The 288358-nt window shown below is 45.2% G+C and overlaps 3 protein-coding genes and 1 non-coding gene across 4 annotated transcripts in view; 1 reads left to right on the top strand and 3 right to left on the bottom strand.

Moving 5' to 3' along the window:
• The window catches only part of Adcy1 (adenylate cyclase 1), a 128280-nt gene extending 127748 nt beyond the window's left edge, over window positions 1–532 (bottom strand). Inside the window, exon 1 of the mRNA XM_028870541.2 lies at window positions 1–532. This exon is cut by the window's left edge and continues 119 nt beyond it. Within this exon, the coding sequence (XP_028726374.1) occupies window positions 1–517 (517 nt within the window). The 5' untranslated portion in view covers window positions 518–532.
• A 4227-nt stretch (window positions 533–4759) lies between these two features.
• LOC114694084 (sarcoplasmic/endoplasmic reticulum calcium ATPase 2-like) lies at window positions 4760–158643 on the bottom strand. The gene is given in 5 exon segments (XM_037208840.1): window positions 4760–4986; window positions 11617–11794; window positions 12957–12986; window positions 137924–139084; window positions 158611–158643. Coding segments are annotated over 5 exon segments (1629 nt in total).
• Window positions 158644–235119: 76476 nt separating this feature from the next.
• LOC114694117 lies at window positions 235120–235281 on the bottom strand. Its single transcript, XR_003734649.1, has one exon. It is a non-coding gene; the product is annotated as a U1 spliceosomal RNA (small nuclear RNA).
• Window positions 235282–239111: 3830 nt separating this feature from the next.
• LOC114694096 (peptidyl-prolyl cis-trans isomerase A-like) lies at window positions 239112–240028 on the top strand. The gene is made up of 2 exons (XM_028870861.2): window positions 239112–239485; window positions 239696–240028. The coding sequence occupies exons 1-2, from the start codon at window positions 239124–239126 to the stop codon at window positions 239826–239828; spliced, it is 495 nt and encodes a 164-aa protein (XP_028726694.1). The 5' UTR covers window positions 239112–239123; the 3' UTR covers window positions 239829–240028.
• The last annotated feature ends 48330 nt before the right edge of the window (window positions 240029–288358 follow it).

Consider the following 288358-nt stretch of genomic DNA (forward strand, 5'->3'; position numbering starts at 1 on the left):
AGGATATGAAGGTGACCAAAAGGAGTTGCCAAACCCCCTGCTCAGCAACCGCGGATCCCACGGCGCCTCCCGCAGAGCCCCTCGCCGGGCCACCCAGCGCGAAGGGGCAGCAGAGTAGCGCGAAGGTGAGGCTGAAGAACAGCGCCAGCTGACCGACCTGCTGCAGCTGGGGCACCTGCAGGGATCGGACATTGGTGACCACGAACAGCGCCAGGAAGAGGATGCAGTGCACCGGGTGAGACCCCTTGGCGAGGCCAGGCGCGGGTCCCGGTGCGCCCAGCAGTTCAGCCAGAGCCAGGGCTCCCGCCAGTAGGCTGAGCACCGCCAGCGCCTTCAGCGTGGCCGCCTGCTCCAGCCGCAGCGTGTAGCCGCGGAACAGCGCCTCCAGCTCGGGGCACGCGAACTCCTCGCCACACGCCCGGAGCCCGCGCCGGCCGCCCGGCCCGGCCGCCCGCTCTGCGCCCCCGGGCTCGCCCGCGCCTCCGCCGCCGCCTTGGCCGCGCGGCGCCCCCGCCATCTCAGCGCCATGCAGCGGCCGCGGCCACGGGCGCGCCCCTCGCCGGCCCGGGGCGCCGGGGCGCGGGCGGCGGCGCCGGGGCGGGCGGGCGGCGGGCGGCGAGGCGCCGGGGCGCGGGGCGGGCGGAGTTGGGGCGCCGGCTGCCCAGCGCGCGCGCCCCGAGCGCGTCCCCTCCCGCCCGCCGCGCCTGCGCACTGGCGCCCGCCCGCGCCCCGGCAGTGGTCCTCCGCCGCGATCGCGCTGCGACAGGCGAGCCCCACGAGCCCCGATCTTGGGCGGGCAGATTCCGCGCCCAACTCTGCGCCCCACGTCTCACACGCCCGAGGGGGCACGTGACCTTGGGTACTGCTCTTGCCTCTCCGAGCCTCGATTTCCCCACCTATGCACAACGGAGCCCACTCCCCACCCCCCAGGAGTCTTTCGAGGCGTTAAAAAAAAGCCAAAATTCCCAGGAGGGGGAGGAACAGCCCTGCCAGATGTGTGTCCCCTCCCCAAACAGAAACAGGTCACCCGAGAGGAGCCCTCACTCCGCTTTAGACTCAGTCAGTGCCCACCGAGAAGCCCCAAGGATCCCTGGTCACACATGCAGGGAGCTCTAAGTGGCTAGTTCGCCCACGGCCTGGGTGGGTGGTGGAAGCTCTGCCTGTTGACCTAAACAAAAATAGAGCCCTGCAATGAATGTCCAAGGGAAGCTGTGAGGTCTGGGTGCAGGGATAGGTGAGAGCTGAACGGAGAGATAAAACAGCGCAACTGTCTCCCTAAATAGGAGCTGGCCATGCAAATGATGGTAAGACGTTTTCTTCTTCCAGCGGAACAAGTGGCAGGGACAGATCTGCCGCTGATGCCTGATGTTTGCACCTAGTGACATCCATTCACTAATCGAAGGGACCTTACAGAATTTCATTTGGTGCTCAGGATGGCCCCGAGGTCGCTGCCTCTGTTCCCCTTTAGAGGGGGTCCCAGAGGACCCAGACGGTAGAAAGGATGTAAGGAACCCTTGCCACCTCTGGATCCCATGGGTGCACCAAGGGCTACATCTCTCACGAAATTTTGCAACCCAGACGCTGTTCCTCCTACAGGAGGCCCTACTTCCAAATGCTCAGTTTCAATCTGTCCTGCCCAAACTCTACTCTGTTTTAGAAGACCCCAGGGATTCTCAGTGTAAGAGTCACTGCCCTCCTATTATAGAATTGCAAGGATTAGAATTTGAGGTGTTCCCGTTTTCTTTGGAATTAGTATTAGTTTGAGCCACATGAACTTGTTTTTACATGTGCCCACCCAACATCTCCAATAGTTCACAATCAAGGTCTTCTGGAACCATTTGATAACCAGCTAATATCTCTTCTTGGGCAGACTCCCCAGCAAGACACACCCAGTGCAAAGCCTGCCTGGCACCAACCTGCATGCAGACTAAATTGTCTTCAGCCCAGTCCCTGCTCCTTCCATGAAGGTTCACACCTACTGCTCTGCAGCCTCATTTTCCGGTCATTTTTCTCTCTGTGTTCTTTAGGCTGCAACCCGTGGAGAGCATCAGCTGATGCTGAGAAGATGGTCTGGCTCCACCCTTAGGTCACTACTGCCTTGAAAAGCACCATTGTTACCACCTGATTCCCAGTTGTCTCTAAATGCTAGTAAAGTCTGCAAGATTTCTCAAGTACACACCTCAGGTAGAATCTTTTGTTACTTAGCATTGTGTGGTTTTTATATCCTAATGATTTTATTAAAGCAAACCTGAACAATATCCAAAAGTGTTCCTACTACATGAAAACGAAGGACGTATAGTGAAGTCATTTAAATGCAAAGTTCAAAAGTAAACTGCACCTGCTTGCTTCTGTGTCAACTGGCAATTCTTTCTTCACTATTTTTTTTTTTTTTTTTTTGGTGGAGCCAGCATCAACTGCTTTCAAGAGAACCCAGAGAACCCTATATTCGGGTTTGGAAAGAAGGTGGGTCTTGGCATGACCCTTTTGCTCGCTGCCACAGCTGCCCGTCTTCCTATGTCTGTCTGTCATACCTTACTTAGCATCTTGGAAAACAGCCTTTTGTCACCTCTGTTTTGTTGGTGAAGAACCAGACTCAGAGATGCTCAGTTGCTGGCAGAGTCTCACGGTCTAGAGGGAGCGTGGGGTTCCTTGCTTCAAGCTCTGTTGCAAAACTTTGGAAGGCAGAAGAGTCTGTAATTGCTATTGTCGGTGTTGGTATGGGCTTGTACAGTGATGTGCTAATGCTCTCACACTATGTGCCAGGCTGGAAGAAGGGCTTCACTGGACAGTTTATAGCCACAGACAAACATAAGTTATATATGATACAGTGGGAGCGGGGGTGGTGTGTACCTCCCATATGACTACTGTCCTTATCAAAGGAGGAAATGTGGGCACAGATTCATACACAGAGAAAGTACCATGAATGACACTGTCACAAGCCAAGGATCTCTATAAGAGTGTCCAGAGAAAGGCCTAGAACAAATCTTCTGGACAGAGTCACAAAGAGAAAATCTAATCCCCCGTGGAATATCTGCCACTCCAAAAGATGACAGCTAGAGGGGTGGCCTGGCTAGCCAGAGATATGCATATATGTCTGAGGGCCAGAATCTTGGTCACTCCCCAGTCACTACAGCATCTCTCTCCTCCATCATCCACCTTACTCTCTAATAAATAACTAAATTTAATTTTAAAAACCCACAGTGCACTTCGAGCACTTTTGTTCAGTGGGTGTGTTTCATGCCCAGAGTCTTCTCTTCCATCCATATGGGAGAATGTCACTGGCCACCCTCTGCGGGTCGCTCTCACAGAGCCTTCCCATGTGCTTTTGTGTCGATGCCTTGAGACTGCACAGGATAGGATCATTCGTGTGATGAAGAGTGGGTCTGGCCTGAAGCCTCAGCCCATCTCACCCAGTCCCAGCTCATATCTACCCTAGGTCATGAGACATCATGGCTAAAAGAGTGTGAATCACAGTACTGAGCTGACTAACGCCTCAGGGCCTCCCATGCCAACTGTGGGACTTTAAGCAAGCTACTCATCCTGTCTGGGTTCTGACTGTGAATTGTGGATTTAGTGCCTAGCAAAATGTAGGAAGAGGGAACCACAGACACACCGACTACCCTTGCATAAAGTAAAAATGATTTTGCTCAGCCAATTCAGTGCTCTATATACACACAAGTGGGTGAGGGTCACTCAGACTCTTGATTCAGCCATCTAGAGAGTGGCCCTAGTCCAGAGAACTCACACGGTCCTGCTTTAGATCACTGATTTCCACCTACTGCAGTCAGGGATCAGCATTTAGAAGAATGTGTACCATAGTTTATTCCCACTCCATATTTGGAGACCAAGTTTCCCTGTGAACCTGTGGGGAGATTAGTGTCTACTTTAATTGTCTTTGAACCACTGCCAACACGAGGAAAGAGGCTGCCAGGTCTGTGACTATAGGATGCTCAGGGAAGTTAATGTTGCCATGCTAGTTTTTAAGTGATCAAATGCACACATGAAGGCCTTAGAATAGGGGAGCCATCAAAGCGTTTGACATGCTCAAGGATCAGCCTTGAGCAAGCTGATCCCTGCTGAGGGTCCAATATGGTTTGTCTTCACCTAAATTCATGTTGGGGCTTAATTAGTCCATGTAGCAGCATTCAGAGGCAGGCTTTAGTGGGAGGTCATGGGGGTAAAGCCCTCCTAAGTGGACTGCAGGGACAGTTAGCAGTTCTGCCCCCTTTCCCAGCCCCCGTGAATCCCCACACATCCCCTCTTCCACTTTATGTGTGTGTATAAATCAGCATAGACTTCCTCCAGAAGCTGAACAGAGTCTAGCATTGTGTTCCTAGATGCCCAGCTTTCAGAACTGTGAGGCAAATGACCCCCTTTTCTTTATAAAGTCTCCATCCTCAGGCATTCTCTTATAGCAACAGAAAACGGACTAGAACAGGTCCTGGCTCGCTGCCTCCAACTCATTTCTCCCAGCTCCATCAGACGCACACACAGTGCCTCCTCCCTTCTCGGTGCTTCCTGTGTGCTTCCTTGGAGCATCAGGGCGCAGGAAGGGGATTTCGACTTCACTTGACAACATTCAGAAACCGTCTCATGCATCTGTTTAGGACTCTTCCTTTCAAAAGGACAGAGAACCTTAGGCTGCCTTAATCCAAAACAGAAAAGGGCTGGCTCTCGTGACTAAAGGTCTGGGGTAGTCACAGCTGTGTCCATTCCAGAGCTCTGGAGCCTAGAAACGCTACAGATGGGGCTCCCACTGTCACCTGCCAGGCCCGGACACGACCCCATGAGCAGGTGCAGGGGATGGGCTCTTATTTCTCTGCTCCTGGGGCTGAGGACTGAAAATGAAGTACTCCAGCACTCCAGGCAGGGCTGCAGCTGCACAAGGAGGCGTGGGTAACAAGCAGCAGACATCAGGGAGCACAGCAGGCAAGATCTGGGCTCTCTGACGCGGCCACTCCAAGCATCGGTGTCTTGTGGGGTTCCCTGTGGCATGGAGAGGGGGGAAACAGCAGTCAGACCGTCGGGTTGATGTTTTGTCCTTAGTATATCTCTAGAAGTTGTTATCTATTTCATGAACCTTCCATGGGAGACCCAAACAAACACCTGTTCACTGTGATCGGGTGCCACTTTCAGACCAAAGGAACACCAGCCCTACATAAGCTCTGGTGGGTAAGCCAGTGAATGTAGTGGGCTTCCTTACAGGAGCCTGGGCGACCCCACCCTGCACCACCGTCAAGTCTCACCCAGGAGGATGGTTTTCCCTTAGCACTGGATGGAGTTCCCACTTCGGCTAACCTCCCACCCCTCTCTATACTCAAGCTCCAGACAGCCACCACGGCTAGGGCAGGACTGCAAACAGCTGGCAGAGAAGCGTAGAAGGAGGTGTGAAAGCTCAGGCGGGGGTCTACCTTCGAGAAGGGAACACGGACAGACCCTTATCTTAAGCGTCTCTTGCAGGTAATTGGCGGGCTGTTATGCCTAGAGGACAGAGCTCCACACTAGGGATGCCATCCCTTCACAGACTTATCAGCCTTTGCCTAAAAAGTTTAAAACCATCATATCTTGAACATTCCCTTAGATTTCAGTCTAGTGATCATCCCTATGTACATGTGAACTTCACAAATGTACGTGGTTTTCATTGTTCTTAAATACAAACAAGGAGCCCAGCAGAGAGCGAACAGGGATAAAGGGAGTTTCCTTCTTCTCTACAATGCCTTAAGACCTCACTTGTCATGATGCCCTATGCCTCATGGTGAAATCTCCCACAAGCTGCTCTGTGACTCTTCCTCTATCTTCTTTTCAGACCAACTGATGTCCCAGCTTCTCAGCCATGCAGCAAAATCTTCAACCTCCATTATTATCTGTACACAGTACTGTGGCCTGTCTGTCCCATCCTGCTCATGCTCTCAGAGACAGTGAGTCATTCCAGACACCTACACACACTAACTCAGATTTTCCTAAGGAAGAGCCATCTTTCTGAATGTACATCACACACCCCACAAAGCCCAAAGCTAGTGCATCCAAATCCTGCATTTTTATTGCAATTTATTTCCACTGAATTTAAAGGCAATTAGAGTCATTGAAGTGTACTGGGAATCTTAGATCATCACTCCTGTCTTTTCTGATAGAAAGGCCAGCTCCTGTGTGGTAGGCATAGTGTATAGTACATACTCCATCTTTGCTAATCCCTCTGGAGCTCTTTGGCATATCCTAGGGGTGGTGGGTATGGCTCTCCCAGCCATTTTGCTGGCTACTGTTGTTCAGGTCTGTCCTGGTGTGCTCCCTGCAGCTTTCCTGCAGGGATCACGGCCTTCTGTCCTTGATCCAGATTACTTTGGGGGTGACTGCCAACTTCATAAAGGCTGCCTAGTGTTTGCAGCGTGTCCTCATGGGGTCTGTTTCGTAGGTGAACAGTGCAGGAAGGTACTAGACTATAGAATTTGGAGAACAGAAGCAGCTGCCTCCAGGCTCCTCCCTTGCTGAATGCAGCCTGGAACATTTGCATCCAAACTACCCCTACCCTGCCTCTGTCCATCACTGCCTGCCCTCTGCATTGTTCTCTTAAGAAAGCCAGTGTGTGACAGTATCTGAAGTTTACTGGAAGGAGGAGTATAGGAGTCAGGGCCTTCCAGAAAAACAGAAGCAATGGAATATGTGTGTTGCCTACACACACACACACACACACACACACACACACACACACACACACACACACGGGGGGGGGGGGGGGGGGAGCATGTTCATGAAGAAAGGTATGTTTTGCTCATGCAATGATGGAGGCTGTTAAGTTCAGGATCTGCAGAGTTGGTGGGCAGCTAGAGACCCAGAGAAGAGTTCATCTTGTAGGACAAGTTCAATGGCCATCGGCTGGAGAGGTCTTTACTTCTACATGGAGGCCAGTCTTTTTTGTCTTTTCTATCCAAGCTTAATTAATTGAAGAGGCTTAACTAATTGAATGAGGCCTAGCCACATTATAGAGAATGATCTGTTGGGCTCAGAATCCACTGGTGTGGATGTAAATTTCACCCCCAAATCACTCTTGTAGATGTAGATTGGAAACAATATCAGGCTACCTTTCTAGGCACTGTGATCCGGCCAAGATGACACATGAAACTAACCTCACAGAGAAGTTGGCCCAAGTCACCAGTAAGGAAAGGATAGAGTGTGTCTATTTGTGGGAATCAGCGGCAGGGCCACATGTTCTGTGAGTGGGCACACTAGAACCCAGGACTCAAAGCTTGGAAGGTACATTTGATGCTGGGCCAGGTGTCTTTCTGTTAGGTTTTCTGTGAGTGCAAGAAGAAAACAGAACCTTCTAGAACAGAATCTCATTAGGGGAAAGGCATCTATTGCATTATAACGAAGGTGACTTTGGACAAAGAACTTGGGCAGGAGGTGTCAAACCCCAGGAGACCCCACTCTGCCCTCCTCTGCCAACGTCCTTGCTTTGAAGGAAAGGGAGCTGGTATTTACTGGTCACAGATTGCCACGTGATTGCAAAGAGCAGGGAGACTCCAGCAGCTGGGCAGCCACACCACACTGACTCTACCTGTGGGCAGTGACTTCCTTGCCCCTCCCCCCACGTGAAATGAGACGTGTATTCTTCAAACAATGGTAGGGTCAAGATCTTCCCAGCAGAAGCCCCTGTGAGAAATGTCCTGCACTTGACTCAGGGACAGGAGGGCAGGAGAGAAGGCAGCCTCTGAGGCTACTAGGCTGTCACGTATCCAAAAACAAAGAAAGGGTCTCTTCCCACCAGGAGGCATCCAGGAGAGTGGAGGGCAGGACAGTAACATCCTAAGACCAGCAAGGTCCCCTGACTGAATGAGGACAGCAGGAAGGGATTCTCTAAATCCCCCTAGCGACTGTTGGGGTCAGCATGTGCCCCTGCCTGCCTGTCCCCAGGTGATTCATTTTCGCCAGAGCCTGGGTACTTCCCCAAAGCCGCCAGGACCCGATTATTTATAGTGACACTGGAGACCTAAGCTGATGAGCGCTAAATGGATTTGTGTAAACCATCCTGGAGCTGCAGATGGGGAGGAGGCCAGAGGGCTGGGTGGGTAGGCTTGGCCTGAAGTGAATAGGGAAAATATCGAAAATCAGGTCTGGCTCTGGAGAGCAGAGTGTGGTGAGAGTCGGAGCTGACAGCTGCGCTTGAAAGGCCCAAGGAACTCCAGCCTGAGGATTTGTGCTAAAAATAGCATCACTGGCTTGTGGGTAGAGAATTTGACCCAATTAGAGATTACCAGTTTCAGGAATTACTGGAAAAGAAATCTCATTAAATAGGTTAAATATAGGAGCCAGAAGCTTAAAAGGCCATTTGGGACTAAAAGGAAACCCAAAACTCCAGAAAGATTTAAAAATAAATTTTTGTTTCTCCTTTAAGAGCAGGGGTCTCAGTGGGCTACCTAAACCCAGCCTCTGTCTGGAAGGTCCTGAGATGAGCTCTCAGGGCTTGGATTCACAGACAGGGCCAGAGGCTCCTTCGCAGCCACCTTGCAGCCCTGGACCTGAGCCCAGAGCCGACCCCACTAGCTGCTTTTGGAGGGCTAGCTGTGAAATGGCCATGCTCAAGAGTCAGAAGTGAACAGGGGCGCTGATCACACTCGACACACATACGTGAAAACACTGTCAGCGCACAGTGGTGTGTGCCAGACCCCACCCACCCCGGCTTCTCTCTGTCTCCACGCACCACCTAACCCCAGCCAGGAGCCCGGCAGTATGCTCCTCACCTCCCTCTCCTCCCCACGGCCAATCTGTCACCAAGTCCTATGGATCCTGTCCCCAAAATAGCTTCCTCCTGTGCATCTCCACACTAGACCTGTCACCGCCTGAATTCAGGTCCTCAAAGATTGCTGCCAGGACCCTCGGAGCTATCACCCTCTGTTCTCTTCCGGAAGCTCCCCACACGCACCTGCTCAGGCCCCAGCACAGAGTTTTCTCTGAAATGTGAAGAGGATCTTGTCATTTGCCGACTCGGAAAAACTCAGCAGCCTCCTAGTGCCTCAAAGCATCCCATCTAGTGTGCCTTCACAGGGCCGTGTTCCAAGAAAAACCCTAAAACAATACATAAAATGTAAAAATTAAGAAAGAAAAAACGCTGTCTTTGAACACACTCAGAGGTGATGAGCCAGAGCAGGCACACCTTCCCTGCAGGCAGAAGCTCCCGTTCCTCACCAAAGAACACCCAAGGCATCCTAAGGATGAGCCAGACCAGCACAGTAGCCCTGGGGCTCTTCCTGCTAGTTTCCCTCCTCTATACACACCTTGCTGCGGGTCCCCTTGGCTGCTCCCGGGGAGTCTTGTCCTGTTCCTGTGCTCTGCTTCTGTAGCCTGCCCCCATCCTTTGAAACCTTACCCCAACCTAGGATCCTCCTCTTTCCAGTTCACACTCCACGCAGGACACTTCCAGTCACCCAAAGGTGAGGGGTTTCCCACACTAACCAAAGCTGACAGCGGCTGGATGTCCTACGGTGTCACTCAGTTCTGATAACTGCTACCCAGAGGTTTAGTGTCAGACCCTACAGCTTAGGGCTCAGACCCTCGGCTGCCTCGGCTTTAGATGCCACCTGCATGCAGGGAGTCCCCAGGTCATCCACAACTTCTGTGAGGCACAGCTGCAAATCAGAAGTTCTTGTAACTCCAGCCTATGTTTCCAACATTGTTAAGAACACCTCAGAAACCTCTAGAAAGTCGCCTTGCTAGGTCAGCAGTTTGTTACAAAGGACATTAAAGGACACGGTTGAACAACCACAGGAAGAGATACAGAGAGGTTTAGAAAGGCCCCAAAGCACTGGCACTTGCAACCTTCCGAAGCTTTGGGGTGGACTGCCATCCCAGCAGCTGGAGTTGTTGTTGTTTACTAACATATAAGCCCAAGTTCCACCCTCTGAGGTGTCTCACTCATTGATTATTGGTGATCAATTAAAACATCACCTCATTTTTCCTCTCTAAATGTCCACAGGTAAGGCTGAAAGTTTCAACCCTAACCATCTCAAAATTGCTTCCTGCATCCTGAAGCTGGACACTCATAATAGCAATCAGTCAGCTCACTGATGTACAAAAATGCTTCCCTTTGGGGACTCTGAGGTTTGGGAAGACTGTGTGCTATGGAATGTGGTCAGAGATCACGTATCCACATCATCCCGGCCTGTTCTGTCCACCAGGCAGGAAACAACCTGGAAGTCCATAGCCTCATCTTTGTTCCCACAGTTGAAAAGGAGAAAGACTCTTCCAGCATGTGGCTCCAATCGGCAAAGGTCTTCCTGGCCCTGCTCTGGTCACATGACTTCCATGGGAGTAGCGCTATCCAGGAGATCAATGTCCTCCCTCGGGTAAGGAGGTATTGGAAAGACATTTAGGAATTGCCGTCCATGACAGCGGGTTGGTGGGGGAAGACCAGGATGCTGCTACAGTAAACTAGGGCCAGCCCTCACCAACTGAGAAGCAACCCAGTTGCCTCTACCCTGAAGAACAGCCCCTCATTGTCCATACAGACCCGCTGCCTTTACCCTCCCTGCAGCCTTATTCCTCATGCCAGCTAGGTTTGTTTCAACTTGACAAAGGCTAGAGTCATTTGGGAAGAGGGACTCTCAATTGAGAAAACGCCTCCATCAGATTTGGCTGTAGGCAAGTCTGTAGGGCATTTTTGTGATTGATGATTGATGTGAGAAGGCCCAGCTCATTGGTGGGGGTGGGGGGAAGGAGTGGGAATGGTGGGGATGGGGGTGGCAGTCCCATCCTTGGTTCTGGATGGTATAAGAAAGCAGGCTGTGTAGTGGGTAGCCATTCCAGCTTTGGTCTGGAAGTTCCAACCCCCATTTAGTTTTTGGTAACTATCATGCCCACAAGGCGGGGCCAAGGGAGGGCTTGAAGACCCGAGATCGGGACATGCCTCGCTCTTGTTGCTGGGAGCCTGGAGAGTTCTCCAGAGAACATTGCTGGACTACTGCTGAGTCTTTCCCAGAACCCTCAACCTACCTATTCCTTCATTTGTAAGTTACGCCATTAAATAAATCTCCTTTTAACTACGTGGAGTGGCCTTAATAATTTCACCAATAAGGCTGAGTAAGCCAAAATGAGCAAGCCAGTAAGTAGTGTTTGTCCCTTCATGGCCTCTATTTACTTCAGTCCCTGCCTGACTTCCTTCAGTGACAGACTGTTTCCTGGAAGTATAAGCTGAAATAAACCCTTTCTCCCCAACCCCCACCAAGCTGCTTTTAGTCAGGGTGTTTCATCACAGCAACAGAAACTTAAGACGGAATCTGGTTCCAGGTTCATGGGGTTTTGCTATGACAGACCTGACCATGGTGTTTGGAGGAAGATTATGGATGTGACTGGAACTTTGGTCGGAAGAAGCCATTAATGCTCAAAGTTCAAGGGGCTGCCCTATATGTTCTCATAAGGAACTTATAAGACAAGGCTGAGAGCAATACAGATGATGAAGGCCTGGCTTATAAAGCTCCAGAGGGAAGTTTAGAGTCTCTCAAAGATTATTATTGGGGCCATTTGTATGCTATTTTAAATTAAATACCACTAAAGTGAAACGTTTGCTTTTCTGAGACAGCCAATACTGGTCAGCTAGGGCTGAAGAGTAAGCTGTGATTAACTGACCAGCATCAGTGAGGCCAAATCTTCCATGAAGTATTTCCTTGAGGTCAGCACAGAGAAACCGTGGTGGAGGGGCAAGGATGTACCTTGTGCTGGAAGCTGCACTGGGTAGTGTGTGAGAGTCTCCCACAGCTTGTTTTGAAAGCATAAAGGGGTCATGGAGAGCAGCTGCAGCTCGGCACTGTGGAAGGACAGCAGAAACCATTAGTGAAGGTACAGCCTGTTGCAGTAGGAACCCCAGGATTGAAGGGGTCATAGAGAGAAGTTGGAGGCTGGCACCATGTGGCAGAGCTAGAGTCCCTGAAGAGATCCTAGAGGAGGGTATTGGTGAAGGCACAATCCAGGCGCAGTGGAGACCCCACTATACCAGAGGTGCGATTATACCCAGTACAATGGGCCAAGAGCCAAGGATTGCAGCAGCTGTGAGGCCAAGACAAGCTGTGTGTGCTGTGGATGGCAAAGCAGGAGAAATGGAGCGCTTTAGAGGAGCCCAGGAGATTGTGAGTGAGTCGAGATGTCTGACACTAAGCTTTTAACACTGCTAGACTTTGGTTTTGGTTTAATCTGGTTGGAAAAACAGAATTGTCCTGCCTCTTCCTTTTTGAAATAAGAAGTATATAACTTACTCTTATTTAACATGAGTCCACAGTTAATAGATTGGCATTTTAGAGAGACTTTGGATATATTAAAGAAACTTAGCTTTGAAAGAGACTTTGGATGTTTTAAGAGACTGAACCTTCAAAGTGTTTGAAGTTTTAAAGACTGGGACTTTTAAAAACTAGAATGTTTTACATTGTAGTATCAACATTAACATGCTATCTTGGGAACAAACAAGAAAGGAAAGGTTATGGATTAATAAGTGATGTATTTCTGTATCAAGCAGACATGGAGTCAATTGTTCTGGTTAGTTTTATTTCAACTTGATATGGGCTAGAGTTATTTAGGAAGAGGTACTCTCAATCAAGAAAACATCTCCATAACATTTACCTGTAGGCAAGTCTGTAGTTCATTTTCTTGATTAATGATTGATGTGGAAAGACCCAGCTCAATGAGGGTGGTGTCAGCCCTGGGCAAGTGGTCCTGAATGGTATGAGAAAGTAGGTTGAGCAAACCAGAGAAAACAAAGCAGTAAACAGTATACCTCATGGTTTCTACTTCAGTTCCAATCTCCTGGTTCCTCCTTGAGTTCCTGTCCTGACTTCCTTCAGTAATGGAATGTGACATGAGGGTTGTAATCTAAAGTAAACCCTTTCCTCTCCAAGCTGTTTTTGGTTGTGGCGTTTGTTTTATCATAGCAGTAGAAACCTAATTAAGACATTACTCTCCAGTGTCATTATACTTACCTGAATGGGGCCTGCCAAGTTCGCATTTATCTGAAATGTCAGAAAACAGTCTTAGGAAAGAGTGTGCTTGCAGATGTAATTTGTCATGAGCAAATGATGCCATCATCATAGAGCAACACATCAGTGTCTTCCCACACTTCCCAGAACTTACTGTACGTCAATAGATTATAGATGACACCTGTTCCATTGGCCTTTTTCACCAGGTATTCCTCACTTTCCCGGGCCATGACCATGACAATCCAATCTCACAATTCTTAGTATCAGTAGTATCTCTAACAGTCAAATCACACATTGTACTGCACACCATCACATGTAGATTATCAAGGAAGCTGGAAGGGGATAAAGAAACTATGACAGTTAAAAAAAAGCAATGGAAAGAATCAGTACAGCTGGTCAGATCTGGACACAATAAATAGATCACCGAGATGTTGAGGTGAGGTATGTGTGTTGCCTAAAAGTGTCCTGTCAATACGAGGTTTGATCATGTGAAGCTGTGTCTGAGGATAGCTAGGAGCACATCACCTGACAATTTCTTGGTCAGAGACTGGGATGAGCATTAAAAAGTGGCCCATTGGGGCTGGAGGATGCCTCATCATATGAGAGCACTTACTGCTCCTTCAGAGGATTGCAGTCAGTTGCCAGCACCCATAGGGACTGTCCATCATCCCGGTTTCAGGGGATCTGACACCCTCTTATGAACTCCATGCTCACCAGGCACACACATGATGCACAGGCATATAGGCCTGCAAAACATTCATACACACGAAGTAAAAATGTATCTTTAAAACAATAATCAGTAATAAAGTCAGCAATGAAATGCCTAGTTGGCGCCTGTGCTATGCTGTAGGCTGAAGAGTCTCCCCTTATGGATGTCTATGACTCTGGTCTATTCTGATAAGCCTGATATGTTTGGTGCATCCTGCATTTAGTGGTTGTTTTCCCACTGTTTGCTGAAGTGCTGTGAATCTCAAAGACCCAGAAATGTTCACATGGGTCTGCTTCCTGCAAATATCTGGTGGCTATCAAAGAGCTAGGTCATCCCACCTTAACTGTGGGTCCCCAGTGGAGTAACTGGCAAGGCATAGCTCATTCAATTGGTTAGTGCTCTTGTGACAGATCAACTTAGATTTAGTATGGACACAGGGAAGAAGTCATGGGCCAGACCAAGGCAGAGCTCGGTGTGACATTAGCACAAGCTAAGGAACCTCAAGGGTTCCTGGCCACCAAATGTGATGGGGAAAGCCCCCCATGCACACACTCCCTTAGAGCCTATGTGAGCACTTGGGGTGGCTCAACAGACCAAATTAGCATGAGGCAGGTTAACAAGGGGGAAAGGGAGACATGTTTTATTAATTTTTCACGTACACAGGGATCTCCACAGGAGTATAAAGTCCAAAGAAATAAATGAAACGTCACCTTTGATAGTTCTTCTACAAATGATGACAATGTCATCAAAGGAATAGCAGAGCAAATGCATCTCTAGACTAAGGTAATAAATTCTAGCGCATGAGTGGGAGATACATGCCTGCATGAAGATGGACGAAGATGAAGGTCACTCCAGTGAGTTTATTCATTTAGTTGTATTGTACCCCCAACTTGCAGTTCTGCTGATTAAAGCTATTTTCTTGCCTTTGGGGAAGGAGGCCATCCCTACAGCAATCTTCATGGCTTGATGCACATGGGAAAAGATAGCCTAAGTGATCCTTTCTGAAGATAATAGCCTGTGACTTCAGTCTGAAATAATCAATATAGCAATGAGAGTTAGTGATAACATGTCCTTTAAACTTTGTGACGTAGGACTCAATTTTTCTAAATGTGGCAGGTACCTGAAAGAATGTGTATTTTCCAGTTACAAACAGCTTAGCTTCCCACACACAACAAAACAGGTTTGTTAAGGATGTTCAAAGTTGATCTTTACAAGTGTCTTGTTGCTTTAACCTATTAATAATTGAAAGAGATCGATTGAAGTTGATTAAAGTCATCCATTCTGATAAGAAGCTCTCAGTGTCTCTTTATAATTCTACCAGTTTTTAATTCATGTCTTTGTAGTCTGTGCATTGAATAGTTAGCAATGATATCTTCCTGGTGAGCAGGAGGAGCTCTGCTCTCTAGGGTAGGATATTCTTTTCCCTAACATTGCGTTTGGTGTTTAAGTTGTCTTGCCTAGTTTTAATATTACCAGTCATCCCTCTGTCCAGCATTGACTTTGCTGGGCTGTCTTGACTAGTTGCCATCCTGTGCCATTGTTTGCCATTCTCTTAGTAGCTCTGGTGAGTGATGTGTTAATTAGTATTGTTGGTAGGCACAGCATATTTCATCGAGCCAGCCCTCCAGTTCATATCATCTCTCCAGGTCCATTTCATTCCCCCCTAGAACACTCCAGAAGATTCTCTGAGTAGTTACTTGGTCTTTGGTTTTCTTGAACTGTCTTCATTTAGTCCTCTTTCACAACATATATTCTTCAGATTGTACAGTGCTAGGATAAAAACTAACTTGTCTCAGTCCTTTAAAACTAGAATTCACATTTGCTTTTCTCTTCCTGGCTGTAGGGAGTCTGCCCTCAGAGCCCCTGTTCTGTGCAGGTCAGCTCTTCCCCATCCCTCAGCAGCTCTTACCATCTCCCCAGACTATGGTTTGCTGCTCACCCACTTTTTAGCTACCCTGTTAGTTCCTTTAAGGCACTACCAGGTCTTCAAGTCTCATCTCTTGGTTTTTCTACTGAGTGTCATTCTCGGTCTTGTGTGTCTTTGACCATCTGTAAGTATGGTCCCAGGCTTACTTTTTCCTAATCTGTGAAGAGGTGGGGGCCTAAATTCCAAATGTTCTCCTACAGAGAGTACTTAGGCACCTTATGTCACTCAAGGAGACTTCTGCTTAGAATCCCAGGTGGGTCTTTCCTTTCTCCCTCCTTCTTATTTTCCTAACTTTGATATTAAAACTTTCAAGTATAAAAAAGAGTGGAAATTGTCTTTGACTCAGTTGAAGGACAGTTACAGACACTGTAGAACTTCATCCATTTCCTAAGAATAAAGGCTGTAGTTTTTTCAATGTAGCTCCTAAGAAAATCAAGCCAACTGGCCATTAGTTATTTTCTTCATACCATGACAGCCCCAACCACTTTACATTTCCTTCATTGTCCCCAAACACCCTTTTGGGTATTCGTTCTTTAAAGTAAAATCTAACCAAGGTTCACATGTTGCAACCAGTCAGTATTTTTTTTTAAATTTTAGGACAGCCCTCCTACCTTTGGTATATAAAACATTTTTTTCTTTTTTTTATAAACATAATCAACCAAAGGGTCTGAGTGCACTAGAGCCAGCTCATCCACCAGGATGTCCATATTCCATGGCAGAGGGTTACTCTAGTTACTGCTTCTCTGGGCCGTCAGAGTGGAAGACTGCCTTTACCCCAACTCTTTTCCTCCCTGTTCCCCTCCTCTCTTTGGGTGGTCCAGACCTTTCTTTTTCTTCAGCTGGCTCCTTCTCCAGCAGAGAAATCTCTCAGCACCTCCTTAAAGGCAAACACTCCACTTTTTAGAATCACCTCCTCTATACAGACAAAAATGTGGAAGCCTGGAGGCTGGCAGCCCTGCAGGCGATCTCACCTACATAGCTGGAGCTAAGATAGGTCAAGGGCAAACACACCCCTGAGGAGTGTGTCCAGCAAGATACTGAGCTTGGCAGAAATCTGCAAAATGAGCACTGCAACCATATCATATGACTTATTCCACAGAGACATGGACAAACCTGGGCAAGCCACTCTGACAGTTGGAAAGCCTCTTCTCAGAAGTTGTTCCCATTACATCACCTGGGGGAGGAGTCTTGTGAATCTTGCTAGCTTCAGGAACTTCCAGAGACTTGTGAGGTTTCTTTACTTCCCAGGTGTTGGCAAGCCTCTTTCCATTATGGGACATTTCAGTTTGGAAGGGATAGCTACATAAAACTCCATCCATTTCTCCAGCTCTTTCTGAAACCTCTTCTGTAACATTTCCTGAACCTTGGGGGTGGAGGTTGCTATGGATGTCTGATCCAGAGCAAGTCGCTTAGTCTCAGCAGCTGGACCAGTTATGAGTCTCTGCAGTATACTTCTCACTGCAAAGAAGGAGGAGGAGGAGGAGGGAGGAGGAGGGAGGAGGAGGAAGAAGAAGGAAGAAGGAGAAAGAAGAAAAGTTTCTTCCCATAACCAGTTGAGGCCAATAGCAAGTGATCTATGGGCTTCACAGAAATGGCCAGAAGGCATTTTGACAGGCACATCACATCCATTTAACAAAACAATAGCATTAGCCTCCATATTGAAGCCTATGGGCTTTTGAATTGGCTTACAGTACCAAATATTAGGTCCTTCCTGTGGCACAAGTTGCATCTGTAACAGTCATGCCACTATCGTACCCATGGGCACATCTTACCTGGCATGTAGGTACTCTACCATTCAGATTCCACACCTGAACAGGACTGTTAGTAACAACCCCCCCCCCCACACACACACACCATGCCAGAAGCCCATATAATGCCTTCTAGCATTATGAAAACCAGCCAGCAGGGAAGGAACTTTCAATTCAATCTCAGCCTGGTTTCACCATGTCCTGTAGCTAATGCATTCAATGCCTTCAAAAATAGGGGCTGACTATCTAGTTCTGACATTCAGCTAACAGCACTGGCCATGGCTTTTATGATTTGGGAGACTTGAGGGCTTTCCTGGCCAATAATTCATATGGAATTAACATACCCTGGTACTGGGGTTTTCATTCAACAACCACATGGCTCCTGGTAGACTTCTCCCACTCATGATGGGTGTCTTTATTCAGACAACTTACTCATTATCTTTTGTAGTGGGTGGCTGAGTCATGCCCTGAAGCATCGCCCCTAGTGAGGTAGCAGATAGCTGTTACACCTGCCTATGACATTGAGGTACATGCCCCTAAGGCATGGTCAACTGGGAGACCCTTAAAATCTGGGATGCACATATGCTTTCTCTCTTGGCTACCTTATGGTTTGGATGCTGAGATCTTGGACCAAGCAGATCAGCTTGGGACATAGCTCAGCTTTCCCGGACCCTACAATAAATCTCCTGTGGTTGTGAGTTAACCCCCAAATAAATTCCTTTGATCATTAAGATGACTCCATGGATTGCCTGCAATTTAATCTCAATAATCTGAATTGTTCTTTTAAATGCCTTTCCATGTCTGTAAGACACTCAAGAGTTGGCATTATGTAACAACACCTTTTCACAGATGGTAAGCAGAATCTCTGAATGTTTGCTGCCAACCTGGCCCAAGTACAAGTTTGGTCTTGGACAATTGGACAGTTAAAATACAAAAACAAACAAACAAGCAAAAACCAATCTGTTATCAAGGCCCAATACACTATGAAAAGATCTCATAACTGTCAGTAATTGTTTCACCAGAAGATCAGTATTTGCAATAGCAGCATATATGAGGAACACCATCTTATTTAGTTCGACATGATCCACAGACATTGTCCGCAACCACTAACCTCCTCACGCTGGGGTAACACTGCTTCCACAGGTCCACTGTGTATCTCCCACCCTGATGGTCTCAGTGGGGCTGCCTTGTGCCACTTAGCCCAGCTCAGGGCCAAGGGCTGCACTCTAGCCTTCAGTGCCTGCCACTAGAACCAGCTCTCCATTTCCATCCGGCTCCGGGCTGGTGACTGGCACTGGAGCACTTCTGACAGGGCTCTGGGATGCTTGAGCAGTCCTTACCCCTGGAATATTTTCTATCATGGCCATCTATCTGTCAAGCCTAAGCTTTTCATCTATCTATTATGTATGTCTTCTGCGAACCACTGCTCAGATTTGAAAGCCTTCTAGAAGCTCACTAGTACAGCATTTGGCTTTCTTCCCTGGGTACACCAGCTAGATACAATTCTCGTCACATTTGTCTTTGAGTGGCCCAAACAGCCTCTTGTGTCTTCTTTGCCCATTTTCATCCCCTTTCGATAGCTTGTGCACTTTATGACCCTGGTTTGTATACCAGTCATTCAGATTGACCAGAATCTCTTCTACCTCGTAAAGATGAGGAGCTCCCATGGGGCTCAGCTAAACCATGAAAGCCCCTCGACCAGACCTGAGGTCCCTGCTGAAGCAACCTCTCTTTTAGCTCTCCTGTGAATTCAGTTCTACCTGTCCCAGGGAGCTGGGCAGCAAACACTGCCTCTCTTATGGCCAACTCTCTTAGAAATGCCTCTTTGCCATCTGCTGTCCTCCAGTCTCTCATAGTCACAGGCACATCAGTCAGCAATAACCAAGTGGCCCTGGTGGCTTTCAAAAGCCAGTCCATAAGGAACTGATTTCACTCAGACTGCCTTGGTTTATTCAGCCTCTGCCTCAAGAAGGAATGGGTGGTTTTATTCATCAGTCTCTCTGCTTTCACAGCCCTCAGACAGTTCCCACTCCATCTGCTGTGTCCACAGCCTCATGAGCCAGGTTGTGAGAAGTTCTTTTACATCTTGATTTAAAGTTCTTCTCAACTCAAGCAGTTTGGAGACAGAATACTTCCTGACTATTACAGTTTCCTTGTTGGACCTTTTTTTTTTTTTTAACTTTCTTTTTATTTATTCTTTGTGTCTTTCACATCATGCATCTTGATCCCATTCATTTCCCCGTCCCTTCATATCCACCTTTTGCCCTTGAACCCACACACATCCCAAATTAAATAATAAAATTTAAGAGAAAAAAAGGAAGAAAGGAAAAAAAATCTCATCGTGGAAGCTGTACTGTGACAGAGAGTCACACAGTAAACCCTTTTGTCCTTATATCTTTACTTACAAGTGTTCATTGCAAAGAGTCATTGGTCTGATTCAAGGCCTCTGGATTCTGCTACACCATCAAAATTGGGCCCTCACTGGGACTCCTCTTGGATATCCTGTTGTTGCCCTGTGTCATGGAGATCCTGCAGCTTTGGGTCTGCAGGACTGGTCCCTTCACGTGCTCCCTCAGATCATGGATGGGGTGGATGTTGGGTGGACCAACTCATAACTCTGGTTCTTTGCCTGGGTAGTTGCAGGGTTGGTCAGTCAGCCAGCTCTTCCCCTTCCTCGCCACCAGGGTGAACTCTCCAGCATTGGCCTGGCTAGTTCATCCCTTACAGAAATGAGCAGGGCCAGTCCTCTTGCCCTCAGGGTAGGCTCTCCACGCCTACACCATCAGGGTCAGTTCTACTGTGTTGGCCAGGAAAGGTGCAGGGGCCACTCTCCCAAGTGCTGCAGCTGGTAAGAAGCATGGACAGCTCTCCCATTCTTATGACCTCAGGGCCAGCTCTCCCACCTGCCACAGGGGTGGGGTGGAGATAGTGAAGGGGTGGCAGGCATCTCTCCCTGGCATGTTGGGCCATTATTAAGCTCTCTATCTGAATGTTGTATTTTCCCTTCTTCTCTATTAAAGGGTATGATGTTTTTCCTAAGAATGTCTCTGAGAGACTCAGCTACTTGAACATGTGTTCCCCAGTTGGTGACACTGTTTGGGAAGGTTGTGAAACCTTTGAGAGGTGGAGCCTTCCTTGAGGAAGAACATCACTGGCAGTGAGGGTGAGTTTGGAGTGCTTACAGTCTCTCTCTGCTTTGGGCTTGCGGTTCAATGTGTGAGCTCTCAGCTTCCTGCTCTGGCTGTCATGCCTGCTGCTTCCTCCGTGCCTCCCCAACATGATACTCTTACCCCTCTGGAATCATGAGTGAATAGAAACTCTTTCTTCCAAAAATTGCTTTGGGTCATGGTATTTCATCACAGAAGCAGAAAAGTAACTAACACAAAAGTAAAACCTAGCTGGATGTGGTGGCACATGCCTTTAGTCCCAGCATTAAGGAGGCAAAGGCAGATGGATCTCTGTGAGTTCGAGACCAGCCTGATGGTCTACAAAGCAAATTTCAAGACAGCCAGGACTGCTACACAGAGAAATCCTATCTTAAAAATCAGGACAGAAAGGGTTAAAATCTTCTACCATGTTCTCTTCCTCCTTGTTGTCTGACTTTTCCCATGAGTTCCAAGTTTCTGGATCATAGGAAAAGTTTCGAGATCTTTAGCACAGACCTAACCTTTACTCTTTCTCTTATATTCTGTCTGTTGTAAATAATTGCAAGCCAACATCTCCACCCTCTTGTCCCCTTTTCTCACCTTTCTTTCCAAATCAGAGGCTAATTTTAGAATATAGCATCCATATGTGTTTTTTCCCACTGTATTTACTCCTTTGCACAAGCACATTCTTTGGGAACGCATAGCTGAGTCTCCATTTCATGTCTTATTAGCAACAATCAAAGCCATTAAAAGGTTATCATAGGCTGCTTACAATCCCAACCAATATGTTCTTTGTTCAGGCACTGTAGTAATCCTCTAGTCCATCAGTAGTTCAGGTCATCCCCATGCTCATGGAATGGATGCCATTCATCAAGAAGGCACACCACACCAAACTAAAGAATATGGCCACCCTAGGATTCTCCCCAAGGATGCTGCATGTTTAACTCATCCTCGGTTACAGATCCTATAACCTGTTTTAGGATGCATGCAGCCATCACTACAGCAAGGAGCCATGACATCCCATACCACATAGGGAAAGGTAGCCATATTAGACTTCGCCTACGTGGGCATTCTATCCTCACACAGATCAGCTTCAGATACATAATGCGACACCCACTGAAGGAGCCATTCGATAACCCCTCCCCACTCATCCTTTCAGTCCTTGTTCAGGTGCCGATTGAATTGTGACACGAACAAATGTCTATTAACCCCAGTTAGGGCACCAACAATAGACCAAAAAAACTATCCAACTCAGTGAGCTAGCGAGTTTATTGGGGTTACTTGAAGTATTATAGATGAGAGGCTACTTACAGGACCATGGATGACTCAAAGGCAGACCCCGGTATGGGTAATGAGTCACCAAAACTGTTTCCCTGGAACACCTCCAACAAGGCAATTCAGTGGACTGGAGAATCTTCTCCCCCAGCGATTGCTACAGGTAAACAACCTTGGGGGAGTGGCCTTGTGAATCTTGTTAGTTTCCGGAGAAGCTTCCGGAGACTTGGAAGTTTCTAAGCCTAGTTCAGTTTCATTAATTTCCTTCATCTTAACTGCCTTTCCCCCTTCAAGAATGGAATGTTTCAATTGGGAGGAAATTGCTGAGCCAATTTCCACTGATACCAAGTAACTCTATCCAAAATGTAGCTACTGTATCCTGAAGCACCCCAAGACCTGCAGAGCAGATGTGGGTTGGGCTCCAGAGTCTGGAGCCAAGTACAGCAGGATGTGAGCTGATTTGAGGCGCTCTCTTGGATGCACAGCAGCATCTCTTTGGAGTTTTAATCCTCTCTTCCATGATGACTTCAGGAGCATTTTAACTCTGTTTCTCCCTGTGAGTGATAATTAGTGAGTAATAACTAAGCATTTACTCCCCACCTGTGTACAGCTCCAGACGCTCTCTGGTGGTGGGGGGCAGGGATGAAAGACAAAGGCTTACTGGAGAAAGATCTTTCCTGAAACATTTCCGTCTTCTCTTCTTAAAGGAGCATCTAGCAAAATAAAATGTGCTTGGCCAGATCCACTAGGGTGGGAGCTGAAGGCCCTGGTTTACAGAAATAGCTGGCTAGCCCTAGAGGGCTGAGTCCCAGCCGATTAATAATTGCATCTTCCTCCAGCGGGCTAGCAGCAGGAACTTAGTGATTGTGAGATGAGTAAATTACCTGCCTTCCTTTTCTCCGTGGTTTTATAATTCATCATGCCCTGTAAAAGAAATAGCTCACAGTTCTAATATAGATGCCTCACCCTGTACATCTACCACAGCCCCTTCTTACAGGCTCCTTTATTCACTGAGGTGCAGAGTAACTTGCCTTGTGTCAGATTTCAAACCTTACCATATTAGGTTTCCTTTTTTTTTCTGACTGTAAAAATAGGTCCTAGAGAATTCGTAAGCCACAGAAGCATGTGGTGAAAAGGATAGGTATCTATCTGTATTCTCACACCCCAAGCTTCCATGGCCGAATGCCTGGGTTCTTTACCATTCCCATTGCTGGTGCCCTTGGCACCATTGGGTACAGGTGACACTCTGGTGCCTCCAGACTCACAGACAAAAAGATGAACTTGAAGAAGTAGCTCTCTTGTGCTTAGGGGCCATTTCTGCTTGGAAACACTGGACGATCCTTTGTTGGACACAACCACCCTCTCTAATCCAATTAGCTTGCCCAAGTTCCTGCACCATAAGCTGAGTGCTGAGATAGTATGTAAAGTAAAGGTAGAAATAGCTGAGTTCTCTAGGAACCATAAGAGTGGAAGCCCTGTGGTCACCACGTATGATGGTTAGGTTTCTCTTTCTGTTTGTTTTTTGTTAACTTGACACAAACTAGAGAGTCATTTAATAAGAGAGCACCTTAACTGAGGGATTACCTCTATTAGATTGTCTGTGGGCAAGTCTGTGGGGTATTGTCTTCATTCATGATTAATGTGAGAGGACCAGTCACAGTGGGCAGTGTCATCCCTGGGCAGGTGGTTCTGGTTAGTATAAGAAAAGTAGCTGAAGCTGGGCAATGGTGGTGCATGCCTTTAATCCAAGCACTCAGGAGGCAGAGGCAGGCAGATCTCTGTGAGTTCAAGGTCAGCCTGGTCTACAAAGTGAATTCCAGGACAGGCTCCAAAGCTACATAGAGAAACCCTCTTGAAAAACACAACAAAACAAAAACTAAAAAAACAAAAAACAAAAACAAAAAGGTAGCTGAACATGAGCCAGCAGAACAAGCCTCTGCTTCAGCCCCTGCCTCCAGGTTCCTGCCCTGCTTAAGCTCCTGCTTTGGACGCCCTCAATGATGGGCTGTGATTAAGACCATCGAGCCAAATAAACCCCTTCATTCCCAAGTTGCTTTTGGTCATGGTCTTTATCTCAGCAATAGAAAGCAAAACCAGGACATCATTGAAGACCAGAGACATTTCCTAGAGCTTCCGGTGCCTATTTTACAACAGTAATGCATTCTCTCGTAGTCTAGAAGCCTGAGCTTCAAACTCAAGGTTTCAGCATGACCAGGTTCTCTCTAGAGCCTGTGGAGGAATCCTCCTTGCCTCCTGCAGTTATGAGGACATATCATCCCAAAATATGCCAATTCAGGGGCTGGGGAGATGGATGGTTCAGTTGATAAAATGTCTGCTGAGCAAGCAGGCCAACCTGGGTTTGCATCCTCAACCCCCCCCCCCCGTAAAAGCCTGGTGCAGCAATACCTGTCTTAGTCAGGGTTTCTATTGCTGTGAAGAGAGATCATGACCATGGCAACTCTTATAAAGGAAACATTTAATTGGGGTGGCTCGCTTACAGTTCATCGGTTCAGTCCATTATCATCACGGTGGGACATGGCAGCGTGCAGGCAGACGTGGTACTGGAGAAGTAGCTGAGAGTCCTACATCTTGCAGGCAACAGGAAATGGTCTGAAACACAGGGTGGTATCTTGAGCAAAAGAAACCTCAAAGCCCTCCCCACAGTGACAACTTCCTCTAACATGGCCACACCTCCTAATAGTCCCATTCCCTTTGAGGGCCATTTTCTTTCAGTCCACCACACTGGCTTTCTGTGACTCCAGCACTGGGGTCATAAAGACTAATGGATTCTTGGAGTTCATTTGCCAACCATCCTAGGCCAATCAGTGAGCTCCATGTTCAGTGTGTAGCCCTGCTTAACCAAGTAGGCAAACCCACGGAGTATTTATTCTTAAAGCAAAGGGGTCCTGTGCCTCAACTTGAGTGGTCAGAGGGCAGCCTCACACTATATATATATATATATATATATATATATATATATATATATATATATATGTGTGTGTGTGTGTGTGTATTTTATATATATGTGTGTGTGTATTGTGTACACATATACATATAAATGTATATATAAAAGAATTTTTATTGATTCATTGGGAATTCACATCGTGTAGCCCAATCCCTCTCACATCCCCATCCCTCAATATCTGTGCCTCACCACTGCAGTTTCCCAACTTCAAAAGGAACCTCCTATGCCCCCCAAATTAATTAAAAACAAAACAAAGCAAACAAAAACCCACCTTGCTCCTCCATTTTTCCTGTCTCTCCAACACCTCTTTATCCATCCTAATGGCACTGGAAGCTGTGGTGTGTCACCCAGTGTACCCTTTTGTCCAATCAGCCCACCCACAAATGTTCATTGCCATGGGTCATTGGTCTGGTTCAAGGCCTCTGGTGCACCATCATCCCTGGACCCTCACCAGAACTCCTCCCAGATAGCCTGCTGTTGTCCCAGGTCATGAAGATCCTGCAGCTATCATTCCACAGGACCAGTCCCTTCACACACTCCAGCAGGTCACAGATGGGGTAGATATTAGGGTGGGCCAACCCAAGGCCCAGGATGTGGGTCTGGGTGGTAGCTGAGCTGGTCAGTCTGGGCTGCTGAAACCACCTCCCTCAGGCAAGGTATAGAGTTAGCTCTCCTAGGCCCATGCCATTGGGGCCAGCTCCCCCATTCCCATGGTGAGGGGCAGGCCAGCTTTCCTATTGCAGTGTTCAGCCAGGGGTAGGGCCCGCTATCCCAGAGCCAGTGAAGGACAGGATTGGCTCAACATAGCCCTCGGATTTCAACATGCATGGTTCCTATGAACCCCTGTGGTAACACAGGCCATGAACAGCAGCACAGAGCCCAGCTGTAGCAGGACCCAGACATGGCCCTTGGCAGCAGTCCTGGCCCAGACAACTGTTGTTTTAAAAAATGATAAGCAGTGCCGGTTACCTTGCGAAAAGGTCATGAGGCACAAGCCACGACAAAACCCAGTATTGGAGCTTTATTGGGGGGAGGGCGGGGACAAAAGAACCAGGCCTGGGGAAGAAGCACATGCAGAGAACAGAGAGAGAGATAGTGGGGGGGGGGACATAAAAGAGAGGGAGAAGCAGTCTGTGTCAGACTTTTTAAGGATGCCTGTGAACAAGCGCAGGTGGGCTTACAGATCTATGCTACACATGCACTGATTGCATGACCAGCCTGCACTGATGACCTAAGACCCCTTGCTTCACTGCTGAACTGTGCGTGTGTGGCCATACAGTTGGAGTGGCAGCAGAATCCTAACACCACCACCATGGCCCCAGGTGTCAGTGCAGGCCACTCAGATCTGCATGGCCCCCAGGCTCACATTCTTAATGGTTGGCCGACTGAAAGCTGGGAAGTTGATAAGCAGGGTGAAGCCGTGAGCATATACTATGATTTTAGGGAAAAGCTGACTCAGGAGGGATTGTTTGCCAAATAGTAATTTTACAGCTTTTTGCAATCGTGCTTTCTTGCCTAATTTAACCATTTGATAAAAGAGTATGTTTCTTTTACACTTCCCACACAGCAAGCAGGGAAATCTCTGCTCTGGGTTTCAGGTGCTACCTGGTGGCATTCTCAGCTCTTGGATTGGTGGAAGCTAGTGTTCTGCGAAGCTAATCCTTCAAAAGGCTTCACCTGAGAGTCAAAGGCTGCTAGGTCAGATGCAGATGTGATTGGTAAGTGGCTATTAAGGGAAGTAAAAGGAAGCCACAGTGATCTTGCTATCTACCTGCATCATTCCACCTCTCCACAATGGGAAGAACTAATTAGCCATTCGTAGGTGCGGCTTCTCGGGGATGCCATTCTCGCTATATATATCTTAGTGACACAGCTAGTCTTTATTATCTTACCCTAGAGCTCTGTTTGTTCTGCCATTTCTCCACAAATTAGTTGTTCTTTGTCTAAGAAGTATCAGAGCATCTGATGCAGCTTTTAGACTTCACTTTTTCTCGGCCCCCTTCATATGTGTAAAATTAATAAAACTTGTATACTTCTAATTAGTTATTTAATCTTGTATGAATTTGGTTCCTATATCCAGCCAAAGAGCCCACATAAACACTAAGGGAAACGGGATAGATCAGACTGCCCCATTCCTATAAGCAAACTTCAAAACTCTCAAAAAACTCAAATTCATACAGAAGGGTTATCTGGCAACAATAAAGTTAAGATACACGCACTTTTGAAAAAGAGTGCTAAGATTTCCCCATGTATGTATCATTTTGACAGCGTTTGAGGAGTTGACAGTGTAGCACATTGGGGAGCACTTGCCTAGGTAAGCCAAGATTATCTGGTAAAGGCTTGGTGGACTGACCCTGGTGCCACAAACAAATAAACATGCATTTCTAACTATAGCAGTATGCCAAATAAAACCATAGCAAAAACATTTGAAATCCTTAAAAGTAGGCAGTGAAAATACAGCAGCTCCATATTTACAAGATTCAAAAGCAGCAATCGGAAAGTTAGGGCCTCAAATTCTTAAACAGAAGGAGGAGGAGGAAAAGGAGAAAAGAAGGAGAAGAGAAGGAGGAAGAGAAGAAGGAGGGGGAAGAGGAGGAAGAGGAGGAGGAAGAGAAGGAGAAGAGAAGCAGGAGAAGAGGAGAAGAGGAGGAGGAGGAGGAGGAGGAGGAGGAGGAGGAAGAAGAAGAAGAAGAAGAAGAAGAAGAAGAAGAAGAAGAAGAAGAAGAAGAAGAAGAAGAAGAAGAAGAAGAAGAAAATGAAATGTTACAAGCCAAGAATGCAAATATCAAATATCACACATGGATTGTGCTAGCAATGGAAAGTCTACACATGTTGGCCCATACCTACAATCTCAGGAGGAGGAGGCAGCAGGGTCACAAGGCCAGCCTGGGTCACACAGCAGAAACTGTTTGAAAAAAACAACAGAGAGGAAGGGAGATGCCAGAGTGATTGGTGGAGCAGCTGGGCAGTTCAGTGGTAGAGTGTGTGCCATCACAGACTCCATCCCTTCTACAACTATGTAATCTCCTCCCCTAACTTCATTGAAATACAAATAACAAAGAAACTGTATGTCTCCAAAATGCATGAGTATTGTTTTGAGATTCAAATACATCAGGAAACTATGGCCACCAGCTTGGTGCCATGCCCACCATCTCAGACAGCTTCCACTGTGTGTGGCAGGAACACTTGAAACCTGATTGCTTAGCTGATAGTGAGTAAATAAGACATCATTATTCAGATGTGGTGGTGCATACCTGCAATGCCAATACTTGAGAAGCTGAGGGAGGAGGATGGCTGTGAGTCTGAGGTCAGTCCAGGCTGCATGATGAGACCCTGTCTTAACAGAGTGCCATTGCTAATGATAGTTACTCGGTGCACATCAGGACTCTATTATTCATCTACAGAATCACAAATTCTCTCTTAGACTGGAAACAGACGGAATTCTCCACAGCTTTTTTTATGAGCTGGTTTGCTTTGTAAGCATTAAGGGGAAAAAAAAAACCTGTAAATATCTTTCTGCAAATTAACAGATTAATGAGGGGGAAACCACATACGCATTTCAAATGATGCGGTGAAATTGTTTGATGACACGTTCCTGATAAGTCTTCTAATTAAATGCAAATGGAAGAAAACTTGGTAAGCTGATCGTCTATCCGGCAGACCTTTGGGAAGCCTGCGCTGATGGCACATGCCTCTCATCCCAGCACTGGAGAGGCTCCAGACAGGGGAATCATGAGTTAAAAGACCAGCTTGGGCTGCAGTGATGTTGAGGGATGCTGTGCTGGAGGAAGGGGGCAGAAGGGGCCATTGGTAGCCAGCTCCTTCCAGGGCTTATATATGTGAGCTTCCTGTGGTTCAAATGGCATGATCTGTGGCCAGCATCTTTTCTGAGGTACACAGCAGTCTCTCCCCTATTGGGGCCCCCTTTAGGTCATATGAAGAGCATTCTGATATCCCTAGACACTAACAGCATGGTCAACGGTCGGTAGCCCCTTTTACAAACAGAAAGTGCAAAGAGGGCCTGTGCCCTTGAGAACACCACCGACCTCCAAAGCCCTTCCCTCCAGGCAGAGGCTTGCAGACTCACTGCCCAGCCTGCCTGCTTCCTGAGTTCCAAACTTTTCTCTTTTCCCCTCTTTCCACACCCCTGTCTGGACACCAACCAAACTCCCAAGCTGCTTGTCCTGACAGTCCCTCTCTGCAGACACCTCACCCCGGCGGCTGGCAGACTTCAGGCACAGACAGTGAAGGCTTCTTGCTTCAGGCGCAGACAGTGAAGAACGAGTAGCTGTCAGTTTCTCCCTTTCCGGCTCCTTCTGTGCAGCTGCTGAGCTCCTGTTAGTCTACGCTCTTGTTTTCCTTCAAATTCCAGTAAACTTGTCCTGGAGTTCCTCTCTGCTTTCAAAGTCTTTGTCAATGAGATCAAGAACATGAAAAATGGACTTTGTGATATTGTCAAACTCTAGAGATGTCAAAAACTACAGATTGCTGGATGGATGGGTAGATAGATAAAGTTCATAGCAAATCTTCGGAAACATTTTCTTAAAAATCAGGAATATGGCAAGGAAGCCTACTTCCACATTCAGAATAACTGAAGGTCCTCATATAGTATAAAACATGATTTACAATATAAAAAATTAGATATTATATTGCTTTCTTTATAGAAAATATAACAAAATCACCAGACACCAAGATGCTGCAATTTAAACAATATAAGTAAATAAGATCAAATCACAACCTTATACTCCTGAAAAATTATGACATAGAAATTTCTAAGAGATTCTACCTACAATAAAAGTATATATTATAAAATATCTAAAAATAAATCTAACCAAAGATTAGAGGTTTGTATCCTGTAGAGATAAAAATTATGAAGTTCTCCACATGTAACTGAGGAAAATCCAAATAAATAAAAAGATATTCTATGAGTAAAAGAAAAACCCAATATATACATATACATATATACATATGTATGTTTGTGTATATGTATATACATGTGTGTGTGTGTGTGTGTGTGTGTGTGTGTGTGTGTGTGTATACACTTTCTCTCCAATGTGACTTGTAATTCCACTGAAACTGCAACAGGTGTCCCAGGGGGCTTTCTAAAAAGAAGTCCACAAGCTGATTCTAAAACTTCTATTTGAAAACAGAGACCTGAGGAGGGCTAAGATATCCCGGGATCTCTGGCCAGGGAGGCAGATGTGCCTTGTTCAGCCTTCATCAGAGAACCTTCCTCCTGCAGCAGATGAGAACAAATACAGAGACCCATAGCCAGACAGTATGCAGTGAGAGTCCTAAGTGAGATGTCTCCATCAAATCCCTCCCCTCAGGGCCTAGGGAAGGCAAGCAGAAAAAGCGTAAGAGCCAGAAGGGATGGAGGACACCAAGGAAACAAGGCCCCCTCAATCACCAGGACCAAAGCTCACATGAGCTCACAGAGACTGAGGCAGCATGTCTCTATCCACCGGTCTGTACCAGTTACGGTCCTAGAGCTGAAAGGAGAAGTGGACACTGGCCCCCATCCCTAGCCCAGAAGCTACCTCCAATTGATAATCATTTGCAAATGAAAATTTACTTTCCTCCAAAGGATTCGCACTGGGGGTCACAAACTACTCTTAAGGGTAGGTGGCAAGCCCAGCCGTAGATGGTCAAAAGAAAATGAACTTAACAGCATCTTTTTGTTTGTTTGTTTTTGTTTTTCGAGACAGGATTTCTCTGTGTAGCTTTGCGCCTTTCCTGGAACTCACTTGGTAGCCTAGGCTGGCCTTGAACTCACAGAGATCCACCTGGCTCTGCCTCCCGAGTGCTGGGATTAAAGGCATGCGCCACCACCGCCCGGCATTAACAGCATCTTTGGAGGGTCCTCATCTCGTAATTTCATGTAAGGGCTCTTCCTTTCAAAAAAAAAAAAAAAAAATCTTTTTTTTTTTTTTTTTTTTTTTTTTGAGACAGGGTTTCTCTGTGTAGCTTTGCGCCTTTCCTGGAACTCACTCTGTAGCCCAGGCTGGCCTCGAACTCACAGAGATCCGCCTGGCTCTGCCTCCCGAGTGCTGGGATTAAAGGCGTGCGCCACCACCGCCCGGCTTATTTTTTTATTTCTATTTTTTTTCTTCACTCGTTCCCCCCCTACAGGTCCTTTGGTTATGTATACATCATGGAATCTGGGTTAGTGTTTTTATGGGATTTCTGAGAGTGTTAACGAGTGGGTCTCTGTTTCTGGTGCCTCTTCTTGGGGTCTTTTCCTCTTGTTTGTTTTATGCAATTGTGATGTGTTAGTTTTGTTTTCTTATTACGGTTTCTATTATTATCTCATAGATGATATCTGATGAGACACAGAAAGGGGGAAAATCTGGATGGGAGGGGAGGTGGAGAACCCAGGAGGAGTGGAGGGAGGAAATACAGTAATAAGGATATATTATGTGAGAAAAAAATCCATTTTCAATAAAAGGGAAAAGAAAAGATATAATAGAGGGAGGGGAAAAGGGAGAGAGAGGGGGGAAGGGGGGTCAGGAGGAAGAGTAAGGAGAAATTAAATAGGACAAAAAAATCTAGAAATAGAGCCACATGTATATGAAATTTGACAGAGATGGCATTACTGATTCCTGAGAAAATGACAGATGTTCAATAGAAAAAAATACTACAAAACAAGAAACTAGAGTCTGACTTGATACCAGATCCCAGTTACAGGTGATGTTGACTCATATATGCAGGGGAAGAGACCCTTCTGGACTTCAAGGCAAGAAAGATTGCCTCCATAAGATACCAAAGACACTGGGTGGTGGTGGCGCATGCCTTTAATCCCAGCACTCGGGAGTCAGAGGCAGGTAGATCTCTGAGTTCAAGGCCAGTCTACAAAGTAAGTTCCAGGACAGCCAGAGCTATACGATGAAACCCTGTCTCGAAAAACAAAACAAAACAAACTAATAGGTTTTCTGTACCCCAATAATAGGTTTCTCCACTGATGCAGTAAGCCAGATCAAGTGAATTAAAAAGTAAAAGGCCATGTTTATTCTGAACAAAGCAACTCCCAGGTGACTCCTCTAGCCCTGAGAGATGGGTGGGGGGGATAGAAAAAAATCACGTGGCTGATCTATGAAGGAGGGAGTTTAAATACTCTAGGTGAGGGGTGATGACGTGTCAGCCACAAGCTGGATTTGTGCCCACTTATAATGCTTTAGGTGGGGATTGGGCAGCTGGCAGCTTCCGGGGAGAAGCCACCCACCATTGCCAAGAATGTGGAACTGGGCTTCCTGGTGGTTTTTCTGAGAGGTTTAGAGAGAGAGAAATGGGGCTGAGCTGGAGATTCCAGCCAAACACAAACAACAAAGACACCAAAAGCAAGACACCCCCAGGATAGACTTTATGACAGGAGAGTGGAGAATTCCAGTTTACCAAGACATCCTAAATACACAAAGACAAACCACAAAGGAAACAAAACTCCACCTCCAAAGCTGAGAGTGTATCCACTTCCAAATCACACAAAATTGACCTTCTGTGCCCACAGATTGCTCATCCACAGACTTAACTGAAGATCAAAAACATCCATAGGAAAAGCTGTATCTGAACTGACCATGTAGAGATGCCCTGCTCCACTGTTACAGGAACCGCTATTTGCATAACATGACATTATGTTAGGTGTTATGAATAATCTAGAGATGGTTTAAGGTACATGGGAAGATGCATGCAGGTTCTACACAAATACATTTTTCAATGAAAAGGACTCTAGAGTCTATGGATTTAGGTATCTATAGGGATTATGAGATAGACCAATCTCACTGACACTGGAGAATGGCTGTAAAAATTCTTATAAATCATTATCCCGACTAGTTTTTTAATCAACTTGACATAGCTGGAGTTATCTGGGAAGAAGAACATCAGTTGAAAAAATGCCTCAAACAGCCTGGCCTGTGGGGTATTGTCTTGATTGATGATTGATGTAGGAGGGCTCAGCCCACGGAGGGTGGTGTCATCCTTAGGCAAATGGTCCTGGATGGTATAAAAAAGCAATCTGAGCAAGCCAGCAAGCAGTATTCCTCCATGGTCTTTTCTTCAGTTCCTGTCTGTAGATTCCTGCCTTGAGTTCCTGCCCTGGCTCCCTTCATGATGAACTATAAACTAAAATGAAATAAACCCTTTCCTCCCCAAGTTGCTTTTGGTCATGGTGTTTATCACAACAATAGACACTCAGAAATGTCTCCTCTCCCCCAAATAGGGAAAAGATAGGACAGACGTTTAAGGAGCAGGCCTACTCTCACACACGGTGCACAGAGACATACATGTCTTTCTTTTAAGGAAGACATTTTACCAGACTACTGAGTAAGCAGATGTAGGTCTGAAGACATTCCCCACTATTGATAACAAACATGCTAACACTGTAGACTGCAGGCAGTCTCTGCACCGTCCCCAGATGGATGGATGCATACATGTTGAAGAAGAGTCAAGGGATGGGAGCAAGGCATATTAGCCAAACCTGGAGGAGACAATTTGATAACTCTTGTCAACCTAAATGTTCAAATGTCCTACCATTCAAAATAGGCCCCCTATTTTTCTTCAGAGCCTTGAGAAAGTCTTGCCAGTGTACACCATCCCAGGGGGAGGGAGACTTCATGCATATGGACATAACCTAGAATGCTATAAAGCACTAAAAGTAAATGCACCAGTCACAAGCAGCAGCATGTGTGACTCGGAGATGATGATACTTCCAGTAAAACTTATCAGTGAGCACAGTGAAGCTCTTTTATTTGGGATGTGCACACACTTCTCTCTTTTTTTCATTTTTTATTGATTTTTTGTGGATTTCACATCATGCATTCCAATCCCACTCATCTCCCTGTCCCCTCACATCCACCCTCTGCCCTTGTATCCTCCCCCCCAAACAAACCAAATTTAAAAGAAAAAACAAAACAAACAACAGAGAGAGAGGGAGAGAGAGAGGGAGAGAGAGAGAGAGAGAGAGAGAGAGAGAGAGAGAGAGAGAGAGAGAGAGAGAAAGAAAGAAATTTTTGTGGAAGCTGTAGTGTGGCCTGCTGAGCCACACGGTTTACCCTTTAGTCCACTCTTTACTTTTGAGTATTCATTGCCACGAGTCATTGATCTGGTTCCAGACCTCTGGCTTCTGCTACACCACCGATAATGGGCTCTCACTGGGGCTCCCCTTAAATATCCTGTTGTCCTGTGTCATGGAGATCCTGCTGTTTTGAATCTGTAGGTCCGTCCCCTTCACCTGCTCCAACAGTTCATAGATGCCATGGATGTTGGGGTGGCCAACTCATAGCCCTGGTTCGGGTCTGGGTGGTAGCTGGGGTGGTCACCCTGCTAGCTTTCCCTCACTATCACTACCTGGGCAAGCTCTCCAGCACAGCCTTGGCTAGTTCCCCTAGTGCAGCCTGCAGCAAGGAGCGGGGCCAGTTCTTCTGCTCTCAGGTCCTCAGATCCAGGTCCCCCTCACTCACACCACACCAGGATGAGCTCTACTGTTTTGCCCAGATGAGGTGCAGGGCCCTCTTTTTCCATTGTTGTAGGGGGCATAGGAGGGGGAGGATCAGCTCTCCTGCTCTCACGCCCTCAGGACTGGCTCACCTGCTCCCCAGACAACAGGGTCAGCTCTAGGGCGCTGTCCAGGTGAGGCGCAGGGCCTGCTCTCCTGTGTGCTGCAGCTGGTGAGGGGCAGGGCTAGTTCTCTCACTCTTGTGGCCAGCCTCTAGCCTGAGGCAGGTAGCAAGGAGTGGAGGGGAGAGGACATCTTTCCTTCGCCCATGCCACCGCATGGCAGATGAGGGGGCAGTGGGGGCAGCTCTGTTGTCCTCACGCCCTCAGGGCCAGCTCACCTGTGTGTGTCCCCAGCAACAGGGTCAGCTCTAGTGTGCTGCCCAGATAGAGTACGGGGGGGGGGGACAGGGCTAGTTCTCCCACTCTTGTGACCCTGGGGCCAGCTCTCTCACCTGCCACAGGTGGTAATGGGGGAGGGGGAGGGCATCTTTTTCTCACTCATGCCACATCATGGCAGATGGGGGGAGGCCGGATCACCTCTCCTGCTCTTGTGCCCTCAGGGTTGGCTCACCTACGTCCCCCACCAGAGGGTCAGCTCTAGTGGGCTGCCCAGAGGGAGTGCACACCTGGAGTGAGGGGTGGGACCGTCTTTCCCGATGTGCACACATTTCTTAAACCAATGAGAGCTGGATCCCAGTTCCATACAGCTCAGACAGCAGTGGCCTCAGGCTTAGAAGCGGGATGCTGAGTTGGGGAAGACAATGACTTTGGGAATGTCCCTGTTCTTGAGTTGGGCCCCGGGATCAGGACAATATTTTTTTACTGTTAATGTTTTGTCTTATGGTTGCTTTATATCAATCAAATGTTATGTCATTTGAAACATTAAGAAAAACAGAGCTGCAGTACACTTCCTTGACAAAAGTGTCTGTACAAGTGTTCCTTGAGCAGGACATGAACAGGCTCCATCTGTACGTGAACTTGGAGCTCAGGGAACAGCAAACAGGACCCAAGCCTGTCACTCACAAGCCATCTAGGTGGAGATTCTCTCAGGGATCCCAGGCCCCAGCTAAGCTCAGGCCTTCTCTCAGAATACCAGAAGCAGACTTGCTAGAGGATAGACCAGCTAGCCTGTGGTATCTGACCCCAAGAGTCTGTGATGTTTGGATTCAAACTCTAGGCAGATCTGACTTTTTAGAGACCTGCCAAATTAGCTTTGCCCTCTTTCTACAGACTGAAAAACCTATGGGCTGCAGAGCAAGTGAAGCTTGCCTTCACAGATCAAAGCTGCTCTCTGCTTGCTTGCCACTTTTTTCTGTGAAAGTCATAAGGACAGAGCTGTAGACTGTTTTTGTAGTGTGCATACAGTTTAGGTTGAATATTTTAGGTATTCATTATGTGCATGTGACATTGTGTTTTGTTTTTGTATTATAAATGTTACATATTATACATGTATATATGTGCATGTTGTCTATATGTATATATGCACATATTGTGTTCTCTGTGTGTTATATGTCTTTTATAAGTATGCATGTGTGTATTATTAAGTATAAGTATATGTTGTATATATGGGTGCATACATGTATGTCTTGTGTTTATGCATGCATGTATATGTTATGTGTCCTCATGTTTTTGTGAATAATTAAATATGTGTATTATGTATGTGTGCACATATGTATTTGTGTATGTTGTGTGTACATGTGTTCATGTAAATGAACTATGTGTGACTCTTTGGTATATGCACCATTGTGTATATGGATATAGGGGTACATGGATACATGTATGTAAGTGTGTGTTACATTGTAGTTGCATGTGGATGTTTTGTTGACCTGTATAAATAGGAATGTTATCCTAGATTTTTGCTGTAAATTAGAGACTCTCAAACTTATGCCCGTATTGCAATCACCTTGAGAGCTTGGGAAAGCTGAGGCTGCAGAGCCTCTGTTTGGCCACATAGAGAATGTGTGATTTAGATTCCAAGTGACACAGCTCATCTCGGCCCCACTGTAAGAAAGGCAGCCGTGCCGCTAGGAAGACCCACACAGAGCACCCCTGACTAAAGGACCTGTGTCTGACCTAGACCCTCACTCTGTCATAAAATTAAAGGCATTATGGGACTGGAACTATGGTTCAGTGGTTAAGAGCACTGGCTACTTTTTCAAAGGACCCAGGTTCAATTCCCAGTGCATACATGGCAGTTCATAACCACCTGTAACCCCAGTTCCAGAGACTCCAGTGCCTTCTTCTGGCCTCTGAGGACACTGCATGCAAATGGAGCATGACATCTGTGCAGGCAAAACATCCATGCACACAAAACAATAAATTAAATTTTAATTAAAAATCAAAAGATGCTGAAGTCTTAACTGGAAAGTTAGGGGAAGAAGATTACATCATCGAGCTTTGCATTTCCTGCTAGGTCAACAGGAAGAGGTTAATAATGCTGTTTGAGCAGGGTGATGGTGGCACCCACCTTTAATCCCAGCACTCGGGAGGCAGAGGCAGGTGGATCTCTCTGAGTTCGAGGCCAGCCTGGTCTACAGCACTAGTTCCAGGACAGTCGGGGCTACACAGAGGAACCCTGGCTCCAAACAAACAAACAACAAACAAAAATGCTGTTTGACAGATGTGATCTGTTCTCTGTAAGCTCTAAAGTTGTAGAAGCAGAATCTCTCTCCTAATTAACACTGCCAGCTAGCCTATGTGCGTATTCCCTTTCTGGGAAGGCCAACCAGCTGCAACCATCAGGTCGTTACCACTTTGGTCCCATCCTCACACAGCCACCAATGATTAGACAACTCAGAGTTCATGACAAAACCAACTTGGAAGCTAGCGTGAGCGCTTTCCAGTTTATCTAAGTGCTCGGGGAACTTTAAAGAGCCCTGTTGACGGTTCAAGTGTTTCCTCTAAAGAGCTGTCGCGTGAACATAATCTCCAGGGCAAAGAACCAGTCCCTGCACTTTTTGCCTCAGCTTTCAGCGACAAGAGCCTTAAAACCAGCGACAGCACTGGGAGGCTTTTACAAACTGATGTTAAATGGAAAATCAAACACCGAAGTTGCAGTCAGCTGGACTTCGAACCTTTAAGAGATACGTCACCAAGAGGGTCCCATTTCCTCTACGTGGGTCCTTGGTTCCCAGAGCACACACACGTCGATAGTGGTCCCTGGTGTTGGCCCACACACCAGTGCCTGGTCCAAAGCAGTGTGTGTATTGTTGTTCACAAAGTCAGGTCATGACACTGCGACATAGCACTCGAAGTGGCTTGCCAAGCTTGAAGCAGAGCACTGGCCTCTTCCTAATTTAGGAGATTTTTAAAAAGCAAGTAAAGTGTAAGAAGCCCTCCATTGCCTGGGGTGTGAAAGGTCACATTGTTTTGTCTTTATGCCTCTGGCTGGAAAAGACTTGTCTTTGAGGCAGATCCTAGAGTCAGGAAAGGCCCCTCAGTTTTTCTGTTCAATGACAGGGGATGTTCTACCGGGAGAGGTCCGCTGAAAGCCTACACTCATATATGGGCTCGATATGGTATACCGGCCCACCTCCATCAGCATCCCACAGGCGTGCATGAACACACACACAAGTAAGTACACACACAAGCAACACACACACACACACACACACACACAGAGAGAGAGAGAGAGAGAGAGAGAGAGAGAGAGAGAGAGAGAGAGAGAGACCCAGATTGCAACCATATGTTCTTCCAAGGTGTCTCCCCTCTCAAGGTTAGCCTCCACTCCTTCCCACCCCCCCTGCACCCAGGCAATTCCCCACATGTCACATCTTCGCTGAGACATTCACTGTTACCATGTTTTTCTGCTCCTAGCTGGAACTGGTGGCCCTGTCCTCCCTCTGTCCTCTAAGCAAGAGCCTGTTGTCCTTGCCCTACCCTGGGCTCTCCCACCCCCTACAGGGCACATGTGAGGGAATGTATCAGTAGAGATCCGACAGTCTTCTCCACTTGCCGCCACAGTGGCTGTCTGACTCTTCACTTTCTCTGAAGCCGGGTTTGGGCTTCACCTGAGCCTTTTCCCATCAGCCTCTGTTGCCTGCCTGGCCTTGGCTCAGGGGGCTTCTGCAATGGCTGGATTCAGGGCAGGGCTACTGACAACAGAAATTCTGTCTGGAGAAGGGGGTCCTGGTGCTTCCTGAGGCAGGAGTTGGGGGTCCTGGCTGAATTTGCTTTCATGTTATTTCCCAGGTATCAGCCATGTAGCTCTTGGTGAACTACATCAGGAGTTGGGCCTCAGACTCCCCTCTTCTGTTGTATGATTGCAGGGAGCTTCCTCTTAAGTGCCTGCCCATAGGTGTACAGTCAGGAGCATCAGAAACTCAAAAGTTCCCACCCACTAAGGCATAAGTTTCCAGACTATTTTCTAAGAGCTTAGTTATTAAGTAGATATTAGTTATTATATGTGCATATTTAACTAACATATATTTTAGCATTATGTTGTGTGTTTGCTTATAATTTTTTTTTGAGCTCTCATACATATATGTAATGTGTTTTCATCAAATCTGCCCAGACTCCTCCTGCTCCAGCTCACCCCATATCACTGCTTCCACCCACAGGCATGCCTTGAAACCCACTGACTCTGCTCTGTGCTGCTGGTGTCTACACGGGTGTATGTGGCCATTCCCAGGAGAACGGGCAGCCAATCAGGGGTAGCATTGTTTTGCCATAAGGTTCTATTCTAAAAATAGAAAATGAATACACTTGATAAAATATTAAAAACACAAAGAACCGTAAGTCTATAACCACCGACGCCCTTTGAATCTGAACTCATTTAGTAGCTAGAGAGATGAAAGTCTGCTTCTTTGGCCTTTCTGCTTCCTTTCATCTCACATAGGCGGTTCCGTGTGGCCACATGACTTGAGCATATTTCCGTGGGTATTTTTAAGATGGACTTCAGCAGTTCTTAATATACTTAAGAATGCTAGCTTTTTTTGTTTGTCGTGGGTGTTGCAAATCACTTTCTGGTTTATTTGCCTGTTCATTTTACTTTGCCCTCAATTTCTTAAAACACACAATTCTCATAAAATTTTTTTCTATTTTAAGGTACACAATTCAGGGTGTTAGTCCATTCATAAGATTTTCCAGTCACCCCTCACACCATATTTGTGTGTCCACCCCCATACCCACTGCCCAACCTGTCTTCTCTATTCTCTCCACCCTGAGCCCCTAATGACCACTGATGTACTTTTTGCTTCTTTGGACATTTCCTAGAAAATAATTATTTTGAGGTCTTTGGTGTCAAGTTCCTTTCATTAAGATTTTCAAACTTAAAAAACGAAAAGATTTTCAAACTTCAGACTGTCTTGTGTATCATTGTATCATTTGTTTGTACATCAGAATAATGGTCTATCATAAGGATATAACATTTGATTTACCCATCCATCAGTGCATGAGTGTGTGAGTTATGTACACATTTTGGCTATTGTAAAGAATCCCACTATGAACATCTGCATGCGGCTTTCTGTGTGGACTTGTTCTGGGATGTGCATCATGGGATTGCTGGATCCTCTTGTAATTCTGTGTTTAGTATGTTTATGTACTCCCAGGGTGATTCTGAAACTACCTTCACCATTTCCCACTCTGCCAACAGTAAAGATGGCGGCTTCACTGGTCCACATCCTCGCCCACACCTCTTGTTATCCATTTTACTTGTGACAGGCTTCCTAGAGGCCGTGAGACTGTGGGATCCCATGGTGCTCTCCCTAATGACTAATGACAATAAGCATGCTTTCATGCACTTGCTGGCCATTTCTATAAGATATGTGTAGAAACGTCAAAACCCAGTTAGCTGGGTTCTTATGTGTCCACTTGTTTCTTTTTGATCTCGGTGTTTGTCTTTTAAATTGGTGTATTATACAAGCTCTATATATTCTGATGCTGGACACATATCAGATAGATGATTGAAAACTGTATCCTCTCATTCTGTGAATTTTCTTTTCAGTCTCCTTTTTTAATTAGAAACTTGATTTTATGTATATGGGTATTTTGCCTGCATAAGTCTGTGTACCACATGTGTGCCTGGTGCCCCGAAGCCCAAAAGTTCAGATCCTCTGGAACTAGCATGATAAATGGTTGTGAGCTGCCATTTGGTTGCTGAGACTGGGGCCCAGGTCCTCTGGAAGAGCAGCCAGGGCTCTTAACTCTTAAACTATCTCTCTAGACCCCTCTTTTTCATCTATTGATGGACCTTGATTTCACAAAATGGTTTTAATTTGAATTTCATTCAAATAAAGTATTTTTCCCTTTGGTTGCATGTACTCTGAGGTGCCATAAATGGAAAACTATTACCTAATTCAAGGTCACAAGATTTCAACCCGTGTTTTCTCCTAAAAGCTCTGTTTTAAGCTCTTACTTAGATAATTAATTCTTTAATTCTTTTGCACTTAATTTTTGTAGATGGTGTGAGGTAGAGCTCCAGATTACCCATGGGTCCCTAATTATCCCAGCAGCATTCTCTGAAAAGACTGTTACCCTGAATGAACTGCCCTGATACACTGTTGAAATTGGTTAGTCATAGAGCCATGGACCTGGTTTTAGGCTTTCAACTCCACCCCCATTGATCTCTGGATCTTTGTGCTGGTGTCAGGATGTGCAGAGAACCATAGGCTTTAGCGAGCTTTTGAAGTGTGAAAATGTGTGTCAACCTTGTTCTTTTCACAGACTTCTTTTGAGCTATTTTGAGTCCTTGCATTTCCATATGAAATTTCAGATGGGACTACATCAAGTCTGTAGAACATTTGGAAAGAATTACCATCTTAACACCAACCATTAAGACTTCTAATCCCTGAACATGAGAGAACTTCCTACTTACTTAAACTGGTTTTTGTATATTGTGTCCTACAGACTGGAATAATTATTTTTAGCTGTTATGGTTTTTTTCTTTCTTTGCTTTGTTGTGTGTATATTTCTTCCTTGGAATTTTCTACCTACAAGATCCATATTATCTACAACTAAAGATAGTTTAAATTATTTTTTTCCAATCAGAGTACCTTTTACTTGCTTTCTTTGTGTCCAATTATCCTGGCTAGACCCTCTGGTAGTTATGATGTTAAACAGAAGTAAAAGATGCATGCTGGTTTTGTTCCTGTGCTTAGAGGAAAACATTTGGTTTTCAATGTCATGTACACTGTTAGCTCTGAGTTTCTTATGGACAGTCTTCACTCTGTTGAGGAAGCACTCCTCCAGTCCTGACCTGGGTAGTGTCTTTATCGTGAAAGGGTGCTGAATTTGGTCAAGCGCTTTCTCAATATCTTTGATATGATTTTGTGTATTCCTCCTTTCTCCTATTAATATACACTTCACCCCATGTGCTTTGGTCCCAGAAACCTGATTAGGGCAACAAAGGCATGAAGAAAGAACAGATACATGTGCAGAAAAGCTGGGGCCAACTGGGCTGTACTCTGCACTCTGATGGAGTGGCACCAATTATGCAGCAACCCAGAACTTCAGCGTGTTTATTATATACAACACACGAGTAGATGGATGGGGAGGGGGTGTAGCTGGTCTCAGCAGGAGGCGTTTGTGGGTGAGCAGTCTCAGACAATAAATATCCAGGAGGAGAACTCTGCACTTGCTAGCTTTTGCACACAGTGATCAATCATTTGTGAACATTTAAACATGCATATTCAAGCCCAGAGCACAGGAAGGCTTCACTAACGCTGAGCCTGATTCGTATGGGGAAGGCTTTGCATTCCCCTCGACCTGAGGTTTACGTCTTTGACACTTTGCTGCTGTGCTCAGCAACAATAAACATTCACTCAGGGCTTCCTCAGTACCCTACAAATATGGTAGATTACATTTGTTATTTTCTTCATATGTTGAGCTATCTATGCATTCCTAAACTACACAACCCCCACTTGTCTATTGTGTATAGTCTTTATTATATATGTTATTGGGTTCTGTTTCTTTGAGGATTTCAAATCTTATTCACAAGACTTGTTGGTTTCAGTTTTCATTTCCTAGTCTGATTTTGGTATCAGGCTAACACTGGCCTCATAGAATAAGTTGGAAAGTATTCCCTCTTGTATGTTTGAAAGTTTGTGACACACTTGTGTGAATTTTTCTTTAAGCATGTAATAGAATTCACAATGAAGCCATCTGGCTTCATGATTTTCTTCATTGAAGGCTTTTTTAAAAATGACTTGGCTTACTATAGATTTATTGTGCTTTTTCTTTTTTCTTGACTCCATTTGTGAATTTCTAGGAATTGCTTCATCACAATTATCAAATGTATTGGCCTAGAATTAACCACAGTATTTTATTAGAATTCTTTTTATTTATGTTTGTGTGAGATCTGATGTGTCCGCACGTGTGTGCATGGATGCATGTACATGTGTCTATGCATGTATGTGGAGGCTGAAGGCTAGTCTCACAGGTTGTTCCTCAGGTGCCGTCCACTTCATTCTCTGAGACAGTGTCTCTCACTGGGAGCTGGGGCTTCTCAATGAGGCTAGGCTGGTTAGTAAGATCCTGGGATCCACCTGCCTCTGCCTTCCCTTCTTGGGGGTTACAAGCACAGAAAACCACGCCTGGCTTTCCACAGAGTGCTGAGGGTCAAACTCAAATTCTCATGTTGATACAACAAGCATTTTACACACTGAGCTACCTCCAGTATCTCCAGCATCTTATTCAGCCTCTAAAATTCATTTTATTCCTGTAAATTTGGTAAGTAGTGACATCCTCTCCGTGTGTGTGTGTGTGTGTGTGTGTGTGTGTGTGTAGCTAGAGTTTTTCTGGTCCTGCCTGACCCACAGTCAGGACAAATCTCTCTCACCCACCAGTCCCACAGCCACTCAGACCCAATCATGTAAACACACAGAGACTTATATTGCTTACAAACTGTATGGCCGTGGCAGGCTTCTTGCTAACTGTTCTTATATCTTAAATTAACCCATCCCTATTAATCTATAAGTTGCCATGTGTCTTGTGGCTCACTGGTATCTTAACATCTTCTCATGGCGGCAGCTGGCAGCATCTCTCTGCCTCAGTCTTCCACTTCCCAGAATTCTCTTCTCTGCTTGTCCCACCTATACTTCCTGCCTGGCTACTGGCCAATAAGCATTTTATTTATACACAGTGGTATCCACAGCATGTGGGGGAGAGGGGGTTGTGTGTGTTGTTGTTTTGAAGGTTTTGGGGGATGTTGCTTTGTTCTGTTTTTTGAGATAGAGTCTCACTCTGTGATCTTGGATTCCTGAAACTCATTATATAAACCAGGATGGCCTTGAACTTGTACAGTCTTATTGCCTATACCTCCCCAGTGTCTGGACTACAGGCATGTGCCACCACGAGCAGACCCTCTTTTGTTCTTGATCTCCAGAAGTCTAGGTAAAAGTTTACCATTTGTTTATCTCTTAAAAAGACCAAGTTATGAGTTAAGTGGCTTCCCTCTTGTCTATAATCTCTGTTTCATTCCAATTACTATCCAATAATATTCATTATTTCCATCCTTATTCTTGCTGTGGGCTTAATTTGCCCTATTCTTTCTTAAGGTAGAAGGATAGAGAGATGATTATTTTACATGCCAGCTTGACAAGGCATGGTGCCCAGATATTTGGTCAAATATGTGACATTGTGAAGATATTTCTTAAGCAAAATAAGCATCTAATTCTATGGATTTTGAATAAGCCATGTTGCCTTCCATGGTGTGGGTAGGATTTATCCATCCAATTTGAAGTCTTAAGAGAAGGCAGGTGTCTGCTTCTAGCCTGCTTTTAGCCTCAAGCTGGAAAGAAGTTCTTTCCTTTAGCCTGCAGGCCTGCCATGGAATTGTCCACAATTACACAGACCAAATCCCTTTTCTCATCATGTCTGGTGGCACAGGCCTGTATTCTGAAGGCTTGGGTAAAATGATGGCAAGTTCCAGATCACACAGTGAGTTTAAGGCCAATCTAGACAACTTGGTGAAAACATTTCTCAAAATAAAATGTAAAAGGAGAGCTGGGGAGACAGCTCAGTGATGGAACACATGCCTAGCATGTGCAAGGTCCTGGGTTTACTCCTAGGGACAAAATTAAAAGTCAATCAGCCTTTCTATATATAAGCACACATAGACACACAGACACACACACACACACACACACACACACACACACACACACGTTCTAGTTTGCTTTCTGTTGCTGTGATAAACACCATGACCAAAAGGGAAAAGGTTCATTTGGCTTACACTTCCACATCACAATCCATCACTGAGAAGTGAGGTGGGAACTCAAGAAGGAACAGGAAGGGAGGAACCAAAACAAGAGACCATAAGGAATATTGCCTTCTGGCTCACTTTTATGGGATTTTTAAGCCTGCTATTGTATGCCCAGAAGTGGTGCCACCCACAGTGAGCTAGGCCCTCTTACATCAATCATCAATAAAAAAAAAAATGCTCCACAGACTTTCTTACAGGGCAGACTGATGGAGATAATTTCTCAGTTGGGGTTCTTTGTAGGACAAATTGCTAAATGGTCTTATTAATAAAAACCAGGAGCCAGATATTGGGGTAAAAAGCTGAGAGATCAGAGAAGCAGAAAGAAGCCAGCCATGTTCTTACTTCTTGGAGATCCTCCGCCAGAGACCTGCTTCCTGTATACCCACACCTATATGCCTTTCTGTTCTGCCATCTCATTTCCTCTCTCCACCCAGCTACATCACTTCCTCTTCCTGCACAGCTCTGTCACTTCCTGTCTGTCTGTACAGACCTCCAGACCTTTATGGTTAACTAGTGTTGGAATTTAAGGTGTGTTCTTAAACATGCCTGGTTCTGTTCCTAGTGTGGCCTTGAACTCACAGAGACTAAGACAGATCCCTGCCTCCCAAGTGATAGGATTAAAGGTATGTGCTATCATTGCCTGACTTCTATGTTTAATATAGTGGCTGGCTTTTTCCTCTAATCCTCAGATAAATTTTATTGGGGAACACAGATAAAATATTACTACAGCTGTCTCTTCCTAGGTAACCCTAGCTTGTGTCAAGTTGACAAAAACTAACCAGAACAAACTCTCTCGCTCTCGCTCTCAATATATATATTGAGAGAGAGAGAAAGAGATTCATAGAATATATATATATATATATAGTTAATTTTCTTTCTCCAAGGAACCCTAACTAAACAGTTCAATTCTTTCTAAAACTTTAGTGTGTGTGTGTGTGTGTGTGTGTGTGTGTGTGTGTGTGTGTACGAACTACATGTGTGCAGGTACCACAGAGGCCAGAAGAGGGCATCAGGCCAGTTTCAAAACAGAGAATTATAGGTATGAATTTCCGTATGGGTGTTGTTTTCACTACACCTCACTAGTTTTGGTCCTATCCCATAAGTCAGGTTTTCATTTCCATTTATCTCAATGTACTTTCTAATTTCTCTTGTGCTTTTTCTCTCTTTGGCCCATTAGCCTGTGAGAGTTCACCTATTTTCAGTTCCTGTAAAACTGTATACACATTTGTGAATTTCCCAAATCTCCTTCCCAGATTGAGTTCTGGTTTTATTCCATAGTCAGGGCATACTTTGATTCCAATTCTTTGACATTTCTTGAGTATTGTTAAATGACCTCATAGATAGTCTGGCCTGGAGAACGGTTCCTATGCGTTTGAGAAGAATGCATATATTGCTCTTTTGAAGAAAATACTTACCTTTACATTTTAAGTACAAACGTGCATCTTCCTTTCCGATTTTTATATCATTAGAAATACCCATGCTGAGATTACATAAATATTAACCTAAATCCACTTCAGCTTTTTAACAAGGACAGATTGAAATGCAGCCATAGTTCATCAACAAACTTCCCCCGAAGAAAAGAGGTTCACTCTGAACATCCACCAAGCACAAGCCAAGGACTGGAAAGGAAGAACTTACAAGTGGCTGCCCACCAATGCCCAGTCACCTCTGGGTGGGTGAAGAGGTCTGTCTTAACTGTGCTTAACTGAGGAGGCTGTTTTAGCTTCCAGACAGACGTCAACAGACCAGGTGTATCTTGGGTATTTCTTTGCTAGGGATATATTCGTTTGCTTTGACAGCATGGTCTGGGAAGCTTAAACATCAGACAGCTGTCATTCTCCAGTGCTGGAGGCCAGAAGTGCAAGGCGACATATCAGCTCCTTCCAAGACTGTGGCTCCTCAGCTTGTGGCAAAGTCACCCCAACCCTTGCATGGAATTCCCATTACGTGTGCATGTGTCCAAATTCCTCTCTTAACATAGGCTTCCCATTATACTGAATTAGAAGTCCATCCCATTAAGTAGAGTTAGTGAAATCTAGCTCCACTAATTACAACTGCAGCAACTCTACTTGCAAATAAGAGTACATTCTGAGCTTCTGGGAATGAGAATTTCAACATGGAAATTTATGGGGGGACAGAATTCAACCTATAACAACTTAAATACAGTAAAACATATTGAAGAGTATGGATTACAATCTGTTTACACATAAGGTCTATAAACACCAAGTCGGGTGCCCCTTGAGTTAATTCTTTCCCCCAAAGTAACACTACTTTACACACTTCCTTTTTTGGATCAAAACCAAAAAACAGTTCTTTTTTCAATATGGGTTCAGAACTGCCCATCTTGGTGGAGCCTGCTACCCCACAACCTGGTCTTTTTAAAGCATGAGACTCACTCCCATACTGGCTGATTCTGTCTGCTTCTCCTGTAAGGAGACATCTGTGAACCAACCCCACAGGTCACTGTGGTGCTGAGACCTTCTCAAGGAACAGAAGACTTCACCTCATTCAAGTTAATGGAAAAGGCAGTAAATTCACACAGGGCCCCAGGACAGATGCTGCCTGGGGCAGCCCCAACCCCAGTGCTTTCCAGACTGCTCTTGAGGCTCCTGTCTCATGGTTATGGCCAGCCACTTGGAGGACACCTCCAGTGACTAGATGATGTGGCCATTTCAAGAATGTGACAGTGGGCACTCTCCCTGGTGCTGCAGGGTTTGCACACAGGGCCCAGTGTTAGGAGCTGCGCAGCCTAGTCTCAGATCAGCATGTGAATACTTGTCCGACGGGTTTCCTCGGGGCAAAGCACCTGTGGAAAAGGACTTCACTTGGCAAGGACCAATGGTCCATGGGACAGTGTAGGAATTTGCAAAATTTGTGCAGCTTGCAGGCTCTTTTCTCTCTCACTATACTTTGTCAGTTACACATGCAAACAGCTGGAATTTTCCCTGGAAATTCTGTTCCTTTTCAAATATTTTCCCCTAAGATTTAGCAGGGGGTTAATGTTTCTTAAATCTCTTATCTGGAATTTCTAACTATAACTCCCAGCCCTGGGAACTTCTCTGACTCAATGAAGATAGTTAGGTGCATATGAGAAAACAATGCTTGGAACATTAACCATGTCTCACAGTTCGGGAAAGGAGAGCAGGGCATGCACACACAGACTAGGAAGAAAGCCTCAGGAATACACATGGTGCCAAGTGTTGAGAGTAAGTTCTTTGTGTGGTGATATTGTGTTCCCCAGTATATTGTTCACCTTAATAAACTTATCTGGGGTCGAAGAACAGAACAGCCACTAGATAGACATAGAGGCCAGAAGCTGGTGGCACACACACCTTTAATCCTAGCATTCTAGAGGCAGAGATCCAGATGGATCTCTCTGGGTTCAAAGCCACACTGGAGAAACAGCCAGGTGTGGTAACAAGAGCCTTTAATCCCAGGAAGTGATGGCAAGAAGCAGAAAGGTATATAAGGTGTGAAGACCAGGAACTAGAGCCTGGTTAAACTTGGGCTTTTAGCAGCAGTTTAGCTGAGATCCATTCGGATAAGAACTCAGAGGCTTCCAGTCTGAGGAAACAGGATCAGCTAAGGAATTGGTGAATTGAGGTGGCTGTGGATTGTTCTGCTTCTCTGATCTTTCAGCATTCACCCCAATAACTGGCACCGGGTTTGTTTTTTATTAATAAGACCTTCTAAAAATTTGTGCTACATCTCTGGACACCAAGCATAGAATCTTTGGTGAGATCTGGTATGCTCCAAGAGGAAGAGTTAAAATGCAAAAATGTCAGGTGGATAGATCCATCTTTACCATACATAGGAGCCTATATTGGTGGAAGAAGTATGGGACAGTGAGATGGGAAAAGAGTGCTTTGTCAAGGTCTGCCTTTTACAGAGAGATTGAGATGTGGGACCCTCTTGTAGAAAAGGAAACTGTATAAAAATATATCTTGCAGACATGAAAGAATTGTCTAGGTTTGAGTATTGTTCTTCTTAAAGCATTGTGCCTATGTCTATTACTTTTTAACTTTGTAGCTGCAAGTAGCTGCCAGCTGTAAGTGCTGTGAGAGCAGGATATGTCTGGCTTGGTATCTAGTTAAGCCTGCAAAAATGCTGAACTCTATGTCTAGAATAAGGTTATGCAGGCTATTGGGAAGGGTATTTGGGGAAGCATAAAGGGGAACAATGGCGGCTTTTATAATGATCATGATGTATTCCTTAAATTATGATGTATTTCTTAAAGTCAAAAATAGAAGCCAATAATAGAGCTTTTCATGTAACCCTGGTAAGGAAAGAAAAAACAAAACTCTGTTTAAGTATAAATTAAGACAGCCCGAGCTTTTCTGGGTCACTTGAGTGCAATCCACTTGGTGGTCAGAAGTTTTCCTTGCACCGACGCCCCTTCCCCATCTCAGGACCTGAACCTGAGCTGAGGCTGGACCTCAGCAGCCTGATCCATCACTTTCCCTGCCTTTTCAGACTGTCTGTTCCCATGCTCGCTTCACAGGCCTTTAGGGCTGGATATACAGAAACAAAGAATCAAATCCAGCATCTGTGGTGACAGTTTGTAGCATTCATGTCCCCTTCTCCTTAAGATCATCCCCTCTTGGTTGAGTAAGTTGCTTCTCTACCCACACAGTCACATAAGAAAATATAGATGGACTTATCTAACTACTCTGTTCTCCCTAAAGTCATTCTACACCCAACTAAACACCTAGGCCTGTAGGACCTCCTGGTCCATCCTGCCTTAGCCAGGGTCAGCTGTTCATCCTGTCACAGACCGCCCCTTCTTGCATACCACAATGTCATCAAGTGAAATTTTCTAAAATGAAAAAAAAAACGGCTCTAACATTCTTGTGTGTCACACTGTCCAGGGCCTCCTCACATCTATGGGATGCAGACTATAAAGGGGATTCTGTCACTAGGCAAATGCCTTCTAGAACCTGAGAAAAAAAATCCTTGCTATCTGGCTTTCTGTTCCAGACAAGATTTCTAGCTAGCCAGTCAAGGGGACATCAGGCCCCTGTCAGCTGTATCCTGAAGGATGGAACTCTGCAAAACTCTTTGCAGCCACAAAGGAGGCCATGTTGAAAGACTCTGCATGCTCAGACTCATTATCACTATCTGCGCCATGTAACTCTAGCTAAATGTCCTTCACTAGGGCTATCTCGGGCCAGCTGGCTCCCGATCCAGGCTGAACTAGACCACATGTGGGTTAAGGGAAGGTGGTTCCCTCAGGACCCCCCTGCTCCTCTTCCCTAACCACTGGGAAATTCGTGAAGACTTCCATTCATTATCTGAAGTCCCCGCTTCTCCCGACCCTGGAAGGGATGCTCAGTCTTTGCTTGGGTTGAAACACTGACCTTCGAGGCTTTCTCCCGGCTTCTCCCACTTGGCCAATAAGCCTTTTTTTCACTGCTTGGCAAGTGCTCTGTTTTGTCTATTCATTCTGTGACTGCAAGATAGAAAAGGACTAGTTCAGATTTTTTAAAGGAAAGCTAATGAGCCATATTCTGGAATCTACCTGACTTTTTCATTCAGACTCCCCACTTTCCACTCCTTGATAATACCTCAGCTCACTCACTTCGACCTTGAGCATCCTTCCTGGATGACCCTCCCCTGCAAAAGCAGATACCCAGGTCTCCTCTCAGAATAGCTGGGACTCCATGGTCAAGCGTGTGGACCATCAGTTGCCACTGAAACTTGACTGTTTACCTGTAGAGTGGAGGGCCATTTTAGACTGCAATGGAAATCAGTTCGTGAAAGACAACAGGCATTGTTCCAAACACTTGGAAGTGAAACTGTGTACTTCTAAAGTAACCATGGGTCGAAGAAAAAAAATCTCAAGAGAAAGAAAATACATGTAGAACTGAATGCAAACTTCAAGGAAAACCCCCACATCCAGTGAAAGCGCTGCTGGGATACCCAGTGCACACATTAGCAGACGGAGACAATGCATTGGTAGCCTGAGTCCCACTGTTCAGAAAGGAAGAGTAAGTGAGTCCAACAAGAGCAGAGAAAGGGAGTCAATTAAGACACCAGGAGAGAGAAATCAATGAAATTAAAAAAAAAAAAAATGGAGCCAGCAAGATCAGGTAACGGCACTGACAACTGAGTTTGATCCCCAAGACTCACGTGGTGGAAAGAGAGAACCGATTCTGGCAAGTCATCCTCTGGCCTTCACATGCATGCTGCAGCAGGGTACACATACACACACACACACACACACACACACACACACACACACACACAAATAAATAAACAAACATGTCATTTAAAAAAAAAAACGGAAAGAAAAACCAATGACACAGAAAGCAGCTTTGATCAACCAGCAGAATTGAGGGGCCTCTACTAGGAAGACAAAATGTCTCAAAATTAGACAGAGTATGGCCGCAGGGTCTGCAGAGCTCAATATTAACATAAATGCATATGAAAAATATCTCTCCATGTGTCAGTTTGCAAATGAGTTGAAGTGAACCAATTCATGAAAAAAAAACTCACAAACTATGACAACTCATCCAATTACAAAACAGGTCATTTACCAGCCTGTTACTGCTGAGGGAATTGCCATTTAAAACTGCTCCAAAAGGCTATCTTCAGAGCCTCATGGTTTTGAGGGAGAATTCTGGGAAATGTTTGAAAAAGAATTAACATCATTTTTACATAAACTCTTCAGGAAAATGGAAGCGGAATCTCCACAGTTCACATTATAAGGCCACTCTCGGCACTTCCCAGCATACAAACAAACCTCAAACCATACTGCAACATCCCTCTTTCATATAAACACAAAAGTCCTTAACAAAGCAGCATCTAACAGAATTTACAGGTCTATTTTTTAAATGAATTCTCTGCAACCAGCTGGTATTTAATCCGGTTTTTTCCAGAATGATTCAATATTTAAAAGTCAATCAATGCAACTGTCATAGTAACAAGATAATGAAGAAGAATCGCAGAATCATATCAATTAATGCAGACCAGGATTTGACAACACTCAGATATGTATTCTAGTAAAGCTGAGTGCACACATATGTGGATGTGAATAGAAGGAAAGGTCCTCAATTTGATAGAAGGTGTTTATGAAATCCTGCACCTAATCTTATACTTTCTGGTAAGACAGTGATAATTTCCCCCTCACATCCGACGATGTCGGCTCCCACCACTCACATCCACCAGAGTGCTGGCACCTCTATCAAGGCAATGAGAAGCAAAATGGAGGCCAAAGGCAAGTAAACCTAGAGGAATAGATAAGAGTATCCCCACTCTAGATGACATCATTGTCTCCATAGAATCCCAGGGAATGCCTACATTTAAAAAGGAAGCCGGGGCTGCGGAGGTGGCTCAGTTGATGAAGTGTTCGCCATAAAAGCACAAGGACCCAAATTTGATCTTCAGAACCCATGTCATTAAAAAAGAGAAAAAGAGGACGGGGTGGTAGTGTGCACTTGTAATCCCAGAGACATGGGGATCCCAGAAGCTCCTTCACCAGCCAGCCTGGCACAATCAACCAGCAGGTCCCAGTGAGAGACTCTGTCTCAAAAGACAAAGTGGGCAGCATCTCAAGAAGGACATCTAACATTGACTTCTGGCCTCCACACACGACACATGCACCTTTACACACGTGTACACCTGAGCACAAGAAACTGTCTTTTAAACAAATAAAACTAGAAATTGAATGACTTCAATAAGATGTCAATACACAAAGTTGGCATACCAAATGTATTTCTTTTTTCTTTTCTTTTTTTTTCAAGGCAGGGTTTCTCTGTGTAGCTTTGGTGCCTGTTCTGGATCTTGCTCTGTAGACCAGGCTGGCCTCGAACTCACAGAGATCCACCTGGCTCTGCCTCCCAAGTGCTGGGATTAAAGACGTGTGCCACCACCGCCTAGCTTGGACTGTGTTTCTTAGTCCAGGGCTCCTGACACTTCTTCCATTTGCACTTGTGCCTGAGAAAGTCCTGCCCCAAATATATGGTTTATGATATAGATCTGCACATCAAACGTTCACTGAAATCAGGGAGAATTTATTTTAAAACAATTTGACCATTTATTAAAGAAGAGAGAAAATGTGAACACCAATGAGACCAATGTGCTTGACTATGTCTATATAGTTAAATATTGGCTGAATATTTCTTAAGACTTCATAGTAGCTTTATTCATAACAGGATCAAAATTGGGGCAGGGAGGGAAACAACACACACTTTCCAAAGAGATAAACAGACAAAATGTGATACATCCATCCAGTAGAACAAACAGGACAAGTCTCCTGAGAAGCTGTCCAATCCCGAGTCGTCAGCCCTAATCCCATGTACATATGAGCAGCAGTAAATGGACTCAGTAGGATATATGTGTGTGTGTGTGTGTGTGTGTATGTATGTATATATATATATATATATATATGAATAACAATGAACAGGTTATAAATATGAGAGAGAGTAGGGTCATGGGAGGAGCTGGAGAGAGGAGAAGAAGGGTGGGAATGATAAATGCAGTACTCATGTATCAAATTCTCGGAGTCTAAAAACTTTAAATTAAAAATAAAAAAATCAAATTTTTGATACATACAATCAAATGGAATAATATCAGAACTATACTCAGTAAAAGAACCTTAAAGAGCAGGATGTATGAGGCAGTTCTACCCAGATGCAGTGCTAGCAGATGAGAAACAATTCTAGGGTGGAAACAAGTCCAGTGTCATTTGCCCCTGAGGAGGTAAAACTGGGAGTAAGCCATAAAGAGATGGCAAAGCCAAGCTGTGTGTCACAATATGTGTATTTTTCAAATCCTACTGGATGCTACACCTAATATCAGGGCATTGAATTGGATAAAAATTTATCTCAAACAAGAACCTTAGGCAAATAGTGCACCCATGCTGAAATATTCAGGATTGAAATGTCCTGATGCACAATTTATGGTCAAAACTCCCCCCAACACACAGTGGGAAGGTTAACAGCGAGACAGAGAGATGGTTATGTTCGCAGGCAAAGTGATAATACACCTATTTGGGGTCGCAGTGTGGCATACATCGTTTTGTATTAGGAGGAAGATTGCTCCTCTGGCTGAGGAGGTTTACTCAGAAATGCTATTTGTAAATATGGGCAAGATTATCCTAAAATTTAGGATAAGACTGAGAAAACAGAATTTTTAAAAAGTTGTAATAAGTATAAGGCATTAGCAGTCACTCTGCCTGAACGATTTCAGACCCAAGTAGCTACAGAAATGAAAATGTGGTCCTGGGAAAGACACATAGATCGATGAGCAGGACAGAACTTTTTTTAGTACAACCAACTAAAAAGAGCTCCGAGGAGGAAGGGCAGTGCTTTTTAGGGGTACTGTCTGGGCAGTGCCACACCCACAGGTGAGACAAGTGAACCAAGTCTCACATCCTACTCCTGCAATCAGCACAGGCCACAGCTGCATTCAAACATAGCCCATGTTGAGCTAGGGTGTACTCCATGGGAGGGGGCCTCCCTAGAGTACATGAAACCTGAGTTTAATATTCACCAACACACACACACACACACACACACACACACACACACACACACACCACATAAACACACAAATGTATACATATACACCACACACATAAACACACACCACACACATGCATACACACACCATACATATACACACAGACATGCATATGCACATCCACACCACACATACACACACACTACACACATACCACATGCACATAAACACACATATGCATACATACACACCACACACACACATGTACATACATGAATGCACACCTTATCCCCACTGGTAGCATTAAAAAACAAAATAATAAAATGAACAAACTGTACTTCAACAGGTGAACTGTAATACAACATATGATTCATCCATCCTGTAGTGTTATTGATTATTTTTGCTCTTTTGTGGGGCCTGCCACCCAGGTCCCAAATAAATACAGAGATGTATTGTTACTTATGAATGCCTGGCCTTAGCTTGGCTTGTTTCTTGCCTGCTTTTCTTAACTTTAGATTATCCCATCTGCCTTTTGCCTCTGGGCTTTTTCCTTTTCTTACTTCTGTAATCTTACTTTCACTCACTGCTGGTTGTGTAACCGGGTGGCTGACCCCTGATGTCCTCGTCCTTTGCTTGCTCCTAGATCTTTCCTCACCCAGATTTCTCCTATTTGTATTCTGTGACTGCCAGCCCCACCTATCCTTTCTCCTGCCTTGCTATTGGCCATTCAGCTCTTTAGTAGACCATCAGGTGTTTTAAACAGGCACAGCAACACAGCTTCACAGGGTAAAACAAATGCAGCATAAACAAAATTCAGACACCTTAAAATAATATTCCCCAATACTGCAGAATACTGCTCAGTAAAGAAGACTGGAGGGCTGATACTCATGACCACTAGGGAAGATCTCAGGAGTCTTTTCACTGAGTAAATAATGCAACTGTACAGGTCACATTCTGTGTTGTAGCATTTTCATAATATATAATGGTAGCATGTAATAGATACATACCATGTTTGTATTTATAGATAGACATACACATACTTCTTGATAGGAGCCAATCAGTGGTTTTCAAGGCTTAGGGCAGGTGGTAAAGAAGATAGGCAAGGGTAGCTAGAACGGGACTGCAGTGGGAAGTGTTGGCACAAAACTCTACTTCTGTAATTTACTGTATTGATGTTTCCATAAGCCTGCATACTTCATAGAATGACCCAGAACTAAACACACTCTCCACTCACTGTACAGTGTCAGCCTCCTGATTTTGATGCCCTTCTACAGACAAGTAGGAGGCAGTCAGGGAAACCATCACAAGAGCTCAGGACAGACCTCTGCACTGTCCACCCTTAACAATTCGCAGTAAACGGCACAACACACCTCAAAACATGGCACTGGCGGTGCCTGGGTGACTCTTGGGAGATTATGTGGAACAAAAGCAGGTGGACGGACATAAGGAAGCCCTGGTTGCCTCAAGAGCAGTCCCCACTTCGTGGTAGGAACACAGAACATCCCATGGGTTCCTTGGTTTGGGAGATATGAAGCCGGAAGGAACAGGAGCCAGTCATAATGAATCCAAGATGCTTCAGCTTTGCCTGCAGACTTCATTACAGAGGTGTAGGTAGGCAGAAACAACTTTAGGAAATGCTTCTGTTCGTTCATTTAGGAGGAAAACCTTGTCTTGCTTTGTGGGTTTCAAATCTTGTGAGGAGAAGCCACTTCTGCCTCCCTTTTCTCCACCCCTCATTCTGGAGCCCCTCCCCCCAGGCCTGAGCAGAGGAGACCAACTCCCACCATCCTCCGCTAGAATGTTTCCTTGCTCCTACACTCTTTCTTGCTACTTGTGTTAACTCCGAAGCTGTGTTATATTCCCGGAGAGAGTGGATCTCCACTGTGGTCTCAAACAGGCAGGAGCAGCCAGTGGCTGTGACCACAGTTAAGGATCCAGTGTAGCAGCTCTCAAGAGCCTGGAAAGGGCACACAGGAAGTTGGGTGCTGTGGTTTGTTGGGCATAATTTTTTATTTGGACATGAGGAGGCCCTGCTGTTCACTCACATCCTCCCAGCTGGCAGTTGTATCCTCTGTTTTATTTTCCCAAAGACTGCTACAGGAGCAAACACATTCTGAAGGAAGGCAGCTTGTGTGCTCTACCTCCTCAGAGACCCACAGTGGCTCCTCCCGGCACCTCTCCTGAAGTCTTCAACTGCAGCCCCATGGCTGCATTAATAATTTCTTCGGAAAGTTCTAGAACCCAACATAAACAAGTTTAGAAGAAATTATTTAAAGAAGTGAGGTGTGCGTTTGTTTGTTTGTTTTTTTGTTTTCCATAGAACCCCAGAGCAGACACTCAGTCATGTCCTAGGAATGGACTGTGTTTGGCAAGGACTGGCAACATGAACCAAAGGAACAGCCCTCTGCGCTTCTTGGCTCCCTTCTGTGTACATGTTTTTGGGTCTTTTTCTCTCGGCAGCCTGTATTTTAATGTGTTTCTCAGGATACACAGAGGGCTGAAGAGGACCACTCAGCCCACAGCTTTCATCCCGCTCTGTCAAGACTACGCTGGCATCTGTCTCCTCCATCTATATCCCCAGGAAACGACAGAAGGCGCTTACGAACAGGTGACCTTCCAGTTGTCGGACCAACTGTAGCTGGGATCGTGGTCCAGAAGAAGATCCCTGGAATCAGCCCACGAGGGTGCTGAGGCAACTCTCGGAGAAGAGGAGTGGGCAGACAGCAATGTCCAAGATCGTTGCAAGGCATCATGCTGTGAGTCTCAACTCCTGCGTGGCATCCTTATTAGAAATGATGGAATCAATTCTCTTCACTGGGTCTCTGGGATGCCTAGCTTATTTTGAAAGGGAAAGGGAAATTATTTAATTTTCAGAGGTGTGAAGGGTAAAGGAAATAATGGCACAGAGCACAACATTGCTTAGAATGCCTTTTCCTTCACACACACCCCCTGTGAGAAACCATTATTTTCTTTTTCAGACATTAGAGAGCATTTCAAATTATTTTGAGACGAAAAATGCCCCTCTCACAACTATAAACGGCTTCTATGGCGGCCCTCAACCTTTTAAAAGAGGCTATATTTTGCAAAGCTGAAATTGCATCCGACAATTGCAGAATCTCTGGGCTCTGAGCAGGCAGCCTCCTCCAATTAAGAGTCCTTCCAGCATCTGCCGCAATATTTTGCCAATAAGCCGTTCCAATCCAAATATAGTTCCGATTCTCTAGCACTTTCTGTGGCAATTAAGTGTGTATTTTTTAACATCCCCGTGTTGCGTTCGGCCTCCGTTCTCTGACCACCTGCAGTCTAATTCCGGCCTCCTCTGCACTCTGCATGCTCCAGCACTGTCGCCTGCCTGCCCCGCCTCACCTCTCTAACCTACTGAGAGCAGAGGATACTATTGGCTCCTTGTTCTTTGCCATCCGGGCCCTCGGTGTCCCCTTTGGCTTCTAAAGAGACATCTGTATGTCCGCCTAGACATTGCTCCTTGAGTCACAGCCCCTCCAAATCATCACCTGCCCACTCTGAAACATCCACGCATCGGCACCTGCACAGGCAGCTCTGTGTCCTCCAACTCCCTCCTGAATTCATCCTTGCCATGTTCTGGGGAGGTGCTGTCCTACCAGACTCCGGTGCTGGCAGAGTGGCTCCTGATGTAACCTCTGCCTCGGCAGTGGGGGCCCAAATGCGGGAAACTTGCTGGGGGAAATCACCAGGAAGAGGAACAGGTAGGAAGAGGCCAAGGACCAAGGTAGCCATGGGGTTGATGCCATCCCAAAGTGGAAACCTGAGCATGAGCTGAAACACATGGCCCCCAGAGGTCTCCTCTGAGGTGAAGGGTGGGTTCTCACATTCACACTGGCAACCATGGGAGGTTTGGAGTTGGCAGAAAAAGATGGGCAGGAGGGCCAGCATCCCAAGGCCTCAATGAGTGAGTGGAAACGCTGGTCAACTTCCTTGGGACTCTGTACCACAACTTCCCCTGGATTCCTGCCCAGACTGCCTGCTGCATACTGGCCTCCACCCACCCCATTTCTTCGTTTCCTTTTTCCTCCCTTACTACAAATCCCTACCTGTATGCTCAGGTCACACTTTCTGATGAATGCTATCTCATTATTTGCCCTGCTCACACCCCTCAAACTCTTGTCTGTGCAAAGCAAATCACTTGAAACAATGAGCCTTGAATGTCTGCTCTCCCTTTCTTTCTAGTTACTGTGTTCCCAGCATTGTAGCTACAGCTCCAAGACTCAGTGAGGCCTTTTCCTGGAAAAGACAGTGCCATCCGCTGCCTAGATCCAAGAGTAATACTCCCTCCAGGTCTGCTGCTTCAACACTCACAGATTCCTTCCTGAGCCTGCATACTGACCACCAGGTTACCACTGCCCCTGGGGTAACTCTATAGTATGAATTCTAATTGGCCTTAATAATTAAAACCCAGAGTCAGATATTGGGGTAAATGCTGAAAGATCAGAGAGACAAAGGAGCAAGCCACAGCTACTTCTTACCTCAACAACTTCTCAGCCTGTAAGGGGGAAGCTCCTGTCTCTTCCTGCCTTATATCCCTCTCTCTACCCAGGCATATCACTTCCTGTCTCTACTTCCTGGGATTAAAGGCGTGTGCCTCCCATGTACTGGGATCAAAGGCATGATATCCCAAGTGCTGGGATTGTTGGTGTGTGCCATCACTACCTGGCTTCTATTGTTAACTAGTAGCTAGCTCCACACTCAGATCTCCAGGCAAGCTTTATTTGTTAGAACACAAAGAAAATATCAACACATAACTCTCATCATCAGAGTGGCCTACTGTTCACAGTCAGAGGCTACAAAGCCATGATAAGATGGCCATTGCAGAATCACAAAAGTTGGATGAGGTAAGAGAATCTCATCTACAACCAGATAGTGATTGTGGATCTGTGAAGGAATGATCTGCTCATGTGTTAGGTCCAAGTTGGTGATGAGGTTGCATGGCAGTCCTAGCTAATGCATAAATTTGCATATCAATAATTGTCATAAAATAAATGCCTGAGTCTGTTCCATGGCCATTTCACCCCTCTCCTATCCATTCCTATATTGATGCTCCAATACACACTTAAGGACACAAGGTGGTAAGGATGGGGTCCCCCGTGAGGGTTAGTGCCCTCTTAAGAAGGGAACACTGCACAGGTTTCTTTCTCCTTCTTGTGAAGACACAGCAAGAAGTGAGTGCACAATCCAGGAAGTGTGCTCACCCTTTCTCCGCCTTGATCTTTAATTTTCCCTCTGCAGACCTGAGAGAAATCAATGTGTGAGCCATCCAGACCGTCTTGCTGGAAGGCCCAGGGGGAGGTTCCCCTTGATTCACCATGCTGCAGGGAACATTCTATGAATCCCTCGGCCCTCTAAGTTGCAGACATTAGTGTGTGGAGAAAGATGTAACTCACTCCAGCCTTTGCCTGACCCCAGGTATTTCATTTCCTACAATATTTTTGAGTTTTTAAAACATATCTGGGCCAGGCGGTGGTGGTGCATGCATGCCTTTAATCCCAGCACTCAGGAGGCAGAGGTGGGCAGATCTCTGTGAGTTTGAGGTCAGTCTGGTCTACAGAATGAGATCCAGGATGGCCAGGGCTATTATTACACAGAGAAACAGTATCTCAAAAACCTAAATAAACGCCGGGTGGTGGTGGCGCACGCCTTTAATCCCAGCACTCGGGAGGCAGAGGCAGGCGGATCTCTGCGAGTTCGAGGCCAGCCTGGGCTACCAAGTGAGTTCCAGGAAAGGCGCAAAGCTACACAAGAGAAACCCTGTCTCGAAAAAAACCAAAAAAAAAAAAAAAAAAAAAAAAAACTAAATAAAACAAAAACAAAAACAAAATCCCACATCTGATTTTATTTACTACAAAAAAATAGATGAAAGAGAAATAAATTGAGATAATGTCTACTATTATCTTTTGAAATATTTGGACTACATAGATATGTTAATGATATGTGGTCATTTTCCTGAAGGGATATTTCAGTTTCTGGGCAGATTGTTGTACATTTTATTCCTTTGGTTTTGAAATTTCCCTAAAGGAAAATGTGCCTTTTAAAAATTATTCTGTATGTCTCTTACTAACTACAAAGTTTATCATAACAATTTTAAAACTCCTGCAAATATAGCCTGAGTTTCTGTTCTCATTCATTCCATTCCTCCTTTTTCTCTTCTTCCTCCAATATAAAAACAAAAATCATTTTCTCTTTTAAAGAAGAGGATCAGACTTATGCTCTAGCCCACAGCTTACTGCATTCTATTTTTAAGTAATACTACAAAAATCTAAGCAAATATGATGCCCATTTCAATTTAACTAATAATTCGAAGAAAAGCACTACTTAACTTAAAGGAACAATCCATTTCAAATGCCTCTTAACACATTATGGCCTCACACCAGAGGCATCGCTATTAAAATGTAAGATAAGAACCACTTATTTGTGGGATATCCTTTTTGTACACTGTAAAGATGTGTCTCTGCCTAAGGCACCTTGTGACTGGTTTAATAAGGAGCTGAATGGGCCAATAGCTAAGCAGGAAAGAATGGGTGGGACTTCCAGGGAAAAAGAGGAACTCGGGGTTAGAATCTAGGCACTCAGGAGACACCAGGGAGACACTGAAGAGGTCAGATATACAGTACAGAGTAGAAGTAACCAAGCCACATGGCAGAACACAGAGTAATTGAGACAGGTTAATGTAAGTCATAAGAGCTAGTTGAGGACAAGTGTAAGCTAAAGGCCAAACTTTCATAATTAATAAGAAGTCTCCATCTCATTATTTGTGAGCTGGAGGCTCAAAGAAAAGTCCAACTACAATCACAAATGCAGTTTAGATTTTTCCTGTACTGATTAATAAATTCTGGGGTTTTCCCAGACATTTGAACCACTATAGCAAAAGAGCACAGACATTATAAGGGGAGGGGGCAAAATTTTGCAAATGATGCAAATGTCGATTTGGGAAATGCTTTACTTTTTCTCATCCTTTCCTGGTTTCCTAATACGAAAGGTTGAATATAGATTTGAAATCTTCCTTCTTTAAGATTATTTGTTTCCTGTCTGAGTGTTTTGATTGCATGTGTGTCTGTGCACCATCTACATGCAGTGCCCATGGAGGCCAGAAGGGTGCACCAGATGCTACAGAAGGTTGTGAGGGGCCATGTGGTTATTGGGAACCCAAACCGGGTCCTCTACAAGAGCAGCCAATGCTCTTAACCACTAATCCATCACTCCAGTCCTATCCTCTTTTTTAACATAAACATTTAATGGAATAAATATTCCTCTAGTTACTAGGATAGCTGCATCCTGCATGTGTCTAGGTTTAGACCCTTTCCCTGTTCCCCTGAGACTTCCCCAGGGCTCACGGTGCCTTAAGAAGATGTAGTTTAATTTCCAGGTGTTTGGAGACTTTCTTCCTTTTTCTCTGATCTGATTTCTGTCTCAATTCTATTATATCTAGAATGCTCTGTACAATTTCAACTTTCCCAAATACGTTAGCATTTAATTTTGGTTCAGTGTAAATATTAGAGTGAATAGTCCATGTTTATTGGAAAAGGCTGTTCCTGTTTTGTAGTGTAGTATTTTCTATGTCAATTAGATGCAAGTGATTGTAGTTTAATTTTTCTGTACCCCCCCCCGACTTTCTGTCTGCTTTATAAGTCACTGAGAGAGGAGTGTTGAAATATCCCACTATGATTTCAGGGCTGTCTAGTTTTTTAATTTCCCACATGGTTTTAATTTCTGTAATTTTAAGTGAGTCCACACTCAGAGTCATGTTCTCTTGACCCTTTTTAATTAAGCAGTATGACTCTTTCCCAACAATAGTCTTTGCTCTGAAGTCTGTTTTGTCTGATAACAATATAGGAATCCCATACTTCCTAATTGGAGTGTTTATGCTATAGCACTTTCTAGCCTTCTACTTTCAGCCTAGCTGTATCATGGCATTCGAAGCAAGTTCCTTCCAAGTAGCAGAGATTTGAGCCAGTTCTTTTAAAAAAAATCTATCTAGACATCATTGTCATTTCACTGGAGTGCTTACCAGGCAATGATTTCTGGATAGGACTCCAGTCACTGGGGAAATAAAAGCAAGAATTGACAAACAGAACTGGATCAAATTTAAAAGCTTCTGCACAGCAAAGGAAACAGTCAATAGAGAAAAGTGAGAGCCTGCAGAATGAGGAAAAGATTTTCCAACTACTCATCATTAATTCCAAATTATACAAAGAACCCCAAATAGGCCATCAACAAAAGGACAAATAATCCAATCAATCAGTCACTGGCAAATGATGGGAACAGACAGTTCTCAAGAGAACTTATACAAATGGCTGATAAGTGTAGGGGGGCGGGACACAAAACCTCAATACCCGCAGCCATCAGAGAAACACAAATTAAAAGTATACTTCGTCTGGGTGTTGCGGTGCACACCTGTAGTCCCGACACTTGGGAAGCAGAGACAAAAGGACCATGGTTCTAGAGCAGCCTGAGCTACACAGAGACCCTATCAAGAAAGGAAGAAAAAGACGGAACCCTTCAGCCATGTCAGGATGGCTATTATTTAAAAGAAAGAAAGAGAGAGGGGGGGAGGGAGGGAGGAGGAGGAAGGGAGGGAGGGAGGGAGGAAGGAAGGAAGGAAGGAAGGAAGGAGAGCAGTGGACAGCTGGTGAGGACTCTGGATAAAAGGGACCCTGCTGTGATGGCTAATCTTGACTGTCAGCTTGACTCCATCTGCAATCAACTAAAACCCAAGCATCTGGGCACACCTGCGAGGCATTTTTTTGACGGGATCATTCGAGGTTGGAAGACCCACCCTGTCTGGGTCACACCTTCTGGTGGTGGCAGCTCACATAAAAGTACATGGACGATAAAAGATTTTGCTTTTTGCGTGCTTGTCCTCCCTCTTGCTGGCAAGGTGTCTCCCCATTGCAGGGGCATTCCTTTGCCTGTGTTGGACCTACTTCTTCAGGATTCCAACATCAACTGAAGACCAGCAGCTCTCTAGGAATCCCCGGGGCTCCAGCACCAGATTGGGACTGCTGAGACATCCAGCTTGGTGGATTGAACAACTACCTGATTCTTTGCCTTTCCATCAGGACTGCAGCCTGAAAGCCACTCTAATAAATCATACCCACATGCGTGCATGCGTGCACACACACACACACACACACACACACACACACACACACACACACATTCATTCATTCTATCCGTTCTGTTCCCTTGGAGAACCCTAATGAGCACACCTGTAATGTGACTGATGGGAATATAAACTTCTACAAACATTAGAAAAAAACATAATGGGAGTTTCTGAAAATAGAATCACCATATACTCCAGCTACACTACATTCCTGAAGAATTCAAAGTCAGCAATACAACAGAGACACCTGCACACCAAGTGTGGCATCAGCAGAGGTGACCATCAGTGGATAAACAGATTACGTGTGGTGCATGTACACGGGGAGTTGCACTCCACATAAACAATGAGATCCTCTCTTTGCAGGAAAAGGATGGGAGCGGAGGTCAGCACATTGTGTGAAATAGGCCAGACTGAGAAAGACAAATGCCACGTGTTCTCTCTCTCTCTCTCTCTCTCTCTCTCTCTCTCTCTCTCTCTCTCTCTCTCTCTCTCTCTCGGTGGGGGGAGGGAGGGGAGACCAAAGGAAGGAGGGGAACAGAAGGTAGAGGAGATAGGAAATCGGTTCCGGGATAGCAGGGAGGTGCTTGCAGCCAGACCACAGCACACATGCACACAGGAAGGTCACAGCAAAACTCTCTCGTTTGCATAGTAAGTATGAGGCAAGTAGCTCAGGCCACTTGCGTTTGGAATAATCACTACTAAGTTTGAATTTAAATATACCATTTTTGTCTTTTCTGTTGTTTTCTTTCCCTCCTGTACATTAATATCATTTGATCACTCACTTTATGTGCTCTGGTTTTGTTTGGGTTTCTTTATATTTTTTGCAGCAGTTGCTTCAGGATTATGAAATACACTCTTAACATGTCCCTTCACTCGGAATCCATGTTTTACCACCTCCACAGGACTATAGAATGCTTGTGAACACAAGCAGTCCTTCCCCTCCCCCGCCTATACCACTATTTTGCAATGAGGCCAGGAAGATAACTCAGTTGCTAAAAGCTTTCATGGCAAGCACAAAGACCTGAATTAAAAAAATAAAAAATAAAATAAAATAAAAGGCCAGGCACTGTGTTCCCAGGCTTGTAACTGGAGTCCTCAGGGAAGCAAAGATGTCAGATCCCCAGGACTCAGTGGCCAGGCCAGCATAACCAGCTTGGCAAAAAACAGACCGGTGAGAGATCCTGTCTCAAAGCAAAACAAAAACACTGGTCGACAGGCCGATGGGTGGTTCTCGAGGAGGAACACCTGGTGCTGTCCTCTGGCTTCCACATCCACACTCACACGTGATGTGCCCCTGTACACATATGTGCACACACCAATGAATAAGTAAATTGCATCTATGCATGCTGGCAACCCTAGTGGGCAATACTATAATTGTCGATGGGTTTAATGGGTTAAAGAAAAAAGACTGTTCTGTTTCCATAGATATTGATGGTTTGGGTGGCTCCTCCTTCATCGAGGACAGTCCATTTCCCTCTAGTAACATTTCCTTTCTGTCTAAGTAGCTTTCCTCAACATCATAGTGGAACGGAGCAGACCGTCACCTTCAGTTGTCTCAGCATCCCACCATCTGAGACATCTTTACATTCCTTTCATTCCTTAAGGATATTTTCTCCCTGGATGTAAAGTCATGAATTGACAGTTTTTATGTTTTGGGTTGTTTTTTGTTTTAATGTGCAAAGAGTAAGAGATTTTGGAACACTCAATCCTAAATGGGACGTCTTCATCAAACTCTCCTCTGGGGTGTGGGGATCTATGCAGAGAAAGATTGTAAGAGCTGGCAGACACAGATGACTCGATGCAGTCTCTTCCAGACACAACAGAACTGATGCACATATGAACTCCCAGAAACTCTGGCAGCATGCACAAGGCCAGCACAGGTTCAAGCCAGATGGGGTCCCAGTGCAATAAAGGAGAAGTAGACACAGGCTCCAACCCCAACCAAATAACTATATGCAATTATCACCTGCTTGCAAGTTTTCTCCAATGGACTCTCACTGGAGAATCAGTGTTGGAACACCCAGGCATCACATGCTTTCAATCACAAACATACAGCAGTTGCCCAGGGGAGACAACGTCTGTCTCATGGCTGCTGAAGAGAACCTGGGTCAAATGGTAGCTTAAGGGAGACAAACAGGTTTTTATTCAGAAACCATTGCACTAGGGGAAGAGACCTCAGTGTAAAACTCAGCTCAGTTCCAAACATACAAAAAGAGAAAAAAAACAGGGTGGGGGTGGGACCCAGCAGACAGAAAATGAGCAATTGCAGACATTAGGGTAGAGGGGTGCTGGTTATCCTGGCCTGACAGTATTCTTGCAGAACAGAGGCTGGGTGGCTAGACATCATGTGGGAAGTCCTGGAGGATGAGGAACCTGTTCAGATATTGAGAATGGGCCTCTCTAAATTGCCTTAGCAGGATTCATGCTGCTAAGTGTGACATGTCTTCTATGGACTCATGTGTTTGGATACTTGATCCTCAGCTGGGAGTTTCCAGAGGTTGTGGACCCTTAGGGAGGTGGAGCCTTACAGAAAGAGGTGGGTCCCTGGAGGTGGGTCTTGAGGTTTATACGCAATTTCCACTTCCTGTCTGCTCCACACTTCCGGACTGAGGATTGGTTTTCATCAGGCACCTCTTGTTCCTGAGGCCACATCCTCCTTCCATGCATCTCTTCTTAAACTGGTCAGGCAAAAGTAAACTTTCCCTCCTTTAAGTTGCTTCTAGTCAGGGCTTTGGTCACAACATCAAGAAAAGCAGTGGCCCTCGTCAGCTTTCTCTGACTGTGATAAAGGCCATGACCAAAGAGCAACTTTGCGTGGGAAGGGTTTATGTAGCTTGTACATGATCACAGTCTGTTATCAAGGGAAGTCAAGGCAAGAACTCCTGGAGGCAGGAACAGAAGCAGAAGCAATGGAGGATTGTTGGAGAATATTATTTTAAGGTGTGTTACTTTTGTTTATGCTGCGTTTGTTTAACTCTATGAAGTTGTGTTACTGTGCCTGTCTAAGACACCTGATGGTCTAATAAAGAGCTGAACAGCCAATAGCAAGGCAGGAGAAAGGATAGGCAGTGCTGGCAGACAGAGAGAAGAAACAGAAAGGGAAATCTGGGAAGAATAAAGGAAAAAGGAAAGGCTAGAGGAGGAGGAGGAGGATCCAGGAGCCCGCCACCCAGCCACCCAGCCTCACAGCAAGCCACGGAGTAAGAGTAAGATTTATAGAAGTAAGAGAATGGGAAAAGCCCAGAGGCAAAATGTAGATGGGATCATTTAAGTTAAGGAAAGCTGGCAAGAAACAAGCCAAGCTAAGCTGGGCATTTATAATTAAGAATAAGCCTCCGTGTGTGATTTATTTGGAAGCTGGGTGGTGCCTCCCCCCCAAAAAAAGAGCAAAAAACAACCAGCAACAGAGGAGTGCTGCTTACTGAGGGGCTTACTCTCCCTGATGTGCTCAGCTTGCTTTCTTATACAACTCAGGCCCACCAGCCAGGCCTGGTACTGTCCAGTGGTCGGGGCCCTCCCACATCAATCACTGGTGGAGAAAATGCCCCATAGGCTTGCCAGCAAAACCATCTGATGGAAGCGTTTTCTCAACTGAGTTCCCTCTTCCCAGATGACTCTACCTTGTGTCAAGCTGACAACAATATAGATGCTAAAACTAGACTTGGTAGATGGGAGACCAAGGTCAAGGCTTAATGAAAATAGAGGACAAATGAGTCTGACTACAGTATAGCTAAGGAAAGTCTGTCACAGCAAAGATTTCTTGGGTGGATGTGGTATTAGAAGCATCGAATGATGTTGAATAGATCTCTCTCTCTCTCTTTGTGTATGTGTGTGTCTAAGTCTCTAACTCGATACTCCACACACATGTTAAAGCATGTAAAATGTGTGGCTGGTATGAGTGAGCTGCTCTTGAAGACTTGCCCTGCTAAGACCTATGACAGCGTTCACTTAAAGGACACCAAAGGCCTGAGACGGTGAAGACAACGGTGACCATGGTGGCCCTGTGTGCAAGGCACCTGCTTCTTCCGCAGCCAAAAAGGCTGGAAGGAGAAAGTGAGAGCTGATTCCAAATAGAGGAGGCTGGCTTCGGGGATTAGCATAAACACTCCCAAGTGCGTCTTGATTAGATGAGCCCCCAGCTGGCTTCACAACAGCAATGCGCCTTTGAAAACAAAACACTCCCTAAAAATAGTTGTCTCCTAGGATCTGAGAGGCAATGAGTTTTTGGAGACAAGTTTTCTGGGGTTTCAATAGAATCCCTGCCAGGCCTAACCCAATTTGAGGAAAATTCACCAGGTCTCTCTTGGGTAAGGTATGTTAGTTTGCTTTTCTGTTGCTGGGATAAAACATCAAGCAAAGCCAACTTATGGAGGAGAGCGTTTATTTCATCTTACATCTCCCGAGTCACAATCCATCACTGAGGGACGCCAGGGCAGGAAGCAGGAACAGAGATGGGAGCCGTGGAAGAACGCAGCTTACTGCCTAACTTCTCCCAGCTTTCTCAGCTACTTTTCATACATAACCCAGGCCCACCTGACCAGGGATTGCACCACACACAGTGAAATGGACCTTCCCACGTCAATCAACAATCAGAAACGTCCCATAGACATGTCCACAGACCAGCCTAACAGAGCCAGTTCCTCAGTGGAGGTTCCCTCTTCCCAAGGGACTTCCCAGTTCATGTCAAGTTGAAAGAACCAGCCAGCACACAGTGGGAAGCAGTGCATGGCTGGACCAAGCAGGCTACTGGCCTTTCTCTTTCCGGAACAATGGCCGTAGTTTTGAGTACATTTCTCCTGAGAACCTCTATCATTTGGAAACACAGATTCAACATGGAGCTAAACAGACTGTGTGTGGGGGCGGGTTGGCTTACCCTGGACCTTGACCCAGGGAAGTGCTACAGTCATAGGCAGAAAGACATTTCTTCTCTACCTCTGAAGAAGGTACGTCCATAACCTTCCCTCCTTTATGTGTCTGATGCTCTTGGACTGACTTTGAGGCTGTGTCCCAAGAAACCCATTCTAATTTGGAAAAACCGTCACATGGGAAAATGTGTTTACCACACCTTACCTTCCAACATCACAGCATAGTGCCACAGGACTGTCAGGTGTTACATGTGTTCCCCCATGGCCTCAAGGCTGACTGGGAGCATCTGCCAGCATCCAGGATTATAAGAGAGGAGCAGGAGCAGAGGTCCAAAGTCAGACCCTCAAGTACACTTTCCACCAGACGAATATTGCTTTGAACAGTCACAAAGTGGAACATTCCAAGTCAAACCGTTGTTAGTCGGGGGATGGACTGTGTATTTTTTTTTTCACTTTGCTTTAATAGGTGGCAATATTCATCGAGTTCTGAAAACAGATAATAAAAGTTCCCATTTTTATGCAGTTGCCAGGCAGCACGGGGTAGCTAGCCAGCATTTAAAAAGAGAAATTCTAACACTCTTGTTAAAGACTATCTATCCTATCAGCCCTGTGTCCACTGCACACCATGAAGCATCCTGGGACTGCTGACTTGCCTCCACCCTCAGCCCGCACCTCCATCTGGCCAGCTTTCTTACTGGTGCCCTGCCTCCTTTTCTCCCATGGTACCCCTCAGACCATCTCTGCAGCCCTTGCCTTGGGGGCCTTCTCTCTGGGCAGCGGTGATGGAAGTGGAGGCTGCTGAAGCTAGGCAATGGTGCCAGGGCCTCAGGGGCTCTGCAGGGGGTCCCAGTGCATTCACTCTTCAGTTTCCACTCGACTAGCTAAGGCAGGTTTTTCCTAGGGTACCCCGGAGCCTTCCTCTGCCAGAAGCTGAACATGCAAGGTGCTGCTTTCTCTGTAGACAGCTGAGCTGCCCCAGATGGGGCAAGATCCCACATCTCTGAGTGCTGGGAGCCCAGCTGGCCCTCTGTGGGTTGCTGCTGTTCACTAATGCTGGGCCTGGCTTCTCACCACCCAGCAGCAGCCGCAGGAATTCTCCCATCGTTCTCACTAGAGCCTCTTCCTGTGAGGATTAACCAAGCTGTCTGTTTTCAACGCTGACCCAAGGCCTCTGCTGGCCCTGGGGCAGCATCCTGTGTCTCCATTGCTTCCTCGGACAGGACGTGTATTACCGGAACATGAAAGGCTGTGTGGTGACATCACCTCTTTCCATGTCTCTCACTGTAGCTGTCTCTACTTTCTGGCTATAAAAAGGAGGTATGAGGCCAGTAGTCCCCCAAGAGCAGCAAATCCAGGTTCCTTTCTACTGGGTGAGGGACTGCATCTCTAGAAAAGACACTTCAGGCTCAGAAGCCCAGGCCTAAACCTCACCAATGTCCCTCCTCTGTCAGACAAGGACTGCCAGTGAAGCATCCCTAGAAAGTCCCCTCTCAGCCTCCCGAGAGGGGCACACTAAGGACACCCATGTCATGCCTGCAGCTCCCATTGCGGTCACTGTGACCAGGTCGCCCTTCTGGCTTTACTGAGGCTGACCTGGGACAGGTGTCTAGGGATAGCATTCAGATCTGTCATTAAGTTAAAATGATAGACATTTGAGAACCAGACCGGGCTACAGAGGTGGCATCTATCAGGTTTTCTGAGGCAGTTTGAAAACTGATTTTTAACATGAAAACCAAGATTCCAGTTGCTCCCAAAAAGCCTGGTGAATTCTTATAGTAGTAGGCTTCTCTGGCTGCTATAAACATAGTAACCACATGGCCAGCTCCTCTCACTGTGGTCTGGGCCTGTGCCTAGTGTATCAAAAGTGGAAAAAGATGAACAACAAGACCTCTGAGGCTCCTGTATATATTTTCCAATGTCATTAGGAGGAAGCTGATTTCACTTAACAGTGCTGTAGCTTAAACGGTCCATTAAACATTTAGACCTTGGGTAAGAGGCCTCCTGTCTTCTCCTTGCTTGGGCTACAGTACCTGAGTGAGGCTGCTGAGAGAGCAGTGGCCAGGGACCTCAAGACAGGAGGAGACATAGATGCTTCTGGAGATTCATCCCTGAAACGTCTACACTAGCAAACGGCAGTGTGACCTCTGTATCCATCACAAGGTGGGGTCAATAACCATGCCTGCCATTCACCCCAGTGCCTTCCTTCCTTCCTTGCTTCCTTCCTTTCTCCTTCCCTCCCTCCCTCCTTCCCTCGCTCCCTCCCTCCCTTCCTTATACTAGCTACAGAAAAACAGGGTCTTGCAGAGCTCAGTTGCCTAGAGAAGAGATAACTTGATACTTGCCCCAAGCTGCTGCCCCTGGAGGGGTAATGGATGGCCTTATGGGCTACTCCTATGAGAATAGGCATCTAGAGGAAATGTACCATTCATTCATTCATTCATTCATTCATCCATTCATTCCTTTATTTATATATTGCTTTTCAAAAACACTACCATTGCTATACACCTATTTTAGAATAGGTCTAAATAGCTGGGTCTGGAACGCAGACAACATCCAAAGCTGGTGAGGACAGCAAACCGTGAGGACTCTCACCCACTGCTAGTGGGAAAGCAGAGTAGAGCTTCAGAGCACAGGTCCACCATTTCGTAGGAAACTCAACATACTCTTACCATATATCCAGCAATCCGACTCCTGAGCACTCACCCAAACAACTGAAAACTCATATCTACACAAAACCACATACATGGATGTTTATGCCAGCTTCACACAGAATTGGCAAATTTGGCCAGGTGCACTGACATGCTGGGGAGACAGAGGCAGGAGGATCATGAGTTTGAAGCTAGTCTAGGCTAGATAACACAGTGAGACTCTGTAACAGCCAGTCCTGACACAAGTAAGTTGTCCTTCGTTGGGTGAGTAGATAAGCACACTGTGATGCACCTGACACATACATGGTTAAGACACAGAGCAAACTTAACTATGTGTTACCACGTGGAAGAAGCCTGTCTGTAAAGACTGAAAACTAGGTGTCAAAAATCTACAGCATTCTGGAAAAGGAAAAACTAGAGAGAGAGAAAAAAAGATCAGAAGTTGCCAGGGGTCAGGGGAGGGAAGGATGACTAGAAGGAACCTGAGGGACACAGAGTAGTGAGAATCCTGAGCAAAACTTCTGTTGGTCTATGTTTATTCAAACATACACAATGTGCAGTATCAAAGATAAACCCAGATATACACTGTGGGTGCAGATGATGAGATGTTTGGGACTATAGTCGAGTAAGGTGCTTAGGGGTGAAGGGACCGTAGGAGAACGTCTGTATTTTCTACTTTTCTGGACATGGGAAAGGGGCTGAATGGTGCTCCGAGAGGCACAAAGCAAAATACTTCATGGATGTGCTGATCTGAGGAATTTCACAAAGTTCAGAAATCGACAATTTCAGCACTGTGACCCAAACCAAATTAGCTCCTGTGAGCTGCAGCATATTCTGGTAGCTAAGAAGGCAGCTTGTGTCTCCTGCCTGGAGTAGACAAGTACTCCGGAAGATCACCTGGCACAGATGTGTGTAGTCGGGGCAGAGTCTGGACCAGAAAGGGATCTGGATGGAAGTCAGGCTAGACAGGAAGTAGAACTGGACAGAAAGGAACTAGATAGGAAGTAGAACTGGACAGAAAAGGGCCACATAGTTAGAGGAACAACAGGAAAGAGGTGGGTCAGAAAAAACTAGGCATGGGGGGAGGGGGTCTAAGCAGCCATGACCAGGACGACAGAACTGGCTTCTCCATGTTGCTGGACAGTACCTGGCAAAGGTGCAGATAGAAAATGACAATAACCTGCCTGCTTGGTAACACCCCAGGCACAATGCTGCCCTGTCCATGGTTTACATCATTCATTCCCCCTGACTCTATCAAAGAGCCTGGACATCTGAGCTTCCTCAGCCTGTCATCCATCCCCATGTGGAAGGGAGCCAAGCCCCAGATTTACAGCCCAAGGCCACCTGTGGCCACACCCAGCCTTCCCCATGGAGCAGGTGTGTGCCTCCTTGCATTTTGAGTTACAGAAATGTTTCCCTGGGTGCCTTTAAATATTGTGGGTACTTTGGTTTTGTTCTCTGGGCGATGCCAGGCTCTCTGCTTCATCCCTTTATCCTTTCTCTTTGATTCAGCATCTGGAAACACTCCCTAGACTTGATTTATGCAGTTCTATTTTGCTTCTCTGTAGTGTGTGTCTGCACTTCTCTCCATCAATGGGCTTTTAGGCCTGCCTGCTATTTATAGTCCATTTCCTCGTGGTCCTGCTCGCCACCCTTTGTCCTTTTTGTCATCTCTAGATGTTTGTTTTGACCCCTTTTTATCTCTCTTGTCGCTAATTTTCCTCATGAATGCAGCACACACCGCTCTGTCCTCGCCGGTAGAATAGATGCTACACTTCTGTCTTTTCTGAATCAGACTCACACCTTCCTTCGTTTGAAAAATCCCCATTTTGCTCATCCAAGTTGCTCGCTCATCCTGACCGGGAGAAGCTGCATCTCACAGAGCGCTGCTCACTCACAGCACTACAGTGACTGGAGCCTATCCTTCTCTCCATCAGCTGAGGACCAAGCTTCCAAAGCCCTTCTTTATTCATAATTAAGGACATACAGCCTCCAGAGAGTGGATTGTAGCTAGAGTTTTCCTGCCTTGCCCACAGTCAGGACAAGTCTTTGTCACCTGCCAGTCCCACAGCTGCTCAGACCCAACCAAGTAAACACAGAGACTTATATTGCTTACAAACTGTATGGCCGTGGCAGGCTTTTTGCTAACTGTTCTTATATCTTAAATTAACTGCTGTGGATATTGTTCTGTATAAATAAAACACTGATGGCCAGTGACCAGGCAGGAAGTAGGTTGCCAGGCAGGAAGTAGGTGGGACAAGGAGAGAGGAGAATTCTGGGAAGCAGAAGGCTGAGGGGAGAGACACTGCAGCCACCGCCAGGACAAGCAGCATGTAAAGACTCTGGTAAGCCACCAGCCACGTGGCAAGGTATAGATTTATAAAAATGGGTTAATTTAAGATAAAAGAACAGTTAGCAAGAAGCCTGCCACGACCATACAGTTTATAAGTATTATAAGCGTCTGAGTGATTATTTTATACGTGGATTGTGGGACTGTGGGGCTTGGGGAACCTGGAGAGAAGCCCTCCAGCAACAATTAACCCATTTCTACAAATCTATACCTTGCCACATAGCTCGTGGCTTACTGGCATCTTATCGGCATCTTCACATGCGGCTTGTCAGGGTGGCGGCTGGCAGTGACTCCTTCTGCCTTCCTGTTCTTTTATTTCTCCTCTCTGTTAGTCCTGCCTATACTTCCTGCCTAGCCATGGGCCAATCAGTGTTTTATTTATTGACCAATCAGAGCAACTTGACATACAGACCATCGTCCAGCACAGCCAAGTGCAGACCATCTCAGACACCTGCACTCAGGCCCGTGGTCCTAATCATCCTCTATGCGGACCTGCTGGGTAAAGCCACGAGGAACCCAAGAACGGGCTCCCACAGGACATACAGAACATCCCACAGCAGTGGATGGATTCAGCTTTGGTCTAGTCACATTTGCAGCACATTCAACAAAAAGACTGAGTAACATGTGTTCCCTCTGAGTATGTGCTTGTGTGTGTGTGTGTGTGTGTGTGTGTGTGTGTGTGTGTGTGTGTGAAGATTTCTTCCTCTAGGATTTTGGTTAGTTGGTTGCTTGGTTAGTGGGTGGGTTCATTGGTTGGTTGGTGGGTGGGTGGGTGGATGGGTTTCATTGGTTTGGTTTGGTTAGCCACTGTATTCCAGGGGTGGGGGTTCCAAACATAGCTCTGCTATAGCCTCAGAGGTCATCATGTTCCTCTAAGTCCCTGGTCACTTGTTTATGATACACACAGCACCTCACCAGCAGCCTCCTGGGCACTGGAGATCTGTCCTGCATGAGGTTGTGCTGGGAGATCATGAGGCATGGCTGGCTGAGATTCAGTTCTGTCCCAGAACTTTGGACTTCCGTTGAAATTTTGCCTAGCCAGCTAAGATTTCCAAATTCGCAAAATTAGCATTAAAATCTTCAAAGAGCAAAGTTTCCTTGTAAGATCAGCAATTCTTCTCCCTCCTTTAGCAAAGAACCCCAAAATATCTCTTCTGCTCACATTTTGTTGATTTCCTCCTTTAGCTCAGCTGAACAAAGGGGCTAACCCAGGGCAAAGCAAAAGGCATGATGCTGTCCAATCTGTACAGGCAGGCCTTTGTTGGTGGACAAGGGACAGCCTGAATCATCAAATCCATCTGTAGTCCATGCATCAGGAACTGCACCTGCCATTGTTCCGATGACATGCCCAGGCACTCATTCCCCCGACTCATCTTGGCTTTCTTCATTTCCATGGAGGGAGGTTGGCTTCTGGGCTGAACTTGCAGCCTTTAATGCAGTTCTTACAATGCCATTGGCAAGAGTGCTGATGTCATTTAATTACCAAGCATCCTGAGAATCAGAATACTACCAGTCACTCTCTGGTGCCGTGCTTATGGCACTCAGGGACCATCAGCCATACAACAGCCCTGCATGTGGCTCTTTCCCATGCTGCATGTGACCATCAGCCATATAACACCATCATGCACTGGGACTACCTCCCACATATCCTATCAATAATGTGCCCCAGTTATTCCAAGAACACGTACACCATAATCCCTCCCTCCATTCACCTCTTACAAATGTAGCCCTGCAGGGTCCAGATGCCTCTTTGACTCCATTCTTTCCTATTCCTCTAGGTTTTCAGACTTCTGCTTCTAGACTCTTTCGTGCATTATTGAGTGAGGGCCGGCTGCCCAGAGTGCATAAAAGCCAACACTGTGACACTGGTTTTTGAAAAAAAAAAAAAAAAGAAAGAAAGAAAGAAAAAAAGAGCTTGCTTGCGAGGTTGACCAGAAGACAGCAGCCAAAGCTCACTGCTGCCTCTTGGATTAATTGGTAGTCATCAGACCTCCTGTTGCATGCTCCTCTTTAGGAAAGGAAGGCCTACTGTGTTCTGCCTGGGGTGTTTTTTAGGCTCAGGCATCAAAAAATTATCAAGAGGTCAAACTGGCTTCTTTCTTACACACCTGCTCTTTAAAAAAAAATTTTTTTTTATATTTATTTCATGTGTATTAGTGTTTTGCCTGCATGTATGCTTGTGTGATGTGTTGCCTGGCACCTGTGAAGGTCAGAAGAAGGAGGAATGGATGACAGCGAGCTGTTACATGGATGCTTGGAACTGAACCTGGGTTTTCTTCAGTACCTAGGTCCTCTGCAAGAGCAACAAGTACTCTTTTTTGTTTTGTTTTGTTTTATTTTTCGAGACAGTTCCTCTGTGTAGTTTTGGTGCCTGCCCTGGATCTTGCTGTGTAGCCCAGGCTGGCCTCGAACTCACAGAGATCCGCCTGGCTCTACATCCCGAGTGCTGGTTTCCCCACCGCCCGGCTCCTCATATCCATTCTTGAAAAGCTGGTTTCAAAACATCCTTGGGTGGATTCTGGCTGCTTTCCCTGAAAAGAAGTTTACACACTGTTATTTAAAAACCCTGTGTCCCAGCGTGCCTGAGCCTGAGCCAGGCTGGATGCACACAGCACCAGTGCAGAGTACTTGACCCGCCACCATCTTCCGTCTCAGGGTCCGCTGTGATCTTGCCCACTATCTCTCTCTTAAATGTCTTGTTTCCTGGAATGCCTTTAAGGTGCTGAGTTTGCGTTGCACCCAGAGATTAACTTGGGAACATTGGACATTCACAATCTCCATTCTCTTGTCCCTGACGCTGACCCCATCGCCCTCTACTCTGTTTCCGGTCCCTCCCATCATACCTACGGATGCCGTGTTGTTCCCGTGGCTCTCATTAGCCCCATTTCCACATGCATTGTTTGCTTTCTGTTTCGTTCCTAAGTGAATACCTTATCAAATGTCTCTCTGAAAAGGGCATCCGGGAAGATGGATGTCGTGGGGTTCACATATTTGCTAGAATTCGTATATTCACATAGTCAAGTTCTCCATTCTCTGTGGTCTGTTTTTTGTAGAAACTCCAAGAAACACATGCCCATTCCCAAAGAATCCTCTGACTGAAAGCCACCGGACACCCACCCGAGGCTCTGGAAAAAAACCAAAATGTTCCGAGGAGAAAACAGAGATGACTCCATGTCATTCTCGGGGGAGGGGGGTCTCAGTAACACTGCCTTGAGACTATGGCTGAGGCCAAAGATGGGCAGCTGGATGTGAAGAGACCCATAGCCAGCTCTGCAGCATGACTTCCCTCCTACGCCAGGAGATCTCAGGAAGGTCCACTGTATCATCTGCCCTCCTGAGCCACATCACGTGTCCGGCCCGGAGCTCAGGGGCCCATAGCAGAGCCTCCCTCGTGGCTAACCTCACATTTATCTTCAAACGATGACAAGAAGAAGGGAAAACGCTGTGACCCACTTCAGTCCACAGCTCCCGATCAGGGTGGCAGTGTCGGGGAGCACAGCCCGGATTCTGGAGCGATGCGGGTTCCATGCTGCAGATACAGAGTGTGGCCCCTATTCAACAGCCTTACCCCCACGTCCATCCTGCTTTGCTAGGATGCCCTAAATGTCCTGGATTCAGTTCTTTTTTTTCAATAAATTACAAAAATGTGACAGTCAGAGCTAATTTGCTGCTCGAAAGTTGGCCCCGAATTGCAAATGGTGCTGCCAACCGCCCCTGACCTCTGTAGACAAGGTCTGAGAACCATGGTGTCCTGACCTGCAGGTGCTGGGTCAGCAGTGATGAAGAAAGCTGAGAATTAATGGTATTTCTTCGGCAAATCCCAGCAAGGCAAAGACTGATTGATGTCCGGCCAAAGTCCTAGGTCATGACTGAGTTATTAATGGTATTTATAGCTAATGTGCGCCAACAGCAGGCCACAGCAGGTGAGGGCAGACCGCGAAAGGAGCGGAGCACCAGTGCCCCGGGGCTTCTGATAAAGCAGACAACTGCCACTTCTCAAAGTCACCCACATTAAGCCCTAGACACTCCCAAAGGCTGGTCAGCATGGCTTTGGTGGGTGACGAGAGCCTAGAATCACAGCTGTGCCTGGTAGGGAAGCAGAAAGCATCCATGACTCTGCAGCCAACTTTGACTTTAACTTGTCTTGTTCAACGGTTCTCCATCATTTCATCTGTTCAAACGCCTGCATGTGATCCCTTCTCAGCTTGGACTTCTGAGGGACAGATATGCCTGGGCAGCTGAAATCAAGATCAATCTTTTTGCATTTGCTCTGTGGTTCTTGTCACCTATATTTTATTTCTATTAGAGCCCCCAAATGCCAAAATACGAGTGCAAATCTTGTGATGATTTTTTTTTTGAACAGTGGTCATTCACTAAACAGCAACAAAGTACAATAAAGCTCTCGCGCAAGGTGGCCATTGCTCTTTCTATGTCAAAACTGTGAGAAGCCAGTGCGCCACCAGCAACAGCCAGCAGCTAACCCCAGGGATGTATGCATTCCTTAACTGAAACTGAAGGCAGCAATAACGGTTTTTGCTTTACAAGAATTCGTATGAGGAGGCTGAAAGAGTCTCGGCAGAAGTGACTCCCTCCAGATGGTGTGTGACCCTCAATCTTTCAGCTTAAATGACTGTCTTGACCCGGTGCTGCCAAGAGTGCTTTCCAATTCAGCCACTGCGAGAGCGCCGTGTCAAGGGTAAGTCTCCTGCCGTTAAATAATGTAACCGTCCATCCACTGTCACAGGATGACAGAGCTCTCCCTGCCCTACCAAGTACAAAGTGCACGTGACCACAGCACAGGAGGGGGAAAAAAAAGTCCCTGTGTTTGCATGGTACTTCCTCCCCTGAAAGGGCCTCACTTCTAAGGCAGTCCCTAGCACCATCGCTTCCAGGGCACACGTCAATTAGAAAGAGCCTAGTTGTCCGGCAGAGACTCTCTGGTAGACTTAGCAATTAAAGAAAACAATGCAAGGCTTTTCGTGGAGATGATGCAAATGCCTGAGTCAGGTGGGAGGACAACGTTTATTCAAAGAGGAGTAACGGATGGCTCCGAGGACAGGGTAGCTGCCCTGCCCTTCTTCGTAACGCGCTCTGGCAGCATCTGCTGTTCCTCCTATTGACGTCGAAGAAGTTGATGTGAAATTGTTCTCCACTCCAACCTTTCTTCTGCTCAAAGGACTTGGGGGACTTCCTGGGCAGTGTCCAACTTCTCTCAGTTCACTCACAAACATTCAAAATCCCTCTCTTTAACACATTCAATTGAGAGAAACTTCAATTTATGTGAAGCGCTGAAATCATATTTTAGTTCTGAAGAAAAAGGCCCACAAACGTCTTGTTGACTTCATAAATAATTTACAGACTGAGCCTGTTTATTTGGGGTTTTCAATATCCCCATAGCAATAGGATTATGCAGACTGGCAGAGAGTAAATAGCAATACTGAAGGATTCCAGTGCTTGAAGGACTTGACTTCACTAAAGAAATCATTGAAGAAATATTTATGCCTTTAAGTGTCAAGGCTGCTCTTCGAAAGAGCAACATTAATTATGAGCAGAAAAGGAAATTCTGGCTCAAGTGGATAATTATTATAGTGCTTGCCATGACTACCTTTGAAATGCATTTCACCCCTTTAGGAATTAGTTTCTTTCACAAAACTGTCTAAATGTTGTTCTATCTGTGAACAAGCAGAGCAATCATACAGTGAAGACAAGGAGAGTAAAAGTCAAGTGTGCTGTTGCTGTTGGTGGTGGCCGACATCTGAAAGTCTCCATCAATGAGAAATGTAATGGAGACCCAGAGTAGAGAACTGGCATCTCCCACAGAAGGTTGGTATCACACTTCTCAACCAACCAAACCCAATTCTCAGACTTGATGCCTTGATGTATGTGTCCCAGTCACAGCCCTGGTGTTGAGGGTGCTTTCTCCCTAGCACGGGGTCAGCAGACAAAAGCAAACTGAAAGACACTGGTCAGACTGCCAAGACCCCTCACCACGGACGTGGAAAATAAGCTGCAACTTCAGGGAAGCCACTACATGAATTTTGCAAAAGAAGCTGACGAGACACGGGCTCTTGCCCTTGCTCTCAGTTGCCCTCAGCAACTAGATGGCAACTGGAGATACAGCACTTGGTTTGCAGGACACAGATTGGAACTGACCTGGGAACTTCCTGCTGACTTGCTTTAGTGGTGCAGGAAACTGCAATTTAGACCACTGAGAGAAAAAAAAAAACCATCAGTGACATTACCCAGCAAGCTGCATGCTAAAATTCAAAACTGCCAGACAAGGTGCTCCCAATGGTGTAATGAAATGAAGGTTATGGAAGAAACCAAATGTCTTGGGGTTGAATTTGAGTCCTGTATCACAAGAGGGAATGCAGTGCCTGATACTGTAAATCTGGTCTAAAGTCTAACACAGTAGGGAGGTCATAGGCCCTAGGGAGAAACCATGACTATTGTCTTGCTAAATATTCATGTTGTCAAACTGCCTTCTAAATATTTATGTTTATTGTTTTAGGGTTTCAATTGCTGTGAAGAGACACCATGACTGTGGCAATACTTATAAAGGAAAACATTTAACCGAGGTGTCAGCTTACAGTTCAAAGGTTTGCTTCATTATCATCATGGCAGTGAGCATGGCGGCGTGCAGGCAGACATGGTGCTGGCTATGTCTTGATCAGAAGACAACAGGAAATGGACTGAGTGTCACACTGAGGGAAGCTTGAGAATAAGAGACTTCAAAACCCACCCCTACAATGACACGTTTCTTCCAATAAGGCCACACCTACTTCAACAAAGCCACACCTCCTAATAGTGCCACATCCTTTGGGGGCCATTTTCGTTCAAACCACCACACACACATATATATATTTTGTCTTCCACCATAGCCAGAGAAGCTTCTTTCTGCAGTGGGCAACTGTTGACTGGTCAAAGTATTGAGAGAATAACTGATTATTAAGATCTCAACCCTATATATAAAGCATCTATAGCAAAGCCTCCCTACTCTTGCTGAGACTTAAGGAACATCATGGAAGAGGAGGCAGGAAAAAATGTAAAAGCCAAATCTGGAGGGCAGGGAGGAGAGCTATGAAATACTGACTTCTGGACACAGCATGGCCAGTGAACTCAGACACTCACAGCAATTATGGCTACCTGTACAAGTTCAAGTCAGCAAGATCCAGCAGCATCCCAGTTAGGCAGTGTTAATGGGGCTCAGTGGGTTACAGGAGGAAAAGAGAGGACATGAAAGAAGGGGAGAGAGAAAGGGGAATGTGTGAGGGTGCCAGGGCATGGGAGTGGGAAGCTGGGGTTCATATGATCAAGACATAGTCTTTACATATGTTTTGGGTTTTGGGTTTTTTTAAACTCTTTTGGGGGCCACCCACCCAGTTCCCAAATAAATCACACACAGAGGCTTATTCTTAATTATAAATGTCTGTCCTTAGTTTGGCTTGTTTCTTACAAGCTTTTCTTAATTATCCTGTCTACCTTTTGCCTCTAGGCTTTTCCCATTCTGTTACTTCCGTAAATCTTACTCTTACTCTGTGTAGCTGGGTGGCTGGCCCCTGGGGTCCTCCTTCTTCTCTGGCCCTTCTTTCCTTCTCTCAGATTGCTCCTTGTATATATTCTCTCTGCCTGCCAGCCCTGCTGATCCTTTCTCCTGCCTTGCTATTGGCTGTTCAGTTCTTTATTAGACCATCAGGTGTTTTAGACAGGCAAAGTATCACAGCCTCACAGAGTTAAACAAATGCAACATAAACAAAAGTAACACACCTTAAAACAATATTCCAACATTTCCCCCTTTTTGTCTAAATAAAAACAAAGGTTTTTAACTTTAACATAGTATAACTACACACAACAAAAACAGTTACCAACCACTGAGCCATGTCTCCAGCCCCACAACCTTTTAAATTTTAGTCCTGAATGGAATTGGCAGGGATGCTTTCAAATATTCTTGAAAACATTTTATGTTCAGTTTAAAAACCTTCAGCTGATGTAATGCTGAATTAAAAACTAAATAAATAAAAGCTGCCTGGATGCTGTAGCTGGGTCTGGAGAGTGTTAGCTGCTTCCGGCTGTGCCCTGGTGTACAGACACTGTGATGTTTATCACTACTGCCTGGGTCAGTGTGGGTGTGTCTTCTATCAGTCTGCTGGATTTAATGGGCATATTTTGGTACATCAAGCAAAATAACAAACTTCCCAGTTCTTTTTGTGAGACCCATTCAGGCTGTAAGAGAGAAAATGTTGTTTTACAATCTATAATTAGGGACGTTCCTCCCAGCCTGCACCAGGAGCACAGGGACTAATAACCATTGTAATAAGAAACATGAAAACAAAAATTTCTGAACGTGCTGCAGGCAGACCCCAGGCATCAGCAGAGGAAGAGCCCTTGCGTCCTGTGTTACTGTGACAGGCATTTGGGGAAATGAGTGGCTTCCTCACAAATATCTGAGTCAATGAGGTCATGGGCTGTGATGTGTAGTAACACCTCAGATATGGAGCCCTAAGGCTGACACGAATCCTGCTTATCTTTTGTAGCAGCTCTGGGTAGTTTTGCACAAAGATGTGGGGAGAGACAGCACTCTCTGCCTCCTCTCTTGTCCTCACCAGCCTCACTGGCTAGCTGTGTGAGCTCTGACTGTACAGGAACCATTCAGGCCAGCCATGCGCCTGGCTCCAACTCCCTTCCAGTAACGGGATGCTGCCGTGTTTTGTGTTTGTTTTCTCAGTTGTAACAGTCAGGGATGGCAGGGAGGATCAGGTGTCTGCCTAAGGTCGGGAAGCTGATGCTCAGCAGTATGTACACCTAGGAGCAGCCTGCCCCCTTGGCCTCCAGGTTATCCCTGCTTCTTTCTCACAGAAGCACCCTCACTCCTTACTAGATAGCTCTCAACACAGAGGGGTGCAGCTCCCTCAAAGACTGCAGTTCCTGGGCTCCTGAGTTGGAAACAGTGCTTGCAGGTGTCACTGGCCAAAGTAGTCTGGGAGTGGGGGAGGGGCTGGTAAAGTAGGATGGATAACAGCCACGATCCCAGATAACCCTGAACAGTCTTAACAAGAGACTTCATCTGCAGTAAGTGCAGTGTCTGGAGGTTGCTTCTGAAAATCTCCCAGCAGCACAGGTACTGAGGGACAGGAAAGGAAGAAGGTAATCTACAGGCTGGGCTCAAGTGGTACAGACTAAAGCCTCGACACTGGATCATAAACTCCTTAAATAATGAAGTTCTTAGTTTGTCTTTCAGCAAAAATTTCCAGAATCCATGTCTGGACAGGTCAGTTTGAAATCAACTTTTCAAGCATGCAGTGTGCACCGTGGATGCTAATCACATGACCTGAAATGTTGAAGTGAGTCTTGTAGTGGTATTGTGTTCCCCAAAATATTGTGCACACTAATAAACTAATCTGGGGTCACAGAACAGAACAGCCACAATATTAAACATAGAGGATAGGCAGTGGTAACACACGTTTTTAATCCTAGCATTCCAGAAACAGAGATCTACCTGGATCTCTGTGTGTTCAAGGATACGGCCAAGCATGGTGACTCACGCCTTTAATCCCAAGAAGTGAGCCTTTAATCCCAGGGAGTGATGGCAGAAAGATATATAAGGCATGAAAACCAGAAACTAGTAGCTTTTGGCTGGTTAAGCTTTCAGGTTTTTTGAGCAACAGTTCAGATGAGATTCAAGAACTCAGAGGCTTTGAGTCTGAGGAAACAGGATCAGCTGAGGAACTGGTGAGGTAAGGTAGCTGTGGCTTGTTTTACTTCTCTGATTTTCCAGCATTCACCCCAATAACTGGCCTCAGGTTTGATTTTATTAGTAAGTACCTTTAAGGTTCATGCTACATCGTCTCATTCATTTGTCCAGTCCACATACTAACACTTACAATGTTTTAAAACGAATGGTCAAATGCAGAGGGAGCCAGGAAATCCAGGCAATAATCTTATAGTGTCGCGTGCTCAACACCCCTCCACCCCCCACCTACACTCCCCACCCTCCACTTACACCCCCCACCCCCACCCCCATGATGAACCCAATTAACTCTACACAAAGACACCCCGAGACCTGTGAAGAGGTGTGATGACCGCCACAGTCTGCACAGAGGACCCTAAGCTCCACGCTCTCAGCATCCAACCAGTAAGCGGTTTTGCTTCTCTTCCTTGTAAATTTCCCCAGAGCATTTATTCCTGGCGATCTCTGAACCTCCCTTGCTCTCCAAGTCTCTGTAGAAAGAACTCAGATGAGATGTAGTCACAGAGTTCGTTGTAAAGCAGAGCAAACTCTCAAGGGTGTGAGTGGCCAGAGGGACTGAGGTGCTGGTCCACATTTTAGGAAATTCGTGTATTATTTCTAAAGCCTCCGGAGCAAGCAGTTTCTCCTCAAGGACTTTGTCCGGAGCAGGTGACTGACGGGCCCATTTGGATCAACGCGATCTGAAAACCTCCTGTTCCATACTAATCGTATGCGGCTTAGGGCTGGAGCTGGATTGAGATAGTCATCTATTAATGATCTTCTGCGCAGGTAGAATGTCAGGTCTCATCCCAGAGCCTGAGCTAGGACGCAAGACCCCTTCTTCTGATGAGCCACTGGAGTCCTACAGTTTCAGTCTTTGGTTTCGAAGTCTACTTAGGAGACCCGTGTCCTGCATGCCTGCGAATGACCCACTAGCTGCTTGCCAGCAACTGACCAATGAGACAGAGTTAAGCTTGTTTTCAACTCCTGACCTGCCTGCCAGTTTCCCACACAGTAAAGCTTTTCTTTTCTTTCTTTCTTTTCTTTCCTTTTTTTTTTTTTTTTTTTTTTAACAAAACCACAGGACTATAGCATAGGTTTCTCTGTGTGCCAGACAAAAGGCCTTGCTCAATAATATGGAGAAAAACGAGAGCACTGGAAAGAACAACAACCATAGTTACCCAAAGTACATTCAATTTCTAAAACCCCAGGACCCTGTAGTAAGTCTCCAAGGTGAGATGGGAAAAACCATTAGTCCCTGCTGGAGCCAAGAGCACGCCTCCTCTTTCCTCTGCCGCTGCACAATAGGGTGGGAAACAAGAAGGCCTGTGTGAAGCCTTTCCAGAGAAATCCACCTTCCAGGGTCAGGCCAGGCCCAGGCAGCCCAATAAAGTCAGCCAAGACACAACAGTGACGGGATAAGAAAATCCATCCTCTCCCACTCTCACAACAGACTTCAGACTCCAGGCACAGAAAGGTCTTCCCTGCCGGTCAAGCCATCCGTCCTGCAGCCGCCCCGCCCCCTGCCGGTGTCCTCCCCTGGGCTCTGCCAGGGAGTTGCACAGACAACACAGGCCGACACAGGCCGAGGGAGGGTTCAGTCCCAAGGCTGTTCCTCCTCCTACTTCAGATGCCAACCACAAGTTCCCTCAGCAGCTGTCTTACCTGTGCTTCTGAACAACTGGATACTAGTCACTCCAGGTTCCCACAAGACCCTCCTTCGATTCAGCTAATTTCGTTCATTGGAGCCCACTCACACACCTCAGGGAAAGCCATCTCCCCACCTGTTTGCTATACAGAGTATTACAGAGGATACAGATGAAGAAATGCATGGAAGGGTACCGGTGTATGAATCACCCTCTCTTAAGAGACAGAGACACACCCCTCCCCCACCAGAATGGGATCTTTTTTTTTCTGTTCAGAATAGCAAAGACAACTTCAAAACAAAAGCTGAGTACCAACAGCACAAGCTTACTTGGTGGCCAAAAAAAAGCAGAAGCCTAGATCAGATGTCAGCTTCTCAACCCACTCAGGGTGTGGAGTCATGATGACTGGGCAAAGAAATTAGAAAGAGAAACTTTCATCAGGTTCCACCAGGAGAAAGGTGGCCATTTTTAGAGGAATCCAAGCACTCCTGTTTCCCTTCTTTATGTGCTCCTGCTGGGCTGTGGTGGCACACGCCTTTAATCCCAGCACTCGGGAGGCAGAGCCAGGCAGATATCTATGAGTTTGAAGCCAGCCTGGTCTACAGAGCAAGATCCAGGAAAGGCACCAAAACTACACAGAGAAAACCCGTCTCAAAAAAAAAAAAAAAGAGTATATGGTCCTTCTGATTGCTGCCATGGAGACTGTAAACTGTAATGATGATGGTGGCTGTGTCGTTTAGCATAGAAGTTAGATGATAATGTAGTCTGAAGTCTCTTAGAGGTCATCTGGACATCCATCTTGTAGCCACATGGGTTTAGCCAATCACTATGAAGGACTGGCAGGCCTTCCTTTTTTAAAAAATAAAGTATCCGTTTCCTCATGGCATTTTCAAACCTATGTATTTTCAGTTGCCCCTCCTGTGGTGGTCTGAATAGGAATGACCCCCATAGGCTCATATATTTAAATGTGCCAACATTAGGGAACGGCACTATTGGAGAGGGGTTAGGAAGTGTGGCCTTGTTGTAGGAAGTGAGTCACTGGGGGTGGGCTTTGAGATTTTAAAAGCTCCAGCCAGGCCCAGTGGCTTTCTCTTCTGCTGCCTGTAGATCCGGATACCGAACTCTCAGCTCCTTCTCCAGCACCATGTCTGCCTGCATGTTGCTATGCTTCCTCCATGATAACAATGGACTACACCTCTGAAGCTGTAAGTAAGCCCCAGTTAAATACTTTCCTTTATCAGAGTTGCCATGGTCACGGTGTCTCTTCACGGCAACAGAACACTGAATAAGACACCTCCCCTCTGCTCTTCCTCTCTGCCATCCTTCTTGCTCCCACTTAAGTCTTCCTATACCCAGTATTTCCCTTCTATTTCCATATCAAGTGTGTCCTATTACCATCCCCACATCATTGTTCTTCAAGACAAGTGAATTAGGAGCCCTTGAGGCCACTGAGGATGGATCCCTCCTTCATGCCTGACTTTGGACCCCACTTCCCATATCCCTGGTGGCAGCAGAAAAGAAAACATCACAACTAACATGATGGCACAAACCTTAAATCCCAGCACTCAGGAGGTAGAGTCAGGCAGATCTAGGTAGGTTCAGGGTCAGCCTGGTCTATCTAGTGAGTTAGGCCAGCCAGGGATACACACTGATATTCTGTCTCAAAAGAATGAATTCCAAAGCCCTTCCTTAACTGGGGGTTCCTATACAATTAAAAACCATTTGTATATTTCCAACATATGATGGCACAGAGTAACATCCTTATTCTAGTGGGAAAGAATTGAGAGTTAATAAGGAATACCCAGAACAAAGCAAAACCAGAATCCATCAGGGAAAATAAATCCTGTAGCTTGACGTGCAGAGTCTGGGGTTAATCTGGGCCCCAAAGGGTGTGGGTAGCTCTGTCCTTCTGGATCTTGCTCCCACAGCACACTCAGCTGCTTCTTATGTTTAGGACAGTTCTACTCTACAACTGCATCTCTCCTTGATGGGCACCCCAAGGTCCTGTCCTCTCCAGTGTCCTGGGGTCTCCATCATAACTAAAGTCTCATCCTCACTGTTGTATGCAGTGTTCTCTCAGGGCCTCTCCATAGGAACCCCAACCCTGTCACACGGTGCCAGGCCTCAGCTGCTCTCCATAACCTCCTCAATCCTGCATCTTCCACGCCTTCAAAACTGGCACTAGATGGATGATGGCTAAATTGTGAAGATGTAGCCCAGCCTCTGGGGACTGACTGACCCTGAGAAGACACTTTCCTGTTGTCCCAGCGAAGCACAAGAGGTTTCACTTTGGTGATACTGCTCTCTTTTCCAATCACACATGCTTCTTCAGTCCCAGGCTGATCCACAGACAGATTCTTAGTCAAACTAAGAATGAAACCCCCTATCTTGTTCCTAACAGAGCCGTAAGTTCTTTCTAAAACCCCACACACCAGGCCTCAACTGCCTGCATTTCTCACCTGTCTCATCTTCCAAGCTTCCACTAAATGGTCCATTAGTATCTGCTTCCAGTCTTCAGTGGCTTTTCTAGATCAATTAATGAAACACTTACACATTCTTCCTACAAAAATAGTTCAGAGGCTTAAAAGCCACATGGTCAGTTTTATCACACCAGTGACCCCACTTTCTGGGTACCAATTTTTGTTGTTGTGATAAAATATCTTGACAAGGAAAAAAAAAACTGTAGGGAAGGTACATAGTCCATCATTGTGGCAAAGTAAAAACAGGAACTACAAATAGTCACATCACATCCACGAGAGTAGAGATGAATGAATGCATCTATGTTTGTCTGGTTGACTGCTGTGCTCAGCTTAATTTCTACACTCTTACACAATTCAAGAGCCTCTGCCTAGGGAATGGTGCTGCCCAAAGTGGGGCTGAGGGTTCCTACACTATTTAACTTAATCAAGACAGGCCCCCACAGACACACCCACAGGTCAACCCAATGTAGAAAAATCTCTCATGAGACTCTTCCTAAGAGATTTTAAGTCATGCCAAGGTGACAATTAAAGCTAATCATCACAGATGTCAATATTATAGTCTTGTGGCAGAATCTCTTCTTTTAGAGACCAGAATGTTTGCTTATAAGGTTTTCAACTGATTAGATGGGGCCTGCCTGTCCACAAAATATAGAGAGTGATCTGATTTACTTAAAGTCTGTTAATTGAAAGTACCAATTAGAATAACATTTAATAGAACCAAACAACTAGGCACTGTAGCCTAACCAAGTTTACACATAAGGATTGACACTAATAGATACCTTAGCCCATACCTAAGCTCCAAATAAATATAATAAGAAAACTGCCAGACAGTGGTGGAGCACACCATTAATCCTAGCACTCAGAAGGCAGAGGCAGGGGGATCTCTGTGAGTTCAAGTTTGAGACCAGCCTGGACTATAGAGCTAGTTCCTGGAAAGCCAGGGCTACCCAGAGAAACCCTGTCTCAAAAAAACAACAACAACAAAAAAGAAAGACAGACATTCACACTTCATTCTTGAAGATCCTGGGTCTTTTACAGTCCTTAATCAGGCTATAATAAGTTGTCACTACTATTAATCACAGGACATGGTAGTTCTGAGAGACACCCTGAATGATCTCCTTATTCCAAACACGGTATTCCTCACACCCACTGCAGAGTAATTGTCCAGTTTCCCCTTGGTTATCTGGACCAGTCACCTCCACCAACTCAAGAACATATTTTCTCATTAATCCAAAGGCATGAAGAGCTCAAAGCAGTTGGGTAGCAGACTTAACTTCAAGTTAAGTGGAGTCCTTCTTGTACCTCCTGGCAGAATCATTCTTTCCTCCAAAGCTAAGGTCCCTAGGCCAAAAGAGAATGATGTTTTGGGAATAGGGGCAGGAATTGGTTAGTGAGTTACTAGGTATAATAATGGGCAATAGTAATTATATAATCACCCCCTTAGTTCCTGGACCCACAAATCCTGGCTGTAAGAGGAAAAGCACCATATATTGGATGCTGACTAAGAGCATATGCAGCTTCTTGGAGAACTTTGTCCCAACTCTGCAAGGTATAGCCAGCTAACCGTCGCTGTAACTGTATCTTTAAAAAGCCGGCTACCATTCTACCAAGGCAACTATTTCAGGATCGTTGGGAACACAGTGAGATCAGTGAATCTCATGAACATGAGTCCACTGTTTCGCTTCCTTGCTCTGGGGTGAACTTCTTGCTCATTGTTGTACGGAACACCGTCACCACACATAAGGCACTCTGCAAGTCCCCAGATGGTGGTTCTGGCAGAAGCATTGCAGGCAGGAAAGGCAAGCTCATGCCCAGAGTGTTTATTTCAGTAAGAACAAAATGCTTCCCTTTCCCGTGATGGGAGTAGCCGGATATAATCACACTGCCAACAGGTAGATGGCCGGTCATCCCAGGGAATGGTGCCATTTGTGGGACTTGGTTTCTGCTGCTCACAGTTTGGGCTCTCAGCAACTACGACAGCCAGGTCAGACATTGTGAGTTAGCAGAAGCCACTGCCAAACCCACACATAACCTTCCTCTCTGCAACGATAGTAACCTCATAGGTGATAATAGGGTCGCCTCTAACAGGAGGGGCCAACTGGCATCACAGAAAGGGTCATCCGACTTTAATTATTACATTTTAATTTAATTATTAATTATTACGAGAACCCATATGGTTCACAGACATCTCCATGGTTCTTCCTTGATCAAAGAAGTCTATCATATACCTGTTCACTAGATCTCCTTATCAGGGAACCTCAAATGAGGTTCTTTCCAAGAATCTACTCCTTCAGCCACACCACTGGCCATGGCTCTTCAACTCATACATAACCATATCACCTTGAAGCTTAGGATTCCAGCAGTACAGACGTCACTTTTCTAAGAGACGTGTGGATTTCTCATGTGTGGGCTGAGTAGAGTGACTCCTCTCTGAAACCAAGAGAAGTACTTCCTTACCACTAAATAAAACCAGAAAAGACAAGGCATTTACACAGAGATTTCAAGTTTTCCTTTCCCCACAAGGAACTGCCTATTCCCAACAGCTTGACGAGGATGTATGATCAGGTCCCATTTCCATCCTGAGAATATTGCTGACCTGACCCACTTGTGCCTGCTGAGGTCAAAGGGCAGAAGCAAAAGAAAGTCAATGTTGGTCAGAACATTTGAAAGGAGACCCATTCTTTCAAGAGGACAATCCCCAAAGCTGTCACTGCCGTGGGAGCCCCAGAGGCCAACATGCCCTTCCTCCAGATGGGCGCACCAAGGTCCACATGGGGAAAGAAGATTCTCCTGGATCAGTTAGTGGAAGGACTCAAGACCAGAAGCCACACTTTGCATGGGTATGTGGATGCCCATCTGACATGCAGCTTGAATTCTGGATTTGTTACTTTTCTCAATGAGGGACAGATAACTGATTTAAAAAAAAAAATCCTAAGGGAGGAAAGGCTTGGTCTCCAATTCAGAACAATGAAGTCCACCATAGTGTGGAAGACTTGGTGACAGAAACAACTTGGTCCATGGCACCAACCAGGAGGCCGAGAAAGGGGAACACCAGTGTTCAGCTCTCTTTCTCATTTTCCCCTTCTATATTGAGTCTGGGCCCCAGACCCATGGAACAGTGCAGCATCTCCAAGACGTAGCGTCTTTCCTCCATTCATTCTCTCTGGAAACTCCCTCACAGACAGACACAACTAGACATGTATCTCTAATCTAGGTGATTCTAAGTGCAAAGTTGAGTGAAGATTACCCACCATACATTTCCCACAACAAAGACCAAATGCACATGACTGCCAAGAACTGAGGAGCTGAGATTAAGATTCCACACTCCCTGTTTGTTTTCTAGATGCATCATTTAGTCCGAATCTGCTGATCATCTTCATATCTGACAGAGGAGAAGAGTGAGCGTAAGGCATTGTGACCAGGTAGGGACCTTCGAAGTTAAAGTCTCAGTGACCTAATTTATTTACCTAGGCCCCACCTCCCAAAGTTTTTGTTACCTCTCCAAATAGCACTGTCAGCTGCTGATTCGTCCAGGTTCAACATGAGCCTCCAAGGGACATTCACATTCTGGCCACAACAATGTCTGTATATGAAGATAGGGTCTCTTAAGAGCTGATTAAGCCAAAATGAGGTCATTAAGGTATGCCCTAATCCAACCTGACTGGAATCCTGGTAAAATGTAGAGACCAGGATGCAGACAGTCACCTAGGGAAATCACGGGAGGACATGGGCAACAATACTATCTACAAGCCAAGGAAAGGCCAGCCCCTACCCACATCTTGACCTAGGAGCCTCTAGCTTCCACAACTGAGAAAGTGTTTCTGCGGGTTAAGCCCCCAATCTGTGGCTATTTATTAAGGTCTCACCAGCAAGCGAGCATACATTGAACTCACCAAGGATTCTGGGTAGGAGGTAGGCATCCCCCACCTTCAAAGAGAGAGGTAGTTCAGGCTCAAGTGTGGACTCTTATGGCAGCAAGCCAGGCTTTAACGACATGATGGTGGCCTCCTGATTGTTTCAGGCAGTTTGTATTCTCTGGGTCTAATTCTATTTGCTTATGGGGAACAATTGGAGGAGTTAGCTCAGCTTTCAAAGGTCAATTTGGAACACAAATAGCTGATTTATGTAATTAGCCATGTGCAATTACATGGAACTCCATCAAGTGGCTTTTTCATGAACCAGATTGGCACCACCTGATTCTTATAAACATAAATAGATCAAGTTGTTAAGTAACAAGTAATTAAAAGGAGCACATGATATTCTCTCTGGGCAACTCAGACTACCCACGTTTAATCTGGTTTCTGTACTGCTCAGCCAAATCAGAGAGAGGTGGAGTAAGGCCTTCAAAATGATATGCTAGAGCACGCTGTGTGGAATTCTAGGGGCCTCCAAGCAGCCTTGTGATCCCAGATGTCTTGATCCATTCAGCTGCTGTAACAAAAATACCGTGGATTGGATAGTGTATTTAGTGAAAATTTCTTGTTGATTCTGGAGGAGAAAGCCCAAGACAGGCACAGGTAATTTCAGGACTGATTCCCCATGGATGGTCCTTATGTCCTCACAGGGCCGAAGAAAAAAAAGAATGGCAGGGAACTCACGTGGGCCCTCAGCTGCACAAACGTTCAGGCCAAATAACTGGCCAAAATGAACAGGAAATTGTGAGTCTGTACCATAGTTTTCCCAGATTTGCTCTTCTTCAGAGAAATCTGGTGTTCTTTAAAGAAATATTTTTTATTTGTGTGTGTGTGTGTGTGTGTGTGTGTGTGTGTGTGTGTGTGTGTGTACATAATAACATGAGTGCCCACAGGCCAGAAGCATTGGATCCCCCTTAAACTGGAGTTACAGGTGGTTATAAGCTACCCATCACAGACGCTGGAGCCAAACTCAAGTCCTGTGCAAGAACAGTAAGTTGAGCTGTCTCTCTAGCCCCCAAGTCCAGGATTCCTAAAGTAAATATTGAAAAAAAATGCAGTTAACATCATCACCAAGATAGGCAACTTTCTCTATATAAAAACCTTATGCAAGCTGCTAACTAAAACAGACCTAAGCTGTCAAAGGGTCTGCATGGAAAGTCAAGTCCCAGGGAAAAGACAAATAACTAGTGTGTATGTGATGAAAAGTAAATTTCACTAGAAAGCAGGGGAATGTAAAATAAAGAGATGCCTTTTGTTGTCCACACTTTTAGAAATAATGTAAAAGTTAATATTGCACTTGGTTTTATCTGCCTTAAAATTCTATGGTGGTATTGTGTTCCCCAAAACGTTGTGCACCCTAATAAACTTATCTGGGGTCAGAGACAGAACAGCCACTAGATACAAAGACCAGAAAATGGTGGCACTCACCTTTAATCCTAGCATTCCAGAGGCAGAAATCCATTTGTTCAAGGATACAGTCAAGCATGGTGACTCATGCCTTTAATTCCAGAAAGCAAGCCTTTAATCCCAGGGAGTGATGATAGAAAGGAAAGATATAAGGCGTGAAGACCAGAAACTAGAAGCATTTGGCTGGTTAAGCATTTGGCTGGTTAAGCATTTGGCTGGTTAAGCTTTTAGGTTTTGAGCAGCACAGTTCAGCTGAGAGCCATTGGGATGAGGACACAGAAGCTTCCAGTCTGAGGAAACAAGACCAGCTGAGAAGTTGACCAGGTGAGGTTAGCTGTGGATTGTTCTGTCTCTCTGATCTTCCAGCGTACACCCCAATACCTGGCTCAGGTTTGATTTTATTAATAAGAACTTTTAAGATTCCTGCTACAAAACTCTTTTCTATGCTCCTGTAGAAACAAAAGCACAAACTCACAGCAGCAAGAATGAAAAAAAGGGGGGGGGGAAGGTCCCCCAGCCTAGATATGAATCAAGACACACGTGTGCAAATGGAGAGAAATGTGGGTGAATGGGTGGAAGTCACTGAAGCCACCACCTTCTGGGAGTCAGAGTGTGAAACAAGGGACCTATGTGACAACTGGATGGCCTCCACTTGACTTTGGTTTGCTCTTTTTTTTTTTTTTTTTTTTTTTTTTGGTTTTTCGAGACAGGGTTTCTCTGTGTAGCTTTTGCGCCTTTTCCTGGAACTCACTTGGTAGCCCAGGCTGGCCTTGAACTCACAGAGATCCACCTGGTTCTGCCTCCCGAGTGCTGGGATTAAAGGCGTGCGCCACCACCGCCCGGCTTGGTTTGCTCTTAAAGTCAATATTTTTGTATATATTTAAGGCATATAACATAATGTTATAAGATTATATAGAATAATATATGTTATTATTATAAATTTAGCATATTCATCTTCTCCATTTCTCCTTTCCCCTGTGGGAAGAGAATAGCTACTGTCTACTCAGCAAGAGTTGTGGTCTCTCCACTTGTGTCGGCCTTTGGATGTGCAGGCTTTTTGCTCTCTGTCTGCCTATCGGCCTGTCTCTCTCTCTCTCTTCCCTTCCTTTCTCCCCTTCCTCTTGAACCTGGTTGTCTCCACCACCCTGGTTGGAATATTATAGCTCTGACCTCCAAGCTAGTCCGTCAACTCAGGCCCGCGGATCTGGTGACAGCTTGGTTCCCCAGGTGGCACTGTTGTGGCTGAACCCCTGCCCACAATCCCTGAGAGTCTGGCTCTGTCCCTTAAAACAATTCAGAGGGAGATCAGCCCCATCCAGAGCTGTGCCTGCCGGGCCTTGGAGGCCTGGAAGCCAAGAAGCCGGTAGCTGCTATGAACTGTATTATCATATTGAACACAGAGAGGCAAGCACACTATATTAGACTTTCTATATCTTATTCTGTTTCATTATTTTTTTCCCTTTTGCTTAGGCAAAACGTTAAAGCACAAGGCAGTGGTGGTACGTGCCTTTGATTCTAGCACTTGGGAGACAGAGGCAGACAGATCTCTGTGAATTTAAGGCCAGTCTGGCCTTACAGAGCTAGTTCCAGGACAGCCAGGGATGTTACACAGAGAAACCCTGTCTCAAAATTCTTAAAAAAAAAAAAAAAAAAAAAAAGAAGCTATGCATACATTAAATCAGGTACCAAGGGTAGTATGTTAGTTACTTTCCAACTGCTGTGCTAAAGCACCAGGACCACGGAAACCATACAAAGGCCTTTGGTTGGGCACATGGTTTCAGAGGGTCAGAGTCCATGATGGTGGAGCAAAGGCATGTTGGCAGAACAGTTGATAGCTCACAGCTTAATCTGAAAGCAGGAGGCAGACAGGCACACTGGTGATGGGATGGCGGAAGTCTTGTGAAACCCTAAACTCAGCCCCATGGACACACTGCCTCAAACAAGCCACACCTCCTAATCCTCCCCAAACAGCCACCCAGTGGGTGAACACATCTTTAAATGCCTGTGCCTGAGACTTACTGGGGCCATTCTCATTCAAAGCACCATGGGAAGAAAGGCAGGGAGCTTGTGGCCTAGGTCAGAGGATCAGGAACAGTCCTAAGGTGACCGACCTAACCAGTGCTGTTCCCATCCACACTCAAGAAGAGCCAGGAGGGCTCAGCAGTGGCCTGTGTTTTGAGTGTCTCGGTCCCTATTATATCAACGCCATTAATATCTGTAGCTATTGTCTTGGTTTGATAAAGTGGTGAAAGAGAGAACAGGTTATTTTTAGATATGTGGATATTATAAAAATAATGATACATTCAGCAGTCTCTGGAGAATGCCATCTCTCTTTCCTCCCTACCATTCTTTACCAAAATTAAACACTCAGGCAGATTCAGCAGTCCCTGCTGATGGATCCCTCCACGCCTGTGTGGAGATGCCATCTGGGATTCCTTCTTGGAAAGCAATTTGACGACATATACAGAATGGTTTAACACAATTGTAGACTTTGATCAGTAATCCTCTTTCAGGGAATTCATCCGAGGAAATATTAAAAAGCACAGGAAAACTTTTCACAAGTAGACATCCCTTGTATGAGATACGGTGACAAAAGTCAGACTAACTTTAGGTACCCAGTGATGGGAGACTGAGTGCCACAGTGGCACATGACATACACGTGGACTGTGTTAAAGACATATATATATATCTTCTTTGCTATTCCCTGAGCCACAGACAAGGCTCTGTGATGTAGATGTGGACAGGCTGGACTCCCCATGATCCCCTGATCTCTGCATTGTGTTCCTTTTTGCTGTTCTTTGGAGGTCTCCATTTGCTGTCAGGAGAGGCTTCTTTGAAGAGGGGTGGTGGCATTATTTATCTGTGGGCATAAGGACGAGATTCAGAATATAGTTAGGAATTATGTAAGTCTAACAATGCAGTAGATTCCTTTCTATGGCCTTCCTAGCTCCTGGATGTTGTCTAGGTTTCTTGGGCCAGACATCATTTCCCTCCTGCTGGTGGACCCTAAGTCCAATTAGACAGCTGTTGTTACTACCAACATGTGAGGGCCACTTGCTACATCTTTAGGATGTCTTGTCATGCTGGGCGTTACCATAGTTCATAGGTGTTACAGCTAGGTAAAAACTATTAATTGCGTCCCTCTCTCAGAAGCATGTTTAGTATTTCCTGGTACCATGAAGCTAGACAACAGAAAGAAGGCTTTCAGGTTAGATCTAGTTTTACTAATCCAAGTCCTGCATCCTAAATATGTATGTAGCAACTTCAGCATTCGGGGCTTACCTTCAACCTCTGGGAGGCAACAGCCATAGTCTATATGTTAGTATTGGGAAACACTGGCATTACCCTGAGCAACCATTCTAAAGGAGATCCCTTGTGCCTGGTGCTGAGGTTATTGTTAGTCTACAGTTCTTGTGGAGCATTGTCAGCCCTAGTGACATAGTGTGTGTGTGTGTGTGTGTGTGTGTGTGTACATACCTATATGGAAGTTATTATAAATATACATGTGTATGTATTATGTTTGATTTTTGATAGATATAAAATGATAAGAGGCTTTATCACAGTACCTTGTCATAATTTGCCCCTCCTCCTTCTCCTTCTGTATCGCACCCCCACACACACTCCTCTCCCCAGGGTGGCCCCTCTCCCTATTTCCCCATTTCCCAGAGTGGGTAGAAAGACTGCAAGAGCCAAACACCGAGCAGCCGGCTGTGAAACAGTGTCATAGAAATGCCCGCTGAACAAGCTCTGAGCAAGGTAATATCTGCTTACACAGAAGGGGGCAACTCTCACAGGGTGACACCCCTTGACAAGGAACCACAGACAGCTGATGACTGCTGAGAGGGGAGAGTTACCCTCTCCCTCACTGGCTGTCCAATACACAGTGGGCAGTCTGAAACCACAGACTCAACAGCCTGACTTATGTGTTTGTGTGTACATACGTGTGTGTGTAACACAGAAAAACAGGGAAGACGTGGCTATCAATTTGAGATGAAGGGGAGACATGGAAGGAGCAGAAGGGAGGAGACTTGGGAGGGACTGGAGGGAGGGAAGGGTGGGAAGAGATGATGTCTTTGTATTTTACTTAAAAGTATGGTTTAAAATTTTTTGTTTGTTTGTTTTGTTTTTCGAGACAGGGTTTCTCTGTGTAGCTTTGTGCCTTTCCTGGAACTCACTTGGTAGTGCAGGCTGGCCTGGAACTCACAGAGATCCGCCTGGCTCTGCCTCCCGAGTGCTAGGATTAAAGGCGTGCGCCACCACCGCCCGGCTCCTCATATCCATTCTTGAAAATTTTTAAAGCCGGGCGGTGGTGGTGCACACCTTTAATCCTAGCACTCGGGAGGCAGAGCCAGGCGGATCTCTGTGAGTTCGAGGCCAGCCTGCACTACTAAGTGAGTGGGAAGTGAAGAAAAGAAAGTGACCTACAACAAAAATTGTAAGCAATGATGATTGGGATTTTCATAATTTTCCCTGCTTGTAAAATGCATGCTACCTTAGGATTCAAGGGTAATTTGTAGAAACACACCACTGGCTATTTTAGAGTAGGAGGACAACACTTTTTAAGAAAGGAGAAGGCTGGTTAAGAACGTGCCTTTCCTAAATAACAGGAGGGTTCATGGGGGGATCTCCCTGACCTCCCTGGGAAGGGGAAATAGAAGAGATTTTCTGAGTGGACTGAGGACATATGGGGATGGGAACATGAGTGATTAGTTGAGGGATGGTACGGGGGAGGGGGGAGGCTGAGGGGGACTTCTCAGGGGTGCATTTCAGGGCCAGGTGGAAGCCTGGGGCAGGGGAATCTCCCAGGGGCCTATTAGGAGGACCCTAGCTTAGACTTCTAATAATAGTGGATTAGAGCCTGAACTGGCCGTCTCCTATGACCAGATTGGTGGCTGGTCCAATAGTCATCATCCAGCTACTGACAGAGGCAGATGCAGGGACCCACAGCCAAACATTAGGCAGAGTTTGGGAGGAGGAGGACAAAGGAGTGTAGGAGCCAGAGGGGTCAAGGACACCAATGGAAAGGCTCACCCAATCCACTAACCTGGGCTCGTAGAGGCTCTCTGAGACTGAACCAACAACCAGGGAGCCTACATGAGACTGACCTAGGCCCTCTGCATATATGTTACAGTTGTGTAACTTAGTCCTCTTGTGGGACTCCTAACAGCAGGAACAGGGGCTGTCTCCAATTCTTTTACTGGCTTTTAGGACTCTACTTCTCATACTGAGTCTCCTTGCCAGGCTGTAATATATGGGGAGATACTTAGTCTTACTACAACTTGATATGCCATGTTTTGTTGATATTCATGGGAGATCTGCCCTTTCCTGAATGGAGATGTGTAGTGGGTAGCCATTCCAGCTTTGATCTGGAAGTTCCAACCCCCATTGAGGCTGCAGTAACTGTCACGCCTACAAGGCGGGGCCGAGAGAGGACCCTAAAGACCCAAGATCCAGATGGGCCAGCTCTCTTGGTTCCTGCATCCTGGATGCTGGAGGTAGACTGAGCAGAGTTCTCCAGAGAACACCACTGGACTGTGGTACACCTTTCCCAGACCCTGTTACCTATCCCTTCGTTTGTGAGTTACCCCACAAAATAAACCTCCCTTTTAACTACATGGAGTTGCCTTAATAATTTCACCAATAGAGATGGAAGAAAAGGGGGTGGGAGGGGGGAATAGGGAATAGGGACTGGGAGGGGGAGGGGGGAGGCTGCTGCCAGTATGAAAAATAAATAGATGAATTAAAAAAAAAAAAAAGAGCATGTCTCTTCTTCCTTACTCATGTGAAATGGTCAAAAAGATGGTGGCCAGCCTTGTGTGAATTTTGAATTTAGTGAATTCATTAGTTTGCCCAACACTTATTTTTGAGTAACTACTACATACCGTGTATTTTTTTTCACATACTACATCTGCAGATTGAAATATTTCCAATAGCCTACATATTAATGCTAGGAGGCAGTCAAATGTAAAACCGTTACAGTCTGGAGAGCACTAGGTGCTACCACATGAGTCCAGAAAGATAAGGTGGGGTCCTACAGTTAGACCCATATGACAGGATGTCCATGTCTATTGCAGCTATCAAATTAGGAAGACTATCAATACTTTCAAAAGCAATAAATGTTCACTCAAATGAATTCTAATTCAAATCTTTTGATCAAAAAATAAATTAGTACTAAATGATAGCGATTGGAGAGTGGGCTAGAGTCTAGTTGAGATGGAGACTTTTTTGCGGGGTCACTCTTTGACCCAAGATCTGAAGGTTGAGAAAAAAATCATGAGATTTGCAGAAAGAACGTGTCAGATAGGGAAGAGCTAGTGAAAGTGGCCTAGGGCAGAAGAGAGAAGCAAAAAGAAAAACAGCTGTGCCTACGTTGAAATAAGCTCATAGATCTTGTATTAGTCAAGGTCACAGAAAGACAGAGTTTTAAATACTGATTTGACTGTGTAAGCAATATCAGATTCTATCCTAATTACCATGGAGCCTTTTGTAAATTATTCACTTTTCCAGCACGGTACCTGGAAGAAATTTAGCCAGCTGCAAAGTAGATGTTTAATCAACATTTACAGAATGAATAAACAGTTGTTAAGACAGTGTGTGAAAATTATCATTGAATAATATGGAAGCCTCACTCAAATCCTGTTGTTATCTATAGGACATGCTTGCATTGCTCTATAACGAAAAATAAATTGCATTTTAACAGAAAACTGTATGCTCCATCTTATGGTTTAGCAGAACCTGCCTGTCTCAGGCATGGTGATGTCTCAGGTCTGAGAATGGAGAGCTATGAGGTCTGGGCCAGCCTAGGCTACATGCTGAAGCCCTGCCTATGGACAACATAAAACAGAGGCAGCCAGGGTGCAGGGAGCATCTGCTTCATGACCCGAAGACCCAAGATGTGTCTTTGGAACCCAGATAAAGATGGAAAGAGAGAAGCAACCCCACAAAGTTGTCCTCTGCCTTGCGTGTGCATACATGGTGCATGTGCAACACACACACACATACACACACACACACCATAGACATATACACTAGGGATAAAATTTTAAGATTTGAGACTTCAAAAACTATACAACTACCTCTTTTGTTTTCAGAGGTATTGACAGGAAGTGGGACAAAGAATCTATAGCAGCTCACATCCGCAATCTTGAGATAGTCTAAAAAGTTCAAGGACAGCTAAGCTCCATAGTGAGTTCCAGGACAACCTGGACTGCATGTCAGAATGTCTCAAAAAGAAAAAAAAATGCATTAAAAGGGACAATTTTGTCTTTCAGAGTGGAGGGAATCAGGAAGGTTATATTGGAACTTCGCAGGTGCATACAGCACAGTATGGTGTCTCACCACAGCGCATCCTGTCCTGCTGACATCTCTCTCAGAAATGACCCTGCACTGCTCTAGAGAAGTGAGGGATGGAGTGTGAATCTGGAGGAATCCCGTAATATTGTCTGAGCCATGGAAACAGCCATACGTGAGAGACACACTGAGTTTGGTTCCACGCTGTACACGGAGACGGACCTGCCGCCAGCATGCTGGATTAGCTAGCATACCAGGCTAGCTGCTACTGTGACAAAGACGCCTTCCTGGTGAGAACTGAACAAACCGAATCTTACTGCCTAACTTTCAGTTGAGCATCATGTGTTCGTGTCCATGGAGTCTATGGCTGCCTTCCACTCTGAGAGCAGAGCTGGGACTTTGGGGACACAGACCATGCAGCCACAAGGATTCCTGTTCATGGGAATAGAAACGAGATCAACAGCAGAGGTTTATCCAGACCAGATGTTGGAGGTCAACGTCAGAAAGGAGGTGACTTGGATCCTCAATACTCTTCAAACCAAGTGAGGGGATGAGGAGTCAGGAGCCAGATGCCAAAATAAATAGGAGTATCTCGCCCGCCCCCACACACACACACAACCACTCAGCTCCATGTAGGTAAGTATGCAAAAGTAGGAATGATGGAATCAGGGAGCTGGGGCAGGTGACCTGGACCATGCTGGGAGTGGTTTTAGATGGAGTGGCAATTAGTTGCACATGGATTATACATTGGCTGCATGGGAGGAAAATGGCCTAAACAGGATCAGAGCCGAGGGGAAGCTGGCAAAGTGGTCTCCTGGCATCACATGGCAGGGAGCATGTCCTAGCTATGGGTACCTTGGCAACTGCAAAGGAACAGCTTGGCACTTGGCATCAGGGACCAGCAAAGATGAAGGTCCCTCCTTGTCTATCTGCCAGAGGGCTGGTCTAGCCAAGGCCCAGGACTAGATAACCTATGTGGCCACATGCCAGAAGGCCTGTACCATACTGAGCCCCTGGAGCTGTTGCTGTTTCTGCTCTGAAACCAAATCTAGCCAGCAGCCTTTTGGTTAAGTTTATTTGTGAATTAAATAAGAAGGTACTCCATTACTCCATAGACAAGATGTTTGGTATAGCACACAGACTGTTTCCAATCTTGCTCCTGTTGTCCTCATGCTGAGACCAGGACTGACTGGAGATGACAAACCCCTCCAATTTAAGAAATATATTCTTGTATAATTTATAATTAAGGAAATTTCCATTCAAGCGAGTACAGCCCTAATAGATGGGTGTTACAGCACAGTGCAGCGGGCCCAGGAGGAAATCTGACATGAAATGACCCTTCAGAAAGAGTTCTATTAAGAAGGAGCCTTACAAATGGGTGAGGGGGCGTGACAGGCCAGGAGTGATTAGGTGAGATAAGAGCATGATGGTGTGTGTGTGTGTGTGTGTGTGTGTGTGTGTGTGAGAGAGAGAGAGAGAGAGAGAGAGAGAGAGAGAGAGAGAGAGAGAGAGAGAGAGAGAGAGAGAGAGAGACTTCCTTTCAAACCCCGGAGAAAAGCTGCATTGGGAGAGAGAGCTGCCGTGTATAACATGACGGGTGCCAGGCACAAGCAGAGAGCAATCTCAGTGTCACACAAAGGAACACACAAACCAGCGGGCCTTGTAAAATTGTGCTCCAAAACCCAAACCAAGACAGCAAGCACACCGAGCCCAAGATGGCACCCATCTTTTGTCTCTGGCATAGCCTAGGACGGCATCTCTTCCCATTGGTGTTATGTCAACTATAATCTGATGTGACTGGCCAATCAATGCAAAGTGGGAGGTTCAAGAAGTGTTTATCCTTGCCTGGCTAACAACCTTTGATTAAAAAAAAAAAAAGTGCTGGGCGGTGGTGGTGCACGCCTTTAATATCCCAGCACTCGGGAGGCAGAGCCAGGCGGATCTCTGTGAGTTCGAGGCCAGCCTGGGCTACCAAGTGAGCTTCAGGAAAGGTGCAAAGCTAAGCAGAGAAACCCTGTCTCGAAAAACCAAAAAAAAAAAAAAAAAAAAAAAAAGCCTAGCTACTTTTGAAAGAAAAAAAAAAGTAATTCTCTCACTGAAGGAAAGCATTCAAATGCCCCAAACAAAGTAGACTTTTACTTTTATAAATTCCTAACTTATATGTCTCCTGGCTTAGAGGCAGGCCCTGGGTAGGACCATACACTAAACTTTCAGCAGCGGGGGGTTGGGGGGGCACTGCAAGGTGGCAACACAGATGCTTTCGTGTCGTCCCAGGGAGCTGCAGGGGACCTGGCCTGATTTCTAGGAAAGAGAGGCAGCTACATCTGTGACCTAATAGATGTGTTACAGCCACAGTGCTGGGCCAGGAGAGAAACCGAGACCTCACGTCATGCTTTCCAAAGTCTGTCTCCTCACCCCTGCTTCTGGTCCTCCTAGTACTGTGCATGTGCGACAAGGGTGATCAGTTGAATTTTAAAACAGTTTTATGTGGATTGCTGATCTTGCATTCACTTTTAGAAACTCTCAACCTCTCAAAACTCCAACTTCTATCTTAAACCTAAAGGTCTGTCACACACACACACACACACACACACACACACACACACACTTGTTTCGAAGTTAAGCTATGTGGTAGTTTGAATAAGAACAGCCCCCCACAGGCTCCTATGTTTGAATGCTTGGTCCCCAGTTGGTGGAACTGTTTGGGAAGGATTAGGAGGTGTAGCCGTATAGGGGAAGGTGTGCACTGGGGGTGGGCTTTGAGGTTTCAAAAGCCCATACCATTCCCAGTTAGCTCTCTCTCCTAGCCCCCTGTTTGTAGATCAGATGTAAGCTCTCAGCTACTGCTCCAGCACCATGCCTGCCTGCCTGCTGCCATGCTTCCCCTGATGGTCATGGACTAAACGCTTTCTTTTATGAGTAACCTTGGTCATGGTATTTTGTCACAGCAATAGAAAAGTAACAAAGACAAGCCACCAGACGCAAATCACTGGCACACTGTCCACTGTAGAATTGGTCTTCTCTGATGCAGGCCACAGTGAGAGCTGAGCAGAAGTATGTAGCTGCTCACCCTTCACATCACTGATTCTGTTTTCTGCTCCTAGCTATGAGGAAGTTTCCCAACTGTAGGTCCCATGGGAACTGCAATGATGAGCCACATGGGCCATTACAGATTCCCACTGCCAGGATCTCCCCCTTATTCTCTAGCTTCAGGAAACCTTGGCAAGACAGGCTGTCCAGAGCAGGAGCATTAATGGGTGGGATGCATTGTTCACACCATGAGCATCTCTGCCCAATTCCCCTGAGCAAACTCTCACATCTCTTGTGGACCCTGATGCTGCACACAGGTAGCTCTGTTGGATCCTGCCAAGTTCTCTTCTTTGTCTCCCAGGTCAGAGCCAAGGAGTCTCTTCCTGCTCCCACTGCCCCAGCCATTACACTAAGCAGAACTGAAGCACTCACAGACTTTTAGGAGGGCACTGCCAACCTGGCCTCCCCTACTGAAGGCAGGATGGTGAGACATATGCCCTCATTTCCAAAATCTGACCACAGGGAAAACTCAATTCTCCTCCACATCACCATCAAGAATCCCACTTCCATGTGTTTTCAGCTCTCCTCATCTCTACTAAAGTCCATACACCCCAAAACCCACCCACCCCCACACATACACATACCTCCCAACAGGGAGCATCCTCCTTCCTGTGAAGGTAGAGGCAGCCTCTCCCACTCAGATGTTCTATCTGTGAGGTGATGCATCCTTCCCATAGCTGGGACTGAGCAGAAAGAGGTCCACTAAATCAAGATAAACACGAGTAGTCTAGAACTGAGTCTACAGGAGGCCAGGGTCAGAACCCCCACAATCACCACCTTCTGGAAGCCCTAGGTGCTCAGTGCATTGATGCCTGAACATCTCCTAGGGTATACATGAAATTCAAGAGTCTGTTGAAGCTTTAGTGGAAGCTAAATAAGATTTTATAACTTCACCATGCAGCAACTCCATTCAGCTTCTCTCACAGCAATGAAGATAGTAATTAATGAGTCCGAGTCTTCAGTTCTGAATTTTGTGTTATTACTGTTTTCCAGAGGAACAACACAGTGAGATACTGTAGTAAGCACCCAGGAGGGGCCTGATACCGATGGGCTGTCGAATTCTGCTGCATCCTGTGAGGTTTATCATGTATATTCTAACACAAGAATGAGGTCATTTTCCTCCCATCTCGTCGATGCGATTTTTATTATTCAGAATTACAACACAGACATGGGGATGTTTATCTTGAATGAGATGCAAAATGCTTCTTCCTGAACTCATTTAGAATGTTTCATAATGCGTCTTAAATTCTAATTTGAAAAGTAATTTCTGTGCCAACAACTACACTGCAGAGACACCCAAATTGGCTACGGGCATAAAAAGAAAACCCAGATATATCTTTGTAAGCTAGAAAAATGGGAATGACAAACTTGGCCTTATTTTTTGGTCAGGAAGCAGTACTTGTAATTTTTTTAAAATAAAAGTCATCATCCTTATGTGGTAAGCCTTGAAATAATCAGCAAAACAATGAAAGATTCTCTTTCTAGGGCCATAAACTACAGGTAACATTCTTAATGTGTTGACAGTTTCCTTTCTGTTTTTCTTCTGTGTGGAATATTCCTTTACACTGTGTGAATATATGTCACCTTGATTGGTTTAGTAAACAAGCTGACTGGCCAATAACTGAACAGAATAAGGTTAGGCGGGAGAGCCAAACTCTGAATTCTGGGAAGGAGAAGGGCAGAGCCTGGAGTCATCAGCAGACACAGAGAGAAACAAGATGGACATGCCATACTGAGAAAAGGTACCAAGCCAAGTGGCAAAGCATAGATAAGAAATATGGGTTAATTCAAATGTAAGAGTTAGGTAGTAACAAGCCTGAGCTATTGGCCAAGCATTTGTAATTGATATTAAGTCTCCCTGTTGGTTATTTGGGAACTGTCAGGTGGGAAAGAAACATCCATTAACACTTCTGTGGTAAACATGCATAATCAGACATGCAATACTGCCACACAGAAACACATCACTGGTCAACAACATCTCCCCCAGAGCTGAAATTTTAGATTGCTTTAAATATCTTATTAAAAGGTGACCTGTGCCAGGCATGGTAGCAAACACCTTTAATCCTAACACCTGGGAGGCAGAGGTAGATCAAAGTCTGTGAGTTCAAGGCCAGTCTGATCTAAAGAGTGAGTTCCAGGTACAAAGAGGTATTGCCTTGTGGTTTTTATCTTACATTTATTAGATGTTTAATGAAATGGCTATAATTCTGGGTCAATCTGATATCCTTTTATAAAATGTCTACTCAAGTCTTTTGCTATTTTTCTGTTGTACTGTTTTCCATCTTACTAGGTAGCAAGAGTTTTTTACACATTGGAGAGACAAGTCCAAGTTATTACTCACGTTGCTTATGTTTCACTAAGTGTCCATGAACACTGAATTAGTACATGCTGAGCCATGGTCCCAGGGAGAACACCGAGTGAACTCCCTATAAAGTTTGAGTGGCAACATGCTTATCCTATGGCTTCATTTGCCAATGTCTTCTTATTGTAGACCAGGCTGGCCCTCAAACTCACAGAGCTCACCTGCCTCTTTCCTGAGTGCTGAAATTAAAGGTGTGCGCCACCACACCTCATCAATGTCCTCCTAAATCAGACCTGTATTATGGCCTTAAAAACCTACCTTTCTGTATAACCTTTTTCTTATACAACATGTAGCAGGTGTTTTTTAAAATTATTCTATAGCCCCCTGACCTGCAGTCCAGGTTTCACCTGCAACTCTGCTTTTTTTTTTTTTTTTTTTTTTTTGTGGGGGGAGGGGGGGGCAGGGAGGCAGGGTTGTGTTTTCTCCCTATATTGGTTTTGAAATCTGCAAGCCTGCAGGCACTAACTAGGTTGGTTTTGACATTTCTTGACCCTAGAACAGCAGTTATAAATTTCCTTGGCTTTCAGCCTCATCATGATGCTGTAGGATGCACTTTTTAAAAAATATACTTTAAGTGTACAATGCCTGGGGTACGGTACAATATCTCAGTACGTGTATAATATCTACTGTCAATCAAGGTGATTCACACTTCCATCTCCTTATCATTGCTCTGTGTCTGCAGCCTCTGGGCTCCTCTCCTTTAGCTCTTCATGGCCTCATCATGGTGAGTTCCAGTCACCTCATTTGCATTTAGCTGGGTTTGGGTGGCCCATATCCAGCCTCCAGCCCTGCTCCCAGTTCTCACCCTTCCCAGCCTCTAGCAAGCCCATTACACAGCCCTGTCATTTACAGCTGAATATATGGAACTGGGAGACTTTCGTTAAATGGGAAAAGTCAAACACAGAAGAGCTTTGGCTATGCTCTCCTGTGTGGATGACATTTGAAAAATCAATCAGAATGCTTAGCAGTGATTGCACAATTTAAAACTCATCATTGGGGCTGGAGAGATGGCTCAGTGGTTAAGAGCACTTGCTGCTCTTCCAGAAGACCTGGGTTCAAGTCCCAGCACTGACATGGCAGCTCACAACCATCTGTAACTCCAGTTCTAGGGAAGCCAGCAGCTTCTTCTGGCCTCCCAGGGCACCAGTCACATATGTGATACACAGACATGCATGCAACCAAACACCCACACACATTTTTTTTTTAATTATCACAAATGTTGAGCATGATGATGCACATGTTTATCCCAACACTTAGGAGGCAGAGGCAGGTGGATCTCTGTGAGTTTGAGGTCAACCTGATCACAGAGTGAGTTCCAGACCTTCATAGTGAGATTTTATCTAAAAAAGAATGAATGAATGAATGAATGAATCTATATTCAATGGCATTTCCATCTTATCTCCAGCTTCATATGCATTCTTGACCTTGTTGAGCACAGCAGCACAGCCTTGAACACGGTAACATGAACATGGTAAGCGTGCTCTTGCTTTTATGGAGGTAATCTGTCACATATGACTTGTGAGCAGCAAACCCTCTGCCACCAGCACTATAATTTGTACCTGAGTGAAACTTCTCTGACACATTTCTCTATCAGACGCATGACAGCTTTCTTGCTACTAGGGGCTACACAACGCTTTCAGATTTTTACTATGGAATATAGAGCTGGCTGTGGGTTTTTGGTTTTGTTTTCTGTAGTTCTTATTCTATTGAAGAGATTTTTCTTCTAGTCCATTTGTCAAGGGTTTGTTCTGAATAATGGAGGGGAATTGAATATTGTCAAATGATTTGTTATGTTGGCCGTGTTTTGGGTTTCCTCACTCAGCTAGTGTGGCATGCTGCAAATGTGACACTGATTTCTCTTAAACAGCCTCGTGTCTTAGGAACAAATTTCTCTTGGTCATGAAATATGATCATTTTAATACATTATTAGATTCAGATGATTATTTTGTTGAAGTTCTGCATTAATAGTCTTCATCAAAAACACTGCTCTTCAAAATTCACCCCCAAATACCTCCCTGATGCAGTGCCTGATCATAGCTCTCAGGAAAGGGTCTTTAAAAAGGACTTTCTCAATTTCCTCGGGGTTCCTAGATATGGTGGGAAACTGTGCACAGGTTTAGCTGCCAGAGTAGAAATCAGTGAGATTAGACAACAGAATAAAACCGTACAAAGCCAGTTTACTGTTCACAAATAGTAGAAGGTCCCACAGAAACCATGCTAAGTCAGCCTCCACATTACATTCAGAAAAGCTGACCAGGGTAGAATGGGGGGCTCATCTGTACATGACTCACTCCATACCATAGCTGCTGGACCCCCAAAGTAGTCATTTATGGGCTTTTAGACCCTGGGGGAAGTTGGCATCTCTAAGCTTAACTTTGAAGAACTCCCCTGTTTGGAGGGATGGAGATAGTGCCTGGACTGTTCTGAAAAGCCCTCCTCTCCCAAGATGCTACACCCTCAGCATGTGCTACTATCCTCCTGCAAACCACAAGGAGAGTGGGCTCCATTGGCCAAAGCCATCTGAGAGACCTATCTTCCTACATTAGTTTTCTTTTCTTGTAAATATTCATCTAATTTTGGTATGAGGACCTTACTGGAATTATAAACTAGGTCAGGAAGAGCTCCCTTCTCTTTGGTAGTAGGGAACAATTTGAGATAGATTGATGTCAATCTGTGAAGTGTTGTGTCAGAATTCTCCAGTGAGCCTTTTCTGGTCTACCCTGGTCTTCTCTTTGTTGAGAGACTTTTGATTACAGACTCAACATTCTTATTTGCAATAGATTTGTTGGAAATAATTATTTCTTCATAACTCAGGCTTGGAAGGTTGTATATTTCTAGAAATTTATACATTTCATATCCAAGGTGCTTGTGTCAAATTATTTATAGTAGTCTCTTGTGATCTTCTTTGTTGTACCCAATTTGTAATGTTTCCTTTCATTTCTAATTTTAGCTGAGTTTTTTTTTAGTTGTTTTGTTTAAGATATATCTACTGTATGCTTCTTCATAAACTTTTGTTGATAGTTCGGTTTTTTTCTCTACATTCATGCCTTTTTAGCGTGTGTTGTTCCTTCCTTCTGACAATCTGGGGTCTAGTCTCTTCCCTTTCGAGCCCTTCAGGGTAGAGAGTTGGCTGTGGTTCGTCCTGCTCTTTCCTGATGTGGTGTTCACGGCTCTCAGCTGCCCACAGAGCAGTAATTTTGCTGCATCCCCCAGATGCTATGCCGTCACTTGTGTCCGGGCGGTTTCTCCTTTCTCCTGTGACTTCTCGGAGTCATTGCTGGGTGGTGTTGCTGTGTCATGTTGTTTAATTTCCATATGGTTTTTAATTCTTCCGTGTCGCTGGAGCTAATGCTTTCTCATCTCATTTTGATGAGAAGATTCTTGGTATGATTTCGGTCTCCTTCAATTTGTTGCGGCTTATTTTATATCCTGCCATGTGACCTGCCAGTCCTGGGAATAATTCCATATGCACTTAGAAAGAATGAGCTCTCTTCTCTGTGTTCAGAGTATTCTGTGGGTGGGGAGCAAGGGAAATATAGGACAACACAGGGAGAGCCCAAGGAGTCTTTGTGCTGCTGAAACTGTTCTGTATCTTGATAGAGCTACATTCACACACACTTAGGTACACAAACAGCTGGTGAAATCTGAAGTCTCTGGGCCAGAACAATGACAGTGGCCTATACTTTGGTAAAGGAACTAGATGAAGGGTCTATGGGGCCTTACCACACCATGTTTGTAACTCTTTTACAATAAGTTTGCAATTATCTCGAAACTTAAAAGTAGAAAGAAAGAAAAATCAGTATCATACATCTATATTAGATATTGTTATCTGATAATGTTGGATAATGGATATGATTAAATGTTTATAATGGGAAATGAGGAGATGGCTCAGGGGTTCAGAGTACTGGCTGCTTTTGCAGAAGATCAGAGTCCAGCCCCCAGCACTCACATCCAACAGCTAACAGCTATCCCTAATTCCAGCTCCAGGGTCTCTAATGAGTTATTCTGGTCTCCATGGACACTGCACTCATGTGCATATACTACCCACATACACACATGCATACAGGCATGCACATGCACATGCACGCACATACACAAACACACACTTTTAAAGTTTATGATTCCTGGTCTACCCAGTTTATGTGACAGACATGTAAGAGTGACCCACTTCCCAAACACTCAGCTCCCCACCTCCCAGTGAGCCCAACTCCCAACACAATCAGATAAAAGGCCATGAATAGGTAAGGGGTTCCTGAACCTGAAGCCTCTGAAACACACTCCTACTCATCCAGTTATAATATATATATGCAAATATATGCAAATCTCAACACAGAAATGGAAACAGCATGAAATCCAAGACAAAAATCCCATAATAATGGACTCCAATGAGAATGACCTGGAAGAACTTGAAGAATTCAAGAGGATATAGTGGGTAGCTGTTCCAGCTTTGATCTGGAAGTACCACCCCCATTGAGGCTTACAAGGCAGAGCCGAGAGAGGATCCCTGAAGACTGAGATCCGGATGGGCTGGCTCTCTTGGTTCCTGGACCCTGAATGCTGGAGGTAGACCGAGCAGGGTTCTCCAGAGAACACCGCCGGACTGCACTACACCTTTCCCAGACCCTGTTACCTATCCCTTCACTTGTAAGTTACCCCACAAAATAAACCTCCCTTTTAACTACATGGAGTTGCCTTAATATTTTAACTAATGGGAGGATGATCAAAACAGCTGAAGGAAGGCCACCTTGGGACTGGATGGCAGGCCTAAGAAAACGAGCAGGGCTATGGATGTCACTGCGGATCAGGTTCTCACTGAGGGAAACAGGAGACCACACAGTGCAATGGGAGAAGGCAACCACTGGAGTCCGGAATGACTCATGACGTCTGAATCATGCACATGTGTAAATAAGTGCATCCGCGTGGGCACACTGGTTTATGTGGGAGAAGGTTGTATACCTCATCTACAATGTGTCTTCTCTTCTAGTACCTGTCATCTATCTACTTACTATAGAATTTATTTATCTGTTGTGGTGGTCTGAATAGGTATGGATCCCACAGACTCATGCATTTAAATGCTTGGACCATAGGGAGTAGCTCTATTAGGAGGTGTGGCCTTGTTGGAGTAGGTGTGGCCTTGTTGGAAGATGTGTGTCACTATGAAGGCAGGCTTTGAGGTCTTATATGATCAAGCTACAACCAGTGTAGCACACAGTCACTTCTGCTTCCTTTGAATCAAGATGTAGAACTCTCAGCTCCTTCTCCAGCACCATGTCTGCATGCACGCTGCCACATCCAGCCACGACAATAATGGACTAAACCTCTGTAACCCAGCCCCAATTGCTCTGATCATTGTGTCTCTTCACAGCAATAAAACCCTAACAACGACATCTATAAACTACCCATCATGGGCTCCTGCTTACCTGTCACCTGTCTTAGTATCCATTGGTACACTTACTGAGAGAAGGAAGCACAGATCCCATAGTATCTTGGACTCTATTATCATTGCCACAGAAGTTTATGGCTCTTGGGGGACATGGTTGTCTCTGAGCTATGACAGAATGGGTACCAGATGCGTCCGGAGCACTTTGTATTGAAAACATAATGAAATGCTTTTAAAAATAAAATAAAAACCTGATGCAGGACAGAAGGGCCAACTTTCAGTGTTCCAGCTGGCCAAGTCTAGGACAATCTGAGTGCCAAAGCAATCAAGTAGAAAGACACATTATAAACCATTGAACGAAGCAGAGATTCACCAGTCCAAGCCTGTAATCGATAAGTGAGATGGAGTAAAATGTCACAGCACCGTGCTCATGGCCAGCTGTGTAAAAGTGGATGGAAGTCATCAGACAAGTCCAAGGACTGTCACGCGAAACATAGTGCCAGTGTGCTGATTATTGGAAACTGAATGAATTCTGCAGCAGAGGCTAGAGGAGCTTTCACCTGCCATCTCTTTGTCTGCTTAAAGCCCCGACTCAACAAGGAAGAAGCAATCATCTCTGGGCTCTGCACTGAGCCTCGACTCAACTAGACGCACATCGCAGGGAGAAAAACTGGTTTGTCAATACACCTGGACACACACCATTGTCTTCTATTTCAGTCCTGTTGAATAGTCAGACAATCATTTACAAACACTGTTCTGTGGCATCAAGGGACTTTATCCTGGGCTGTAATTTGTTTCTGGAAGCCCATAAAAGTCATTTATGAGTCTCCTAAACATGCCTACTTCCGGTGCTCTGTGTCTCCCCTATAGAAAGGGGTACACAGCACCTGTCTCCCCCTCAGCTGTCTGGTCATTTCCCTATGGGATTGCCTCCATGTTTACAGTGGATGTGGTCTTCCCTCCTGTCTGAAGCTATTATCAGTTCATTCTAGTGTCCCTCTGGGGATGAAAGAAAGCCTTACCTTCTGTCCCTTTATTGTCATTTTTTTTTTCAAACATCATAGCAAATATTGGGAGGTTAAGGTTATAATTTGGTGGTAGAGTGTTTGTCTAGAATGGGCCAGGCCCTGCCTTTTGGGGTTTTGTTTTGTTTTGTTTTGGGGGGGTGTTTTTGGTTGTTTTTTGTTATTGTTGGGGTTTTTGAGGGGTTGTAGTTTTGTTTGTTTGCTTGCTTGCTTGCTTGCTTGCTTTGGTTTTTCAAGATAGGGTTTCTCTGTATAGCCCTGGCTGTCCTGGAACTCTCTCTGTAGACCAGGCTGGCTTCAAACTCAGAGATCTGCCTGACTCTGCCTCCTGAGTGCTAGGATTAAAAGCGTGTGCCACGACTACTCAGCTAGGCTCTGTTTTTGATCCCCAAGGACTTTTTTAAGAAGCCACTGTAGTAAACCTTAGTTCGTGCAAGAATCTTCTGTGGAAGCAACACAACTAACGGAAGTTCTACTGAAGCTAGGCAAATAGAGCATAATTCAAATCTTATCGTGGAGAAACAGCAAACAAACCCGAAATGAACATCCTATTAAAATGATAACAGGGAAGGGAACTGGTGGTAATGACCCATAATCTTCTCATTTGGGACTAAGACCTGAAGTTTAAGACCACCTGGCAACTTAGTCTCAAAAGCATCAAGGACTAGAGCCATAGCTCAGTGGTACAATGTTTGCTCGGCATATGCCAGACCCTGAGTTCAAGCCCCAGCACTGAAGAAGTAGTTGATAATATCAGCAAAGACAATACTGATTCCAGACTGGGATAATGCAGCTATCCTGGAAGGGGACAAATTCCACAAAGGTCATTGTTAGGGCTACTGATGAAACCAGATGATGAATTCAGGGTTAAATTAGTGGAAGTTGTTAACTACAGTTAATATTCTTTGAGATCCCTTCCCATGTTCATTTGCTCACTTAGTTATCTATATCAGTAGGGAGTCCAGGTTATTTAGTATTAAGATAGGGACTAGTGGCTTCTTAGATACTTAGATGTTTTTAATCACTAACATCATTCTTGTTCCAATTGGGCAAATTGCCACGATTTTAACTTATGATTTTTTTGTAGATTAGCTCTTGTGTTCCCTAATTTTTTTTATTACTTTAAATATTTTTAGCCTTTTCTGTCTTCTGGCATGCACACACAAAACAATCCCAGACAAACATAACCCTTCCTGACTTTCATTGGAGAAAGGTATTGAGCACCATTTTCTGGGTTCCTGGTGTAGTGGAGGGAGGAAAGATGGCTTACCTCAAGTGTGGCTCACCCAGAGCAAGGCAAGGTTACTCCTGTTAAAAGCATAATTTCATTCTGACATCTCCAGTTTTAATAGGGTCATGTCTCACCTAAACATTGTCTTTGTTCTAGTAATTGTATTTCATTTTTCTTATGCTGGTAAAGTTTTCGGTTCTATTATGAAATGGGTAGTTTATATGAAATACAAGGGGGAAGAGAGTGATAGTAATGATAGATGTATTATGTAGAGAATTCTGCTGAATAGAGTTGCTTGGGACTCATATTCTGCATGAGTGAAGGACCCCTCTGCATGACTTCAGAACTCCTCTGCATGGCTGCAGGACCCCTCTGCATGACTTCAGAACTCCTCTGCATGGCTGCAGGACCCCTCTGCAGGGCTGCAGGACCCCTCTGCATGTCTTCAGGACCCCTCTGCAGGGCTGCAGGACTCCTCTGCATGTCTTCAGGACCCCTCTGCATGGCTGCAGGACCCCTCTGCATGGCTGCAGGACTCCTGTATGTGTCTGTGGTTCCTCAGGTGGGTAGTGTGACCAGATGATTTCAGTTGCCTTTCAAAGTTCAGGCATCTTGGCCAACAGCTCTATGTGCTTAGAAGATGGTGATAGTCAAAGTCCCTTTGTTCTGGGCAGTTTTCAATTCTCAGAGCATGAGAGAGACTCTGTGCTCATGTTGAGAAAATAGAAAGGTCTGTGGAGGGTTTCGTTTTGCCAGCACCTGGTCATTGAAAACTCCCGATGCCCAGTTCAAAGTGTGAGTACCCTGTTCATGCTGTAGCCATTGCTGCTCGCTTGGTGCCTAGCATTTTTGAAAGTCTACGTGCCTCAGTGTACTTCACTAAACATTAAGCCTGCTGGCCCAATCAGAAGTCTTTGCCGTCATCATGCTTTTTCCTCCCACGCCTTGAGCTCTCTCTTCTTTTTTTTAAAAATGCAGCATTGTTTTCACTGCTGGAGCCCCCTGGGCTAAATGAGGACTGAGCCTAGCCACCTGCCTACACCAACAGAAAATGACGTACGGCAGACTGAACGGCCAAACCTGGGCAGACGGCCATTCTTCCTTTGCTCGGCCTCCTCGACAACAGGCTTAGAAGTTCCAGAAAGGAAAAACAAGAGCGGGAAATGCCCGCGTGGAGACTTAGCTGTGCTCTCAATTGCCAGAGCGGGGAGATAAGCCTTCTCACTCGGCTCCGCGTGTGCCACCAGCAGCTGGAACTAAAGGACAGTTTTTTAAAATCCTAATTTCAAAGGAGTCCTGTTACACACTGGCAATCTAATTATCCTGCAGGGTTGTGATAGGGTTCCAAAGACATCTTTCTCTTCTCTCCTTCCGGCTCCCTCAAACCATCATCTTGATATCAGCTTCCATCTTGACCTCTGGCTTCGTCTGACTTCATCTGTCAGTTGCAAAATAAATTTACAAGAAGCCTTTGCTAAGGACTGTTCCTGAAGTGAACTCCAGACAAGACCAGAATAGACTTACCATGCTAAGTTTCAGGCCGTTGAGCCAAACAGTGAATTGGGCGAGTTGTCTGAAAGAACAAGAGACTCCGAGCAACCAACCACACCAGGACCAATTTTACCGGAGCCAACGTGGCGAGGAAAGCCCAGTTTTCAGCCTTCAAGGAGAGTAGTTTTGAAAAGACCATCTCCTCTTCTTGATTCCTGTTTACACCTTGTTTTTTTCTGAAGTTTTCTGCTCAGGAAGCCATGCATGCCCTCTGCCCAGTTCAGTGGAAAACCCAGCCTGCTTTATAGAATGAGGATGTTGCAGATTCTGGCACAGCAGATTAAAAGGCCAGCTTCTCTCTAAACTGGCTTGTAATTTGTTTTCTGACACAGCAAATATTATAGCTAAGACTAGTCACATAGTTATGAGGCCATATGTAAAATAAAAATGAAAGGAAATTGTGCACAGATGAAGTTTGTTCTTTTTTTAAGTGGCCAGAGCAGTACATTTTAAACTACTTCCATCAAAATAGATCCAGCATGTGAGTTTTCACAAGCTTCTCCCACTGTTCTGACATCAGGGGATCCACAAGCCTTGTGGATCTTTTGTCAGTCATTTTCCTTGTCGATACGACAAGTATCCGGTACAACCTAAGGGAGGAAAAGTAGCATGTGTGGCTCACAGTTGAAAAGGACATGGTCATCGTGATGAGGTAGGCATGGTGGACGGAGGTGAGGCAGCGGTCACGTTATGTCTGCACCAGGAAGCAAGAGAGTCGAACCACTAGTGGTCAGTGCACTTTCTCCTTGTGTTCAGTCTGGGACCCCAGGCCATGTGCCAGCCCCATTCAGGGTGGTCTTCTTTCTTGGCTGAACCTGCCTGAAAATACCCTCAAAGACATCCCCAAAGGTGTGTTTCTTAAGTGATTCTAAGATCCAGCCAAGCTGACAATGAATTTGAAACATCTCAGGTCCCGTGGATGTTTGCTCCTTTGTATGGTATGAAGCTGCTGGGACATAGGCAGGGTCCCTGTGGCTTGTCTTTATGTCAATAGCCAGAATGAGGCCTGACTCAAAGAGTACGAGACAGACACTGATGTATCAAAAAATACATTAGAAAAACACAGCATCCAGCATTCTGGCCCCTGGGGAGTTCTCAACAAGTTCCATGACCAGCAGAGTGAGAATCCATAGGAGGCAAGAAGGTAGTTCGGTTCAACATGACTAAGCAGCCAGTACTGGTTCAAACTTTGGGAGTCTGACCCCAAGTAGTTTATTTTAGGCATATGTAAGCACAGCACAATTTGGTGGAAACTGTCCTGGTGACAAGTGACTCACTCCTGTGTACACAACAAAACATATATAAATCTCCTTGAGGAACAAAGTAAGCTAAATAAAGATCAGATGTGACTTTGTAAACTGTGTATGACACCTTCCATAAAGATGGATTCTATAGATTGACTGAGGAAAACAAGCTGACAATAAGGGTCTACGAGAGGATTCGATGTGGTCTCAGTCACGCAGATAGTGCAGAGATTTTAATTTTAATTCTAATTTCAGGAGCTGGGGACATCTCTGTGGGTAAGGGTGCTTACTGTGCGAGCATAAGGACCTGAGTTCCAGCCTCCAGAACCCATGTCAAATGTTGAGCACGACTGCATGCCTGTAACCCCAGCACAGGGTGCTTGGGGCGGAGAGGAGAGGATCCTAAGAACCTGCGGGCTGGCCAGCCTAACAGTAGAGCGAGAGACTCTATCTCAAGCCAACAAATGAGAGCTATAGAAGAAGACACCAACTGTCTTGTTCTGGCCTCTGTATGTGCGTGCATTTGCATGCTTATCTCCACATGCATACACCCCACACACATATAGCGTGCGCGTGCAAGCGCACACGCACACACCTCCCATCATAAAGTACTTAATTAAACACTAATTTCGGGGGTCAGGAGCTGTTACACTTTAGCCTTCTCACCCCAATGTTGTGATAAAGTTTCAGGGATGCCCCCTTTCCTCCCCTTCCTGCCTCCTCAAGCATTGTCTTCATTATTAAACAGTTCGTGGCATATATCTTGACTTTCCTCATGTCTCACATCTGTCAGCTATAAGATAAATTTCTGGAAGACCATTTATTACCTTTTTCCAACACACAGAGGCAGAGATATCTACCTGTTGCTGTTGTTTTTTTTTTTTTTTTTTTTTTTTTTTTTTTTTTGCTTCTGCCAGCTCCTTGGTGTCCATAATAGTACTTGCATATATTGAGGTTTAGCAACTATTTATGAAAAGAATTACTACACAGCTACAATGTTGGGTTGCCATCCAGAACCATATTGTTTATAGGAAATCTGTTAAGTCCAGACTTCCTTTTTTGTTCTTGGACTGAGTGAACTCCTTCCTTGCAGAAACTAGAAAGTCTACTGCAAAGAGAAGTTTCTCTAGAGCGGGCCTAATCTGTGGATTTACACATGAATATTTAGAAAGCAGTCTGATAATATGTCAATTTAGCAAGGTAACAATAGCAAGTTCTCTCCTAGGTTCTGTGAACTCCCCAGCCTTTGAAATCTCTCCTGTGGAGTGGGACTCAAATCCAATCAGTAAGCAGTTGGTCACTTCCATAACATTCATACCATTATTGCACCAGTGAGGACATGTTGTAGCCTGGAAGGTCTGATTTATAGCAAGCAGAGTTCACTGCTGGAGAAGACCATTGATGATTTTTCTTCCCTAGCAGCCTACATAGCACTTTCCAGTACTATGTATGCTGGCCATCAGGGAGGAGATTTCTATGTCACTTCCTGGACATCAGGGAGGAAATTTCCACGTCACTTCCAGCTTGACTTCTCTTTGGTCTCTAGCCAAAGTATGTGGTACCTTCAGCAATGGAATCTTACCATCTAGTCCTGGTGGGAAACCAACACCAACAGTTCCCCATGCTGTTTGGGGGAAATCTGGGGTCTTCTTGACTAAAAATTCATGGAGAAATATCCCACATGTGGCTCTGGGAGTTTCGTTTAATAACCCATAACTTCTAGGAGACATGTTCTCTACCCATGCGTGGTATCTACATTCAAATTCCTTTTTTAATTATTATGATTTTTAATTAGCTTACAAAGTAGTGGGGTTCCCTAAGGCTTTTTCATACATACTTAGTTTTTGGTTAATATTTCCCCAACCTCTTCCTCTCCCCTACCCCCATGTCCTCATCCCAACAAACATTTCTGCCTCTACTATTTTCCCATTTGCTTATATGTATTCTACTATGCTCTGCCTCCCTGAAGGACTCTTTCTCTACCCTCCTCTCACGGCCTTTTCTAGCTTTGTGACCCCTACAGATACTCCAAATTAAACACACAAATCTAAACATGTGAAGCTAGGATCCACATGAGAGAGAAGATGTGGTGTTGTGTTTCTGAACCTCAGTCACCTGAGTGAGTATATTTTCCAGTTCTGTGCATTTTCCTGAAATTTTTATAATTTTATTTTTCAATTATAGCTGAATAAAATTCTATTGTATGTACACGCTACACTTTCATTATCCATTAATCAGTTAATGGGCACCTAAGCTGATTCCATTTCCTTGCTATTGTGAATAGAACAGCAATAAGCGTGAATGTGCACGTATCTCTGTAGTAGGACATGGTGTCCTTTGGGCATGTGCCCAGGAGTGCTATAGTTGGATCATATGGAAGTTCTATTTTTATTTTTTAAAAAACTTCCAAATTGATTTCCATAATAGCTGTAGTACATTACATTCACACCAAGAGTGGATTTTCTCCCTTTGCCTACATAATCTATTGTCATTTGTTTTATTGATAGTAGCCGTTCTACCTAGGGTAAGATGGGATCTTAAAATAGTCTTAATTTACATTTCCCTGATGGCCAAGGATATTGAACAGTTTTTAAAATGTCTATCAGCTATGGTGGCTATTCTTAGTTGTCAACTTGACTACATCTGGAATCAGCTAAACCCCAAGTGGCTGGGTACACCTGTGAGGGATTTTTTTTTTCTTAATTAAATCATTTGAAGCAGGAAGACCCACTTTTAATCCAGATCTTTTAAGGTGGACTAAATCTACTTTTAATCTGTCTACATCTTCCTGTGGCAGTCTGTATAAAGGACATGGGAGAAAGAAGCTTGCTCTCTTTGCCTGCTTGTTCTCACTCTCACTGGCAAGTCCATCCCTTCACAAACATTAGCACCTACTTCTTTGTGATTCCGGCATGTGCTGAAGATCTGCTAAGACATCCAGCCTCATGAACCATCTACCGGATTCTTGGGCCTTCTGTCGGTAGATAGCCAATGTTGGACTACCTGAACTACAGCCTATAAGCCAGTCTAATAAATTTCCATATATAGATATAGACATAGACTATATACTATAAATTCTGTTCCTTCAGAGAACACTGACCAATACATTAACCATTTATATTTCTTCTTTGTAGAACAATGTGGCCCATTTTTAATTAGGTTGTTTGTTTTATTGATGCTTAGTTTCTTGAGTTCTTTGTATATTCTAGATACTAATCCTCGATTTTCTAGCTAGCACACATTTTCTCCCATTCTGTGGGTTGTGCCATTGATCAACTGATAGTTCATCTGCTGTACAGAAGCTTTTTAGTCTCACAAGGTCCCATCTGTCCATTTATTGACCTTATTTCCCAAACACTTGGTGCACCATCCCGGAAGCCCTATCTTGTGCCTATCTTGAAGTGTGCTCCAGTTTTCCTCCAGCAGTTTCTGAGTTCTGGGGTTTTATATTGAGGTCCTTGATCCATTTGGAATTGGATTTTATATGTGGTGACATCTAGTTTCATCCTTCTATGTGCTGATATCCAATTTTCCTGGCACTATTTTTTTTTAAGCTCTCTTTTCTCCAATGTGTGATTTTGGCATCTTTGTCAAAAATCAGTTGTCAGGGAGCTAGAGAGATGACTCAGCAGTTAAGAGCATACATTGCTCTTGCAAAGTACCTGAGTTCAATTTCCAGCACACATGTCTGGCAGCTCACAGTCAGCTCCAGAAGATCTGATGCCCTCTCCTGGCCCGGAGGACCACACACATGTGCACATACACACATGAACATACACATACACCCATGCATACTCATATGCACACACATACATACATGCACACATATACACACACAGTCACACACACACATAATTAAAAATTAAAATATTTTAAGTTGTGTAGCCTTCTAACTCAGTCTTTTAATTGATTCCATTGATCTATGTGTGAGTCTGCTTTTCTGTCAGTATCATGCTGTTTTTATTAATGTGGGTGAATATTCAGTATAAGCAAAAATCAGGCGTGGTGATACCTCCCTCTGCATCTTTTTCCTCAGAATTGCTTTGGCTACCTGGGGCCTTTTGTGCTTCTATATGAATTTTAAGATTGTTTTTTCTATTTCTGTGAAGAATGTCACTGGAATTTTAATTGGGATTGCATTAGATCTATAGATTGCTTTTGGTAGACTGGACATTTTCACAATTTTAGTTCTTCTGATCAGTGATCATGGAAAGGAGGGATTCCATCTTCTACTGTCTTCCTTAATTTCTTTATTCAGCACACAAATTTTAAAATTATTTCTGTTATTTTTAATTACAATATAATTATACCACTTCCCTCCTTCCCTTCCTCTCTGTAGTCCCTCACATGTATCCTTGCCATACTCTCTCTCAAAATCATGCTCTCTTTTTCCTCCCTCCCTCCCTCCTTCCCTCCCTCCCTCCCTCTCCCCTCTCTGTCTCTGCCTGTGTCTCTCTCTGTCTCTGTCTCTCTCTCCCCTCTCTGTCTCTGTCTCTCTCCCTCTCTCCATTTCTGTTTGTGCACCTAAATATATAAATACAACCTGCTCTGTCCAATTAGTGTTACTGTATATATATAATGTCAAGGATGACCACTTTGTATTGTATAACTAATTGAGAGGCCCATCCCTGGGAGAGGCGGTTCTTTGTCTAAGGGTGGGACACAGTGAGAGTTCTCCCTTTCATGTTCTCATGCCTGTTGGTATTCTCTTTATTTGGGTCTTGTTTAGGAAGTTATATTGTGAAGGTATCATGGGTAAAGCATCCTTGTCTTTTCTAGGAGATACAATCTGGCAGAAGCTCTCCTGATCCTCTGGCTATTACAGTCCTTCTAGCCCCTCCTCCGTCCCCCACAATGTTCTTGAGCCACAGGTACAGGACTGGTGTTGGATAAGTAGGGGCCAGCACCCCCCAGTCACTTACTTGCTTTTTACATGTTGACCGGTCGTGGATTTCTGTGATGGTATTGTCTGGGGCAGAGAGGTCTCTTTGATGGTTGTGAGAGCCACACTCATCTGTGGGTATAAGGATAAATGTTTTAAATGCAGTTTGGAATTGTACTGGTTTAGTAAAGTGGCAGTAGAAGGGTCTCCTCCAAGATCCATGATCTCACCAGCCATCGGTAATTGATTACATTACCGGAACCAGGCACAATTTCCCTCCTGTTGAACTGGTCTTAATTTCACTTAAGAGAGCTGTTGGTTCCCCCAGGATGTGAGTGTCATTCTCTGTCTGGTAGGGGTATCTTGACATTGTTGGTATGTCATAGTAGTAACAGTGCATGGGACTGTTGGTTGCTTCCATCCTTTGGAAGCTTGCACAGCACCCTTGGGTACTATGAAAACCAGTCCTCCAGGAGGAAGGCTTTGAAGTCAGGTCCAGCTCGAGCCCTCCAGATCTTCACATGCATTTTTTTTTAGTGTTGTGTTTTGAATATGTGTCCCATAAGTTCATGCACTGGCATCGCATCTTAATTCCTTATACTGTAGTGTTGTATGTGGGGCCTATTTGAAGACATTCAAGACATGATGGTTCACCCTCATGAATAAACTCAAGCTGCTCCCCCTGGGAAGCTCATTTTACAAAGGAGGAGAAACATGAAACTATTTCAATTATATAATTTTTAAAGTATTTATTTTTCACCAACAAATTTAATTCACGTCATTGTTTGCCCTTCTCTTTCTATGAAAGGATGCCACTCAAAGGCCCTCAGCAGATGGACTCTGCCACCCTTCCCCTTGATTTCCCAGCCTCCCAAACCACAGGCTAAATCAATTTTATTTATAAATGACTCAGTCTGTGGCATTCTGCAACTTAAAAAAAAGAAAGAAAGAAAGAAAAGAACAGAGGCATCTTACATGTCACACTCCTCAACCAAATATTTCCCTAAGACCTAGCCCAAGAAATGCAAACACACCCTTAGGTGTCTGAACACTCACTAGTGATTTTCATTTAAATGAATCATCTAACCATAGAATTCATACTCCAGTTCTGGAAACATTTTACAAAGGAGGAGAAACATGAAACTATTTCAATTATATAATTTTTTAAAGTATTTATTTTTTCACCAACAAATTTAATTTAACATGGTGGTCTTAAAATTTCTTGTTATGAAACACTGTGAAAAAAAAATTAAAGGCAATTCATTGGTTTATACTATACTCAAAGAAAAACTTTCCTACACTTTTCTACTTAAAAGACTATTTCATTTGAAAGATTGTTTTTAGTAGCACATGAGAACTATTGGTGGCCAAGCATGGTGGTGCATTCCCGTAATCCAACTGACTTGGGAGGCTGAGACAGGATGGCACAGTGAGCTCAGGGATAGCCTGGTGGGTCTTAGGCTACCCTGTGCTGTTGTGATCCTGTGCAATTGTGATCTCACCTCTTTGAAAGAGAGAGACAGACACACATACACTCACCCCACACCTCACACAGACACACACACACACACAGAGACAGAGAGAGACAGACAGAGAGAGAGAGAGAGAGACAGAGAGAAACAGAGAGACAGAGACAGAGACAGACAGAAACAGAGACAGAGACAGAGAGGATATACTTGGGCGTGGCTTGTGTTCAAAAAATTTTCCTTAGCCAAATTCATCCCTTTAAGAGATAATGAATATTTATTGGTGTTTTAATCTACTAAATTCTGGGCAGTTTGATATATAAAACAATAAATAAATCCATCACCTTGCTGAGCATTTCCTACTGTGAATCCACTCATTAGCTCCTGCTTCCCTGCCTTTCTTAAAGAGTTATTCCCTCCTTGCACATATCCTTCCATTATGTTTTAGTTCTTTCTCTACAGAATCTGTCATATGTCTGTCAATATACATTATATATACATATTTCAATATAATCTTCATACAGGTAATATATTGTCTCTATAAAATTCAGTAGTGTAATCTGTCTGTCATGAGTGACTGTCCTCCAAACAAAACAGCTGCCATCTTTGTGGCATTTTAGCTGTGCCCCCTTACACAAGATTATCCCAGCTAGGCTTGTCAGCAGTTTATCCTCCACACACCTTAGTATCCAACTGCTCCCTGCCAACTGGCAACTCTGTGTGAACACACACACACACACACACACACACACACACACACACACAGAGTGAGACACACAGAGAGACTAGTAGAGATGAGGGCCCCATCTACGCAGCTGTGAGGAAGCCCTCCTCCCTCTGGATAAGGCTTTCCAAGTGAGCTGATTCAGGGAAGTGTGCCCACATCCCTGTAGGTAATTCCTCACTTATGCCCTGTAAGAGAGCTCAATAAACTCAATGGTTCCCCCAGGGTGAAGTTTGGTGAAATTGTGCCTTGGTTTGTCATTGGGACCTTAGGAGAGCAGCAACACCGTCATTTAGTTAGTAGGTATTCTCTCTCTATAATTCCATATAATGTGTCATATCCATCTGTAGCACCCTCGGCACATACACCAACCATACATCACTTCATGGGAAAACGTCCCTTTCAACAGCAGAATTCTACTCACAAACCCTTCATCCTTTCTTCTACTGTTAGCATGTATTTTTACCTTGAAGTGTTGTAATTCCCAAATACATCTTATTACTTTTTCTTTAAATAATAAACTGACTGTGAGAAGACTCCTGTAAAAGAAAGCATGCAGTCTGATACAATCATCAGCATACCTACCTGGTCCTTCCTTCTTGTGGGTGTGGCCGGCATGCTTTCCAGTCAGCCTGAGACCCTTTCATCCTCCCAGGCACTGTAGTCTACTGATGAAGGGTTTTACCACGTTAGTATGCAGGAAGCAACTTCACTGTGGCTTTGCTTCTGGAAATCTCTGCATACAAAATTCTGGACTGCCCTTTCCCCAAGTGTGTTAAATGGGCTTCGTTTTCTTCCATTGTTGGGGAAGAATGAGAGGTTGGTCTCACCATCGTTCCCAGTATATACTGTGTCTTCTTCCTCCAGCCTTTTAAAGGCTTCAAGATGTCTCTGGTTTTTAGCAGTTTGTATCTGGTATGCCTTAGGGTTTGGGGTGGGAGCGGGCAGCACAAATGTATTTAGACCATTTGGAGCCTGTGGTGATTCTTAAATTAGTGAGTTGATGAGCTTCGTTAAATTTTCAAAATTTTGTCAAATATGTGCATATTTCATTGCATGTGTTCCATCTTCTCCCTTTTATCCTGCCTTTGGGGCACCATCACTCATGTCTGGCCCCTTGGCCCCATTAAGCGTGTCCCTGAGGCTCTGCTACCCCTTCAGGCTCGCTCATTTGAAGGCTGCACCTTGGGCTGGATGATTTCTTCCCCCTCTTTAAGCTCACTGGTGCTTCCTTCTGTTACAGACGATCTCCGGATGAAATCCAGTAATATTTTTACCACAGACGTGGTACTTTCAGTTCTAGCTTTTCTGACAGGTTCTTTTTCCAGATTTCAATCATTTCCTGCAATTTGCCCACCCCTGCGTATATTGTATTCAGTTATCGCGGTGGACTCTTTGAGCATGAACATCACAGGCATTTCAAAATCCTTCATGCTGCCTCCGGCATCTGGGTCCTTTGGGCACCTGTTTGTAAGGACTTCCTTGGCTTGTTTGTTTGGTTTTCCTTCTCTATTACTTGGGAATTTGACATGGGCGTACGTACGTTGTGTGTGGTCGAATTCACTCCCCTTCCCCTCTTCTCCAGTTCTTCCCCTGTCTCCCTCCATTCTCCCTCCCAGCTTCATGTGTTCTTTCTCTTTTTTTGTAATCCACTAAATCAGAACTCATTTCTCTTGACTGAGTTACAGTTCCCCGTGTTCTGGCTAGTTTTAACTGTCAATATGACACGACCTAGAATTATTTGGGAAGGGTGCCTTGGTTCAGGACTGGCCAAGGTCGGATTGGCCCATGGGGATGTCTGTGGGGGATTGTCTTGATTGTTAACTGACGTAGAAGGGCCCAGACCACTGCGGGTGATACTATTCCTTAGGCGGGTGGTTCTGAACTGCATTAGAAAGCTAGTTCAGCAGAAGTCTGCCAGCCAACCAGCCAGGAGCATCCTCTGTGGCTGCTGCCATGCTTCTTTCTCTGTGAAGTGAGTTACTTGGTTAGAAGTAATAGTGTGTGTCTAGACGCAGACCTGTCTTCAACTTCCTGCCTTGACTTCCCTCAAATGATGCACTCTGACCTGGAATTTTAAGCCAAATAACCCTTTTTTCTTTCTGCCTTCAAGCTGTTTTGGGAAAGGGCATTTGTCACAGGAATAGAGATAAAACTAGAGCACCCCGCTAGCACTCCCACTAATATAATATATCCCACGGTTTCACAACTGAGCAGGAAGGTTGGTTTTCTATACAGCACCCCACTACACTTTGTGTTTATATTCACCTCAAAAATGTTTTATTTTCATTATCAACTTTTAAGTTGGCAGTTGCATTTCCCAGTATGTCCAATGTTTTCTGTGAAATTTCTTTCCTCAGGGGCCTCAGATTGACTCTACAAATAAGATAAGAAATGTTCTATCAATTAATTTCCTATTTAAAGCTCTTTTTGTTGTTATTGGTTTGTTTTGGTTTTTTGAGACAAAGTTTTTCTGTGTCACCCTGGCTGTCCTGGAACTCACTCTGTAGACCAGGCTGGCCTCAAACTCAGAGATCTGCCTGCTTCTGCCTCCCGAGTGCTGGAGAAAAGTGTGCGCACTATGCCCAACCTGCTTAAAATGCTTAATGATCCCAACAAAACCATCCATTTGAGCTTGATTTTAAACTCTCTTTCTACAAATGGAAATCAGGAAATGACAGACACACCTTTCCCTGCAGCAGAGAATCCATAGAAAAGTCCATGAGAAAATTGATAAGGATCAGGAGGCACTCAATGTAACAGCCAGGCCTCTCACAGTAATGTCTCCATGAGCTTCTCTCCCTGAATTTCTTGATGCTTCTCCCTCACATGCTGTATTTCTAAAATGACTGCTGACTTTGAGACCAACACTTATTTTCCTTTCGGGAAGTGGAAGCCTGATGCCTGCTCTCCAGGACAAGGCACGACACTCAGTTTCACTCCTGTGTTTAAATCTGAGCTCTTCACTCAACACTTGGCTAGCCAAGCCTAGGGCAGACCCTGGAAACACAAGGTGGCAATCCACCTATCTCAACCCAGCACGTTTTCATGGAACCATTTGTAATAAAGCAAATGAAAGCCTGGCACCAGGATAAGGTATCTATCGCTGAGGGAAACCTGGGCCTTGTGATCACTGTCATATATGTGTCTTTCATTGTGAAGACGTAGCTCGTCAACTTTTACCCCCGCCACACAATTCTATCCTGAGTGTTTTCAGACTCTGCCTTGTCACCTCCTCCTAAGGATCTCCTTTGAGTTTCTGCCACGGTGAATCGGCAGAGCCATAGATCTGTTCATTCTCTCCTGAGTGGCAACTACTGTGGAGGTAACAACAGAACAAAACAAAAACCAAATGACTGGAGGCCATAGACGCCTCCCTGTTGGCAAGGGAGTAGCTTGAGATCCAGGTGGCCTTTTCTAGAACTAACAGGGTGCACTGCCATTTGATGGCCTCTCCCTGTTATGTCAAGACAGATTGCACCCGCAGAGCTCCAGCAGCTCCATAATTTATGATGCTCTCCGCTGTGTGTTATAGACTGCTGTAGCTCGTCACTTGGCATTAGCTCTCCGGGGGAGGGGTGGCCCCTGCATGTAAATCGTGTCCCCCACATGCATGTGCACTGTGGAAAGAATTTGATCCCTGCAGTGGCAGATGTCACCTTGCTCAGCGGGAACCCCTGTCTCTGAGAGGTTTTCTAAGTAGATATACATCTTTGATGGGAGCATTAATACTGCATGAGCTCGGGAATATTGCTTAAGGGCAGAGTTTTAGTTTCCAGTCTCCATTAAAATTCATGTGCAAATTATTTGGGGGAAGTTTTAGGTTCATAGTCCATTAGTAACTACAGAAACAGCCTTGCCACGTGTGCTGCATGGCCAGCTCTATAGAAAGGAGATTGTACCATCCAATCTTATGTTTTAGGGGTGGTTGTTTACTATTATGAAGCTGGTTACATTTGGAACAAACAGGCTTTTTTTCCCCCAGTTTTTCGAGACTGAGTTTCTTGGCATAGTTTTGGTGCCTGTCCTGGGTCTCACTTTGTAGACCAGGCTGGTCTCTAACTCACAGAGATCCGCTTGGCTCTGCCTCCCGAGTGCTGGGATTAAAGGCATGCGCCACTGCCGCCTGTCCAAACAAGCTTTTAAAAGTACAGCTGTAAAGAATACATGAACCCCTAACTCTAGAAGGTTAAGTTAGATGCTTTAAGAAGTCTCCCAAGGAGCTGGGTCGTGGCGGTGGCGGCGGCGGCGAGATCTCAAAGCAAGATCCTGGACAGGCACCAAAACTACACAGAGAAACCCTGTCTTGAAAAAAAAAGAAGAAGAAGTCCCGAGACTGTTTTGACAGCTGGATGCTGTCATAGATACCGACCCACACCTGCTTGGGAGTTCATAGCACCCTAACAGGCCTCGTGAATCCCAGCTCTGTCTGAACTACATTCGCCAGAACAGAAGTGTCAGGGTTCGAGGGTTGTTTGGTTTTGTTTGTTTGTTTGTTTGTTTGGTTGGTTGGTTGGTTTGGTTTGGTTTTTTTGTTTGTTTGTTTTTTCCCTATACTTGTTACAGGGGCAACGACTCAAAGACAACCAAGCCAAGTGAATATTTATTGAGTGTTTGCTCCATGTCAGGCATAACTTTGCCTCTGGGAATTTGCATGGGTTTAGATATGGCCCTGACCTTAAGGAAGACTCTAGACCTGCATAAAATGCAGTAGTGTGCGAGAAGAGTGAAGAAGAGGTGGAGGATGACACCTGGGGACACAGCTGGGAAGCAGCACCTCGCGCAGTTTGGAAAAGGTGTCTTCCGGTACACAGAGCAGGGCGGGCGCTTCGAGGAAGGAGGACAACAGGGGCCAATTCCACTCTTGGTCCTGGTGTAGACGACCCATGGAGTCCCAGCTAAATACAGACAAGGGTGAGTGAGGGTGCATCAGTCACTTTCCTGTTGCTGGGTTAAAACTCCATAACCAAAAGCAGCTATGGAAGAACGGGCTTGTGTTAACGTACCGTTCTAAAAGGAGAAGAGTCCGTCATGGCTACAAGTGGCCAGCCTGGAGCAGGAAGCTAAGAGCTCACATCGTCAAACTGAGGTACAAAGCAGAGCAACCTCAAGTACAGTGAGGCTTTAAGCTCCCCGGGTGGCATACTTCCTCCAGCTGGGCAGTACCTCCTAGACCTCCCCACCCCTGGGGACCAAGTTCCCAACTACCCGAGCCAATGGTGGACATTCTCAAAGGGCACTCACATGCCCTTCCATTCCAGCAACCACGTAAATGTAAGGCATGAGAAGGGGTGTGGGGTGCTGATACTTCTCAGGCCATTCTGGGGCCTCGAGTTTATCCTGAGAGAGGGACGGAGATAGTTAGGAAGGCGTTGGGATCCTAGGCACCCTGTATGCGTAAAGATGCCCCCAAGTGAGCCAGGGAGGATATCTCTTCCGCCCCTCCCTGTGTGTGTTCCTCAGCTGCATGGCAGGGTGAGAGGCAAGGGTTCCAGGTTCCCTCCTGCCGACCCCCTTCCCAAATGTGGACACAGGCAGATGTGGCATGAGCGTGTGCTCTCAAGTCAGGTGTTGTGTGGTTCACAAGCCTCCCTTTCTAGATGCTCCATCTCTCAGGCTCCTTCCTTCTTCAGACTGCCACTCTGGCCCATCAGGCTGACGCCTGCCACTCTGTGAGAGAGTGGCTTAGTGTAGAGTAGCTGGCGGTGCAAATGGGTTTATTTTTGATTTGCTTTTTTTCCCCAGCAGCTGGGGGAGCATTTTCACCCCGTGGAAAAAGAAACTCCGAAGGGCACAGTTCATCCTATCACAGGATATTAACCAGGATTTTCACCTCTGAGAAAATTCACATCAGAGATTATTTGACTAGACCCCTCTACAAATTTCTTTCTCAAATCAATATTGATGACATCTCACTAATTTTCTCAGCATTTAATAACAGGAAACTTTGAGCCCAAGCTCGGCTCACATCGTGTGGGAGCTGTGTGTTTGGTTTTGTCGTGCCTGCTTGAAGCCAGAGAGGAGACTTGCTGTCTTGCACAGCCCAGGTGTTCATCAGCGCCACCTCTGCCCCATGCTGTTCCTGCCCCCCTCCCCACATCCCCCCAGCAGAGGCCTCGGCTGTGACTCAGTGGGGCTCTCATTTCTCCAGCAGAGACGAGCCCTGTGATCTGTCCTTGTGGCAGCTGGGAAGTTCGGTCCCCACTGAGTTCAGTGCAAATCTGTCCTGGTTAGAAATTCTGTCACTTTTCCTTTCCCTAATTCAACCTAGGCTGAGTAGATGCCACTTCCCCTCTGCCTGCCTTCCTGTGTTTCCTCTCCTCTTCCCCTGTCCCTCCTCACTAGAACACAAACCAAGCTGGGGGGACTGGGTTGGGGAACCTCCCACCTGTCTCCTGGTGCTCCTCTGTAAGCATCTCCCAAGCAATTAGAATGTGTAGCTGTCTGTGGGTATAACCAGCATGCTCTGTCTTGCCAGCTTCCTCTCCTCTCCTTGCACTCCTCCAGGTGTCCATGACAAAGACACAAGAGACACTTTGAGCCTAGAGGCTGGAAATCCAGGATCAAAGTGTTTGTAGGGTTGGACTCCCTCTCCTTGGCTTCTTCTTCCTGCCTTCCTATGTCCTCTCCGTGTGCCTGGGTCCTAATCTGCACTTCTTATAAGGATGCCAGTGTCAGACTAAATTATCCCTCCAATTTTAACTTGGTTTCCTCTTTAAGGATATGTCTTTCCAAGCACAGCCCCATACAGGAGCCCTGGGGGGAAGACTCCAGTCTGTGACTTTGGGGAGATACTTCTTCACCCTATGTCCTGTTTCCCAGCTTCCTTCCCAATATACGATGTTATCAGACTTTAATTTTTGCAAATGAAAGAGATAAAACATACATCTTTCTGGCTTCCAGTCCCATTTTGTTAAGTGGTAGCACAGACACTTGACTTCTCCTGTACTGTCACAACATCGATGCTACACCCCCCATACCGCTTATTTATCTGTGGCTGTGATAAAATGATATGACAGAAAGCAACTTCTGGAACAAAGAGTTTATTTTGTCTTATGGTTCTGCAGGGATAAGAATGCATCATGGCGGGGAGGCATGGCAGCCAGAGCAGGAAGTTGAGTACTCATATCCTCAACCACAAACGCAAAGCACAGAGAGTGAACTGAAAGTGAATGAGGCTTTAAAGTCTCAAGCCCTGCTCCCCAGTGACAAATTCCCTCCATTGTCTCAGCCACTGTTGTACTGCTGTAAAGAGACACCATGACCACGGCAACTCTTACGTTTAAATGGAGCTGGCTTACAGTTTCAGAGGTTCAGTCCATTCTCATCATGGTGGGAATCATAGCAGCATGCAGGCAGACATGGTGCCTGAGAAGTAGCTGAGAGTTCTACATATGGAATTGTAGGCAGCAGGAAGAGAGGGCCACTGGACCGGGCTTGGGCTCTTGAAACCTCTAAGCCTGCTCTGCTCCCTGCCCCCCTCGAGTGACACACTTCCTCCAACAAGGCCACAACACCTAATCCTTTCAAATAGTGCCACTCCCAGGTGACGAAGCATTCACATCTATGAGCCTTATGGAGGCCGTTATTATTCAAGTCACCACATCCAGCAAGTGTGCACCTTCTCAAAACCCTTCCAAACAGAGCCCACAGCAGTGCTGAGCTTATGGGAAATATTTCCCATTCAAACCACCACAACCTCTTGACACCAAATGTGTGTGGGGTTCTTTTCCCACCGGAAACCAGTCTGTTCAGCAGGCACCAGCAGGTGCCATCTTACCTAACTCAACTTCTGATGCGACCCATCTGCAAGTAAGTAAGTCAAGGCGGAAGTCCAAGCTCACAAACCTTCTAGCCAACAGGAAGTAAATTAAGGCTCCCTCCATGAGTCCTGTGTATTTGCAAAACGAGCTCACAGAACTCAGGGAAACACTAATGTCTACTTCTGTGTTGGACAGCCTGCCACGGAGGGTACAGAGGGGTGGTAGGTGGAGGAAAGACAGAGCAAGGTGTGAGGTAAACAACAGAGCTTTCATAGCGTCCATGCCCTCTCTGGACACCTCCTCTTCCAGGAACCTCTATGTGTTCCAGAGACTTCCTTCACCCATTCTGTTGTGCTTGCTTCTTGTGGAGACTATTACATCTACATGGCTGATTACACCATCAGCCACTGGTCACTAACCCAGCCTTCAGCTCTCCTCCTCTCCCCAAAGGTCGGAAGTAGGGCTAACACCCCAGTCTTTTCAGTGACCAGCTGCCAACCTGAAACTACCTGGGTGCCTCCAACCAGCTGTCAATCTTCAACATATAGATGATACTCATCACTCCAGGATATCCAGACATCTTATGGCCCATATGCCAGAGACCCAGAAATGACATGCATGGACTCAATATATATTTCACAATAGCATACATGTCTTTTACATGTTATAATATATTACCCTTTCTACCATTTAGTAGCTATTAGTTATTCCCTCTATGAATTGTCTGTTTATATCACAATTTTATGAGGTGGTTTATATTTCTGTAATTGACTTATAGGGATTGTGTATATAAATACTATGAACAAAAGTTCCTAGACAGAACTGTATCTTGCAGTAAACCTTCTGCAAGGTTGATTTGCTGATTAGAGCTTCAGTGATTGTGGAGAGGCTGGAATGTTGCAAGTCTGGAGCCTCAATAAAATTTAACTTGAGTTACCTTTAGGCTCATAAATAGTCATTTATCCACCACTGTATATGACATGACATCTTTGTGGATCATTGGGTAAATCCTTTGGAATGTGCAAACAAGCATCTGTCTTCCCCAACCAAAAGGCTAAGAATGCCATCAGCTGGTATCTGAGACCTATGTCGAGCATTTCCCTGCTTTGCTGTGATTCACCTGTTTCCAACCAATGTCTTTGGAAAGGGTCTTGATTTATAACCTCTTTTATTCTGTTCCTGTAAAAACTTCATGAGACTGTTAGCCCATTGGAAGATGGAATTTGGAACAACTTGAATTTGTGTTCCTGCTCCACAGTCATTCATATCTGGCCCCAGAAAAAAATTCTTATCCTCTTGAGATGGGAGCTGTATTTTTACATTAATGACGCCAGCCATCTGTCTGGAGAGTGTTTACCTTCCTTTAACCCATAACAGGTCTTTCACTCTTCATTCTTATATGATTTTGAAACATGGACATTTGCTGGAAGATGGTTCTCTTCTGCTACCTTGTGGGATCTGGTAATAGAATTGGATAGTCTGGCCTGCCTGCACATGTGTCCCCCACCAGACACTTCACTGCCCACCCTTCACTTCTTAAATGGTATCCTTTCCTGACATAAGTTTAAAACATTAATGTAGGGACTAGAGAGAAGGCTCAGCAGCTAAGAGTGCTTGATGTTCTTGCAGAGGTCTCAGAACCCATGTCTAGTGGCTCATAATTACCTATGACTCCAGCTCCAGGAGATCCAACACTCTCTTCTGGACTGTGGACACCAGGCACACATGTGGTGCCCAGACATGCATGTATGCAAAACACTCACACATATTTTTTTTAAATAGTTTAAAATAAAATATTAATGCAGTTAAACTTACCACAGTGATTTGCTCTGTAATGTAAATGTAAATAAATGCCCCCTACTTATAAGTATTGAATGTATATTCTGTGTTTTTTTTTCTTCTCTCGAAGTTTACTTTTCACATTTGAGTTAAGTACAGCTGCTCATTATGTACAATGCGAAGTGAGGTTGGCACTTTGTGATTCCCATAGAAGTAACTAAATATTCCCACTGTAAGTGAACCAGCAGCTGCAACTGGCAAGGCTCCGTCCCAGTGTGCTAGTAAAAGAGACAAGGAATGGTGAAAAGCAAAGAAAGGAGATTTCCCCACGTTCATTGAGAAGAGGAGCAGATGAAAGTGTCTCAAGGCCCCAAGTTCCTCTTCCGGGTACCTATAGAAGTTTCAGGTTTTAATAGCGACAGAACGGGGCATATGCATGGCTAAGCAATCCTGGTCAGGTGTGCTCCGGACTGGCACTGTCTCAATCCTGTCCCGCCCAGCAAGGTGCTCTGTATCTTGTTCTGTGAGTTAACGGCTGTGATCCTCTGTGGGAACCACGCCAGTTCCTACAGTAGGATCTGCGGGGGGCGTGTCCTCTGCAGCAGGACCTTCTTGGGTGTGGACTACCCTGCCTGAAAGGCCTTTCTTTCCTAGTGGGCCTTACTTACATAGGTAACCACTCTTTTGCTGATCGGCAGCTCATCCTTAAGAGCAAACTGTTCTGCTCCCGGTCTCTTCTCCACGTCTGCACCAGCACCGCGTTTGTTAACTCAAGTTTTACCATCAACCTTCACATGTGGAAGCATTTTCTCTTGCTCTAAATAATCACTCATCTGGCTCGGCAGAGGTCCCTAGTGGAGCCTCATGTGGGACATGCGGACAGCTTTGGAAACAGTCCCCACATCTATGGTGTTGGCTCTCCTTTCCCCGCAGCACAGAGCCCCGCTGTTCAAGTTCACGGAGGCTTTCGCACACCATTTCTCTCCTTTCCGTTTTGTTGTTAAATTGGCTGTGCTAGACTGCTTGCTTTATTAAGCCAGCCCTGGCTTCTACGTCCATTGTCAATTTACTTCAAGGTACTGATAACTTAGAAGTTGTTGTAAATTTGGCCTTTTTAAATGAAACTTGATTTTCTAAATAAGTAGTCTATGAATGTCAGTGATTATTTTTTAAACTTTAGTTTACAGGCAACCTTCTTGCTAAATTTTTATTTCTCTTAATATGTCTATAGGTCTTTTCAGCGTTTTGATCTTGCCTATAAGTGATAGGGTGCTGTGTTTGCTGGGACAATCTCTGTGTCCTGTCTCAGCTTTCCTTCCTGAACTAGCCTGCGTTCCCCACTTAAGACTGTAGACAGACAAGAAGTGCACATGTCCCTTTTGCAAACCTGAGTGTTTCTACCCCTTCCCATCTAGAAAGCTGTTATCATTTACATAGTTAAGGAAGCTTCTTTTAAAATATCTATTTATTCTTTGTATCTTTCACATCATGCATCTCAATCCCATTCATTTCCCTAACCCTTCATATCGACCCTCTGCCCTTACAATGTCACCCCCAAAATAAAATAAAATAAAATTTAAGAGAAAAAAAAAAGAGGAAAAATCAATCATGTCATGGAAGCTGTGCTGTGGGATGGTCTATATGTCAAATTGCTGTGATTGGTCAATAAATAAAACACTGATTGGCCAGTGGCCAGGCAGGAAGTAGGTGGGACAAGGAGAGAGGAGGATTCTGGGAAGCGGAAGGCTGAGGCGGAGAGACACTGCCAGCCACTGCCATGACCAGCAGCATGTGAAGATGCCGGTAAGCCACCAGCCACATGGCAAGGTATAGATTTATGAAAATGGATTAATTTAAGCTGTAAGAACAGTTAGCAAGAAGCCTGCCACGGCCATATAGTTTGTAAGCAATATAAGTCTCTGTGTTTACTTGGTTGGGTCTGAGCAGCTGTGGGACTGGCGGGTGACAAAGATTTGTCCTGACTGTGGGCCAGGCAGGAAAACTCTAGCTACAAAGCTGTCGTATGACAAAGCCACACAGGGACAATTCTCCCACTGTTATGACCTCAGGACCAGCTCTTCCACCTGCCACAGGTGAGGGGGGTGGGGATCACGCCCATGTATACACCACGGGATGGCAGACGAGCAGCGGGGCCAGATCTCCCATGCTCACATTCTCAGTGGCTCACCCACACCCCCGTCAGTAGGGTCACCCCTACTGTGCTGCCCAGGTGAGGTGCAGGGCCCGTTTTCCCAAGTGCTGCAGCTGGGAATGGGGAGGGTCAGCTTCCTGGGAGGGGGAAGGCAGCCCCCTTTCCCTCGCCCCCACCACCACAGGGGAGATGAGGGGGTGTGGCCAGCTATCCAACTCTCACACCCTCAAGGCCAGTTCATCCCCGGCTCTGTCAACAGGGTCAGTTCCACTGTGCTGCCCAGGTGAGGAGCAGAGTCCACTCTCAGGGAAGGTTCTTTTACTCCTAGTTTTTACAAGAATTTTTCAATCATTTTCATTGTTTTTTATATCAAATGAGTATATTATATTATTGTTTGATTTGTCACTATGGTAAAAAATATAGCTATATATTTTCTATGTTGTACCACCTTGTATTTCTTAGTTAAACCCAGATTCCTCTATAACGGTGGTTCTTAACCTGTGGGTCGTGACCCCCACGTGGGCCACATACTGGATATTCTATATATATATGATACTTACATTATAACTCATAAGAGTGACAAAAAGGACAGTTATGAAGTAACAATGAAAATAGTTTTATGCTTGGGGGGCACCACAAGATGAGGAACTGTATTACTGGGTCACAGTGTTACGAAGGTTGAGAACCACTGCTCTATCTGGTCTTTTTAAAACACTGGAAGATAGATGCTGCTGTTATTTTGTGTAGGATTTCTGCCTCTAAGTTTGCGAATATGGTTCACTGATGAGTTTTTCTGTCTCATGACTAATTAGGATTCAGATTTTTTTTACATCCAACGCTCCAGATACCATTTTCTATGTTTATATTTGCTGGAATATTTTTTGCTAAGATTAGAATGATCTGTTCTTTGAAAATTTAGAACTTGTTACTAAAACCCTCTGGGTCTGATATTTTTCTCTTGGGCAGAATTTAAATTACTAATTTGATTACATATTACACTGCTGAGATTTCAGTTATGAAATTTTTCCTCAATAATTCATTTACTTCAAGTAAATTCTCTGATATATTACTCCTTGTGATATCTACTTATTTATTTCGGGTAAATTTTACAGGAAAGCAGGGAGAGATCGGAAGAATGAAAAGGAATAAAGAGTCAACTCAGGAGAAAACACACAGGGAAAAGGCATCTCTCCTGGTTGGTGTTTTTGGTCAATTTGACACAAGCTGTGTCATTGGGGAAGACGGAACCTCAACTGAGAAAATGCCTTCATCAGATCGACCTGTAGCAAGCCTGTAGGGAATTTTCTTGATTAATGTTTAATGTGGGAGGACCCAGCCCACTGTGGGGAGTGCCACTTCTGGGCAGGTGGCCCTGTGGTCTATAAGAAAGCAAGTTGAGCACACCATGGGGAGCAAGCCAGTAAGCAGCATTCTTCAGCGGCCTCAGCTTTCTATCCTGCCTCCAGGTCCCTGCTTTGAGTTCCTGGCCTCAGTTCCCTTGATGCTGGAGTGTGAGCTGTAAGGTAAAATAGACCCTCTTCTCCCCAAGTTGCTCCTGATCACAGTGTTCATTATAGCAACCGGAAGTGAACTAGAAGCATCCCTGTGACCAGTGTCAAAATTAAGATGACATTCTTCACCACATCATCCACCCTTTCCCTAGTAACCCTTATCCTAAGATCTAGCACAAAAGACCAGGTGTGTCTCAATTTGAACTTTATATAGATATCACCATGAAATATCCTTTTGTGTTGATTTTCCCCTCTCTGTGTTATCTTAGTGAGACCCATTCTTGTTGAGTACTGCAGTGATCATCACTAGTTAGTACTGCACCATAGCCATACACCACAGTTTACTTATCCTTTCTACTAGTGATGGGTGTTTGAGTACCTCTAATTTAAATATCAAGGTGATTAATCTCCTGTCAATCGTGATTCAATTCAGAATCACCTACAAAATTAAAAAAGGCCTCTGGGTATGCCTATGAGGGTGTTTGCAGAGAGGACTGTCCGAAGGGGCCAGAGTCACCCTGGGTGTGGGTGGTACCATTCTGTAGGCTGGGAAAACGGCTAGGAAGGGAGAAAGCCAACAGACCATCAGTGCCCTTTCTCTGCTTCTGGGCCCATCTTGGTGTGAACTGCCCTGTTGCTGACCCCTCTCATGACGAAATGACACCCCTGAAAACGGGATCCACGTGAACTCTTCCTGCCTCAAGCTGCTTGAGTTGTATATTTTGTCACAGCGGTGCAACAGGAACTAAAGTATGTCTGAGGTTGACAGTGCTTCTGGAACAGTCTCCTGGGTGTCTCTGTCCACCACTTACTGAGCCACAGGTAGGACATGTTACGCTTGGCATTATCAATCTTTTGAATGACAGGCGCTTGTCAGGTGCGTGTAGGTATCTGTTTGCTTTTACTGCTCAGCCATCGAGATTGGCACATGACCACGTGCTCACTGGCCTTGTGAATTTCCAGTTTTGAGAACAGCCTCTCTCTGCTGGGTTACCTCTTTTGTTTTTTCTTTTGTTGGTTTTTATGGAGTTTGTCAGTACATTTTGCAAAATTTCTTTTCCCTCTGGTGATTTGTCCTCTCTCTCTCCCTCTCCCTCTCCCTCTCCCTCTCCCTCCTTCTCCTCCCTGTCCCCCCCTCTCATTCCCCGATGGACAGAGGGTTGTAATTTTAATGGTCCTATTTTTAATTAGCACATTGTTTTCCTTGGCTAAGTAATTTCTCAATAGGACCAAGTCATGAAGATTCTAATGGCAGATGCTAGGAGTTTTATTATTTTATAAGTATATTTAGATCTAACATCGACCTCAAAATTGTTATGTATGATCTGAGATAAGGGATGGTGCAATGGTTTAGATATGGTTTGCCTTCAACAAAACACATGTTGAAATCAAATCCCTAAAGTATCGATGTTGGGAAGTGCTGACACCTTTAAGGGACATGAATGTTTTCTTGGAGAAGTGGGGTTTCCTTCTGGTGGGATGGGATTGGCTACTGTGCAAATCGGTCTTGTGTGGCCTTTCTTCCACAGTCCCCCTGTCATTGTGCAATGAGGTCCCCGCCAGAAGCCAAGCTAGTGTTCCTGCTCATATTCCTAAATGTCTGTTAGTTTTCCATTGCTGTGATAAAGCACCACGGCTGAGGCAACTTAGAGGAGGAAGGGTATGCTTTGGGTACACAGTTCCAGGGAGATAAGAGTCCATCACCATCCCAGTGGGGAGGGGCAGCGGCAAGCCAGCGTCGCAGATGGAGCGGGAAGTTGAGACCCGAAGGTTCACATTTCAAACCACAAACAGAAATCAAAGAGCAAGCTCGAAATGGTGCAAGTCTTTAAGCTCTCAAATCCCACCCCAAGTGGCATGCTTCCTCCAACAAGGCTTTACATCCTGAATCTCCTCAAACAAGGTCACCGAGGACCAAGAACATGGGGGACATCTCATTCAAAGCACTACATTTCACGCTCATAGTCATGTGATCATATCATAATGCAAAACTTCCAAAGTCCCCATAGACTTAGACAATCTCAGCACTCTTTGAAAGCCCAAAGTCTCTTCTGAGACTCAAAGTGATTTCTTCACTGTACCTCCTGTCAAGTCAAAAGGCAAGCCACAAACTTCCAACATACAAGATTGTAGTGGGTAGCCATTCCAGCTTTGATCTTGAAGTTCCAACCCTCATTGAGGCTTCAGTAACTGTCACGCCTACAAGGCAGGGCCGAGAGAGGACCCTGAAGACCCAAGATCCAGATGTGCCGGCTCTCTTGGTTCCTGGACCCTGGACGCTGGAGGTAGACCGAACAGAGTTCTCCAGAGAACACTGCCGGACTGCGCTACACCTTTCCCAGACCCTGTTACCTATCCCTTCATTTGTGAGTTACCCCACAAAATAAACCTCCCTTTTAACTACATGGAGTTGCCTCAATAATTTCACCAATATCTGGCACCCAACATGGGCCGATTTGTTCATGATGTCCAGGTCTGGAGGGTTGAACCCCAGCGCAGTGGCAGGCAGATTGACCCAGAGCAGCTGGACAGGAATCAAAGCCTCAGGGACCCCAAGGGCCGCCATCAGGAAAATACAGACCACTTCCCCCACATTGGACTAGATGAGGTATCGGATGAACTACTTCATGTTGTTGTAGATGGCTTGACCCTCCTCAACAGCAGCCACGATAGTGGAGAAATTGTCATCTGCCAGGACCATCTCAGAGGCAGTCTTGGCCACTGCAGCACCTGAACCCATAGCGATGCCAATTTCAGATTTCTTCAGAGCAGGGGCATCATTCACACCATCACCAGTCATAGCTGTGATCTCATCAAAGGACTGGAGGAACTCAACGATCTTAGACTTGTGGGAAGGTTCAACTCGAGCAAAACAGCGGGCATTCAAGCAGGCATCTCTCTGGGCTGAGGGGCTGAGCTCATCGAACTCCCGTCCTGTAAAAGCCTTTGATGTCACATCCTCATCCTGCCCAAAGATGCCAATGTGGTGAGAGATGGCCACAACAGTTCCCTTGTTGTCCCCAGTGATCATGATGACATGGATGCCTGCTTGCCAGCACAGCTTCACAGAAGAGGCCACTTCAATCCTGGGAGGGTCCAGCATGCCCACACAGCCAGCGAAAGTCAGATTGGTCTCATACTTGATGAAGTTGGCCGAATCTTCTAGGTGCATCTCCTCTCTCCTCGGCGGGTTGTCGTGAGTGGCCAGAGCCAGGCACCATAGCATGTCACTCCCACTGCCCCACTCCCGAATGACAGACATAATCTTCTGTTTGACACCAGGAGTCATGGGGACCTTGGCACTTCCCACTCGGATGTGGGTACACCTGTCGATGACACCTTCAGGAGCATCCTTCACAAACATTTTGCTCATGGATGTCCGGCTTGGTTTGTTTGGTGTACAATAGACAGACTTTGATTTTCTGTCACGTGAAAACTCAAGAGTAAATTCCTTCTTCATCGGCTGTTTTATGACTGAGTTGCAGGCATTTGCACGTTCTATTTTAGACAGTCCCTTCAGTTCGGTATCAAATACATTCATCTTCTCATTAAGGAAACAGGTATCACCTTCGACTTTGTCCAGTCTCTTCTGAGACTCAAAGCGATCTCTTCACTGAGCCTCCTGTAAAGTCAAAAGGCAAGCCACCAACTTCCAACATACAAGATCACAGAATATGGACGACTATCACTGTGATTTCTTTTCTACGAGCCAAATAGAGGCCTTTGAAAGTAGGGATCAAAGAGGAGTTTGAGTTTGGGCTGTTTGGGCATGGTGACTTGATTTTCCAAAATGAGTTTTTACTTCCCGGACAAAGTTTAAAGTTGAAGAATTAAAATTAAAACAAGAACATTTGAGCCAGGTAATGGTGGCACAGGCCCTTAATTGCAGCACTTGGGAGGCAGAGACAAACAGGTCTCTGAGTTTGAAGCCAGCCTGGTCCACAAAGCAAGTTCCAGGACAGCCAGGGCTACACAGAGAAACCCTGTATAAACCAAACAAACAAACAAACAAGACTATCTGAGCTGGTCGGACTGATAAGGCAACAAGCCCTTCTGAGTTCTTGGAATTACTAGGTTGAAGGTCTGTAGTGTGGCAGCACCGGTTGAATAGACACAAAAACACACCTAATATGTCCAGTACAAACACTCTTCTAAGAGGAAGAACACCTGACTTTCCAATACATGAAGCAGGGGAAACAGGACCAGAGGAAGAAATCAGGAGGGAATGGGGGAGAGAGGAAAAACGGATAAGAGGACAAAATGACACAAGCATGTGCATTGTCAGAATAAATGAGCAGCTGGACTGGAGTGACAAGATGCTTACGGGAACTTTTTAAATGCAGCACAAAGACTTTTGACTTTATAAAGAAAGAGACAACTTATAGGGGGGCACAACGGAAACTCCAGGACACAGAGACAGCCAGCATCTGGACCACATACACAGCAGACAGTCTCTAAACAGCAGAAAGCTGACGCTGCATCCAAATGCCGAGTTAGCCTGCCTCGAGAGAAAGCGCTGTTCTTCACAAGGATATAACATCGTTAAACTTTAAGTGCCTAAAACCGCACAAAGCAGAGATGGCCAAGAAACCAGACACACTGCACAAAAGGCATTATCACCACGAGGGGTTTAAACCACATTTTCATTAATACACAGATCAAACCAGCCAAAAGGCAGTGGGGATAGGGCAGATTTGAGCGACAAAATTAACAGTCGGGAGCTAATGAGCACTTACCGAATGTTGCACCCACTTAGATGAGACATTCTTCTTAAGCATTGCTGACTTCAGTGAATTTCAAATGGTGGACAGTGACCACAATTCAATTAAGTAAGAAACTGATGACAGAAAGAAAATGAGAAAAGCGCTATATGTTTGGAAATAAAGCCTCACCCTCTCTGAAGAAGTCACGAACAAAAGGAGAAGTCATAATGGATGCACAAAGATACAGAACTGAGGGGTGATGAGAACACTACTGATCATAGTTAGTGGACAGCAGCGAAAATGCTATAAAGTGGAAGGTCAGCCTCAAGTGCCGACTCAGTGAAGTTGAGAGTGCTCATACCCCCAAAGACGGCTATTCTCTCTCCAGGCCGGAAATGCTCTCTAAGATCTCAGAGGCGGGGCCTAGGGAATGTCTCATTGGTTAGAAGCATGTGCTGCTCTTGCAGAGGACCGGAGTTCAATTCCCTGTAATCCATGCTCGACAGTTCACAACCGCCTGTAACTCCAGCTCCAGGAGCTCGCCCTCTTCTGGCCTCCACAGACATTGCACTCATGTGTCCATATACACATAGAGACACACATAAATATGCACAATTAAAAATAAAAATAAATCTCTTTTTTAAAGATCTCAGAGGCAAGATCTCATCAGAGAATGTGGGGGAGGTAAATGATGATAGAATATTTAACAACATGCATAGCATAACTTATTAATATGTAAATCAAAACCGAAGTTCCCTCTCATTGTCTAGTTAAAAATAAACTGCACTGGTGCTTACCAGTGCAATGTGAACAACAGAGCAAACTTCTCTTTAACTCACTCCCATAATTGCTAATTTAAAAATATTGATTGCCATGAGATTCATATAACGTGCAAATTCCTGTCTGCTGCAGTTTGATTTTGAACCCCAGAAGCCTGTGCACTGAAGGCTTGGTCTCCAGAGTAGAGCTTCTGGGGAGCAGTGGAAGCCTTAAGATGTGGGGTCTGGGTGATTTCTTTGGTTATTAAAGGTGGTCCCTTGAAGGAGACTGTGGAACCCAGCTGGCTCTTTCTCTCTTTCTCTTTCACACTCTCCCTCTCCCTCTCCCTCTCTTGCTCTCTCCCTCCCCATTATCTTTCTCACCACCTCCTCTCTCTTCCTGACCATGACAGGAGTACTTTTCTTTCAAGCACCCATCGGGATGTGCTGCCTTCACTCTTACCTGAAACACTGAGGCCCGTTACTTGTGGAACACACCCCCCTAACAGTTTGCAACATACCCTCTTCTTGGATTAAATGTCAAGGCACTTCATCGCAGTGGTTGGAGTTGACTGAAACTATTTCGGCCATGTGTGAGCTTATTGTAGTACAGTGATGTGAGTGTTTGTACTATTGTGTACCAGCCACCCCATCCAGCGCCAGCGTTCTCCATTGCCAGGCAGACAATAAGACGCCATTGAACACTACTTATTCTCATCTCTCATCTCTACCTAGCTTGGGGAAACTGTCCTTCTGCCTTCTGTTTCTATTAATTTGACTATACTTATTTTCTCATATGAATGAAACAATACTATATATCTGTGGGGGTCCACAGAGGCTCTCTAGTAAGGCCTTACTCAAGGTCAGAAAGTCTGAACTTGCTTTACCCAACAGGGCTGAATAATAGGATGATTTGGCCAAAGGCATGGTTACCAGGTGTTTTGAAGGGTCTACACTTGGTTGTATGTTGTGCTTTGATCTTTGAAGGGGGAGGTCTTTTGCTTCTCCCCTTGTTAGTGTATAAAATGCCCATTAGAAATAAACTCAGGGCATCTGTGGTATTGACCCAGGGCTCTCCCGAAGCTATCCTGTGTCTCTGTCTTTTTCTTCATCTAAATCTATATTTCTTTCTATTATTTCTCAATTCCTTACTCTTCCATTCAATGGACCCTTCTATAGGTTGGGGATAAATTCCAACACTGAACCCCGACATTTATCTCCTTCAGTGACTGGCTTATTTCACTTAGCTTAATGTCCTCAAGGTGTGTCCATGTATTAGAGTTCCTTCTTTCAATGCTAAATAATATTCCATTGTATAAGTATTCCACACTCTGCTTATCCACTCACCTGTTGATGGCACTTGGGTTTCTGCCACCATTGACTATCACAACTAGCACTTCTATGAATGGAGGTATAAAAACATCTCTTTTACAACTTGCTTAAAATTCTTTGGGGGCAACTCTCTCTTCCCCTCCAGTTCCAGTCACCTAGTCTTTGTGGTAGAACAGTTGCTGCGGCCTCCCCTTGCTCTTGACCCTCATACCCAGCAGATCACACATATCTTCTCTTACAGCCTTCTTCCACCACACCCTCCCAAAATTCCCCATGACACATGATAATCAAAATACTAAATGTGCAAAGCAAAGAAAGAATATTAAAAAGCAATACAGGATAAAGAAAAAATACCATATAAAGGCAGACCTACTAGAATAACACCAAACTTCAACAGAGACTCAAAAATCTAGAAGGGCCTGGCTGGATGTTCTGCAAATCTTAGAGAATCAGAGATGCCAGCCCAACCTATTAAAACCAACAAAACTTTTTATCACAATAGATGGAGAAAAACCATGATAAAACCAAATTTAAGCAGTATCTGTCTACAAATCCAGCACTACAGAAGGCACTAGCAGGCAACCTTTTACCTGAAGAAATCAACCTCACCCAAGAGAACACAAGGAATGAATAATCTCAGACCAGAAAATCAAGAGGGGGGTAAAAAACCATACCCAAACAACAAAATAATGGGAATCAACAACACTTAACTCATTGATTACTCTCAACATCAATGGTCTCAATAAAAAGATCCAGACTAACAGATTGGATTTGAAAACAGGGTCCATTCTTCTGCTGCATCCAAAAAAACACACCTTAACATCAAGGATAGACATCACCTCAGGATAAAAGGGCATAAAAAATATTCCAAGCAAATGGACCCAACAACCAAGCCAGTACAGTCATTTTAATATATGACAAAAATAGACATCAAACAAAAACTAATCTGAAGAGATAGGGAAGGACACTACATACTCATCAAAGGAAAACTCCACCAGGAGGCTATTGCAATTATAAATATCTATGCACCAAATACAAGGGCACCAAAGTTTGTAAAAGAAACACTACTATAGCTAAAATTACATATTCACCCTCACAAAGCAGTAGTAGATGACTTCAACACCTCTCTCTTACCAATGGACAGGTCATCCTGATAAAAACTAAACAGAGAAATGCTGGAGCTAATTGACATCATTTCCAAACAGGCCTAACAGACATTTACAGAATATTTCACCCAAACACAAAAGAATATATCTTCTTCTCAGCACCTCATGGAACTTTCTCCAAAACTGACCACATACTGGGACACAAATCAAGTCTCAACAGATGCAATATACAGATACAATAAAATTGAAAAAACTCCCTATATCCTATCTGACCACTGCAGATTAAAGCTGGATATCAACAATAGGAAGCTTATGAACTCACAGAAACTGAACAACTCACTACTAAATGAAAAATGAGTCAAGAAAGAAATTAAAAACTTTTTAAAATTGAATAAAAATATAACACATCCAAACTTATGAGACACAATGTAGGCAGTTCCAAGAGGCAAGTTCATAGCACTAAGTGCCTACGTCTAATAAACATGGAAAAATCTCATATTATTAATTTAACAGCACATATGAAAATTCTAAAACACAAAGAAGCATAGTCGGATGTTTCTCAGGTCCCACCAAGCCCCCACAGTCCTATGGTCCCCTTATAGAATAATTACTCTGAAGCTTATATTAATTATAACTGCTCAGCCATTAGCTCAGGCTTATTACTGACTAGCTCTTACACTTAAATTAACCCATAATTCTTATCTATGTTTAGCCACATAGCTTGATACCTTTTCTCAGTTCTGCCTTGTCATCTTGCTTCCTCTGTATATGGCTGGTGAGTCCCGACTCAGCCCTTTCTCTTCCCAGCATTCTCCTTGTCTGCCCGCCCTGCCTATACCTCCTGCCTGCCTACTGGCTAATTAACATTTTATTTGTCAACCAATCAGAGCAACACATATTCACAGCATACAGAAAGACATCCTACAGCAAAGAAGAAATAAGACCCAAAAGGAGTAGACTGCAAGAAATAAACTCATGGCTGAAATCAATAAAATAGAAACAAAAAAATACAAAGAATCAATGAAACAAAGAGTTATTTCTTTGAGAAAATTAATAACATTAATTTTAATTGGTCAGTTTAATTAAAAGGCAGAGAGATAAGATCCAAATGAACAAAATTAAAGAAGAAAAGGGGGACATAACAACAGACATAAGGAAATCCAGAGAATCATAAAATCTGTACTCCATCAAATTAAAAATCTAAAGGAAACAGATAGTTTTCTTGATATATGCCACATACCAAAGTTAAATCGAGAATAGATAAGCAATTTAAACAGACCTATAGCCCCTAGTGAAATAGAAGCAGTAATTAAATAAATCTACCAACCAAATAGAGCCCAGGTCCAGATGATTTTAGTGCAGAATTCTACCAGACTTTTTAAAGAAGAATTAGCACCAAATCTCCTCAAATTATTCCACAAAATAGAGAAAAGGGAATGCTGCCCAAATCATTTTATGAGACTACAGTTACTTTGATAGCCAAATCATATAAAGACTCAACAAAAAGAAACACAGACCAATTTCTCTTTTGCGCATAGATGTTAAAATACTTGTAAACCAAATACAAGAACACATCAAAAAGATCATCCATTGTGATCAAGTTGGCTTCATCCCAGAGATGGAGGATTGTTTAACATACACAAATTGATAAAAAATAATCCACCATAAAAATGAACTGAAAGGCAAAAGCCACATGATGATTTCATTAGATGCAATTTATATCGAGCCCAAAGCCAACATCATAGAGACAAGCTCAAAGCATTTCTACTAAAATCAGCAAGAAGACAAGGCTGTCCACTCTCTCCATACCTATTCAATATAGTACTAACAGCCTTAGCTAGGGAAATAAGACAACTGAAAGTGATCAAGGGATGCACATAAGAAGAGAAGAAGTCAATATACCCTTATTTGCAGGTGATATTATTGTATACATAAGTGGCCCTAAAAATTCCACCAGAAAACTCCTACAGCCAATAAACACTTTCAACAAAGTAGCATGATGTAAAATTAATACAACAAAACCAGTAGTTTTTTTTTTATATATACAAATGATAGACTGAGAAAAAAATCAGGGAAACAATGCCTTTCACGGTACCCCCCCCCAAAAAAAATATCTTGGGATAACTCTAACCAAGCAAGTGAAAAATTATATGATAAAAAACTTTAAGACATTGAATAAAGAAACTGAAGAAGATATCAGAAGATGGAAAGATTTCCCATGTTCATGAGGATTAATATAATAAAAATGGCCATTTTACCAAAAGCAATCTACAGATTCAATAAAATCCCCATTAAATTTTAACATAATTCTTCACAGAACTTGAAAAGACAATTTCAAGCTTCATATGCAAACATACAAACAACAACAACAAAACCCCAAGATATCTAAAATAATCCTAAATAATAAAAGAACTGCTAGAGGTATCATTAACCCTGATCTCAAATTGTACTAGAGCTATAGTACAATTATATAGTTAAAAAATAGCATGGTATTGGCACAAAAACAGATATGTTGATCAATGGAATTGAATAGAAGACCTAGACATAAGTCCACACACCTATGGACACCAGATTTTTGATTAAAAAAAAAACACTGGGGGTGGGATGGGGAGACAGCATCTTCAACAAATGGTGCTGGTCAAACTGCATGGCTGCGTGTAGAAGATTCCACGCAGAACCATACCTATCACCCTGCACAGAACTCAACTCCCACTGAGTCACAGAACTCAACATAAAACCGGATACACTGGATACGATAGAAGAGAAAGTGAGGAATAGCCCTAAACTCTTTGGCAAAGGAAAAACCTTTCTGACCAGAACACACACTGTTAGCACAGGCACTAAGAGCAATAATTAGGACCCCATGAAACTCAAAAGCTTCTATATGGCAATGGACGCTGTCATTCAGACAAAGTGTCAGGCTACAAAGTGGGAAAAGATTTTACCAACTACACATCTGATACAGATCTAGTATCTAAAGTATATAAAGAATTTGAAATACTGAACATCAAGAAAACGACCCAATTTTTAAGTTGGCGTACAGATATAAACAAAGAATTCTCAAAAGAGGAAACACAAATAGCTGAAAAGCTCTTAAATGTTCAACATCCTTAGCCATCAGAGAAAGGCAAATCAAAACTACTTTGAGATTTCATCACCAATCAGAATGGCCAAGATGCATCAAATAAATGACAGCTCGTGCTGGCAAGGATGTGGAGTAAGTTGAACACTCATCCATCGCTGATGGGAGTGTGAACTTGTACATCCACTATGGAAAACCATGTGAAGATTCCACAAGAAGCTAGAAATAGATCTACCACAAGTTGTACCACTCTTCATCATCTACCCAAAGGACACTTCATCATACTAAAGACACCTGCTCAACTATGTTCATTGCTGCTCTATTCATAATTGGAAACAGCCTAGATGTCCATCAGTGGATGAATGGACAAAAAAATCCATTTACACAGTGGAATGTTACTCAGCTGTTTTAAAAAATCAGGAATCCAAAGGTAAATGGTTGGAGCTGGGAAAAAAACCATTCTGAGTGGAGCATCTTAGATAGGGTTACTATTGGTATGATAAAATACCATGACCAAAAGCAAGATGGGTAGGAAAGGGTTTATTTGGCTTACACTTTCACATTGTAGTCCATCACTGAAGGAAGTCAGGACAGGAATTCAAACAGGGAAGGAACCTGGAGACAGAAGCTGATGCAGAGGCCATGGAGGGATGCTGCTTACTGACTTGCTCCACATGGCTTGTTCAGCCTGCTTTCTTATAGAACCCAGGACCACTAGCCCAGGGATGGCCCCACCCACAATTGACTGAGCACTCTCCCATCAATCACTAATTAAGAAAATACCCTACAGGCTTGGCTGCAGCCTGATCTTATGAAGGCATTTTGTTTGTTTGTTTGTTTTTTGTATATATATTTTTTTTATTTTACAATACCATTCAGTTCTACATATCAGCCATGGGATCCCCTATTCTCCCCCTCCCACCCCCTCCCCTTACCCCCAGCATACCCCCCATTCCCACCTCCTCCAGGACAAGTCCTCCCCGAGGACTGTGATCAACTTGGTAGACTCAGTCCAGGCAGGTCCAGTCCCTTCCTCCCAGACTGAGCCAAGTGTCCCTGCATAAGCTCCAGGTTTCAGACAGCCAACTCATGCAATGAGCCCAGGACTTGGTCCCACTGCCTAGTTGCCTCCCAAACTGATCAAGCCAATCAACTGTCTCACCTATTCAGAGGGCCTGATCCAGCTGGGGGCTCCTCAGCCTTTGGTTCATAGTTCATGTGTTTCCATTCATTTGGCTATTTTTTTTCAATAATTGAGTAAAACTGAAATTTATTATAAGCCACAGTCGTCCTAGGGACCTCCATGCTATATATATAGCCTCTATGGTTCTATGGGTTGTGGTCTGATTGTTCTTTATTTTATATCTAGAATCCACCTATGAGTGGGTACATACCATGACTGTCTTTCTGGGTTTGGGTTACCTCACTCAGTATGATTTTTTCTAGTTCCATCCATTTGCCTGCAAATTTCATGCTTTCGTTGTTTTTCTCTGCTGAGTAGTACTCCATTGTGTATATGTACCACATTTTTTTCATCCATTATGAAGGCATTTTTTTAATTGAGGCTCCCTGCTCTCAGATAACTTTAGCTTGTATCATGTTGACATAAAATTATCCAGTACAGTGAGGTAAGCAAGACCTAGAAAGACAAATATGGTATGTATTCACTTATAGGTGGATGTTAGATAGTAAGTCTTTGATCAACAAGCTAAAATCCATATAGCTACAGAGGTTAGGTAAAGAGTGAGGAAATGGGGGTGGGGGAGGGATGGACCTCCCTAGGAAGGGGAAATAGAACAGATAGTTATAGATGGAGGGGGACAAGGGAATAAGAGGATTAAAAGGGAAAGGGGAGGGAAGCAGGGTGTGAGAGAGGAAATATGGGGAGGGAGAGCTAAAACTAAGGTCCATTTGAGGGGTCATATGGGAAATTAATACAGTAGAATCTTCCTAATACATATATACACATATAAAGGCAATCTAAATGAAATTGCCAAATAATGGGGTAGAAGGAGCCCCAACTGGACATCTCTTATCACCAAACAAAGTGTCCAGTGTTGGGAATGGGTTACATCTAATAGAGTTGTTGGCCAAAGGGGTCCACCCCATGGGCACCCCCAAACAACCCAGGCTATTGGTTGCTCTTCACAAACTGACAGCAAGGCCCTGTTTCTGAAGACAACACCACTGAACATGGAGGAGTAAAGCCGGTGCCTACCTAGAGACTTCACCCTTATGGACCAGTGTTTATGGTACAGGATGGTACTCTGCATGCTGCCAGAAAGGCAAACACCAACCTAGCCACGAAGTCTTCCTTTGTACAGTAATGACCTGTCTGCATGATTTGCTACCGTAATAGTACCACAAAGCTTTTGGGAGCAACCAACCACTATCTGATTGGATTTAAGGCCCATTCCATGAGATGGAAACCATACCCAAAACTGCTCCTACTCCCATGGCCAAGAACCAGAGACCAGATAGGCCAAGGGGCCTAGTGGGAAACCAAATACTCCTGTTCTGCTAAAGGAACATAGCACTAAATGACTCCTAATGGCATTCTGCTGTACTCACAGATCAGTGTCTTGCTCAGCCATCACCAGAGAAGCTTCCTCCTGCAATAGATGAGAACAAATACAAAGCCCACAGATGAACAATGTGCACAGAGTGAGAGGCCCTGGAACACTCAGTCCTAAATTGGATGTCTCCATCAAATCCTTCCCCCCGGGGCTTAGGGAGCTCTTCAGAAGAGAAGGCAGAAAGGTTATAAGAGCCAGTAGGCTGGGGGAAAGCCAAGGAAACAAGGCCTTCTAAACACAACAGAACCAACACACACATGAACTCACAGAGACTGTGGCAGCATGCAAAAAGCCTACCACGGCAAACACGTGGAGGTCAGAAGACAACTTTTGGGATTCAGTTCTCTCCTTCAACCATGTGGGTCCCAGGGACTGAACTTGGATTGGCAGGTTTGGTGGCAATCACCTTTATCCAGACACTCAGCCATTTTGGCAGCCCATTTGTTGTTGTTGTTGTTGTTGATGTAATAGTAGACACTGTAATAGGTGACAGGTGGCACCACCTTGTGGTTTCTAGCTTAACAACAAAACAATGTTTGAATAAAGAAGTTATGTTTCCATTGATGGATCTCTCATAAAGCCGAAGGATGCCGTAGTTTGATGTGGCAGCTGTGTCCACCTGTCACCAACCCCCTCCCATTCAGCCACTAGGTGACTTGTGCTTGCGGCTGGTAGGAAGCTAAACAGTGATGAAATTGTTTCTGACACCAAGTCATGTCTCTGTATCTATTGAGTCACAATCACACTGAAAATGGCGTGCTGGATGAGACAGCCAGGTTTCAGAAGACAAATTCTGCAGCATCTCACATCTCCGTGGCTCTTGGGAGACTCAGAAGCAGAGAGAGCACAGCCAGAGGCCGGCTGGTGGGTGCTGGGAGAAAGGTTGGTCACACAAATGTCAACTGCAGCAGGAATGAGTTGAGTGTTGTCCAGCAGGACATGGTTAGCTCTGTGGGGGTTGCGGGGGCCAGGGGAGGCTAGAACATGACTGGGGACAGCCCAGAGGGATTTTAGGGCACATTTACCTATAAAGTCTATCCTGAAAAGACTGTTATTCACCATTCCTTATCAAAAGGGTCCCTCCCTGGCACCCATAGTGACACCCGCAAAATCGAGATATTTCATGATCTGTTTAGGAAATTTTTGTTATTCGAGGTTTAGCAAAATGGGAACTAATTGTCTGACCTGAAATGCTCATGACTCTCCCAGTCGGAGTCACCAACCAAGAACAATTAAAGGTCAACAGGAAATAATACATGAAAAGGAGAAAGGAATTTTGGTCTGTGGTATGTACTCACCAATTATGTTGAGTCATCATCCTAGTTTTGGGAACTGAAAGTTTCTGTTGCTAAAAAATAAGCAAAAATCCACAAAGATAATTCCACAATAGACTACTGGCAATGGTCGAGAGAAAGCCTGAGCTACCTACTCTGGTGATTGGATGGCCAAACACCCTAATTGTCATGATAGAACCCTCATCCAGTGACTGATGGAAGCAGATGCAGATCTCCACGGCCAAGCCCCAGGTGGAGCTCCAGGATTCCAGTCAGCGAGAGAGAGGAGGGATTATATGAGCAAGAAATATTGAGACCATGATTGGAAAAAGCACAGGGACAAACAGCCAAACTAGCAGAAACACATGAACTATGAACCAATAGCTGAGGAGCCCCCATGGAACTGGATCAGGCCCTCTGGATAAGTTGATTAGTTTGATCTGTTTGGGAGGTATCCAGGCAGTGGGACCAGGTCCTGTACTCAGTGCATGAGCTGGCTTCTTGGAACCTAGGGCCTATGCTGAGACGTTTTACTCAGGGAGAAAAGTACTGCTTACAGTGAGGTTCACTCTTCTGTGACCCGGTGACTTGGGCCCGGGATCCCCCTTCACCTGGGTGTTCAAATTAAGTCAAATACACTACATCCTGTTCAGTATGAAATGCCCTAAGCAGGGTTTTTGCAGAGCTATTGAGATACCTACAAACCTTCCCAGTCCCCGTGGGTTCTGAGATACCAAGAACTCACAAAATGAGGACCCATGTATACCACCACCTAGTATGCAGGAAAGGATTTCTGCTATGCTCTGTCCCCAGCAGGACTATCACAGGCATGAAGGAAATGAGTCACATGCTGCCGACCACACTTCATGTGGCTAGAGGTCCTTCCCTGGCAGATGCCGCTTCCTCTAGGCACAGCTTACTACAACTGGGTATCAGGCACAGCCCCCTCCCCGCTAGGAGAATCCAGTGATGATGAAGTGTCCATTCCAGGAGAGTGGCAGCTTCCATCAGCAACAGCCAAGGAGACTGGCCTCACGGTTCTGAGCACGGTAACCCTCGCCTTGACTCCTGCTTAATGCAGTCTGTGCTGGTCCCTGGTCCTGACTCCAGCACAGAGAGAACCATCTGCTATAGTGACTTAGTTTCATTTCTACTGCTGTGATGAAGACAGTGACCAGAAGCAACTTAGGAAAGAAAGGTTTATTTGGTTCATATCAATGGCGTCACAGTCCACTAAGTGAGGCCAAGGCAGAAACTCAAGGCAGGAACCTGGATGCAGGAACTGAAACAGATGCCATGGAAGACCATAGGTGACTGGCTTGCTCTCCATGGCTTGCTCAGCCTGTTTTCTTATACAGCTTGGGACCACCTGCTCAGGGGTAGCACCACTCACAGTGGGCTGGACTCTCTCACATCAAGCATTAATCAAGAAAATGCCCTACAGAGTTACCGACAGGCCAATCGGATGGAAGAGTTTTCTCAGCTGAGGTCTCCTCCTCTCAGATGACCCCAACTTGTGTCAAGATGACAAAAAAAAAAAAAAAAAAAAAACTAACCAGGACACGTGGGGAGAGGTCAGGTGGGTGAACGAACAATGACACTCTACCTCATTCGTTCCTAGAATCAAGTCTCCTTGCGCACTGAGGATGCGCCGTGAGGAGCGGAACAAGAGACACAGCACTCAAGAGTCCAGTGGCTGCGCTCAGTGTCGTGGCAGTGTGCACACCTGGGGTGGAGAGCAAGCGACCTGGAAATCAGGAAAGGGGAGCCTAGCAGCACCCCATCACTCAGGTGAGCAAACAGACCAAAGGGTGTCTCAGGCCAGGTCAGTGTGGTAAGGTCACAGAGAGGCGTAAGCCAGCATAGTGCATTCCAGAATCTTCCCTTTCTGAGCAGGTGGAACCATGTGCCTGCAGAGCAAGGGTAGATTGTTTTGGCCTTGTCTATGGATTTCCCATGCTGAGGTTTGGAAGAGCCTTCTGGGGTATGGAGAGAAGGATGTGGACGACAGAGCATCTGGGTCACGTGTTCTGCTTGGTCACTAGTTGAATATTCTCAAGCAGCCATTTGGCCATTTGTTTTCTGAGTCTAGTGCCCTTCCTTCGGGGAGTGACATGATCATTTCTGCATTCCCACTTCCCAGGGCTTCTGTGAAGACTAGATGGGCTGTGAATGTGCAGGTGTTTAGGGAGTACGTTCCCTCAGGGAAAGACGCAAACAGCACGTTTAACTGAAATGTGTCAAACCTGAAGACACCCACACTGCACTCCGCTGGAGACTGGATCTGCAATGTCCCCAAAGGCTCACATGTTGTAGGCCTGGCTACCAGCCCATGTGCTATAGGGAATTGAGACTTTTAATGGGGGGTAAGGTTCATGGAAGGAAGTTTGGCCACCTGAGAATGCCCCTGCAGGAAATTCTGGAACCCAGACCCCTTTCCATCTCTCTCCTTTTGCTTTCAACTGCCCCCCAGTGAGCAGGCCTCCTCTGCTATGGCCCCACTGTACTTAGAGCCCAATCACTGACCCAAAGCAGTGGGTCAGATAGAATGAACTGAAACCTCCTCTATTTGTAAAATGATTATCTCTGGCATTTCGTCACAGTGTGGAAAGCTGGGTAATAAATACACTCATCTACACAAACAAGCACTGAAAACCCCACATGTACATATCACCAGAGATGTGCACACCACATACACAAGTGATCATGTATGTGAACATGCCTGTATGCTGGAATGCATGTGCTTGGGAGCATGGGCACACACACACACAATTCAGAATACAATATGACAGGGCATTCAAAGTAAGTAGCAACTTTTAAAGTATGAAAATATGTCAAGTACAGACTCTCAAGTTATTATAACAAAATTATTATCAAAATCATGCCAAAATAGATGTTGGGATACAAATCAAACCCCTTTTAATATCCATCCCAGGCTCTGCACTTGTGAATATGGAAGCAGGCTCTTTACAGATAGAACCAAGTTAAGATGAGCACCCCCCCCAACCCCAAGCACTTGGGAGGTAGAGGCCGGTAGGCCTCTACCTCACTCTCTGTGAGTTGGAGGCCATCCTGGTCTACAGAATGAGTTCCAGGTCAGACTCCAAAGCTACACAGAGAAACCCTATATCACAAAAGAAAGAAAGGAATGAAGGAAGGAAGGGAGGGAGGGAGGGAGGGAGGGAGGGAGGGAGGGAGGGAGGGAAAGAAAGAAAGAAAGAAAGAAAGAAAGAAAGAAAGAAAGAAAGAAAGAAAGAAAGAAAGGAAAGGAAAGGAAAGGAAAGGAAAGGAAAGGAAAGGAAAGGAAAGGAAAGGAAAGGAAAGGAAAGGAAAGGAAAGGAAAGGAAAGGAAAGGAAAGGATGAAAGGATGAGGCCCTACTCTGGTGACTGGCTTTCTTATGAGGAGAAAGACTTGGAGCCACACAAAGCAGACACTGGGTGCTCACAGAGGCAGAGGGTGGAGAGGCACTCCACTGTGAGGAATGCCAAGGAGGCTGTAACTGCCAGAAGCTCAGAGGAGTGAAGCAGAAACCCTTCCCTGGAGCCTTTGGAGGGGGCAAAGCCCTGCCCATAAACTGACCTGGGCTTCCAGGCTCTATAACAGGAAGTCAAGTCCTGTTGTTTTTAGACACCCCATTTGGGGTAGTTGCTAGGGGAACCCTAGGAGACTTATACGGCATGCAGTGAAGACACTCAAACATAGGATTTCCAAAAAAAAAAAAAAAAAAAAGAGTAAGTCCAGGGCAGGGAGAGAAAGGAGACCCGTGTCTGGTGTTCACCCATATCAGCACTGATGTCATTGTGATGTCTGAAACTCCAGCACTCGGCTCATCCCACTACTTAGGATTTTGAAATCCAGCCAAATGCCCTGGAAAGGCTCTTGGTGGCTCCATCTTCCCATAAGGGTCTTGTGAGGCCCAGGCAGATGGAACAGACACAGTCTGCATCACAAAGGTCTGGCCAAAGGTCTTTAGAAGGCACTGCTGTGTTTAACCGGTCCCCTAGGGGACCGGGCTGAGTGTGGTGGGGAAGGTACTGGCTCAGAGTCCTGGCCCCTCCCTGACTCCCCTTGCTATCCCTTTACCTGCAGAATGAGTCCCCAGATCCTCCCCAACGCGAACTCAGGCAGCTCTGCCCAAGTGTCTAACTGCGCCTCTCCCTGCTTTCTGACTCTCTTGACAATTTTACCACAAGAAATTTGTACCGAGGGAAGTGAGAATTAAAAAACCAGGGTGATTGCACATGCAAACCATGGTAGGAAATCAAAGGCAAGGCAGCCGAAATGTCTTTGTATTTACTGAGACTTGAAGTGTTTGTGACGCTTAATGGGATCCTGGCGAGTTGAAGGCACAGCCTTTGATACTTAAGCCTTATGAAAATTCATTTGTGCGCTCAGCAGACTCTGGGGAAATACCCTGATCTTTTTATGAGGTGAGCTTTATAGATCCTTGGCTGAGGAGACATGGTTTCCTTGTTCCCACAGACTTGGAACCAATGATGCACATGGATGGTTCTTTTTAAATGTCTTACTTAAGAGCGAAATGTTTTTCTCCTCTTGTATTGTTTCTGCACTGTATTTATCTGCTTTTCATTACTCTATTGGTATGCCTGTGGCAGGCCATTTTATTAAGAAAGAAGTTCATTTTGCTCAGTTTCAGAGGCTGAAAGTCTAAATACGGCTCAAGCTGCATCAATGACATATATCAAGAACACATGTGTACTTCTCTGGGTGGCCTCCTGCCTTCTCTTTACAGTCACCCTAATGACCTAATTTAATCTTAGTCATTTTTCAAAACTCCCACACTACAGGCTAAATTTTCACCTTCTTGGAGTTGGGGGTATAGCTCGGTGATAGGGCACTTGCCTGTCAAGTGGGAAGCCCTGGGTTCTATTCCCAACACTGCAAACCCAGAGGTTTCCATTCTCAACACTCCTGACCTCAGGGATTAAACTCCTGCATGCTCTACACCCTAATGTCATCCTTTCCTTTCAGGGTCTCTTTCATGCACAGAATAGAAAATGCAAACACTGGCATCATGAAACATCAGATGTTGCATGAAACACATGTCTAGATGCTCTGGGCTTCCATTAGGTCTCCTGTGAAGACAATTAAGGGATTCTTATAGAGCTGGAGGACGAAATGCCAGTGCAGCCCACGAACTGTTCATCTGCCCCAGGTTCGCCCACCTAAGCCTGGTCTTACTTTTCAAACAGGAAATGACCAGCTTTGTCTGCTTTCTCCTCCCATTAGACAAAAGAGGTGATGAAAGGGCCAGTCGAGAGCAAATGGATACTTGAACTACTAGCTTTCCCCCGGCTTCTCACTGGAGGCTACATCTCAGAGCTGCTTGGAAGCTGCAAGGATTGGCAAAGGGCTGAGGAAGGCTAGGCCAAGTGTACCAGCCATCTGGAGCAGAAAGCTATTCCGGGCCTGATCTGAAGAGATGGGGAGCCGGCACCCTGGGCCTTGGAAGGGAAGGTGCTGCGAGGGGTGGGCTGGAGGCAAAGAAACAACAGGATGCCGGTGGGTGACGGTGGCTTCACGGGCTGGCAGCAGTCGGGCACTCTGGGGGTGTAACCAGTGTTTGCTGGTTTCTGCAGAGATGTTCCTGAGAAGACACCAGCCACAGTAGCAGCTCCCTGTACCACATAACATAGCCCAGCCCTAGCCACCCAAGACACAAACAGCTTGTCCTCAGTGACAAGTGTGGTCCTTACACCATTAACCTGGAAGGAGCGACGACGGGACTTTACTCCTCACTTAGAAGCCAATGGGGCCGTTCTGTCGCTCCAGTCTGTGGAAAAGGTCGTGCCTCCTTCTGTCCTTCTTCACCTTGCTTCCGATGCCTGGTGTCTTGTGCTTGACGATTTCTGTCATGAGAGGCACCTAGCAACTTCTAATCTTCACTGAAGCCTTCCCTTCCCCAAGGACCTTGTGCTGATGCTTTCCATGTGTGCCCTGCATCATGTCTCTGGAGGAGCAGCTCCAGGAGAGCCATGTGTATGTAGTCTTTCTGAATTAGTGTCTGGGGGTGATAGCATTTCATCCCAGTGGGTTTGGGATGAACTAGAAACACTGATTGGAAAATTCACTCACCCAAAAGAGTTAACAAAGAGGTGGCTAAGATATTTTCCAAAAGGAAGGTAATGAAGGAGTTCTCCTTTAAGACAACTAAATGATTAAAGACTACAACAGAGCCGGGCGGTGGTGGCGCACGCCTTTAATCCCAGCACTCGGGAGGCAGAGCCAGGCGGATCTCTGTGAGTTCGAGGCCAGCCTGGGCTACCAAGTGAGTTCCAGGAAAGGCGCAAAGCTACACAGAGAAACCCTGTCTCGAAAAAACAAAAAAACAAAAAAAAAACAAAAACAAAAAAAACAAAAACAAAAAAAAAGACTACAACAGAAAGCCGTTTTATTCTGGATAGCTTTTAAAGAGGCTCCATTATCTGGGTGTGTGTCGCTCATTGCTGACTTACAACACAGTGGCGTTGATCCGCCCCTTCCCTGTGTCTCAGTGTCCAGCTATAGGCAATGTCCTTGGCCCCCAGCTGGCTGAGGATGTCGAGTGCCGCAGATGCTGGTGTATCCGGATGTGTCTGTGATCAACATGCAACTGCTATTTCCTCTGATTGTGATGCAAACTCAACACATACTCACACCACTCCCGGACTCCACCTGTGTTTAAGTAGAGTTATTCCTACATGCAGAGTGGAGAGAGGTCACCTGAGTTTCCTATTCCAGAACATTCATTTGTGTTTAGTTGTTCGGTACAAAACCTCTCTCCACACCTACCCTCCTGAGCAGGGTAGTCTCTCCATGACCAAGGAAAGCTTAAGAGGACTTCACTAAGACCTGATTCACACTTCCAAATGAGGAAGGAGGAACATGTTAACACCTCTTATGCCCCCTGACCAGGCATCACCACAGTCACTTTGTCCTTATGATACTCACTATGTGAAATGAGCACACATTTGTTGAGTGGTCCACTTGGGTTCCATCTCTTGCAAGGTTGTGCCACATGGCAGCATGTAACAGGGCAGCATGTAACCAGGGTTTAGAGTCCTGGAGAGTAGTTTAGGCTTTTGGTTAATGTTCTTTCAGGCCCCAGGACCCATTAAAGATCCCCCATTACATCAGTCATCTTGCTTTCTCGGGCTCCTCTTGGCTGTACCAGGTGTTCAGATCTTCCGTGCCTTTGATGGTCTTGACGAATGTGATTTTGATGACCTAGACAGAGTCTGGCCAGGTATTTGTAGACTGTCTCTCAGTTGAGATTTGCCTGGGGCTTTCTCATGGTTGGACAAGGGTTATGGCTTATTAGGAGGAAAACCACAGAGGTAATCTGCCTGCCACCTCCCCATGTGACGTGAGGAGGCCCACTGTCACCATGTCATCATAAATGATGTCAGCCTTGATCTCCAGGTGGGATAATCCACTGCTGTGCAGTTCTGCCCTGTATCTCTTTCCAGACACCAGGTACGGTGTGTACTTGAGAAATGGAGAGGTGTGTTTTACTCCCTTGGGGTGGAGCAGCTACGTGCTAATTGGGTACAGATTGTCCATTCTCCTTTTACTTATCTCTATCTTTATCATGGACTCGTAGTTCTACACTTATACTCTGAACATCATTAACTTTCTTGCTCAGATAATCCCAGCTTTGACTTGTGAGCTTACGATTGGCTCCTGTGTCTCTTTGCCTTGCTTCTGCTGTGTGTCTGCTTATCAGTTTATGCATTCCCTTACTTTCCAGCACCACAAGACAGCTCCCCACTTCTTCCTGCTTATTCTCAGGGGAACCCGCTCTCCCAGGAGTTCTATTTCCTTTCATCAAGAGTCACATTAGAGCCAAGAGCTAAGCCTTGGGCTTGCTTGTTGGGGTGATCTTTATTCTAGGTCCTCTTAGAAGATGGAGCTAGGAATTGTGTACATACAGATACAAGCACATACTGCTCTAGTAGATATCTGTCTGTCCACACCCAACGTTCACCCATCTGTGCACATGTTTGTATGTTAGGCTGAAAGTGACTTCACATCCTGCCTCCAGAGCTCATCCTGGACCACACGCATCAGTCCAGCCTTTTCCCCACTTATCTATAAAGTGATGCTTAAAAGGGAGTTTGTCCATCATTCTAAGGGCGAGAAGCTTCTTTACAATCTAAAAACTCTTCCCAGATGACAGAGCCTCCTCGTGTGCCAGGTACACAACTGTGCTTTGAGTAACCCTGGTATGTCCGTCACTGCAAACAGGGTCATGGAGAGAAGGCCTCACTTCTGAGACTTACCCGCCTTCGGTCAATCATATCCTCATCTTCCATGTTTAGTTAGAACTATAAACACTCCCTGCTCAGTAGGTGCCCAAATTGTTTTTTTTTTAAACTCTGTGATTTAATTTTTATTAAATGGTAAAATATCTGATAATGTTTTGACTGTTGTCTCCACAGAATCAAACCCTAAATTTTGGGGGAAATTAAAATATTTTGTATAGTTTTTTTAAAGACTTGTTTTATTTTTAGTTACATGTATATGGGTGGGTATGTGCCCTTGAGTGTGGATGCTTGCAGAGGCATCTGATCCCCTGGAGCTGGAGTTAAAGCAGTTGTGACCATGCTGAGATAACCACTGAGCCATTTCTCCAGAGCCTTGAGTGTTTTTTAATCTTAGGACCTTCCTGGTGATTTCCCAGATAAATACAAGAAAGTCACCAGGCGGCGGTGGCGCACACCTTTAATCCCAGCACTCAGGAGGCAGAGACAGGTGGATCTCTGTGAGTTCGGTGCCAGCCTGGTCTACAGAGTGAGTTCCAGGACAGGCTCCAAAACTACACAGAGAAACCTGTCACGAAAAACCAAAAAAAAAAAAAAAAAAAAAAAAAAAGAAAGAAAGAAAGAAAGAAAAGAAAGAAAGAAAGTCACAGAAGCCCATGTGTCTCTGACTGTATTGTACCTGAAGCCTGATTTTACTCCATTTTTGTGCCCTTGGACAACTATAACTGCTTCCTCATCCTCAAGATCTGAAGGCTGCTCTCTCTCTCTCTCTCTCTCTCTCTCTCTCTCTCTCTCTCTCTCTCTCTCTCTCAGGCTGAGTAGAGGTCCTCCACAAACAAGGAGACAAGTGTCAGAACCGCATGCAAAGTTAACTGCCCTGCCTCCGAGCCCTGGACGCACACCTGGGAGGTGGGTCTGACTTCCCTCAGACAACTGTCACATTGTTTCCCCAAGTGGCATCAAGATTTCCAGGACTCTTCCCGCCAGGAGCGGATGAATTCATGAGAGCTGATCCTGAGCCAAGATCTCCTGGAATCCTATGGCGCTGCTGGGGCTGGGCTGCTTGCCAAGAGAAACGGACTGGGGTCATCTATTTGGAATGCCACTGAACCTGTTTTCTGAAGGGTAAGGGGACGCCTCCTGCTTTTATGGGGCCATGTTCTTCCATTACTTAATAATACGCACTTCTGTGAAAGCTCGCACTGTGGGTTTAATGTCCTTCTCCCCAGGAGGGAAGGAACTATGTCACACAGCCCTGGGCATAGCCTCCTGTGCTGTGGACTTTGCGCTTTCTGTTGGGAATAACATGGAAGGTACTCCCCCAGAGTAAAAGTCACATACTTTTCCTGTGGGTCTAAAGTTGCTTTCAGTAGAATCACGTGGTATTGAAGGGGTTAAGCTCGGAGCAGTCACAACACAGTCAATGGTCTCTCTGCTTGATAATTAACACAGAAGATTTACTATGGGACATAGGCTGGTGACAAGATCAAGTGCAGGTTATTCCGATTCAGCATCTGTGAGGGAGAGGGCAGAGGGCAGTCCACACACATGCCGATGTAATTGTCTTTCAAAGTCGTTTAATTGGTGACACAACATGAGGCCCCTGTAAAGACCAAATGAAATGCAAATATGTCACAGTAAATGGATGGCTCTGGGGTTCCCCCAAGAGGACTTGTGATCCCCGTCCACCTCCATATCCCGCAGCTTCCCCATTGAGACTGCCGGAAGAGGACTCTAAGGGGGAACTCCAGCCCCTTTCTCAGGGACTGTGGCACAAGGGAACGAAACAAGAGGAGTCTGTAGTATAAGCCCTATGGGGGTGGAGGGAAGTCTATCTTCTTCCCAAGCTTGGGACAATTAAGACTTCCTCACTACACGAAGAAGGGGTTTCTGTGCAGAGTGGGGCTTTAAGAGCATATGTTCATCTTTCTGCTCCAGGTTCAAGGTCAAGGTGGGCCAGGCCTGCCTCTTGCCCTTGAGGGAGTCTGGAGTAAATACAGAATGTAACCCCTCAGGTCCTCAAACAGAACCCTTCTGGGAGCCAGAAAGGAGGACTCGGGTATGTGTGTACATACACACAAGGCATCTGTGATAGTAAGTGTGCTTGTGTGCAATGCTGTGTGAATGTGAGTGTGTACATTTGGAAATAGGAATACAAATGTGTGCCTGTGCATAGGAGTGTGCTTTCTGTGTGTTTGGGAAGATGCACGAGTGTGCATGCATGCCCTGACCAGGTCGGAATCACCATGCACGTTGTAAGGACTTAAAGATCTTAATTCACTTTACTTCTTTTTCTGGAATTTTCCCATAAAATAGAATGAATCTTCCAACGAACTAAACAGGAAACTTGGTTTTGCAGGGAGAAATGGACTATGAGGAGAGGGGGGAATGTAGAAACAAAGAATGAAAGTAGTTGGTCAACTCAATGTGAGAGTCTTTGAAGGTGGAACAGAGAAACAGGGCGATGGAAACCTCATTGGTAACATCGGGTGACCCAGGGTCCATGGTTTTGTAAGGATTGAAGCAGAAGGGACTTCACCAGCATGCCGGTGAAAATGGCTGGCTAAGCAAATTCACCTCTCATTTCTCTTAGCCTCCTGAAGGGTCGGACAACAGCTCCGTCATGCTCTGACACTGAGGGGGTCCAGTGCGGGAGCCTTGTCCAAAGCAACAGCCTCCCAAAACTCCTATCTGACACTAAGAAATGTGTGAGCTCAGCAGACACTGAGAGGACGTCACGTCTAAAGAGGAGAGGCGGGTCCCAGCGGTGGGGGGAGTAGAGATGCAGGATACGTAGAGAAGAGATGCAGGATCAGACCCCACTGCTAAGAGTAGGAGGTGGAGCTGGAAGGCACTGGCCACAGTCAGCACTTCATGCTGGGAGGGCTTGTTCCTGGAAACTCAGAGGTATGCGGACATTAAATATTCTACCTCACACCTTCAAGAATCCTTGGCAGCCTTGGGAAAGCCATGTTTCAGCACACTGTGTAACTTCATCCATCCATTGTTTATTCAGTCAGCAACCGTGTATTATCTGTCCATGGCTGAACTGAAAATTCCAGATGCAAATCAGGTGAAGCCCCGCCCTCAAGAGTCACCTTCTCTGAAAAGGAACTCTCAAATTTGCTAGAGTTTGGGTCTTAAAAGTCACCCAAAGGTCCGTATTTGAAGGCTTGGTCCTCACCTGTGTTGCTTTGTGGAGGTGGTGGAACCTCCTTTGGGAGAGATGACCCAGTAGGAGTATTTGGATTTTAGAATCCTAACTCCTTTTTTTCTGTCTGCTTCCTGTGAAGCATGAGCTGAGCCTCTTGCTTTACCACGTGGTCCTTACCATGTACTGCCTAACCACAGGCCCAAAGCAACGGCACCAAGCAGCTATGGAAGGAAACTGCTATGGTTGCTGTCCATTGCCAACCTAAGGTCTACAATCATCTGGGAAATAGCTTGATTAGATTAATTGAGGAAAGATTGCCACACTGTGGTGGCTGGCCCTGCTTGGGATCTGTGTTGGGATCCTAGACTGTATAAGAGAAAAGGTGAGCTGAGCACAGGTATTCATCACTCTCTGCTTTATGACTGTGGCTGCCATATGATACCAACTGCTTCGGGCTCCTTCTGTTTTGGCTTTTCTGCCACAGTGGACTGTACCCTTAAACTGTGAGCTGAAATAAACCATTTCCCCTTGAGTTGCCTTTCTCGGGTATTTCTTTATCATGGCAACAAGAATAGAAACTAAAATGGAGACCATGACCCTAAACTGTGGTGATATTTTGTTTGTGTTTAAGTAAATAAAGCTTGTCTGGAGATTAGAGGCCAAGCAATGGTGGCATACACCTTTAATCCCAGCATTGGGGATCTCATGCCTTTGATCCCTGTACCTGGGAGGCACACTCCTCTAATCCTAGCACTTGGGAGGGGGAAACAGGAAGTGATATGGCTGGGCAGAGAGAGGAAGTGATGAGGTGGGGTTGGAGACAGGAACTCAGCTTCCCTTTCAGTCTGAGGATTCCTAGAGGTAAGAAGTTTCACAGTGGCTGGCTAAGCTGCTTCTCTGACCTTTCAGCTTTCACCCTGACATCTGACTCCGGGTTTTTATTATTAAAACCAATTAGCATTCATGCTACACTAAAGAAAACTTCCTTCCTTATAACTTGAATTATCTCAGGTACTTGTTACAGGAGTGGAAAGCTAACATAAGATTCAAACCATCCAATATTCATCTTCTTTCTGTTGTAGGACGTTGTAGAGAAGTAGAGCCAGCAGGATGCATACATATATAGGAGAAAAGATTAGTTAAGGACTTGGCATGTGCAGTTGTGAGAATGGCATGTCTGGGCTGTGCACAGAATGCCAGATGAGACAAAGAGTCCAATTGTAGCTTAATCCCAAAGTCAGTCTGGAGACTGAATTCGTTCCTCTTTGGGGACCACCCTTGGTTTCTATTGATGTGATAAACGCCATAACCAAAAGCAACTTGGGGAGGAAAGAATTACTTATACTTTACATCGTAGGCTATTATCAAAGGGAGTCAGGGCAGAAACTTAAGGCAGGTATGTAGAGGCAGGAGTTGATGCTGAGGCCACTGAGGAATGCTGCTTACTGGCTTGCTCTCTGTGGCTTGCTCAGCCTGCTTTCTTAAACACCCAGGACCACCTGCCCAGGGATGACACTATCCACAGTGGACTGGGCCTTCCACATCAATCATCAATCAAGAAAAATGCCCCTACAGGTTTGCCTACTTGTCAATATGATAGGGCCATTTTCTCAATTAAGACTCCTTCTTCTCAAATATGTCTAGGTTTATACCAAGTTGACAAAATGCAACCAGCACAAGGACCCAAGTCTTCTCTCATCAGTAGATTTGAGAAAGGCTGTGACATTACAGAAAGCATTCTGTTTTACTCAGAGTCAACTGATTCAAAGGTTGAGCTCATCTAAAATATCTTTGCAGAAGCTTCTATGATGGTGTTTGACCAGGTTTGTGGCATACTGTCACAGTCAAGTGGACACACGAGCTCAACCCTCTTACCCTGTAATTCTGTGATAGAAAGTACCAGGGAGCCTGGTGTGGAACCCTGAACAGGAAAGATCCCATGACTCGAGCCTCAGCTTTCATAGTTTGGACCTCCTGGGGTCATATCTGAAGGGAGGATAAGATTGGCTGTGAGTGACTGTGACAAGAGCAGAGAGAGAGCCCTGGAGAAATGACACTTAGTAGGGAAGACCGGGTCAATGTAGGCTGGAGGTCCCATGAAGAGGACGATGGGGGAGCCACCCAGATACAAGTCTCCAGCACCTAGGGAGGCTGGGCACCTCCATGGACACAAATGTAAGCCTGCAGCTGAATTATGTCACATGTGACTTCACATGAGCAAGTGGAAGTCGCTGAACTCACTGAAAACAGTAAAGGAGAGCTGACGTGTGAGCTCAGGTGCCCACCTCTGACCTTCTCACCTGTGAGTGTGAGTCTACCCATTGATCTTGTCTGATTCTTAGTTGCCACATCTGCCAATAGAAACATTGCTGTCATCTCATAGGGCACCATGACAATTAAATAAGGCATCTGGGATGGTCCTCCACGTGTGGCCTGACTGCATTCCTGACAACAGTGTGTTCACTGTTGCTGCAAAATCACTTTTACCCGTGATTCCAGGTTTCTCCATTACAGGAGGCATTGGGTGAAGCCTAATTCTGCAAAGCAATATCCATATCACAAAGAATCCCGAGCAGGAGTGAAAAATGAAGACACCGTACAACCTGAAGGTGAGCACAGGAGCCACTTCACACATTTCCAAGATTGCTGAACCTGGGATGGCATCTGGTACCTGGCACCTGGCACCTGGCGCTTGCACCATAGATATTTGTCAAACCAGCAGGGAGTAAACAAGAATGCTGGAAACGTACTGTCCACCAGGGAACTCACATTTGTGGAAGGGCCTTGAGAAGCAAGCCTGTATAAGTCAATCCTGGGATCCCTCCTTAGACCCAGCACTGGGCTCAGCAGATGGAATATGTTTGAAGACTGCCTGGTGACAGAGAAATCTAAAAATACATGTGGACAGTCACATTACTCAAGTATCAACAGATACCAAAATTGCCATCCTGTAGAAGAGAGTATCAGAAACTCCAGCAGGAGCAAAGAGGCGTTTTTAATAACACTGCCTGACTTTCCCACACCATATGGTCTTGGTAATTAGCTCAGCCACACACGGCTCCCCTCACCATACGCTAGCGGTATGACGCAAGAGAGATCAGCAGGAAATTGCAGTTTATTTTGACTTCGTGTGCATGCAGCTACATATGGTTTTAATAAGCTTTGAATTAACAATCCCTTTAGCCCTATAAATGTTTTTAGAGGAGACTTCTATGGTCTTTCCTAAAAGATAGAGCACACACACCCTCAAAAAGGAGGGGGAGGGGAATGGAAGCAGCTTTGCTCTGGTCCCAGCTCATCTAAAGCTCTAGAATACACCACACACACACACACACACACACACACACACACACACACACACACCCCACAGACAGCTCCAGTGTCCACTAACTAGCATTCAGTGTTAGCCTGATGGGAAATCTCCAGTAGAACACCACTGGGTGCTACCCCAGGTCACGTCAGCGCTTGCATGTTTATCCCAGCAAGAGCATCCATCAAGTCCGTGAAGACAGTCTAAGCTAGAGGGGAAAACTAAAATAAGCTTGCTAGGCTAGACAAATCTCTCAAGATAGAATCTACAAGGGGAAACGACAAGGACTTTGGCAGGACCAGTTGGCTTCCGAAAGTGTAGAAAGAACTTATATTTAAGATAAGCATTAATTTAGTGTGGTACATAGGCAAGAGGCGCTCCTGTCCGCAGTCCTGAGTCCTTGTACGGCCAGTCTGCAAGTGGGCTACCATGGTCCATGGCGGGCACTGCTGCCTCCGAAAGGTGTAAATGAAGAGGAGGGAGATGAAATAAAGAGATGAGGATGGCCACTCTCTCTCCTTTCCTTGTTCTCACCATGGCTGCCAGGAAGAGATGTCTCTGGGGGACACTAAAGCTTCAGGTTGGCCTACTAGCCAGTCTGTTGATGATGTGGCCCCAAAATAGAGGGGAAGCCACACTCTGGAGAAGCTTCCAGGTGGAAGCTATGTAATTTCAAAGCTCACTCCAGGGATGTATTTTCTCCATCAAGGCTGCTCCTCTGGGTTTTCGTGTGTTGGTGACTCTCTCTCTGAGTAAACATGAAAAAGCATCTATTACCCTCGGACTGGGCCCGAACAACAGGCCAGAGGAGTAATTTTACTCAAGTCTGGCTTGGGGAAACAATAAGTTTAAGTAGGGTTGTTTACAGAAGCATGGGTAAAAAGCGTGGGAACGTGTAAGTAGCTGCACTACCACGGAAGAGCCCCAGTCAGCAACTCTCAGCTACTTGTGTACGCTCAGGGAATGGCAGACAGAGAGAGCCTGATGACCCACCTCGTGTCTCTAAGAAATCACATCTTCAACCACAAGCAGGAAACAGAGAAAATGAACTGGATGCGAAGACAAAGCTATACAGCTCAAAGCCGTCCCCCCTGAGGCACTTCCTCCAGCAAGGCAGAACCTACTGGACATCCCTGATACAAACCACTGCACGGCCCGATGATGCAGAGTGGGGTAACCTATCCCAGGCACCAGGATTTTCATTCAACAAATGTGTGACTGACAGGCAAAAACTTTTCCCATCCACTTGGGGTAGCTTCTACATTTAAACTTTTTAACTGATGTTTCGCTCTTGAAAGCACAGGATGTTGTAAGTTTTTCTCAGTCACCTTGTTAGATATCATCTGTGTCTTACTCAACCATAAAGCTCTCAAGACCTTCCTGGCTATAATGCACCCTGGTACACTGTGTAGACCCTTTTCCCCTCCTCACTCTTTGGGGTGTGTTTTCAGGTCTTCCGTGTGCTTTTCTAAACCTGTTTTTAAAAAAGAAAAAAGGAAAAAAAAAAAACAGCAATTACTCTGCAACGAGGCAGGTGGAGAGGCTCCTAAAGGCCCGACACCAACCATTTATGCAAGTATCAGTTGGTCTTGGGATCCAGGAGCCAAACAGACAGTTTCAGAAAAGAAGTCAGCAGGATCAACTCAGTAAGAGCACGTCTCCCTGATTGTGTCCACTCTCTTCTTAGAAGAGCCGTGTTGGGCACAGCACTGTGGGCAGGACGTCTGACTTCATTCATCTCTCGGTTACAAACGTTCTCCGTGATTCATCCTCTGCTTTATCCTGGGGCATTGCTGTGGGTTTGCTGTGCCCTGGAGTGGGTAGGTGGGGCTGACTCACGGTGTTCTGTCCATCCCAGGACCAAGTAGGAGGAAGCCTTTACTTTTGTAGGACACGCTCTGGCTCATCACACTTAAGCAGGCCCCTCATGTCTAGCAGGCTCCAGGCTGATGCTGCAGCCATGGCTGACCGTGGAAAGGTTCCCTGGCCGAATGAGCAGTCTCCGCCCCCTCTGTACCTTCCTGTGGGAGAGAAGTGCACAGGACATACTCTTGGGGATAGGCGTCCACCCGAGGGTCAAGCCTACCCTTTCTCCCTGTGCTGCCTTGTCGGCTACACTCAAGCCTTAGACACCACCCCCAACACCCCCAACACCCCCAACACCCACCCCACCCCGCCGGAGCCTCGGCAACACAAGGCTTCCTCTTACTGTTTCCCTAGGGCTCTGGCTAGCTACAAATCTTGCCACCTTTATTCTCCAGTGATCAGAAGATCACTTTATCCACTTTATCCCAGTTGCTCCTGATACGCACGCCAATCAGCAAGCCATTCAGCGCACCACAGGCTCTCCCGCCCATAATCACCAGATCCCACCATGGGATCAGCCAAGCCACGAAAGCCCCAGAGTGGTGCCTGGCATGGAGTGAGGGTTGAGGTTCTTCTGACACCATTTAAGGAAGATGTTGTCTTCCCATGTTGTGTTCTTGACACCCTTGCCAAAGACCAGTTAACTATAAATATGTGGCCTTATTTCTGGGCTTACAGGTTCATCTTATGTCTATAGTTTTGCCAGCCCCATACTGTTTTAACTACTATAGCTTTGAAACACGTTTTTTAAATTAAGAAGTATGATGCCTCCTGTGTTTTACCTCTTGATCAGCATTGGATATTTGAGGGTTTTTTTTTTATGACACATGTGAATTTGGGGATTATTTTCTTCTTTATGAATAGCTTTAGCATTTGGATAAATATTGAACTGAATCTGTGGGTCACTTTGCTAGTATGAAAATTTCAGTAGTAATAATTCTAGTCTATGAACATCACGAGCACTTATCTAGTCTTTGATGTACAAATCTTTTAACTGTGATTAAGTTTACCTCAGAGTCTTTTGTTCTTTTTTTTTTTTAACCTTTTATTGATTGGTTGTGGATTTCACATCACACATTACAATCCCACTCGTCTCCCTGTCGCCTTTTATCTCTCCTCTGCCCTTGCAACCTCCACCCACCCACCCCCCTTGCTGCCAAAACAAAATTTAAAAGTGAAACCAAAACAAACAAGCAAATAAGAAAAATCTCATCATGGGAACTGTAGTGTGACAGAGTGAGTCACACAGCACACCCTTTAGTCCATGCATCCTTTACTTCCAAGTGTTCATTGCCATGAGCCATTGGTCTGGTTTGAGACCTCTGGCTTCTGCTACAGTATCAATACTGGTCCCTCACTGGGGTATCCCCTTGGATATACTGTTGTTGCCTTGTGCCATGGAGATCCTGTAGCTTTGGACCTGCAGGTCCGGCCCCTTCACGTGCTCCAGCAGCTCATAGATGAGGTGGGTGCTGGGGTGGGCTACCTCAGTAGTCCTGGTTCTGGGCCTGGGTTGGTCAGCAGCCCACCAGCTTTTCCTTGTCGTCACCACCCAGGTGAGCCTCAGCACTGCCCCACCCAGCTCATCCAACGTAGCAGACAGCAAGGAGCGGGGTCAATTCTCCCGCTCTCTCACCCTCGGCTCCAGCTCACCCACACTCACACCACCAGGGCCCAGGCAAGGTACAGGGCCCACTCTCCGGACTGCTGTGCTTGCTGGTCAGGGCCAGCTCTTCCGTTCTCATGCCCCTAAGGTTGCCTCTCCCGTCTGGCACAGGGGGCGATGGGTGGGGGCCTATTTCCCTTACCCCTGCCACCTCATGTCATAAGAGGGGCGGGGCAGGGGCAGCCCTCCTGCTCGCATGTCCACAGGCCCATCTCACCTGCGCTCCCGCCAACAGGGTCAGCTCTAGTGTGCTGCCCAGGCAAAGATAATGCCATGCCCTCTCTCCGGTGCGCTGCAGCTGGTGAGGGGCACGTCCGGTTCCCCCACTCTCGTGGCCCTGGGGCCAGCTCTCTCACCTGCCCCTGGTAGCTAGGGGCGAGTGCAGGGAGGTCATGTTTTGCCTCATCTCTGCTACCACATGGCAGACAAGGGGGTGTAGCAAGCTTTCTTGGACTGCCAGCCCCCAAATCGTGACAGGGAGATTCATTATTAGTTATGAATGCTTGGCCTTAGTTTAGGTCTGTTTCTGGCTAGCTTTTTTAAACTTAAGTTAACCTGTTCCTCTTCATCTGTTTTGCCTCAGGGGTTTTCACCTTTCTTTTATTCTGTATGTCCTACTTCCCTGCTTTCTCCTAGATTCCTCCTCCTATTTATTCTCTCTCCCCACCAGCCCCACCTGTCCCTCTGCTGCCTAGCTGTTGGCTGTTCAGCTTTTTATTAGACCCATCAGGTGCCTTTTAGACAGGCAAAGCAACACATCTTAACATCATTAAAGTAATGTTCTGAAACACAGACAGACGTAATACATCTTTACGTAGTTAAAGTAATGTTCCACCACATGGAGTAGGAAAGAGAAAGGCCAGTCCTGTTCTCATGCCCCCTGGGCCCACTCACCTGCACCCCACCAACAGGGTCAGCTCTATTTTGTTGCCCTGGTGAGGGGCAGGGCCTTCTCTCCAGAGTGGTATAGCTGGTGAGGGGCAGGGCCAACTCTGTGCATCCCTATCCTCACTGCTTTTGGTGGTAGCAGGATCCACAGACATTAGCACAGACCGTAGCTGTCACAGGGCCGTGAATTCAGACATGGCCCCGGCAGTAGCTCAGGTCTGGATGACACCATGGCCGTGGGTGGTAATACAGGCTACTCAGATCTGCATGGCCCTGACAGAGGCTCAGTCCTTGGACACTAGCCTGGCTCTAGGTGGCGGCCCAGGCCCATGTTGTCCACATGGCCCTCAGTGGCACTGCAGGCAATGGACATCAACACAGACCCCAGCTGTGATTGGACCACGGACCCTGTCATGATCCCTGGCAGCAGCCCAGGCTTGAATAGCAACACAGTCCCAGTTAGCAGTGCAGGTCACTTAGATCAGCATGGACTCAACAGCAGTGTGGCCCTCAAGCCCCCTACATGGCCTCAGGTGTGGGCCCAGATCCCAGGCATCTGTACTGCCATCGATGGCATCAGGAGCCTTAGACATGGATGCAGGCTTTATCTGCAATAGGGCCATGGATCCAGACATGGCCCCAGGCAGCTCAGAATCCTACGGCACCCTGGCCCCCAGTCACAGTGCATGTTACATACATACGGTCTCTATGACCCTCAGACACCAGGAAGACTACAGGTGGAGGCCCAGATCCTGGGCATCAGTGTGATCTTTTGCCGTGGGATGGTCTGTATGTCAAATGTGTTGCTCTGATTGGTCAATAAATAAAATACTGATTGGCCAGTAGCCAGGCAGGAAGTATAGGCGGGACTAACAGAGAGGAGAATTGAGAGAACAGGAAGGCAGAAGGAGACACTGCCAGCCACCGCCATGACAAGCATCATGTGAAGATGCCGGTAAGCCACGAACCACATGGCAAGGTATAGATTTATAGAAATGGATTAAGTTAAGATGTAAGGACTAGATAGCTAGAAGCCTTAGGCCAAACAGTTTAAATAATATAAATGTCTGTGTGTTTATTTTATAAGTGGGCTGTTGGACTGCCAGGGCTTGGTTGGACCCGGAGAGAAAACTCTCCAGCTACAACCTTTGGTGGCAACACAGGCCACAGACATCAGCACAGACTCAGATTGCGGTGGGACCATGGACCTAGTTGGTATTGCAGATTACCCAGATCAGCATGGCCCAAGTGGCGGTGTGGCCCCCAAACACCAACATGTCCCCAGGTGTTAACCCAGACCTCAGGTATTCTCTCAGCCTTCGATGGTAACAACAGGAACTACAGACATTGACACAGACCCTGGCTGCAGTAGGGCCATGGACACAGACATGGTCTATAGCCACAGTTCTGGACCAAACAACACCATGGCCCCAGGTGGCAACATGGGCCACCCAGGTCTGTATGACCCCAGCGGCAGTTTGACCCTCTAAGACCAACATGGCCTCAGGTATCGGCCCTGTCTGTGGTCCTCTGTATGGCCCTCAATGGTAACAGGAGACATGGATGTCAACTCAGAGCCCAGCTGCAGCAGGGACATGGACCCAGACATGGCTCCTGGCAGCAGTCTGGGCCGGACGTCACCATGGTCCTGAGTGACGGTGCAGGAATCCTGGATCAGCATGGCCCCTATGGGGGCACATCCCTAGGACATCAACTTGATCACAGGTAGTGGCCCAGACTCCAGGCATCCACAGGGCCCATGGTGGTAACAAAAGCCATGGACATCAACACAGACCCCCATAGCTGCATCAGGACCACAGACTAAGTCATGGCCTTGGGCAGCAGCCATGGCTCTGGGTGACAAACAGGATATCTACCTCAGCTGGTTCCTCCGCTCTTGCCTCTTCAGATCTGCCTCTCTGTCTCTGTCTCTCTTTGTCTCTTTCTCTCTCTCTCTCTCTCTCTCTCTCTCTCTCTCTCTCTCTCTCTCTCTCCTATTTCACCACCCTGTACTCACTCAACATAATGGTGCCCAACTGCCCAGTGCCAGAGGTGCGAGCTGGGCTCATGGGTATAATTCTTCCTGCCCCAGGTCTAGTGACCAGGGCAGAGCTGTGCTTGTCTATCAGACCCAGAACCCAAGTCTTTTGTTCTTCAGTCTTTGTTGACCAGTTTTCCTTTTAATTGGATGTTCAGATGCTCCATTCATACACAATGCACCTATTTGTCCTTTGATTTTATATCCTGCATTTCTAAGATCTAACAGATTTTTTATGAGTCTTTAGGGTTTCTAATGTAAAAGGTTGCAGCTTTTGTAAACAAAGGTAATTTACTTATTCGGGGTTGTTTTGCCTGTTTGAGACATTCAAAACCATTTTGTCCCCTCAGCATCCGTAGCAAGTCCGTATCAAATCTGAGGTCAGTTTTTCATGTCTTCAGTAAAGAACATTCGGCTTTAGGTAGGACTCCCATGGAATCTTTAGCATGCTTTTGCTATCACAGAAATGTATTCACAACTTCTGAGTTTGAATTCTGAATATCCCTTAACTAATCCTCATGCTAACAGCTCTATAGTAGTGCTACTGGAAGGAGATGGAACCTGATCAGGCAGGTCTTGGGGAAGTCTTTGGGCATCCAGTGCATGTTCTTGAATGGGGACTGAGGGTTAGCAAGACATTTCTAGCTCACTCACTCACAATGAGGTAAGCATTGGTGTTTGCTTTGCTTACACTCTTGCCATGATGTACCTCATTGCCACAGGTCCTAATCAGGGAGACCAACTGATCATGGATTAGGGATTCCAAAACTGAGTGTCAAAATAAACATTTCCTCTCAATATTTTTAAAGTGATGGAAAACTAATACTGATCCATGAGCATGGAAGTTCTCTTGATCTGTTTAGGCAATCTCTCCTTTTTGCAACGTTTTACAGTTTTCACTATTCATGACTTCCTCCTTTGTGAAGTATATTTCTACATTTGATTCTTTTTATGCTATTGTAATTACTTATTAATCTCATATTTATATTGTTTATTGCTAATGTATAGAAGTAAATTGGTTTTTATACTGAGCTTGTACCCTAATGAATTTGTTTGGTGATTCTGGTAGGGTTTTTCCTAGTGGCTTCTTGAATCCTGGTCCAGACTTACCAAATGAGAATCACCAGGAATCTGTATGCACATCAAAGTTTTCTTTTAGGTATACTGAGCAAACAAGACTGCTACAGTATGTTTCCCTGAGCTTAACTGGTCCATGGCATAACTTCAGCTTCACCCCCAGAGAAATCCCTGATGCAGGCAGAACTGCAGAGAAAGTGTTCCCATGTATGTGGCCAATATTCACCCTTTATAGTTGCATTTCAGGCTGTGAAAGGTCAAAGGGAGCATGACCCAGACACAAAGGTATTTAAAGCATTCTTTCTCTACTACTTAAAAAAATGGAAAATGAGCAAAATACAACACGTCAATCTTCATTTCACCTCCAAAAGATGATTAGCAATAAAGTACTGGCTCTGCCAATGTCCGACCCACCTGAGGACTGAGAGTAGATAAAGCCCTTAGGAAGTGTTTTCAACCTTTCACAGGGGTCACCTAGGACCACTGGAAAATACAGATATATTTACATTACAGTTCATAGCAGTAGCAAAATTAAAGTAATGAAGAAGCAACAAAAATAATTTTATGGTTGGGGTCACCACAACATGAGGAACTGTATTAAAGGGTCACAGCACTAGGAAGGTTGAGAACCACTGCCTTAGAGGCTTGTTGCTCTAAGTTTCCTGGGAACCAAAAAGAACTAAAGGGCAGGAAGAGCACGCAAAAAGATTCTCTCAATAGATATAGATAAATAGATGATAGATAGATAGATAGATAGATAGATAGATAGATAGATAGATAGATGATAGATAGATGAAGGCAGATAATAACTGATAGATAGACTGATAGATAAATAAGTAGGTAGAAAATAGATAGATAGATAGATAGATAGATAGATAGATAGATAGATAGATAGACAGATTACTGTTATTTGGCTTTCTTTCTCTCTGGAAGAGAAACAATGCTCACAGCATAAGCAGTCACTTGCAGAAAGACTCCTCTTCACTGAAGCCTGAATTCAACTGTAGTGGAGAAAGGCTAGCCCAGCTGGCCATGTTACTAACAGGTTTTCGGACTCCTGTTATGTGGGGGACATACGTAGGCCAGAGTTGAGCTGCTTTAAGGGGATCTCCCTGCAGGACCAAAACATGCGTGACTCGAAGAAATATTTAGTTTTATGTTGAGCATTTAAATCAGGTTGAGTTAAAATTGTATTTTGGACACATGACTCTGTTTTGCTTCTAAAAAAAGGTAAAAGTGTGACATTATTCTTGTCACATTCTGAATAATAGTAAAGATTCCAATATCAATTTTAAGAACTTGGAACAAGTTTCTAAAGTACTCTTACATTTGGAATACTTCGAAGCTTTTCACTGTTTCTTTTTGTTCTGAGATGCTAATGGAGTCACACACATAAGCAGTAGCCCTGTGTGGCCATCACAGCTTCCCAGTGGTCACGACTTACACTGAAAGAAGGCATGTTTATTTTCTAAGCGTTTTACCTGCTAGTGTGTTCATGTCTCCGCCACAGCCACTAAGATTCAGAACTTCCACCAAATGCTCTTGTGCTGCCCTTCAAGGCTGCATCCATCACCTCGCCTCTGTGATGTTCAACCCCCAGAGCCCATCAATCCCATTTCCAAGATTCTGTCAAGGAAATACTACCACGCATGCATGATCTTGTAAAATTGGATGATTCTGTTTGGCAAGAAGCCCTTGAAGTCACTCATATTGTTGCGTGTGTCAATAGCTTATTTCTTCTCATCATTGAGTAGAAATCCATCTTATGGGTGTACCATCATTACTTTGATAATTCCCCTGTTGGCATTTTGACATCCATGTAAGGATATTTCTGCTGTTTCCAGTTTGGAACTACTACAAATAAGAGTGCTAAGAATGTTCACATACAGGTAACATGCGTGTAACTTTTCATTTTTTCTAGAATAAGTGCCCAGGAACACGTGTAATTTGTGGGTTGAATGGAAACTGCATATTTTTAGGTTTTAGAGGAATTGCCAAACTCTCTTCCAAAATGGCTATCATTTTCCCTTCTCACTAGAAATATATGAGAGCTCTAGTTTCTCAGTGCAAGTGTGGTGATGGTCTCATAAAGGAACTGGGAAGTGTTTCTGCTTCTATTCTAAGAAAGATATTTCTAGAAGATTCAGCTACAGAAATTTGTGAGACACAACTCCAGCAACTGGTAGAGAGAATTTTACTGATTAAAATGCATTTATTAGAAACAAACGTTATGGAGGTCTCAGGGGAGGGGTAGCGTAGGAGTATCTCTGAGTGTGTTCCGTGGGGTGGACGGAGAATTGTAAGTCCTAGAATGAAGAAGATCCACTCAGACAAGAAACTGAAGTGACAGCTGGAGGAAAAAGAGGATGCTGACAGGGAGTGACAGCTGGAGACCTGAGGTGAGGAAGTGAGTGTGCAAGCAGCAGAGACCAGGAGGGTCCCTGACACGAAGTGACAGGTACAGATCTGGGGTGGGAGGGAAAAGAGGAGCCTCCCTGAGAGTGGAAGCAGCAGAGCTCAGGAGGGTCCCTGACACGAAGTGACAGGTACAGATCTGGAGGCGGCTGGCAGACTGAAAGCCACAGTCACAGATTGACACGGAACTGAGAAGCCAGGCACAGAGAGGGGAAAACCACAATCTTTATCAGAACCAACAATTCCCATCAAAAGGATGGGAGGGAACCCCGGAGGTGGGAGTCTGCCCATGGGCTCCGGGTGAGACTTTTCTTTCTTTCTTTTCTTTTTTTTTTTTTTTTTTTTTTTTTTGGTTTTTCGAGACAGGGTTTCTCTGTGTAGCTTTGTGCCTTTCCTGGAGCTCACTTGGTAAACCAGGCTGGCCTCGAACTCACAGAGATCCGCCTGGCTCTGCCTCCCGAGTGCTGGGATTAAAGGCGTGCGCCACCAACGCCTGGCGAGACTTTTCATATGATCCATGGGAGCAATCCCTCCCTCCAGACTCCTGCTCCTCCCTAATTGGTCTCTTTTTCCCAGATCAGCCCTCTCTCACAAAATTCTAAAAATCAATCATCTGAACGTATGCATTAGAAAACTAGAGTGAGAAAATCAATTTAAACTTAAAGTAAGCAAGATAAAGAAAAATCATACAAATTAGACTAGAAGTAAGCAAAATTGAAAGCAGGAAAGCAATAGATAAAATGCACACAACCAAAAGCTGTTTCATTTAAAAGATCAATGAAATTGACAAATCTCTGTCCAAGAAACAAAAAGAGAAGACCCAAGTTGTCAAAATCAGAATGGAAATGGATATCATTTATGGTCCCATGGGACTGGACAGTATCACAGGGCAGTCAGTCAACGAACACATCTGGGCTCGTGTGTGTAACAGCTAATGACACATCAATTCCCTGCGGACAGAAACTACCGAAATTCATTCAATTCTAACACGTCACCTTAAGTCCAATTACGAGTTCAGTCGAATCCCATTTTAAAATCCCTACCTCGGATAACTAGCTGCTATGTGACTTCTCCTAGGGAGACTTGAACAAACGTCTGTTTACCCCAGATAGAGCACCAGCAAGAGCACAGAGCAACAATTCTACTCAAGTCTAGCTTAGTGAACGCAGGAGTGTGCAGAGGTTAGTTACAGCGACATGACCAGGGGTTGATTAGTGACATGTGGGTGACTCAAGGCAGCTCCATCACCATGAGGTCCCACAGCAGCACAGGTGATGACTCAGGGAAGCTGAATCCCCAGCATTCCCTGCTCAAGTTGCAGGCACCCCCAGGGAAGAGCTGCCTCTATCCCAGCAATCATCACTGTTTACACACTTGCAGGGAGCCCTTTGTGAACCTTGCCACTTTTGGGGAGCTCCTTGAGCCTTAAGTGTCCAGAGATTCTTGAGTCTTATAAGTCTTCCTTCTCCTTCCAAGAAAGAATATTTCAGAATTCATCTGGAAAAAAAAAAAAGAACTTAGTTTTTTGTTTTGTTTTGTTTTGTTTTTTCATTTTTTGAGACAGGATCTCACTATGTAACCTTGGCTAACCTAGAACTCACAGAAATCCACCTGTCTCTACCTCTTAAGAGCTAGGGTTAAAGATGTGTGCCACCACTCCTGGCCAGGACTTAGAATTGTTATACAATTATGACAAAGCAAAATGAAGTTTGATGACCCAGTTCACTTAACCTTAAGGCCTAATGTAAAATAAGTAAAAGTAATCAAGACCTTATGGTGTTGGAGAAAGAACAGACATCAATGAGACAGAGAATTAGAAATAGTGTGATATAGAGACATCCATACTTTCAGTTGCTCTATCACAATAGCTAGGAAATGGACCCAGGCTGGGAGGCTGTCAGTAGATACGCAATGGAACTTTGTGCACCCATAAAGGAAAATGAAATCACGGCATACAATTGGAAACTGGCTACACAAACTTACAGTTCCAGAGGAAGTAGAGTCCGTCACGGCAGGGAGGCAGGGCAGCAAATGGCAGGCACAGTGTCAGGAGCAGGAAGCTAAGAGACCACATCCTCAACCACTGCACAGAGCAAGAAAGAGGGGACTGGAAGTGGAGTGAGGCTATGCACTCTCAAAGCCCGCCCCGATGACAGACTTCCTCCAACAAGGTTGTGCCTCCTAAACCTCCCCAAAGAGCACCACCCACAGGTGACCAAGTGATCAAATGGTTCAGTCTGTGGAGAACATTCCTCATTCAAGCCACCACAGGCTCAAAGTAATCTGATAGAGAAAGGATCTTTTTTTTTTTTTCAGCAAATGGTGCTAGAACAACTGGACGTTCATGCTCCCCTATAGCAGACCACATCTCCCCACAAGAAAGCCCAGACAACAACCTTATATTTCACCAACATAGAAAAAAAAAAAACTTCAAAATATACATTTTTAAAACCTGAGTGTAAAATTCAAAATCACAGAACTTTACCATAGTTAGTGTCAGCTGTTGATGCAAACCTAGAGTCCCCTGGGAAGTGAGAACCCCAACTGAAAAAGTTGCTCAGATCACATTGGCCTGTGGCTCTGTCTGTGCAGAATTTTCTTAATTGGTCATTGATGTAGGAGGGGGCAGCCTACTGCAGACAGTGCTGTACACAAGCAGGTGAGTCTAGGCTGTACAAGAAAGCAAGCTGAGCAATCGAGAAGGAGCAAGCCAGTAAGCGGCCCTCCTCCTTGTCCTCGGCTTCTCTTCCTGCTCCCAGGTTCCCGCCCTGAGTCCCTGTCCTGGCTTCCTTCCCTCAGTAATGGACTTGTAAGCTATAAGGTGAAATAAACCCTTTCCTCTCCAAGTTGCTTTTGGTCTTGTTATTTTACCACAACAATAGAAAAGTAACTAATAAGCTGGGTGGCGGCGCACGCCCTTAATCCCAGCACTCGGGAGGCAGAAGCAGGTGGATCTCTGTGAGTTCAAGCCCAGCCTGGTCTACAGAGCGAGATCCAGGAAAGGTGCAAAGCTACACAGACAAACTCTGTCTCGAAAAACCAAGAAACAAAAAAGGAAAAGTAACGAATATAAAAATTGGTACTAGGTCACGGAGTATTACTGTGGCAAGCCTCACCATGTGTTTTGGGAAGAATTGTGGTGGCATTTGAACTTTGGGCTGGAAACACCATTGAACACTCAGAGTTCATCGGGATGTTCTGTGGAAGTTTGGAAGACAGGAATGTTGAGAGCAGTGCAGATGATGGAGGACTGGCTTGTGATCTTCAGAGGGAAGTTTGAGAATCCCTTAAAGATACCATCAGAGCCATTAGATACTGGAATTAGAATCTGCGGTTCTGGTCAACTGGGGCTGTGACTAAGAAGAGGCCAGCGTCTTTGAGGCAAAATCTTCTGGGAAGTGTGCCCTCAGGGTAGACACACAGAAGGTGCTATCCATAAGGAGCAAGGCTGTACCTTTTTCTGGATGCTAAACTTGTAATGAGTAGGAGTTTTCCAGATGGCACTGGTTTTGAAGGCATGAAAGGGTCACGGAAGGCCGCTGAAAATTGGCACCAAGGCAGGCTAGGAGAGGCTATTGGTAAAGGTGTAGCCTCGTTTTCAGTAAAAGCCCCAGAATTGTAGAGATCATGAAGAGAAGTTGAGGGCTTAACACCGTATGACAGAATCAGAGTCCCTGACCCTGTGGAGGCTATTGGTGAAGGTGCAGCCCAGGTGCAATGGAGACCTCAGCGTTTTGGAGATGCCAGTACCATGAAACAACCACCAAGGACAGCAGCAGGCGTGGCTTGGGCTGCCCTGAGATTACAACACAAGCTAGGCTCGCTGTGGTTAGCAGAACTGGAGCAGGGGGTCTTCACAGGCCGTCTGGACCCTAGACGGCGAGCTTCAGCTGTCTAACACTGTGCAATTTGGGCTTTGCTTTGATCTGAATGCAACTCTGCCTGGGTATTCCCTCTTTTTTTTTTATTTTATTATTATTATTTTTTTTTTTTTTTTTTTTGGTTTTTCGAGACAGGGTTTCTCTGTGTAGCTTTGCGCCTTTCCTGGAGCTCACTTGGTAGCCCAGGCTGGCCTCGAACTCACAGAGATCCGCCTGGCTCTGCCTCCCGAGTGCTGGGATTAAAGGTGTGCGCCACCACCGCCCGGCGAGGGTATTCCCTCTTGGAGTACGAAAGCATTTCACTTGTTTTGTGATTTCTGCAGGAACCCATAATTATAAGACCTTAGTTATTTCAGAGACATTTGGGGATTTTAGAGAGTCTTTGGGTATTTGAGAAAGACTTTGGAGTTTTAGAGGAAACTTGGATATTTTAAAGGGACTTCTAAAGCGTTTGAATTTTTAAAGATAGTGGAACTTTCAGAAGTTGGAATGTTTAATAATGTGATATTAATATTAGCGTGTCATCTTGGGGACTGTCTTAGTTAGGGTTTCTATTGCTGTGAAGAGACACCATGATCACAGCAACTCTTCTAAGGAAACACTTAATTGGAGTGACTCCCTTAGGGTTTCAGAGATTCAGCCCATTATCATCATGACGAGGAGTGTGGTAGTGTGCAGGCAGACATGGTGCTGGTTACCTCTTGATCAGAAGGCAACAGAAAGTGGACTGTGGGAGTAGCTTGAGTATAGGAGACCTCAAAGCCCACCCCCACAGTGACACACTTCCTCCAACAAGGTCATACCTACTCCAACAAAGCCACACCTCCTAATAGTGCCACTCCCTATGAGTTTATGGGGACCAATTACATTCAAACAACCACAGAGACAAATAAGAAAGAAAAAGCTGTGGTTGAATAGTGATGTGTTTGTGTGTCAAGTTGAAAAGGGAGTCAGTTATACTGGCTAGTTTTATGTCAAGCTAAAATTATTTGGGAAGAGAGAACCTCAATTAAGAAAATACTCACAGCTGGGCAGTGGTGGCACAAGCCTTTAATCCCAGCACTCGGGAGGGAGAGGCAGGCAGATCTCTGAGTTTGAGGTCAACCTGGTCTACAGAGCAAGTTTCAGGACAGCCAGGACTACACAGAGAAACCCTGTCTCCAAAAACAGAAAGAAAAGAGAAAGGAAAACACTCCCACCAGACTGACCTGTGGGCTAGCCTGTGGAGGATTTTCTTGAGTAATAATTATGTGGGTAGGCTTAGCCCACTGAATGCAGTGCCAACCCCAGGCCCATGGTCCTGAATGGTATACAAAAAACTAAACAAACAAACAAACAAAAAAAACAGGCTGAGGAAGCCATGGACAGCAAATCAGTAAACAGCGATTTTTCATTGTCTCTGCTCCAGTTCCTGCCCCAGCTTCCTGCCCTGACTTCCCTCAGGGATGGATTTATAATCTGTGAGGTGAAGTAAACCATTTCCTTTCCATGCTGCCTTTGGTCCTGTTCTTTTATCACAGCATTGGAAAGTGGCTAATACAGTGGTGTAGCCATGTCGAGGAGCCATGCTCCTACAAACACCATGCTTCTTCTGCAAACAAGCCCAGCGGAACACATTGGGTCGAAGAGAGAAAAAGCCACGAGAGTAGAAGAGGGTCTAGTTTGGAAGACGAAGGGAAACACAGAGGGAAACAGAAGTGAATATAATCAAAACACATGACATGCGTTCACAAAATATCATAATGAAGCCCCTTAGCATCCATAATTAATGTTGATTAAAATATTAAAGTGTTTATAGTATCCTTATTCACAATTGCCACAAATCAGAAGCAGCCAAGTTGTCCTTTAGTAGGGAAATGGATAAACTGTGACACATCCACGCAACAGAAATTTTTTCAGTGACTTAAAAGAAATGAACTACCTACCAATCTACATAAACACCCGAAATAAGTATTAGTAAGTAAAAGAAGTCAATGTTAAATGGTTGTGTGTCTTCTGATTTGAGTAGATGGCATTCTGGGAGAGGTGAAAGTATGAAGATGCATAGGTTTGCACCCGCAGTTACTAGGAGTCCACCAGTGGGGACCGTTGACTAGGAAGAAATGTGAGAGCTCCATGAAAGAGCCCACAGTGGCCAAAGGTGGGATTATTTTCACAACAAAATGAATGAAGTATATTTAAATTATAGCCCAGAGTATGAAATAGGTATCCATGACCCCTTGCTGTTATAAACAATAGCTGAATGACTAAATGAAGAGGAAGAAGAGATAATCCCATAGGTAGAAGGATTCCTGCATAGTTAGTGTCTACATTACTTTATCTGGCTTCAAGGGGGAGAACACGGCTCCTCACATATTGCCATCCTTACGAAGAGTGAAAAAGAGAGGAAAAGAAGTTGACAGTAGAGAAACCTGACTAACACTACCCTGAAGGCATCAAGGTTAACAGGGTTAGTAATAATAGGTCTGTTGATAAGTATGTCTTAGGATCCTGGGACTGAAAGACAGAAAACAAGGCCATATCGGGTACAGACTTCAGTTAGCAGTAATGTGTCAATAGTGAGTCCTTGGTAGAACCATAATGATATCAGCTGTAGGGTACAAGACACCACTTAAATAACACAGGTAACATATGGTTAATAGTGGAATCTGAGTAGGGGGTTCTGTGGGGATCTTGGGAGAGGAGCTGGTCACCTAGGAGATATGCTGAGTTCATTCTCTGGATGAATGGTGGACAGGAGGCCAGTCAGGGGAGCAAAAGGATCAGCAGGGAGGTAAGGCTGCAGATGCAGGAACACCAGGGAAGGGAAAGAGAGCTGTGGGGGCCTGAGGACCACGGATGAGCAGAACAGGAAGGCAACAGCCACCAGGAGAGAATGGAGAAGGGAAATGACCTATTCATTAGAACAGACAAACAGCTCTCGCCCGGAAGAAAGGGAATCCAGAGCTGGGAGTTGCCAGGGGGCACTGGGTCCTGTGTTTTATCGACTCCTAAGGCCCTCCCCCACCCTCTCTTCAGCCCTGCCTGAGGTGTCCTCCCCAGGACAGGCTCTTTTCCTCCTACCAACCCTTTAGCAATTTGTAAAAGTTGCAATGTCCTGGGACACTGGGAAATAAACGTCTTAAAGGGGCTGGCCCCTGTTCTGCCCATGAGCCTAAGTTCCTCCGGACCCTCCTTCAGAGTATGAGGGTTCTCAGACCCTCTTCCCCTTCCATACATCTAAAAATGCTGGAATTCTTAATCTTTAAAAATCCCCTTTACCTTAGTAATTAAATGTCTCCAAAAAATATAAACTGCAAAGAGTCATTCAGTTAACCAAAACTTTATTGCTGTGATTGGACCTTAATATTCCCTGTTCCTAGCAATAGAGGTAAAGGTGGACACATCTGTTTACAAAAACAAAATCCCAGTGCAGATTTTCTCTTTTAACTTACTATTTTTACCTCACAAATAAGATCAACTTGCTTTTTGCAAACTCTGAAAGACAATGATTTCCTGATTGCAGAGTTTTTATCCTCCTGTTTTATAAATAAAAACGATGTGTCTCTCAGGATTATTTTTATTAGTGGGAATTAAGGTGATAGCAGTTCAAAGAGGCTTAAAAAGGACCCAAATAACAAATAACAAGAGCTTTCTCTTTGTGGATATTTATAGTGTCCTGTTTGTGTTTGGGCGTGCCTAAGGACCTACCTACCCTCTCGTTTAAAAGAGGACATTTTGGAATAGTGTAACATCTGGGTATCTTTGGAGGGTATTAATATTTTACTACCTAATGACTTTGTTACCAGCTCTTTATTGTGTTCAGAATTAGAAGAGGCACACTGAGTGGTCTAGTGAGATGACTTCTGTTCCTTCTCTCCCCTCCTCCCTGAGCTGTCTCAGCTGCACATCATTTGAATTATCCACTGTAATTTCTCATTTGTCGTCTAGCACTATGTTTGTTTGATACTTTCAGTGACTGTTTTCAATATCTATTTTTATTTCTTTAACTGGAAACTGTAAGTTGGACTATTACAGCTCCCCTTCAGCCTCCCTTTTTAATGGCATAGTTATGGGGTGGGGAAGACTTGGGGGTCCTTGAGAGCCACTAGACACAAGCTTTAAAAGATGCAACTCAGAGATTTTATATATATAAGATGACTAAAGGATATTAAATTTCCTCAAGTCTAACAGTTCCTTGATATCGAACTTCTGTTTAAATTCAGAGTTCTCTTAAGTTATTGACCTGCTCTTGGTAGCATTTACTAAAACTGATTTTAAATACCAAAGAATGTGTATCTAATCAGCATTTATTTAAAACTGTTTGGGTTTCAGTCTGAGCTTTGTCTAAATGTTACCCAAAAGTTAAAACTACAAGACAAATTCAACTTTCCCGTTGGGTTGGGTGCTCAACTACCAAAGCTGGGAGACCTTTTGGCAATATAAACAGAGGAATAAGATGACCACCCATAGACCAATTGAAGGACAGTCCTTGCCCTTCAAATCTGTCCCAGGGAACTGTGAGACACCTCTCCAAGGGTCCTGGAGCCCTGATCTGTTCTCTTGACTAGAGACACAGAGATTAGACTCGAACCAACATTCAAAAGAAAAGGAACAGCACAGAGAGGAATGCCCTTAGTGTGGGCATTGGAAGCCACTCGGTCAACAATGCTAAGACTCATCCCAGAAAATGGCACACTTGTACTCCCTGTCAAGGTTATTCAGTCTTTAGAACACAGGGGCCACCACTGGCAATACACTGAGTGTGTTGCTGTGATCCAACATAACTTCATGAACAGGGAAACATGAACTTAATATAATTGCCATTTGTCAAATTCATTATACTTCAAACTTTTTTCAAGTGTTTGAAAGCACAAACCCACTTAGAGATCATAGATGGGATATCTCTATCAAATCCCTCCCCTCAGAGCTCAGGGAGCCCTGTGGATGAGGAAATGTCAAAATTGTAAGAGCCAAAGGGCATGGAGGACTCCAGGAGAACAAAGCCTTCTAAACACAGAAAGATTGCTGCACAGACAGACTCACAGAGACTTGGCAGCATACACAGCCCCTGTACTAAGCCACACAGGGTTCCAGCACTGGGATGGGAAGTGGACACAAGCCCCCATCCCTAACCAAGAAGGAATCTACATTTGATAACCGCTGACAAAGGGAAAATCAGTTGTCTTCAACAGAGTCTCACTGGATGTACACACCATCCAGGGGTTGATGGCCAACACAAAACAAACTCAATGACATTTTTGGAAGTTCTTCGTCTCATAATGCTTTGTCTGAGCATTATTTGTCTTCTTTCTTTATTAATTCATTTATTTATTCTCCCCTTACAGGTCTTTTGTGTATATATTATGGTTTCTGGTGTTGTGTTTTTAATGGGATTTATGCCTGTGCAAATGTGTGTGTCTCTGTGTCTACACATGTTTCATGTGCTTTTTCTTTGGCTCCATTTCCCCAGGTAGTTTCTTTGCTTTGTCTTAGCCTGGTTTGTTCGTTCATTTGTTTGTTTGTTTTTAACCTTATTTTATTTTGTATTTTTTAGATACCTGTTTGTAGTCTAATGAGAGTAAGAAAGAAGATTTGAGTAGGTAGGGAGTTGGGGAATATCTGGGAGGAGCTGGGGGAAGGGAAACCATAATCAGAATGTATTATAGGAAAAAAAATCTATTTTTAATTCTAAAATGCAATCTGAAAATATATGGCCTTTTTTTTCACTAATTGTTGTTGTATGCATACATGTGTATGTGTAATACATTTATATTCTTAAATATAACCCACTCAATCCAAGTAATGTTACCTGTATGTATATTTTCAGGACTGACCATTTGGCACTGGGCAGCCAATTGGTGTGCTCTTCACTAGAGAAGACCAGCTTTCCTCAGTTGCCTGTAGTTCTGTGTAGGGTTGAAGCCTCATGGGCTTTTCCCCATCCATTTTTGTCATATCCATTGGCATCATCCTTGTTCATCTCATGTTTAGACAGTCATGTTGGTGAGGCCTTATGGGTGAAGCTCGTGATATTACTAAGAGACACAATCATGGCAAGCTCCCTGGTCCTCTGGCTCTTACAATCATCTTGCCCCCTCTTCCACAATGCTCCCTGAACTTTAGGTGTGGAAGTGTTTGTAGATGGACTGGGTCCCACAGCTCTGCATTTTGGTTGGGTGTGCTTTTCTATAATGATCTCTGTCGGTTGCAAAGAGGAGTTTCCCTGATGATGGGTGGAAACTACACTTATCTGTGAACATAAGGATAAATGTTTATAGGTTGTTGTTAGGGATTACGCTGCTTTAGTAAATTAGTGACTGCAGATTCTCCTCTAATAGCCATGACTTCACTAGCACTTAAGTCCAATTACAGAGCTGCTGGTTACCAGCAAGGCATGTCTGCCACTACTACACCCTTAGGGTTATCATGCCATGCTGGTCATTGACGTGGTTCATAAGCATCATAGCTCGCTAGGACTGTTGGCTGCTTCCCTCCTTTGGAATCATGCATTGCACCTTTTGGTACAATGAAAGCTGGTCCTCAGGGAGGGGTCATTCGGGTCGGTCCCATCTCAGGGGCTTCTGGGCCCGGTGTCTGAAATACATGGTATCTTCAGCAGTAAGAACTTACCTTCCACCACTGAGGTAACCAAGAGCAGCAGCAATAGGCTGTATGTTTGGGGAGTTCCTCATACAACCCTGGCCAATAAATAACAAGGGGACTTCTCATGTCTGGTGTTCAAGTTTCTGTTAGGTGGTCTGTGGCTCTTGAAGGGAATACCTTTGCCCAAATGAGATAAGCCCATTAAAACTGCAGTGTATATTTATACATGGAATTATGTATATTATAGGGGGGTTAGGTATATAGTTGATAGTGTGATTCTTTGTGGCTTTTTCAGAAGTCCTTATTTTTTTTTTACCCACCTCCCTCCTTCTGTGTTTATCTCCCTTCCCCTCCCTAAAGAACCTCCCCTTTATTCCCATTTCCCCTCTCAAATGACTCATACCATGCTACACCCCTCTATATTCTTCCCTGCTCCTCTACATGGGCAATGGTCCAATTTTACTTTCCCAGTTTCTGTTGTTACTCCAGGGTATGTACTCACATCTGAAGATTTGGAACTAGAAGCCTCCAATGAGAGAGAATATGAGACATTTGTCCTTCTGGGTCTAGGTTACCTTACTCAATATGATCTTTCCTAGTTCCACCCATTTCTCAGCAAGGTTTATGCTTCCATTTTTCTTTGCAGCCGAATAATATTCTATAGTGTATATATGCACCAGTTTTTCATTACCCACCCATTGGTTGAAGGATATTTAGGTTGTTTCCATTTCCTAGCCATTGTGAATAGAGCAGCAAAGAACATGGCTGAGTCAGCATCTGTTGAGTAGGATATCGAGTCCTTTGGGCATATGCCAAAGCATGGTATAACTGGGTTATATGGTAGTTTTAGTTTTAGCTTTTTAAGATTTCTCCACACTGATTTCCATGGTAGCTGCACCAGTTTGCAATCCCCACCCCCACCCCTCAACAGTGAATGAGTGTTCCCTTCCTCCCTCCCCCACCCCCACCCCTGAAGCCCCTCCAGTATTTGTTGTCAATTGCTTTGTTGATCTTGCCATTCTGATTGGTCATGGTAGGCTATGAAACACTCAGTTCCTCAGCTGTTGGCCTCTTGACAGTGGCATGTGAGCCTCACAATAAAAAACTGTGGATGTCACTGAGCTGTGAGTAGATGAGCAGTGAGACTCACTGTGAGTAAACTGTGAACTTCACAGTGGGTCAATTGTGCATTTCAAGTTCACCCATGATGGTGAACCATGTACCACACAGTTGTGTTCTATGGGCCTCGAAGAATGAGCACTGTATATCTCACAATGGGTGAGTTAAGAGCCTCACAATGGTGAACTACAAACCCCACAATGACAAGTTGTGGGACTTACAGTGGTGTGCTGTGGATGCCACAGTAACAGGATGGGAGTCTCATAACAGGTAAGATACTCAGGAGCTATGGGGCTCACAATAGTGACGTGTTGAGCTTGACAGTAGTGAGATACAGGCCATGCAGTAGGTGAACTGTGAACCTACAGTGGGTGGCTTATGAACCCACAGAAAAGATTTATAAACCTCATTCGTGAGCTATTGGGTCCCATGGTGATGAGTTCAGGACCTCATAGAGAGTAAGCTCTGAGTCTACACTATTGTGTTCTGTGGACCTCATTTTGGTGACCCATGGGCCTCATAGGATTGAGCTATGGAACTCACAGTGATGTGCTGTGGACCTCACAGTGGTGAACACAGGATTTCACATTAGGGAAACTGTGGAACTCAGACAAGGGAGCTTTGACCCTCATTGGGTGTGGTGCCTAGTTTTTATGTCAACTTGATACAAACCTAGATACGTGTGAGAAATTCTTAATTTCTCAATTAAGAATCTTAATTGAGAAAATGCCCCCATAAGATTAGTCTGTAGGCAAGTCTGTGAGGGTATGATCTGTATTATTGACTGTTGGAGGAAGGCTCAGCTCACTGTGGGTAGTGCCCTCCCTGCGAGGTGATCCTAGATGGTATAAGAAAGCAGGCTGATCAAGCCAAGAGGACCATGCCACGAAGCAGCTTCCTTTATAGCTTTTATTTCAGTTCCTGTTTCCAGATTCCTGCCTTGAACTCTTGCCCTGTATTCTCTCAGTGATGGATTATGACTTTATAAGCTGTAAGATTAAATCAACCCCTTACTTCCCCAAGTTGCTTTTGATCAGAGTGTTTTATCATAACAATAAAAACCCTAAGACACTGCAGAAAAACTCTGGACCTCACATTGGGTGAACTGTGAATCTTAGGGTAAGCTGGGGGCATTATGGGATCACAGTTCTGAAATGTCAACTTCAGAATGATGAGCTGGGGGCCTCCGTATAGGTGAGTTGTGGGACTCGGCATTGAACTGTGGACCTCACAATAGAAGAGCTGTTCCCCTTATAGTTGATCCTCACAGTGGTGAGCCGAGGTTCTCACAGTGTGAACTATGAACCTTACAGTGGGTGAGTTAGTGGATTCCTCACTGTGGGTGAGCTATGTGCCTAACTTAGGAGATCATAGCGGGTAGACCTTGAATTACACATTGGTAAGCTGTACACCTTACCATGGTGACACATGACTGATGTGGAATGTCTTTCTGTATGTTGTGAATATGTGTTGCTCTGATTGGTTGATAAATAAGGCTGTTTGGCCAATGGTGAGGCAGAATAAGGTTAGGCGGGACATTCCAACTAGAGAGAGAGGCAGGAGAAAGGCAAAAAAGGAGATGCTGCTAGCTGCACCCAGGAGAAGCAAGATGTAAAGATACCAGTAAGCCACAAGCAAAGTATAGATTTATAGAAATGGGTTAATTTAAGATGTAAGAGCTAGACAGTGAGAAGCCTGAGCCATTAGGCCATACAGTTTGTAATTAATATAAGCCTCTGTGTGTTCATTTGGGTCTGAGTGGCTGCAGGATCATGAAACTGAGGGAGCCAGGCAGGACCAGGAAAACATTCAGCTACACATGACCTTGAGGTGCTGAGTACTGAGCTATGGACCTCAAAGTGGGTGAACTGTGGATCTCACAAGAGAGCTGTCAGGCTCATAGTGATTAACTGTGGACTTCACAGTAAAAGAGCTCTACGCCTCATGGTAAGCTATGGGCCTCACAATGGTGAGCTCAAGAACTCACAGTAGATAAGCTCAGGACCTCATAATGGTTGAGCTATGCACCTCAGTGTGAGTGAGATATAGACCTCACAGTGGCTGAGCATCAGACCACACAGTGACGAGCTGTAGGACCCATAATGGTGAGCTGTGAGCCTCACAGTGATGACCTGTGAGACTCACAATAGTGAGATCTGGACCTCACAGTGTGTGAACTGTGGACTTCCCAGTGGATGACCTGTGAACTTCACAGTGATGAACTCTGAACCCACAGTAGTGAACTAAGGACCTCACAGTGGATGAGTTGTGGGTCTCAGAGTGGTGAACTGTGAACCACACAATTGTATTTTATGAGCCTCATTTGGTGAGCTGTGGAACCCACAGTGATTTACCTATGAACTTCACAGTGGGTGACCTATGGGCCCCACTGTGGGTAGGCTGTGGTCCTTATATTTGCTGAGCTATGGTCCTCAACGTGAGAAACTATGGACCTCACAGTAGTTGAGCTGTGGGTATCAGTTTGATGAGCTGTGACATCATGGTGGGGAACTCTGCACCTCACAATTCGTAGGCTTTAGACCTCAAACTGGCTATACTGTGGACCTCACAGTGGATGATCTGTTGGCCTCACAGTGGTGAACTATGGACCTCACGGTGAGTAAGCTGTGTGCCTCAGAGTGGATGAGCTGTAGGCCTAATAGTGAGTAAGCCGTGTGTCACTCGGTGAGTGGGCTTTGGACCTCACACTCGTTGTGCTGTGATAAACTGTGAACCTCAAACTGAGTAACTGCAGGCCTGTCAGTGAGCTGTGTAGTTTAGAGTGATGGGCTATAGGCTTCCTATAGGTGAGCCGTGGACCTCACAGCGGGTGAGCTATGGGCTTCACAGTGGTGAACTGCCAGCCTCACTGTGGATGAGCTGCAGACTTCGCTATGGGGCAGCTATAAACCTCGGTCATTGAACTGTGTGAGCATCCCATGTGATCTGTGGGCTGCTCTGTAGAGCGTAGGTAAGCCTCAATGCAGTGAATTTCATTTTGGTTGAGATGTGAGTCTTGCTGTGTGGGGGCTATGGGCCTCACTGTGGGTAAAAGGTCAGGATATTAGAGCATGGACTTTAACTGTAATGAAAGAATCAGCACAAAGGGCCAGTAAGAACTCTGATCAAGTCCCTTTGGAAATCATTGTAGCATCTTTGTCACACTGAAAGGCAATGGGACTTGTGTATCAGCACTGTACTCTGGCTAAGAATGTGGCTGAGAGTGCAGTCTAACAGGTCTGAATCACAACACATACCTGGCAGAAATGAGCAGCTTACTAAATGCATGGTGGAGGGTGGACCCAAGTCCTCATTCTTAGAGACGACGGAGACAAGGGCAAGAAGGTATTCATCCGCTTGTGTGACACCCACCACACTACAGAGGGCAATCTGTTTTATTCAGTGTAGTGAGTAAATGTTAACTTCATCTAAAGACATCTTCAAAGCAACACCTACATTGCCGTGTGAGCAAACAGCTGGACCTCTTGGCCCGGCAGAGTTGACACAAGAAGGGCACTACAGTGTAAGTATTACAGCTCAGCTGGAAAGGAATCCTGGCAGTTGGAGGCCAAGGAATACCACAGATCATTGCAGCTCTCAGGGGAAGGGCTTACCCTGTGGGCACCACCTTTTAGGAGAGAATAGGATCTAGGGTGGGTCCAGCTGATGAAGATACAGGAGTATGCCTGTAAGCAAAAGCAGATCAGAGGCAGCAGGTGCACAGTGAGGAACAGGAGGCCCAGGAGGGGCTCAGCCTGGGTTATTGGCAGGACGCAGAGCCTAAGAACATAATGTTGACAGCCAGCTGCCGCTCAAAGCTGCCTCCTGACCAAAGAGCTATTTGTTTCCTCGGACTAATTAGAAGCTCCGCCATACATACATTTGAAGATGCACAGATTTCCCCCAGGAAGGACTGTGCACGGTGCTCCAGGAGCTACTGGTGTGGCTGCTCCCCCTCCAGACTACCCATTCTCACCACCCGAGAGAAAGAGGGTTGGGAGGAAGGAGTCTCCCTGGCTCTGCCTTGCTGCAGGACCTGTGAGAAAAACACTGAGCCCCAGTCTTCTCTAGGAAGCCATTTCATTTCAGACGTCAGCCTGGATGCCACGGTTTAGAAATCCATTTGATGCCTGTCACTGTGCTCAGAATCATCCACAAAGCCACGCCTCCTTCCCGGCCCAGTGTTTATGCAATAAGCATGCACTCTTCCAGCTCACAGAAATACCTCCTTCCGGAGGCCGTGGACAGACAGTTCAGGTGTTCATCGTGCATGCTCAGTTTGCTAAGAAATCCCCGGGCATCAAAGGAAGCCTCTGGCGAGGCTCTGTAGTCTCTCAGGAGGGAAATGCTCTAGGTGAAGCATTATTACCCCTTCTCCCCTAACGTACTACAGTTCTAGGAGGCACAGGGATAGCCATGAAGGAGTCATAATGATGATGATAGCAGAGCTGTTCTGGTTTCTTCAGGGATCACTGACACAGGTGAGAGCCCCCCCAAAAAGCATCCCTATCTCCTGTGCACCATGGACCAGCAGTGTGGACAGCCAGCCTTCAGCAGTTGCCAGTGGTCACTGCACCAGACCTGTCTGCACTGCAGGAGCCTATAAGCTGCTTCTTCAAGGCCAGGCAGCTGCCAAGTGGAGACACACACACCCCTCTCTATAGTTAGAGCCAGTATCCCTCACTCACAACCATCCAGGCCACCTCCTCAGAAGGGAGCACCCATCCATCAGGTAGCCCTAATTTGCCTGTCTCTTTTGCAGGTGAGTACATCAAGGCCTGATGAAGTGACTCATCAAAAGTTCCTTAGGGACAACTAGACATGGTGGAATACACCTTTAGTCCCAACACTCAGGAAGCAGAAGCAGGTGGATCTTTTTAAGTTTGAGGCCAGTCTGGTCTACACAGTGAATGCCAGACCAACCCAAGCTGCATAGCAAAACCTTGTCTAAAAAAAAAAAACCACTTCTTGGGGAAGAGGAGAATCCATTCAAATTACCTTCTTCATATAATTCTGAATGCCCAGTAAAAAATACCCCTTTTATTAGCAACTAGACCCAAATTTGTTCTAGATGAATGAAACCATAAGGTCTGTGCAAAAGTAGAAGCCAAAGAAGGATCAGCAGCAAAGATGAGGACCCAGTAGACACAGGAGTGAGGCTGAAAACACCCATCCTGTCCCTAAGGTTCCTGGTAGCCAAGGAGAAAAGAGGCTCCATCTCCAACTATACAACTTTCATGCCATGTGTCCTACAACTGGACACCGGAAGATGAACATTTTCCTGTTCATCATGTTGTCTCCTTATCTTCATTCTTTGCATGAGCATCTCATTGAATGAATGACCGCCACACAATCAACTTCATCTGTGCCATATGATTAGTCTCAAGTATCTCATTGAACGAATGACCGCCACATAATTGACTTCATCTGTACCATATGACTGGCCAAAATCAGAATTTGTGATTTAGAATAATTTATTCTCATAGTCAGCCCCATGGTTAAAGATCTTCATGCATATTCTTTTTGTTGCTGTTGTTGTTGTTTCTTTTTGTTTTGTTTTTTTAATCAATTTTCTTTTTCTTATTTTTATTTTATTTTATGTACATTGGTGCTTTGCCTGCATGAATGTCTGTGTGAGGGTGTCAGATCTTGGAGTTACAGACAGTTGTGAGCTGCCATGTGGGTGCTGGGATTTGAACCTAGGTCCTCTGGAAGAGCAGCTAGTGCTCTTAACCACTGAGCCATCTCTCCAGCCCCCCCCCCATACATATTCTTTGAAGCAAGTCCACAGTTGCACCTCAATGAAATGTTCCCAGAAATGTAATGGAGGTAGGTAGCAATCAGAGACTGTTGTGTGTTTGACACAGTGTTACTGCCTGTGGTGGTTTGAATAAGAATGGCCCCCATAGGCTCCTATATTTGAATGCTTACTCATCAGGGAAGGATAAGGTGGTGTGACCTTGCTGAAGTAGGTGTGGCCTTTGTTGAAGGAGGAAGTGTGTCACTGGGGGTGGGCTTTGAGTTTTCAAAAGCCCAAGCCAGGCCCAGTGTCTGTCTCTCTCTCTCTCCCTGCTGCCTGTGATCCTGATGTAGAATTATCAGCCACCTCTCCAACCTCTCAGTGCTTCTGCCTGTATGCTGCCATGCTCTCCACCATGATGATAATGAAGTAAACCTCTGAAACCGTAAGCAAGCCCACAATTAAATACTTTCTCTTCTAAGAATTGCCTTAGTCATGTTGTCTCTTTACAGCCTGGAAAAGTGACCAAGACACTGCCAGATTGCCTCCATAAGTGCATCAGTTTCCACTGATCTACAAGAGTGCCTGGGAATGCTCATAAGGATGATCTAACCATCTTTTAATCCTTACCAACCAATATGTGGGAAAACAGTGTCTCATCATAATTGATAATGGTTCTAGGCTCCGATAGAGATTCAATATTCAATGGTGACTATCTTTTAGCATGAACTATTTCATTATTCTTATGGTAGGGTTTTGATGTTTTCATTTATAACTGCAAAGTTGAAAATTAGGTAATAGAATCTACAAGAAAAAAATATAACTATTGAGCTAGAAAGTAATTCTCTCAATTAATGGCTGGTCTTTTCCCTAGCTATTAGAACAAAGTGCTCCAATTATGCATCCTATCCAAAGCAGTGCTATCCAAGGCAGACCAATTGGGATATAGTGATCTGAAAGCCCTGAGTGAACGAGAAATTCCTTGGTAAACTGAACATGTGCTTCCCTGTTCCAGCTTGGGCTTTGCCATCACAGCTTCATATAATGGCACCTTCAGAGCCTCCTCAACCTAGCACACATTGCTTAGCCTCAGCTTCTCTCAGGACTCAGGGTACAAACTTCCAGGACCCACTCAATCTCAGATGGCCCATGTTTGTGTAACGGGAACCATGTGCCCAGTGCTGCCCAGCTCTTCTGCAAACTCCAGGAAGAGCTCGCCCAGTGTGAGCCTGGAAGCAAGCTGGGAAGCAGAGTTCTCCACTTCAATTTTGGCCTCCACCATCCTACCTTGACTTCCTGCCTGACTTCTCTCAAAAAATAGATTGTGGCTCTTTTTATGGCATTAGGCTGTTGGCTGTGTCAAAATGATGCTGAAGGTCTCCTTCCCAGCCACCAGCTGCCAAAAACTGATTGGAGTGGACAACAAACACAAACCTCATACTTTCTATGAAAAGCCACGGCCATAGGGGTAGCTGCCGATGCTCTGGATGAAGAGCAGAAGGGTTATGTGGTCCCAGTCAGTGGTAGGAACCACAAACGAGGTTTTCCCCCATGAAGCAAGGGTGTCTTGACCCTGGGCAAAGTGCTCCTGCTGGTGAGTGAGGGGTGTTCTTGTGATAGATCAAGGAGAACTGGAGAGAGAGCTGTGAGACAGTTCATGAATGCCCTGTGGATGCCGATCTGAGTGCTCTCAACTTGGATATCATAAAATAAGATAAAAGAAAGAAGGATATTCCTGAACTGTCAGATAGTGTTGTGCCTTGGCAGCTGGGGCCTAAAGAACCAGCAGACTCTGAGAGATTCTCAATTTCCCTGAAGAAGATGATGTCTATCAACATGCTGTGGGAAAGCCCTCAACCAAAGAAGATAAGAAGCCCAGGACCAAAGCCCCCAAGATCCAGCAGCATCCTGTTATCCATGTGTCCTGGACAGAAACGCTGGTGTGTTGCTCTGAAGAAACAACACACTATGACTATCAAGGAGGGGGCTGCAGAACGTGCTAAACTTTGGCCAAGAGAAGAAGGGAGCCAAAGGAAAACACCAGGAACAGACTGCCAGGAGACAGACGCTGTCCTTACTGAAAACTTCTAGTCTGAGTCCAGGGGATAAAACATAAGTCTTTAAGAGCAACAAATGGTCAGACCTTGAACAAAGAGATAGATTGTAACATGGAAGTGCAAGATGAAATAAGCCCTGTCCTCCCCTAAGCTGCCTTTGGTCATGGTGTTTACCACAGCAGCAGAAAACCAAACTGTAACAAGTGGTTATTGTAACAAATCCATGCCAAAAACATACAGACAACCACATGTTTAAAGCCAATTAAAAGAATAATGGCCCTTTAATTTTTTTACCAACAACCAAGAACAGGCTCATGCCTCAAAGTCTAGCATCTTTAAAGGCGAAAACCACAATTACATCAAAGCTACATGAGGGTCAGAGTAACCTTGCAATATTTATTTAGGCGAAAGCATAGTAGTTATTTCAGGCACAACATGACCATTATTTTGACTTAAGTCCTCTTCAGTTACTTAAGTTTATATTCACATGATTATTTTGTTGATACATCTGAACCACGCTCAGGGTCGTGGAAACCTCAAATGTGTTGCCAAGGCAGATGTGGCTGTTGTGAGGGTAGAGAGCTGAGAACTGTCTAAGCAAACACAGCTGGAGTCGGGACACGGTGACATTGCTTTAGTCGCTTCAGTTAGAGCTACCCAGTGTATGTCCTGGGAGCTGAACTTGGGTCCTCTGGAAGAGCAGCAAGCACTCCTGGCCACTGAACCCCCTCTCCAGCCTGTCTCCTTAACAATTTACAGATGCTTTGGCATCCGCACTCACCTTGTGCGCAGCTTCAAGCTCCACCTTCGTATCCTTCTTCACCACTTGCTGCTGGTCCACCGCTGTGGACCTGCGTAAGAGTGGTGAGTAATAAACATGCCACAGACTGAATGCTACCTTGCCTCAAAAATCTCCTCTGCCAAATACATTACTATGTGTGTTTATATGTGTGTTCACACACACACACACACACACACACACACACATGTGCACACGAGACACCACGTGTTTGTGAAGGTCAGAGGAGAACTTGTAAGTCGGGTCTTTCCTTCCACCAAGTTAGTTGTGGAAAGAACTCAGGTCCTCCGTCTTGGCAGCAAGTGCCCTAACCTGCTGAGCCATCTCCCCGGCCCACTGCTTTTAAATCCAGCCTCATTCAAGCTCTTAGGATGTGAGCAGAATGTCTCCAGATTCTTTGCTATAATACAACCTGAATGTTCCTAGTCTGTTCCCCGTACAGCCCTTGTTCCCGTCCGAAAGCTCCTGAGCTGTGCCTCCGCTGTCCTCACTCCCACCAAAAATGTCTATTAAGCTCTTCTTAGGGAATCCGGGATGTTCTTTAGCTTGTAGCTGCAAACTTTTCTACATTCCTCCCACAAACCAGTCCCCAAAGCCTATAAACCACATGGTTTATCGCGGCAATGGCCCCACTTCTTAGTACCAATCTCCTACATGACTACTTTGCTCAGTGATGTAGCAAAACTCCTGCCCAGAAGGAACTTAAGGAAGGAAGGATTTATTCTGAGCTCGCTGACAGCCATACATTCATTCCATCATGTATAGAAAGCCGGAGGCCGGCTGGTCACATTGCAGTCACGATCAGGAAGTAGAGTCTGGCTGGAGAATAGCAAGTCCTGTCCCCAGTGGCCCACTCTCTCCAACTGGGCTCTACCTCCCGAAGGTTCCATAAGCTTCCCGAAAAGCACCTCCATCCAGCAGGCAAGTGTTCGAATGCATGTGCCTTTGGAAGACAGTTCATATTCAAGCCACAAGGCATCATTCCAAGAAAGTCAGTGCTCTGTAGTGTGAAGACCTGATAAGTTTATTTATCCCATTGTTTTAACTTTGTTACACTGTGAGTAATTTTGTAGATCGCTACTTTCAATGCCACGCCAATGCCACAATGTCCAAGCCCACTGAAGTTGGTACATCCCTCCAATTAATTAACCAACCAATGTAATTTCACACTACAGAGCTTTGGAATAGCTACTGTTTACTGAAATCACCACTGCAAATAATGAAACCGAATGTTTAAAGCACCAACGTTTAGTATTGTCAATTAAGCCTGGGCTAAATGTTAATAAACATAACACAGAGTGGGAAACCATCTGCTGGCTCTGAGCGGGTGGGGGATTTCACCACAAACAGCCGGGTCTAGACAGCTCAGTTGTGTGACGGAAGACCTCAAGGAGCCAGGGGGCGGAGCAAAGCAGCCACTTCTATAAGAGGACCCTATCACCAAGCTACTGAAAGGGGTCAGCAGACTTGCTGCACGGTTTCAAAAGGTCAGCCTGTTGAATAATCAGCAGTGTAGCAAACACCTTGCTTTTTCAAACCTTGCAGATGGCTTGACGTGTACTTATTTCTCGGCCATCCCTTCAGCCTCTGTCTCAAGACGGACATGTGTCGTACACACAGAGAAAGCACATGTGCAATTTTCTGTGACTGCATCCCATGGGCGCTGGCAAAGTGCCCCGTTCTGAAACTGCCATTTCGATTCCTGAGGGTTGGCTTCGCCTTCCCTCTGGTTTTGCTGTTTGAATCTCCTGCTAATGCAGAGGGTTATTTGCCAGTCAGCGTGCCGGGTTCTCGTGACTCGGTGTTATTTTCCTAAAACAACTCCCCGGTCATTAAACCAGCAGATCAAAGAGGAATTCCCGTTCTTGTAGCTTCGGGCTTCTCAGCCCTGCTCACTGCTCAGACTCCCTTCACCCATTTCTTTGCTAGGATATCTAGACGAAAGGGAGCCTTGCTTTGTTCTCTTCGGATTCTGGGCTGTCTCCTGCATGCTCTGTCTCCCTGAGGCTTCTGATGTCCCTAACAGCTTCTCCCATGGAGGCTGTGAGCCCAACAGTCTCACTCCAGCAGAGACTGTTGGGGGAACTCTGAATCCGGTGGCTGGGAACGCTGGGGAATGAGACAGTCACTTCTTTACCAGGCCCTGGCCACAATAGTCTTCTCCCTGTCGTCTCCTAGAATCCTAATTTTCTCCTCGGTCGGTTGTCCCAAAGACTATATTTCAAAAGTGGCTCTTACATCTAAACTGGTGTTCAAAAAGCAGACAGTGTGTATGCAGAGGACTGTAATATGGGTACCTCATGGGGCAGTGCATGTGTGGATGAGCGTGTCTTGGACTGTGAGATGGGTACTGAGTGAGGCTGTACAAGTGTGTTCACAGACATCACTTGCACATGTGTGTGTGTGTGTGTGTGTGTGTGTGTGTGTTATGGGTATTTCATGAGGCAGCGCGTGTGTGGATGAGCATGTATTGGACTGTGAGATGGGTACTGAGTGAGGTTGTGCATGTGCAGATGTGCTTGTATGTGTATGCATGGGTGTGTTCACCGGCATCATTTGCACACGTGTGCATATGTGTGTACAGCAGACACAAGACTGTGAGTCTGTATGCGCACATGCACAAGGCTGTGCTTGGCCACATGTGTACTTCTGCTTCTCGGCACAAACACTCCAGCAGCCCTGGCCAGACAGCCTTGACAGTGTGCCTCTTAACAGCAGGAGGTATAGCGAGCCTCAGAATCAGACTTCCCTGACTGCTCAGGGATCCCAGTGGCTAGATTCTGCCAACCTGTGCTGACCCCAAGCAAGGTCATATAATTTAACTGCCAGATTTATGGATTATGGAGCCCAGGAAATTTGTTTTGTTTAGTTGGAGATAGTATCATGCTATGCAGCCCAGGCTGGCCTTGAACTCAAGATCTTCCAACTGAGACTCTGGAGTATGGCACCATGCCCAGCTTCCAGTGAGCCTTCTGTTTTGTCTTATTTGTGGCAAAATTTTCAGACCCATAAAAATAAAGAATGTACACAATTTCTCCATGTCCCATTCATGGACAATTATCTCATTTTGCAAGGTTTCATACCTCACATCATGCAGAAAGAAAACCTCTGCTGTGGGTGGAGACTTGCGTCCTCTGGGCTGGCATGTGTGGCCTGAGTGAAGTTGCTAGCTCAAACATTCTCACCACTAATACCACCAGGTTGCTCTCCATAGCACTTTGCATGCCTGTCATCTATAATTTCCTCATATTTCTGCCAGTATCTGGCACCGTCAAACTCCCCACACCATCTGTGGGTTTCAATCTCATTCTCTAAATTACTGCTCACCATTAAATATTGATTTTCTGTACATCACCTGTTCATCTGGGGCTGGTCTGAATCAGCATAGTCCCCATAGGCGCCTATGTTTGAACACTTGGCCCTTAGTTGGTGGAACTGCTTTGGGAAGGATTAGGGGTGTGGTCTTGTTGGAGAAGGTGTCATGGGAGTGGGCTTCAAAAGTCATCCCCCATTGTGCTCTCTGCCTCATACTTGTGGATCGGGATATAAGCTCTCAGCTATCCCTGCCACATGCCTTTGCTCCGCCATCATAAACTCTAACCTCTGAAGCAGTAAGCCCAATTATACACTTTCTTTTATAAGTTGTCCTGTTTCATTACAGCAACAGAAAAGTAACTATGACATTGTCCTTATTGAATTGCTATTCTTAAGACAAACTGTCCACAGTTCATAGTGCAATTTATTTGTATGTCTTTCAACATTATTGTAATGCATTTTTGTATGTTGGCAAAACTGTCTGGATTTATGGGTTAAAATGAAGTGACATGGGGGCTGGAGAGATGGCTCAGCAGTTAAGAACACTGGCTGCTCGTCCAGAGGACCTGGGTTCAATTCCCAGCACCCACATGGCAGCTCGCAACTGTCTGTAACTCCCACTCCAGGGGTCCGAAGCCCTCATACAGATGTACATGCAGGCGAAACACTGATGCATATGAAATAAAGATAAATAATTCATTTTTTGAGTGTTGTGACATATTTATATGGACTCATTGACTAAGGCTAAGGGGCTTGCTCATGCTTATCACTCACTCCTCCTGCCTAACGGCAACTTTGATCAAAATTCCTCCTTCCTCACCCCTGCCGTGACAGCCCTGGGCCCTTCCCCTCTCTGCTCCTATGATTCTGGTTCTTTTCGATTTTGTAAGTGACAGTGTGTGGTATTTTGCTGCAACTTGGTGGTTTTACTAAGCATAGTGACCTCTGAGCTGCATATGACATGACTCTTGTTTCTTAAGTCTAACAGTAGTCTTTTGTGTTCATATACAGCCTCTTCTTTATTTCTGCATCCATTGATGGACACCTAGATAGTTCTGTGACTTGGCTATTGTCAGGAATGCCACAAACAGCATATCCATGCAGGTATGTCTTTGATCTCCTGATGTTTTCAACGCATTCAAAGAGTTTATTATTTAAGTCGGATTTCTACAGCTTTTCATTCTATTAATTTTAAAAGAATAATATTAATAACCCAAAATCAAAACAGACCAAAAAAAAGATATGTGGGAAGACAAAATCATGCTAACCTTAAATGTAGCCCCTTTACTCAGCAGACTCCCACTAGGTCCCTATGAGAACAGTCTTGTAGCTTTTTCCCTCCCTGACATGCTGATTTTTAAATTCTTTGGATTTTCACCCAGTTGCTTACATCACTATGGGTGTGTACCCAGTCAGTGATGTCACTATGGGTGTGCACCCAGTCAGTAAAGTCACTATGGATATGTACCCAGTCAGTGATGTCACTATGGATGTGTGCCCAGTCAGTGAGGTCACTATGGGTGTGTACCCAGTCAGTGATGTCACTATGGGTGTGTACCCAGTCAGTGATGTCACTATGGGTATGTAGCCAGTGAGGTCACTATGGCTGTGTACCAAGTGAGTGACATCACTATAGGTGTGCACCCAATCAGTGAGGTCACTAGATCACATAGTAATTCCATTTTTAACTTCTGAGGCACCTCTGTTAATGATTAATCTTGCTTATCAACTTAACTGGATCTACGTAAAGCTAAAAGATAAACTACTGGACATCTCTATAAGGAATTTTTTTAACTTATTCTTTGAACTAGGGACCCTCTCTAAGTGTGGACATTAGGCAGCCAGATGAAAGGTGGTCTGAAAGGGAAAGTTGCTATTTGCCTGTTTGCTTTCCCATCATGCTGACAAGTTCATCTATTCTGTGACTGCTGCTGCTGCTATAACTCCTCACTGACTTCAGAACTCAGCTTCTTTGGCCTTCTGATATGGACTGAACACCAGTGGCCTTCCAGGAATCCTCCAGGCCCTTGGTACCACACTGGGAGTGCCGAGGCACCCCACTTCATGAGGAGCTCTAGGGTTCTTGATCTCTCCAGTGTTGAGGACAACAGTACTGTGTAAGCCATTCCAATAAATATCCTTTTTACTATATGTTCACTCTTCCAGTTCTGTTTCTCTAGAGAACACTGACTAGCAGGGGACATAGATTAATGGCTAGAGGGTCAGCCTAGTGCACCAAAGACTACAGGCTCAGTCCCCAGCACCACCTAAAGTCAGGTGATATGGGCACAGAGGCGTGTAATCTCAGACACTCCAGGTGCAAGTTGGAGGACCAGGTCTTCAAGCTCATGCTGGGTGTCTTAGTTACCAGTCTGTTGCTCTGAAAAGATACGATGACCAAAGCAACTCTTATAAAAGAAAGCATTTAATTAAGGGGCTTGACTGAAGCTTCAGGGGTTAGTCCATGATCATTGTGGTGGGAAGCAGACAGCTATGGTGTTGGAGCAGCAGCCGAGAGCTTTACATCCTGAACTGCAGGAACAGAGATGCTGGGCCTGGTATGGGCTTTTGAAATATCAAAGACCACCCCCAGTGACACACTCCCTCCAACAAGGCCACATCTTCTAGTTCTTCCCAAACAGTTCCACTAACTGGGGACCACACATTCAAACACATGAGCTTATGGGGGGACATTCTCATCCAAACCACCACATTGGGTTTTTCAGCCAGGTAGTGGTTCCCTGGGCTGTATTAGGCTCTGTCTCAAACCCACAAATGTTAGAGAACCAGCTACAGAGAACCTTCATGTTCTTCAGCCATGGCTCTGCTAATTTGCATTCCTGTCAACCATGTCCAGGCTTACCTTTGCCCTACATCTTCCCCAACACAGTTTTTGTTATTGTTGTTGTTACAGTCATTCTGACCAGTATAAGGTGACATTTCACTGGGATTTTAGTTTTCATAATTGGTAGATGTCTACTTAAGTAATTTTCCCTTTTTATTGAGTCATTTATCTTATTTTATTGCCTTAAATTTAATATCACTCCTGGATAGAAGTCCTTTATAAAACACATAATTTTCAAATAATTTCTCTCAGTCTGTGGCCTATTAGGACTCTTTGATAAATTGAGATAGTTTCGTTATTTGCTTAATGATGTTACTTCAAATGAGTTTTTCACTTTAATGAAGTTCATTTGATCCATTTTTTTCCTTTTGTAAATCAGACTTCTGAGACATACCTAAGTTATCTTTGTCTAGCCCAAGTCATAAAGACTTGCCGGGCGGTGGTGGTGCACGCCTTTAATCCCAGCACTCAGGAGGCAGAGGCAGGCAGATCTCTGTGAGTTCGAGGCCAGCCTGGACTACCAAGTGAGTTCCAGGACAGGTGCAAAGCTACACAGAGAAACCCTGTCTAGAAAAAACCAAAAAAAAAAAAAAAAAAAAAAAAAAAAAAAGACTTTTCTTGAGTTTCACTCCAAACATTTATGGACTCAGCTCTGATTTTTAAGCCAACAGTCAATTTTGAATTAATTTTTATATGAATTAAATGTTTAAACATCACTTTTTGTACATGTCTGTTCCTCTATTTGTCCCCATTCCAGTCACTGAAATTTCTTTCTCTCTTGAAGAGCCTTGACAGGACTAAGGAAAATCAGATGAGCATAAATGTGAGGATCCACGCTTTGTTCTGTTTCGCTGCTTATCGGCATAACTGCTTCAGAGACTGATGTTGGATGTTGCTCCTTATGTAAATTTTGCTTCCCTTTTAAGTTAAAGATGAACTTAGTATGTGTCATAAAAGATGGTATTACCAAAAACATGGCACAAACAGAAAGTTATACCCACATACAAGAAGTCTCTTTACAAAATGCTCCTCAAGCAAGCCTCTCTGGGACTGTGCAAAAAGACCCTGGAAAGGCCTGGGAGACTGGAGAGGATAAAGAAAAGTGGGGGGCAGAGAGAGGTGGATGGAGAAGAGTTGGAAACTAAGTCAGTCTTTGTAAGGCCTCCCTGAAGGGCTAGCCAGTGCTGTGACCAAAATGGTTTAAGTACAAATAAAAAGCAGAAACAAGAAACAACAACAAAAATCAGCAGAGAGAGGCAGATCACACTGCCGAGCACTAAGAGGGCCACAGCTGTCTCTTCCATGAGCGTGGCCTCTTGCACACTGGCTTCCTCGCTCACTCTCGCTCTAAAACATGCAAGATTCTCTTCTGCTTGGAGCTAGTAAGGAGTCCTGCATGGAAAAGTCACTGAAGGAGGAGCAGTCCCCTCTGGCCTTGACCCCCACCCCCATCTTCCCGACCGCGGCAGCCCAGTAGCACTCAGCCTGTGAGTCTCGACCCCTTTGGCAAACCTCAGTCTCCAAAAATATTTACATTATGATTCATAACAGCAGCAAAATGACAGTTATGAAGCAGCAACGGAAATAACTGTATGGTTGGGGGTCACCACAGCATGAGGAACTGTATTAAAGGGTCGAAGCATTAGGAAGGTTGAGGACCACTGCCTCAGAGGATTCTAGAGACAAACCAAGGCTTTGGCCAGTACTTTCCTTGTGTGACCATTTGGCAATGTCATGTGACGTCTACCAAGCAGGTGGAAGCCATCTTTCTGTGTGTGGAAGATGCTGGGCTGAGGAGGTGGCTCCCTCAAGTGGATCCAGCCATCTGGGCAGGTGACAGAAGCCTCCTCCAGATGACGGGGGGGGGGGGGGGGGGGGGGATGTGTGTGTCGGGGTAGGAGGAGAGGCTGGGGTGGCCAGCTTGATTTCATACCCAAAACCTCATGTGGAATAACTAGGTTCTAATTTTAGAAATGATTAGTCTTTCATGTCTAAATTGCTCTAGCTCTTCTTTGTGGCTAATAATTTCCTTTGCTTACTATTTGGTATTAGACCAGATTTTAGCTTGGGTGAGTAAACAGACAGTCATAATACAGGCTAAATCAGATAATAACATAGTATCATTTTGATTTTTTTCTCAACAAAATTGTCCTTTCTCTATGTAATAAACATTAATGATAGTGGGACAGACACAAAGCCAGGCTCGTGAAAGATCAAGGTTCCATAGATTCTGTGGACATAACCCAATCTTAGTCCTCATTTTGCAATCAGAAAAAATAATGGCTCCAATAGGAGTCATTTGGTAATACAGCCTATCTGCTTTCCATCGGCAAAATTGGACTGTTATTTAGTCTTTCTACAATCCAACTAATTGTACCATGAGCTACATTGAAGACTAATTTCAGTGGAAAACACAGGCTCATGGGCACAGTCTCTTAGGTTACACGTCTGCTCTTTTAAAAACAATGTCTCTACATGTCCTATGTTTTGAACATGAGTCCTTTCCTAAGGCATGCCTTGCTTATTTTTTAGTAAATCCAGTCTATCTTTAAAATTCCTAGTTTCTCTACCTACACCTTCAGTGAGGTAGCTTTTGGCTCCAACACTTGTCCAATTTTAATTTAAAAAGTAAATGAACTAATTAAAACACCCTAATGCTGTCACCATTGATTGTTTTGTGACACCTTGACTATGAGGAGTCAGCCCAAGTCTTTGGGTATGCCTAAATGAGTCAATAGAGTTGAAGGAACTCAAAATAGGCTTGAGTCTGAGTTGCCTTAAGACTCCCAGAGCCTTCCAGACCTGGTGGTAGCCCCTACAACCTCCAGAACTTGAACCTATGAACTGGAGTTAGTGTGGTTGACAAGTGTGGCTAGGCACTATATCAAAGAATATACAATTATATTCACAATACAGAACAGGTTGTGCTGATAGATTAACTGTTGTATTGAGGAATTCGTTGACTCTGAACAGCTCCACTATCAAGAGCAGTAAGCAGGCAGCTGGACCCAGTTAATATTCTTCTGTTTCTCTTAGAAGAAATCCTGTCATTTTTGCTGTAGGTGTTTTGAATCTAAAAAGAAATTCTCCAAAAATGGGGCTCTTTTTGGAAGATGTAAAATAAGTCTCTGCCAATCTATAAACTAGATTTTCTTCCAATTACACTGAATAAAGGAAGAATTATTTTATGGAGATAATAAAAGATCAGAATCTTTTTAAATATGAAGACTTGGGTCAAGCAAGTATGGAGACTTGGGTGAGCAACAGTCAGAATAAAAATGTCATTAATGAGAGGCCGTAGCATCACCATCGTTTTCTGTAGTTCCGCTAAGACCAGCACCATCAGTACACTATCGTTTAGGGAAGCACACTGGGACAAAGTCCAAGTATCTCAGACAATTTTCAAGAGCTCTAAATATAAGACTTAAGGAATATGCTAGAAGGGATGGGAGTTAGCAGAAATGTCAGCAGTAGTGTTTTGCCTTCAGTTACGGGAGGTTTTCAGTTGCTGATGTGGTCCAAGATGGCTGTCCCAGACTCTCTGAAGCCCACGTGGCTGTGTTCTCGGAAGGAGCTGGCACACATTATGAGTGAGAACCACCAGCCCAGGAGTCAATCCTCGATAGTTTGCAGCAGAGCAGGTGGTTGGGATCTTACTTTGCCACACATAATCCTTTCCCTGTCTCAAAGCATTTCCTTTTCACTTAGCATTTTTATCAAAAATTTTATTTTTAGACCTTTAGGTCTTTTGTACCTCACTTTCATCCTTCGTGCTTTCTTATTTTTTCTTATAAAATTTCTGAATCTAGAACACTCATTTTCCTAACAAAATAAAATAACATATTTATTTAAAACCCAGAAAGAAGCTACATTTGCCTCTCTCTCTCTCTCTCTCTCTCTCTCTCTCTCTCTCTCTCTCTCTCTCTCTCTCTCTCTGTGTGTGTGTGTGTGTGTGTGTGTGTGTGTGTGTGTGTGTGTGTGTGTGTTATGGACATGGACATATACGTGTGTGCACATATGTGTAACAGTCAGAGGTCAACATCTGGGTGCCTCTCCCAGTGGTTCCCCACCTTATCTGTTGAGTCAGGGTCTCTCACTGAACCTGGAGCTCACTGATTCAGTGAGGCTGGCTGGCCAATGGCCTGCAGGATCTACCTATCTCTGCCTCCCAGCACTAGGATTCCAGGGGCACATGGCCATATCCAGCTTTTTATGTGGAGTCTGGGGATCTGAACTCAGGCTTCAGGCTCATGTTGCAAGTGCTGCACTGACTGACCCATCTCTCCAGCCCCAGGAAGCTGTATTTGAAACACAGAACATGTGGACACTATGTGTTAAATATCTAACAGGAATAAGACAGGCAAAATGTACTCGCTGTCTTTGATATATTTCTATTTTCTCTTACCAATAAGTTTAAATCAACTGATTTATTAGACTTGTTACAGTCCTATGAATGAAAAAGTATTCAAACTAAATTTATATGAGCACTGACTTTCCTATATGCTGATTTAGACTGGCCCTTTATAGGAAGGTATCATGTAGATAACTCACACAACAGATAACTAAAGGTAGCTTTCAAAAACTCACTCATAAAGCCAGATTACATGACTTTTCAGTTGAAATCTTAGCCACAGACAAGATGGTACAACAAAGCAGATTTGTAAACTTTAAAAAGAAGGGTTGATCTAAATTTGCAACAGAATAAAAAAAGAATCACAACCACCTATTCATTTGGCCAAACCCTACAGCTTTTTATTATTGCTGTTGGGTTAAATAAAGCTCATTGTTTTATTATTTTACATATGGGTGTTTTGCCTGCATATCGGTGTACGCCATATGTGCCTGGTGCCCAAAGAGACCAGAAGAGAACACTGGATCCCCTGGAATTGGAGTTACAGGAAACTGTGAGTTATTGTGTGGGTGCTAGGAATCAAACCTGGATCCTCTGGAAAAGCAGCCAGTGCTCTGAACCACTGAGCCATCTCTCCAGCCCCACTGCTTAGATCTGAGAACTACTCTCTTGCATTGTCTTTTTTTAGTCCTGAGCCAGTGTCACAATTAACTGTTGCATGTCTGACTTTGGGTAAGAGGGGCTGAGGCAGCAACCTTCTTAGCCAGTGCAGGAGGGGCGAAAGAGTGTAGTGTGGCAGATCTGGGGAAAACAGCACTGTAGAGTGAGTACAGACATAAAACAAGAGCAGCGGAGCAGAGCCACATGCAACAGCTAGGCCACCAGACAAAATGACACAGGCGTTTCACGAAATCAACAGTTGTCACGAAGCCAGCCTGACGGGAAGTGGTAGGACCCACAACACAATTACATTAAGTCCAAGTGGAAGTATGGGAGAAAATCCCCACCTCAAGGACATGGGAGTTAACCTAAATGTGGAGATGGTCCAAGAAAAACCAAAAGGTGAGTGATGAGCTTGCTGTGCCCATCCCAACTAGCCTCTTTCCCAGTCTTAAGAGTTTACGACTGAAATTCAAAACAAAGGAAGTCCCAACACCCGTCGGTAGGTCAGCGGTACAACCTGAAACGCTTCGGTAAATCCCGAGGAACACTGAATGACTGGGGAACGGCACGATCACGGTTTTGAGCTCAGTTTTTGTCTGGAACAAACAGTTGAGGATCCCTCTTCCTCTGGGCTCTGTGTTAAGGAAGTTATAGAGGTAAAAGCTTTTTGAATAAAAACTTCCATTGCCCCTGAGGATGACGAGAGCGGAGAGCAGGAGAGGCTGGCCATGGAGGGAGAAGCAAGGTCGGAGGGGGACAGATGGAGCGGGCCATGGAGAAAACCGTGTTCTCCAGAATCCATCTTCACTTTCCTGTTCGCTAACATCTCTTTGTCTTAATCTTGAGGCAATTTCCAAAACTCTCATTAACTTCTTGCTAACTAGCAATTTCATCGTCTCTTCTCCTGGATGCTTTTAAATTCCAATTAAAAGAGGCTTACCGTTTCTCCACTTCTAGTTCAGCCTGAAAAAAACGGTAACTATCAAATGTTCCCTCGTTTCCCCTAAATACTTAGAAACTGAATTACTGAAACTGTTATAAAAATATGGTCCTGGGGTCTCAAGAAAATGACCACATGACCCAAAGTTTTTTGGCAAGTTAGAAAGTCTTACTTCTGCAGAAGGGTGTGTAGCTGCCCAAATCAAGCACGCATGCGCACCCTGGTCCCTCAGGGTTTCCTTCCTTCCTCAGGGTCCTGTGCCTCATGCTGAGCAGTCAGAGTCCAGCCTGACACATTCAATTGGTCAACACACAGCAACGCAGTTTCTAAACGGTGGCTCCTCTCTGAGCACACCCTGTCTCCCATGTTAGTGTCCTCCCTCGACGCTTTTTTTCTTTCTTTCCTGAAAATTGTGATCTCCAGGTTTTAACTGTGGGATCTGTGTTTTGATTCAGAGTTCTGTGCTGCTTATGGGAGTGGCTCCATTCTCATCCTGAGGATGATCCCTCTCTCCCATGGAGTCTGGGGTTAATCATGCCTGTTTATAGGTACATGAGGTAGCTCGGGAGACTAGGCCATCACCACAAATGTGCATCTTCTCGGTTGAGACAGCAGGGTTCCCTTCAATTCAGGAATGAGGAATGTGGCCCTGGGCTTCCTGAGACACCATGCATGACTTAGGAAGTCTCACCTGACACTTTTCACCCTGTTGGGCTGGGGGATCAAGTGCCTTTACAATCAAGTGCTCACAGAATTTCTAGAAGGTGTGCACACAAGGCTTCAATAGGCAGGAGAGGAGATACACCGAGTTCAGTATTGAAGGGGCGGTAAGGCAAGGCCAAGTGCGCACAGAGGGTCTCACAAATGCTCTGAACCGAGCAGGATGGTGTTGCTGGAGGGCTTCTCTCCAGGTTCCCCAAGCCCTGCAGTCCCACAATCCACGTATAAAATAATCACTCAGACGCTTATATCACTTATAAACTGTATGGCCGTGGCAGGCTTCTTGCTAACTGTTCTTTTATCTTAAATTAACCCATTTTTATAAATCTATACCTTGCCACGAGGCTGGTGGCTTACCAGAGTCTACATGCTGCTTGTCCTGGCGGTGGCTGCAGTGTCTCTCTCTCCTTCTTCCTATTTCCCCAATTCTCCTCTATTTTTGTCCCGCCTATACTTCCTGCCTGGTCACTGGCCATCAGTGTTTTATTTATATAGAGTAATATCCACAGCACATCCCCTTTTCTTCTTTTTTTTAAAAAAGGAAGGTTTTAACTTTAACATAGCAAAATTACATATAACAAAACAATTATCAAGCAAGAATTACAGTTACAATATTAAAGAAGATGTCCTATCTATCTTATATTTGTGAGTTTAAGGTTTTATATCTAACTTATCTTTTATCATAACTGAGGAAATTATAACTATCTAGTCTTTAACCACATCAAAGACCTGAGAAAGAACATAATGGTACCTGAGAAATGGTAGATGGATGCAAGCAACTTTCGGGAATCTTGCAAAAGTAGACCAAGACAGCTGGCAGCCTGGACAGTCGCCTACAAGCCTAGAGTATCTGACAGACCATCTTTAGAAGCAGGAATTCTGAAAGACCATCTTACCCTGTCTTGGCAGAGTACAGTGGTCGCTTTCCTTGTGTACCGCTTGTCCAGAAAGGACAGCATTGCATTTGTACTGTCAGCCATCAAGGCAAGGGCAGTTCTTTGCCCAGTAGGCCATTTTGTGCCAAAAAGACAAACTTCCAAATGGAAATGTCTTAGAAGCCCAACATTCTCTCGGGATCAATTGGTGCAGCCAGGAGCAATTGTGTCTCATGTCAACAGAATTCTAAGTTATTTAAATGCCATATTCTCTAGGTCTATGAAGTGTTTGAAGATTACCTATCTATCTGAAATATATCTATGAAGACTTAACTAACATGGTTACAAATATGATTATCATAAATGACTAATTATTAATCTATTTTTAATTATCCATTACAATTTTAAATGAGTTACACAAACACAATACCTCATACAAGAACAGAAATATACATATATACAGTATAACAAAATTAACTTCAAGTTTGTATCAACAAACTAAAATTCATACCAATGTAAAACATTTTAAACATAAACTAAAATCTATAACAATGTAAAACATTTTAAACAAGTTGTTCTTTAAAAGTAGGTTGATTAATCTATCCTTTTATCTTATCATCTCTATATCCTCCTATAATATATCTATATCATATCCCCTTTTCTTTTTTAGAAAGAGATCACATTTATAATCAACCTGTTTTAAATAAAAATATTGGTTTTTCTCTGTCCCACACCAGAGGGCTCTTCTGATTTGGGACACAAGAATCTCTTAACCATATTTTTTTTTTAAAGCAATATGTCTGGGTTTAGAGGGGGAGTGAGCCAATTCCACCTCTAAAGCCAGCTTGGTATATTTGGGAATTTGGGCGTAGCATCTCTTACTACTTCCTGCTGGAGGGGGGCGCTGTATCTTATGGGGATGGAAAGAAAACTTTAGGCCTATGGGGTAGTCCCTGAGGCTGTATTGTGTGAACCAGTTGCCTCGAAACTGCTCTGGATGTTGGATCATCTGGGCCATGGTGTCATCGGAGACCTTTCAGGGGGTCTTGGCTGGTGAAACCTGATGTATCTTAATCTGGAACAAATCCACAGCCTCTGGCTTTCTGTGGAAACAAAAGCACAACCTCTTTTCCAAAGCAACATATCCTTAAATCCAAATTTTGAAGTCAAGGTACCTTTAAAATATACATTTTGGAATAACTCAACAGCTTTTGTAATCAAATGTTTTTCTTTAGTTACAAATATCAAAGAGAACATAATCCAGATTCTCTGTGTGATAGCCATCTTTACGTGGCTTATTTTTTATATTACCTTATCCTGTTGCTTTAAACTGTAGTATTGTAAGACTGAAACGGCGCTGTGGCTGCTGGCTCCGCCCATTTAGGTTACCAACATGGCGTTTTCCGCCAGTTCTGTGAGTCATCAAGTCTCAGAAATAGTGGGTCTACGCTTTTTATCAAAGCAGCGTGTAGCCCAGAAACCTCTTTTTTTTTTTTTTTTTTTTTTTTTTAATACTAGTAAAGACTAAATCTACCACACAGCGTAATGTGCCGCTGGCAGACGCCTCATTTCCGCCATACTGCCGGTCAAACGCACACGCCAGGAACCCGCCAGTGTTCAAACCTGCGTTTTGCGGAGTCTAGCTGCCCGAATGAGACAAGAAGCAGGAACCTGGTTTTGGCTCTGTTTAGAATTGGTTATTAAATATTCTCAGGTTTAAGGTGGAAACTCGAGCCGTTGGGCGCCATTTGTTGCTGGAGGGCTTCTCTCCAGGTTCCCCAAGCCCTGCAGTCCCACAATCCACGTATAAAATAATCACTCAGACGCTTATATCACTTATAAACTGTATGGCCGTGGCAGGCTTCTTGCTAACTGTTCTTTTATCTTAAATTAACCCATTTTTATAAATCTATACCTTGCCACGAGGCTGGTGGCTTACCAGAGTCTACATGCTGCTTGTCCTGGCGGTGGCTGCAGTGTCTCTCTCTCCTTCTTCCTATTTCCCCAATTCTCCTCTATTTTTGTCCCGCCTATACTTCCTGCCTGGTCACTGGCCATCAGTGTTTTATTTATATAGAGTAATATCCACAGCAGGATGGCCAGCATCAGCTCAGAATAGGGCACTGGACTACCATCCAACCCAATGGACTCACCAATATCCTCTTGAAGAGGTAGTGTGAGCAGTCAGGCACATCGAGCCCATGTGGTACCTAGCACCAAGGTGGAAGTGGATCATCCTTGGGGTCACATGCTGAATCACCAAACACCTACACAAAGCACAGACCTCATTCCAAAGTAAATAGGACATAGTTTATTCTGAGCCGAATATGAATGGAATCAGATTGCCCTGGATAACATGCTCCTTCCACAGTGGCTCCAGGGCTTGACGTCAGATGGTCAGGGCTGGCACCACATCAGCAGCCCTGAAAGCCCAAATGTTACACAGTGCCTTGATACATGCCTTCATAGACTAGTTCCCACGAGTCCACGTCCATAAAATAAAGTTAAGCTTTGTTGGGCGGTGATGGCACACACCTTTGATCCCAGCACTCGGGAAGCAGAGGCAGGAGGATCTCTATGAGTTCCAGGACAACCATGGCAGCCATGGCTATTACACAGAGAAACCCTGTCTGGAAAAACCTAAATAAATAATAAATAATAAATAAAACTAAGCTTCCTTTTGTATATGAATTAGAACAGCTTGAGTCTCCATTGGCCTCATTGAGGTAAGTTAACACCCTTCAAAACTGTCCTGAATGCCCCCTACAACTCGTACAGAATTGTTCTGTGGGTGCTTAGTGACCTAGTCTTCCCAGCCCTCCATGGCTCCCTCTTCCCACCTCACAACTATGCACCCACAAGGTGGCCACTCTTCTGAGTCACTTTCTGTGATCACAATCCTCTCCTCAGCCACTTCATCTGAAGTGTGTGTGTGTGTGTGTGTGTGTGTGTGTGTGTGTGTATTGTCCCCACTTCCCCCAGAAGAGCTCCTACTGAAGTTTTTGGGGAGCTGGGTGTTGGTAACATTCAGCACACTGCCAGGTGACTATGCCTTCAGCCTGTGACGATTGACATGAACTGGGGGAAAGTCACCAGCTGAAATGACAAGGTCATACACCTGTAAATGTGCCGCCTGTAGAAACAGGAGCTTAGAGGCTTGCATTATCTCATCCTCGTATATGAGACAGCTGGGTCTCGGCTTCTCCACCTCAAAATTGCCTGTACACCCCATCTGTCCACTGTCATCCCCTCACAGTTCTAAAGGCTTCGAACACAAACCAAGGAAGGCAGTTCTCTGTGGTAGGGGCCTTTCCTTTTCTTGTCATTGAGTGAGCAAGGAGCAGCTAACAAGGAAAAAAAAAAAAAAAAAAAAAAAAAAAACTGGACCCTGGTCCCAGTGGATTTGTGCTAAAGCAGGGTCAGCAGGGAAGGCTCCTGCCGCCGTCCTGTGTACTGAACCTGGGACCTCTGATCCCTCAGACGGCCAGCCCGGGGGACATGTTCTTGTGACTGATGTGTCCTGTACTGACGGTGCCATGGTGAAGCTGGCTCTCCCCACCACCCACCCCCACTTCCCCTACAAGCCTGAGTCCCACCTGCTCCCTGAGACCACGTGCAGGAATTGCCCAGGGAAGCCCTCGTGGCTGGAAAAGCTGAGACACAACCACGTGGCTTGGTGTGTAGGAATGTAGAAAATTAGCTTTTGTGCAGCAGCAGCTTTGAAGACAGGCTTGTCTCGTGCTTCTAAAAATAGCGGCAGGTGAATAATTCCAGGGAGACGTGAGGCTTCTGCTCTCCAGAAATCCAAACAATACCTTGAAATACCTGCTGCTAAAATAGATCTAGACTGTGGTCTCAGAAGTCACTCTGGGGACTGCTGGGGGCAGGGGAGCTCGAGATCCGAAGTTGAGCTGAACTGTCATTCTCGCTGTCCCAGCCACGAGTGGGGCAGGGGCTGGCTTCCCCGGCTCTATCTTCTGAGCTTGAAGCGACTGACTGTGAACAAAGGGATGTGCCCATGTCCTTCCCATCCCTGAAGCAGCCGAAGAAGCAAGAGTAAGCGTCCTGTAATGACACAGGCAAGGGACAAGAGCTCAAGCCGTAAGACGACCTCCCAAGCCTTCCTGGTGAGGGCCTTCCTGATGTGATAAAGCAGTGTTAACTCATCCATTCCCATTTATTCCTCATTCATTCATTCATTCATCTCAAGAACATGTCCTGAGGACCAAGCTGGAAGCGGAGAGATCCCACCACACAGGTCAGAATCCAGGGAGGACTGTCTCACAAGCGCACTGGTGGGTGTGGTAGGAGCTCTAAGAGGGATAAGCTGGGACCCCAGCTCTGTAGAAAAACACTCACTGGCAAACCAGTGAGAGAAAAAGCAAGGCCAGGGAGCCAAACAGCAGCCGCTGAAGCGGAGAGACCTTGAGACTATGGCCAGCACCCGGGTCCAGTAAGCAGCGAGGGTGCAAGAGCACAACCAGCCACGCTCACCACTCACAGCTGGCCCCCCACCTGGCACGTCAGCTCACAGGAGGCAGACCGGGGACTGCTAACCCCAACCACTGCGCTCTGTAGATGAGCAGCCTGTTTGGCCGGGGCACAGGGTGGAGTAACACAGAGCCAGCCCCTGATTCTCAGGCGTGACTCGGGTTTCTCAGGAGCACAGGGAACCTGCAGAAAAGCACAACCAGACTCCAGATGTTCAAATGTCTCCTGCTCCTGAGTCCTTCCCCCAAACCATGCTCTCATCACCGGGTTCCTGAAGGCCACAGGGATGAGAAGGAGACGTGGCTTACTCAGAAAACTCTCAGTTGGCTATAGGAGCCCTCCTAACTTCTGCTTATGTAGTTGTAATTTTACCCAGTCAGCTAACTCTGAAAATTAACAAGGAAAATTCAGAAACACATAACAATGAGTTTGAAACAGCACACCATCCTGAATAATGTGGTCAGACCATTTCCCTCAGTCCCACCTGGAACATGAATTAGCAATCTGTCCTGTGTATTCACGCTGTTAGACTTCCTGCCTGGAGCTACTCAGTAATCATCTTAGTCCACAGACTGCCCTCCACAGAACTGTGGGGCTTGTGTTCAGGTGACATTTACTTAGCAATGGCCTTAATCTTTAAAAGAAGGAGTGCCAACTACTCAGTGATGTCAAGGTGAGTCTGTAAAGTTCTTTATTTCTCAACAGGGGGAGGGAATATGCTCAGGTTGCTAAGATATACAATACAACAAGATATTTTGAGAGAATGGGGAGACCACATTCATATAATTTTATTAACGTATCTTGTCATATTTGCTCCATTAGTGTTAATCTCCCATTCTGGTTAATTTATAGATTAGTTTGTATTATATTATAAGCACTCTACAAGCACTGTATAGCAGAGTGCAGCTCTGTCTGTGATTTCAGGCTTTGGGTGGGGGTGCTCTTGGGATGTGCTACACACATCCACGCTCATAGGGGAGGGGGGCTGCATGAGCTCGTTCGTGGCCCATCTGTTCAAGGGGCCACAAGAGCCTAAGTCATAGCATTAGAGGACAGTGTGTCAAACAAGGGAGGAGACGCAACTCAGTCTCCATGGGTGAGCTGGAGCTCTCACACCAACAAGAACGATCAGGGTTGGCTATATGGCTCAGCAGATAAGAGGCTTGCTCTGCAAACAGGAGGACTTGAGATCGAGTCCCCACCACCCATGTAAAAGTCAGACATGGCTTCACCTGCTTGTAACACCACCAATGTGGAGAGGAGACAGGCGGGTCCTGAGAGCTTGCTGGCCAGCCAGCCTAGGCAAAATAACCAGCTTCCATTTTCTTGAAAGCCCCTGATCCAAAGTAATGATGCTAAGAGCAATAGAGATGCCCTGCTTTGCTTTCTGTGGTGGTTTGAGTGCAGATGGTCCCCATAGGCTCATATATTTGAATGCGTGGTCCCCAGCGGGGGGAACTGTTTGGGAAGGACTAGGAGGTGTGGCCTTGTTGAAGGAGGTGTGTCACTGGGGGTGGGCTTTGAGGTTACAAAAGCCATGCCATTCCCAGCTAGTTTTCTCTGCCTTATGCTTGTGTCTCAACATGTGAGTGCTCAGCTGCGCTCCAGCACTATGCCTGCCCGCATGCTGCCATGCTCCGCACTGTGGTGGTCACGGACTCCAACCTTCTAAAACTGTAAATTCCAAATAAACTCTTTCTTCTATTGCCTTAGTCATGATGTCTTATCACAGCAATAGAAAAGCAACCAAGATAATTAATTACCCACAGCGGAGCTCACCTACAAGCCTGTGCATCTGCTCAGCTTTAAACCAACAGGATGTAAAAGGTAGAGATGAGCCCGTGCTTGGTTGTCAATGAGAAAGTTTTTCTGTTGTAATAAAAGGAAAGGTAAAACCCCGCTGAGACGTAAGGTTGTCCCTCCTGATTACTCAGTAAGAAAAAAGGGGAAGAAGCCTCATGTGTTAGGGTTTGAAGACTGTTCTCTGTGCTGAATCATGGCGCCCGCCATTCTAGGCTGACACCAGACTATGCAAAGTAAGTAAACTGGCTGCTTTTACTACGCCAAGTCTCCACCGCTCTTATTATGAAATGAGAGAGCTCTTATTATGGAGTGAGGATCTTTGTTCCTTCCACTGACTCTGCCTAGCCTGTTGGGCTACAGCAGAGGGACAGTGCTCACTGTAAGGCTGAGATAGAAGAAAAGTGAGCCCTGCACCCAGAAAGCAAACCACCTGATGAGAGAGTTATTTCCATAAGAATCGTGTTGATTCTAACCGGTTGCAACCGATACCATCTCAGCTTAGCGGGCACAATTCAGAGAATACCAGGGTGCTCTAGTAGGGAGGAAACTGTCTGGAGACGAAATTAAAGCTAAGGTCCCACCCCTCAGAGTCCACACTAACACACTCAAAAATGGAATCCTGCTCTCTCATGTCTGGTAACCAGCCATTGCTTTTCTTGCATATATTTTAAAATGCATTAAACCTGGAGTAAATTATAGTTGCAGAGCTGTGGGAAAGACTCGGCTGTAACTCATTTGGAGATTGCTTTGCCTGGTGTGGGACATAAAAAGAAAAAATACCACGGCTACCAGCTTACACATCAGTTGATCCTAATTCCAAACTAAGGATAGTAGCATTCAGAAATAGACTAACTCAGAGTCCTGTGAGTACCACAGTCCCATCAGACCAAGGCCACGTGTTCCTTAGTTTATTTTTTGGGTTTTTTGTTTGTTTGTTCGTTTGTTTTGTTTTTTAAGATAGGGTTTCTCTGTGTTGTTTTGGTGCCTGTCCTGGATCTTGCTCTGTAGTCCAGGCTGGCCTCGAACTCGCAGAGATCCTCCTGGCTCTGCCTCCCAAGTTCTGGGATTAAAGGCGTGCGCTGCCGCCGCCCAACATTCCTTGGTTTATAAACATAGCTGTTGTCCATTTTCTCTCAGTACCCACAGCACCAGGACCTCAACACCCTCAACTGTACCACCACTGGCCTCCACTCCGTGGCCAACCACAGACATTTATGTGATTCTTACTAACTCGCTGCCTCTAGAAATCAGAAAGCCCCAGGGCTTGGGGCCCAGACTTCCTCTCTTGCCGTGTTTGCACTCCACGTTGGTGAGAAAAGAATTCTGAGAAGTCCTAAGTAAAGTTAGAGCCCAAACAATGGAGGAAGAAGAGAGGTAAGAACACCTTCTAATTCACAGCCCCAAGTGGAATCAACAAAGAAAAACGGCTGTTTGCTGGTCCCATTTTTAGAACCAGCCAATCCGGAAACAGCAGGAAGTTCTCCTCATGCGCTGATTGCTGACCCCCTGACAGGGAAGAGACACAACTGTGCCCCCCCCCCCTTCAGCTAGCAGACTGTGGAAACAGGGATCCTAAAACAATGAGCCCTGAGGAATTCCATCCTGAGACAAGGGAAAGACGCAAAAGCCCCCACACAACAAACAGCCACCCAGAGGAAACCCTTGCCACGTAAGGTGGTGGTTCACACGACTCTCACAGTTTATTTCACAGTTAAATTAGCACACACGTACATTCTCTGGCTTTTGGCTCTTATAGGAAGGGCAGGCAGAAACCAGGAATCTTTCTCTCCCTAGTTTGGCCAAACTGTTTTCCTTTCTCAGTTTCTATTTCCTAATATGGACTGAGATCCCAAGGAAGAGACACCTCACCTATGCTAATGATCTACCAAATGGGCTAACATGAGAACTTCCGGGTTGTAGAGAGTTGGAATGTTGCAGATTCAGAGCCAACGTGATCTGCCAGCAGCCATGCTGCCGTCTTAGGGAGGTGTTGGGAAGCCCATTCTGAGGCTCAGTCCTTCTCTTTGGTTTGGTCAACGGCCTATTCCTTTCTTCTGAGCTGGTTACTTAGATATTCCTTATTCCAGAGCATTCATTTCAGAGTATTTGTCTGCTGACACTCAGCCTATGTTTCCTGCCACCCTTCCAACATCTAAGGCCACTTTTTTTCTCTGCCTCCTCTCTTCTGTTGATTTCAATCTTGTCTCTTTTAGTTTAGAAATTCTATGAGTACCTCATCATAAAAATACCAAAGTAAAAAGGTACTTGTTCTACAGGGTGGAGGTATCAGGTGGGGGATGGTTTTAAAAACGATATGCGGCGCTGGTTACTGGCGCTGGTTACCGCACAGAAAGGTCACCACGAGCCACGACAAAACCCAGTATCAGTATCAGTATCAGAGCTTTATAAGGAGAAATGGGGGAGCACATGCAGAGAGAGGGAGAGAGATAGAGATGGGGGGCAGAGAGAACAGAACAGAGAGGGGTAGGGGTCTGTGTCCGGCTCTTTCAGGCGCAGGTGGGCTTACAGATCTACTCCAGGCATGCACTGATTAGGTGACCACGCCGTGCACGTAGTCACCAGCGCACACTGATGACGTAAGACCCCTTCCTTAGCTCCTGAACTGCGCATGTGTGGGCATGTACCTGGAGGGGCCAAATCCCAACAGTGGAGACTCCCTAGGACATGCAATGGCCTCGCAGAAAATCCCAAGACAGCATTTCTACCTGACTGGCTTAGCCAGGGAGATACCCATAAGTGATGATCACCTAGTCTCTTGAGCCCCCTAAACATTCAAGACTAGCCCTAGACAACATGGGAGGGCAGGCACACCCTGGGATGTGAACTGAGGGAGCCACAGCCCAGAACCCACCACCTGCCCGTGATGATTCTATAAGCAAACGATGGCAGAAACGTTTTGACTCTGGGGATGGCGGGAAAGCGTTTTGACTCTGGGGATGGCAAGATGGCGAAAGCAAAAATGAAGGAAAAAAATCAGCTTCCTGCCCTAGCCCCGAAGAAGACAGAGGTCACCACTGACCACACCCTGCTCCCAGGCCCTTCCATGGTGACGGAAACCAGCTCCTGCTGTGAGCAAACTCACTGGCTGATGTAAAAATCTGAATGCATGCCTTCTAAAACCGTGACATCCCCTTACAAGATGGCTCGCCCACTCTGTTTCTTTTCACTCACTAGTCATTCGATACTGACAGCTTCATATGTGGTGGTACTGTTAGGATTCTGCCACTCCTCCAACTATATGACCGCGCATGCACAGTTCAGTAGCTAAGCAAGGAGTCTTACATCTTACATCATCAGTAATCAGTACGCTGCGCAGTCATGAAATCTGCACATGCCTGGCATAGCTCCGTAAGCCCACCTGCGCATGTGCAGGGGAGTCCTTAAAAAGCCAGTCACAGACTCCTCCTCTCTCTTCTGCTCTCTCCTCCTCCCCCACTATCTCTCTCCCTGCACATGTCTTTCACAGGCCTGCTCACTCTCTTCTGTCCCTCCCCTCCTCCTAATGAAGCTCTGACACTGGGTTTTGTCGTGCCTGGTGACCTTTCTCACAAGGTAACACGTACCGCATTTAAAACCCACAAGTACTGTGTGCTGAGGTTGAAAGGGAACGTAACATACACGTGCAGCAATTCTGATTAGTCTAATGGCACACTGATACAAAGGCCATGTTACAGCAACGTAATTGACCTGAAAATAATTGTATATATTACCTAACTCTGTGTAGACATGGTTCATACAAGCAAATAGCAAGCTTTCCAATATTAACAGTTTTATCTTCCTTCATCATAATTGCAGCTGTGTGTGTTACTCTTATTTAAAAGGCCTCTGTTGCATCCATTTCTTCTGTATTTTCCTTTGCAAAACAAAACTTAGAAAACTCACATACTTCACACACTAGTTGATGGGCTCCAAAACATTTGAATGACTGTATAAACTTGCACTTGGCCTTACACCTGTTTCCTGTTTTGCAACAGAATTTCACTAGGGCAGTATTTGCCCCTTTGGGGACAATACGTGTGACTTCGATGCTTGATGGCTCTCACGAAAGCCAGTGCTTTGCCTCGGCTCTGCAGTGTTGGGGCAGCTTTCTTTGTTGAAGATGGGAGTGCACCGACTGCTACATTCACTTCGGTGCTCTTTTTGCAAACACCATAGTTTTGCATGGCCGAATCCTTGCACAAGGGACTTGACCTGACTGGGGTCACAAGGGAATGAAAACAAGACAGACACACAGACATGCAGAAAAGCTGGGATCGGGTGGTCTGAGCTCTCTGATGGAGAAATTGCAGCACCTAGAAGCTCAGCATGTTTGTTATATATAGTTGATAGAGAGGTGAAGTTATTGCATATATCTGAACAAGGAAGCAGGGTTATTACACCCAAATAAACAAGGAGGTGAGGCTTATGGTACACAGCTGGAAAAGGAGGCAAGTCTAGCCACTCTCAGTAGAAGCGATCCCTAAGGGAAGCAGGCTTCAGGCTGTAAACATGACAACATTTTCTACACATACTGAACATTTGCACTCAGACCAGGAGGAAAAACTTTTCCATTTCCCTGAGCCTCACTTGGAGAAGGCTTTGCCATTTCCCCCTTGACATGGCCAGCTCAACTCAACAACACACATCCATTTAGAACTTCACACACTGGGAACTTCACACTCCCCACATTGCACAGCCTTTTAACATGTCTGTATAAATTCCACATATTCAAAAGTAGATAATGTGCCAGCCAGAAGCATAGGATGCCCTACACATTCCCTATATGCCATTACTGCATCTGGAGCACAGTTTACAATCTTGAGCTTATTAGAATGCCAAACTGAAATCTCTACTCTGCCTGCTGCAGAATTATACCTTTTCTTTGTTACCAATATTCGTGACTTTCAGTGACCTTGTACAAAAATGCTACTTTGCTTTGGCTTATCTTTTGTTCTGCACAGAACATTTCATTTTGACTTTTATGAAAACTGCACTTCATATAATTTATATAGACTTCTTTTTACCATCACACTCGACTCTGGAGGCACTAAAGTAAAAGGCTTGCATTCTCTGCCTTCTGTTTTCTTCTCTATCCCCATCTTCTCTCTGCTTTGGTACCTCATCGTACTGGGCTGTTCCACTTACAGGAAAGTATAAGCATCTCTAGCTTCACTCTTCAAATTTTCTTAAATGAAAAGATCTTTATGAAAAACATATGAAATACAGGTGACCAATAAACATGAGAAAATGTTCAGCTTCACTAGCCATAAGAAAAAAATGTAGATTAAAACTACTTTGAGAATCCATCTCACCCAGTTAGAATGGCAGTCATTAAAAAATAAAAACATTCTATGGTGCAGGTATAGACAATAGGGAGACTTTCTATATGGATGATAGTAGCATAAACTGAAGTTTTCTCAAAAAACAAACAATAAACCTTCCATGTGACCCAGTGTTGTGTAACAGTTTGCTCCAAGCTTAAAACCCTCCATCCTGGAAAGAAACATCTTAAGACTGAGGATGCAAAGGAAATGTGAAAGGGCAGAATGTGTTTACAAAGAGATAAAACATCCTAAGGAAGCTAATCAAGAGAGAACACAAACAACTTAACATAGCCACAGGAAGTCCCTGAAACTAACCAGATTCACTAGATCCCTCACTTCCTGTCCTAATTAGGATTTTTATTGCTGTGATTAAACACCATGACCAGTAACAACTTGGGGAGGAATGGATTTATTTCATCTCACACTTTGACATCACAGTCCATTATCTAGAGAAGTCAGGGCAGGAACTCAAGGCAGAAACCTAGAATCAGGAACTGAAGTGGAGACCATGGAGGAATGTTGCTTACTGGCTTGCTCCCCATGGCTGTTTAACCTGCTTTCTTACAGTCCCCAGGACCACCAGCCTAAGAGAAGCACCTCCCACAGTGAGCTTGGCCCTCCCACATCAACCATCAATCTGTTCCTGGTATTAGAATCCTGCCCTCACTCCTGCACATGCACAGCTTGGGGTCTTGCATCTTACATTATCAGGGGGTGCAGGTGACTACATATGTGCCTTAAAAGCTGGAGGCAGACCCTACCCTCTCACCCTGCTCTCTGCTCTGCTCCTCTCTCCCTCTCTTTCCCTCCTAATAAAGCTCTGAAAACTAACACTGGGTTCTGTCATAACCGTGACCTTTCCATGCGGTAACCAGCGCCGCATGCTGCAAACAGTGCCACCACCAGCACTGTTTATCATCCTTTCATTGGCGCCATGACTCAGATCTTGGGTAGGAAATTCTGCTCACTCTGCATCCAGGGCTGAACGTTGTCAGAAACCTATACCAAGGACCTGCGACTGCCCTATCCGGATCAGCTTTTTCATTTGTCCAGTCACTGGACCGGCACACCACACCCGCCAACCAAATTGGTGAGTCCCCCGCCATTTCCCGCTACTGCAGCCTGAGCTATATTCCTAACGCTGGACCCCCGAAGGGTCCTCAGAGTGCGCTGGCACCAACTCATCTTCTCCCTTAATGAAGGGGTCAATGCTGTGAGACTCCCAGGGGGTCCTTGTGCTGTGTATGCTTCCAGCCCTTACTCCTCTCTTGATGAAGTGGGGAGTAACCCGTGCTGATTCATAGATCCTTCTCCTACCTCAGAGACCCCTGGGACTGGAGTCTGATCCTGGTTCGTTATTTTAATTTTTTATTTTTCTCTCTCAGCGCTGCATACATAGGACATAGGGGCTTCTCGTGGTTCCGTTCCTCCTCTGACAAACGCCTTAAATATCCCCAGATACCAGTAAATTTGGCTGTTTCAACCCCGATATTTCACAGGACTTATCTAACTTCTGCCAGTGAACGGGCAAATGGAAACAGTTACCTTATCCCCAAGCTTTCTACCAAAACTCTGAACCCTTCTCCTTCTCCACTTCTGATTCTTTCCCTGCCATGTGCAACCACTGCTGTCTGTCTGACTTCTGTTTTCCGCTCTCCAGCATTGGACGGGCTTTAACACACCTTAACTCCTCCCACTCACTCTCAAGCTGCCGTGAGAAGCACAGATGGGTCTGGAAGCAGGCTAGGATCCATGCAAATAAGTTTATGGTGCCCCAGCCAGTGGGGTCTTCAACGGGGACCTGAAGGGAGGGCCGGCGAATGAGAGGGACAAGAGACGCAAAGAATGAGAGCAAGACAGGATGTCTGATCAAGCTCCAACATTTTATTTTCTTCTTAAGGCATATATTGGGGGGAGGAGGGAGTGCAAACAAGGAGGGGACTTTAATCATGGGTTGTTCAGCCAGCAGGGAATGTTGCCATGAGGATTATCTATTCTTGCCTAACTGCCTAACTATAGCGTGGTCACCTGGTTTCTGAGAAGAGGTTCTGGTATTTATGAGAATAGGTTCTGGTGCTCTGGAGACTTAAGCAAGGCCTAGAGGAGAGGAGCCCAAATATGGCGGCATGTGTGTCAGGGGTCACTTAGGCTTATGGCTCCCATCATACAGTAATCAGGATGGCTCTTTAGCCAGAGATCAGTTCACACCCTGCCTCCTGGCGGGTCTTCCTAAAGCTGTTCTCAAGCCAGCAGACATCAAAAAAAAAAAAAAAAAAAAAAAATTCAAGACATGGAGTAAAATCCATCTCTTGTCCCCCAGACCTCCCCGACATAGGGCTAAAACTTAAGCATCTGGAGAGCAAGGCTCCTGACCCCACAGGTCCAAGTTTCATTTGTGGCATTTAAGGTGTACCAGAGGAGAGATAAAAATTGCCCGAGTGTCCAGCTGGATCCTGAAAGCCGCTGGGTCCCTGTTTTAAGTGGGGGGAAAAAGAAAAAAAGCCACGCCGGCTAGTGCATGCCCTGCCAGGCCACAACTGAGCCTTGTTCAAAGTGCCACCTAGAAAGACAACTGGTCAGCTGACTGCACCCAGGCACCAAAGGGCAAGGGAACATCAAGCTAAGACCTCCAGCAGACCTGTAGGCTCGGCCACAGGCTCCTTCACAGGGAACCCAGAATGCAGCATGGAAGCAATCCATTTCTTTCCTTCTGGACTCCAGAGCCACCAACCCAGTCCTGGGAGTTTTGGTACGTCACCTCTCCTCATTTCCCTATTGTCAGTGTAGGGAAGACAGCCCTACCCACCTCACCAGGGTTACTTAATGGGAAAATATTTTCCAGCTAAGATTTCATTTCATTGCTCCCTCTATGTGCCTCACTCCAGACCTGTCAGAAGTGCTTCTCCTCACACACACACACACACACACACACACACACACACACACACACACACACACAGGACCCTGATCTCTGCCTTGTCCCTAATTCGAAAACATGAGTTCTCACCCTACAAGCTTTTCTCTTCCCAGTTCCCTCTTCTAATTAACTGCTCAGCTAATGGTCACAGGATCATCACAGAACCGGAGTCCAGAGATCATTAAGTAAGAAACTGTAACAGCTAAAAGGTATTGACACCCCTAGGCCCAAAAGTGTCTGGGCTCTACAAAAACAGACTTCAATATAACCATCTATTACTGTTAAATGCTCTCAGCAATTGATCACCTGGGTCTCCTGGATGCTAAACTAGTAAAGAAAACAGGTGCCTTAAATAATTTGTCTCTGATAAAGCTTAACATGTTCCAATCTCTCTGTCTCTCCCATTAACACTAACCAATATAAGCAGAGAACTAAACACTACAAATGGTCACTAATTATCTCGTGGTTGCTTCTTAACATGTTCACAATTTTTTCCCAAGCTCCAGAATCCAGCTTAAATCCATCTGGACAGGTCGGATCTACTTCAGGCTTTTTCTGTCTCACCAGCATCCTGTCAGACACAAAAGTGGCCAGAGTGCCGAGCCAAGAGGCATGGACGGCTCCAGGGCAGCAGGACAGCCCACCGTCCCAGGACGCCTGTCTACCTTGTAAGGCCCCCTTCCCTACCCGCTCAAGAGCCAACCGACGCCCACCAAATCAGCTGGAAGCAGTTTTTCTGGGAGAAACGATGCCCCTATTCCTATTCACTCGCTTTTTTATAACAAGCAAAAAGTCTGGAATGTTAGAACCCCACCCTCACTCCTGCACATGTGCAGCTCGGGGTCTTGCGTCTTACGTCATCGGGGGCACTGGCAACTGTGTTCGTGCCTTAAAATCCAGACGCAGACATCACCCTCTCTCTCTCTGCTCTCTGCTCTGCTCTGATCCCCTCCCCCACCACCATCTTCCTCTCCACGCCTGGCTCCCCTCTCCCCTCCTTCCCTCCTAATAGAGCTCTGAAAACTCACACTGGGTTCTGTCATGACCGTGACCTTTCCATGAGGTAACCAGCACTGCACCAGAGCTGCCACCAGCACCGATTACCATCCTTTGACCTAGCAGTGGAGATTTTATTTGGTGGAGAGATATATCTAGTTGGGGTTTTGTCTGCTCCATTATTTGGTGATTCCTCTTAGGTTTCATATATATGAGTTATAAAATTCATATATACATATATATTGAGAAGCTCCTACTGTCGTAAGTTTCAATACAAGCCCTCAAATGGCCCTTAGTTTTCAATGTCCCTTCCTGTACTCCTTCCTCTATCCCCCTCTTCTCTCCCCTGCCACCTGTCCATCCATAACTAAATATTTTACTTCTGTTTGAACTTTTTTTTCTTACTGGTCTTTTGCTTGTAAATTATGGTTTCTGGTTTTGGAGGGGGGTTATGGGTTTTGTGTGTGTGTGTGTGTGTGTGTGTGTGTGTGTGTGTGTGTGTATGTGATGTTTTATTCTGTATTGTTTTTTATTGTCATTTTCTGTTTGTTTTCTAAAGAGAGAGAAAGAGGACATGGAGTTGGATGGAGAAGGAGCTGGGGAAGATCTGAAAAGAGTGGGTGTAGGGGAAACTGTGATCAGAATATACTGCATGAAAACAATTTATTTCCCATTAAAAACAATTCTGCATTGTGGAGTTAGAGAGACAGCTCGGTGGTTAAAAGCACATGCTGGTTAATTTTATGACATCAGCTAACAGCATCTGAGAGGAGGGAACCTCAGTTGAGAAATGCCTCCTAAGACTGAGCTGGAGGCAAGCCTGTAGGGCACCATTTTCTTATTTAATGATTGATGTGGGAGTTACCAGCCAATTGTGAGTGGTGCCACCCCTAGGCTGGTGGTTCTGGGTTCTATTAGTAAGAAGACTAAGCAAGCCATGATGAGCAAGCCTCCCCCATGGTCTTTGCATCAGCTCCTTGTGGTGGTATTATGTTCCCCAAAATATAGTGCACCCTAATAAACTTATCTGGGATCAGAGAACAAAACAGCCACTAGATACAGAGGCTAGAAAATGGTGGCACTCACGCCTTTAATCCTAGCATTCCAGAGGCAGAAATCCCTCTGGATCTCTGTGAGTTCAAGGCCACATTGGAAACAGCCAGGCATGGTGACACATGCCTTTAATCCCAAGAAGTGAGCCTTTAATCTCAGGAAGTGAGAGCAGAAAGCAGAAAGGTATATAAGGCATGAAAACCAGGAACTGAGCTGGTTAAGCTTTTAGGCTTTTGAGCAGCAGTTCAGCTGAGATTCATTCTGGATGAGGACTGAGAGGCTTCATGTCTGAGGAAACAGGATCAGCTGAGGAATTGGTGAGGTGAGGAAGCTGTGGCTTGTTCTGCTTCTCTGATCTTCCAGCATTCACCCCAATACCTACTCCAGGTTTGTTTTTATTAATAAGAACTTTTAAGATTCATGCTACAGCTCCTGCCTCCAGGTTCCAGTCCATCTGAGCTCCTGCCTTGGCTTCCCTCAATAAAGTGCGATTTAAGACGAGTGAGCCAAATAGACTCCCCCACCACACCAGTCACTTTGACCATGGCGTTTCATCACAGCAATGGGAACCCTGACTAAGACAGAACACTTGTTGCTCTTGAAGTGGATCCAGGCTTGGTTCCCCGAAACTACATGGCAGTTCACAACCATCTGTAACTCCAGTTCCAGAGGGCCAGGTGCCTTCCTCTAACCTCCATGGCTACCAGGCACATGGAATGATACACATGCATTAACACAGACAAAACACTTATGCACATAAAATAAATAAATCTTAAAAAAGAGAAAGAAAGAAATTTTTTTAAAAAAATTCTATATCGAATGAAAGGTTTATCACCGTTTCCTTTCTAGCGCCTGGAGAGAGGAGACCCTGATACTTTCTGTACTCATTAAGCAAAGCTGTGCTGAGAACTTGGATTATCAGGTTTTCTGAGCCATATTGAGACTCTCTGGAATTTGCTGAAGAATGTCATATCATCCTATTGGCCTACAGACCAATTTTCTCACTTTTATTAATTAATTCAAAAGTTCCGTTTGCAAGGGCACCTCCCTCTCTACTCATTAACACTTAATACAGGGAAAACTGTCACATAGCTTCCTGTGAGTCTGCATAGCAAGTATCACGGTTTAACTTTGCCTTTCACTGGACCCCTCTTAGATGCCACAGAGGGAGGGGTGTAAATGTCCTACCTCGTTTTTATTGTGCATGCTCTCTAACTTAGTGCAATTGTGTTGTGTGTTCTTTTAGCTTGTGTTGATGATGACTGATCTCAGACACTTGTGTATGCATCATTTTGTCTGCTGGTCTCACCTCTAGCCTGTGCATATGGTTTAATATTCTTGTTTTACATAAATGTATGTGTGTGAGACCACCGTGTAGAGAATTTCTTGTCTCTCGGTGTATCTGTATTTTTTTTCCTACTGCTTCCTCTAAGAAAAGTGGTAATGTTGTATTTTTAAAAGGGTGAGGCAGGTGGCCCTGGCAGGTTGGGGCCAAGAGGCACAGTGGAAAGTCACTCACACTATGCCATAGTGTTCACATGGAAAGTTTTATGGGGTGGGGGGGGGGAGAAAGGGAAAGTGGGCAGGGACTGAGAGAAGAAGAAGAAGAGAGAGAAGGGGAAAGAAAAAAGAGAGGAGGTGTGCTACCTCATGACGAGAGAGGAAGAGGGGGGGAGAGTTTTTCTTAAAGAGAACTTCACATAAGATGAAGATGACATCAGGACAATGAGCAATGAGCGGGTCCCCAAGGGGCGGGTCTGAATGCTAACAGGTAAGCTTTCTGTAATCAGACTTTCCTTTCCACTGCCAGCTCCCAAATAACAACACGGAGACTTATTAATTATGAAAGCTGGGCCTTAGCTTAGGCTTGTCCCACTATTTTTATTACTCTACATTCTACCCTGTGGCTTTTAGCTCTCTCCCATTTTGTATGTCCAACTCAGTCCACTTCTAGATGGCGTCTCATGGGCCTTGATTCATCTCCTGCTCCCTGTCTCCCCGGGGAAGTCCCACCTATACCTCCTGCCTAGCTATTGGCCATTCAGCTTTTTATTACACCAATCACAGCAATACAGCTTCACAGTGTACAAATATCCAACAACAGCTTTCTACTTCAAATCCATCCTTCCTAAAGTCTAGACATGAACATTAGTCCTCAGGCTGCTTAGAACTAAGGAAATATTCTGGAGAGAGATTTTAAAATCTAAGAAGCCATGAGGTTTATTTATGTAAAACTACACCAATAACGAAAGGTTTTACTGTTTGACCAAACAAACAGGTGAAATGAATTTATTTCCTTCTTTTATAAAACAAACTTTGAAATACAGGGATGTTGAAGTTATGAATTTATGAATCTTAGTGACCCAAACTCCAGGCCTGCTTGCTTCACACTGTCTCTTTCTTATTTATAGCCAGTGTGGCTGTAAATAAGTACATTTAGTACAATTTTTTTCCCTTCTTCCAACATTTCATTATAAAATCACCCTGGTTCCTCAGGTCCCGCAGACATTTTCCAGCTGCTGTTCAACCACTCTGCTGATAGCTTCAGGAATTTGTCCCTGGATAAATCTTTTACCTTTGCCTGACATCTGTAACAGCCCAATGGGCCCTTTATTCCCACCTCAATGGCATGATTTAACAAAGTGACTTTAGGAGGACCATGGCTATGAATACTGTCACTATAATGACAGTTCCCAAACTCATTCCGCCTACCTGAACCCAAATTCAGACTCAAATCCATCTCCTGTTGGAAGCCTAAGATACATGGCACATGTCAACATTCATACTTGGTTTCTGGAGTTTGACTCTCTCACACCTGCTGTTTCTTACATAGCAACGTGGGCCAACAGTTCCCAAACCACTTTTCATGGATCACAAAAGTGAATTACTAAGTAACTGGATGGAGGATTATGGGAGCCAGACTTACCCGGCTCATGTTTCTGGTGAGACAGAGGAGAAGGATAGAATGAACCATGTGCAACTATGTAACAGTTCTGAGCCACACTTGTCAACTCTTCTAGCCTGGTACAGATACAGATGGATGGTTGTGTATGTGTATACAGACATGGGGGTGACTTATGGAGAAGAAATTGTTAGATATAGCTATTTTAGCTGGGTTTTTTGTTTGTTTTTTAGTTTTGTTGTGGTTTTTGGTTGTTTTTTGGGTTTTTTGTTTGTTTGTTTTTTAGTTTTGTTGTGGTTTTTGGTTGTTTTTTTTTTTGTTTTTTTTGTTTCTTTGTTTGTTTTGCCAACTTGACACAAGCTGGAGTCATCTGGGAAGAAGGACTCTTAATTGAGAAAATGGCTCCATCAGATTGGCTTTTAGACAAGTCTGTGCAGCATTTTCTTATTAATGATTGATGTAGGAGGGCCCAGCCCACTGCTGGTGATACCATCCTGGGCTTTATGGTCCTGGATGGTATTAGAAAGCAGGCTGAGAAGCCATCATGAGCAAGCCAGTAAACAGCACTCCTCTATGGCCTCTGCTTCAGTTCTTGCCTCTAGGTTCCTGCCTTGAGTTTCTGCCCTGACTTCCTTCCATAATGGACTGTAATCTTTGAGGTGAAATAAATCCTTTTCTTCCCAGATTGCTTCTGGCCATTATTTTTATCACAAGAGAAACCTAAGACAATTACCCAGCCAGATGACCAAACCAACATGGTAACTCATAATGACCACAGGTGTTCTGGCATCATTCAATGATGAGTGCACTTTGCTTATGCAGTCTTTTTCCAGAAAAACTTTTATGCTTCAAACTTCAACTGATGGACCTTCTTTAAAATCCCTGTTATGGCTCTGAGGTTATGGTGGTGGTGGTTGTTGTTGTTGTAGTCTTTTGATGTATCTCAGGCTGACCTCAGACTCATCATTTTCCTGCCTTAGCCTCCCAAATAGTAGGCATGTACCGCCTCACTTAACTTTTGGTTTTGATTTTTCTTTCAGTACTAAATGTTGCATCTAGGTCCTCACACAAGTTATATAAATGTTCTACTCCTGATCTATATCCTCAATCCTTTTTTACTCTTTCCTAGCTCGAGACAGAGTTTCATTAGATTGTCCAGAATAGCCTTGGGCATGAAATCCTTTTTTCCCAGTCTCCTGAATAGCTGAGATTACAGGTCTGTGCCACCAGGTCTGGCCTCTACCTTATACCTTTACTATTCCACTAAAGTCCATGTGTTGAATGAAGGCCTAACCTTCAATGCTTTAATGGTGACTTTAGGAGGTGATCAGATCATGAGTGCATTGTATTATGAATGGACTGACACACTATGGATTCAAAACTTAGCTCACTTGCTTTGGCTCCTGGCCATCATGGGGTGAACAGTTCCCTCCACCATGTACCTTCTGACATGATGCCTAGCCCCACCACAGGCCAACAAACAATGGAATCAAGTGGCCATGCACTAAAACCAGGAACCAAAATTAAACTCCTCTCTATTGATTTCTCAAGTATGTTGTAACAGAGAGGGGATGCTAGTACAGCATCCGACCTCACATTGCCAAAGTTACAGAAAACTACCAAGAGCACCCTGGAAACTCTTACAATCAGGAAGAGGCTAAAACTGGATAACTGACCCACATGGATGAAATCCTAGGATAGGGAAGAAAAGTGAGAGAGAAAAAACAGGGAATTCAATAAAAGTGGATCGATGTAGATCCATTAGCTGGTACAAATATTCCATAGTATTGAAATATTTACCAATACGGGAGACAGGTAGAGGACAAGTGGGCCCTATCCATTCTGACTCCCCAACATCTCTGTAGATCTAGAACTATTCTACTGTTAATTTTTATTCTTAATATCATCTCATAAGAGCCCTTGACTCAGAAAACTTTTGCCCCAAAATTTTACACACCCATTGCTCCATTCACACCCTCAATCTGTATTTATTTGAAGTCAAGTTTACCTCTCATGTGCTTGTGCTTTGCTTTTCATCATACTTTGTCTATTCTGGAGTAATTTGGCCTGCAACACGTTTGTGAATACCTCAAAGCTCAGACAAGGAATACAGAACTATGGCCTGGGACTAGGGATGCATTCCCATGCTGGTGCCTAGCGCTACTTCAGCACCATCTACATGTCAGAACCTGGGTTATGCATATGATGTGTTAAAATCCATTTAACACCTCATATCAACTCTATAGACAGCCATTATCACCCTTTTACTGCTGAGGAAATTGAGGTAGCATCCCTAATGTCCCTAATGAGGAAAAATATCAGAAAGGCAAATGCAATAAAGATGAAATGAGGCCGTGCCTGTGCACCCCAGCAGTGCACCCTGGGGTGTCTTAAGTGCTAAAGAAATGCCAACTCTCATTTCCTTCTGACTTTGGAAATCCTGCTTTCACTCTAAGTACAAGTGAGTTCCTCTGGGTGCCTTCATGGCTTTGGGTCCACCACGGATGCTTTCTCTCATTTTCTGGGATGGCATTTTTACTGAGATTGTTTGTTGCTTCAGATGCAGTTGCAGAGGATAACAGAGTCCCCAGGAACCTCTCATCCAATTTTCCCCATGACATTGAAATGAAAACTACAGTACGGCATTATCTTAGTCAGTGTTCTGTCGCTGTGGAGAAACACCATGTTCATGGCAACTCTTATAAAGGAAAACATTTCATTTGGAGCTGACTTATAGTTCAGAGGTTTAGTCTGTTGTCATCATTGCAGGAAGCATGTTGACAGACATGGTGCTGGAGAGTAGCTGAGAGTTCTACATCTGGATCTGCAGGCAGCAGAACACTGGGCCTGGCTTGAGCATCTGAAACCCCAAAGCCCACCCCCAGTGACACACTTCCTCCAACAAGATCACACCCACTCCAACAAAGCCACAGGTCCTAATCCTTTCCAACAGAGACACTCCCTAAGGGCCAACGGGGGCCATTTTCATTCCAACCACTACAAGCTTCATATCCAAGATACTGATATTGAGACAGCCAGCAAATCTTATTTAATATGCCTCAAAATATTTGTTTATATGTGTGCATTTAGTTTTACACATCTTTGTCTTGTCTATAGACCCCCAGCCAAGACATCAATGCATTAAGGAACCCTTGTGTCCATCCATGTCTCCTTCCTTCCTAGTACCACTGTCCTTGGCAACTAGTCATCTACTCTCTGCTTCTAAAATGTCATTTCAAGAACATTGCATGTATGGTCTCATCTAGTATATCGCTCTCAGAGAGTAGCTTCAAATGCTGTAAGTAGCCATAGTTTGCTCCACTGTGTTGCTGAGCAAGTGTGCTGGTTGATCTCGACTGTTGACTTGAGTGAACTGAGAATCATCTCTGGGTGTGTCTGTGCAGGTGTTTGCAGAGACAGTGCAGACCTGCCCTGGATGTGAGTGGCATCATCCCAGAAACTGAAATCTGGGTGGAATAAATTAGAAAAGACGAGCGCTCAGGAGCACAGGTGCTTGCTCACTGTCTCTCTCTGTCTCTCTGTCTCTCTGTCTATCTCTCTGCCTGTCTCTCTGTCTCTGTCTCTCTCTGTCTCTGTCTCTCTTTGTCTCTGTCTCTCTTTGTCTTTGTCTGTCTGTCTGTCTGTCTGTCTGTCTGTCTCTCTCTCTCTCTCTCTCTCTCTCTCTCTCTCTCTCTCTCTCACCTCTACTACCAGGTTGCCAAGATATAGAATGCTCTGCCACGACAGACTGGAATCTCTGAAACCTTCCACAAACCCACCTCTCCTCCCTGCATTGTTTTCTTGGGTGTTTACCAAAGTAAGGAGGGTCTGCCTGAGTCAGTGGCACTCTGCTATCAGTGCAGTTCACTCATTTAACCCTTGAGTCACTGGAGGTCATCTGAGCTACCGCTGGGTTTTATCTAAAACTTCTTTGCATATTCAAGTATAATTTTTTTTTTTTTTTTGGTTTTTCGAGACAGGGTTTCTCTGTGTAGCTTTGTGCCTTTCCTGGAACTCGCTTTGGAGACCAGGCTGGCCTCGAACTCACAGAGATCCGCCTGCCTCTGCCTCCCGAGTACTGGGATTAAAGGCGTGTGCCACCACCGCCCGGCTCAAGTATAATTTTTAATGAACTTAATTTTCATGCACCTGAGATAAATGGATGTGATTGGGGGTTATCCGTTGGTTGTGAGGGTATAATGAAGACGCAGATAGACTCATTTCCAGAATGGTGTGCCATTTCCTATACTTACCAACGATGAATAACGGGTCCCATTTCTCCACAGCCTCACTAGCGTTCGGAGCTGTCACTGGTTTTCATTTGTGCCTATGGTGGTATTTTATTTGCACTGAAATGTGATTTTAGTTGTATATTAATAAATAAAGTTGCCCGGGGGTCAGAGCTATTAGAGCCATAGCAAGAGTGTGGCGGTGGTGGTGCACACCTTTAATCCCAGCACTTAGTAGACAGAGCTAGGTAGATCTCTGTGTGTTCAGGGATACAGCCAGCATTGGAGACACATGCCTTTAAGACCTGGAGGGCTGTACTTACAGGCAGTGACGAGGCAGTCATGTGTTTGGGTTTACAACCAATGAGAAGGCAGAACAGAAAGACTATATTAAAGACAAACACACAGGAAGTAGCTCTCTTTCGGAGAGGTAGGATCACCACAGGAGGAAGCGTAAGGTTTTAGCTCTGAGCTCTGACCTCTTGGCTTTCTCTTTTACATTGGTTCTGTGTTTCTTATTTAATAAGACAGTTGGTTACATCTACATGTGCCATCCTGATATGTGTATGGTACTATGGTTTGGGTATGGGCTTGAGCTTGTGGAGATGTGAAATGTTAAGAGGGCAGAGACATAATCTAACTGTGGTATTTAGAGGGGAGGTTTGGGGGGAAAGATTAGGATTAGAAAAGTCTTCAGAAAAAGGAAAAAAAGAACAGTCTTCAGGGCGAAGGCACAATGACTGAATCTTGGTGGCTTTATAAGCAGAGAGAGCAGACAAACACATACTGAAAATGGTTCCTGACACTTGCCACATGACATCCTCTGCCACCTCAGGACTCTGTCAACAAAAAGCCATCAGCAGCAGATGTAAGTCCTTCATCTTCTAGAATCATGGCCCAGAATAAGCCATGTTTTCTGTTTATCATGCAATCATTGTGCAATTAACAACTGAAGGGAAACCAATAGATGTAGTCATTTGTAATAGTGAAGTCAGTGCAAATCGACCAGATGGGTGATATACATTAACTCGTGCCTGTTGGCCGTCTACATATCATACCCACAAAAGGTCCTCATCTCTTCCCTCGTCTATGCTTGGATCTTGCTTTCTTCACTGGCTTTTGTTTTTGTCTGTTTGGTTCAATTTGGTTTTTTTTGAGACAGGATCTCCTGAAGCCCAGGCTGACTCTCCAGGTACTTGAAGATGACCTTGGACTTCTGATCCTTCTTCCTTCACCTCCAGACAGCTGGGGTAACAGATGCACTCCACCAAGCCTGCTTTATGCAGTGTAGTGGGGTGACACAGGACTTTGTGGATGCAATCAGCACCGCACCTGCTGAACTACAGTCCTGTTCCTTTGTCCTTGTTTTCAGGATTTTCTAGTCCAATCCCCAATCCTTTGTCAGATGAAAACTCAACTGTCTCTCCCAGTCAAAAGCTCACCCTTTCCAGGCATAGTGGTGCACACCTTTAATTCCAGCACTCAGGAGGCAGATGCAAGCAGATCTCTGTGAGTTTGAGGACAGGCTGCTCTAACATAGTGAGACCCTGTCTTAAAAAAAGAAAAGAAAAAAGCTCACCTTCTCAGCCTCCTCATGTGGCAAGTTTTTAATTTGATGAAACCTGCCCACTTCTCTTTTTTTAATATTTATTTATTTTATGTATATGAATGTTTTGCCTGAATGTATATTGGTCCACTGTACGCATGCAGAGCCCACAGAGGCCAGAAGAGGGCATCAGGTCTCCTGAAAACTGGAGTTACAGGTGACTGTGAGCCACCATGTGGGTGCTGGGAACCAAGCCTGGGTCCTCTGGCAAAACAGCAAGTGCTCTTAATTGCCGAACCATCTCTTCAGTCCCTGATTCCTGTAGTTTTATTGGTTGTTTTTCTGTTTGGTTGAGTTGTCTGTTCTGCTTCTCTCTCTCATTGCTGGTTTGCTGTGGTGGATTCCTTCCTAGCTCTCCTCACTCAACTATCCTCCTCGAGAAATTTAGCCTTCCCTGTTGTTTGTTTTTGCTCTTTTGGGGGGCCCACCACTCAGCCCCCAAGTAAATCACACATGGAGGTTTATTCTTAATTATAAATGCATGGCCTTAGCTTGGCTTGTTGCTAGCCAGCTTTCTTAGCTTAAATTATTCCATCTACCTTTTGCCTCTGGGCTTTTACCTTTCTCTTACTTCTGTAATCTTACTTTCACTCTTATTCCATGGCTGGCTGGGTGGCTGGGTGGCTGGCCCCTAGTATCCTCCTCTCCTTGTTCTCTTGTTCCTTCTTCCCTCCCAGATTTTTCCTATATATTCTCTCTGCCTGCCAGCCCCACCTATCCATTCTCCTTCCTTTCTATTGGCCATTCAGCTCTTTAGTAGACCATCAGGTGTTTTAGACAGGCAATGTAATACAGCTTCACAGAGTTAAACAAATGCAACATAAACAAAAGTAACACACCTTAAAATGATATTCTACAACACTTTCCTGTACTCCTTTGTATATAATATCATTTTTTATTTTCAGGGGAGAGCAGGAACACAGTCCCCAACTACCACAAATTATTCAGTCAAATTTATTGAATTTGGGAAAATCACAAAGGTAAGCATATCCCAAGTGCAATGGATAAGTCACCCTCAGAAACCCATGTTCTTGCTAACTCTATCTCCCCTGTCAGGTCTGTATGTGTATAGTACTCTTTTGAGTACCTTCTGTAGTACTAACTTGGTAGTCTTGAACTGCCTTTGTTTGTGCTTACCTTGAAATATCCCTATTGCTCTGTCAATTTTTAAAGAGAGCTTTGCTAGCTACAGCATTCTTGGCTGGCAGTTACTTGCTTTCAAGCCTTGAAATGCCTCTTCTGGCTTATTGAGCTGCTGTTGAGAGACCTGAAGTTACACTGGTAAATTTATTTTCATAGATGAATTGGCATTTTCCATAACAGCTTTTTTTAATGCATTTATTTTATGTGAATGGATTTTTTCCTGCATGTATATCTGTGTACCACATTTGTGCAGTGCCTGCAGAGGCCAGATCCTCTGGATCCCCTGGAACTGGAATTACAGATAGCTGTGAGCTACCATGTAGGTGCTGGGAATCAAACCTGGGTCCTCTGGGAGAGCAGCCATTGCTCTTAGCCACTGAGTCATCTCTCCAGCCCCTCTGCCAGCTTTTTGTTTGTTTTTTGTTTTGTTTTGTTTTTTTGAAACAGGATCTCACTGTATAGCCCTGGCTGGCCTGGAACTCACTATGTAAACCAAGCTGGCCTCTAACTCACAGAGATCCACCTGCCTCTGCCTCCCAAGAGGACCACCATGCCAAGCACCATAACAGCAATTAATATGGTTTCTTCTCTCTGTAGAGTTGATATCTTGACTATATGCCATCGAGATGGTCTCCTCTGGTAATGTCTATTTGGGGTTCTAATACCTCTTGTGTTTGGATGTCCACATCTTTCTTTAGATCTGGGGATTTTTCTGCTATGATTTCATTGACTATGTCCTCTGCATGTTTAGTATTTCTCTCAGCTCCTCCTCCTATCCCATAGTTCTTAGGCTTGGGCTCTTGGTCTTATACTAGAGTTCCTGGATATTGTAGCCATACTTTTCCCCCCTTTCGGCGAGCTCCTCGACCAGCGAGGAAGAACGACCACCACGCGAGGATTCTTCTCAGATCACACTTTATTGGAGCGCCTCTTGGTTAAGGGAGAGCGGGAGGTGAGGGGCCCCGAGGAGTAAAATGCAGCTGCTTATAAAGGGAATCAGGCAAACGTGCCGTACTATGATTGGGTCCCGCCAGAATGCTAGCACGGGGAGCCACGGGATAGGCTGAGGACATAAGGCCAATTACCATACTCGTGCATCATAGCCAAATATGGAGTTGTTTACAGCTAGGCTACCAGGAAGCCAGCGCCATCTTAGAATGGTGGCTCCCTACACCCCCTTATTGATGTTGGTAGCATTTTTTAATCTTGTCTTCTACTTCTTTTTTTTTTTAAAAAAAAAAAAAAAGATTTATTTATTTATTTATTATGTATACAGAAGAGGGCGCCAGTTCTCATTACAGATGGTTGGGAGCCACCATGTGGTTGCTGTGAATTGAACTCAGGACCTCTCGAAGAGCAGTCGGTGCTCTTAACCTCTGAGCCGTCTCTCCAGCCCCTTGTCTTCTACTTCTAATATCCTTTCTTTTGAGTCTATTGATGATACTTCCTGCTATGTTTTTTCCGTTGGATTCACCAAGTTTTTCATTTTCGATATTTATAATTGTTGAGTCTTTTTAATCTCAATTTTCTTTCAGAATTTTTTTTAATGTTGCTTACATTTTCATCATCATGACTGGATTTCTCATCCATTTTGGTGTTTTGTTTGATTTCCTATGTTGCTGCCTTTCTTCTCTGGGTCTGGATACAGTTCATCTTGTTTATGTCGCCCTCAATGTCACTGGTCACTTTTACCAGTAAACTTTTGAAGTCTTTGTCTGGTGTTTTACCCATTTCCATGTCTCTGGGTTCAGTAGCTGAGGAGCTGTGCTCTTTTTCTGTGTTACATTTTGCACTGTTGACTTGGATCCCTCTTCGCTGTAGCTGGGGACCTTCCTTCTGAGCAGCCTACTCTTGGAGACTCAGTATACTCATGGAAGGGAGAGGAACCGCATCTGGGTGAAGATTCCACTTCCCGTCACCCCAAGGGAGGTGTGTCCAGCTTTCTTCCCCTCGCTGTGTCCCTCACATTCCCTCTCGGCTTTGGTTGCTCTTTCATTGCCTGTGCCGACTCCCAAGGCTTCCCCTTCCTTCTTTTTGGAATAGAGTCTATTGTTTTCTTGCTCTGACCCTGTCAGGCCACATGAAAGCGGTTCCTAGCCCGCATAACACCTGGAAGAAAAAATAAGTGAGACCACTAAGACCCCATTTTCCTTAGCCTAGACTTGAATTAAAAATCTGTAGCAGAGTAAGCAAAGACAACCAGTGCCCAGAACCCCATTTCCCCAGGAAAAGGTTAGTTAACCTGCCTCGCCGTTAACAGATGGTCCGCCTTTGTCTTGTTTCTATAAATTAGAAGATGGCCACAGGCACAATGAGAAGAAATGTAAACCTCTCCCCACCCCCTCCCCTTATGCCAGAATGTAAATAAATCTATTTTCCTTTACCAATTTCTGACGGCTAATTTCTTTTAAAATAAGAGGAAGTGGGATAGCTTGTATTGATCTAAGACTCTGGTAATAATGTGAACTGAAGTTTCTAGGGGGGAAAGGTGTGTGTGTGTGTGTGTGTGTGTGTGTGTGTGTGTGTGTGTGTGTCTTGTGTCAAAGATTCTACAAAGCTAACTGACTGACTAGAACTCTGTGACTGTGAAGAATTGGTCTCTCTCCCCTGTGTTTTTGCGATGGGAGCTGTCAGCTGGTCCTGCCGCCATGCCTTCCTTCCATCATCATGAACTCTAACCTCTGAAACCAACAAGAAATGTGATGCCCAGGAGGCAGGAACCTGTCTGTGACCACAAGAACATGCCCTCTGCATGTTCGAGACAGGTAGAGGAGTGGAGATGTATGTTCCCACCTGACAACAGTACTGTGCAGTTAGCTCTTAACCCAAGCTATTTTCCCCAAATTTCTTGGTACCTAGAAAAAATAAACTCCTATGAATCTTGGGGGAAAAAAGAGTTGGAATGTTGCAGATTCAAAGTCAAAATTATCTTGTGCTCTCTTTAGTTCCCTTAATAGCCATGTATTGACTTCTTCCCCTGTGATCTGACATTCTTCTGTCAGGAAGCCCTTTGGAATGTATTGACAGACCAGAAGCTTCCAGCAGCCCCAAAGCAAGAGTTTCATTGGGTGACCTCTGAGAGCTATGTCCCTACTAGAACTCACTCAGCTGACCTGCCCACCAATGTACTTTCAAGTGTTTTGGTTTATAAATGCCTTTTCTTTCGTGCCTATAAACACTCATGTAACTGCTTCCACATAGGAACATGTTATCAAGGGCAAGTTAAATCCATATCCCTAGATCATCATTAGTCATATGTAGCTCAATATAAAGTACCCCTTACTCCCTTTGAGGTTAGAGCTACATTTTGCATCTACACTTTGGGGTCCCCATGTGGAGGCCCTAAGAATGAAGCACTTTCACAGGAGAAGACACTCAGGGCAGCAGCAGCAGATACCAGCATGGACCCTTGTACCCAAGCATCCACAGTTCCCCCCTCAGGCAGTGCTGTTACTTCTTCCTATGACCTGGATAAGCCTTTAATTTGGGTTGATGAGGCATTGGTTTATCCAGAGCTGGCTGTTGGCTAGCCTGCATTTGTTTCGGGTTTTCATAGCCTTTGTTTTCAGAACATTTGCTTGCTAGCTAGCATTTGGCTTTTCTCTTATGCCGACTCTAGAATCTCACTGTGTCTTTTTCCTGTGTGTTACCATGTTTATTACATGCCCCCTTTACTTTAGAAGTTCTATCAGTGCCTGATCATAAAAATGCCAAAGATAGCTTTGCAGACGCCGCCGTCCCCTTGTCGCCGCTTGCTGCAGCCATGGTCAACCCCACCCTGTTCTCCGACATCACGGCCGATGGCGAGCCCTTGGGCCGCGTCTCCTTCGAGTCATTTGCAGACAAAGTTCCAAAGACAGTAGAAAACTTATGTGCTCTGAGCACTGGAGAAAAAGGATTTGGATATAAGGGTTCTTCCTTTCACAGGATTATCCCAGGATTCATGTGCCAGGGTGGTGACTTCACACGCCATAATGGCACTGGCGGCAGATCCATCTACGGAGAGAAATTTGAGGATGAGAACTTCGTCCTGACGCATACAGGTCCTGGCATCTTGCCCATGGCAAATGCTGGACCAAACACAAATGGTTCCCAGTTTTTCAACTGCACCGCCAAGACTGAGTGGCAAGAAACACAGTGAATGTGTATTTGAAAGAGCATGGCCCTGCTGAGGGACTTGAGTGGAATGTTTCTTTCATCCCATCTTAGTGGAGATGAAGTCTGTGAGAGTCCTGATTGTGTGTGTGCATGTATTTGTCTTGGATTGTTTTGTAGCGGTTCTTATCTTCATGTGCTGTCTTCCACTAATTGCTGATGATGGTCATTCTTCTACAGGCTGGATGGCAAACACGTGGTCTTCGGGAAGGTGAAAGAAGGCATGAACATCGTGGAAGCCATGGAGCGCTTTGGGTCCAGGAATGGCAAGACCAGCAAGAAGATCACCATTTCCGACTGTGGACAACTCTAATTCTTTCGACTTGCGGGCTTCCTACCCTCCAGACCGTTCCTTCTGTAGCTCAGGAGAGCACCCCCACCCCATCTGCTCGCAGTACCCTGTAATCTCCGCTCTCACTGAAGTTCTCTGGGTTCCATATTCTCCTCATTCCCCTCCAAGTCTAGCTGGACTGCAGAGTTAAGTTTATGATTATGAATAAAAACTAAGTAAGAGAAAAAATGCCAAAGAGAAGAGACATTTGCTTCCTCCTAGCCGACAAAGTAGGGTGATGTAGGAAACATCCCCAAAACATAAAGCAGCCTCATAAGTCCCACGTTCCTACGCTGGAAAGAATCATATTGCCTCAAGCAGGAGGACACACATGGGGGGGATCACCCAGTGTCTTGAGCCCCCTCATGTTCCTGTGTGGATGCAGGACACCCCAGGGCATGTGGGAGGAACTTGTGATGCCCCAGGGGATACTCTCATAAGCAACACATCACACTGACCCAAAAAACGAGTCCCACCAGAGGGTTACAATTTCCAGAAAAGGGGGAAAAAGACATGACAGTGGGAAATAAAAATTCAAAACAGAGAAAATGTGTGGAGGAAAAAACACCATTTTAACTCTAGATGGTTTTATGTTTGATAACTATGTTAATTCAACTTCTGAGTATTTTTTTTAATGAAGAACATTCCATATTTCCAAGTTGGAGGTTTTGAGTAGTAAACTAGACATCCTTGACCACAAAACTAAGAGGTAATTAATTGAATTTTTTTAAACACCTAAATAAATAAGTAATATTATAATAATATAATAATAAATAAAAGTTGCTCGTATACTAGGAAGCAGAGAGATGAAGAGATTTTTAAAGTTGAAAATAAGGATCTTAAAATTTTAGAAATAGTAAGAAAACTTTAAATATGTAGGACTAAAAATAAATTCTGAGGGATCTAACTTTCCTCAGTCTGCTGCTTTCATTTTTCTTAGTCTAACTTTGACCTTTCTCCTTTTTTTATCACCCTCTTTGACGCTCTTCTCTGGCCATCCTCAACTACAACAAAAGTATTTTATTTGTTTGTTTCTATGTGATTGTTTTGCCTGCATGTATTTCTGTGTGCCGCCCGCATGCAGTGCCCACAGAGGCCAGAAGAGGGCATCAGATCCTCTGAGACTGGCGTTCTAGATGGTTGTGGGTGCTGGAGTCAAACCTGTGTCCTCTGGAAGATGCTTTTAACTGTTCAGCCATCTCTCCAGCCCCTAGAACAAAGTCTTTCTTCAAAGAGAAAGATCATCCCTGTCTCTTTTAAGATAAAGCCTAGAGGAAGAAGAGATCATAACATCATCCACATTCTCTGGACAAAAGCCAGGCAGGCAGAAAATGTTGAAGTTGGGGTTCCCTGTGTCATATTAGGATTCATTGAAGAATTTCACATCATCCTATTGACCTACAAACCAGAGACTTCTCACTTGTATTAATTAATCTGGAGTTTTCAAGAGCATCTCCCTCCCTGCTCATTAGCTTGCAACAAAGGAGAAGACAGTACCATAAGCCCACATTAACAAGCTCCTCTCTTTACCTTTTTACATTTTACTGGTCCTCTCTCATACTTGAAAGTAAGGAGAGAGATGTGAATTTCCCGATCTTTATTATTATTATTATTATTATTATTATTACTAAGAGTGAATTCTGGCTTAATGTAGCTCTGTTAGGTGATCTTTTAGTCTGTGGAGCATTTTCTTTTTCTTTTACTTTTCTTTTATTCTCTTTTCTTTTTTTTTTTTTTTTTTTTTTTTTTTTTTTTTTTTTTTCCTGAGACATGAGACAGTCCTGATTTCCTACAAGTCAGCCTTGTATTTCTACCCAGCACTAATCTTTGGCACCTGGGAAGAAAGGACCATAAAATGATGCTGTCATGGGCTGGGTGGGTGGTCCAGTGAGTGAAGTGTTTGCTACAGAGCACAAGATCCCCAGTACCCAAGGCACGGGGCTGTAATTCCAGCTTGGGGAAGCAGAGATAGACAGGTGACTGGGGACTGGCCAGCCAAACTAGCTGAACTGATGCACTCCAGGTTCAGCAAGAGATCTTGCTTTTAAAAAATATGGCTCAGTGGCTGAAAGCACTGGCTGCCCTTGCAGAGGGCCTGAGTTCTGTTCCCAGCATCCACGTGGTAGCTCGTAACTGTCTGTAATTCCCGTTTCAGGGGATCTGGTGCCCTCTTCTGGCCTCTGCAGGCACTGCATGCACAGACATACATGCAGGCAAAATGCTCATACACATAAAATAAAAATTAGCAAACCCTTTTTAAAAAATTAAGGTGAAGAATGACTGAAGAAGGTTCCCAGTGTCTACCTCTGTACATGTACACACATGTGCATATGTATGTATATCACACACACACACACACACACACACACACACACACACAATATACTGTATTTTGTTATCTGATCCTGATTTCTTCTATAATATGACTATCCATTTATTTCCCTGAACCAGAATGGTTAAATTATTAGTCAAAAATAGTAGTTGTAATAATTTGGTCATTAAAGGGAAATCTTCTGTTGTGTGATATTTCGTTTGTGTTCTGACAAATAAAACTTGCCTGGAGATCAGAGGGCAGAGTTAGCCACTAGTTAACCATAGAGGCCAAGCGGTGGTGGCTCACACCTTTAATCCCAGCACCTAATATCTGACTAATACCCTAATATCTGACTAATACCCTAATATCTGACTCTGGACTTTTATTTAATAAGACTAATTAAGATTGCACTTCAACCTTCCCTAAATTAAATTGAAGTTATGACTACAAAATATAACTAGCTAAACTAAAATTAAAAATAATAAATTATTTCAAATACTCTAAACATCAAAGACAGTGTTTCATACCATTGATATATATATCAAACACATGGAAGCCATACAGCCAGTCTGGTTTCAGAGTGTGACTTTGGGGGTTGTTAAAATGGCTGTTTGCTTCTTGAGAGCATACAGGTTTTGATTATTATGTCAAACACAGAACACAAAACAATGTGACCCAGATCAGGATGGATAATAATTTTAATGTGACCTCGAGTCTTCCTCCTTACTATTTTTAGCAACTTTTATGATGGTCAGTTTTCTGTGACAAGCTACAGTCATCTGGGAAGAGGGCACCACAACTGAGGGAAGGCCTCCATCAGACTGCCCTGGAGGCAAGTCTGTGGGACAATTCTTGACTAATGACTGGTGGAGGAGAGCCCAGCCCACTATGGGTGGTGCCAGCCCTGGGCAGGTGGTCCTGGGCTGTAGAAGGGCAAACTGAGTCAGCCAGTACACTGCTCCTTGGTCTCTGCTCCAGTTCCTGCCCTGGCCCCCCTCAACAATGCACTGCACCCCATCAGCTGAAATACACCCTTTGCTCATCCTCGTCCTTATCGTATCCGAATGAGCTTTCCTAGCATCAGGGGACACAAAACAACATTTGGCCTCTACATGTACAAAACATGATGTTGGGCTAACAAGAGGTCCTGGGCAATAAAGTTCTCCGTGGGGAAAGCATACTTATATTAAAGGAATCGACCAGGCTAGCTGGTTAGAAATCGGAGACAGTCAGGAGCAGTCATATTGATAATCCAGAGTCAAAATTACCTTGGGCTACCTTTAGCCCCTTTATTTGTTTGTTTGTTTGTTTATTGATTTGTTTTGTTTCTGTTTTTCAAGACAGGGTTTCTTTGTGTAGCTTTGGCCTGTCCTGGATCTCACTCTGTGGCCCAAGCTGGCCTCGAACTCACAGAGATCCGCCTGCCTCTGCCTCTCCAGTGCTGGGATTAAAGGCGAGCACCACTACCGCCCAGCGCTTTGGCCCCTGTAATAAGTATTCACTGCCCAACTCTTTATCTGACTTAACATGTATCAACTAGGAGGTAAAGCCTTTGGGATGCATAGAAACCACTGGCTTCCACCAACCCAAACCCCAAGAATGTTTCGGATAGTGCCTGAGACTTACGAGAGAGAGCCCTCCTGTAACCTGCCGTAGCCTACCTACCTGTTGTCCTCACTGACACACTTGAAAAATGCCATGATTTATAGCTTTCTTTTGTTCTTCTGCTACAAAAGTTTATGTAACTATTTCTATAGTGGAGCACATGACTCAGGGCACCCGAACCCATGTTCCCAGGCCATGGTCACTCACATTTGACTCAAGAATAAACTATCTCTTCTTCCCTTTGAGATTATAGCTGTGTTTCGTGTCAACAATAGTTAAGGTCTACATAGACATGGTCCCAGGGAATCTAAACAGAACACGGATTCTCAGTCCTGTGAACACAGGCGCTTCCCGGGCCAGTACATCGGAGATGGAGTTGTCTCTGAACCATGAGGGCCCAGAGGAGAGGAAAACAAGTACTTCTGGCGGCATTCCTCAGGGTCTCTCTAGCATTTGTCCCCACACCACACACCTGCCTGTAGACGAAATTCTAAGCAGTCTTAGTAAACAAGAAACACAGAGCCAAATACAGAGTTAAAGCCCAAGAGACCAGAGCACTAGCAAAGAGCCAAGACGACCTTATCTTACTCACTGCTGTCCTTCCCCTGAGAGAGAGAGAGAGAGAGAGACCTTCTTCCTGTGTGCCTTGTGTTTTATTGCTTTCCTGTTCTGCCTTCTTATTGGCTCTAAGCCCAGCCACATGACTTCCTCGTCACTGCCTGTCTATACAGACCTCCTGATCTCTATGGTTGGTACTGGGATTAAAGACTCAGGTCACCATGCTTGGCTGTGTCCTTGACCACACAGAGACTGCCTGCCATGTGATCGGATTAAGGGTGTGGGCCACCACCACCTGACTTCTGTTCCTAGCTCACTGATGACCTCTGATCTCCAGAGGTCCTGTGCTTTATTTATTTATTTTTTTATTTATTAACATACAAATAAAATCACATTTCAGCACAATTAAAATATCACCACACCTGCTCTGGTAAGAAACATTTTCTTTCAACTAGTGAGGCAGTCGGGCAGCTTTCTGTTGCTAGTCTGAGAGACTGGCTATGTTTCTGAGATTGGGGAGGTAAGAGACCTGTGACCACATTGTTTCATGGTCCTTGGGTCCCAAACCAGCCCAGCTTCCCCCTCTTACCTCTCAAAGCCTTCTTCTGGCTGCCTCTCAGAGGGAAGAGTAGAGAGAAACAGGTTTACAATTGTCTTGTCCAGGCTGGAAACCTTCCTCTTATTATTTTTATTAGCAAAATCTTAGCTTGAATTATCTCTTTTCACCCATTCTCTCTGCATCATTTGCACTAAAGTGAATTTTAAAAACAGACTGACCTAGGTGGATGCACAGCAGGATAATTTAGATTGTTAAGGAATTCTGATGTCACCGGCCCTGGTGGTATTTCAGAGCTCACAAACAATGGTGCCTAAATGGGACTCAATTACATGAAAACACACCAATTGTTCGAGTGGTCCAGCCTCCTTATCCTGAAATTCAAATACTCCAAGAGTCTGTCTTCTTTCACAGAAGCCGGAAGCCCATAAATGCTGTGACTTTTAAACCCTCCACAAACGTCCTCTATGCAAATCTATTGTCACAACAAGTGCAGAAATTAAAGAGCTGAAGGAAATGCCACTAGACCAGAATTGTCACCAGGACTCCTGTGCTCAGGGACACGCAGAGAGACTATAATTAGCTTTGTCATCTTCCTACACCCTCCACAGCCAAATGTTCAGTTTGCAGTGCTGTGAGTCTAATTTTCATATAGTGCTTCTGTTGTGCCCAGATCGTGACCCCCAGAGAGACCACCAAAGACGAGCATGCCGGAATGCAAAAGCAAGGTTTAATTCTGGATATCCAAAAGCAATACAAGCCTAGGCAGGGACTTCATCCAATACATCCAACGCAGTGGAGGCTGGAGGAAGCGCCCGCCTGTCTGCAAGCTCAGTTTTTAAAGGGAAAAGTCACAAGGTTACACCATTTAGGGGTGCTAGTACAGGTACAATTCTGATTGGCTCACTTCTAGGAATTCCAGAAATCACAATTCAGTTTTCCTTCTAAGGAAGTAGTTGCCCACCACCATTTTTCATTGGCTGCCCCCAGATGGGGGCATCTGGTGATTACACAGTCACTATGGAAACTAGGGTTGGGACATTCTATGGTCAAGCAGTTGCCTAGGGGGCCAGGGAGAGGACATTCCATAGTCCGGCAGCCATTACCTCCTGACTACCTTGTGACTCTGTACTTTTACACTTCCTGGTTTCTGGAATCTGAACTGACTGGTCTCAGTAACTTCTGGCCTGTTCTCAAAAGGAGAAATCTTAGGCCTTAATTTTAGGGTGAAAGCATTTTGGTCTTATTTCTAAGATGGCTCATTTTGGTCTCACACTTCATGATGAGGCTCAGTGTTCCCAGAGCTGGGGCACAGCACCTGATGCTCCCAGAGCTGAGGCACAGCACCTGATGCTCCCAGAGCTGAGGCACAGCACCTGATGCTCCCAGAGCTGAGCTACAGCACCTGATGCTCCCAGAGCTGAGGCACAGCACCTGAACAAACCACTGATGGTGTATATACATAGCATCAATCCCATGAGCAGGTCCTCTCCAAGACATGTTTCATGCTTCTCCTCTTCTGGCCTCCTCAGAATTATTTCTGGTGATATTTCACTCTCCCTTCCTGTGCTGGCTAGTTTTATGACAACTTGACACAAACTAAAGACATTTGGGAAGAGGGACCCTCATTTGAGAAAATGCCCCCACCAGACTGGGCTGTGAGCACGCCAGTAAACAGCGTTCCTCCATGGCCTCTGCTTCAGTTCCTACCTCCAGGTCCCTGCCTTGAGTTCCTGCCTTCGTGTCCATCTATAGTGGATCTATATGAATTAAACCTTTTCCTCACTTCCATCATTTCCCAGGTTGTGAATTTATTAACTAAGATGGTTACTTGGATGTAGATTTTCTAATTTTCTTTTTTTATTTTACCCCTTAGGTCATTTAGCAGGTTCCTCTGTTCCCAGCATTTTCAAAAACATTCAGTGTTTTTTATATTTTTATTATGTATGTGTGTGTGTGCATGTGTCTGTGTGTGTGTGTGTGTGTGTGTGTGTCTGTGTGTGCCTAGATACCTCACTTAGTGAGATCTAAAGTCATGAGAACTGTCCCCTGCAGCAGAAGCATGTGAGGAGGGAGGGAGGAGACCCTAAGACGACTGGAAGCTGGACCAGGGACAGAATGTGAGTGAGGGGCTGTTGCCAAGGTGCTTATGACTGTGGCCTGAGTCGGTGAAAGAGCCCTACAACTCCACGGAGCCTCTCTTCCTCACATGTGCCTGTCAGCACCAGTCTAGTGAGACACACCCTGTCATGACACACAGCAGATCCAGGCTGGCCTTTGACACTGCTGACATGTGAAAAATAGGTGTGCAATTATAATTTATATAACTCATGGAATTGGACTGTGGATGTAGCTCAATGATAGAGTGTTCACCTAGCATTCACAAGGCCCCGGGTTCAATCCCCAGCATCCTCCCTCCCAAGAGGATATTGTTTTGGTTAGTGTCAATGTGACACAAACTTGAGTCACCAAGGAAGACGGAACTTCATTTGAGGAATTGCCTCCATCAGATTGGCCTGTAGGGCATTTTCTCGATTAATGATTGGTGTAAAAGAGCCCAGGCTACTGTGGGCAATGCTACCCTGCTGCGGGCCTCGGGAATATCATAAGAACTCAGCTGGTTATGGCAAAGTCACTACCTGGAGGGATCAGGGAATTCCTCCAGAGGAAGCCAAATCCCAAGGAGTTTTTGGTGTTATTTGGCTTGTTATATATCAGCTGTATTCTGTTATGAAAATCATGTGTGCCTTCCTAGTTTTCCCAATTGATTTTTCCCTAAGAAGGGCTAACAATGTGGACTGATCACTCTCTAGACATACACATTCCAGGCATTTGGAGAACAGCCTCAGGAAAGGCTTTCTCTGGAATCAGATATCTCCCCTAGCCACTTTCAAGGACTAAAGGAGACATCACCCAGGTGGTCACCCAATTTCTGAGGATTAACAGTGATAACAACCCACAGGCGAGTCTCCTGACTTAAGGTAAATTCCACAAGGGGACACCGCCTAGGTCAGGTAGACATTAAGTAATAGCTTTACACAATTTAGCTCAGACCCCTCCTTTCTTACAGCCTTACTAACTTTATAGACCTCTAACTACTTACCTAACCACTTCTAGGAATATTTAGATAACCTTCTGTGCTAACAGCTATGCTCAGCCAGAACTCCCAGTTCAAACCTCCCTGTAATTATCATTATTGGTAGCATCCAGCCAGGTCCATCACCGGATGGAGGAAAGTACCTTATCAGGGATACCTCTGTACTCTCTAAGAACAGACTTAAGCATCCAGGCTACCTGTTTGAGAAGACCTGGTGGATGTACTAATTAAGCTTAACTTCCTCCTTTCCCAAACCTTACCTCCAGTTCCAGATCTCCCTTTAACTATCACCAGAGGCATCTAGCTGTACACAAGTTGCCTAGAGACTGAGCACACTTTCCCCCAGCCTGCAGAAAAAACGGCAGACAGCTTGGACAGATAGGAGCCACAGGAAAAAGGAAGACAGTTTTATTTTCTCCCATTGACCTAGCAACTTACAGATTTTTAACATCTTTTACCAAACACACTTAAGATTATAGTTGTGCACATAAGATCCCTCTTCTTAGATATTACCCATATTTAGCCTTTAGTTAATTCATTAGTCACTTCCCCTGTGGGTCACAAATGGTAATTAACAACTAGTGCCCCTCTTTGTAATTCTTATCAACCCTCCATTTGATCCTGATAGCGGACAATCACTGCCTGAGGAAGTTCAGGCTGAGTGTCCTGGGTGGAGGGGAGGATTGTGATTTGGGGGAGATATATAACTGTAAAGCAGAGAACAGAGAAGAGAGAAGAGAATGGAAGAACTAGATGGGTAAGAACTTGAGAGGAACAAACTGAGATGGGGAAGAACTAGATTGAAGGGCTAGAAGAGAGGACAAGAGGAACGAGATGGAAGATGAGGAAGAGCCAGATGGGGAAGAACAAGATGAGGAAGAGCCAGATGAGAGAGAAGGAGACAGGAGAGGAGCTGATAGGGGAAAGAACTAGACAGATGAGAACCTAGAAGGGACAGAACTAGATGAAGGAATTAAGATAGAACCTAGAGGGGACAGTAGACAAATATAGAGAAATCAGGCAAGGAAGGAGCTAGGCATGAGAGCAGAATAGAAACTGTGTAAAGAGAGAACTATCACAGAATAATAATAAAGTGTATGAACTAAGGAGTTTCGTGTACATAGATTCATTTCTTTTCTTCAAAGATTAATTATCAGCTGGTTGTAGATTCTTCCCGGACCCTGGGAGGGGACTATCGAGGGGCTGGACCCCCATTAGTCCTCGATACTACCCCTGGACATTGGTCCTGAGTTATATAAGAAATCTGGCTGAGCAAGCCACGGAGAGCAAGCAAGTGAGCAGCATGCCTCCATGGTCTCTGTTTCAGTTCTTGCCTCCAGGTTCCTGCCTTGAGTTCCTGCCTTGACTTAGAAGTGAAATATAAAATAAATCCTTTCCTTCTCAAGTAGCTTTTGGTTGGTGTTTCATAGAACAACAAGAAGCAAATCAGGACAAATACACTGGTATTCTCATATGTTAACTACAGTAGCTTTGTTTATTTATTTGTTTGTTTGTTTGTTTGTTTATTCTTTGCTGTATTGAGAATCAAACCCATGGTCTCACACATTGCAGCCAAACACTCTTCCACCAATGGTGTTCTTAAAAAGCAGTTAGAGAGAATTACTTTCTGGTCATATTTAAACAGCTGTAAAAAGAACTGTCAGTAATTTCATTCCTGGACATTTTGCTTAACAAGTCAACAGACCTCCCAAAGGGAAAGGTTATCTTCATGAAGATAATAATTTGCTTATCACAGCCTTATCTATAATGACAACCCTGAGTAGTTAAGTTTTCAGTGGGGACGTGGTTGTAGATTGGCATGTCAATAGCAAGAGCCCAGGGCACATCCCCAGGAGGGCTCATTACAAGGACTGCTGAACAAATTATTTTTAAAGCAGATGAATAATAAGTGAGAAAAATGGCTATTAAATCACAGCCCTGGTGCCTTTCCATGGACAGGGATGCTTGATATGTAAGGGGACTTGGATTCTGGATTTCTTTGAACAAATTTGATCTGATAGTTCTGTTTTCCTTTGGGTACTATATGCTCTAAAAATAGCACACAGGGCTGGAGAGATGGCTCAGCAGTTAAAAGTGCTTAACACTCTTGCAAAGGACCAGGGTTCAGTTCCCAACACCCACATGGTGGCTCACAGTCAGCTGTAACTCCAATTCCAAGGAATTCAATGCCCTCTTCTGGCCTCCATGGGCACCAGGCATACACTCAATACCTACATACACATGCAAACAAAACATTCGTACACACAAAATAAATCCTTTTTAAAAATACCATGCTACATGTTTAATATCTATACATTAAGATTAAATCAACTCTAGATGTGAGGCCTCTCTCCTGGACTGGCAAAGTAGGGAATCCCTGTCATGCTCAGAGCCCACATGGCTACTCCACTCGAGAACTGAGCCCTGCATTCCCAGGCCTGCCTCCTAGAACTGTCTGGATCTCCAGGGAAGGGAGAGAAAGCTCACTGGGACCAGAGTGAAGAAAACCTGCAGATGGCAGCCTGCGGTTCAAGGACGGAGCATCTGCCTTGTTATCCTTGGTCACTTCACTTAGGGGATTTCAGATGCCAGCTGCCGTCATCTTACCCATAAGAGAAGTAACATTACCTCAGATGCCAACCCTGGTTCTTCAGGAGGACGAACACTCCTCAGGGCTCCTCTGTGTTCAGGAAACTGTCGTTTGGTTGTAGCATTGACGCACCTCCCCCGTGAGGCTCACCCAGCACGTACAGCTTAAGAAAGGAAACTCCTTAATAATCATGCACAAATGGATCTGCCTCATGCACAAAAGGGAGATCCAGCCCTGAACTGAAACTCCCATCCGCTGATAGAGGTTCACAGCCTCGAGTCATACTTTGATCTATTAAACATGGTTCACAGAGACAGATATTCTGAGGTCTGATTGTTTGGATAAATGGGGAGATTTACAACGTAAAATATTGTCATAGTCATCCTGACACAGATCAAGGCTGCTTTTCCTGGGCAGCTGTTAACCAAGCTGTTCCTGTCAGGCAGAATCATACTCTTCCTGAACCTGGACGTGATGACAGACAGGACTTAATGGCAGCCCTGACCCAGCGCTGTCCACTTTGAGCTGTCCTGTGGAAGCTTGCTCATTGATGTGGGAATGGTCCTAATGGGGAGCTGGGAGTCTGACTGTCTCCTTTTGTTATGGGGAGAGGGCCTAGTCGGCAGCCTTCTTAGTGAACAAATCTTCGGGAACATGTTTTCAGCAAATCTAAAGTCTAGTTATGTTAGAGGTACACATTTTCCTGTCATGTGCTTCTAGCAAGTCTGCTTAGGGTATACTACTCATGCTGGAGAGCTCTGTGACCTTCACGGCCAGCAGAGTGACAATCCAGGGGAGGCAAGAAAGCGGTTTGATGCAACACAGCTCAGAAGCCTGTGTTGGTTCAAACTTCAGGAGTCTGACCCTGAGCAGTTTATTTTAGGCATATTTAAGCACAGCATAATTTGGTGAAAACTTTTCTGGAGATAATTAACTCAATCCTGTGTGTACAATAAAGCATGCATAAATCTCTTTGAGAAACAAAATAAGCTAAATTAAAGATCAGATGGGACTACATTAAACTCTTTATTAAGTGACACTTTCCAGAGAGATAGGTTCTATAGATTGACTACATGTGATATGTTCCATAAAAGATGGGATCTATGGACTGACTGAGAAAAACAAGTGTACAATACCGGTCAGGGGAGGATCCAGAGCCAGAAGAGTCTCTGGTTACACAGGTAAAGCAAAGGTCACCAGGCTATTAACCACATCCCCTCCCAGCCTTCTGGGTGGACAACAGGTCATGCATCCCTCTCTTTGAAGGAACAACCCTGTGTTTAGCATTCCTGGTTCCCCTAGTGCTCATGTGTGGCACAGAACCTCTGTGCCTCCCACAGAGCGGCTCCAGCTAAATTCCACTGTGTGTAACAATATTTCCTACACAAGCTTAAGTGGATCCCTTCAACATTAACTTACTACTTCCTGTTCCTCCAGTATCAGTTTCTCTGTCTCTCAGCTCTCCGGGTCCTGGTTCCCATTTCTGGTGCCTCCACCACATCACACAGCCTAAAACCATGGAGGAAACGTTTTCATGTGGCTTATGTGCTAATGAGTGGGTGCAGAAAACAAGTAAAATGCATAATCGAATTGTGTAGTGTGTTGTTGTTACGTGATGGATTGTGTGCCTTTAAAATACCTATGTCACAATCTTAATTTCTAAGGCCTCAAAATGTGACCTTATTTAGAGGGGGGGGGCTGTTCTAGAGCCACGCAAGTGAAAATGGGGAGGGGCTTCTAAACAATATGATTGCTGTCCTTGTCAAAGGAAGTTTATTATTCCACTTAGAACTGCACACACACACACACACACACACACACACACACTCTGTGGCTTAAAAGTCATGAAGTCTCCTTCAGATCTATGAGCAGTCTAATTACCACATCAGTTTTCTGGCTGTGACTTCAGAGTACTCTCAGTTCTGATAGACGGAACTCGGGTGACTCTGTATCACCAGAGTAACAAGTGGATAAAAGATATCCTTTATTTAATCTTTCAATTTCCTCTTATATCAGTCAGGGGTCTCTAGAGTGTCACAACTTATAGAATAAATCTTTAGATAAAAAAATAGGTAGGTAGATGGATGGATGGACGGACGGACAGACGGATGGACAGACAGACAGATATTGATTTATTAAAATGACTTACAGTCTGCAGTCCAGCTAATCCAACAATGGCTGCTTATGAACAGAAAGTCCAATAGTTGCTCAGTCCACAAGACGGGATGTCTCAGCTGGTCTTCAGCGTATGCTGGAATTTCGAAGAGGTAGGCTCGAAAGCCAGTGAAGGATGGACTTGCCCATGAGAATGAGAACCAGCATGAAAAGAGCAAAAGCTTCCTTCTTCCATGTCCTTATACAGGCTTCCAGCAGAAGACATGGCAGATTAGAGGTAGATCTTCCCAGCTCAAGAGACCTGGATTAAAGGTGTGTCTTCCTACCTCAGAGATCCAGATTAGAAGTAGAACTTCCCACTTCAAATTAAACAAAAATTCCTCACAGATATGCCCTCCATTTTTGGGTTTTAGTTAATTCCAGATGTAGACAAGTTGACAACCAAGACAAGCCATCACACCTAGGTTTGCTGGTTAGCTTTTGACAACTTTGTGCACCCTAGAGTCATCTGGGAAGAAGGGCAGTTAACTGAGGCTTGCCTCTATCAGATGGTCTATAGACAAGTCTATGTGGCATTTTCTTGATGAATGATTGGTGGGGGAGGGCCCAGCCCACTGTGGGTGATGTCACCCCTGAGCAGCTGGTCCTGGGTGGTATATCAAAGAAAACAGAGCAAGTCATGGGGAGAAAACCAGAGAGCAGCACTCCCCCACGGTCTCTGCTTCAGTTCCTGCCTTGGGTTCTCACCTGGAGGTCCTGCCTTGGCTTTGCCAATGGTGAAGTGTGATCAGAACACAAAAACCAAATAAACCCTTTCCTTCCCAGGTGGCTTTTAACCACATTACTCACCACAGTAATGGGGAGCGAACAAGGACATCATGGGTCTAGAATCACTAATTCCTAAATAACAGGTTAATAACATGGTAGTGGATTCTCACAGGGCTAAAGATGCATTAACAAATGGGAAATCAGGAACAAGTATTTGTGGGGAGGTGTCAAAGAGTTAATGCCCGCATATTAAAGCCTCTATCAAATTATTAAGAAAAGAAGTAAAAGCAAAGAGAAAGAAGAAACTTACAGAAGAGCAATTCTGAACAGATGACAGCCCCGCCATAGACACTCAAAATTAACAAAGGAAGGAAAGAAGAGAGGAAATAAATAAATTAAGAAAGAAGGCACGTGCTTCTTAAGACTCAAACTAAAAAATCGTGAACCTCGCCTGACTGACAAGCCGAGGAAAGTGGCGATGTCACTTGCTGCCGTGGGAGCGCGAGCAACAGAGAACCCTTTCAGAAAGCATGACAGCTATGCATTTTAAATGTTAATGCACGCGCATCTTAACATATACCTTGGGAACTGTCACGAAGATGTCACAGTAACAGCAGATAAAGGCACATTGCTCATCAGTCAAACTCCGGGAGCAAAATGAACACCCAGTAACGGGAAGAGGCGTGGTCAACCACTGCCGTGTTCAAGAGTGAGGAGTCGGGGAACCCAGGGTGGACAGGGATTTCTTCCAGGGACAGCTGGGGTTGGGGGAGTCAGACACTAGAGAAGAGTGAGTAGAAAGATTGAAAGGGACATCCATGATGCCGGTGACATGAGTTATCCTGGGATCAAAACGGGGAAGAGAGAGGAGGAGGCGCTACAAGACCATCTATGTCTTCAATTGACATGCCATCTATGCAGGTGTACGAATATGCAAATTAAAGCAAAAATAACTCAAGCGATCACAGTCAAGGTCTGGGCTCTGCTCTTGTCTTGAACTCTTGGCCCTGCCAGGCACAGGAGCCCTGCGCTGCGCGGATCTGTCTGGCCAGCTCATGGGCTCTGGAGCTGTTCTTTGTGCCCTCTCCGTTACTTCCCTGGCAGTGGCCATTCCTTCCCAGAGAGAAGTCATGCCACTAGAGGTGAAACGCAGCTTGATCTCTCCTTGTCCCTCCCTCTGTGTGCCTCAGTTGTCCTCTTTGTTCTAGGAAGGGAGCAGTTAATCACAGCTGCATCCTGCTGCTGTGAGCACAGGAGTCAGAGGTCCCGACAATACAGGGGTTTTACCAGAGGCGCCTTCCTCCTCGCTCCCTGAACTGGGACCACCGCCAGGTGCCAATCCTGGTAGCCCTGAGGCACTGTCACCCCCCACCATGGCAGCCCTCTTCTTGCCTTTACCCCTGCCCCCAGAATGCCTGCATAGGCCTGTGCTGGCCCATGTCACCTGCTTTCTTTCTTCAATGCCACTGTTCACCTCCCATGGTTCACCAGGACGGAAGCCCATGTCACCTGGCCGCAGATCACAGCTCCCTCCTGATGGCCTGTACCTAGAGTCCAGCTCTCCAGTGGTCCACCGCCTCCACTCTGCCTGAAATGTGAAGGCCGTGTTCTCCGGTGGATGAAGCATTCTCCAGCCATTTCTTCCCTCCTCTTCTGCTCTGGGGGACACAGCCGTCGACTGCCAATCATTGCATGTCTTGCCTTCTAGAGCCTCTGAATTTTGGCCAGAGTTCATGCACTTGGACCCAGCCTGGTCACTTCTGGGGTGGTGGGGAGAAGTACAGAAGAAACCCTCTAAGACTGAGTCAAGGTTTCAAGCCCCTGAGAACTTCGGAAAGGCCCAGTACCCAAATTGACAAACCAAAACACTCCGTTAGGAGAGAAGGTGCTGGAATCACTCGACCCCACTCTCCTCCAAGGCTGCTTACCTCAGCTCCAGGCTCTGTGTTTGTGGTGGCCTAAAGAGTTCAGAGCAACCTTAATAAGAGGAGGCTCATAGCTGAGTTCACGGGGACAGAAAAGCTCATGGTCCCTGTCTAGAGTTTCTAGAGGAAGCACCAGGCTGCCCCAGAAACTCCTTAAGGATTCAGGGTAATGGGGAAGGTCATGGGTTAAGAGTCAAGAGAGGCAGGTTCCATGTACTCACCTCGCACCCCAGCTCTCCCTAAATATTACCAAGCTTTTCTGTGGCCTGTGTCTCCTATATGAGGATGTGGGCAGGGGAATGTGGGTCCTCCATGGTTGCTGGACCCTTCCAGCTCTGACCTCTGGACTCCTCGACCAAGCAACAAGAAGTGCCATAGATGGTAGGGGAATCACACTTGAGAAATCTGTGAGACCATCTATCTAGTTCACTCCACGGAAGCGCCGCCCTCTCGAAGAAAAACTGTCTGTGTTGGCTAGTGTACGTTGTCAACTTGGCACAACCTAGAGTCACTTGAGAACCGCAGAACTGATGACTGATGTTCGAGAGCCTAGACCACTGTGGGTGGCACCATCCCTAAGCAGGCAGCGGTCCTCCATGGTCTGTGCTTCAGGTCCTGCCCTGACTTAGTGTTGGACTGTGACCTGGAAACGTAAGCCAGATAAAACCTTTCCTCCCCAAGTTGCTTTGGTCAGGCACTTTATCACAGCAACAGAATGAAACTTTAACAATGCCCTTTGAGTTTCAGGGCGCTACACCCTCAGCTCCCTTGAGGAGAGCTGAGAGCCAGTAGTATGGCGCATGGCCGGCAGGGGGCGGCAGAGGACAGGCCAGAAGGCCAGGTCTCGCAGACGCTCTGTTGGTCCACATAATCAATAGGTATGATGCTCTATTGGGGGGTTTAGATCTGGAGTGCTCTTTATCCCACATAGGGATGCTCAATCGGACATGCTGAACCTAGATGCTCAGTCCAGGCCTGGGATACTGAGCACAGATACACGGATGCTACAGCAGGATGCTTGTGGCAGAGCCCCACTCTGTACGCTCTCACGGGTGTCCCTCTATTCTCTACATTCTGCCACAGCCACTGGAGTCCGAATACTGCCCCATTTGTTGGACGGATAAACGAACTAAACACGCTCAGTAACTGGGACAGTTTGGTGTAATGCAGTCAGGTCCAGGATATCTGCAGATGCCCCTTCTTTCTTACCTTGACTGGCTGTCCAATGCCAGGACCTCATCCCTAAAAGTCCTTTCCTTGCTCTGGTGCCCCAGGCCTCCTTCCCCTCCACTCCTAGACACCCGCTGGGTCCTCCTGTTGGAGCCAGGAAGGAGCCCCAGCCTGGAAGGAACAGGAGTGAAGGAAGAATCCTCGGGAGCAGAACAATAGATGTGGTTCATAGAGAGAAGCCAAACCTTTTCCCACACCCTGCAGGGTGGATCTCATTTCTCAACACGGTTCTAAGCAGGACAACATTTCTCAACAAGGTTCTAAGCAGGACAGCATTTGCTCCAAGGAATCAGTCATGTATATAATGGTCTCCACTGTTCTTATTTACTGGGATTTTTCTAGGAAATGTCAGGACGTGTGTCCATCAGACGCACCCATGGACATCTGGACAACAACCTTTGCTTTTGTCCCTGCGTACAGGAGCAAGCAAGGCCACCATGACCCAAAGCCAGCCATCAGTGGTGGGAGGAGCTGGCAGTTCAGCCCTCCCAGAGGAGGAAGGACGGAGAGAAGAGGAACTGGCTGGGAGTCCTGGTCCCTTCTCAAGCCCTTCCCCCACACACAGGTTTCTTTCTGTTGGGAGTTTCTGGGAGATGAGCAGGTCACCAGCCACACATGTGACGGTCATCCTGAGGGAGAGCTGAAGCCATTCATAGGAAGATACAGGCAGGTGGTGCTCTGGATTCCTGGGGCAAGGAGGATGGGTCCTCTCCCCATGAAAGAATGTTGGTCTTGTTTTCTGGAAGCCAGAGTCCAGTGAACAGCCACCCCTAGAGGGGAGCAGAGTGTCCAAGCTCACCAGCTGAGCACAGTCCTTGTGGGGTGTATCGACAGCTGGCCACTGCAGAGGTTAGGGAACATGCTGGTGTGGCTGCCTTCAGGAGCTCCCTAGCACCCCCAGCAGCTCCCCAGCACCCCCAGCAACTCCTCAGCAACCCCAGCAGCTCCCCAACACACCCAGCAGCTCCCCACTACCCCCAGCAGCTCCCCACCAACCCAGCAGCTCCACACCACCCCCAGCAGCTCCCCACCACCCCCAGCAGCTCCCCACCATCCTCAGTAGCTCCCCATAGCCCTCCAGCAGCTCCCCACTACCCCCAGCAGCTCCTTCAGCACCCCCAGCAGCTCCCCACCATCCCCAGCAGCTCCCCACCACCCCAGCAGCTCCCCACCACCCACAGCAGCTCCCCACCACCCCAGCAGCTCCTCAGCACCCCAGCAGCTCTCCTGCCGCTGGTTTTAGATCTCTTCCCCTTCCTTCTTCACTCCTCCAGCCTGGACTTCACACACCCCATAGGACAAGTCCTATTTCTCTACCTGAGACTTCACCCTCAAGGCCACCTCATGCTTCCGGTCTATGATGTCCCCACCTGGACAGTCCTTCCGCATCACTCCGCTATTGTTTCAAGAGCCCTTCTTTGACCCCAAGGTCCCCAGGAACTCTTGCAGTGCCCCAGACTTTCAGAAGACAGAGACAGCAGAGACATTCTCATCACTGTCCCGAGGACTCAGAAGACAGAGACAGCAGAGACATTCTCATCACCGTCCCGAGGACTCAGAAGACAGAGACAGCAGAGACATTCTCATCACCGTCCCGAGGACTCCCTTGCCTCTGGGTTTCCACCTTCACCCTGGTGGAGCTCTGTAGTGTCTCCATTTGAGAACCAGCACGCTGCTCTTTCCTGTTTATAAAACTTCTCAGTTTAAACTGGAGCACGTCTATAATCCCAGGAAAAGCTGAGGCAGGGGCAATGCTGTGAGTTGGGGGCCAGCCTGGGATACATTCCAACACCTTGTCTTAAGAAATAAAATGATCCTTTAAAATTCACTTTTTATACTAAATATAAGTGGGTATATAAATAAAATCTCATTGACTCCTCAACATCTTTAAGAAGGCTGAGTCCAAAAACAAACATTTTTAATCCTATTGGTTTGTATTTCTTTCCAGCACACTCCTTGTCGCTCAGAGACCTATCAAGCATCCTGGGGGAGCCAGCTGCCCCACAGCTGTGTCCACTACCCGCCCTGTCCTGTCTCGGTTGAATAAACACTAAGGATGTCCCCCATGCTCTGGGAACTTAGTGCCACCGTGTCTATTATTGGCTGTGGATTCGTGTCTGGATCCTTATCCTGGGACGTGCAAGGATGTGACTAAGAAAATAAAGCTCCTTTGTGCCAAAATAAAGTCCTTATGATTTCAAAGAGAGATATTGTGGTTGGTACGTGTGCTTCGTTCTTAATGCGTTAAGTGAAAGTGGGATGCCTGGCAAGCCAGGATTTTAAATTTCTGATGCCACAGTTGTGGAGGCACGCAGAACCACTGCAATCCGCCCGACACCAAAGTCACAGGTGCTCCGGATGGTACTGCAGTTGCCCCGAGGGCAATAAGCACACCTTCACCGACCACCTCTTGAGCTAGAACCAAGGAGAAACAGGAAAGCAAGCAAACAGACTGCATGTGTCTGTGTGTTGTGCATGTACGTCCTACGTGTGTGTGTGTGAGAGAGAGATCTATGTCTTATGTGCATATGTAGTGATGTAGTGTGTGTGTCTGTGTCTGTCTGTGTGTGTCTATGTGTTGTGTATGTATGTTGTGTGTGTGTGTGTGATCTCTGTCTTATGTGTATATGTAGTGATGTAGTGTGTGTCTGTGTCTGTCTGTGTGTGTGTCTATGTGTTGTGTATGTATGTTGTGTGTGTGTGATCTCTGCCTTATGTGCATATGTAGTGATGTAGTGTGTGTGTCTGTGTCTGTCTGTGTGTATGTATATCTATGTCATGCTCATGAGCTATGTGTGTTTGCCTCAGGGAGGGGGATACAGTCTAGTGTATCTGGTGTATCTGTGTCTGTGTGTTGGTCCTACAATTGCAGTTGGTCCTTCACACCCAGACACCCCTCCACAGGCAGCTTTGCCCAGGCAGGGCATACATATTCATGGCAGACGGCATAAAGCGGACAGAGGGGAAAGCAAGGACAACCTGACTGAGAACGGGGGCTGGTGGGCCTGACCTGAGAAAGAACCAGAACACAAGGGTCTGTCCTGAGCAGTCCCGGAAGGGTCAGAGTCACTGTTCCTCTGGTAACAGCGGAAGCTGAGCCTGTCTCCAGATTCTGTATCTCCAAAAACAACCAGCCCCTGGTCCTTAGGCCCAGGTGTAAAAAAAGCAAGAGGGCAGACCTTGCGCTGGGCAGTTTCTAATCTCCATGCCCGACGTCTTCACGCTGAAGCTCTGGGACCCGGGAGATTCTCCAGGAAGACCGCCATACCTGAAGCAACTCTGAGCCTCCTCAAAAGCCAGCTGTGGCTTCATGGTTGGGAGAAGCGGCTTCCATTCTCATTGGTTCCCAGGTAGGTACGCAAGGACACTGAGCCTGTGGCCACCTGCCTCTTAAACAAAGACTTCCACTTTAACAGTATCCCAAACCATGCCTGTGATCGTCAAGTACATGTGCTTTGGCCAGCTGTGGCACCCAGATGTTCAGTTAGACACTGGCCCGGATGTTGCTGAGCCAGCATGTTTTAGATTAAAAATGAACATTTCACTCAGCAAGCTGATGACCCTCCGCTATGTGGGTGGGCCCCATCCACCCAGCTGCAGGCCTTGAGAGAGCGCTCCCGAGGGGCTGCTCCTCTTCTGACAGACCCAGAACGCAATATGGGGAGCATTGGGAGGGAACAGGGTTGGAACAGGCCGAACCTACTGACAAGCTGGCCTACGGGAGAGTCTGCACTCAAGGAGTGAGCCAGGGCTCCCAGCTTGGCTGGTGGCCGTGGGCCAGAAGAGAGCTGAAGGAAGGCAATTTGAAATTGCAAATCCACCCTCGTTTAGGGTAGGAGAAGATACAAAGGCCCAGGGACCCTGGATGGCACCAGTGCCCTGCCCTATGGTCACCTGCTCACCCACCGTGGCAGAACAGTGTAGCCCTCTTATCAGTGCTCACAGCACTTAGGAAAGATGGAGGGAGACAGGATCAAAGACAGTGGAGGCCCGGAAACTGAGGGAGTCAAGAGGGACTGAGGCCGAGACCAAGACAGAGATCGAGGCAGGAGGGAAATAAAGAGACAAAGAGAGACTGAGAAAGAGTGAGAGACAGGCGCCTAGACGGAGGGACACACAGTAACAGAGAGTAAGTGTGTCAAGGGAGAAGGGCAGAAGGCAGTGTGTAAGTGTGTGCAGACAATCAGGAAAAGAGAGAGCAGGAGACCTACTGCCCATCCCCAGGGCCAAGCCCCAGGGCGTCTCTAACACCCAGGTAGAACAAAGGGCAGTCTCAGGGCCTGTGGAATGCCCCTGGCTCCTCAGCCACCACACCCACGCAGGTGGGGCCCATGGTCCATCCAGTGTCAACAAGTTACTGCTTCCCCCTGAGGGCAAGGAAGGCAAGTTTCCCGACAAGGTGATTGATTAGCAGTAAGTTGATGAAGAGTATCACCCTCCCTCCCTCCCTCCCTCACTCCATCCCCTCCCTCCCTCACTCTATCCCCTCCCTTCCTCCCTCTCTCCCCCCTCCCTCCCTCGCTCCATCCCCTCCCTTCCTCCTTCCTCTCCCTCCATCAAACCATCTTTCTATGTGCCTCTGTCTCTATCACACAAAAGGCAGCTGTTTTACATCCAACACTGTGTGCTGCCCAAAACTCTCCCTGAAGGCAAGGGCCATTGGGAGTGCATCTCTTGGAAGGTACTCCATCATGACTAGTATCCTTATCAAAAAGTACACAAAGAACTCCAAGTTCCTTTCCCCCTTGTGAAAACCCAGCAAGAAGATGCTACCTACTTGCTGGAAGCGGGTCCTCACCAGAGCCCGCCTGCACTGGCCCCTGGCCCCAGACTTTCAGAATCCACTTGCTTGAAGAATCGGGGTGCCCAGGTTGTGATGTTCCATGACAGCTGCCTATGTGGGCTAAGACAGAGCTCCCCGCGCACAGAGTGGAATGCAACTGTTCTTTCAGACTCTTGCAGAGAGGCCCCACCTTGCTAACTGGACAGGGATGAGGACTTCCGGAGCCAGGGCCAGGTGCTCAGCTGGACTTCTCCCTCTGAGTTTTGAGGCCACTCCTGGCTACTCTCACAGAGTTCAGTCAGTCCTATTTTACCTGGGAATCTCTGACCCTAGACGGTCCCCTCATCAGCCCTGTGAAGAAGACCCAACATGTGGTTACAGGTCTTCCCATGTACTCCCCAGAGCACTTGCCGGAAGGGTGAAACACTCACCGGTTTGTCTGAGCCTCTGAGCCCTGTGGCTTGGCCATCCCCTCGTTTCCTAGGAACAGCTTATCCACTAGCAAACGCTACAAGTCACAACAGAACTGTCTCAGACCTCCTGGAGACTGGAGATTTAGCAAGGTCTTTGACATAATGGAAATAAGTTCATTCATGGAAACAATGAGATGGAAAGAATTCAAACTGATCTCCATTAGGAGAGTACAAATGAAACCACAACAAGGTGCATCTTGAACGACAACTCTACATAACCCAGCTCTTCTATTCCTGCATACACACCCAAAGGTCACCTATGTTTACTATGGCACTGTTGACAATAGTCTCGGAGTAGATCCAGCCGAGGTACCCATCAAAGCATGGACGGGTAAAGAAGATGTGGTAGAGACACACACTGAGTTATAGTCAACCTTAAAGGAAAAGGAAACCACATCCTTTGCAGGAAAATGGATGGAACCAGAGCTTGCTATGTCAGGGGAACTGAGCCAGGCTCAGGAAGACAAATATCTTTTCTGGGGGTAGGGGCTGGACCTGGACGCAGAAGGCCCGGTAGGGAGGAGGAAGCAGAGACAGCAATGGGAGGTAAATACAGTTAAAGAACACCCCATGCTGGTGTAAAAGTGTCACACTTAAACTTATTATTCTGCCTAGCTAATACTAAATAACGAAGATGACTGCGGGGGTGGAAATGAACACATGAATAAAACATGCTGTGGCTGTGTTAGCCACCTCCCCGGCCTCCCAGCAAGGTGCACATTTGGACTAAAGCACAGCCGTGAAATCAAATTCTGGCCCTCGGGGACTTTCAGCTTTTCCCGTCACATTACCTTTGACCTTTAAAATAATTGTTCCATTGGCTAACACTCGGAAATTCTTGTTTTCCTTCACATAATGATCCAAGAGTTAAAATGGAAGGGCTCGTACCTTAGCTTTGCTTTGGGCGTCTCGGTAAGCGGTTAGTGATTGGTGATAAATAACTCCTTGAATACTGAATATGCACAAGAAGCCACCAGGCACTTGGTATGCACTGCTGCTGAATGAGCTCACAGGGTGTGGCATTACAGGAGTCATGGTTGTCATTTGTGGGGTTCAATTCTAGCCACAATCTCCCAGCAGCACCTTGATTCTGCAGTCATGCTGAGTCCCCAGACTCAGAAAATTGTTCCTGAAGCAAACTGTCGGAAAGGTTAAGTTGAGATGGGATGTCCACCTTCCTCGTGCCTAGCCTCCACAGCCGCATGGTGACTCTGCCTGTCTCCTAAAGCCCTTCACTTTCTATTTCTTTTGAATAGCCTGTTGTTGTTGTTGTTTTCAATTTTTCCCCAAATCTATTGTCTGCCTTTTCAGCTCCTTAATGATTTTGTTTTAAACATAGAAGTTTTTCATTTTTGATGAGTCCAGATTGCCTGCTGCTTCCCCTTTACAGGCTGTGCGTTTGGTATCATCTAAGAGATCTCTGTCAACACCATGTCGCCCGGATTTCCCGCTCTGCTGTCTTCTGGAAGCTTTATTTTCTTAGGGTTAGCTCTTCCATTTAAATGTCTGATACGTTCCCAGTCGATCGCACTGGACAGTGGAGGCGTGTGTCCAAGCTCACCTTCACTGACATCTTCCGAGAGGTTTTATAGTTTCCAGTGGGCAGTTCTTGACTTCTTTGGATGAGTTTCTTTTCTGGTATTTTATCCTTTTTGATGCTATTATGGGAGGGTGCTGGGTTCTTCTCAGATTGTTCATTATAAGCAGAAATACATGCTTTTCATGACTTGATGTTTAATCTTGATGGTAGTCAGTCTTGATCGTGACCTTGGCTGGATTCACAGTCATGTAAGAGATGGGGGAGGGGCACTTCCAGAGAGAAGACCCACCCAGAATATGGGTGGCACTATCTCATGGGTTGGGGGGCCCAGTGGAATAAAGGGGGCATGGAAGAACCCAGCCAAGTGCCAGCATCCCTCTTTCCCTGCTTCTTGGGTGCCAAGCTATGAATTCTGCCCCACCACCCCTCCCCATTGTTATAAAATTATACAGCAAAACAAATCCTTTTTCAGCCAGGCAGCAGTGGCACATACCTTTAATCCCAGAACTCAGGAGGCAGAGCCAAGCGGATCTCTGTTAGTTCAAGGCCAGCCTGGTCTACAGCGTGAAATCCAGAACAGGCACCAAAACTACACAGAGAAACCCTGTCGTCTCAAAAAATCAAAAAGTAAATAAATAAATAATAAATAAACAAATAAATAAATAATAAATAAATCCTTTTTCCTCCCCTTTAAGTTGCTTCTGTAAGTATTTTGTCACAATAAGAGAAGTAACTAAGACTGTCTGGCATCCCACAACCTTGTCATGTCTACTTATTAATTGCATGTGTACATGCATGCATGTGTATATCTGTGTGTACCCACACATGGGTGTGTGCATGTGTCTGTGTGTAAATGTTTGTATGTATGTTTGTTTGTGTGCATGTCTCTGTCTGTATGTTTATGTTTGTATTTGTGTGTTTGTGTGTGTGTGTGTGTGTGTGTATGCATGTCTATGTTTATATGTCTCTGTGTGTCTGTGTCTATGTGAGTATGTTTGCTTGGATGTGTGTGCATGTCTTTGTCTGAATGTATATGTTTGTGTTTATGTCTGTGTATTTGTCTGTATGTGTTTGTGCGTATGTGTACATGTCTATCAGTCTGTGTATGCGTTTGTATGTGTGTGTGCATGTGTGTTCTTTAGCATTTCCTACACCATTTGTAAAGAATGTCAGTTTTATTCTTGTTTTGCAATCTGGATTTCTTTTATTCTGTTTCTTAGAACATCCAGCAAAATTTTAAAAGAAGTTGCAAGAGCCAGGACATTGCCTGATTCTTGGATCTCAGGGAGAAGGTTTTCAGATTTTTACCATTTAGGGGCAACCGAGCCTTTAGCACATGGCCTCTAGGGAACATTTTAGATTCAAGCCATAATAGTGAGCCTATTAACTCCCTCGTACAATTATTGTTCCATGACTCTCTCATTTCAAATTGGTTAAGAGGACTTGGGGGGGAGCATTATAGCTCAGTGGTAGAGCACTTGCCTAGCATGAACAAGGCTCTGGGTTCAATTCCCCGTACAAAAAAACCAACTAAAAATAAATAAAATCATCTAGGAGAAGAAAATAATTTAAATGTGTGTGTTTATGCTGTTTATTGTTGTTGTTGCTATTGTTGTTATGAATAGGTTAGGTTGGCCTTAAACTCCCTGTGTAGCCCAGGCTGACCTCAAACTCATAGGCATCCTCCTTCCTGAGCCTTTCGGAGCGCAGGAATTGCACACCTGGTTGACATGGCGTCTTCTAGAACCACCCAGGTAATGACTGTTGCTTGTTTCTCTGTGTGGATCCTAGGGACCATCTCAAGTTCTTCCCTTTCTGAGACTGAAGTGTCTCAATCTTTATCTGGAAAGGTCTTCATTTCTCCTTCCTTTTCAACAGAAATGTGCGAGTCTAGAATCATCTGGAAGATGACCCCTGAGCAGGCTTGTGTAGGATTATTTTTATTTCATTCCTTCAAGTGAGGAGCCCCACCCACTGTGGGTGGCCGCACCCCCAGTGTGGCATCTGGTACCGTGTAAGTGGTTCAGGGAAGCTGAGAAGCACCAGGATGTCATCCCTCTCGACTTTCTCGGTTGAGGATGTGATGTGACCAACTGCTTCAAATTCCTTAACTTCCACACCATGGTGGACTGTACCTTGAATGATGAAGCAGAAGCAGAATAAGCCCTTTACCCCTTGTTGATTTTTGGCCAGGTATTTTATCACAGCAACCGAAGTGGAAACTAAAGCAGATAGTTTGGCTGGTTGTAAAATTCTGAGTTCACAACCTGTCAGCACTCTGAATGAATACGACATTCCATCGCCTTCCCGCCTCCATAATAAGAAGTCAGATGTTACTCCTACTGATCATTCTTCTTTTGCTGCCTTCAACATTTTCTCTTTTGAGTTTTTCGGGCTGACTCTGCTGTGTCCAGATGTGAACCCACACAAACAGTTTAACTTCTTTATTATGTGGATTTATTTGTGTGTACACATGTGCTCATGTGCCAAGACATGCACATGGACGTGAGAACAACCTTTGGGAGTCTTTTCTCTCCTTCCATCATATGAGTCCTGGGGATCAAATTTAGGTTGTCAGTCTCAATGGCCAGTCTCTCTAGCCACTGGGCCATCTCACCAGCCCTGCTATCACTCTATATAAATAAAACACTGATGGTCAGTGACCAGGCAGGAAGTATAGGCGGGACAAAGAGAGAGGAGAATTGGGGAAACAGGAAGAAGGAGGGAGACACTGCAGCCAGCTCGAGGAGAAGCAACATGTAAAGACGCCGGTAAGCCACCAGCCATGTGGCTAGGTATAGATTTATAGAAATGGGTTAATTAAAGATATAAGAACAGTTAGCAAGAAGCCTGCCACAGCCATACAGTTTAAAAGTAATATAAATGTCTGAGTGATTATTTTATATGTGGATTGTGGGACTGCAGGGCTTAATGGAACCTGGAGAGAAGCTCTCCAGCAACAAATGGCACCCAACAGCTCGAGTTTCCACCTTAAACCTGAGAATATTTAATAACCAATTCTAAACAGAGCCAAAAACAGGTTCCTGCTTCTTGTCTCATACGGCAGCTAGACTCCGCAAAATGCAGGTTTGAACACTGGCGGGTTCCTGGCGTGTGCGTTTGACCAGCAGTATGGCGGGAATGAGGCGTCTGCCAGCGGCACATTAAGCTGTGTGGTAGATTTAGTCTTTACTAGTATTTTTTTTTAAGAGGTTTCTGGGCTACACCCTGCTTTGATAAGAAGCATAGACCCACTATTTCTGAGAATTGATGGCTCCCAGAGCTGGTGGAAAACATACCACCGCCATGTTGGGAAGCTGAAGTGGGCGGAGCCAGCAGCCACACCACCATTTCAGTCTTAGAATGGTGCAGTTTAAAGCAATAGGCTCAAGGTAATATAAAAAATAAGCCACGTAAAGATGGCTACCACACAGAGAATCTGGATTATGTTGTCTTTGATATTCGTAACTGAAAAAAAACATTTGATTGCAAAAGTTGTTGAGTTATGCCAAAATGTATATTTTAAAGGTACCTTGACTTCAAAATTTGGATTTAAGGATATGTTGCCTTGGAAAAGAGGTTCTGCTTTTGTTTCCACAAAAAGCCAGAGGCTATGGATTTGTTCCAGATTAAGATACATCAGGTTTCACCAGCCAAGACCCCCTGAAAAGTCTCTGATGACACCATGGCCTAGATGATCCAACATCCAAAGTGGTTTCAAGGCAACTGGTTCACACAATACAGCCTCACGGACTACCCCATAGGCCTAAAATTTTCTTTGCATCCCCATAAGATACAGAGCCCCCCTCCAGCAGGAAGTAGTAAGAGATGCTACGCCCAAATTCCCAAATATACCAAGCTGGCTTTAGAGGTGGAATTGGCTCACTCCCTGTCTAAACCCAGACATATTGCTTTTTAAAAAAATGGTTAAGAGATTCTTGTGTCCCAAATCAGAAGAGCCCTCTGGTGTGGGACAGAGAAAAACCAATATTTTTATTTAAAACAAGTTGATTATAAATGTGATCTCTTTCTAAAAAAGAAAAGGGGATATGATATAGATATATAAGAGGATATAGAGATGATAAGATAAAAGGGTAGATTAATGAACCTACTTTTAAAGAACAACTTGTTTAAAATGTTTTACATTGGTATAGATTTTAGTTTATGTTTAAAATGTTTTACATTGGTATAAATTTTAGTTTATTGATACAAACATGAAGTTAATTTTGTTATACTGTATATATATATGTATGTATATATATATATATATTTCTATTCTTGTTTGAGGTATTATGTTTATGTAACTCATTTAAAATTGTAATGGATAATTAAAAATAGATTAATAATTAGTTAAGTCTTCTAGGTATACATAGATATATTTCAGATAGATAGGTAATCTTCAAACACTTCATAGACCTAGAGAATATGGCATTTAAATAACTTAGAATTCTGTTGACATGAGACACAATTGCTCCTGGCTGCACCAATTTGATCCCGAGAGAATGTTGGGCTTCTAAGACATTTCCATTTGGAAGTTTGTCTTCTTGGCACAAAATGGCCTACTCGGCAAAGAACTGCCCTTGCCTTGACAGCTGGCAGTACGAATGCAATGCTGTCCTTCCTGGACAAGCGGGACACAAGGAAAGCGACCACTGTACTCTGCCAAGACAGGGTAAGATGGTCTTTCAGAATTCCTGCTTCTGAAAATGGTCTGTCAGATACTCTAGGCCTGTAGCCAATTTGAATGCACCAACAATGCTGAGAAACATTAGGTGACTGTCCAGGCTGCCAGCTGTCTCTGTCTACTCTTGCAAGACTCCCGAAAGTTGCTTGCATCCATCTACCATTTCTCAGGTACCATTATATCCTTCTGAGGTCTTTGATGTGGTTGAAGACTAGATAGTTGTAATTTCCTCAGTTATGATAAAAGATAAGTTAGATATAAAACCTTAAACTCACAAATATAAGATAGATAGGACATCTTTAATATTGTAACTGCAATTCTTGCTTGATAATTGTTTTGTTATATGTAATTTTACCATGTTAAAGTTAAAACCTTCCTTTTTAAAAAAAAGAAGAAAAGGGGAAGTGCTGTGGATATCACTCTATATAAATAAAACACTGATGGCCAGTGACCAGGCAGGAAGTATAGGCGGGACAAAGAGAGAGGAGAATTGGGGAAACAGGAAGAAGGAGGGAGACACTGCAGCCAGCTCGAGGAGAAGCAACATGTGAAGACGCTGGTAAGCCACCAGCCATGTGGCTAGGTATAGATTTATAGAAATGGGTTAATTAAAGATATAAGAACAGTTAGCAAGAAGCCTGCCACGGCCATACAGTTTAAAAGTAATATAAATGTCTGAGTGATTATTTTATATGTGGATTGTGGGACTGCAGGGCTTAATGGAACCTGGAGAGAAGCTCTCCAGCAACATTTTTCAACAAAATAATGACATATTCTTCTTTTGTTTTCTCCCCTCATTTCTAGAATCCTCTTTATTCACACGTAGTGTTTCACTTAACAGCTCCACATAGATCTTTGAGCTTCTTCTTGGCCCTTCATTTTTTCTCCTTTGCTTTTCAGACTTAACAGTCTATGCCAGCGTGTCTCCAGATCCAACGCCTCTTTGTTCTTCCAGCTTCCATTGGTTTTTAACTCTCTTCTTAAAATTCCCAATTCCCACCACTGTACTTGGCAGTTCTCTACTTTTTACTTAGTGTTACTGGTCATTCTTATCTCTCATCACTGTTCGTTATCCAATGGTACACAATTGTCATATTTTCCTTTAACTTTTTTAACGTTTAGTAACCCATTAATTATACGTAATAATGGATTTCACTGTGACATTTTCATACACATACACAATGTGGTTCAACACTATTTGCCTCCTGTCACCTTCTCTTACCCTCCTTCAGTTCTCATTAACACCTTTCCATTTCCCATTGCCCCGCCTTTTCATGTGTGTGTGTACATGTGTGTGTGTGTGCGTGTATGTGTGTATGTGTTATGTATATGTGTGTATGTGTACATGTGTGTATGTGTGTGTACGTGTGTGTGTGTGTGTGTATTTCAATAAGTGTCCAATAAGGAAGGACAGAATGTAGGCAAAAGGACACGGGTCATGAAAAAGGATATAAAGCTATTTTTTTTCTAATTTCAAATCTGTCATAGTTTTTTTTTTCTTTTTTCCTGGTGGACATAAGAATTCAACTTTCCAGGTATTAGAGTAACAAGAACCATTTTGCATTCCAAAAGAATCCAGAGTGTGTTATTCCTTTGAGACAGTGAATGTGAAAGTCAGGCTTGTTTTTTAATTCCATTGGCCATAAGTGCAAGAGGAATTAGACATGACTAGTCAGTGAATATGTTTGTTGTGCTGACATACTTAAAAACAAAATGGGTTTGGTTTTGTTATTTTAATTTGTTTGGGGGAGAGAAGTTTGTAACCTGAATTTCTTCCCTTTTATTCTTCTGTTTAAAACTATATCCAATCATTTTATAAGAGTGCTATTTAGTTATGTAAACAGTATTGCTCCACATAAAGTACAGTTTTTAAATTTTGAAAGGTTTTGTTTTTACAGAAGCATGGGTGGACATTTGTTCATAGGAGTATATTCACTCTGTCAGTGGCTATACCAATGGAGGAACTGTCTCTCCATCAACCATCATCTACAGATGAATCCTTGGAGAGGGCTGGAGCCCCATGAGTGGCTCTACTCTCCATGACAGGCCCAGTCTTGTGTGGATCTTGTGCTGTGATCACAGCTGCTGTGAATACAGCCCTGTCATCCCAGTGAGCGAGCATCCCACAGCGCTCTTCCTTCCTTGGTTCTCGTGTTCTCTCCACACCCTTTTCCACGATGCTCTACAAGCCTTTTGTGGATGTTAGAGATGTTCTGTGTATGTCTGAGCATTCCACAGTCGTTTATTATCTATATTTTGACCAGGTATGGGTCTCTGCAGTTACCACTGACCACTGCAAAACCCTTCAGCTCTTTAGATACAGGTCTTTGAAAATATTTATAAATCTTGTTGTGGTTTGAATATAAAATGTTCCCTACAGGTCCATTTGTTTAAACATTTGGTCCCAGCTGGTAGTGAATATTTGAGAAAGTTTCCAAGGCATTAAGGGTAGAGCTTTAGAAGTTGTGTCTTTGCAGGCTAAAGAAATGGCTGAGCAATTAAGATCATTTGTTGCTCTTTCAGAGGACTCAGGTTCAATTCCTAGCACCCATATGGCAGCTCACAACTGTCAGTAACTCCAGTTCCTGGGGATCTGATGCCCTCTTTTGGTCTATGAAGGGACTGCATGCCTGTGGTGAACATGTACAGATATACCTGCAGGTAAAACATCCATACACATAAAATAAATAAATCAATGGATAAGCCAAGTATGGTGGTGTACACCTTTAATCTCAACACCCTGGAGGCAGAGGCAGTAGAATCTCTGAATTCAAGGCCAGCCTGGACTATATAGTGAGATCCTGTCTCAAAAATCAATCCATCAAATAACCTCTAAAGAGTAGAAAGTTCTGTCTTCGGTCCACACTATTCTGTTGAAGTGGTTCTGTTCTCCTTGTATTAGTCAAGGTAAATGGAGACTTTTTTCTGTGAACCTGATGCACGCTGACCCCTGGGAACACCACCACCATGCTACCATCTTACGTTGTCTTCAGTCACACGGGGACAGATGCTTAGAAACAAGGACCTTGTCAAGCAGCGTCCCATGGGGGCAAACCACTGACAGTCACATCTGACGAGTAGGACAGGCGAGGAAGTCTTAGCAGCCTGAGGCAGGAAGCACTCTAACCAAGAGACTCAATGGTCCCCCATGGGACAAGCCGCAGCTCCTTTCAGAGCTCTCAAATGGAAATGCACATCAGGAAACAGCTGGCGAACAAGGGGTCCCGGCTCATAGAGGTCAGTAATTATGACTGACGGCTTTAAAAATCTCCATTACGATAGATCCCTGGCTACTTTCTGTGTGTGTGGCGAACGTACACAGAGCCCACATCAAGGGATGCACGCACTTCTGGGATGAAGACCTATCAGCCATTGACCCTTTATAGAATAATGATCCAAACAGTTATTAGTTTTGTGATATTGTTCACAGAGAGAAAACAGATGTCAGCAAAGACAAAAGAGAAAACAGAACTGAAAATGCATCAGCCCAGAGCAAACAAATGTCAGACCCCCGCCACCCGCCACTCATCAGGCACACTCTCTGGGTCACTGTATTAACTCCCAGGCATGTGGCAGTCTGGAGCAGTCGCCCAGGCCATGGCCATCGGAGCCACTTCCCTCTGCTGAGACTGTGTTCCAGTGATGCTCTGGTTCTCCCGTGAGGAGCGGGTGTCCTTGCTCTCCCCTGAGGAGCAGGTGTCCTTGTTCTCCCTCGAGGAGCGGGTATCCTTGCTCCCCCGTGAGGAGCGGGTATCCTTGCTCCCCCGTGAGGAGCGGGTATCCTTGCTCCCCCGTGAGGAGCGGGTGTCCTGCTCTCCCGTGAGGAGCGGGTGTCCATCCCAGCAACCCCTGCTCCTCACGCAGGGACACAGCTTCCTGGCCGCTTCATTTTCACCCCGCACTGTTGAACTCCAGCTCTGACCTCCATTCCTAAGCCCTCTTCACTTGTCCATTTTTATAAACACTTGCCCATAGCCCTTGTCTACCACATACCGAGGGCAGAAAGCAAGGGTGTGGGCAGGGCAAGGGCAGGTTAGCAGACAGCACAGACAACGAGAATAGGAGGTTGTGAAAAACCGAGTCTACTTTTATCTTGAGTACATTTTTGACTTGTGGAAACTCGGTTCAGTCAACATTTCTTCACACCTCATAGTCCTCACCCTGTCAAGAGACAAAACAAAACACAGAAGACACTGGCCTTGAGCACACTGCAGGCCAGGATACCCAGGAAGCCTTAGCATAAAAACTGACTAAATATCCCCTGACATGTCAGGAGCCCTGGAAGCTGGAGTGTCCCCTTAAAACCCCGAGCTCTAGACCCTGGTGCAAACAGAAGTGTAGTGGAGGAGGAGCGTTTCACTGTCTGCCCAGCTTTGCTGTGGACTTCACACTTCAATGGGAACAATTTTCTCAAAAATGAGTTTGGTTGTGTTAATGGGGCTGCGTTCTAGCCTTTTCTTCGTTGGGTTCTGTGTGTGCCCCTCTGCTGCCAATGCCACACTCTGGATCACTCACATCACTAGCATCTGGCTGGCCCTGAGGTCACGTGTGTGTGCTTCCTCTCATATCATACATTGTTCTTAGAGACCAGCTTCACTGTCTTACCATTTTTCAGTATACATTTTGTAATAATGTCATCTATGCCTACCAGAGCTTCGATGTGATTTGTTTTGTTTTTATTTTTGTTTTTGTTTTTTAATTATGTGTGTGTGGTATGTGTGTGTAGAGTGGTGGTTCCCAACCTATGGGGCATGACCCCTTTGGAGTGCTAATGGCTCTTTCACAGGAATCGCATATCAGACGTGTACATTATGATTCTTAACAGTAGCAAAATTACAGTTACAAAGTAGCAATGAAAATAATTTTATGACTGGGGGTCACCACACCATGAAGAACTATATCAAAGGGTCGAAGCATTAGGAAGGCTGAGAACCACTGGTGTAGAGTGTGCGTGGGAAAGCTGGTGAGTGGGGGGGTGTGAACACAAAGGTCAGTTTGCATGTGGAGATAAGGAGACAGCCTTTGTTGTCCATCCTCGCCTTCCACGTTGTTTGAGCAGGATTTCTTGTTCCCTGCTATGTACGCCAGGCTAACTGACCCACGAGTGTCTGGGCAGTCTCCTGACTGTTTTCCCCTCAAGGTAGGCATATGGAATTACAGGTACACACTACTGTAGCTGGCTTCTCATGGGTGCTGTAGAGTCCATCTCCAGTCATGACTGGTGTGGCGAGTGCTTTGTTCTCTGAACCATCACCCCAGACCTCCTTGTCATGATTTTGATAGGAATTGTGTGAAACCTTTAAGTCAGATTAAGGATCTGAACAGGAGGGCAGGTGCCTAGAATCCCAGAACTTGAGGTATAGAGGCAGGAAAATTAAGAGCCGGAAGCTAGCCTTGGCTACATGAGACCTTGCCTTCAGAAGAAAGGGGTGGGGGCCTGGGGAGACAGCTCTGCTGTGGGATGGTCTGTATGTCAAATTGTTCTGATTGGTCAATAAATAAAACACTGATTGGCCAGTGGCTAGACAGGAAGTATAGGCGGGACTAACAGCGAGGAGAAAAGAAAGAACAGGAAGGCAGAGGGAGTAACTGCCAGCTGCCACCATGACAAGCAGCATGTGAAGACGCCGGTAAGCCATGAGCCATGTGGCAAGGTATAGATTTATGAAAATGGGTTAATTTAAGATATAAGAACAGTTAGCAAGAAGCCTGCCATGGCCATGCAGTTTGTAAGCAATATAAGTCTCTGTGTTTACTTGGTTGGGTCTGATCGGCTGTGGAACTGGCGGGTGACAGAGATTTGTCTTGACTGTGGGCAAGGCAGGAAAACTCTAGCTACACAGCTCAGTTGGTAAAGCACGAAGACTTGACTTTGACCTCCAGGGCCCACATAAAGCCAAGTGGGCAGCAGGTACCTGCAATCCCAGTGCCGAGGAGGCAGAGGCACAAGGGTCCCTGGCCAGCCGCTCTGGTTGGTTGAATCAGTGAGCTCCAGGTCAGGGAGAGATCTTGTCTCAGAAAATAGAGAATTTCAGGAAGACATCTAACACGATCTGGCCCCCACATGCATGCACATACATGTGCACACGCGCTGGTATGTGCACATATACACATTTACAGACAAAAACAATCAGCTTAGAGGGAATTGATGCCTTAACTGTCTACTCCTCTCACTCATGACGTGGAGAATCATTGCCCTCATCTTCTCTAATACAGTTTATCAATGATTTGCAGTCTTCAAAATAAAAGACCTCCATGTTGCTGATCTACACCTAAGAACTTTGCTCCTTTTGAGACCTTAGGTGGCACTGTACTTTTATTTTGGTCTCCACACCTGATCATATGCGAAAATACTGATGATTTCTGCACATTGACCTTGTGTCCTGTGATCTTGCTGAACACATTGACTCATTCTAGGAGAGACTTGTCAATTCTTTGAAATCTTCTGCAGAGACAAGCTTGTCATCAGCAAAAAGAGGCAATTGGTCCCTCCCTCCTTATCTATATGCCTTTGGTTTCCTCTTCTCCATTTAAAAAAGTAACTGGAGTTTCCAGAATGATGTTGTCCATAACACTAGAAACACAAGTCTTTGACCATTGCATGCAAATTCGTCATGTGTGTGTCTTTAGTCTGCTTTATGTTACTAAGTGCCACTTAACAAGATGAGGAAGCTGAACTCCATTCCTGATTTCATTGGCCTTTTGTCATTAAGGGGTGTGGCACTTTCTCAAACACACTGTCTATTGCTGTGACAAGACACCATGACCAAGAGAACTTTTGGATTTTTTTTAAAGTGTTTAATTAGACTTATGGTTTCAGAGGGCTAGGGTCTATGCTGGTGGAGCAAGACATCACATCTTGATCTGCAAATAGGAGGCAGAGAGACAGAAACTGGGAATAGTGTGAGTGTTTTGAGTCCTCAAAACCCACACCCTGTGACATCCTCCTCCAACAAGGTCATACTTCCTAATCCTTCCCAAACAGTTCCACCAACTGGGGACCAAGTATTAATACATGGGTCTCTGGGGACCATTCTCATTCAAACCGCCACGCACACTTTATGCACCAATTGGCATTAATAGCTGATGTTTTCTTCTTTGACCTGCTAATGTGGTGGATTATGTGGATTAATTTTCAAATACTGGATTAGCCTTGAGTCCCTGAAATAATCCTCACTGACTGTTGATTCTTCCTATACACCACGGAGTTCTATTTGCCAATCTGTCACTAAGGAGCTTTATGTCTACAATAGCAAAGGAGATGTGTCTTTAGTTTACTTTTATCATATTTTGTGTGTTAAGTTGGGGTACAGAGTGCTACCCCTCAATGTCTAGAAGAGAGTAAAAGTGGTGCTAATTTTCTAAATCTAAAAGTGGTATTAATTATTTAAATACTTGATAGAATTCTCCCTGAAACCATCTGGGTCTGGAGATTTCTAAGGGAGAGATTTTATGTTTAATTATAAGTTCAATTTTATAAGTTCAATTTTCTGAATATTAACGGTCTATTCAAATTAGCTGCTTCCTGTGGGTGGGGGCTGAGTAGTCTGCCTACAGAGGAATTAGCTCTGTGAAAGTTGTCAGAGCCATGTGTACAGGTACCTGTAGCTTTTCCTCATTACCCTTCTGGGGACTACAGCCACAGCTTCTGTCTTGATACCAGCAATTAGTCTCCTGTCTCTTTTTCAATGTCTGTTTAAATGTCGCCTACTCCAAAAAAGCCTTCCTCGAAAGTTATTGCAAAAATGTATCATTTTCCTGCCATGAGCACATGGGAAGACACCACACACATATCCTTAATCATTAGGGAAACCCGAATCAGAACCACAGTGAGACACCTCTTCCTGTCCCTTAGAATGGCTACTGCCCAAAATTAGAAGCAAGGGTTTATGATGATCCAGAGAAATTTTAACCATTGTACACTAACTACCAGTGAGAGCATGAAAGGGTGCTGCCACTGTGGAAAACAGTGTAGCTGTTCCACAAAATACACATACGTATACTTATACATATGTATATAGATAAAGATTTATGTTTACCATGTGATCCAGTAATTCCACTTCTGGATACATTCACAAAGTGGGGATTCAGGGCCATGTATATACCTATATCCATAGCAGTATGCTGCAGACATTTCTCCTCCGCTGAGGCCACTCAAATTATTCATTATGGCTGGTGCTTCTACTCATCTCAGCATAAGCATCCTCCAAAACACCCTGCCTTTCCTGCTCCTCAGCCTAACAGGCTTGGTCTTCATCTTCCCGGGACATGTGTCTCTTCCCAGTTCCCCACACATCAAGAACGTTCACACGATCTGGGTCTTGGTTTCTTTCCCTGTCACTGTGATAAGATACTCTGACAAAGGTAACTTACAGGAGAATGGGCTTGTCTGAGCTCACAGTTCCAGGTACAGTCCACCATGGTGGGGAAGTCAAAGCAGCGAAAATTCGAGGCATCTGGACATTCTGCATCCATGGTCAGAGGGAGCAATTTACGTGCTTTTCTCCACTATACAGTCTAGGGAACAACTCTATCCCTTTGTGATGGCTAGTTGGGGGTGGGGGTTGTTTCTGGCAACACACACTGGAGTAATCTAGAAAGAGGGAACCTCAACTGATAAAATACCTCCATCAGACTGGCCTGTAGGCAAGTCTGTGGGGGACATTTTCTTGGTTAATGATTGATGTGGGGGTTAATGATTGATGTGGGAGGGCCCAGCCCACTGTGAGCAGTAACACCTCTGTGCAGGTGGTCCTGGGCTACAAAAGAAAGCAAAATGAGTGAGCCACAAGGAACAAGCCAGTAAGAAGCACTCCTCCATAATCTCTGCTTCAGTTCTTGCCTCCCAGGACCTACCTTGAGTTTCTGTCCTGGCTTTGCTCAATGATGGACTGTGATTGGAGTATGTAAGCCAAATGAACCCTTTCCTCTCCAAGCTGATTTTGCTCACCATGTTTTATAACAGCAATAGAAATCTAATTATGACACCCTTATCAACTTGACAATCAAAGGTGTCACTTTTAAGCCATAGTCTTCCACTCCTTGTCCCATAGGTTCATGACCATGTTGTTATATAAAGTGTATCTGCCTGGTTTTAAAAGTCTCCATAGTCTTTAACAATTCCAACATTTTAAGAGTCCAAAGTCTCTTAACTCTAAACTCCCATAAAATCAAAAACAAGCTACTATTTCCAACATGTCATGACATAGACCAAACATCCCTATTCCAAAATGGAGGAAGTGGGCCATAGGAGAAAACCAATAACACCAAAGCAAAACTAAACCCTAGCAGGATCAACTGTACCAAGCTATTTCTTTTTGGGCCACAAACCAGCTCCCAAATTAGGACACACAGACTTATTAGTTTTGAATGCTCGGCCTCGCTTAGGCTCATTTCTTGCTAGCTCTTTTAAGTTAAATTAACCTGTTTCTCTTTATCTACCTTTTACCTCGGGGCTTTTTACCTTCTGTATATCTTCCTTTCACTGCTTCTCATGTCTGGCTGGTTGGTGGCTGCCTGGCTTTTTGCCCCAGGCACGTCCCTCTCTTCCTCCTTGTTCTCTTCTCTCTTCTTCTCTCTCTTCTTTCCAAGCCTAGATTTCTCCTCCTATTTCTTCTCCCTATCTGCCAGCCCTGCCTAGCTATTGGCCGCTCAGCTCTTTATTAGCCCAATCAGGTGTCTTAGGCAGGCAAGGTGAAACAAATGTAACACATCTTTACAGAATTAAACACACATCCTTACATCATTAAACAAATGCAGCATAAACAAATGTAACACACCTTTACACAGTTAAAGTAGCATTCTGAAGCATAAAAAATGTAACACATCTTTGCCCAGTTAAAATAATATTCCCCAACAATCAATACCAAATTCTGCAGCGCCATGCCCAACGTCTGGAGTTCATAATGTAATCAGCTGGGATCCAAAATGCTTGGTAGCCCTAGCCCTCCAGGTCAGCTGCCCTCAGCATACATAACTTCTAGGACTAGTTTCATTCTATAAACACAGCTCTCCTTGGCCAATGCTGCACAGTCCTGGTGTCTCCAATATCCTGTAGTCTACACTTCAAAGTAGGCCACACCTACACAGCTTCCCACAATGGCTCTTGGCGTCTCCTTTCAGAGATTCTCACCCTGCAACACATTGTCTGACTTCAGCTGTTCTCCATAACCCCCTTAATCTTGCATCTTTCATGTGTTCAAAACTACTCTCCTAGCCAGGCATGGTGATGCACACCTTTAATCCCAGCACTTGGGAGGGAGAGGCAGGCAGATCTCTGTGAATTTGAGGCCAGCCTGGTCTGCAGAGTGAGTTCCAGGACAGCTAGGGATTCATAGAGAGACCCTTTCTCTGAAACAAAACCACTCTCCTAGACAATTGCTTCCCAGGAGCAGGGAATCCTCTCAACTTAGGCTTTCTTCCTTTAAATGAATTTGAATCTTCATAAATGCAGCCTCTGGAGAGTGGAGTTCTGTCCTCAGAACACTGTTCCTGTTACCCCAGTGTAGAACAGATTCCTCTTCAGTGGTGCTGATCTCTTCAGCAATTAGAGCTGTCTTCCCGGCACCAGCTGAATGTTCTCCTGTCTTTTCAAGAACAGACAAATGTGTCTATCATCCTTAGATTTAACTTCATTCAAGTCCTCAGGATATGGGCAGAATAAAGCCAGATTCTTGACCAAAATATTACACAAGTGGCCCTGAGCCCAGTTCCTGCTGGAGTCCATGTTTCCATCTGAAAGCTAATTCTCCAGGCTTCCACCAGAATAGCCCACTAAGCTCTTCTAAGCATGCTACAACTTTTCTAATCACCAAATCACCAAACTCTTCCACATTCCAATCACAAGCAGTTCCAAGAGCCTAAGAGCCACATGGTCAGACTCATCACAGCAACAGCCCCACTTCTCAATACCAATTTCTGTCCTGCATTATTTTCCTGTTGCTATGATACAAAACTCTAACAGATGCAATGTGAGGGAGAAAGGGCTTATTCTCTCCATCATGACAGGAAGGACAAGGCAGCTGGAGCTTGAAGCAACTGGTCACACTGCATCCACAGCCAAGGAACAGAGGGGGCTGATGGGAGTGTCTTTTTGTATGCTGTGAAAAATATGTTTCTCTGATTGGTTGATAAATAAAGCTGTTTGGCCAATGGTGAGGCAGAATAGGGTTAGGCAGGACATTCTAACTAGAGAGGAGGAAGGAGAAAGACAGAACAGAGAGACGCTGCCAGTCACCACCATGAGAAGCAAGATATAAAGAAACCAGTAAGCCATGAGCCACGTGGCAAGGTATAGATTTATGGAAATGGGTTCATTTAAGATGTAAGCTCTAGCTTAGAAACCTGAGCCATCAAGCCACACAGTTTTAATTACTATAAGCCTCTGTGTGTTTATTTGGGTCTGCGTGTCTGAGGGCCTGGGCAGGACTGGAGAAAACTCTAGCTACAGGGGGCAAATGCTGTTATGCTTCCTGTTCAGTTCCCTTTCTTCATCTATAGATTCCAAGATCTCATTCAGGGCATAGTTCTGTCCATAGTTAAGATGGGTCTTCCCAGGTCAACTGACTTAATTAAGATACTCCCCTACAGGTGTACCCAGAGGCCTGTCTCTGAGGTGATGCTAAGTTCTGTCATGTTGACACTTGACATTAACCAGCACAGTGTGCTCTCTACTTGCCTCTCAGAAAAGCATCTCCTGAACACACCTGTCCTGTTTGTATGTGCCAAACTAGCAATTATCCTCTATCTTGTATAATCTATCCAAGACACACTTACATGGGATCTGGTCTCTCAGCTCTAGCTCAGCAGGGCCTCCAACCTGCATCCTCACCAACCTTTACGATTTGTCCTTTCTGTTCATCTTTGGCTTTGAGGGTCCTCAGCTGTGCCCCCTATATCTACCTTTTGACCCTATGAACCCGACCCTTGCACCATCCATCTCAGGAAACTCCCTTTCCTCCACAGCTCAACCTGGTAGGCAGGGTGTGGTTCCTCTGAGGACTCTGCTGAACCACCGCTGTCCCTACCCACACATCTCTGCCTCAGCCTCCTCAGGGACCCCCCTTCCTGGCCCCACCCCCACTTTCTGCCTGGCTCTGGTCCATACTCAGCTCTCCAGCTGGGTCTCTTTCACACTCGCCATTCCCGATCCGCCTTCCCCAAACCCTTCAGCATCTTTGCCGGGGTCCGGTCTTCCTGTCATGCCCCAAACTTGTCTGTCCTTCTCCGCTGTCCTTTCAGCTCAAGCCCCGCTGGGATGCCCTCTTCTCTGAGCTTCCCATCTAGATTAGAGAAGCTCTAAGGTGCCTAGATGAGGCCACGCCCCTTCCTCCCCGCCCACCCACAGCATCAGACCCCATTTCAGCATCAGACTAACTCACTGCGGTGTTGGAATTCAACTCTACGCCCTAATCCCGCCGCAGCGTGTGGGATTATCTGCTGTATTTAAGTAGAGATCTAAGAAAGAGAGATAAGGAGTTCAAAGCAGGAGCCCATAAGCCTAGAGTCATGGGTGATTTTCAGGGAAAGAAGACTCGGGTGGACCTACCCAGCACCGCCATGCCTTTCATCGTGGGAACTCATGCTGAGTCCCTTCCGTGTGCAGCATGTTTCCCCGCCCCCATGTTGTTTCCCTTAATTGCTTAGAGGACAGACTCATTTAATATTTGCATATTTCTGGAAAACCACACCTGAAGTAATGAGATAAAGAAAATTGGTTTCAGTGAAGCGGTGCTGCTAAACAGCTCTCGGATTCTTTGAGTCAAGACGAGGGCTTCATTTCCAACTCAGAAAAGCACTTAGATGCAATGGCCTACATGTTTTAAAGAATTTCTTTTTAAAACAAGCTATTAGGAAACTGAGACGCTTTTCTCTTAACAAAAGGGATGGAACAAGAGAGCAGATAATGCTGAACCTACTGGGAAACTGCCAAGAACTGGTGCAGACTCAGACCCCATTCGGCCATCGGCTCCAGGAATTACCGCCCAGTAGGAACAGCCCCACCTACCCCGAGCTGAAATGCTGTGCCTTCCAGGCTAGAAGAATTTTGTATTATTTTATTTTATTTTTACATGTAATGATGTTTTGTCTACATGTATGTCTATGCACCTTGGGCATGCCCAGTTTCCACAGAGACCATAATGAGGGTTGTGAGTCACCAGGTAGGTGCAGGGACTCAATCCCTGATCCTCTGGAGAAATAACCAGTACTCTTAGCTGCTGAGCTATCTGTCCAGCCCCGAAAAAGAATTTTCATGACTTAATTTCATATTAATTTTTTTTCTTTTTTTTTAGTGCTAAGGATAGAATCTACTGTCATGCACATTCTAGGCCAGGGCTCTCCCAGTGATCTACACCCAGATCCTAATTTTGTGTTAATTTTGAAATAATATTGCCTAACAAGTGGCTGAAGAGGTATCTCAGTGGGTAAAAGTGCTTCCTCCACAGGCATAAGGTCGTGAGTTCAGATCCCAACTCCCTTGTAAAAAGCCAAGCATCACCAGGAACATACCTGAGCTCCAGCACTGTGGAGACAGAAGGATTACCAGGGCTTGCAGACCACCGGCCAGCCTATCCCCAGGTTGAGTAGTAGACCCTGTCTCAAAGGAGTAAGACAGAGGGTAATACAATGCGCCCCCATCCTCCACAAGCATGCACATGGGTGGACATATGGCTGCATTATACATACATAAACATCACACACAAACATGCCACATACATGTACACATACACACCCAAAACAATTGAATGACACTAAATTAGGCCCACACTTCCACCTAGAATCATATCCAATTAAGCAACTCATGAGGAGGCATGAAATTCCACATTACTTTTCAGAATTTTAAAATGCACACCATGAAAAATAAATAAATGTAAATCTCCTTCTGAAAATGTCAACGAGAGAACTATTGACTTCACACCATTTGTCTGTGGAAGAAAGCTTTCTTCCTGAAGGGCTCAGACCACATTTGCTTAAGGGAAAGAAAGTGTAGAATACAGAAGGGACTGGGAGATGGCTCCGTCAGTAAAGTGCCTGCCTCACAAACATGAGGACCTGGGTTTGAGCCCCTGAACCCACACAGAAGCCTGGCACAGTGGCTCTCACTTGTCACACCAGCACTGCAGAAGTGGAGGTAGCAGGCCCTGGGGCTCACAGGTCAGCCAGCCTAGCCGAGAGCTCCACAGCAATGAGAGACCCTGCCTCAAAGGAGAAGATGTGCATCCTGAAGATGGCAACAGAGGCTGTCCTCTGACCTACTGTAGGGAGCCGACTTCCTGGTAGCCCAGCTGTAAACAACTCCATATTTGGCTATGCTCTCGGGACTACATGTCCTGTGACCTGTGCATGCACGGGTATGGTAATCGACCTTGTGTCCTCAGCCTATCCCGTGGCTCCCCATGCTCACATTCTGGCGGGATCCAATCACTGTACGGCACGTTTGCCTGATTCCCTATATAAGCAGCTGCATTTTAGTCCTCGGGGCCCCTCACCTCCAGCTCTCCCTTAATCAAGAGGCGCTCCAATAAAGTGTGATCTGAGAAGAATCGTCGCGTGGTGGTCGTTCTTCCTCGCTGGCCGAGGAGCTCGCCGCAACCTACTATACAGAGAGAGAGAGAGAGAGAGAGAGAGAGAGAGAGAGAGAGAGAGAGAGTTTTCCTGTCTCGACTGCCTGCTTTTAAATAACCAGTGGCCGGTTTCCAAATATTTGACTTGGAGACTTCATAGAAATTATAAATGATCGCTGGGTGGTGGTGGCACATGCCTTTAATCCCAGCACTTAAGAGGCAAAGGCAGGCGAATCTCTGTGAGTTCAAGGCCAGCCTGGTCTACAAAGTGAGTTCCAGGAAAGGCGCAAAGCTACACAGAGAAACCCTGTCTCAATATTTATATATATATATATATATATATATATATATATATATATATATATGGTCAGCCAATTGCTCAGGCTTGTTACTTACTAGCTCTTACAACTTAACCCATTTCTATATTAATCTATGTGCTGCCCCAAGGCTCATGGCTTTTCCTTCTATCCCATTTTGTGTGTCTGACTCATTTTCCAAAAGGCTGGTAACAGCTCTGACTCTGTCCTTCCTCATCCCATCATTCTCAGTTTGGCTTTCCCGCCTAACTTTATCCTGTTCAGCTATTGGCCAGTCAGCTTGTTTATTAAACCAATCATAGCGACATATATTCACACAGTGTACAAAAGGATTATTTCACAGCATGTGTGTGTGTGTGTGCATGCACATGCATGCACATAGTTCAACTTTAAGTTTACTATAAGAATATAAATCTAAATGTAACTTTAAAATATAGCCTAAAGAGGGACAGCTCTTTAGGAATGGGAAAAACCTTTAATAGTGAATAAGCCCATTACATATAAACCATTGTTGACTCAAAAGCAGCCACCAATAAAGGAAGCGTTCAAGCGTAACACTTCAAATACTTTACTACCTAAAATTTAAGGTGATTTCCTATAGTTAAAATTGGGTTAATCTATTAATATATAGATGAGATACTGTTAATATGAGTAACAAGAATTTTATTCTGCACACGCACACATGGGTATGGGGGAAGCATGAATTTGAAAAAGATGGAGTTGCATGGTATACACAAACAAAAACCTTCCAGTTTATATTCACAAGAAGTAGGGTAGAACCGCCAGTAGGACACATCCTTTTCACATGGCATGCAGGCCCTATGTGCTGGCTAGCTGCATGTCAACTTGACACAAGCTAGAGTCATTTTCAAAGAGGGAACCTCAACTGAGAAAATGCTCTTACCAGTTGATCCTGCCCTGACTTCCCTGGATGATGGACTACACACTATAAAATGAAATAAACCCTTGACCCCACCCCCAAGTTGCTTTGGGTTATGGTGTTTATTGCAGCAATAAAACCCTAAGACACCCTATGACTGGAGGGATGACCCTGGAAGGGGGGGGTGAAGTATACAACAACCAGGGAGAGAAACCTAAAGAATGGTTGTACATCACAAACACAGAGAGCCTGCTACAAATCCAGATTCTGGTTTTGCAATTGTCTTTTTGTACAATAAATGCAGAAGAAGAAAAAAACCTCTTTAGAGAAACAGTTTGAATAGCATAAGAACACACCGAGTACCCGGTAAGGAAGAGTCACCAGAGTTTCAGTCACTCGGAAAGCCCCAGCAGGCCAGCCTCAGCCACCTGTCCCCAACACACCAATTAAAGAGATTAATAAGTGTGAAGAAGCAGCGAGATCATCCCAGATGGACCAAACCGGCACACTGCTGCATCCTGGGTTCAGGGCCGACATCCCCCACCACTGCCATGCCTGAAAGAAAAGCTGGAGAGAATTCCAAAGGGCATAGAGCCAAGGTGAAGGACGAGCCACATAGAAGATCTGCTCAACCTGCCTCTCCAAAGCCAGAGCCCAAACCTAAAAACAGCCCCTGCAGAGAAGGGAGAGAAGGTCCCCAAGGATGGTAAGGATGCGAACAATCCTGCAGAAAATGGAGAGAGAGAGAGAGAGAGAGAGAGAGAGAGAGAGAGAGAGAGAGAGAGGAATAATGGTGAAAATCGGAGCAAAGAGACTTGTCCAATGCAGCTGCACTGGGAAGAGGAACAGATAACAGTGTCCAGGGACTCCAAACCCGTCTTCGAGATACTGACATAAACTTTAGGTTTAAGAAATAATTGGGGCCGGGCGTGGTGGCGCACGCCTTTAATCCCAGCACTCGGGAGGCAGAGGCAGGCGGATCTTTGTGAGTTCGAGGCCAGCCTGGGCTACCAAGTGAGCTCCAGGAAAGGCGCAAAGCTACACAGAGAAACCCTGTCTCGAAAAAACCAAAAAAAAAAAAAAAAAAAAAAAAAAAAGAAATAATTGGGTCTGTAATCCCAGCAGTCAGGAGGCAGAGGCAGGTGGATCTCTGTGAGTTTGAGGCCAGCCTAATCTATAAAGCAAGTTCCAGGACAGCCAGAACTTTCACACAGAGAAACCTTATCTTGAAAAAAAAAAAAGAAAAAGAAAGAAAGAAAAGAAATAATTGGGGCAGGGGGTGAAAGGTACAAAATGAAGCCATCCTGACCAAGGTATGGGTTTGCACATCACTGGTCTGTCTCTGTCTTGGCACTGGTCCTAAAGGATGGTCTGAAGATGCAGCTGAGGGGATAAACTGGCTCTCTGCAGTGATTACTCAGCTAAAAGGTACCTCTTGGCCCTCACTGATCATTGAACTTACCTAAGGGAGGGGAACCTGTCCTCGGAAACTGCTATTCCATGAACCCAAAGTGACTCAAAAAGAAAGGTTAGGGACAATTAATTATCTCTGTGCCTTCAGCTAAAGAAAAAGAGACAGACACAGAATAAAGACAGATGCCGGGCTTTCAATGTCTTCAGCTGTCTTGTAGATCCAAGGAAGAAATCGATGCTTTTTAGCAAAAGTGGCACCCTGGTTCTTTCTTTTTGCTGTGATAAACACTATGTCTATCTTAGTTAGGGTTTCTAATGCTGTGATAAACACCGTGACCAAAAGCAAATGGGGGGAAAGGGTTTGTTTCAGTTAACATTATCTATCACGAAGGGAAGTCAGGGCAGGAACTCAAGCCAGAAATCTGGAAGCAGAAAGTGAAGCAAAGACCAGAGAAGAATGATCTTCGCTAACTTGCTTTCTGTGGCTTACTCAGCTTTTTTTTTTTTTTTTTTTTTTTTTTTTTTTTAGTTTTCCGAGACAGACAGGGTTTCTCTGTGTAGTTTTGGTGCCTGTCCTGGATCTCCCTCTGTAGGCCAGGCTGGCCTCGAACTCACAGAGATCTGCCTGGCTCTGCCTCCCTAGTACTGGGATTAATGGCATGTGCCACCATAGCCCAGCCTCAGTTTGCTTTCTTATACCATCCAGGACTACCAGCCAAGAGGTGGCATTACCCACAGTGAGCTGGGCCCTCCCACATCAATCATTAAGAAAATTCCCGACAGTAGGTGATGATGCACTCCTTTAATCCTAGCACTTGGAAGGCAAAGGTGGGTGGATCTCCGTGAGTTCAAGGCTAGCCTCGTCTACAGAGCTAGTTCCAGGATAGCCAGGGCTACACAATGAAACCCAGTCTCAAAAAGCTAAAAAAAGGAAATTTCCTACAAACCTGCCTATGGGCCATTCTTATGGAGGCATTTTTCTGTTAAGGTTCCTTCTTTCCAGATATATATAGGTATGTGTCAAGTTGACAAAAACCAACCAGTACAATTGACCCTTGCCAACTTGGTCCACAAACATATCACTTATTAAACCATAACAGTTCCTTTCTTGTTTGTCCCCAGGATCTCATAATAATATCACAATATAAACATAGTATAAATTTAAAAGTTCCACAGTCTTTAAATTTTTCATCACTTAAACATCCATTCTCCTTAAAATATCCAAAGTTTCTTTCACCATTCAAAACATCTCTAAAAGACCCGAAGTCTCTCAACTATGGGCTATTGTAAAATCAAAAACCAAGTTACATAATTCTCACTCCAAGAGGGAAGGACAGGAGAACAGATACATTCAAATTAAAGCAAAAATAAGGTCCAACCATGTAAAGCTCAACATCAGTCATCTGCAACTTGTGATCTGGGATGCACAGGATCTATGAAGCTCCACATCTCCAGTTCTGCATCCACAGCACACACAGCTTGTCCCCTAATCCCAGGCCAGCTCTGCTCCACACCTGCTGCTGTGCTGGGCAGCTGTCTGGTGGTATACTGACACATCCAATATGTTGGGTTCTCTATGTGACTGGGCTGCACCTTCTCTAATAGCCTCTCCTGGGCCCTCTTCAGGGACCCTAACACTGTCACATGATGCTAAGCCTCAACTTCTCTTCATGACCCCTACAATCCTAGGGTTTCTACTGTAAATAAGGTTAGACCTTCACCAATAGCCTTTCATGGTGCCAAGCCTCAGCTCTTCTCCATGACCTCTTCATGCCTTCAAAACCAGTACCACCTGGGCGACTTCTACAGTACCAAGTTCAGCAGCCAGCAAAAGCACAGCCTTGGCCCCGTTTGGGCCACAACTTCTGTGTGCTGACTCTGAGGAAACGCTTACAAGAAGGTTTTGCCTTGGCGCCACCGGTCTCTTGTTAATCGCCACTGATTCTTCAGCCCCAGCTGGCCGGAACCACGGATTTTTTGCTCAATAGTAAATGGCCCCAACAGAGACCCTGAAACTCCATGGTCTTCGGCGGCGGCGGCACTGTTCTCAGCATCCTCTTCCAGCTTCCCACAACAGCCCGTTAAGCTCTGCACATTCAACGGCTTTTTCGGCCCAGTTTCTCGAAATCTTTCCACAATCTTCCCCAAAACATGGCTGTGTCTGTCACAGCAATATCCCATACACACAGTACCAATTTCTATCTCAAGTGGGGTTTCTACTGCTGTGACAAAACACTACGATAAAAAGTAACTTGAAAGAGCCGGGCGGTGGTGGCGCACGCCTTTAATCCCAGCACTCGGGAGGCAGAGCCAGGCAGATCTCTGTGAGTTTGAGGCCAGCCTGGGCTACCAAGTAAGTTCCAGGAAAGGCGCAAAGCTACACAGAGAGACCCTGTCTCGAAAAACCAAAAAAAAAAAAAAAAAAAAAAAGTAACTTGAAAGAGGAAAGGGGTTATTTCAGCTTACTGCTCCGGATAAGAGTCCATGACTGAGGGAAGCGAGAGCAGGAACTCAAGGCAGGAACCTGGAGGCAGGCCCTGAAGCAGAAGCCTCAGAGGAATGCTGCTCACTGGCTTATTCCCAGGCTTATGTTCAGCTACCTTTCTTCTACAACCCAAGACCCCCGCCCAGGGGTGGCACTGCTCAGAGGGGGCTTGGTCTTCCTCCATAGTCATGCCCATGGACCAATGTGATGAGACATTCCCTCAATTGAGGCTCCACCTTCCCAGATGCCTCTAGTTTGTGCCAAGTTGACAACAGCTACCAGCACAAGCAGCTGCTAAGTTTCTGCCTCAGAAAGATGCTGGGAAAGGCAACTTGGGCCTCAAGTCAACACCCTCTGACACAGTCATCTTGGGCTGAAGGGAGAATGTCACAGACCCCAGGACAGGATAGAAAGACTGCTCATCACTTGTCTCCAAGGCATGAACCCATCAGCTTGAAGTCCTCTTGCACTGTGCTCTGCCCCATCCAGAAAAGGAACCTACCTTGGCATACTGCATACCAAGAGCTGAGTGTAGGGCAGTAGATACAAGAGAACAAAAGGGAGAAGTGCACATCAGACTGGCACAGGCAATCACTCTGTCTGAGGAAGAACTGG

The sequence above is a fragment of the Peromyscus leucopus genome, chromosome 10 (assembly GCF_004664715.2).
Source record: "Peromyscus leucopus breed LL Stock chromosome 10, UCI_PerLeu_2.1, whole genome shotgun sequence".
Classification (NCBI taxonomy): domain Eukaryota; kingdom Metazoa; phylum Chordata; class Mammalia; order Rodentia; family Cricetidae; genus Peromyscus; species Peromyscus leucopus.

Excerpts from the sequence above, each read along its gene's own strand:
- LOC114694096 (XM_028870861.2), top strand. The coding sequence starts at position 239,124 with ATGGTCAACCCCACCCTGTTCTCCGACATCACGGCCGATGGCGAGCCC. Across the intron at positions 239,486-239,695 it reads TGCACCGCCAAGACTGAGTG|GCTGGATGGCAAACACGTGG; the intron begins GCAAGAAACACA and ends ATTCTTCTACAG.